Raw genomic sequence first — 209,352 nt, 5'->3', positions numbered from 1 at the left:
AGCACCCCTTCCCCTCTTAGGCCCTCCAGAGACCCACTCCCCCAAGCCCTGCCTCCCGGCCGCATTCACCAGCCCTGCTGGGAAGCGGCTGTGTCTGCCAGGCTGAGCCACCAGTGCAGCCAGGGCTGGTCCCGGGGCGGGGAATCACTCCGGTCCCCCAGGAGTGGCGTGATCAGCCAGGTCAGGGCCTGCCCCGGCCAGGCTCCCTCAGGACCCACTTGCCTGGAGGACCCAGTCAAGCCCCCCAAACTGTACCCCCAACTGGCCTAGACTGTCCAGGCTTCTGCACCAGTCCCAGGTGGCTCAGCTCTGGGGAGACAGGTGGGGCCCCACAGGTGGTGGGAAGCAGAGACTGCCTAGAGCCAGAGGTGCACTGGGTCCGGCCAGGAGGCTGAACAGCTGGCAGGTGGGGCAAGGGGATGGAGAGGAGCCAGCCGGTGGGCAGGCCAAGAGGAGCAAGTTGTGGACCAGGTGGGGTGGGGGGGAGCCAGCGGGCTGGCAGGGTCTCAGGGCACAGTGCAAGTGGAGCAGGCCAGGGTCCCTTCTGAGCATGCGCCCGGCTCCATAGAGCCACTGATGCCATTGTAAGCCCGGGACTGCTTCTGGAGCACAACCCCACTCTTCTCAGTGAGAACTGCCACAGCCTCTCTGCAGGGGGCAGCCCCCACTCCCCCTGGACCGCTCACTGTTCCTCTGGGCCCCAGCTCTCTGGCAAGGAGATGCTAGCAGGTAAACTCCTCTGCTGCTCCTCCTTCCTTCAGCCTTTTCTGGCCCTTGGCTCTGGCTTAGGGCCAGAAGGCATCTCCCTCTGCTGCTCCTCCTACCCTTGGCCCTGGCTGTCTGGCTTGGGGGAAGCAGCCAGCAAACCCCTCTTGCCGCCTTCCTTCCTTCAGCCTTCTCCAGGAACCACCTTCTCTCTCTGGCACCTCTCATCTCCTGCTGTCTCCTGACTGACTCAGGCTAAGTCTACACTAAAAACCTCAAAGCGCTGTAGCCGCGCTTTGATCTGAGTGTGGTCACTCCTGAGCGCTTGGGAGAGAGTTCTCCCAGCGCTCTATGTAATCCACCTTGACGAGGGGAATAGCTCCGAGTGCTGGAAGCGTACCTGTACAGCGCTCAAACTTGCTGTGCTCGGGGTGTGTGATTTTTCACACCCCTGAGTGAGCAAGTTACTATGCTGTAACTTGCCAGTGTAGACATGGTCTCAGTCTAGTCTCCCACTCTTCATCTTCTTGCATTTTGTGTGTAGCAGACTCACATTCTGAGTCTATAACTGCCAGGGGCTTGATTCCAATTTCTTTTTCTAGTATTTTTTAAATGGTAATATTGTCACGTAAGTGCCTGAATTTGTCATACAAAATCCTCCCATCAATGTTATCCTCTTTACACTCCAAAAGAATGTGGTCAACCATTTCTTTGACTTCACATGTCTCTCACAGCCCATCTTTGTGTTGATTAATTAGAATCAAGTTACTGCTGAAGCCACAGTGTCTGGTAAAAAGAAAAGGAGTACTTGTGGCACCTTAGAGACTAACGAATTTATTTGAGCATAAGCTTTCGTGGGCTAAAACCCACTTCATCAGATGCATGCAGTGGAAAATACAGTAGGAAGATATACACACACAGAGAATATGAAACAATGGGGTTATACACACTATAATGAGAGTGATCAGTTAAGGTGAGCTATTACCAGCAGGAGAGAAAAAAACTCTTTTGTAGTGATAATCAAGATGGGCAATTTCCAGCAGCTGACAAGGAGGTGTGAGGAGCAGTACGGGGGGGGGGGCGGGAGAAATTAGCATGGGGAAATAGTTTTTACTTTGTGTAATGACACATCCACTCCCAGTTTTTATTCAAGCCTAATTTAATGGTGTCCAGTTTGCAAATTAATTCCAATTCAGCAATCTCTCATTGGAGTCTGTTTTTGAAGTTTTGTTGTTGTTGTAATATTGCGACTTTTAGGTCTGTAATCGAGTGAACAGGGAGATTGAAGTGTTCTCCAACTGGTTTTTGAATGTTATAATTCTTGATGTCTGATTTGTGTCCATTTATTCTTTTATGTAGAGACTGTCCGGTTTGGCCAATGTACATGGCAGAGGGCATTGCTGGCATATATCACATTGGTAGATGTGCAGGTGAACGAGCCTCTGATTGTGTGGCTGATGTGATTAGCTCCTATGATGGTGTCCCCTGAATAGATATGTGGACAGAGTTGGCAACGGGCTTTGCTACCTCAGTCTTTCTCTTGCTTTCTTGCGGTATGTCAGCATTTTCAGTTCTAGTTCACTTAGATTTTACTTCATTAAATCTTTCCCCCCCTGTTTCTCTTCTCCATATTTCCTGCCACTTCTCTCTTAGTTAATTTTAAATTAGATTTTTAAACTCCTCTTTACTTACAGGAATTTCTGTCAATTTTTTTACAGCATTTTTTGCTACTTTGTCTCTCATTTCCTGGTATCCCAACATGTGTCGGGATTCATGCCATTTCTATGTTTACTCCCATCTGATGCCAATTCTGTTGTTAACAATATTTCATTAATTATATCATTTCTGCTATCTGAATTCCCATTTTTGATTGTCAGTAGTCCTGATAGTAAATCTGACAAGATGACAGCGGTAGGTTGCACATCCCATATCGAACGTTATCCCTGCTAGTTCAGTCAGCATAACAGCTACAACATTTGGGAGTCTAACATATCTCTCTATTCACATGCTGGGGACAGCTTCTGCATCCCACTCTCATCTTTAGAGCCATCCCTAAATATTTACACCGTTTATCACATACATATTGATTTGCCAGATGTAATACATTTAGCTCTCCTTTTCCAATTTTAATTTCATGGTGTAGTTCCACATTTATATCAGGAAGTGGGGAGTGACTTTCTACCTATAATGCTGTCATAAATACAAAGGGAAGGGTAAACCCCTTTAAAATCCCTCCTGGCCAGAGGAAAAATCCTCTCACCTGTAAAGGGTTAAGACGCTAAAGGTAACCTCGCTGGCACCTGACCAAAATGACCAATGAGGAGACAACATACTTTCAAAAGCTGGGAGGAGGGAGAAAAACAAAGGGTCTGTGTCTGTCTGTGTGATGCTTTTGCCGGAGACAGAATAGGAATGGAGTCTTAGAACTTAGTAAGTAATCTAGCTAGTTATGTGTTAGATTATGATTTCTTTAAATGGTTGAGAAAATAGCTGTGTTGAATAGAATGAATTTTCCTGTCTGTGAGTCTTTTTTGTAACTTAAGGTTTTGCCTAGAGGGATTCTCTATGTTTTGAATCTAATTACCCTGTAAGGTATCTACCATCCTGATTTTACAGAGGTGATTCCTTTTTACTTCTATTAAAAGTCTTCTTGTAAGAAAACTGAATGCTTTTTCATTGTTCTAAGATCCAAGGGTTTGGGTCTGTGGTCACCTATGCAAATTGGTGAGGATTTTTACCAAACCTTCCCCAGGAAGTGGGATGCAAGGGTTGGGAGGATTTTGGGGGGAACGACATGTCCAACCTATGTTTTTTCAGGAACCCAGATAAAGTTTGGTGGTGGCAGTGGAAGTCCAGGGGCAAAGGGTAAAATAGTTTGTACCTTGGGGAAGTTTTAACCTAAGCTGGTAAAAGTAAGCTTAGGAGGTTTTCATGCAGGTCCCCACATCTGTACCCTAGAGTTCAGAGTGGGGAAGGAACCTTGACAAATGTATTTTCCCATGGCTATATATGCTCATTTCTTTTAGGTCTTTTTCTCTTAGTTTCTTTGTCCATATTTCAATCCTATTAATATGAGGCATTTTGGAATTTTCCCTCCCTGTTGTCCACTGAGTTCCCGGCTTTCTTCTTATATTTGTTTAGTGTTTCCATTTTCCCTGTTTCCTATGACTTTTGCCCAGAAGGTTAAGTCTAATCATTCATTCTTAATGCTACAGGCCGTTTGCCAGCAGCTATCTGTATTCCATGCAAAGGGGTCATGATGAAGGCACCACATGCAGTGTGACATGCCTGGGCTTGGATCAAGTCTAATTTTCTTAGGTTCATTTATGATGCTAAACTAAATGCTTGAGAGCCATTAATTATTGGTCTTATTAATGCTCTGTACAGTATTACCATTGCTTTCTTACCCATGCCCCCAAGTGGTTTCAGAAATACTTTTAGGTAGCCTGATTTGATCTTTGCATTCATCTACAATGTGATCCTTCCGTGTTAGTTTGCTATCAAATGTCACAACCAGCTATTTGCAGCTTTTAAATAGATCAGCTTGCTATCCATATGGATACAGTTTACAATATTTTAAAATTTTCATTTTAATGACTATTCTTTTAGTTTTGAGAATTGAACATTTAAAAGCACCAAATATCTCTCTATTCTGCACTTTTCCTAAATGCTTCATTAATTCGCTTCTCAGCTATTTTCTTGTTTCTGTTTTTAGCCCATCTGGCAAAGTCATCTGCAAACAAAGAAATTCCCATTCCTGCACTCATCCTTTTCTGAAGAGTTTATCATTATGTTGAGTAAGGTAGGGCTGATAACACTCCTCTGTAGAGTCCTATTTATAATTTTATATATATACTCAAGACTAAGCTTTCCCTACTCTGACTTATATCATTCTTGTACTTAAGAAATTTTTATCCATCTATATATTCTTCCTTTTGTGCCCATGGATGCTATTTTATGCAATAAGCACGCTCTCCATGAGATATCATATGCCTTTTCAATATCTAAGAAAGCTGTCATGTATTCTTTTTCTCATTTGTTTTGTGCTTCCATCTCTACTCTTACTAGATGATCAGCTCTACTCCCTCCCCTCCTGAACCCTCTTTCCTTATTGTCTGTAAGTCCATTTCTCTCCAGATATATTGGTAATCTTTCAGTCCCCAGTCTTTCCATGGCTTTACCCATGCGTGATGTAAGGGCAACTGGCCTGGATGCATCAGGTTTTGTTTGCAGCTTGCCTGGTTTCCACACTAGAATTACAACCACATGTTTCCACTCCATTGGTAGCTCACCATTTTCCCCATTTACCGTTGTACAATTTTAGCAGTATTTTCCGACTCCCTTCATCCAGGTGTTTTAGCATTCCCTTACATACGCCATCCTTGCCTGGTGCAGAGTTTTTGCTTTTATCTATAACTTTTTGATGTTCCCTCCTGCAGAAGTTTTCATTTAATATTGTATCCTCCTTCTCCTCTGATCTCTTCCATTTCTCATGATTCTCTTCAATGAATTTTTTTCCTCATGCAGATTTCTACACTCTGATTTTCACCCTTACTTAGATTGTGGAATATTTCTGCTAGGGCTTCTGCTTTTTCTTCATTAGAACGTTTTAATCCCTTGGAGCTGCTGGGGAATTTCCATTCTGTTAGAATGATTCATTCACTATTATTTGTATATTTACAAGAGTTTTTTTTAAATTTTATACAGTTCCATAGCTATTAAAGTGGCATTTTCTGCATTCATCTTCAACATTTTATTTATCCCAGATGTATCATTTGGGTGTCAGTTTTGCTGGATCATGAACCAAGAACTAATATTGCCCTTTAGAGTTCCTATTTCTTGCCACAGTTTGTACTAATGCACAAGAATTTCTCCATTTCTCGGGGCTAGGGGAATCCTCAAGGATGGTTCCCAGGCATTCTTTTCATGGTTCCCTTTTCCTATTCATTATGGTGAACACCATACCTACCAATGATGGTAGGAACCGAAATTAACCACAGCGTTGTACAGGGGTGGAGGCAAGGGAATCTTTACGTAGTGAAGCTTATCATCAGAAGCACACATAGAATCATAGAAGATTAGGGTTGGAAGAGACCTCAGGAGGTCATCTAGTCCAATCCCCTGCTCAAAGCGGGACCAACCCCAACTAAATCATCCCAGCCAGAGCTTTGTCAAGCCAGGCCTTAAAAACCTCTAAAGATCGAGATTCCACCAAGTGCTAGGGCATTTGGAGACAGGCTGGCAACCCTGCAACAAGGGAAGTATTTGTTACTTAAGAAGTCCAGCATCTTTTCTTATGTTACAAGAGCAAGTTGGCAAGAGCTACTACAAATGCTTATGGATGCTTGTGTGGGGAGAAAGGACAGTTTGGGCAGCTGGGAGAAGGTTTGTTTGTTTTCTGTTCTCTGTGCGCTCCTACCTTTTTCAGAAAGGTGGTGTGGGGGGCAATCAAGGCCCCTGAAGGCTCAGGTGGGAATGGAGAACAAAGGCACAGGTCAGGGGGGATGGTAAAGAGCTGACAGGACAGATGCCGCTGCTACGGTTAGGCCTGATCCACAGCTAATTTGGCAGTTACAAGTGAACACACCCACCCCCTCACAGCCACTGTACACAGATACAACACATCTCTAGGCTCCCTTACACACAGCTTGAAATTCACTCAAACCCACAGGCTGTGGGTTTGAGTGAGACACAGAGGGCTTGTATTTGTGGGTGTAGCCTGAGCAGGGAGGCAGGAGACATTACTGGGCTTTCCCTAGCTCTGTGCTAAAAAGCAGTAGAAGAAAAGATAGATTTTAAAAGCAGGTCACCTGTTGGGGGTGGGTGGGCAGAGTGGGGGATTGTAGCCTGAAAACCCCCTTGACCAAATGAGTCCACGCTTCAACCACAAACTCCACCCTGGGTCCTCAACAGGGCTAGCAATTTTCAGGCCAATCTGTCTGTGCACATGGATTTTACAGCACTTGGAAAAATCAGCTCTAAACAGCAACAGAGTCTTGCCTATGGTGCAGCTCTTGTCACCCCATAATTGAAAAGGGGTCTTTGGAGGAGTCCTAAACTAGTTTACAAGGGTGACTGTTGTGATGTCCCCCAGGGCACAATCTGGATTGTTGGACAGCTGTGCCCCCTTAATTCTCCAGTCTGGTGTGCACTGTGCCTCGCTTTGCTGTGCGAGCTGCCACTCACCCCAGCCTCCAGCATACAAGTCACCTCCAGATATATACCAGGGTGCTTTGCCCAGCCACTCTTGAATTACATATAGGGTGACACCTGCATATCCCTAGTTCCAGCCTTGCACCCCAGAAATGTACCATCTTGCACTGTTCAGTTACTTACTGAGCAGCACCAGCTCATAAAATCCACCATTCCATCAAAGGGAAAAGGAGGTACCAGCCTGTGTAATCAAAGTAGATTCCCCAAACACTTCAACCAAAACCATACTAGTTTAGATGAAATATAAAACAGATTTGTTACTATAGATAGATTTTAAGTGATTAAGTGGTAGGGGCATAGAAGATCAGAATTGGTTACAAAAAGGAAATAAAAGATAAAGTCACAACCTAAATCCTAAACTTTACCAAGCTAACAATTCTAAAAACAAAAAGATGTCTCTCACCCAAAACTCCACAGCAGTTCATGCTCACTGGAATGCCTTCTAGGTAGGACCAGCCCTTCCCATAGTATCAATGAAGATTTCTTTTTCTTCCAGACCATCTTGCTTTCTTGTGTAGAGATGGGGGAGGAGAGGCAGGTGAAGTGATGCTGTCACTGTCTCTTATTTATGCTCTTCTCCATGTGCTGGGAAAACCCATGCTGTGTCATGGGGCTAGGCAGCCCCCACTGCCTCCATGAGCTGCCAAGTGTCCTTCATATGAATTGCAAATTCTTGCTCGCACCTTCTGTATGCTCGTAGCCTGCTGTATCTCTGGAGATGACATGCAGGTCTTTTGTTCATAGTCTCTGTTATTTCTAAGGGGCTAGACCATTGCTCACAACAAGCACCATTAACACACATGTAGCAAAATCTCAGAACTTCTTGTGGCACCTTAGAGACTATCCAATTTATTTGAGCATAAGCTTTCGTGAGCTACAGCTCACTTCATCGGATGCACACAGTATGCATCCGATGAAGTGAGTTGTAGCTCACGAAAGCTTATGCTCAAATAAATTGGTTAGTCTCTAAGGTGCCACAAGTCCTCCTTTTCTTTTTGCGAATACAGACTAACACGGCTGTTACTCTGAAACATATACATGATGATCCACACATTTAAACAGGAGAATGCGTTTCAGCAAATCGTGACTTTTTAAATGATGCTTCTCAAGGCAAGCTTAGTACAAAATATCATAGCCATACGCAAGTGGTGAATATGGGGGTTACAGAGTGTTATTTTGAGGTACAGTGTGTCACAGCTATGGAGGAGTGATACAGGGTGGGTGAGGTAACATCTTTTATTGGACCGATTTCTGGCGGTGAGAGACAAGCTTTTGAGCTTGCACAGAGCCCTTCTTCTTCAGGTCATAGAAGGGTGAGATATTTCAGGGAGAGTCCCAGGAATACTGGAGAAGTTATTGGGTAAAAAATCTGAGCTTCCCAGGCCTATGGAGGTGGATTCTGGCAGGCCCTGTCTGCTGCCAGGTGCTTGGAGTGATTAGTAATGGCTGGCTGAGGAGTGACTAGTAAGGAGAGTGTGGAGAAGGAGTCACCTGCCTTTTTCCAAATGCTCCTCATCTCTCCTTGCTCTCAGGGGGATGAGAAGTGCATCTTCCTTCTGAGTTAAACATGTTTCTGCTCTCTGAAGGAACATACATTTGCTCCTTTCCATACTGAGGGCAACTTTACTCAGGAGTTATGCATTGGATTTTTCACTGTTTGTGTATATAGTGATTGGAGCAGGCCATGCAGTAGTTTGTCCTGCTAAACCTGGATTAGTTTATATGGTAATTCCTCTCTTCCAAAACTAGGATGGAGCCAAGAGGTTGCTGGGCCACAAGGGCCAAATTCTGCCCTCAGTTACGTCCGTGCTGCTCCATGAACCATGGAAGTGACACATGGACAGGATCCAGGATCTTCCTGCGAGAGCAGGATTGTTCCTGCAGAAGCCAAAGGGGCTGCACAGGGGGTAACTCAAGGTGGAATTTGCCCCTAACACACTCTGGGTGAGTCTCCTCTGCGTGGCCCCATGTTCAGACAGCTGCGTCTGAGCAAAGCGGGTGTGAAGAGCATATTAAACCTTACTGGGGAATTTCCCCCACTCTGTAGGCCCAGTACTGCTGCCACTGGAGTCAACTGCACAACTCCCATTGAGTTCTGTGGAGCCAAAATGGGCTTTATGGGCCTGATCCAAAACGCATGGGAAACCTGCAGAGAAACCTCCACATCCTACCAGCATCATTTTTTTCTGGGGATGACACTGGGCTGGCTTGGCGCTTAGTTTGGAGACGGCTTTTTCTTCATACTCTGAACAGAAGCCAGGGTGAGTTGGGGTGTGATGGTTCATTCTCTGGCTGTGTTAGAACATCCCCATCCCCAGGGTGCCCCGTGTCCTATGGAATCAGGAGGGGTGAGGTGGGGGCTTCTCTTCCAAATTGCAGCCAAAGACCATCGGGCACTGCCAGAATATGGGAGACCCAAGCTGCATTTTGTAAAGGATAGAGTGTGTGCCCAGCTCCATGGCTGTCCCTCTCCAGATGCCCCCCAGTGAGCTCGGTTTCCTTTTTCATGCTCTTGTCCCTGACGGCCTTTTTCGGAACTAATCCATGTCCATGGGGATCTCTTTGCCTTCGTCCTTTGTGGAGGGTCACCATGTCTGATTGGAGGCAGCATGTGACAGTCACTGAGGCCTTGTGCAGACAGTACGTGGGGAGACAGGAGAGTCACAAAGCAGGTGAGCAGGTTCTCAGATGGTAAAGTGAGGCCCATCAAATCCCAGGCAGTGCTTGCAAAAAGCAGGCAAGGTCTTTGCAGGCTAAACTGCGAGGGCTGCAGTAGTGCAGATCCAGAGGATTTCCCCATGGCTGTGGCCAGGGAATGAAAGCTTTTGCTTAGAGACATATTGATTTATTCAGATTTATTCAGCATTTGTGTCGGGAAATGTTTGGGACAATTTCACATGCAGCCAACAGATCCCTCTTACCGCCTTTGCTCCTCTTCCCATTCCCCAGGTAGTTGTAACAGGTCCATCGGTTCAGGGATTACAAGTCCTCCCTGCTACTGCAGAGACTGGGAATGAACCGGGTGGCAGGGGGGTGGCTGCAGGGCCCAGATCTTTGGCTCCTCCAGCTCCCCAAAGGAGCTTCTGTTTGCACTTCTGCATTTCTTATCTGAAACCTGCTGGAGAATTAGGATGATGCAATTTCAGTGGTCATCTCTATGGGGAAGTTGCACAAGTTTAACTTAAATGAGCTTTAACAAAGGAAGGATGGTGCAGGTCAGGGCACTGGCCTGGACATTGGGTGCCTGGTTTCAATTCTCTTCTCTGCGAGAGACTCCCTATATGACCTTGGGAAAGTCACGTAGTTGCTCTGTACCTCAGTTTCCCCATCTGTAAAACGGGATAACAGCACTGCCCTACCTCCAAAGGGGGTTGAGAGGAGAAATACATTAAAAATACTGAGTTGCTCAGATAGTATGTTGACCTGCCAACATTAGCAAACAAAATATTTTCATAAATCTGCATAGATTGACATATTTCCTGTTTGCCCTACTCACACCCACTTGGTGCATTGCTTCCTTCCATCTCACTGAGCAGTCATTGCACACCCACTTTCATTCCATCCTGTTCTTCCACCCACACGATCATTACACACAAACTCTCCAGGCACCACTTACTGCACCACTCACCCCCGTTCATTCCACACTGAGTGCACACACCCTGGACACAGACAGAGCCACTCACTGTGCATACCCACCCCACCCGTTCTATAGCCATCTGTGCCCCCTGCACACACCCATTCACGCTCCATTCAGCGCACACATCGCCCCACTTGTTTCATGCACATGTCACCTGTCAAGGTTCCTTCCCCACTCTGAACTCTAGGGTATAGATGTGGGGACCTGAATGAAAACCTCCTTAGCTTACTTTTACCAGCTTAGGTTAAAACTTCCCCAAGGTACAAACTATTTTACCTTTTGCCCTTGGACTTATCGCTGCCACCATCAAACGTCTAACAGGGATATAATTTGGAAAGAGTCCGTTTGGAAACATCTTTCCCCCCAAAATCCTCCCAAACATTACACCCCCTTTCCTGGGGAAGGTTTGATAAAAATCCTCAACAATTTGCCTAGGTGACCACAGAACCAAACCCTTAGATCTTAAGTACAATGAAAAAGCATTCAGTTTCTTACAAGAAGAATTTTAATAGAAGTAAAAAGAATCACCTCAGTAAAATCAGGATGGTAAATACCTTACAGGGTAATTAGATTCAAAACATAAAGAATCCCTCTAGGCAACCCTTAAGTTACAAAAAGGCACAAAACCAGAAATATCCATTCCATTCAGCACAGCTTATTTTCTCAGCCATTTAAAGAAATCAGAATCTAACGCATATCCAGCTAGATTACTTACTAAGTTCTAAGACTCCATTCCTGTTCTGTCCCCGGCAAAAGCATCACACAGACAAAGAGAGAGGCATTGTTTCTCCCTCCCTCCAGCTTTTGAAAGTATCTTGTCTCCTCATTGCTCATTTTGGTCAGGTGCCAGCGAGGTTATCGTAGCTTCTTAACCCTTTACAGGTGAAAGGGTTTTTCCTCTGGCCAGGAGGGATTTTAAAGGTGTTTACCCTTCCCTTTATATTTATGACATCACCCGATACACATCACCCCCATTCATCCTGTGTACATGTCCCATCACCTCCAGGTGCAGCTCAATAGTTGCCTCCACGGCTCCACCAAACCAACTCTCAAGCTACACAGGAGCAGGAGAGCACAGCCAGAGACCTGGCCCTTTATAGGCAGATCCCTGGAGAAGGAGGGGCTTCCATGTGTTCAGTACAAATCTTATCCTTCCCTCTAAGCCCCCCAGCCCATGGCTCCCGCCTCTACCCCTGTCTCCCAATTCCCTGGGCAAGAAACTGCCACAGGCCCAGTCCCCCATGCAGCCCACGGGCTCCCCCCCAGTATCTGGTCTCCCAAGTTTAATGCCTAGTTCCCCTGTCTCTGACCAGAAAATTCCCCACTCCGGTGCCCCACTATATCCCCCAACCAAGGGGTCGCTCAGCCTGGTTTCCCCAAGCCCCACCACCCACATCCCCACTTTCCCTGAGCTCTTAGCTCCCAGCTCCACCCCCACTGGTGTGGGCTGGACTTTGTCAGTGAGGCCCCCAGAATCCTGCCAGGGACTCCCAACCCCTGACCCCCTCTGTGCAGTGCGCGCCTCTGACCCTTCAGTCCTCCCCTCTGCTATCCCAGTGTGGCTCTGACCCACCGCTGTAATGCACCTATGATGCTTCATGTACCTCTGCTGCTGCCTTTCCTCCCCATGTGTCTGTACAGCCCCGTGCTGGGGGAGGTCAAGGTCAGGGAGGAATCCTGGGTTCACAGGAGGAGCAAAGCACCTGCTGCCCCCTCTAGGGGTGTTTTACACCACCCCGAGTGTGCCAGTCTCTCTCTGCAGGCTGGTGTCACAGCCCCACCTCTCCTGCCTTCTCCCCTCCACGGGGTGACCTGGAGGGAGCAATCTCTGCAGGGACTGCAATTGTGCCTGGCCTTATACAGCTGAAGGCAGGCAAATTGCAGGCTGCTGCTAAGAGCGGCAGTGCCCTCCAGTCCGCCTCCTCCATAACGCAACCCCCCCGCACCTAGTGCTAGGTGGGGGGCTGGCTGAATTGAAAGCAAGGCAGGGAGCCAGCAAGCACCAAGCACACATGCAGCTGAATCGAGCCACCCGAAAGGTGAAAGGGAAAATCAACATGGAAAGGAAGCAGCCTTTCAAGCTTGTTTTTTAGCTGTGTGCTCTTGTGCAGAGAAGAGGATTGTGCAACTTGCTGGGGGTGTGTTTGTGAAAAAAGCCAAAAACCCAAAACACAAAAAAGCAGAAGCCACCCCCCAAAATACACACCAGGTTGTGCAAGTTTCAGGGGAAGTGCTTCGTGTCCCTCCCCCTCTGTGCTCCTGTGTAACTGCCAGGCTCAACTGAGCCCCAGGAGGACAGAGCAGCACTGAGGTGAGTGAAGGGTTAACGCTATGTGTGGGTTGCTCTGAGTTTCCCTTTCACAGGTAAGTTTTCCTCATTCAGTGCAGACTCTGCAGGCTGGGGTGAGAGGGAGCCAGCGCTGCTCATTCTGGTCCTGGGCTCTTGTCTCCATTTGTGGGTCTAAATAGTGAGAAAACAGAGACAGAGAAAGGAAGCTGGCTCCCAAGTTCTGTCTGGACTCTCTCCCTGTCTCCCAGTAAGTGCACCACGCTCTGTGTTCCTGTGACTCAACTCGGTACAGCTTTGTATGGGTCAGAGGGTTGCGAGCTTTCCATTGGCACAAAACCAGACACAGAACCAGACCAGGGGTTGGGAGGGGATGGGGGCTCTAAATTGGGGTGTGGGCTCCAGGGTGGGGCCAGAAATGAGGGGTTCAGGGTGTGGGAGGGTGCTCTGGGCTGGGGCAGGGAGTTGATGTTTGGGAGGAGGTGAGGGTTCCAGCTGCGGGTACGAGCTCTGGGGTAGGGCTGGGGATGAGGGGTTTGGGGTGCAGGAGGGGGCTGGAGGCTGGGGTGGGGGCTTAAGTGGGGTGCCTCCTGGTCAGTGACATGCAGGCAGGCTCCCTGCCTGGTTCTCTGACAGGGTGTGCGGCGACAGGCAGAAGCGGCCAGCTGCCAGCAGCAGATCCAGCACCTAGGCGGGGGGAGCAGTAGGCTCTGCTCCATGGGTACTGCTGTTCCCCTTCTGCCTGGATTAGCCCTGCTCAGAGCACAGCTGCTCTGTGATGTGGCAGCTGGAAGCAGGGTTGCCAACTCTCCCAGACGGGATGCCATATTGCAGCGACGGCATCCCCATTTCCGTCAATGGCGTCCGGTCCGGGAAACTTGGCAACACTACCTGGAAGTGAGTTAAAGTACTTCTATTCAGCAAAACAAAAACAAAAAAACCTCACGACTGGCCCCTGACTCTGGCTCGCAGAACTTAGACTCCAGGGCTGAGAAACTGCTGTATTAGATGTTCGGGCTAGAGCCTGGGTCTAGGGCCCTGCAAGGTGAGAGGGGCCCTGAACTTTGGTCGCAGCCTGAGCCTGAACCTCTATTAACTGCAATTAAACAGGGCCCTGTGAGCCCGGGTCATCTGGTGTAGGCCAGCCACGGGTTTTTAATTGCAGCGTAGACGTACCCTCAGTGACCTGGATGCTATTCTCAAGTCTCCCTGAAGCGGCCTTGTGTAAGCTCTCCCTTATCAAAGTTTATGTCTGCACTGCACGGTTAACCCACGTGATTGGAACCTGCGTCTCAGCGTCCCCATAGTAAAGTTTTGGCTAGGGCGGCAGAGTGTTCTAAGTGACCTCTGTATAAGGGGGTGCAGAAATATTAGCAGTAAGTGAAAGAGCTGGGATTGGAACTCATGGTTTTTGGTCTGGCGGTTGAGTGTACTTTCCAGGAGGCTACAGAACATTGGATGGCAAAAGTGCCTCTCATTTTGCTTCCCAAAATCGTGAGAAGGCTGCAGCTTTTCACATCATCACAATAGGGACCAAAGCTGGGGACAAATCACACTACCTGAGTTAGCAACTCTGGTAGTTTTCTCGCTTCCAGCCCTTTCCTGTAAAGTGATAGTTTTTATTCTGAAAGAGGCAAGGGTGAGGATAGGGGGCCCATTTTTCTTACCACTTCTCCAACAAAAGTCTTCCCAGTGACACCTGACAAAGGGCTCCTCAGGTTTTCACTTTTAAAAATAGGGTCAATGAGACTAGAGGGCTGTGTGCACACCAGGGTTTGTACCTGGCTACCTATAGGCCCACCAGTTATTTTGGCCATCAGCTGTGCATAATTAAACCTTAAATTGAAGCTAAGAGTTTTTTCCCCCCTTCTGGGACAGGGACAGGGCTAGCTCTAACACTGCTTTTGAAGAGACAGGAAATGCAAGGGCCGCATGCAAAAGTGAAGCTGCTCTCTGATCATAGCAGATTGCACAGAACAGTTGTCCTACATTTCTGGGCAGCAAAAAAAAAAAAAAAAGTCTGAAACTCAGTCTAAACCAGCTCTTCCAGTGCCTCAAGGTAAGTCCATAATGCATGATATTTTTAGTGAGCTAATAGCATATTACAGTCAATCAAATTCTATGGAGAAAGCCAGAATCTTCAGTGCAGATAGACAAAGGAATATATGGGTGTGGCAAACTCTCTGCTCCCCCCTGGAAATGGAGGGCATACGTGTGCAGCTTTATATGTTTGTATAGTTTGTTTATATAATTTGTATTAAAGCTGGAAGAGAGAATAACGGATTCCATTTGCTCTGGTTCCAAAATCTCTTGAAAGATCTCTGGAGCTGTGTTAGAAGTAAAAGAAAAAAGAAAAGGAGTACTTGTGGCACCTTAGAGACTAACCAATTTATTAGAGCATAAGCTTTATGCATCTGATGAAGTGAGCTGTAGCTCACGAAAGCTTATGCTCTAATAAATTGGTTAGTCTCTAAGGTGCCACAAGTACTCCTTTTCTTTTTGCGAATACAGACTAACACGGCTGTTACTCTGAAACCTGTCATTAAGTAAAAGAAAGTAACTGGGGTGGGGCAGTGGGGGTAGGAGCTGTAACGGTATGAAGGGTGCAATGTTCCTCTCTGTGTCCCCAAGTGAAGGGACAACTGAATCAGACACCCCAGCCCTAGGAGTGAAGAAGGGAGGAGCGCTTGCATATTCCATCTTTCTCTTCCTTCCCTCCGCCCCCCCTGAAAGCTCTTCCATGCAGGTCCGGCTCCAATGAGCTGGAGTGGGAGCAGTCATGAGTGCTGAGAGAAATAGCTCATCTCTCTGATATTCTCCAAACATACCAAGCAACTTGTGACTCCTCCCTTTTGAAAGAATGTTCATGGGAACGGAGGGTGGCAATGGAATGGACACATACAGTTTGCCTTGGTAAGGACTGCAGGATTGGGTCCCTAGTTTGTTCTTCTACCTTTGTGTTTTGTAGATGAAGTAGTTTATATTTAGTGTGGCCTGATTTGCAAGATTCTCTCTTCAGCTTTCTCGTAGCATCTGTGATAGAGCAGTCAGCTCCACATTCCACTGTGTTAAACATTGTGCATTTGAGAATTGGTAGGGTCAGTACAGGAGTCAGCAGCCTTTGGTTTGCAGCCTGCCAGGGTAATCTGCTGGCTGGCCACCAGACTTTGTTTACATGGACCGTCCGTAGGCACAGCCACCTGCCTGCAGCTCCCAGTGGCCGCGGTTTGCTTCAGTACAGTAAGAGGGAAAAAAAGGGAACATTCTTCCTCCAGTGGAAGCTTCCTCATCAAGAAATGTTACCAAAAGGAAAAGACGTAGAGTGTGTCTATTTTATTTTTACTAGAAGCAGAAAATTCTGAACATTCCCATAACAGGTCGGTCCTGCATTTTCGTTGCTACTGCAGCAGGCACCATGCCAAATACTGAGGAGTGTTTATAATGTCAGATCATTCTGTCCTTACCCCTTTCCTTATTTTGTACAGTTAAACTGCACATTCTCCCGGGGAATATTTTTAAGGCATTTGTAAAATAAAAATTAAAACAAACCATGCACATGCACAACTTACTGCTACTAAGACTTTGGAAGAAACTAAAATTTGTGGAAATTCATATTGCCCCATAAGTGGGGCATCAGTTGACTGTGGATGAATGAGCCCTATTCCATTTCCAACATTTGTCTGTTTTCATTAAATCCTAAAATCACTTCTCTCTGAAGAGTTGTCCACAATATAATATGGTCATTCTGACATTCAGGAAGGTGTTCCTGGGGTTCAGCCCAGTGTTCCCTCTAATTTTCCCATCCATGTGCAGATTGAATTTTGCTATGTGCACCAATATCAAGGTTATGTGCGGAGATTCGCCACCACTCTAAACAAATAACCTAGATGTCTATTTTTAAAAAGTTCATAGATATAGAAGAATGAATATTAAAACAAGGGATAATTAACAAGGTGCACTGCTTAAGATGTTTGTTTAATATGAAATCAAAGAAGAAAATTATTAACACTGTCCTTGGAGTACATGTATTTTATCCTCCTTTCTAACAACTCAAGCTAGTAAACACACCAAAGTGTGGCATACTGAAAACAGCTAGATAAATGAAAAAGTCATGGCCATTAAGTGAAAGCATAAAAAAAAGCACCAGAGCCCCAGTTTAATAACCTACTCTTTCCATAGACCACTAAATCTTCAGGGAAAGCTGCTCTCTAAAAATGAAGCATCTGCCAAAACACTAGCATGCTACTGACTTTTGCAGTTCATAAAACTATCCCTCTTGCATGCATATTATCTGCACACAGAGCTCAGCTTTAAGATGCTAAACAAATCTCTGAGTCAACTAGAAAGAATCATGGTCTCATCTCAAATATTAATACAATATTTTCTGATACTGGAAAGGAGAAAAAGGCATTCACTCAGGCTTATACAATTTCTCTGGGATGTCAACTCTTAATTTAATACTTCACACACAGAGAACAGTAAAAATAAATAATAAAGCAACACAGAAGCAAAGAAAACCACAAACAAACAAGTGACATAGAAACAGGCAAAGTTCTCGTGGCTTCACACTTTGTGTGCCACCAACTCAAAAACTCAGAGTAGGCTCTGTCAAGGTTCCTTCCCCACTCTGAACTCTAGGGTACAGATGTGGGGACCTGCATGAAAACCCCCAAAGCTTATTTTTACCAGCTTAGGTTAAAACTTCCCCAAGGTACAAACTATTTTCCTTTTTCCCTTGGACTTTATTGCTGCCACCACCAAGCGTCTAACAGATATATAACCAGGAAAGAGCCCGCTTGAAAACGTCTTTCCCCCAAAAATCCTCCCCAAACCCTACACCCCCTTTCCTGGGGAAGGCTTGATAAAAATCCTCGCCAATTTGCATAGGTGAACACAGACCCAAACCCTTGGATCTTAAGGGCAATGAAAAAGCAATCAGGTTCTTAAAAGAATTTTAATTGAAGAAAAAGTAAAAGAATCACCTCTGTAAAATCAGGATGGTAAATACCTTACAGGGTAATCAGATTCAAAACATAGAGAATCCCTCTAGGCAAAACCTTCAGTTACAAAAAGACACACAGACAGGAATATCCATTCTATTCAGCACAGCTTATTTTCTCAGCCATTTAAACAAAACAGAATCTAACGCATATCTAGCTAGATTACTTACTAAATTCTAAGATTCCATTCCTGTTCTGTTCCCGGAAAAAGCATCACACAGACAGAGAGAACCTTTGTTTCTCCCCCCCACCCCTTTGAAAGTATCTTGTCTCCTCATTGGCCATTGTGGTCAGGTGCCAGCGAGGTTATCCTAGCTTCTTAACCCTTTACAGGTGAGAGGGATTTTCCTCTGGCCAGGAGGGATTTTAAAGGTGTTTACCCTTCCCTTTATATTTATGACAGGCTCATTAAGTTTTTACAAGCCCCTTAAGCAAACAGAGCACATTAACACATGGCGTCGGAGTTTGCAGACAGACTCCTGCTTTGCAGGCAGACCCAAAGAGCTTGCAAAAAATCATCCTACAAAGCACCTAACATCAAACCCCTAGTGCTTACTATTTATGAGTCAATGGGAGTATTCTGAAGAGCCAGAACTATAGCAGATAACAAAGATCTGGCCTTAATGGTTTTAAATACCTCTCCCCAAACAAATTTGAAACCTTAATGGAAATCACTTGGATTCCAGACATGTGATTTCCATTAAGAAAAGCATCTCTCCTGGCTACTGCAACCCTGGAGCTGGAACTGGGACACACAGCAGTTTAGAAAATAGAAGAGTGATACTGCAAATCTGAAGGAACAGAAATGGACACCGTGTAGAGTCAAGCACGAGGGTTTATTGCGCACAGCACTGGCGGAGTATCACTTCGCTTATTAGACTCAGAGACACTGCTAAACGATTAGTAACAATAGATTATATAGGGTGCTCATGGGCGGACAGAAGCAATGGGGTGGGAGGTCTCGAGCCCCTGGATAGGTTCTAGCAGCAAGACATGATTAGCACAATAAACCAATAGTCTAAAAGATTACATAATGGCCCCGCCCATGGCTCAGGTTAACATATTGCTAATACACAGGTGTTTTCCCTCAAACTATTCCTGTTGCAATGTGTAGGTTAAATCCTGGATTTTGGTGTCCATAGGAATGAGGTAGCTCTTCCGGTTGTCCAACAGGTACATTCCTGGGGGTTTAAAGGAAAAAGACAGTGAAAAGTATACAATGAATAGTAATTGTTTTAGGGTTCACCATTGTGTTTCTGAGAACTAGAGTTGGCATCTGCGAAGGAGGATACAGCTGTGAAGGGAGAGGATGTCATATCTCATACGGACATGTTGGGCCTCTCCCTGAACCCTGGTAGGCATTTGGGGATGGTGTTCACGATCTCCTTCCTGCACCGGGAGTAGACTTTGAGGCTCTTCTTAGTGCTTTGTGTGTCTGTAACTCATGATAATAACACCCAATTACTACTCCCCATCTGGAGTTTTGCTGACTTTGCTTATCTAGTTGAAACAAAGCGAGGTTGTCTCCTGTTTTTCTTAGCCATATATTGTTCATTGTTAGCTAGGCCCCAGGCCTCAGACCAAGCTGTGGAATTTGGGCCTGTGTGAAAAGTTCTTAGACAGAGACTATGGCTACGTTTTTACGTACACGTTAATGGATTTTGGCCCTTCAACATCAAACTTCAAAGCTATAATACATGTTCCCAGACAAAGCTAAATCCAAACATTTTAAGCAGCTGTTGGAGGTAGCCTTCATTTTAGGAACTAAACTAATTAATCTATGTACCAATTAAGCAATTCTGAAATGCTACCCAATTCAAAAGCTAGGCATAAATAATACACTGCCATTTTTGTGGTTATAAAAAGTTATTAAATGTGATTTTTAATGACAGATTTGGGGAGGAGTGTCATAAATATAAAGGGAAGGGTAAACCCCTTTGAAATCCCTCCTGGCCATGGGAAAGCTCCTCTCACCTGTAAAGGGTTAAGAAGCTAAAGGTAACCTCGCTGGCACCTGACCAAAATGACCAATGAGGAGACAAGATACTTTCAAAAGCTGGGAGGAGGGAGAGAAACAAAGGGTCTGTGTCTGTCTATATGCTGGTCTTTGCCAGGGATAGACCAGGAATGGAGTCTTAGAACTTTTAGTAAGTAATCTAGCTAGGTATGTGTTAGATTATGATTTCTTGAAATGGCTGAGAAAAGAATTGTGCTGAATAGAATAACTATTTCTGTCTGTGTATCTTTTTTGTAACTTAAGGTTTTGCCTAGAGGGGTTCTCTATGTTTTTGAATCTAATTACCCTGTAAGATATCTACCATCCTGATTTTACAGGGGGGATTTCCTTATTTCTATTTACTTCTATTTTTTATTAAAAGTCTTCTTGTAAAAAACTGAATGCTTTTTCATTGTTCTCAGATCCAAGGGTTTGGGTCTGTAGTCACCTAGGCAAATTGGTGAGGCTTTTTACCAAACCTTGTCCAGGAAGTGGGGTGCAAGGTTTTGGGAAGTATTTTGGGGGGAAGGACGCGTCCAAACAGCTCTTCCCCAGTAACCAGTATTAGTTTGGTGGTGGTAGCGGCCAGTCCAAGGACAACGGGTGGAATATTTTGTACCTTGGGGAAGTTTTGACCTAAGCTGGTAAAGATAAGCTTAGGAGATTTTTCATGCAGGTCCCCACATCTGTACCCTAGAGTTCAGAGTGGGGGAGGAACCTTGACAAGGAGAAGAGATGATTTATTTGGATTCTTTTTAAAAAACTAACTCCAGTAAGCAGTAACTGTGTTTTTTCTCCAGCAGAGTCTCTCCCAACCCCCACAGCCCAGCTAGGGCTGGGAGAGACAGAGTCGAACTCTCCTCTTTCCCAGGCCACCACCCACCAGGAGATCAGTCAATGTGGAATAATCTTTCACTTGCTCTTTTGCATGCTCATAAACCTTTTCCTGCTCTGCCTAAATGCTCCCCTCCCTTTCTGCGTTCATCCAGTTACTCTCCCCCAGTGCTTTGCTATATACAGCCATCCCACTCAGTGGTGTGACTTGGACTGTCATACGCTTTCCCTAGGCATCATTCAGCTAAGTGATATGGATTTAGCTTTTCCCTCGTAATACAGCCCCTGGATGTCTGCTGTCACTCTTCTACAAGCACCCCCTCCTCTGTCAGTACCTTGGTGCCCAGAACTGCCCCTCATCACAGCTCAGAGGGAGACAGACACTGGGACACTTAATTATTTTCCCTCCTGCCCAGCATCTCCAAATACAAATGAAAGTACAAACACTTAGACCCAAGGTAAGCCCCGCACCCAGGGCTGTCCTCATGATTTTCGGTGCCCTACACAGTCCGACCACCCGCACCCACAGCCCTGGGCTGCCCTCAGGGGTGCAGGGGCAGGAGCTGTGGAGGGCAGGGAGGCTGGGGGGTGTGGGAGCAGGCAGAAGAGAGAATGGCGCAGCTGGCTGGAGCTGTGGGCCGGGAGGAGGAGCAGGTGGAAGGGGGAGCGGCGCAGCCCATCAGAACTGCAGGCCGGGAGGCGGAGCAGGGGGTTGGGGGCTGGGGAATTGGGGATGCCGGGGCCAGGAGGTGGAGAAGGGGGTGGGGGGCCAGGGAATGGGGCTGCCAGAGCTGCCTGCAGCCGGTGGTGGCTTTAAGCATATGCAGCATAGGGTACCGCCACTAACTGGTGTGCCAAATTTGGTGTTGCCCTATGCAGCTGCGCATGCTGCATTTGCCTAAGGATGCCCCTGCCCACACCGCAGGCACAGGGAAGAGGGGGTCTGGAACTCATGACTTGTGAGGAGAGGCTGAGGGAACTGGGATTGTTTAGTCTGCGGAAGAGAAGAAGGAGGGGGAATTTGATAGCTGCTTTCAACTACCTGAAAGGGGGCTCCAAAGAGCATGGATCTAGACTGTTCTCAGAGGTAGCAGATGACAGAACAAGGAGTAATGGTCTCAAGTTGCAGTGGGGGAGGTTTAGGTTGGATATTAGGAAAAACTTTTTCACTAGGAGGGTGGTGAAACACTGGAATGCGTTACCTAGGAAGGTGGTAGAATCTCCTTCCTTAGAGGTTTATAAGGTCAGGCTTGGCAAAGCCCTGGCTGGGATGATTTAGTTGGGGATTGGCCCTGCTTTGAACAGGGGGTTGGTCTAGATGACCTCCTGAGGTCCCTTCCAACCCTGATATTCTAGGATTGTGCAAGGGGTATCAGTAGGCAGAGACAGCTCCATTTCTAGCTCAGAGAATGACATCTGAGGGAGCCCAGCCACCTTCTCACAGCTACATTCTGCCTGCAGGAATTGGATTTGCTTTCCCAGCCCCGTCCCAGCTGCACCAATGGGAGCCTGGATGGCAGGAACTGCTCAGGCTAATGAAGAGCACCTGAGTGATCTAGAAGCCATGAGTTAGTGAGCTCAGCTGCCAGCCACTTTCAGCAGGGTAGGGGCCAGAACAGTTAGTGAAGAATAAAATATTCTGTAACATCTACTCCTTCACCATTTTTCTTGGCTCTAATTTAGCCTAGAAGTTGGGAAAGTAGAACCAATTAAACAGCACCATCATTGTTTTCTGCTTAAAGAGGCGGTACCATGTGGTATTTACGCACAACTCTAATTTATAAAATTTGCAAAAGAATTTAGGATTTATGGCCAGTAGGAATATGGATGGAGGGCTTTATACTTTTCAGATATCCCCTGCTTCCTGTAATTCTAAATATAATATTTTCTTTTCCTCCTTTAAAAAAATTGTTGCCCTGCTTCTAATGCTAAAAGGGGAATAAAATGCACAAAATACCATAATCAGTATTGCAGCAACTTATATAAAAGCACGCAGCCTACAATACCCTATAGCTTATAGTAAATTCATATAATAGCAGGCCATAAATCAGTCTCCACTTTCCAAAACTACATATAAAATGTGTAACTGGGAAGCCTAACAAGGTTTAGAGTCTAAGAATCTGGACACTTAACCCAACCTACAGAGGCTCCCACCTGGCCCCGTGACCATCTCCATGAAGTCCTGCTTATCCCCATTGTGTGGTGGGATTTCAGGGGCAGGAGAAGTTGCTTGCTACCCACTGTCTTGTGGTGCCCTTAGAAGATAGTGGGCCTATGGCCTCTATTAAGGATATCTCTTCTCTCATCTACCAATAGGCTCCCTTGGTTTCACCCACAGACCAGACATAATCCACTCTAGGTCCTCCCATTGCCTGACTCCACAGGGTCTTCTCTTCCCATCCACAGCCATGTACCTTCCAAACAAAACCTCCTCAGTGGTTCCCTTGCTTTTTCAGGCCTTGACATAATGATATAAGACAACGTATATTGTGCAGGAGTACAATTCAATGTAAGCCACCACTAGCAAGCCAGGCAAATTATAAACGCAAACCCGACCCAGTAATTCTCTACTCTTGCAGTTTCCCTTTTCAGCTGCCCCAGGGAAAAGCTAAGCTTTGCTATGTACCCTGAAGGACATCAAATTTGGGTTATTTTGAACCAAGGGAGGTGCAAATTACAAAGTTGTGAGGCCCTCACAGAGAATGCCCTGCTAGCAGCTCCTTCTTGTTTATACCAGCAGGGCTTTAGCATCTCTGCTGATCTCAGCTGGGGTGCTATGGCATGGGGAGAGAGGGGTGGGGGTATCTCATAGATAGGTAGCTCCTAAACCATCTACGACTAACTAACGTTACTGTTTTATGGGTTTTTTCATGATTTCCCCTTGCTGTGAGGCAGATCAGTATTACTGTCTCCATTTTACAGTGAACCAATGACAGAGCCAAGAATAGTACCCCAAAGTCCAGGTTCACAGGCCTGTGCATTAGTCACAAAATCATCCATCCCCTAATTTATCCCTGCTGGATTTCTTTTCCCTTTTTCCCCACTCTTGATCCCAGTCTCTGTCTTTCAATCTCATCACACTATCGCTGTCTTTGACAAGGCTGAAATTGGTTCCTTATTCCCTGCTCCTTATTTGTGGTTCCCTTATTCAAAGACCAAAATTTCCTAAATATTCAATGAAAAATTAATTTTTCAGAGATTTCACCATAATAGATGTGAATGAATCTTATAATAATTGATATTGGTGATTAATAAATTAATAATTTAAATAAAAAACTGGGTTTTGACTGGTTATGACAAAATATTTCTCAAGTCATCCCAAGTGACATGTCTCTACAACCATTAGACGGTTCTGAAGTAGCTGGGGTATGTCATTTCCTCGTCCAAAGCTTTATTCCTGACCAATATGCTCACCTATGTCTAGAGCTGCTTTTTTCAGGGTTTATTAATTTCAGTGTGTGTGTGGGGGGGGGGGGGGGCGGGGTTAGCAATTTTTGAGTCTTACATGGATGTTCAAAAATTAGTGGGTTACAGGTATTTTTTAGTATATACAGTAATAAGTAATATATATTATACAGTATTATACAGTCAGATTTACTGTAATGAGTAATCTTTCTGTAATGTTCCCTCGTGCATTTTAACATAGTACTGCTTCAAACTTTTAGTGTCCACCAGCTGGGTCTACACAGATCAATTAATGCACAACATCTTGGTGAGCTTTAGAAATTGCACACCTGTAGTCCGCGTTACTGCTCTGTGTACACAAACCCCTAAATACAAGCAACCATATCTGGTGTTTTGTCTGATGTTCATTGGATAAACACCAATTTCATTTTTTTGTACTGGGGGTGTCTTTGTCTGTGTTTATCAGTTAAAACCATAAGCCCTCCATATGTCACACACACTCCCAACCTTCCATTCTGTAAATGGTGCTTGAATAAGGAGCTGGGTTTTGACTGCCCCTAAGTGACTAAACACTTCTCGGATCACTGCAACTGACACATCCCTACATCTGCTATGCCATTATGAAGGCATGAAGCTATGCCACTCCCAGAACTGAAGTTTCATTTTAGGGCTCAGCTCTGCTAGATATTGTACTCCCATTTCTCTTTTGGGTTTTCTTTGTTAGTATAGATACAATATTAATGAAAAATCAAACAAAATCATTATTTTGTGAATTTGTTGCAAATCCAGCTGTAATGTTTTCATGGAAATTATATGGACAGTTGCAAATTATGTCTATAGGAACCCTGGTTTGTTCTTAGACAAATTAAACACAGGAAAAATGGCTAAATTTATCAAAACTTGCTTGTTACAAATATAAAAATATTTATTATGATTAGTGTTGTCTTTTGCTCATTACACAACAAAGAAAATATGAAGAAACTCCACGGGCACAGCTGGCTTCTGTTGCAATGGGGCAAAATTGGTATGGCTGTACTGAATAAGTGTTGTGAACATGGCTTATCTTGGCTTGACATGACTGAACTGCCAAAGCAAATGGGGCAGGATTTCTCTTAGCAGCAGTTAATTTTGGAAAAGTACTGGCTACTCTGTGTTGATGATCGATACTGATCTTTGGGTTAGCAAATATGCCAACTTGAAGAGCAAATAACGTGTAGAACATCAAGTTTGGCATGACCTGACCTGGGGCATTGTAGCCCCCTGTTGGAGAAACATCACATGAGGAACCAAAGTGAATGATTAATGAGTGGGTAAACTTGGAATGACCCTTGACACCACCCCGTAGTCTCCTCCTGAAACACTAATTAGGTAAAAAATAATAATAAATGCCCACAGGTCATGTTTCTGGAACATGTGACTCCTTTGAGAGCAAAATGTATAAATGTTAAGCAAAGCAAAGTGTGATGGAGCGGTTGCCCTGCACTGGAATAAAAGGGGTTAAAAGAACCCTGGGAGAGGGCTGCTCCAAGAGCCAATCAGAAGAAGGCTGAAGGCAGCCAATTAGGGCCAGGGTAGGTCCTGTAAGAAGGGCTGCTGGGCAGAGGGAGCTCAGTCTCTCTCCAGCTCTGGAGGGAGATGGACAATGCTGGTTGGTAGAGTCTGGAACCACAGACAGAGCAGTGCTGGGAGAAGCCAGAGAGCCAGCAGGGCTCCAGCCTGATTAACTCCCAGGTTCAGGCCCTGACTAAGGGACCCAAGGGGGTACTAGGTCTGCAGAGGGCAACCAGGGGAAAGAAATAGGCAGCAGGTCCACCCCCCCCATTCCAAATGATGAGAGTGGCCAATTCTGACTGCAGTTTGCCCCTGGGGCGAGGGGCCAGACTAAGGACTGCAGTGGGTCACTGATGTGAGTGGTGGCATCAGGAGTAGTGGGCTCCCCTGAGGGGAGAAGCCCAGAACATTGGCAGTGCTGTGGGGCAATACCCAGGGGAAGGGCGCCATGGTCTGGGAGGGATGCAGGTCCTGGTGTGGTGGAGACGGAAAGGTTAGGTAATAGCAGGCGAGACACTGCCAGAGGAGGGTGCTCCAGTGCTGGAAATGAGCTAATTTACAGCCTAACCAGCAGGAGGCACCATGGCAGTGAGTGCGACCTTGTTACACAAAGGAAGAAGGGGAACTATTAATTAATACCTGAAGAGGCCCATAACGCTGTTAGACAGAGTAGCCGAGACTCTGCTTCGTGGGCTCGAGTAGGACCTGAAACCAGAAGGTCTCAAGGCAGCTAAAGACTTGCTATGAGGGAATCTGAGAGAAACCAGGTGACTAAGAGAAGAGATGCCATCTGTAAAGCTGGTGGCTATCTGCCATGTTTGCCGATCAGGATACTGCGTTAGGCCAGCATAGTTACTGAGGGTGTATTTTTGTGGGAGAGAGGCTCACTAGGGGGAATGTGTTTTGTATAACTCTATACTGCTTGTATAATTCTCTCAAATAAACTGCTCTGTATTGCAGATAAGGGATTTTGACTTTTCACTGGTACTGGTGAAAAGGCCTGCCAAACCATGGGCCTGTAAAGATCCATTTCAATAGCTCCCGAATAAGCATGTTTATTAACTATATACGGACATAGAAGGCCTAGTTTAACACACACTGCTCCTCTGACTAGTTTCTGATGGCTTCTAAAACAGAAGAGTGATCACCGCTAGACAGCTCACAAACTACTTAAAGGGGTTGTGATGGGTTGGACTGCAGAAACCCCCTTGGGAACTGCCAAATGATGTGCCAAGACTACTAGTGCCCCTGCTTTCCCTGCCAGCTTGGGACTCCAGCACCCTGTCTTGATGAGTCACACATGCCAGTCTGCTCCAAACACAGACCCACGGTCTGAACCACATGCCCCAAAGCTGCAGACTTACCTGAAAGCAGCTTACAGAAGTGTTCCTGTCTTTGACACTCAGATGTCCAACTCCCAATGCGTTTCAAACCCCAAATAAATCCGTTTTACCCTGTATAAAGCTTATACAGGGTAAACTCATAAATTGTTCGCCCTCTATAACACTGATAGAGAGATATGCACAACTGTTTGCCCCCCCCCCCAGGTATTAATACATACTCTGGGTTAATTAGTAAGTAAAAAGTGATTTTATTAAATACAGAAAGTAGTATTTAAATGGTTCCAAGTAGTAACAGACAAAACAAAGTGAATTACCAAGCAAAATAAAATAGAATATGCAAGTCTATGTCTAAGAAAACTGAATACAGATAAAAATCTCACCCAGTAAGCTTCCTTTTACAGACTAGTCTCCTTGGAGAAGCTTTAACCTAAGCTGGTAGAAATAAGCTTCGGGGGTCTTTCATGCGGGTCCCCACATCTGTACCCTAGAGTTCAGAGTGGGGAAGAAACCTTAACAGGGGTGTTGGACTTTTGGGACTTTGGGTGATTTTTTGCATTGGTGGACTTAAGACCCTAAGGGGAAAAGGACACTGCCAAACTTACTTGGGGGTGGGTCTTTTGCTTGTGGTTTGTGCTATGAATCCTGTTTGTGGTGTTTTCCCAACAAAATGCCACATTGTTTCCCTCCTTTATTAAAACGATTTTGCTAATCTCAGACTCTGTGCTTGTGAGAGGGGAAGTACTGCCTCTTAGAGGCACCCAGGAGGTGGTAGGGGGCTCGAGCCGGTTTTGCATTGTGTTATTGAAACGGAACCCCTAGATACTGAATCCGGCCCTTGTTGCTGCCAACTCAGACGGGCAGCAGGGTTACATGTATGTGTACTGAATCACCACCTCAACAACACTATGAGATTCATAAATAATTGACTTTTAATTCTCCACTTATTTTTCAGATTATTGGTAATATCCTGTGATGACTACAGACAAAAATATGAAAGAAATCCTTCTAGATACACTGGACAATCTCTCAGGGGAAAAGGAAGGAGATCTTGAAAGATTTAAATTCATCTTAGCAAATGCTGACTATGAAAAAAAAGCACCAATCCCCAAAGGTCAGCTACAGGAAGCTGACACTCGGATGAAACTTGTAGACCTCTTGTGTGAATACTACAAGGAACATGGTGCAGTGAATGTAGCTATATCGGTCCTTGAAAAGATCAGTCTCAGAGATTCTGCTGATAAACTCAAGGAGGCAAGAAAGAAAGGTAAGAAAACCTAATGTTCCTGCAACTTCTGAATCTCTCCCCCTTTTGAATATTCCCTGAAATGGGTGCAGGAGGAACAGCTACAATCTAATTATTAAAACTGGTTGGAAAATAGATCTATCTCATAAAAAATGTTTAGATTTTGAAATTTTGTTTCATCCCAAATTGAGACAGAAACTTAAACTTTTGAAGTTTTTCAAGAATTGAAATGTTCCAAAAAATGCTTCATTTTAAAAAATGTGAAATGTTTTCATTTTGACATTTCTATTTTTTTATCAAATATAAATATAAGGTCTGGTCTACACTGTAGCCATAAATCGGTACGTCACTACGTCGCTCCGGGCAACGTGGTCATGCCGACCTAACCCCCATGTACACAGCACTATGGCAGTGGTAGCCAACACAGCTACTGCCTCTCCGGAAGGCGGATTAACTAAGCTGACGGGAGAGCACTTCATTAAAGTGCTACAGTGGCACAGCATTGTAAGAGTAGGCATGCTCTGAAATGCAATACATTTTGAAAAGACAAGTCATTTCTCAATAAAAAATCAAAACGTTCTGTTACAAAAAATGTTGAAACAGCATGTTTCATCAAAATGCTCTTTCAACAAAAAATTCACCAGAATGGACATGTTCCCACAGAATGTTTAAATTTTGACAAACTGACATTTTCCTACAGAAAAATGTTCCATTGGAAAACTTTCAGCCCGGTCTATTAAGGACAGATTAGTAGATCTGAGAACAGATTCAAAAATCTGAGTGCTGGAATGCATCCATTTAGATCAATGTATGGTGTTTCATAGTGTCTGTGTGATTGGATGGCCTCTTTTCTTGCAGTAATTCTTACTGATATATCCACAGATTAGCTCCAAAGTAAATAAATAAAAACTCAAATATGGGTATTAAAAACCACAGAACAACACATCCAATACTGGTTAAATCTTACTCCACTGACAGGACAACTTCAGTATATTCCCTTTTGTTGTTTTATTTCTTGCTGTATTTACCCAATCTCACACAACTGCATGTAGCCCTCCCCCAAGACAAGAAGTGTAACCCACTACACAGGGAACAAAATACAACAATACAGACACCAACACCTGAAACACCACATCCAAAATAACAACGTAACAAATGGTGTCCTGTCCTGGTGGTGACAGGAAAAAAGGGCTCTAGGGAAGGAAAGGGTTAATAACTAATAAATGCTACAACATGAATAATACAATACATTCCCCACCTCCTGCCATTCACTACTGCACCACAACCCCCAGCTCCCTCCCCAGCTCTTTGCCCAGAGATTAGTGTAGCAGTACCACAAACATTGACCAGTTTAAAGAAAACAAAAGGGGACCTCTTATGATATTTTCACTCCTAGGTGGGGCAGGGCCCTCTCTTGGCACCTTGGATTGGAGTCCTGTGGAGGCTTCAGTTGGCTGGCACTGGTTTGGTTCTGTGCCTCCCTGCACACGGGTCTCCACAGGGCTGGAACTGTCTGACCGTGCGCTGCATCTCACAGCAGTTCAAAGACCCCCTTTGTGTGGAGTGGGAGTTAATGAGAGACTCCCTGAGCTGTTCAGTGTCTCCCCCAGCTCCTAATTCAGACAGCCCAAACTTGAAGCTAAAACCAGTCCCTTTGTCTCTGAGTCAGGCTGTCCCCTCCCACTGAGGGACTGAGTAGTCCTGGCTCATTACTGGCCCAGGAAACTGCCTCTATAAATCATTCCATACATCTCAAAACAGACTGAAAGGAATTTTACTGGACTATTCAGAAACATTCATCATTGTGGTGAGAACAAACTCTAGAATATAAATTTTCCTGCAAGTGGCCTGTGCCTGTTCTCGCTTGTGTGAGCTAGATGCCTCTGCTGCAAGCTCTTGGAGTCTTAGAGGAGCATGAGCAGAGAAGAAATAGGGTGTTGCTATGCTGGAAGGCATTAATGGATGCCATCAACTGACCGATTGCTATAGAGACAACTTCAGAGATTCTTCAAGCTGTTGCTATGCTAAATAGATGGCAGGGACTTCATGTGTTTCCCTTTCTTGGGTTTCCAATTTCCCCAGAAATCAATAGGGTTCCTGCCATTGATGTAATGAGCATTCTCTGAAATTTTGGGATTGGCTGCTGTAACAGGGTCGGGAGGGATGGCTACAGGAGAGTAATAGAAGGCAGATATATTAGCCCCAGGTTAAGTAGGTCCCTTTTCCCTGGGTAAGGTAACAAGGAAGGGTTTTTTTTGTTTTTTTTTTTTACATGATACCATTATGATTTATTATATACTTCGTTACAGGGTCAGGCCAGATGGCTACAGGAGAGTAATAGAAGGCAGATATATTAGCCCCAGGTTAAGTAGGTCCCTTTTCCCTGGGTAAGGTAACAAGGAAGGTTTTTTTTTTTGTTTTTTTTTTTTTACATGATACCATTATGATTTATTATATACTTCGTTACAGGGTCGGGAGGGATGGCTACAGGAGAGTAATAGAAGGCAGATATATTAGCCCCAGGTTAAGTAGGTCCCTTTTCCCTGGGTAAGGTAACAAGGAAGGGTTTTTTTTTGTTTTTGTTTTTTTACATGATACCATTATGATTTATTATATACTTCGTTACAGGGTCAGGCCAGATGGCTACAGGAGAGTAATAGAAGGCAGATATATTAGCCCCAGGTTAAGTAGGTCCCTTTTCCCTGGGTAAGGTAACAAGGAAGGTTTTTTTTTTTGTTTTTTTTTTTTACATGATACCATTATGATTTATTATATACTTCGTTACAGGGTCGGGAGGGATGGCTACAGGAGAGTAATAGAAGGCAGATATATTAGCCCCAGGTTAAGTAGGTCCCTTTTCCCTGGGTAAGGTAACAAGGAAGGGTTTTTTTTTTGTTTTTGTTTTTTTACATGATACCATTATGATTTATTATATACTTCGTTACAGGGTCAGGCCAGATGGCTACAGGAGAGTAATAGAAGGCAGATATATTAGCCCCAGGTTAAGTAGGTCCCTTTTCCCTGGGTAAGGTAACAAGGAAGGTTCCAGAACAATCAGGATCCTTCTGGAGATAATTAAGACTGACAGGCTGATTAGAACACCTGCAGCCAATCAAGAAGCTGCTAGAATCAATTAAGGCAGGCTAATCAGGGCACTTGTGTTTAAAAAGGAGCTCACTTCAGTTTAAGGTGTGTGTGTGAGGAGCTGGGAGCAAGAGGTACTAGGAGCTGAGAGTGAGAACACATACTGTTGGAGGGCTGAGGAGTACAAGCATTATTAGACACCAGGAGGAAGGTCCTATGGTGAGGATAAAGAAGGGGTTGGGAGGAGGCCATGGGGAAGTAGCCCAGGGAGTTGTAGCTGTCGCACAGCTGTTCCAGGAGGCACTCTAGACAGCTGCATTCCACAGGGCCCTGGGATGGAACCCAGAGTAGAGGGTGGGCCCGGATTCCCCCCAAACCTCCCAACTCCTGGTCAGACACAGGAGGTGTTGACTTGTACTGTTGGTTCACAAAAACGGCCAAACTGAGGGCTGCCGTGAAGCTCCAAGGCGAGCAAATCCGCCAATAAGTGCAAGACCCACCAGGGTAGAGGAGGAACTTTGTCACGCTGCCATATTCAAAAATTATCACATTACATACACACAAAAGGACAAAGAGAGAAATGCCTTTGAATTGAGTGTAAGGCCTTCGCAATCTCGACTATTAATATTCTACTACTGAGAAGTCCACTAAGAACTTCTCTCTTTCAAAATGGCTGCCATCTCCATCAGGACTGAAGTCCAAGCCCACAGTCAGGTGGCTATTTTGAGAAGGGCATCTATTTACCATTGTTCTCAGAGGGACTGAAGTCTCAGGCTGCGTTTAACAAATATGGGTGTTGGTCTCCCTCTCATTGGAAAGTGGGTTTTTTGGCAGCACTGCCACGACAGCACTTTCATGCCTCAAGTGTAAACAAAGCCGTAGAGAAGAATGTTCTGCACCAGCCTCTGCTGGCAGAAACTTTCAGTTATGAAGAAAGGAAAAAATATAGTCCAGAATATTTGTTTTCAAATATTACTTATTGCACTAGATTTACTCAACAGAGGAGAGAGTAAGGGGAAAACAGAGCTGTGTGTGGAAGGATACAAGAGGGGGAAATGAGAGTGAGAGAGTGTGTGTGTGAGAAAGAGAGAGGAAATGCGGGGTGCAGGAGGAAGGGTGAAACTGGAGCAAGTTTGTGCAAGGGACTATGGAGGACAGAAAGGAAGAGGATTTGGAGTATGCATGCAGGGGATGTAGGGAGGTGAAAGAGGCAGGGAACTTTTGGCACAGTTCTGTGTGAATCTGGTGATTCAAGGCATTTGCTAACCCAGTTTGACTGGACCATGTGCTCTGAGTGTGGAGTAGGGCAGCCAGAGTATGCCATTGAACCTGGCCTTAAAAATTAAATTAAAAAAGAATGTAAGGTTGATACTTTCTGTCTTCAGATTGGAAGGAGAATATGGAAGGGATGAAGACACTAGTGCGCATGAGAGCAGAGAGGGTGACAGCAGTGGGAGGGAAGGGGGAGCTAGTTTTTTTAAAAAAGAAATTCCATGATATGCCACCCTCAAACTTGGGCTAGTAGCAGGATTTGAACTCTGTCTCTATAAATCCCGAGCTCAGCTGGGACCTCATCATTTGAGCTATACTCAGAAATAGTTGTTAGCTTTTGACAAGGCTGAAGTATCAATACGTTTACTCTCTTGAGCTGCTTACCTGTGGGGGAAAAAAGGTCTGTTTAAAAAAATTCTGTCCTGCTTTATTATATATAAAGAAGGCTTGAGTGTTGAAAGTGTTTTTTGTTCAACTCAAGCTTCTGATATACAGTTGCAAGAAAAGATATCTTCAGAACTAATGCCCCTTTAATTATAGGACTGAGAGAGCTTCCAAACCACTTATCTGGACTTGCAGTGAGACCCCTGCCAAAATTGGGGATGACTAAATGCTGCAGTATTGAAATTTCTAAATATATATATATTTAGAAGAAAATCCCCACTTTGTTAACGTTATTTGTTTTGTTCTTTGTTGGGTTGCTTCCAACCCTTTCAGATTGTTTGTTTGTTTTTTATAATAATACCCAGCTCTAATATAGGGCTTTTCATTAGCAGATCTCAGTGCTCATATATCATTAAGAAAGACACTATGGCTATGTCTACATAGAAATGTAATGGGACTTGATTTGTGGGATTTGAGTCAGCTGACCCATGTCAAGGAACCCTGGGTTTGAGCACCTACACTGCATTTTAACCCTAGGTTAAGGATTTTCTGACCTGTGCTTGAACCCAGGACTCTGGCACCCACACTGCAGTGCACAGACCTGAGTCAAAGTAACCCTATCCCAGAGTCAGCCTGGTGCCCCCCCATCCCAGAGTCAGCACTCTAGCCCTACAAATGCGTTCCATTGTGGGGGAAAACTAATGCCCACCCTATTTGTTAACTGTAATGGTGTTGTTGATGGGATTCAGGTGCCCATAAGGACACATGAGTACATCAGCTGCATAATTAGCACCTTTGGCGGCTGTCTCAGTAGAATGACTGCAGTTTGTGAAGGCTTGATCCTGAACTGCCATCTAATCTGAGAACTGAGCTCTCCACCTCTAGGCTGCGTCACACTGGCAGGTAAAAATTCCCATGTGCTCCTGTTCTGTGCATAATTATGATGTCAGTCTCCAGGGCTGCCAAACTATTAAATGAAACTTTGCAATTCTTAATTTTTAAAAATGGGCTATTCAATTAAGCTGTTTTTGTTTGGGTTTTTTAATTTATTTTTGTCTGTTTTGAAGTTTGACATAAAATGACGGTATCAGAGGAAAAACACACCCCCACCCCAAGCTGGCTGCTGCCAGCTATGGACTGCTGCAGTGTTTCCCCAGGGCTTGGGGTGAAGTGTGCTCCTCCCAAGGATCCCTTATCCCTGCCCCCACCGCACCCCGGGAGGCAGAGATAAAGGATCCCTGGAGTTTGTGGGGAGGTTTTGGGACTGCTCCCACTCATTGCCCTCACAGTGCACGCTGCCCAGGCATCTCTAAACATGCAGCCCCAGGGAGGGCAGGAGGGGCCTGGGAGCAAGGGTCAGAGAGTAGAGTGGGACCAAGTGGCTGCCCTGCAGGGAAAGGATAAAGCCGAACATCCTGGCAGCTGGGAGCTGTCTCCCACCTCTCAGCTTTGTTCCTGGCAAGCTCTGCACAGCAGCAAGGAAGAACTGGAGCGAAAGCCGCCGCCACCACCATAGGAGTGTGATGGGGTGCACTAGGCCCAGAGGCCCCCTGCTGGAGGCCTCAGGATCCTGCCACTCTTGTGCTAGGAAAGGAGTAGTAGAGGAGTCCTCCAAACAGCCTAGAGTGGCTTCGGGGGCACAGCCAATCAAGGCACAGGAAGGCCGTCTAAAAAGGACCTGCAAAGCCAGACACCGGCAGTTCCTTGCTGGAGCCAGAGGACTGGCCAAAGGGAACTGCAGCACCATGGACAGATCTGTGCCAGCTGGGACTGGGGGAGCGAGCGAGAGAGGTCCTGGCTGGCAGCTTAGTTAAAGGGACACAGCGGCGTGTGGCAGTTATTCTTAGGGTCGCTAGGCTGGGACTTGGAGTAATGGGCGGACTTGGGTGCCCCCCATAGGCCACTGGGAAAGTGTCCTATAATTGGACAGCCATAACTCTCAAGAAGGGGATCTGAACTACGTAGTGGCCTGGCTGAAGAGCTGGGGCCAGAAGGGCGCACAGAGGATGTATCTATTGCTGCCAGGGAGGAGCCCTGGGGCTACGGCCTGATACCGGGACTGGAGCTATTTAAAGACTGAAGATGCACCCGACCAGAAGGGGCACTCGTGAGAGGTCAGTGCCAGGCCGATACAAGGAGGCTGCAGGGAAGGTTTGTGGCTGGTTCCCACTTACCATCCTGACCGTGCCACAGCTGGGGCACCCCTGCACACGCAGCCCCAGGGGGCTCGAGAGCAAGGGCCAGAGAGCACAGTGGGAACAAGCGACTGCCATGCAGCAAGGAGGAGCTGGAGCTGCTACCACTGAGGGAGGCAGTGGGGGAATTTTGGGGGCTGACTCCCACTCAGTCCCCTGACAGTGCGTGCAGCCCAGGCAGCCCTGCACATGCAGCCCCAGAGGGGCTGGGGGCAAGGGCCAGAGAGTGGAGTAGGGACCAGGCAGCTGCCCTGCAGGGAGGGGGAGCAGCAGGGCTCCTGGCTCAGCATGGCCAGGAGAGGGAAGACTCCCAACATCCCAGTGGCTGGGAGCTGCCTCCTGCCTGGCAGCTTTGCCCCTTGGTTCGGGGAAGCTCTGTGCAGCAGCGAGGAGGAGCCAGAGCAGGAGCTGCTGCCACTGGGAGAGGAGCAGGGATCATGTTAGGCCAGGCAGTAATGGAGCTTCCAGCTGCTGGGCTGGCTGCCTGCAGCGCTGCTCCTCTGCCACCTGGATCTCTGGGATACACCCAGAGGGCTTCCAGGACCCAAGGCAAGCCAGGGCTCTGTGCACACAGGAAAGCAATAGGGCTTGGATCCTAAGTCCCAGCTTAACACGGGCTCAAACCCTCCAGCCCTGCAAGGTCCTGGGACCCTAGATCTGAGGCCTAGGTTAGCACAATTGGTGCATGGACACAAGGGGGGTTAGACTGAGCCCAGGCTTACATTGCTGTGTAGACATACCGTACATGGCTACTACAGTGGTTTTAAAAAAAAGAGTATTGCTTCTGGTGGACGTTTTGAACAAGTCATTGAACTCGTGTCGCCAAAGAAATTCTCTTTGTCTGCCTCAACCGTGGGTTTACTAGGGAGCTTATTACTGCAGAGACCCCTGAATGAATGACTTGTCCCAACGTCCTGAACTGCGTGATACTCTGTGATTTTTGTTGCACTAACATTCATGTGAAATTTCTCTTTCAGCTTTGGGTCCTCAGCAAACACCTGAAACATCAGCAAATGGTATGTGACATTCAATAAGGAATTGCATTGCATGATTACCAGTGATTACCAGCATTAGGCTAGGTCAGCCAGACATTGGGTTTATTAGTAGAAATAATAAGTAACCCCTCAGAGCGCAGTCTCGTCAGATCACACCGGTTACGCAGGGTTGGATGGGGGATGAGGAAATGCCTGGGGAGATCTCCAGGAAAGAATCAGGGGCTGCAGAACATGGTGCTGGTGTGGAGCTCTTGTCTCAGAGGCAGGACTGAACCAGTGCAGCAGCATGATACTGGAAGGCCCTCTCCTGCTAGGGACGCCATCTTTTAAACGAGTCAAAATAACTAGAGGTCAACATTTGGGGTCACTGAAAGTGCTGTGGGACTTTTTAAAACCTCTGGGCCCTGGACAAATTTTAGGTTATATTAAGTTATATTCTTTGCACTGAAATTCCCACTACTGTTTCAGTTATACCTGTCATTCTCCATCACTTCATGCCCTACTTTGTTACAGAGGGCCACTGTGCGCTGTTAAACACTTGACAGGTTTCACCCTAGAGGTGGCTGCATTTCAGTAACTGATGAAGTGATTCTTATATATGTGTTTAGAAGTGTTATCTGGAGTTTTCAGAACCCCCAACAGGGGAACGTAACTATTTCACTCTAGGCAGTGTAAGGAATAAATCAACAGGAACACAGCACTTCTGTCTGATAGAACACGCTTACTTGCATGAATCTTATCTAAAACTGCAGTTTATTAGATTTAAGCACACAAATATAAGCAATAGGTTTAGAACATCCCAGATATTTACCTGACATCTAGAATGGTATTGAGTAATTAACATCAGGTTCACAGTGCCCAATTGCTCACGCACTGGGGAGAAAGGGTGTCAGGAAAACGTCTTTCAAGATGGTGTCAGAGAATTGCTTCCAGGTATGCTCTATTAGGTAACCTTTTATAACAGCAAAAACATAGGTCATAATGACCCCTACTGAATCAACACTTTTCCTCACTTTCAATAAACTTCTAATATGAGAGATGTCTAGATTCAAGTCTTTCCAACCACCAAAGTTTTCAGTCTTAGTTATTTACTTGTCTCTACTCTCCTCCCATTCTGATTAGCAGAAACTGTAGCTAGTTTTAACTTTGCTTGTAAAAGCTTGTCTCCAAATTAACCCTTAACTATGTGGTGTTCTATTTCATTAATTCATGGTGGCTGAAAGCATATAATATGGCTGCAGTTGGCTTGATCATATCCTGGGGGAAACACCCCTCAAATCCAGGGCAACAGAAGGTCTGAGCCTACACTTTTCTCTCACATCACTGATTTCAATGGGACCACTGATGTGAGTAAGGACTGCACCCGTAGTTAATTTGTGAGGGGATACTTTATGATGAAAGGTGTACTATAAATATACAGTAGCAGTATTATTGTTTAAATAGCTTTATTGTAACATTACAGTAATATCTAATGCTTCTTGTCTTGTCACTAACTCAGCTTACACAGTGAAGTATAGAGAACATATACGAAACAAATACAGCGCAATAAAAGACATGAATGCTCGACTTGGTGAGAATGTGAAGCTAAACAGCAGATACACAAAGCTGATCATTGTAAATGAACATCGTCACAAAAAGCAGAGAGAACATGAAATAATGGCCTTGGGACGGAAACATGCAGAAATCATGGCTGAGCATGCTAGTCCTATCACCATAGCCAATTTATTTGACTCTGATAAAGATGGACAGTCACCACAAATTGTCGTGCTGCAGGGAGCTGCAGGGATTGGAAAAACACTGACAGCAAGAAAGATCATGTTGGACTGGGCAAATGAAGAACTGTATCAGAGCAGGTTTGATTATGTTTTCTACATAAATTGCAGGGAAATTAACTTGGTCAGTGAGCAGGGAAGTGTTGAAGATTTGATTTTAAAGAATTGTCCTGATCAAAATGCACCAACTAAAGAGATTCTGATGAATCCAGAAAAACTCCTATTCATAATTGATGGTTTTGATGAACTGAGATTTTCCTTTAATCAACCAACAGGTAATCTGTGCTCTGATCCCTGTAAGAAGCAGCCAGTTGAAATCATACTGAGCAGTTTATTCAGGAAAGAAGTGCTTCACAAATCCTACTTAATAATTACTACAAGACCAATTGCCCTGGAGAAACTTGGGCAGTGTTTGAAAGATGAACGTTGTGCATATGCAGAGATCTTGGGATTTTCTGAAAATGAGAGAAAAGAATACTTCTACAAGTTCTTTGGGAATGAAGAACAAGCAAGAAAAGCCTTTAACTTTGTAAAAGACAATGAAATGCTGTTCACCATGTGCTTTGTCCCCATTGCATGTTGGATCATCTGCACGGTTCTGAAACAGCAGATGGAAGCAGGTGAAGATCTTGCACGAACTTCTGATACAATCACTGGAGTCTACATGCTCTATCTCTTCAGTTTATTAGAGGGTCACAGCAGCAATTCAGAAAAACAACAGGTACAAGATAACTTGAAGGGACTTTGCTCTTTGGCTGCAGATGGACTCTGGAGGCAGAAAATACTGTTTGAGGAAGAAGATGTCAAGAAACACGGCTTAGATAAACCTAATTCCCTCTTTCTGAATGAGAACATGTTTCAAAAAGGCATTTTCTGTGAACGTGTTTACAGCTTCATTCACTTGAGTTTTCAAGAGTTTTTTGCAGCTTTGTTTTATGTGTTGGAGAAAGAAGAAACGGTGAAAAAATCAGAAACTGCTATACAACCTGTGGAAAAATTGTTTGAAAAGTGTGGAAAATCTAGGAATTATTTAATGTTAACAGTGCAGTTCCTGTTTGGTCTCTTAAATAAAAAGAGAATGGAGAACATGGAGAAAAAACTTAGCTGCAAATTTTCACCCAAAATTAAAAATAATTTACTAACATGGGTTAAAGAAAAACCTTTTTCATCGTTGTTCAACTATGATAAATTGCCTTCTGATAAAGAGGAGATGATTTTCTATCTGGATTATTTTTACTGTTTGTATGAAATTCAAGAAACAGAATTTATGCAGAGTGCAATGAATCATTTCACTGAGCTAAAGTTTACTCATCATACCTTTACCAAAATGGATCAAATTGTTCTTCAATTCTGTATAAAGAATTGCTGTAACCTGGAGTCTGTTTACATAGAGAAGTGCAGGTTTCTAACTGAAGACCCGAATGAAGATTCCCCAGGACCATGCAAATGGCCACTTCGGTGAGTGTTATCTGAGATCTAAAAATATGTATGTAACTAACTTATTTTTTTTAAACATTGATTTTTTTTCCCCTGGGTTTTCATAGTTCACAAATGGCCAAATGGCCCACCATAAAAGTGACCCAATTTAGTGACAAACATTAAGACTGGGAAGGACCGTGCCCAATCCACCCCCAAACCTTAAAAGCATGGAAATAAGAAGTTAAGGGGAAAGACTTGTGCACTCATTTCTACCTTTATGTTGCCTAAACATTGTCAGTAATGCTGCAGTGCTCCATTTGGCTTTCACCTCCAACTCCAATAGCTACCAAAAGCAATATGTACCCCAACTTCATCACACTCACACTACAGTGCAAAACTCTATGGAGTGCTAGAGTGTGGAGCTGGAGGGAATGAGGGATGAAGAGGTTGTGGATGGCTGAGATCTTTTTAGAGATGGAGTGGGTGTTCTGGAGGCAGCAAGAGAAGAGGAGGCGAGGGTGGGAAAGCAAAGGGGTGGGCATAAGGTTAGGCAGGATGGCAGCAGAGGGGCCAACGTGGTGGTGTGGTGTGTGTGTGTGTGGGAGGCAGAGAAGGAGAGGATTGAGGGAGAGCCCAGGTTAGGGCAGATATCATCAGAAGTCAGGAGGCAGTTATGGATATGGGACCTATATCTATTTGGGCTGGTGGGAAGCAAGGGGAGATTAGGATGGAGTCAATAGAGCAGGTGGGAACTGTAGAGGGGTGAGGGAAAACAAGGAAGGGGAAATGAGGCCAGTGAAGGGGGAGAGAACAGCTACTGTGGTGCAGAAATGGCGGTGTAATAAAAACCATGGGTGATTGACAAGATTACAAACAGTAGCAACAACAAAAATTCAGAAGAAATTGAGCTACAAAGCTCTAACAAGTCTCTCTACGGAGTTTGCGCAAATGGAGATTTAAAACAAAGAACGAGGAGGACTTGTGGCACCTTAGAGACTAACAAATTTATTTGGGCATAAGCTGTCTTCTGACTTCTGATTTCAAAAGCTTATGCCCAAATAAATTTGTAGGTCTCTAAGGTGCCACAAGTCCTCCTCGTTCTTTTTGCTGATACAGACTAACACGGCTACCACTCTGAAACCTGTCACCATGCAAGGAGATTTTTCAGAGTCTCTTAACTTGGCCATATTTTCAAGGGAACAGCAAAAGGCCTGTCCCTGACACACAGACCAGCCCCACCCCTCTCCCCCTGCAAAATTTCAATTCCCTGCTCCAAAACATGGGGGAGCTAGAGCTTCTGAGGGAAAAAAGTTGCAAGATTTTTTTATCATGGGGAAAACAACCTAATTCTCAGAAATGGCTGAACCATTTTAGCAGAAACTGTCACAATATTTAGCCTGATGGAAACACCAGGCATGGAAAATTTCAGCCCAAATGCTTAAAATTTGGCAAAGTTATAAGCAACTGGAAACAGAGAAGTGTCTGACAATCTTAACAATAGGAGTTGCTACTAGCTCTGCGTATAATAATTGTTGTATAAGCTCTGTCTGTTATAATGTATAGATACGGTGCCTTGCTCACTGGGACCCTAATCCTAGCTGGGGCCTCCAGGGGTTACTGTACTACAAATAACCAGTGATGATAACTTTGGTTCTGTGCACTAGATCCCAGCTAGGGGAATCCACTGAACTGTTTTGACTTCTTTCTTCTTTTTGTTGTTTGACTGGAAAGTGGCAAAAAAAAATCACTTTTTGACCTATGTTGAAGATCTCTATTTTTAGTGTCCTAATCCAGGAACCTTTTGTCAAATTCACTTCAAATTTGATAGAAAAATTCAACCCTCACCACAAACCTAACCGGACTACTCAGCTAGTGTTTGGCATCCACTTCCTCTTTGGGGGAGGAATATTTAAGTTGTTCAGGGTAAATGTTGGGTCTCCCATGTGGCTTGAGTCCTGGCAACTAGATGACCTCCTGAGGTCCCTTCCAACCCTGATATTCTATGAATGTGCCAGAGACAGTAATTTGCACATATGCAATTGGTCTGGGGCTCTTTGCAAACCAGAGTATTTGCAGGCAGCTTGATGTGTAGCTCAATTTTGTGTTTCCTAGTTTTCAGATTGTGCTGGGGCATACAGGCCTCATGCTGACAAGGAGATTAATGAGAGCCTGTGGACCCAGTTAGCACTACCTTACGACAGCTGCAACAGATGTCAGTTGTGGAGCGGGCAGTTAAAAGGAGACAACCTAGCTCTGTTGGGTGCTGTCCAAGAAGGAGAGCAGAGCCCTGCTTCTCCCTCTGTGAGGGAAGCCTGGTTACATCCAGGAGGCTGAGAGCTTTCCAGTTGGACGAGCCTCCTGTGGATTGGATGACGGAGCCCTGGGGGACTGACCAAAGGACTGGCTATTGGAGACATGCCCAGCGTAAATGGGCAGGGTCCTGCTGAAGACTTGTGGGATGACCCTATTAAGAGTTTTTGGTTTGTTTCTTTTGGGACTTTATACCTCGGAAGGCAGGGACAGAAGAGTGCCTTAGCCAGAGGCTAAAGCACCATGGCAGAGGACCTCACAAGAGGCAGTGGCTGATCATTGGAGACCCTGAGGCAGGGTGCAGAGTGCTCTGGTGGGCCATGAGGCTGCTGTGGAGCAAACCCTGACACACAGAGGATTAAGTGATGCCACTCTCCACATTCTGCAAGGGTACAAGGCAGAGCTGTGTAACCTTAACTCTGCATTAACAACATTTTTGGGCAGCTAGTATCAGTTATACATAGGTACTGTTTGTCTGTGGAGCATTTTATAACATTTTAATCATAACAGTAAATCTGTGCACCAAGACAAATGTGCCAATGCATCTGCCACTGCCCAAATGTCAACACTCAGTCCGAGGGATTTTCTCACCAAATGCCACTATAGTATCAGGCAAACTTCCTAAGTCTGGGAAACAGGATCCCACGAGTTCAAACCTCACTTCTTCTAAGTGCTGCTTATAGTATATTCTCATGCAATTCATTACCCTTTTCATTGACCAAGGCCATGAGCCCCAACCTTAGAAGGCAGTTCCCAAAGAACGGCTGAACACACCCCATTGTTTGAAGACACTGGCAGAGAGATTATGCAGGGTCACTTCTGGGACAGCAACCCAGCTCTCTCGCATAATAAACCCCAATTTCATCCACTGAAGCATACTGCCTCTCATGTTTACTACACCAGTTTTGCTTATCCTATCTCTAACCACTATAAACCACATTCCTCACCCTGAGTGAGGGATAGAGTCCGGGTTTCTTGATTAACAATATTCTACTGCTGATTAGTAAATACTTGAGGAACCCTCTGTGAAATTGTTTGTCAAGACCTCCTCCAGTGGCCGGTCTACAAGAGGGCTAGCTCCTCTAGCTCCCTTCTCCACTGATTCTGGAGATCTGCTGGGTGGGGGCCATGGTCTAAACACTGCTTGGGAACCACAGGCTAGGGTTTGGGAACCATGACCCTCAGATCACCCATGCCCCTAGTGTGCCCCACCCCAGGCAGTAGTGGTCTGAGTTTTCCAATGTGTTTTTTGTGAAAGGTGTTTACCATGTCAGTGGTATGAACATCCTGCACCAATTCCCAGAAGTATATGGAAAACCAGGTGTATTCGGAGGGAACCAGTTAAGTCGAGTAGAAATATGACTGCGTTTATTTGCCAGGGAACTTGGTGGGGCCAAGGAACTGGTAGTCCAGTTACGAGTTGGCCTGTCTCTGTGTGGGTATCTTGTTGAGAGCCATACCCTCTGGCCTACCGAAAGGGGGGGGGGCCTCCAGTCATTGACAGTCAGCATAATGTTTTTAGCTCTTCTTGGCATTGTCCAGGTGAACTTAAGTTCATCCTGGGTTTGGCACAGCTGTTGTATCCAGTCAACCCAGGGTAGAACCCACAGTCCAAAAAACAGCGGGGTGGGGAAAGGGGCTTTGCCATATAGAGGCATGTTCTGCATTTTTGTACATGAACTCTGCCTGACGTAGCAACAAGGAACAGTCATTCTGGTGAAATTTTATGAAGCATTAAAGATACTGTTCCAGGATCTGGTTGGTTCTTTCCATTTGATCTGTTGTCTGGGAGTGGTAGGTGAAGGAGAGACAGAAGCAGATGCCCAAAATCCAGTGAGCTCCTCATTGGAAGTGGAAGATAAATTACACACTGTGGTCATGGATGATGTGCTCCAGGAGGACATGGAGGTGGATGATTTGATCCACCCAGAGCCAGGCAATTTCCTAGGAGGAGGTTGGGCCAGAGCAGGTGATGAAGAGTGCCACCTTTTGTGAGGTGGTCCACTACTGTCAGAATGGTCATGACCCCACTGGACTCAGGATATTCTACTCCAAAATCCAGGACAATAACTGTCCAGAGGCTGGATGAAGTCTCGAGGGATTGCAGGAGTCTGAAGGGTTTATTGTGCAGTACCTTGGAATGGGCCCATGCATTTCAAGAGACCCACAGGCCTGTGCTCTGGCCCACACGCAAGGCTACCAGAAGAAACAAGAGACTGGACACAGAGTTTTAAAGTGGCCAAAATGTCCTGCCAGTGGGGGGTCATGACATACTTGTAGAGTTGTTGTCCTTGGAGGCTGGGGGAGGGTGGAGACATGTATATGCCCTTTCATGTAGGTACCCTGTCTTGACATCATGGAGTTCCTTACTTATGGGTTCTGCTCATCAGGAGGGATTCCATGGGCTGTATGAGAGTGAGCAGGTCTTGGCAGGAGGCCATGCCCAGAAAGTTATGAGGTTTAAGGATGCAGGAGATTTTAGGATTAGAATCCTTCAGATCAGCATAAAATTCTCCCTTCTGGAACAGGATCAAGCATGCTGTTTTTGGTTCCTGGATGATAAGAGATTAGGAAATCAAAGCACAAAAAGAATGAGGCCTACCTAAGATAACATTGAGGACTTTGGACCTATGCAGATATTCTAGATTCTTATGATGGTGTATGCCTAGATGGGGTATGAGGCCACTTATAGATAGTGATGCCACTCTTCAAAGGCGATGTTAATGGCCATGAATTCTTTGTCTAAAATGTTGTAATTTTGCTCTGTGGGTGTGAGTTTCTAGGAGTAAAAGGCACATGGATGTAGCAATTGTTGAGGACTGTGCTTTTGGGATACCACCACTCCAATTGCCAGTTTGGAAGCATCCACTTGCTGATGAAGGCTTGTGTGGTGTCAGGGTGGACCAATATGGGAGTGGTGATAAACATGAGCTTTATTTGCTCAAAGGCCTGTTGGGCCTCGGGAAACCAGAGGAACCTGGTATTTTTCTAGCGCAGGGCAGTAAAAGGGGTGATCTGCTCCGAGAACCTCAGGATGAACAGCCAATAGAAGCTTATAAGCTCCAGCAAATATTGTTGTAGTTCACAAACATTCCGTTGTGCTGCCCACTTGAGGCCTCCCTTTACCTTGTGTGGGTCCATTTTGATACCAGGGGGATGTAGGATGAACCTTAAGAATTCTATGAAGGACTGATCCAAGGCACATTTTTCTAGCTTAGCATAGAGGCCATGGTCACATAGCCTCTTCCAGATGGAACAGATGTGCATGGTGTGGTGTTCGGTATTGTTATAAAAAAAGTATGTTATCCAGGAGTTCTACCACATATTGATCCAGAATCTCCCAGAGTATGTCAATAATAAAATGTTGGAACATTTTGGGTGCATTTTTCAAACCAAAGGGCACCATGAGATACTTGTTGTGACCCTAATGAGTTTGAAAGACAGTCTTCCATTCATCCCCAGCTCGAACACATAATAGGTTGTATATCCCCTGGAGATCTAGTTTTGTGTATACTCAAGCGGTGCTCGCATGGCCCATTAGCTCGGGGATTAGTGGTAATGGGTATCCGTTTCTCATGGTGACCTGATTCAGGGCCCAACAGTCGCACACAGGTGTAGCCTTCCATTTTTTTTTTAAACAAGGAGGATGAATTCCCAGCAGGTCAGGTGGACTTACAAATAAAGTTCTTGACTTGGGTCTATTGAAGGTAGGTACACAGTGTGGCCCGGTCAGGCCTGGTGTTTATATGCCCAAATGGAATGTTTGTCCCTGGTTGTAACTTGAGTGGGCAATCGGTCCCTGTGTGGGGCAAGACATCTGCATTTTTACCCCAGAGACATCATTGTAGTCACTGTATTTGAATGGAAGTTGAGGACCAGTTTAGTGGATGGCTCTGCCAGGCCAGATGCCCTGGTTTGTGACCACCAGGGAACTACTGTCCACTGCCAACTTCCTGCCATTAAGCTGCTGGCTGAATTCTGAGTGAAAGTTGAGTTTAGTACACACCAACAGAGAAAGAGGTTGTGGAGGGCCAGCTATGGGATTCTCAGGATCAGAGGGGAGTGTGGGGAATGGATGGCATTGAACTGTAGGGTCTTTCAATGCCCTTGGATAGTAACCTTGAGAGGAACAGTTTCTGCAGCCACTGGTCCAGAGTGCAAGTGGGACCCATTGATTGTTACTAGGTCCAGAATGGGCTTAGGCCACGGGGGACTCTGTAGTGTCCATGCTGATTTTGTGGTGATAAAGCTGCCCCAAGTCAACGAACAGGGGGCCATTTCTGACTTTGGTGGAGGAGGGTACAAATTTAACCATGATTCCAGGGGCTACTTAGGCATATGAAAACTCTTTTTTTGCAGATAACAACCTAGGAATTACCTGACAGGAACATGGTATTTAATTCCTATATAAAGAAAGGAAAAAAAATGCAAACACCAATTAAATCCATATTTTAAGTTTATATGTAAATTTAGATAATACAGTAAAATATTCTCAATCCCAAACCTTGAGGTATCAGTTTTGAAGCCTTAACACAGATATCAGAAGTACAAGTTAGATAGTTTGTACCCTCTCTTTAGAGGTCTCTTTAGAGACAAATAAAATCTGCTTACATTGTCTAACAGACACATTCTGTGTTACTGCCATTATCTACTCTATTTTAGTTAACTGTTTTTCACTCCACTAAGAATGTATTTATTTAATTTTAACATGTGATTACGTTTTTTTCCCTCTTTTATTAAGAATGGGAATTTATTTTTCAAATTATTTTGGCATTCTGTTTACTGATCACAATCATGTGCATGACTCACTAACATTTGACTCCATCATTATGATTAGTATCAGTCTTGGAACCGTGTTTACTTTCACACAAATTTTAAGTTCTTTTACAAATATAACTAAAAATACAATTTTAAAATAAGTGACCTTCATCTGCACAGAGTCTAAAGTTCTGTGTTCAGCTATTTTTTTTAAGCGGCACTGCTAAGGTGAGCCGCTCTGCCAGTGCTTAATTTGTGCCAGGGTTGAGCTCTGGCACCTTTCAATACAAATTAAACACAGGGGGAGTCTTTCACTATGTGCTTATATATTGCACTTCCAGCATGCCCTGTAACACTTTAACTCCTCCATCCCTTATCTCTTCCATTTGTATTAAAGGCCCCACCTGGTTGTGGAAAATTCAACACACAGTGTCCTTCTTCATTGTTCTTCATATTAGTATAAGATATAAGAGTATCAAAAAGTCAAACACAAAATTCTATCTCAGGCTGCCAGCCAAGCCTATATTCTAACAGGTGCCTTCATTGTGCACAATGGCACGGCCTGGTCTACAATCACCAGTATATACTGGAACCCAGACCCACTCTTCTTCTTCAGGGGTCCCACCCGGTCCATTCCTACCCACTCAAATACTACTTGGGCATCCCGTTGGGCCCTGTTAGCTGGTACCCAGGGCTTGAGGCACAGAAATCGCACACAAACCTTGTTGATGCCTGGCCAAAAATACCTGACCGCTACCCTTTGAAGCATCTTCTCTCTCCCTAAGTATCTGGCAGATGGCACTGAGTGGACGAGGTGTCATACATAGCCCCTGCCAGAGTATCTTGGGAACTGACAGCTGTTGGAGCATCTTCTGTGGTTGGGGGTCTTTTGTTACTGCTACAGTCTCTTGTGGATTTCAAAGTGGGGTCCCTGTGATGTCCGAGATCCCCACTCCACTCCCCATCAGGGGTAACTATCTGGTCCCAGGCATGACTTAGGGTCTGGTCTTCTCTCTGCTCCTGCACAAAGTCCCTATTGTTCATCAAGCATTCTTGGCCTGTCTCGTCTAATGCCTCCGCTTCTATGGGGCGCAACACTGGTGGCTCTGCCTGCCCTGAGGGACTCTCACCTGAGTCCTCCATCTCCTTTCAGTCCATGAACCCCCTTACTTTTGGGCCTGGGTTTGTTTTTGTGGGGTGGTTGCTGCTCCATTGCTACAGGATCTGCATTGTTTCAGGAAACCACCTCCAGTCACATCCCAGGATTACAGGATAGGCAAGGGTAGTCACAAGGCTGACACAGCAGGTTTCCTCGTGGCCTTTTACTTTGAGCTGTACCTTGGTTACCGAGCAGGGCTGTACATCCCCGTGGATGCACTGGAGGTAGATGGGGGCCCGAGCCGTGTCAGGGGATCCCACCAGACTGATCTAGACAATAGTCTGGCTGCACCTGAGTCCTCTAGGCCCATTACCTGAGTGTCGTTGACCCACACTGGAGCAGTAGATTGGGCAGGCCCCTCTTCTGAGCATGGGGCCTGTGGCCCATGCCTCAACAGAGCTACAATTCATAAACGGTCACTCTCACCTGATATGCCCCTCCTGTGTGCACTCGATCATTGGCCCTTCGGGACCCCTGACAGCATGCTTCTTTCTAGGATGCGGTGTCTCCTTCTTTTCAGGATTTTTGGTCTCCTCTGTGTAGGGCCTCAATATTGATGATCTTCTCTCTGGCTGAGGATACCTCTTGCAGGGTTGGTCAGGTCAGTGGTCCCTGTTCTTCTCACCTCATCTGGTCTCTGCTGGAATTTGGGTCCTTATTCCCGCGGCTTCCTGGTCTCAGAGCCAAAGGGGCCAGGTCCTTGGCAGCCATGTAATCCTCAATGAGCATCATCACCTCGGGGAGGGTCGACAGCCTATGGTGCTTCAGCCAGTCCCTTCCTCCAGCTGGGAGAATTTGGGTGAATTGCTCTATCACAATCCCCTCCACTATCTGGACCCCAGTCTGTCTCTCTGGGTTTAGCCGGCACTAGCAGCGGTCCCGCAGAAATTGGGACATGGGATCTGACTCAGGGGAGATTTCTCCTCACGAAACCTCTGTTGGAACATTTCTGGACTGATTCCCAGGAGGTTGAGTATGGCCATCGTCCTCTTGGCATAGTCCAGCACCTCCGTAGGGTCTAGGTTCTGATATGTGGCTTGTGCAGGGCTGGTTAACTAGGGAGCCACAAAGGTAGCCCAGTGTTCTAGTGGCCAGCATGCAGTGGTGGCCTCCCACTTGAAGGTGACCAGGAAGGCCTCGGGGCCCATCTTCATGCACTGGTACGGGCAGCCTGGCAGAGGGGTTGTCTGCCACCAGCCCGGGCATGGCGGCTTTGGTTTCCCCTTGCAGATGTAGTAGTGCTGACGTCTGTTGGATCAGACACTCTTGCTGCTGCAGCTGCTGCAAGGCCACCAACTCCTGCATCAGCTGTTGCTGCTGTTCTTGTGGATGGGCCCTCGGTTGTTGCTGTTGGGCCGCAATGTGTTGTAGCAGCTGCCCTGATGCTGCTGGGCCACCTGCTGCTGCTGGCTCTCCAACAACCACTTCTACTGCTTTCCTGTGTCCGTGGTTTCCTTGCCATTTAGTCCCCTTAACCCGCTCACTTGGCCTTTCTAACAGGACCCGGTCTATGCCCACATTCTCCACTGTGATGGGATCCCTGGGGTGCAGCCTGGGATTGTGGGACCGCTGTGCCCCCTTAACTCTGCAGTCTAGGGTGTCTCTCACAGTGCTTTGCTAGTGACAAGCAGCAACCCCCTCCAGGCGCTGTGATCACTCAGCACAACCACACGTGGAGCCCCACACCCAGCTACATTGCATGAATGTTCCCAGAGCCACTCATGAATCACACAGAGAAAGCTGCCAGCCGAATCCCCCCAGCTCCCAGCACTGTACCTCAGGAATATACCATCTTGCACTGCTGAAGATGAGCAGTGCATATTTATTAATTGGTTCATCACTTCCTCAATGGAAAATGGATATACGCCAGCCTTTGCAAACCTGAGCAGATTTACCAACACTTCAGGCAAACTCACTGGTGAAGATAACGGTAAAAGAAGTTTGAGTACAAATGATAGATTTTAAGTGATTATAAGTGATTGACTTTTTGCCTGAGTTAGTTACCAAAATAAAATAAAAGATAAGCACGCAATCTAAACTTTCAACCCTATTAGGCTGGGCAACATCTAGATTAAGTGGTTTTTCTCACCCCAGTGGATATTGCAGTTCACAGTACACAGGTTTCACCCTTGAAACCTGACCCAGCCTCCTGTTAGAGTCTTCAGTCTTCTGAGTGTCCTTGTTGCTTGCAGCATAGGTGGGGGACGGAGAAAAGGCCAAGCAGTGGGCCCGTGTTCTGTTTTATACCCTTAGTCCATGTGTTTAGAGAATACAACACAGGTACGTCTGGTGGGCATTGCTGAGTCATCAGCAAAGTTGAGCAATTCCTTTGGTGTGGCCTTATGCAAGTGAGTCCTTGAATTGTAGCTCCCTTGCTGGACAATGACTGTTGATGGTTGTTTGACACCCGCCCGGGCATTGGTTACTTTCCTTGATGTTGCCTCTGGAGCTAATATCTGGCTGATTCCTCAATTTACAGCATGTTTTACTGACAACCGTTCAACATAATCTAATAACTTCATATGCTATGGCAGGTCTGGGCCAGGGCTGGGTTGAGGCCGGGGGAGGGATGCCTCTCCTCCAGCCGCGGTAGGTCTGGGGTTTGGGTGGAGCCAGCAGGGAGAGGCGCCTCTCCTCCAGCCGCGGTAGGTCTGGGGTTTGGGTGGAGCCAGCAGGGAGAGGCGCCTCTCCCCCAGCCGCGGTAGGTCTGGGGTTTGGGTGGAGCCAGCAGGGAGAGGCGCCTCTCCCCCAGCCGTGGAAGGTCTGGGGTTTGGGTGGAGCCAGCAGGGAGAGGCATCTTTCCCCGCTGCAGCCCTGAGCACCTACATGATGCTTAATAGGCTGCTGTATGGCCATGTGGCCTTGCAGCTTAGAGGGAACTTAGATCATAACCTTTTCCATGATACCTTACAAAGAATGCTTTATATGCAATATCACAATTATATGTAAATGAGGACTACGGGGGTTACAGGGTGCTCTCCCAAGGTATAGGCTATCCACCATGTGTTGCGGGGTTGGCTGTGTGATCCAGGCCAGCAGTACTGCCTAATGGCGATACTCCGCAGTGTAATGCCTAACTGTGAGAGTCCAAGGGTCAATTTCATTGGTAGTTACAATTTGGGGTAGTGTCACCCACTGGCAAGAGTCCATAGGCCACCTTGCCTAGCAGCTCGAGCTCAGGGTGGTGTCACCCACTGGTGAGAGTCCAAAGTCTGCTTTGCCTAGTGGCTGTAGTTCAGAGTAGCCTCACCTACTAGCAAGGACCAGGTGGTAGGGGAACACAGGCCCACCCTCCTCCACCAGGTTCTGACCTAGGGCCCTTTGAAACAGTAGCCCTTGTGCAGGGTTCAGGGCCTGATACCCCTACATGCGCTCCCTGGGTCACTTCCTACCCTGGTTCCAGTCCTTCAGACTTTGTCATGGGTTGGACTTGGGGTCCCTCATGTGTTCCCCTCTGATCCATCTCTGGAGTCACTTCCACTGGCCTCAGCGAGTCATCACCCAGCTCTTGCAGTGTACGGTCTTCCAGTGCGTCAGCTATGAGGCTCAGTCCTGACGGCTTCCCTGCAGGAGGCTGCTGCACCTGACTCCTCTCCTCCTCAGTCAGCCCAGACTGAGCTGAGTCACTCCCTTTTCAATGTGCCCTCCACTGAGAGCATACCCAGCAGAGGTGAGGGTCCCTGAGCAGCTCTTTAACCCTCGCGTCCCAAGGGCAGTGTTGGTACACCCCATCACAGATGTGATAGTCCATACCTCCAGGGAACACCCTACACCCCCATGTTCATCTTTATAAAATGATTATGTGGTATCCAATGCAAAGTTTGTCATGTTGGGTGTCTTCAGAAGACTCATAATACACTGAGCATGGTTGTTATAGTGATGTTATAATAAGATTATAGAGTATGATTTCATGTATATAGTTATGAAGCTGAAAATGTATCCTCATGGCTTAAAGCAAGCCCATGCAAAAACTCTCCAAGAACAGAGAGGCAGTTCACACCACATCAGGGCATGGATGGGACAAACCCAGCCCAGCCTCACAGGAACAACAGACACTGTCTTAGGCAGCAACAAAAGAACCTGTTAGATCCTCGAGCGAGTCACCCCCTTCCTTTGGTCAGTTTGGAACTGCGATGAGGTAATGCTCACTTGACTCTGAAGTGGGAGGGGGCAAAGCCAAGAGGAAAGAAAGGACATGATAAAAGGGAGAGACATTTTGCCACACTCTCTCTCTTCCACCTACATCTGCAGACACCACCATCACCAAGTGACTGAAACTGCTGAAAAGTAACCAGCCAGCCTGTGGTGAGAAGCATCTAAGTTTTTAAGGACATTGAAAGTGTTAAGGTCAGCTTAGAAAGTGTTTTGCTTTTATTTCATTTGACCAAATCTGACTTGTTATGCTTTGACTTATAACAACTTAAGATCTATCTTTGTAGTTAATAAATTTGTTTATTCTACCTGAAGCAGTGTGTTTGGTTTGAAGTGTGTCAGAGGCTCCCCTTGGGATAACAAGCCTGGTACATATCAATTTCTTTGTTAAATTGATGAACTCATATAAGCTTGCAGCATCCAGCAGGCATAACTGGACACTGCAAGATGGAGGTTCCTAGGGTTGTGTCTGGGACCGGAGATATTGGCTAGTGTCATTCGCTTGCAAGTAGCTGGGAGCCAGAGGCTGTGCTTGAACGGCCCAGGAGCGGGGGCTCTCACAGCAGAGCAGGGTAAGGCTGGCTTCCAGAGTCTAGGATTGGAGAGGGCTAGTAGATCACCGATCCGCATAACACCAGAGGGGAACATCACAACAGAGTCACTGCGGCGGTTGGAGGAGAACAGCAGACAAGAAGTTTCTGTGTCAGTGGCTGAGAAGAGGGAGGGAAGAGCGGTAGGAGGGCAGTGTGAGGTGAGGGATTTTGTTAATGATTTATTTGAAGAAGTCAGTGTCATCCTGTGCAAAGGAAAGTGAGGTCAAGTAAGGGGGAGGGAAGGGGAAGTCAAAGGCAAAAAATAGGTGCCTTCGATTGCAGGCATGTGATTCATTTAAGTTAGCGAAGTAGAGTTGTTTAGATAGGAAGATGACGGAACTGAAAGAGGAGAGAACAAATCTCTAGTGGAGGAAGGCAGGTTAGTCACAGGATTTCTGCCAGAGACACTCAGCTGTGCTAAAACAATGTGTAGTCTGGTGGCACCTTAAAGACGAACAGATGTATTTGGGCATAAGCTTTCGTAGGTAAAAAACCCACTTCTTCAGATGCATGGAGTGAAAATTACAGATACAGATTTAAATATACTGGCCTATGAAGAAAAGGGAGTTGCCTTACCAGAACCAGTGCTAACGGGGCCAATTCAATCAGGGTGGATGTGATCCACTCCCAATAATTGATGAGGAGGGGTCAATACCATGAGAGGGAAAATTGCTTTTGTAGTGAGCCAGGCACTCCCAGTCCCTATTCAGGCCCAAATTAATGGTGTTAAGTTTGCAAATGAATTGTAGTGCTGCAGTTTCTCTTTGAAGTCTGTGTTTGAAGTTTTTTTTGTTGAAGGATGGCTACTTTTAAATCTGTTATTGAATGTCCAGGGAGATTGAAGTGTTCTCCTACTGGCTTTTGTATGTTACCATTCCTGATGTCTGATTTGTGTCCATTTGTTCTTTTATGTAGAGACTGTCCAGTTTGGCCAATGTACATGGCAGAGGGGCATTGCTGGCACATGATGGCATATATCACATTAGTAGATGTGCAGGTGAATGAGCCCCTGATGGTGTGCCTAATGTGGTTGAGTCCTATGATGGTGTCACATCGGTGCTTCTGCAAGTCAGAGAAGTGTAGGGAAATGTGGTGGTCCGGCATGAGCTCTGATGCTGGAGAAGACCTGTGTGCCTGGGGTGTTGGAGGCCTGATAGGTGGTGGCTTCTAGAAAAGTTGCAACGCTTGCAACACTGGTCTGTGAGGGTTTCTGCCCTGATGCCCCCACAGGGGACTAAAGCCCTTAGACCTGCCTCCCTGCAGGGCAGAAGTCCCTAATCCCACCACCGTGCTGCACGGCAGAAGCCCCAGCCCAGTGTGGTAGGAGGAGAAACGGGGGGGGGAGAATGTGCATGGGGGTCTCCTTGAGCCACAAGCTTCTGTCTCCTGCTGGGTATAGATGTTTGGTACCTTTTTCACTTGGTATGTAAAAATGTTCCATCATTTTCTTTGCCTGAAGATTGGGCTGGTCAAAGGATCAAATTCACGTTCCTTTGTCTAAGGCAGACCTGTTTACCAATTCCCCCGGACGTGCCTGGCTTGAACACAGTTTAGTCATCATTTCAGCATATGTCCATAACTCTTAATACCAACCATGTAAATACATCACACAAGATTATTATTGACCAGTGTGTTATTAGTTTTCAAAAGATACCTCACAAGACATATTTTGTACAAAGATTATTACAACCTTACAACCATGTGTAGGGATTGAATACAGGGTGCACAGTTTCAGAGTAACAGCCGTGTGAGTCTGTATTCGCAAAAAGAAAAGGAGGACTTGTCTCTAAGGTGCCACAAGTACTCCTTTTCTTTTTTCAGGGTGCACAGTGTCATTTCACAGATCATATTACACTGCTTTTTAAAGATGCATTAGATTTTGGTGACTACAGAGCAGAATTAAGATGGTTTTGGTGCCCCGATGGTGCATCCATACTGATGGCTGGTGCCAAATTTCTTAAAGAGCCTATTTTAAAAATAATTTTAATTAAATAAACTAACTAATTTACTTGTAGTTTCTTGAAAAACTCATTCTGTATTTAAAGAGTAAGAGCTGTAATTTGGGGAGGATGCACCATATTTTTCGTATATAACAAAATGGTCAAATCCGTGCTTTAAGTGCAAATCTCAATTCTACCCTAACTATGGAACCATAAAAACATAAACCATCTATAAATGGCCAGAGGACTTTTGTTAAACAGACAGAGAATTCTGTTTGGTTTATTATAGTGTGGCAAGGCACCTCCTTCATCTTGCCAGAAATAGTGCTTCCCCCTGTGGCCATGGCAGGCCTGGGGTAATCAGCCTCACTCACGGCTGGGTTTGCCTTCCCCCTTCTGTGCTCCCTTGGTCATACTTTCAGGGTAGGCCTGAAGGTTGGCCCAAGGCTTGATCCTCCACCAAACGAAGAGGAAACAGTCTCATAAACAAAGAAAACCCAGGGGGCTACCTTTCGCTGCCTTCTCCCTGGTGCAGGGTGTCACTCCGGTCGTTGCGCTGAGGTGTCAGTTCCTCCCCCAGCAGGCCTCAGGTTTGGCAGTTTCCCCTATGGGAAGGAGCCCAGCCTCCCACTGTGGAGAAACTTATTTCCCTTCTGACTCTAGCCTAGCAGCTGCTTGTTTCTCTCTTTGCCCTTTTCTCTCCCCAGAGAAGGTGGGGGTTTAAGGGCCTCAGACAGGCCTTAATTGAAATCAGGTGTCCCTCCTTGACCTGAGGTAACCCCTTCTCAGCTAGTAGGGAAGAGGGCCTTTAACATTCTGGAGCTAATGTAACTACCTTCTAGCACTCTCTTGTACGGGTGTATACTTGGTGCAGTTCACCTCTGTCCCTGAAGCCTGTCCCTTCTGTGGCGTGAGGGAGACCCTGGCACATGTGTACCTTCAGTGCACCAGGTTGCAGCCCCTCTTCCAGCTCCTCCAGAACCTCTTATTGAGGTTCTGGCTGCACTTTCCCCCGCACTTGTTTATTTACGCACACCCAATCCAAGGCCCCACAAAGTTGCGGGACCACCTCGTCAACTTCCTCCTGGCCATGACCAAGGTGGCCATTCGTAACACAAGGGAGAGGAGGTTGGCTGTGGAGGGGGGCCCTGCGACTGTGGGGCCGTCTTTCGTTCTTTTATCCGCTCACGTATCTGGGCAGAGTTCCTCTGGGCAGTGTCAGCTGGCTGTCTCGATGCCTTTGAGGATCAATGGGTGCTGCCGGGGTTCTGTGCTTGGTGTCCCCTTCTGGTTCGCTTGTTTTAGCCCTTTGAGCCCTACACCTGTTCCCGTGATTTCCTTTGTTGTCCCCTGAACTTGTTTGGGTTTTGGGTCCAGTAACTCCTCCCTAAGCTGGGGGAGGGGCTTTTAGCAGTGGGCGAGCTAGCGCCCACCCACATCCTGGCGTTCAAAAGGAGCACCCTCTTTCAGCCTTCCATCCTGACTTTGTCATATATCTCCCTCCCCCCGCCACAGACACACACACACTCTCAACACCACAGGGTTTGGCTGCTTGGGCTGAAAAACATTGTACTCGTGACAGGTGGTCAGTGTTGCCATGTCTGATCCCTGATCTGTGCTGCACCCTGAAATGGAAGGGTTGTAACAACATGAACCATCTCGTCACCCTTGCATTTCTTTCTTTGTTCTGGTACATCTATTTGACGGGGACATGGTCAGTGATGAGGGTAAACCTTCATCCGAGTAGGTAATATTGGAGGGTTTCCATGGCCCACTTAACAGCACGGCATTCCTTCTCTACCACAGCATACTTTTGTTCTCTGGGCAGGAGTTTTCTATTAAGGAATAGGATTGGGTGTTCTTCCTCTCCTACCATTTGAGAAAGTATGGCCCCCAACACGACCTTGGAGGCATCAGTTTGTAGTAAACACTCCTTTTCAAAGTCTGGGGCTACTAGCACTGGGTTACTGTAGAGGGTGGGCCTCAGATCTGCAAAAGCTTCTTCAGTAGCACTGGTCCATTTTACTATGTCTGGGCCTCGGGCTCTTATCATATCCGTTAACGCGTATGCTTTGGTAGCAAAGTGGGGAATGAATTGCCTGTAGTACCCAACTATCCTCAGGAATGCTCTGACCTGTTTCTTCTGGATCGGTCAGGGACAACTTTGAATCGCCTCTAACATGCTCAGCTGAGGTTTCACTATGCCCCTCCCCACAATGTAGCTGAGGTATTTGGCTTCTGCTAGCCCTATTGCACATTTGGAGGGATTCGCAGTGAGACCCTCCTTCTTCAGGGTATCCAGTACTGCTTCCAACTTTTCTAGATGTGTCTCCCAGTCTGGGCTATGTATGATAACATCGTCAAGGTAAGCAGCCGCATACTTGCCATGTGGATGCAACAGTTTTATCCATGAGCTGCTGGAAGGTTGTGGGAACCCCATGGAAACCAAAAGGGAGGACTGTGTACTGGTACAATCCCTCTGGTGTCCAAAAGGCAGTCTTCTCTTTGGCTTCTTTGGTCAGTGGGATTTGCCAATAACCTTTGGTCAGGTCAAGGGTGGACAAAAATCATGCTTTTCCCAACTGGTCAATTAGCTTGTCTATATGAGCTGTGGGGTAAGCATCAAACTGGGACACCTTGTTTAATTTTCAGAGGTCATTGCAGAATCGCATGTTGCCATCGGGCTTAGGTACCAAGACAATTGAACTGGACCACTGACTATGGGACTCCTCAATGACTCCCAGCTCCAGCATTCTCCCAACTTCGGTCCTGATCTCCTCCGTTTTTGCCTTTGGGATCTGGTATGGCTTAACAGGCACCTTTACTCGAGGATTTGTGATGATATGGTGATGAACCTCTGTGGTTCTGCCTGGCTTCTCCAAGAACACATCATGGTTCCGTCCAATCATATTGATGGCTTCTGCTCATTGTTCAGGGGTCAATTCAGGGGATATTCCCACCTTTCCCTGAGGTTTGCTTTCTTGGGGTGGTATCTCTAGGGTGACCAGATGGACTTCCCTGTCCTGCCAGGATTTCAATAGGTTGGCATGGTAGATCTGTTCCAGCTTCTGGAAATCAGGCTGTCGAACCTTATAGTCGACCCCCCAATGGCTTCTATTACTTCATCTGGCCAGGAGCTTGCTCTCTGCTGTGGGCACCAGCACCATTACCCAGTCTCCCACCTGGAATTTTTCGGCCATCGCCCAGCAATTGTAATAGGTCTGTTGGGCCTCTTGTGCCTTCTCCATGTGTTCCCATGCTATGGGGGTGACTTGGGCTATTCTGTCATTCATCTGCATCACACACTCAACGATGCTTCTTCCCTGGTTGGGCTGTTCTTCCCAGCCCTCCTTGGTGATGTCCAGTATGCCATGCAGGTGGTGACTATATAACAGCTCAATAGGAGAGAACCTGGTTGAAGTCTGGGGAACGTCCCTTGTAGCAAACTTCAGGTAAGATAGCAAGGTATCCCAATTTTTCCCATCCTGGCTCACCACTTTCCATATCATGTTCTTCAGTGTGCTGTTAAAACGTTTGATGAAGCCATCGGTCTGGGGGTGGTATACTGACATTCTTAAGGCCTGTATGTGGAGCATTGCACACAAGTCCTTTATCAACTTTGACACGAAGGGGGTTCCTTGATACGTCAAGACTCTTTGGGTATCCCCATCCTAGAGAAAATTTGGATTAATTCCTTAGGTATCATCTTGGACATTGTGTTTTGTAGGGATATGGCTTCTGGGTGTTGGGTGGCATAGTCCAGAACAACGAGCACACTCTGATGGCCCGGGATGACTTCTCCAGTGGGCCTATCAGGTCCATGGCTATCCTCTTGAATGGGACTTCAATAATTGGGAGAGGTACTAAAGGGGCCCTCCAGTGCAGTTGGGGGCCATGTAATTGGCATTCTGGCCAGGAGGCATAGTATCGTTGGATCTCCATATAAACTCCGGGCCAAAAGAACTTCCATAGGATTTGATCAAGGGTTTAATCTACCCCTATATGTCCTCCAAACAAATGACTGAGCTAGGTCCAACACTGTCCTCTGATGCTGTCGAGGTTCCAAGAGCTGCTCCACCTCTTGCTCTTGCAGTCAGACTACTCTATATAATAGGTCCCTTTTTATCATGAAATACAGCCCTGGGCCTTTGGTTTTCCCATCCACCGGGACCCCCTTCATCTCAACTATCTCTTTTCTAATGTTATTGTATAGTGGATCATTGGCCTGATCCTGCCAAAAATTCTCAAGTGAGGGTCCAATATGCCCAAATTCAAGGGAACCTACTTCTGTTTCCCTGTCAGGGTTGGTCTCTGTGGAACTGGGTCCAGCGTCTGGCTCGTTGACCCTTTGTGTGCTCCCCTGCCTACTGGACCTCATTTTTTCCCTGCAAGCACATACTTTTGGTTCTGGGCCAAGATCTTGGTTCCCAATCTCTTGTCTGTTGTCCTTTCTCACTTAGTCTTCCGGGGTTTCCCAGTTGTAGAAAACGAGACCTGGGCTAATTTACAGAAGATCAGGAGGGGGCTAGTTACTGGAGCCATCGTATCAATCCTGGGATCGCCATCCTCCTCTGACTCATCTATGGGGAGTAGGCTTCCAAACCCTGAGAAGTCTCGTCATATAAGGACCGGATATGGGAGTTTCAGGACCACGCCCACCAACACCCTTGTGGTATTCCCCTGGACCTCAGTTTGTACAGGGATGGTCGGATAACAATTGACAGCACCATGAACACAGGTTATCCTGGTGTGCTTGGCCCGAGACTGGTCCTGCCCCACTAGTTTCCCTGAGACTAGTGTGATGGCACTTCCAGAGTCCACTAATACAATGGTTTGTATGTCATTCATCCTAACTGATCACGTGTATCTATGGAGGGCCATTGCAACTCCCATAAGATTTATCAAGCCACAAAGATCTTCATGATCCCCCAGATTCCACTGCATGGGCTCCTCCACATTAGGGCACTGGATGGCTATATGTCCTACTTCCCCACAAGCATAACAGCTATACCCTTCTTGAGGTATCCCCCTATTCTTTGGGCTAGTGGGCCTTACCCCACGACCCTCTCTCCCCATGTCTCCAAGTCCATTTGTGGCCTCAGGTTGCTCTTCAGACTCCTTCATCCCCAATATAGTTCTGCCCGGTGTTTCAGAGACCCAGGCCCTCGGGGCAGGGACTGGCCTCTTGACCTGGCATGTCTCTTCCCTGGTAGTCTGAGAGAGGTCTTTGGCTGTTAAGTGTCTCTCCACAAGGGCAATTAATTCATCATAGGAGGAGGGGTCATTTTGCCATCCTGGTACCTCCACTCATGGAATCTCTGGGCCCTTATAGCTGTTGTCACCTCAGACCTCACTAGGATCTCAGCCTTCAATTGGGGGTAATCGGTAGCTGCTTCTCCTGCCATGTCATACTAGGCCTTCTGGGCCTTCCCACACAGGAAAGGAGTGAGGATGCTGTCCCACTGGTCTCAGGTCCAAGCCTCACATAGGGCCTTTCTCTCAAAGGAGAGAAAATACACCTCCACATCATCATCCACTGTCATCGTCTCTAGGTAACTGCTTGTCCGTAGGGATCGTGTCCCATCTGGCCATGCGTCATAGTGGTCAGAGCCTTCAGCTGGTTCATGACCTCCTGCAGGGTGGCTCGATCCTGGGCTGCCTGGCTCATCAGCAATTGATTTGTTTTTCTGCTGTAGCTGTACCAACTCCTGTTGGGCAGCCATCTGGACCCTGGTAGCCTCTTGTGCTGCTGTGGCCTTCACCAGCGCCCTTACTACATCATCCATTTTGGAGGTGAGGGTGATTTACCTTGCCCTGGGACGGTTTGCTATGAAGTCTGTCCCACTCCTGACATCACATGTGGCAAGGCATCTCCTTCATCTTGGCAGATTTAGTGCTTCCCCCTCAGACGATGGTGAGCCTAGGATAATCAGCCCCACTCATGGCAGGGTTTGCCTTCCCCCTTCTGTGCTCCCTTGGTCGTATTTTCAGGGTAGGCCTGAAGATTGGCCTAAGGGTTGATCCTCCGCCAAACAAAAAGAAAACAGTCTCATAAACAAAGAAAACCCAGGGGGCTACCTTTCGCTGCCTCCTCCCTGGTGCAGGGTGTCACCCTGTTTGGTTTCCCTGGGGAGTCAGTCCTTCCCCTATCAGGTCTCAGGTTTGGCAGTTTCCCCTGTGGGAAGGAGCCCAGCCTCCCACTGTGGAGAAGCTTATTTCCCTATTGCCACTAGCCTGGCAGCAGTTTGTCTCTCTCTTCCCCCTTTTCTCTCCCCAGAGGAGGGGTTTTTAAAGGCCTCGGGCAGGCCTTCATTGGAATCAGGTGTCCCTCCTTGACCTGAGGTAACCCCTTCTCAGCTAGTAGGGAAGAGGGCCTTTAACATTCTGGGGCTAATGTATCTGCCTTCTAGCACTCTCTTGCAGCCTTCCTGCCTGACTTTGTTACAATAGATAACCCGAACAGTGTATGAGTGGGCATTTGTAGTCTTAGTTAAGTCCTATGAAACTGAAGAAAGTACTTATTTCAGGTATTTAAAATACACCATATAAGAAATTATTTAACATAGCAATTTTTAATAAAAACATAAACTCACTTCAAAGAGTAGTCTTTAGACAGGCAAATTAATGAATATAATACTTTGCACTTTCAAATTAAATCCCTTAACTTTCTAAGTCCAAAGCGTACAATGTCTTCTCTACAAGCATGTGCAGTCTAACCAGTTTGGTGTTTAACTAGTAGTACATTAAATTGCAAGATCATTTTAATATCCCATAAAATTATTAATCCTGTGGCAATGCTTTGACAAAAAAATCAATTTATGCTTGAGGCTCATGACATTCTTTTGTAGACTGGTGTTGGTTTGCTTGTTTTTGCTCATGTCTTTGTTGTGCCTGGTTGCCTGCAGATGTGTTATCTCAGAGGTATGAAAGGCAGTGATGCGGGTGTGAGAGCTGAAGCAGAGAGATGGGAGCTGAGGCAGATAGTGGGTGGAATCCTGGCTTCAATTAAGTCACTAAGAAAACTCCCCTTGACTACAGTGGGGCCAGAATTTCAATCAGTGCATCTCCTTTCAGTGCATAGAGTTATATAGAGAAGACTGGTACCTGCTGATAGTAGGTGGGAAAAATTTAAAGGTTCATCCCCCCAACAGCCTGAGTCATGCTCCTCCCAGGCATGACCTGCCCTCTTACCCTCAATGGCCCCTCCCTGTAGCTCCCAGCTGTTTGCTGCCGCCTCTCCCCGCAGCCACAGTTTGCAGCTCGTCAGCTCCAGGAGCTTCTGCACAGGGAGGGGACCCAGCTGGCAAACCCTGGCAGAAATTGGTGGTCACATGGTGCCAAAAACTCTGGTGGTACAATAAGGATGCCAATAATGGACGTAGATTGAGAATCCAGCCACACCATCTTAAGTCCCAGGTAGCAATTGATATAGGTGCTGCTCAATCTGCAAGGAGGCGATGTCCATTTGGGATTTGCCATGATGGTGATAATACAGCACTACTTGTTATACAGATGCTGTCTTAAAATTAACTTGCCCTGTTAGACTCTTGGTATCAGGCTCTAAGAAGCCACCATTTCCTCTTAGTTATGGGGATGTTAGTTCACAAAGTGTAACAGCAGTTACGTATCGCTGAGTGATAGTTATCATACTTACAATTGTAAGCAAATGCTCATGTTTTTGGTTGGTACTTTAGTGGGTAAATTAAAGTAAACTCTCTGGGTTAGAGAAACATGATCATTCCTATTGTAGCTCCAGAACTGATTTTAAAAATGACTGACCAACACAAAAGTATTCTTTCCAGCAAGTTAAAAAAGTATGGATTGGATGAATGGACTATAAGGTGGATAGAAAGCTGGCTAGATCATCGGGTGCAATGGGTAGTGATCAACATCTCATGTCTAGCTGGAAACCAGTGTCAAGTGGAGTGCCACAATGGTCATTCCTGGGGCTGGTTTTGATCAACATCTTCATTCATGATCTGGATGATGGGATGGATTGCACACTCAGCAAGTTTGCAGATGACACTAAGCTGTGGGAGAGGTAGATACTCTGGAGGGTAGGGATAGGGTCCAGAGTGACCTAGACAAATTGGAGGATTGGGCCAAAAGAAATCTGATAAGGTTCAACAAGGACAAGTGCAGAGTCCTGCATTTAGGATGGAAGAATCCCATCCACTGCTATAGGCTGGGGACTGACTGGCTAAGCAGCAGTTCTGCAGAAAAGAACCTGGGGATGACAGTGAGCAAGAAGCTGGATGTGGGTCAACAGTGTGCCCTTATTGCCAAGAAGGCTAATGGCATATTGGGTAGCATTAGTAGGAGCATTGCCAGCACATCGAGGGAAGTGATTATTCCCCTCTATTCTGCACTAGTGAAACCTCATCTGGAATACTGTGTACAATTCTGGTTTCCCAGGTTTAAGAAAGATGAATTCAATCTGGGACAGGGGCAGAGAAGAGCTACTAGGATGATCCTTGGAATTGAAAACATACCTTATGAGAGGAGACTCAGGAAACATGGCTTGTGTAGCCTAACCAAAAGAAGGCTGAGGGGAGATATGATTGCTCTCTATAAATACATCAGAGAGATAAATACCAGGGAGGAAGAGGAGTTATTTAAATTGAGTGCCAGTGTTGACCCAAGAAGAAATAGATACAAACTGGCAATCAACAAGTTTAGGCTTGAAATGTAACAAACTAGGTTAGCCAAGTTGAAATGTGTTGTAGCCAATGAATTTAATTAGGAGAACCTCTTATTGAGTCCAGGGAGCGTTAGCAGACTAATTTTAATGCTAGGTTCTTTTCAGGTCAGCTTTTAATTTGAACAGTATTTCTCAGATGAGGATACTTGGGGCTCTTGACTGGCCAATAGTTTATTAATTCCCCCAGAACCACATACCTATGTCCGCAGCAGTTCATCAGTCAAGTGTTCAAACAACAAATGTTTTACGTGTATACTGAATACAAAGTGCATTCCCCTTCATTTAAATCCAAAAATAAAATACAAAAATATCATATAAATCTGTCCCCAAATGACAGTGTTTTCCTTAGACGCTGTACTCTCCCTATAACATTTGGACTGAAAGGGAAACAATCCAAGGGGTGTATATATATAATATTTCAATATTTCTAGCCTCTAGGAAATCTTAAGAGTATGAGATCCACTTCCCAGTGTGCTTTATGGTTTCTAAATCACAGAAGGGGAAGTTTAAAAAGGTGAGAAGAGATGGAGCAGAGAAATTGGGCAGAGCAGCTTGCAGTCATGGGGATATATTTCCATCTGCCAGTAAATAAGCACATCCTAGATTGCTTTTTACCTTAGTTCTGATTTTAAATACCACTAAAGAGCTTTAACAGTGGTCCTGCATTAATTTGCCAATAGCCTTGTATTAATTTGTCAGTGTCAAAGATGATCCCTGTATCTGGTCAAGAGTGTGGGGTTTTATTTTTTCCCCATCTGCACGTGTCAAGAAGATTCCAACCTTTCCTTTCAGATGCAGACCTAATCACAATTCTGGAGCTCTTTATCACCTTGAAATTGAATTACTGCAGTGTGCTCTGTTTGGGATCATACAAGACAATTCAGAAACTTCAGCTAGGGTAGACTGTAGATGCCTATTTATAAAGTGGTACATTGACACATTTGTGCTGTATTGTCTGCACTGGTTTCCTACTGATTTTATGCAAAACGTAGAGGTCCCTTTTTCATCTATAAAACCTTAAATGGAATGGGTGATGGATGCTTGAGAAACCACATCTCTTCTTATGCAATATGGCAGCAGATGTAATCAGCTGAAGAGCTGACCTAACCCAACCCTCTGCCCAGCCCTGAGCCCCCTCCCACACCCGAAACCCATCATTCCCAGCTCCAGCCCCACCCCAGAGCCCTCACCCCCAGCCAGATTCCTCATCCCCCCACAACCCAACCCTCTGCCCTACCCTGAGCCTCCCACACATACTCCGCACCCCTCAGCCCCACACCATTAATTTTATGTGCACCAATATGGAGGTGATTTATCACATCTCCTCTATATTGGTGTACATAACAAGATTCATTCCACATATGAGTGGGGAAAATTAGAGGGAACAGTGGTGACAGTAGTTGTTTGTAGGTGTTCTAAGTGCTCTTACTCTCCTTCATCAGCACAGAAGATTAAGGATCAGAGTTGTAAGTGGAGGCTTCGATTTCCTCTTGTGTTTCTAGGAAACCTCTTTTGCGAAGGGACAGAATTCTGAGAAGGAGGGGCTCATGTTATCCCTGATGGCCGCAGAGCTGAAGATATAATAACAAAAACATTTTATAAATGGGGGTAGGTGTCTTCTTGTTTGCATAGCTTCATAAAAATTGGAGAAAGAAAACTGTTCTCACATCAGTACCATCTACAAATGATGACTTTTTTTTTGCATTATATGGTACAAGCTCACGTTGTATGATTACAGACTTTTGCTTTAACAAAAGGAAAAAAAAGTATGGGAAAATGCATACAGTATTTCACCTGGGTCACTTTTCAAAAACAGTACTATTTTGAGTAAATAGCTGCATTATCAATCATATTTAGAAGATTTCTTCCACTTCTGGTGAAAATTAAACATTGTTTTATGGCTGGGCTGGTAATCTAGTGAAAATAAAGAGTTTTCAGTCCTGCTCCAAGTGTAAATCTGCAAGTAAACTTAATCATGGAGCTCCTAATGCAGCCATCTCTTTACCATACATCACAATATGACATATTAGCAAGCCGTCCTATTACCAAATTCCAGATGAAAACAATGAATGCTCTTGTAATTTTGATATGAAATGTATGGCAAATTTTTAAAATACTGGAAATGGCACCTGACATTTCAAAAACATCTGAGTCAGTCCAACCTTCCCCCTCCCTCGACCCCCATACTCACACACACTTGAGGTCCCTCAGTTCTAAGAAACCCATTTTGAATTTTTGTTTTCCCTTCCAACAGCTCTTCAAATGTTTGCTTGGGTCTGGTCTGATCAGTAGTTAGATCTTTTTGAATTCTTCCAACACACTTTAGCAAATCACAATAGGTATCACAGTGAGAAGCCTCATCAGTAGGTCAGGCCCTTATGTTCAGTACCTGATTGGTAAGTAGCTCTTACCTCAGCCTCAGCCATGAGAAAAACAGGGAGGGAAAAGAGGTCATGTTGTTTAAAAAAATGGGGGCCCTTCTGATACTGAGAAACATGAGGGGCTAAGCACAGCTCTATGCAAGAGAAAGGATGGCTGTGTCATTCAATTGCTGGATTGAACTCAAGACACTCTGTGTGACCTTGGGCAAGTCATTCAATCTCTTATGGATCTCAATTCTCCATTTGAAAAATGAGAATAATAATATTTCCTTTCCCTACCATTCACCTGTCTGGTCTGTTTAGATTGTAGGATCCTCAGGGCAGGGTCTATCTGTGTGTACTGTTGCTCCTTCTTCTCGCACCAGTGTCCTGTTCTGACACCAGCATTACCCTCAGCCAAGTGGTGGCGGGCGTCCAGCACATTGCAGATCAGAGGAGAAATCAGTGACAGGGAGTCTGGGTAAACTCTAAGTGAAACTTGTCATATTTACATTTATTCACCTCCTTTGGAATGGGAGGGTCACACAGCAGAGGCTCCTCTTCCAGAGATCTGAGCCCAGCACCAAATTCCCAAAGAGAATCTCTGCCTCCAAAATGGACTCTGATCAGCACCCAGGGCAAAGAACAAACTCTACTACAGTTGGCACAGCTATGTCCTTCCCAAAGCTTACCCCCAACACCACTCCTCATATGGGGGGTGTCTCTCTTTTTTATCTCAGTTGGGTCCTTCTTTAAGAGTCATGTGTCCTCTCCCCAGTTTGGCACCTTTTTCTCCTCAGCTTCTCATTTGCCTTCCCTCCTTTCTTACCTTTACATTTTGTGGAGCTTGTCTCTGTTGCTTCATCAGGAACACCCTCTCCCCACCTCCCCAGGCTAGGGCGTATCTCCATACTTTCCCACATGGCTCTACCATGATGACTGAACTTGGGGGTCCCACAGGGAGTGGGGGCTTCTCTCCCTAATACAAATTCAGGGCTCTTTTTCTCTATCAAACATTAGGACTTCCCTCCCCTTTTGGCGGAGCGACCATATTTTGAAGGCAACTGTAGTGATGGAGGAGGCCATGCAGGTGACAGTTGCGATGGGTAGGGTGTCTCTACATGTGTGCAAGATTTGGCAGCTGTCGGGGGTGCAGAGGGTTCTCTGTGAGCCCTGGAGGGAGGGAGGAGTGGCAGTATGTGACAGCCATGCTGGGGGCTGGTCATTGAGATGCACATGGTCATAGCCAGGCTGCTGCCATAGTTCCACACTCCGGTGGCTGGCAGCTCTGCCAGGAACCCAGATTCTGCAGGGAGGGACACAGAATCCAGTGGAAAATTTCTATTGTAATAACCTCACCAGTGTTTCTGGAACAGGCCCTGCCAACAGGGTCACATGGTCACCCTCCTCTCAGGGGCTCTTCTTCCCCAAACTTTGGGGATCCCCCTGGTTGTGGGGCTGGTCTCCTCTTTGTCTTCCAATCCCCCCAGTCTTTTATCCTTGGTCTCAGAGGAAGGTGGGTGTGATGCTGCCAGTGCTGGGCCTCGCAGCTGCCTCCCACCCCAGGCCTGAGGCTCAGAGCTAGGGGCAGAGACAGGAGACGTCTGTGTCCTGCAGGGGAGCAGCAGAGCCAGTGCCGGGGGCGCAGAGGGCCAGGATCTCCCAGCTCCGCTGGCTCTGAGCCTGGCCCCGGTGAACAGGGAGGAGCCTGCTCTGATTGGGTTGCACCATTGTGGGGCTGATCAGTGCTGAGTCCAATCTGATTGGCTGAGAGCTGGGTAGGTGGGAGTTAGGGTGGCCAGACAGCTGCCCCTTAACTTCTGGTTGGTTAGTGGAAAGAGTGAGGGGCGGTGCTTATGAGGACACCTTACCCAGAACCTTAAATCTTGTTGGTCAATGGCAGAGGTTTAAGGATGGGGGGGGGTGTCTGGGTCATTGACAGTTCTGATTGGTCAAGAGTCATGTGCAAGGGGTGGGGCTTAGGCAGGAAATTACACCCAACACTGGTTCCTCATTGGCATAGGGTGGGGGTTGGGACAGGCGGTGGAGCAGGGTTTCTACTTCATTCTTCAGGTGGATTGGTCAGGGAGAGGGGCTGGTGGGCGGGGCCGCCTGTCAGAACATCTGTGACGAGCCCCCTTCACACGGTGATCCCCCTTCTCTGTGTTTCTCTCTCCTGCAGCTTGGGGGGTTGTCATCTCACAGACACTGACTGCGGGGCTCTCACCGCTATTCTCAAAACCAGCCAGAGCCTGACAGAGCTGAAACTGCCTGATAATAAACTGGGAGATGCTGGAGTGCGGCTGCTGTGTGAGGGACTGAAACACCCGAACTGCAAACTGCAGACGCTGGAGTAAGTAACATTTGGCCGCCTCTGTGTATTTACAGGTGTCCTCTGGGTAAAGTGCTTGACACAGTGAAGATGGTGGAGGGGAGGAGATTTTTTCCCTCTCTTTTACACTCTGAAGTTTCTTGGGGACTGTCACTTCATTACCCCACTGCCTACAGTAAGAGGGGGTCTTACTAGTAGTAGCGGGGTGTCAACTCCCCGGCACCAACAGCCTTTCACTCACTCAAGCACTCTCCTCTGGGCTTATGCCAGCCCCAGCTTTGCCTTCCAGGCTGACAAGAGAGGCACCCTAATCACTGAATCGCTGATTCATTCTCCTGTGATATCCAGCCCCTGATTCTGGTTATTCACAGAAGTACCAGAATCTTTACATGCAAAGATGTAGTGTACCCCAGTTTATCAGAGTTTCCTTCAATCACTGCTCCTGTAGTCCACACAGCACTTGCGAACACTTAAAATAAAAACAAAAGTAGGTTTATTTAAGAAAGAATAAAGATTTATCCAAGAAAGAGAGAAGGTGATGGGAACAACTGGTTGTAATGCAAAACAAGATCCTAAAGTGTAAACCTGGGTTTACCTTTGCCAGTAGTTACCTTTCCTATCTAATGAACTAGGTTTTTCCCACAAAGTTCAGTCAGTTATAGAACTAGCTGGTTTTATAAGAACCAGGATCCAAATATTCAGGACAGGTCCCTGAACTCCGCAAGGCTTTCTTTACTAAATACAGTGTGTCTTTTCCTACACTCTGTTTTCCTGAAAACCATCATTTGCTATATTCATAACAGGGAAATCCCCGCCCTGCTGTGATGTTCCTTTTCACCTCCAAGTGGTTTTGATCATTTGCCATGGTCTTTGATGCTTTTCCATTGAATGTTCTGGGATGTGGCAAGGGTAGACAGCACAGCTTTTTGTAGATACATTACACATTATACTTGATGAATAAATATCCTATAAGACGTGTTTGGTGTATTGAGTTTTTCCGTTCTGAGGTGAGAGCTGTTTGCAAAGAGCAGAGGACCCTTTGGCAAAGGTTCTCTGTGTCACAAAAACCCAATGTTATTTTCCCTTATTCTTTGTCTTTCCTCTTATTACACCAACTCCACCTCATGCTGACCCTGGTGTTCTTCCTGGCAAAGGCTTTACCTAGGTGATCTAGCATTTTGCTCGGACCATGGCCAGGCCAGGGCTCCCTCTGATCCCCTCTCTGAAGGCCTTCTGCAGCTGAGTTCTGGCTTTTGATAACACTCTTTCCAATGCCCAAGAATCTGAACCTGGGCATCTCCAGTGAGATTGACCCTGTGGAGCACTGTTGAGACTGTCTGCTACAGGCTGTTGGCCTTGGAAGCAACAGCACAGCTCTTCAGAGACGCACAGAAACGTGCGTACATCACCTTTGGTGTTTAACCCACTCAGAGGAAATACAATGACGTACTTTCCACGACCACGTCCCTCTGCACTGTTTCAGCACAAGCACTGGCAAAGCAGCTGCAGTCGTGCAACGAGTCTTCTCCCAGTGCAGTTCCACATTGCCCCTGCTCATCCTTCCACGAGCGCTTTGATCACGCAGAATCACTGGGCTCAACACAGGGGACTTTAGGGGAAATGTAATGGCCTGTGATGTGCCGGAGGGCAGACTAGACGGGCTAATGGTCTCTTGTGGCCTGAAACTCTATGAACTGATTCTGTCACCTGACAAGCCGCTCACTGGAGTTAGTTGCAAAAATTCATAATTTTGGTTAAAAAATGGATGACTTGTTAAGCGAAATATTCCAATAAGAATTGTTTCCGTTTTTCAGCAAGCTGTGCCACTCATATCCTTGCTGTATGCCAGCCCCAGAGCAGCCGAGGGAAGGCTTGTTGGTCTCTGCTTGGTCTGGCCCCTCTCAGATTTACAAAGACACAATTAACAAAAAATACCATGTTAGAGGATTAGAACTTCAAACACGTTGTTACGTTGCACTCCATATTCTTTATGGAAATATGCTTATGAATATGAATATGACATAACTGGACTATGCTTTATGCAAAATAAGTCATGTAAGATATCATTGGAGAGGTTATAATCTACTGAAAGTGTTCATCCTATTTGTATGCAAGTATCATTTCTATGTCTGAAGTTAGAAATATGTTACTAATGTAATTATGCTTATGGAGGGCTATTAATGGTACTTCAAGAACTCGATGACTCTTAAGCAAGAAACAATTTGCTTTGAATGGATTTGTTTTCCTGTAAGTCTGTGGAATGCCTATGAGGAGGAGGGGTGATGAGGGTCCCTGTGAAGACATGTGTCTGTGTCACCTGATGCTGGAATCCATCTTGGATTCTATATTTTTCCATGAGGCATAAAAAACGTTTAAACAAGAGGACTAAGGATTCCCACCTTCTGCAAAAGCTATATGAGGCCAGTCATGAGGAAACCCCTCCTTACCACCCAAGAGGTCTGCTGGAACTAACAGAGACTGAACAGGGGGAAGGATTGGACCCGGACTAGAAATGAATCTAGTCTGTGAAAGAAGCTTATTGGAACACCTTTGAGGATGAGATATTACATGTAACCAGTTTCGTAGTGTATTAAGCTTAGCCTAGCGTGTTTGTTTTATTTTGCTTAGTAACTTACTTTGTTCTGTCTGTTACCTCTTATGATCACTTAAATCCTAAATTTTATACTTAATAAAATCACTTTTGTTTATTAATAAACTCAGTGTAAGCAATTGTTACCTGTGAGGTGGTGGTGGGGAAACAGTCTGTGCATATCTCTCTTTGAGAAAGAGGGCAAATAATATGAACTTATGATGGCCATATGGTCAGGAAGGAATTTTCCTCCAGGGCAGATTGGCAGAGGCCCTGGGTTTTTTTGCCTTCCTCTGCAGCATGGGGCACGGGTCACTTGCTAGAGGATTCTCTGCACCTTGAAGCCTTTAAACCATGATTTGAGGACTTCAGTAGCTCAGACATAGGTTAGGGGTTTATTCCAGGAGCGGGAGGGTGCGATTCTACGGCCTGCACTATGCAGGAGGTCAGACTAGATGATCATTATGGTCTCTTCTGACCTTAAAGTCTATGATTCTATGACTCTAACTTATATTGTATAAACTTTATAAGTGTAAGATGAATTTATCTGGGGTTCAGGCTCCCAGAAAGGCTGTGCACTGGGGTGCTGAGGCAAATCCCATTAACTGAGTCTGCCCAGAGCTGAGCTGAACTCAGGGTCTGCATTCTGTAGAGGGGCGTGGCCCCTATCTCTTCATCTGTGCTGGAGGAAGCCTGGAGGGTCTAGCTAAGGAAGACAGAGTTAAGGGGTGCCCGTGTGGGCAGAAGGCTTAGGCTCAGCGGTATCTCAGCACATCAAGTGACAGTCCCAAGGGAGTCCCAATGAGAGAACACACGAGTCAATGTAAAAAAAAGTGACTGGTGCATTGGGAATTCTTGTACAAAAACATAAAATGCTACACCATGGCAGTGCTGACTAACCTCTGGTTTATGTGCATGAACACAAACATCCCACAATGCACAATGGCTGCCTGTTGACAGCATCCACAGCAATTTCCACACTCCTGAGATGTGCTAAAGAGAACACAGAGCAGGGTAATTAATTAACAAATTAACACCAGGATGAACCCTACCCTCTGCACTCCCCCACCCCAACTAAATCCTCTTTTCTATGGTTCTCCATCATGTTGCCGGCACCCAGTGCCGAGAGGCTGAACAACAGCTTGAGTGGTTCGTTACCTGGTGTGCTACACCCAATAACCACAACGGGGTGGAGAAGCAGAAAAGTTTATTTGAAGCTTCAAATAGGTACAGGGAGATTTGAATCTCAAATCCTGTACCCAGAGCAGGAAGTTACACAGGCTTTTATACATCCTTTTTCCCAGCATACTTATCCAATAGCAAGTTGCCCCAAGTATCCATATAGCCAGCCAATCCAGTTCCCAGCTAGTTCCCTGATTCTCTGTATCATTTGTTAAACTATACATAAAGCTGCTTTATTCAGCATTGTTCTTCCATATCTGCCCTGTTTGGCCTTGCTTAGTTTCAGGCAGTCTTACTCTGCAGCATATTGTTGCAGATCCTCAGCATAACTGCTGTGTGTGCCTCCAGGCGGGAGCGGGGGCCAAGGACACCTGGGCCTAGTGCGAGGGGGCTTCATCGACACTCGTGGTCTTCCATCCCCTCGAGTTACCTAGTGGCCATGCCCCAGTGTCCCCAACAATCACCCACTGAATGCTCCCATCCTTCCAGCCCCAATGGACTCCACTATAGCAGGTGGGGAAGAACTTCGGTGAGCATTCTCTGGGCTGCGTGGAGGACCCCCAGGAATATCCTTCCTTTGGGCCCAGAGCACTCACATCTCTAGCTCCTATAGGAAAACGGGATAGAGAGAAACTGAGTTTAGCTACTAAACAAAACAACTGAAAAAAATAATAAAATTTAAACTAACAAGCAAACTCTGTCTAAAAAACTAACAAACATGACTGAAGAAATGAATTAAAAGAAAAAAATCCACCTCCTCACCACCATGAGCACTGACACCCAAAGCTGCTGGTGCTCTTTCATGATCCACTCTGGGCCTCCAGGCCCAGAACCTGTATAGGGGTGGGGGGAGAGGCAGTAGGAGCTGCTGATCTTCTGTCATGGCATCTGCAAATGCAGGGTGTTGCTGCTCACAGCACATATGCAGATCTTTGTGCAGGACACAACCATTTAAAGCTGGCAATGCAGCAGAGCAAAGAGTGACTACGTGCAGACAGACACTATAAGCTGTAGACATTATGCAGCTGCTCCAGGAAGCAGCGCGAGGAAATGCAGGGTAGATGCAACAACCCACAGGCCCTGCAACTTTTACAGAGTGCACTCTTAGGGAACAGTGCATTGTGTGCCCCAAAGATAGAATGGCTGGTGTGGATGCACTGCATCATGGCAGCTTCCAGTTCAGTCACACTGATGCAAGTTGCAATGTGGAGTTCTCTAGTGTACACGTTAGATCATAACCTATTTAGGGCCTTGACAATTAGCATGAGGACTCTGAATTTAGTCTGGAAGGGAATGGGAAACCAATTGACTTGGTGGAGCATCAGAGAAAGGGTCTCACATCAGCCACTGTTGCTTAAAAAAGGAACTGCTGCCACCTGAATGTGGTACTTATCTCCCCCACAGGGAGAGTGACTTGTGTCAGCCTAACACTATTCACTGAGGTCTAGCCATTGCTTGGCAACACTTGCGGTTCAATATTAAAAGTATTTAAGAGACCAAATAACCCAGCTTAATTTAGTTTATTAATAAGGGACAAAGCAGTACAATATGAAAAGGAGGCATACATACACTCCTTCTGGGAAACAATTAATGTCGCAGAACGTTCACCTCACACAGAAGTTGTGCTTAAAAAATATGCACCCAAGATCGCACAGCATGGTTACTGACAAGTTAGAAAGCACTGAAAATGTCACCCAGGACTAGAATTCACCAGACAGCTTTTTATCTTTTCTTCTTCTATCATAGTGTATCTTTCTCTTCTTTTAAATACTACATTACAAGAGCTACGAATGCACTATCCAACGTGTACTAGAATATACAATGGAATGTTCGTGCCTTCGATCGGTTTTATATTTGCGAATGTCAAAAGCTATGTTTTGCTTTGTAGAGTACATATATTTGAAGTGAAGCTGGAAGTGCTATCTCCTGTTATGATAGCCGGACACTTCCATCAGTAGATCTTGTTTTCTGTTGCTTATAACTTTGCTAACCTTAACCATATTGACTTAAATTTTCCATGCTGGGTGTCTCCTTCAAGCTGGATATTTTTGTGAAATTTCAGCCTGAATGGTTCATCCATTTTCATCCATAGCTAGGGAAACACACTGTTTACCCCAAGTAATTCTGGTGAACTTTTCAGTGAGAAACTCTATCATCCCCATGCTTTAGAGCAGGAACTTCAAATTTGGCAGGGGGAAGCATTTGTGCCAGGGGTGTGCCTATTTCTGTTCTTAGGAAAATCTGCCCCAATTTTCAAAGTTATAAGCATTTGAAAAATCTCAGTGCTGATGCTCAGTGGAAACTTATTTCAGCTTTGCAGCTACAATCTTCAAAGGACCCTTCTTCACTGAGAATGCTCTACCTCTATCTCTTCAACAAGCTTGCTTTACCCTGGGGCTCCAGAGGGCTGAGTCAGCCCTGACTGGGACTGGTGGGGAAATTGGATTGGATTGGGGGATCCTGACTTCCATCTTGAGGGGTGGGATATGTGCTGGGACAGATTCCCACCCTAGTCAGGAAGGGATTAAAGAGCTCCTTTGGGATCATTCAGCCCCAACGTGGCACACCTGTGACACCTATTGCACCTTGAGAAGGGTGGCTTCTTTAAAGGGAGGATCCAAGCCCAGTGCATGCTGACCTTCAGAGGGAAGCAAAACTAGCACTCCCCTGCTCCACAGGAAACCTGCAGAAGAGACTGTGCTGCCTGAGCCCTCTGGAGAGGCAGAGGAACCATCTTTACTCTGCTTTGCTTTTCATTAGCGTCCAGGCACTCAGCCTGGATCTCTCAGACACTCAGGGTGTTAGGAACACAGGCCCCCTTCTCAGAGACTATTTACCTATTAACTTGTGAGGAAAAGCGGGGTGAGCCCAGACTGGTTTTTGAGTGCAAGATTATTTTCTTTGCTTTTTTCTGTCTTGGACCGTGGCCATGCCTTAAAGGAGGAGAAGACGCCTCCTAAAGACTGACCACCAGGAGACAGCACCCTGCACTCCAAACCAGCACTATAGTGACACCTCCAGACAGAAAGGGACCTTAGGGATGAGAGAGGCACCCACACTCACCTCACAGGAGTTACGTAGAGGTACAACCTGTGACAGAGTTTGAATAGGAATCACCAGTTTACTCAGAAACTTCACACTTTCCGTCCAGACAAGGACTTAGCCAAATACTTCAATCTACTTCTCATCTCCAGACTAGATCACTGTAATTCACTGCACCTAACACTCAATCTAACGCTGCATATGTTCCAGCTGATAGAAAGGAACTCTCCACCTCTTCTGTGATTTATGCCACTATGACCACATCAGGTCAGTGCTCCAATCCCTCCATTGGCTGCCAGTCAGCTTCTGATGCCAGTTTAATGCTATCGTCTTAATCGTCCATGGAACCCCAGAACCAAGCCCAGGACCAGAGATGACTCCCAGCCAGTAGGAGCAGACAGAGAAGCAGCCTCAGCAGAGACCAATGAACACTGATGTCATCAGACTGCCCGCTACAAGTTGTCACTCTTGACATTCTCTTCCTTGTGCTGATTGGCTGTTTGTTGCCACCCTGTCCTTTCCCCTCCCCTCACAGTCGGTGCATCTCAGCCTCTTTCCATGCTCCCCTCTTTCCTTCCTTCTCCCTTCCCTTCTTTGTCCCCCTCCATTCCTATCTCTTTCCATTTAGCTAATCCCCACCTAGCAACTCCTACCCAAAGAATTGTGGAAAACCCAAATGCAAAGACTCACCCACCTTTCCTCCACAGCAAAATAACAAACAAAAGGTCACTATTCGTTCTGCTTGTGTGTTCTGTCCCTGTCCCCTCCCTTTTGTCTGTCTTGTCTAATTACATCATAAACTCTTCAGGGGAGGGACTAGCTACTACTCTGTACAGCTCCTAGCACAATGGGTCCCTGTTGCTGGGTGAGCCCTAGGCACTGCTGGAGTTACTAAATTATGTGATTAGATCCTTCCCGTGCCATTGTTGGCACACAGGGTGTAAACCAGTCTCTTCCATTCCCCTCTGTCATCTGCTGCTGCTTGCATTTGCTCTAAGGTGTTGAGATGGACTATTCTGTCCTCTCTGCTAGGGCTTCTGCTCAAGGTTTCTCTTGGGCACCCTTGTTTTCTCACAGAATTTGATTTCCACTTGATGTCTTCATGTGGGAGTCTGTGTTGGCATCTGGGGTACATGCCCCAAATATGTTCAGTGTGCCCTCAGATTGTGTTGGAAATGAGCTGCTCGTTGGTGATTTCTTAGATCTTTTTGTTGGTGATGACGTCTTTCCAACCAATGCCAAGAATCTTTTGTAGGCACTTATTTTCGAAGACTTCTAGTTTTCAGAACAAAGCTTCGTATCTTTCCAGCTCTAGCAGCCTTATCTTAACACCAAGATTATGTTTGAATTGAAGATTCTCAGTTTTGTTCTGGTGCTGAATATCTTTGGTTTCCATACATTGCTGAGTTTAGTGAATGCCTTTCCTATACTTGATGTCTCTTCCTTCTTCAGGTATCGGTTGGTCAATATGGTGCTGCTGAGATAAGAAAGTAGAAGAATTTGTCTGATATTTTTGCATTCCAATGTGCTGTTACTGCTTGACCTTTGGGTTTCAAGGATGCTTGTTTTAGCATAATTTACTGTGAGCCCTGCTTGCCTGCTATTTTCACCAAGTTGTCTGACTTTCTAACTTTTCAGGGCTGTTGCTCAGTAGTGCAATATCATTAGCTAAGTCTCGGTCTTCTTGGCATTTGCTGTCTACCTATGCTATACTCGTATTTGTGTTACTAATACACTTCTGCATTGCTGCATCTTGTGTCTGTGTCTGGCAGTCCCAATCCCTGTTAAAGTGTGGAGGGTTGAGTGCAGGGCTAAACACATAGTCTCATAAAAACACCTCACCAGTTATAGAAAAAGAATGAGGCTACCATTCTGATAAAAATGAACACTGCTTCCCCTTTGTGCTTCAGGAAGGCTCCTGATGAAAGCCAGTCTCTGGAAGCCAAGGCCCTGTAAAGTTGGATGTTGACAGCAAGAAAACTCTTCAGGGCTGGTTACTGGAATGTGAGAACAATGTTTCACACACCAAAGATCTTGCAGCTCATGAGAGTTATGGAAAACTATAGACTTGAAAGCCTGGGCTTCGGTGGATAAGAAGTACTTCAGGCAAGAGAAGAAACATCTGATTTACTCAAGTCATAGTGACAACAAGCACTCAGAGGGAGTAGTTCTCATTCTGACAGATTCTTCAGAAAAATCATTCATCAGCTGGGAACCTACTAACCAACTCATCATAGATGCCAGACTCCAAACCAGATTCCTAAAGATGTCAGTTATACAGTGCTTTGCACCAGCTAATCAGGTTGCTAGAAAGGGAGCCCAGAGGATGATGTTCTGTGCTGCTGTGAGTCTGTGCTGCTCCCGTGTCATTTGTGGAGCTCTGGTGTTAACGGCACCAGCGTAGCTTGTACCTTGCTGGTTCAGCAGATCTCAGTGTTAATCATAAAGAAAGACCACGGGCTCGGTTCTCTGGTGAAAGCTCGGTCAGGTTCATTATGGACAAGGTGCAGTTTCAGAGCCCCGACTCAGTGGTTACAGTTATACTGACACAAGTATGCCCGTGACAATCAACAGAATGTTGTCCCCTAGACAAAGAAACCACAGACTTCTTATGACTTCTCCTTTTATACCTTGGTACAAACAAGTTGCATATTACACTCCAGATGTTCTTAGTTACCATCCTTGTACCTGATAGCTCAAACAAAACTTTCTCATCCATTATCCTGTCATTCTCTCCTTATCTCAAAGGGGTCTCTGGGTTCTTGTACCATCCCCGCAGACCAGGAATGGGTTTACTTGATTATCTGATACCTAGTGTTACTATTTTGACATGGCCTACTTTGGTCCACGCTCTTACTATGGTTCATACTTTTAGCCATGCCTAGGTCTCAAGCAAGGCCTCCAGATGATAGCAGGTGGTGAGCCAGTTGGAACTGGCTGTTATGTTTTGCAGAGGCTCACTTTAAGCAATGCTGATCAGTTACACTGAATGAAGCAGACCTCTGTCAGACTCCCTGGCTCTATCTGATCATTGAGTAGCACAGGAGGTTCATTTTAAGTTGAGTTGCATCAATCAGTGGATTCTTAAGTATAGCCAGAGTGCTGCATGCTCAAAATTGGGGGATAGATTTCCCTCCTCAAAACCAGATGTTGTGAATACTAGCTAGTAGCAATCCTGGATGCTTTTACTATCTTTCACCAGCCAAAAAGATCTAGAATCAGACTCATTGGTCAAGGATCAGATATTTTCTAGTGATTCCTGTTTTGTGAATAGTCAGAATTGTGAGAAGGAGGCTGTCATTTTATCCCTGATGGCCACAGCGGCCATCCCGGATGCGGAAGAGCTTCTCTGTGAAGTGAGTGCCCAGTTCCTTTCAGTGAGAGGTGCTGGGCTCTGGAGATGAGAGGAGACAACTAGACTGATAAAGTTATTAACAGTGATATGTGACTTAGTATTGCTATGGCAGAGAAGAAGGAGAATCTCTTGGCCTCTTCATGGCTAAGGAGCGGGCATACAAAAATTCTTTGTACAGACGTTTATTTCTTCTTGTGTTTCTCAACACTGACACTTGGGTTTTCATTGCTCCTGCTTCATCTGTCACGGGTGGGAGAAACCACAGAGCTTTGTGAGTGCCAAGGAGGGGTGGAGGTACTTAGAACCCAGTGTTGAGAGCTGTGGTCAGTCAGTGATTATCATGTCTCTCTGGCTCGTCTCATCCTTTTGTGCTGGGCTAGGGTACCAGTGTTTTGTAACAATAACTCGCTCCTTGAACTCTCTGAAGCAGACCATGAAAGTAAGTCACAGACCAGGCTGAAAGTCAGTGTTTCCATTTTGCAGCACATTCTGAAAAAAAAATCAGAATGAAAAGTAGGAATTTTGAAGTTTTCCCCTGGAATGGAAAAAAAAAAAGAACCATTTTTTAAATAATCAAAACATTTTGTTTCAACAATATGTTAAAGAAATTAAGCCTGGGGGACCAAGCACTGTGTCTCCCAGTTGAACCCAGGGCTCCCAGGTCTTCTAAGCTCCCAGCTCCCCGTCAGTCGGCTAGAAACCCTGGAGGCAATGACTGAACCAGAGCTTCAAGGCTCCCAGCTCTGTAGCAGGGAGTCAGGAGCTGAAGCCCTGCCCAAATTGCAGTTCTGAGGGCTCGCAAGGCTCCCTAGAGTGGAGCCTGAAGCCAAGCCCCAGCCAGAGCAGAGTTTCCTGGGCTTCCAGATGCTTAGCCACTAACTTTCACAAATTCAGTAGTTTTACTTTCTGTTAGAACATCAGCAGCAAACACGGACTGCTTCAACCTTGTTTCTTAATTTAATGTAAATGATGTATGTAGATTATAGCAAATTTAAGCCTTAGCATGGGATGTCTTAATTTCAAATTTAATTTTAAATACATTTTTTTAAATATAAACCTATATAATGTATATACTACTCTGATTTCAATGAAAGCTGATTTAAAGAATTTTTTTTTATAAACTGCTTTTTTTTCTACACCCTACTTACTTGCAATGTCAAATTTAAGGCAAAAGCAGAACACGACAGTAGGTTTATTTCTGCAGGGCTGGCTTGTTGACGTTACTGCTTTGAAGTCAAGACTAAAACCAAAGATTTAAGTTTGTGCAAAGCGGGATATTTTAGCTTGCGTTATAACATATTTGCATGAGGGGATCTTGTTTCACCAACTCTGACTGCAAGCCAAACACTCTGGCCATTGAGTTACCAAATTTGGCCCTTTTACAGAAACTCTTCCACAATTTTAGACCCACTTTACTGGCTATGGGGCTCCCTGCAGCTCACTGTTCACCACCAGGTATAGCATGGATTTGCTCCGCAGAACCTCCACGTGCTTGTCCTTTACTCATGGTGTGTGGCCCAGCAGTTCGATGGTCCAAATGATGCTTATCAGCCACTGTCGTGTGTGTGGGGAGCTGTCTTGTTTGGGTTCCAGTGTTTCAACCAAAAGTGTCTCCCATGAGCTTCTCTTGTCACCAAGTGAACAATCACCAATTTATTCTTTCCTGTGCAGACACTGGACCTCAGGTGCTAGCCGAATAAATTCCACATTTTGTTTAGGGTAGTTGTATTTTTTATTACATTAAAGCGACAGCTCTGCTATAGTTAATGTTCAGACCAGCTCCCTGTCCCCCGCTTTCCTCTGTGTGCTTGGATCTGGGAGCAGCTGCCCATCCATGGAAGTCTGACCCTCATCCCTTTCCCCCCTCAAATGAGGCGGGTGCCAGGGGGCTTGCCTGTTGGGGGTGTCTGAGCCCGTTTCCCTACCCTGCATGTGAGCCAGGATCCTGGAAGATCCTTAGAACAGGCATGCTCAGAGGATGTACCAAGAACACACTCCTGAGGCAGGTGTGCTTGACACACATCAGAAACTTTCCAGCACTGAGGGGGGAAGGGAACACCCACAGAAATGAATGGAGCAGTTCACATGTCTCAGAGCTATTTTTTCAGTCTGTCTTCATCTCCATGGGTTATTCTCTTTTAGCTGAGAACATCTCATTGAGATGAATGGGCCATTACCACCCCTCTGAGCCTTCAACTTTGAGGTGTGAAACCCACCTTGAGTAGAAATTTGAGAATGAACTGTCAATGTCTGAGAAAAACTTAAGGTAAACGCCCACACAACCTTAACTCTGCCCTCTCTGAGTGATGTCTTAGAATGCCCATAACACACACATTTGCACTCTGCCTTTTCATTTTGATGGACAGGTGCTACCTGCCCTTGACCTACACTCAAACACTGAGCCTACTCCCCGGAGAGAATACCACATCTGTAAAATGTAACAGCCACTTCATACCCTTTTACAATCCCTTCAGACCTGCACACAGGTTGACACCTAAACCTTTACTTTCCCCTACCCATCCTTAAATCCACAGACTGCTCTCATATCCCACCTCACCACTGACACTAGCCATCGCACCCACTGCCCTGCTCCTGACACAACCTCCACAATTCTATACTGGAATGATGCCGACTGGAACCTCATGGTTCACATGCAGCTCTTTTCTTTGAGAATACACACAGAGGAGACTCAGACCCAGATCTCCTCATATCACAGTCACAGTTCTACGATGACACTCCTCAGACTAATCCCTACATCTCCTCGTATCACGATCACAGCTCTTCCAAGATGCTACAATTTATTCCTCCGCCATTCAATACAGTTACACCTAACACAGTGAATGAATCTAGAGGGCATGCACTTAATTCCCAGTGGCTATTGCCAGCTCCAGGGGGCAGAGTTAAGGTTGTATGGGTGTTTACCTTCGCTCTATATTTCCTGGTTTTCTGAAGTATGAGAAGGGCATAAGCTGTCACCGAGCAACTCTGAATTAAACAAGATTTTTGTTATTTAATTATTAGTGTATTACAGTATTGTTTAAGTGCCCCATCCATGATCAGGGTCTCAGTGTGTTAGGCACTGGACATGTTGTAAGGGCAGGTGTCGCCAGGCGGTTCTGTTATAGTCTTCCAAGTTCTTTTTTAGCACGTAAGCAAGATTTTAGTCTTGGGGCAACACGTGTTTTGTTTGTTTTATTGGATTTTGCAAGATTTGGTGGATATGCAGTCCTGGGAAGGAGGGAGCTGTGCCAGCAGCCAGAGAGTTTGCTGTCTGACTTGCACTGGGATTACAGTCTATTCTGGTGGCAAGTTTCTCCTTGGGAGTTTGGTGTTGGGCTGAGATCCCTGAAAGAGGAGGCAGCCCATTTTGCTGTGTGACTATCTCTCCACTTGATTCCAGCTGCCAACTAGACATTGAGCCATTGATAACGACCCGTTGAGCCCAACAATCTAGCCAGCTTTCTATCCACCTTATAGTTCATTCATCCCATCCATAATTCTTTAACTTGCTGGCAAGAATACTGTGGGAGACCGTATCAAAAGCTTTGGTAAAGTCAAAATATATCACATCCACTACTTTCTCCATATCCACAGAGCCAGATATCTCATCAGAGAAGGCAATCAGGTTGGTCATGCATGGCTTTCCCTTGGTGAATCCATGTTGACTGTTCCTGATCACCCTCCTTTCCTCCAAGTGCTTCAAAATGGATTCCTCGATGACCTGTGTGTGAGGGGTTTTTGTTTTTGTTCACTACGTAAGCTTTCCAACTAGTAAAAAAATTTCAAATAGAGACACAACTTAGATAAATTCCTAACTCACTTGCAGAGGTAGGTGGCATCAGGGCTGTAACATAACTTCACACTTAAAAAATGGCTCTTATATGCATTTTAAGACTTTAACTGCAGGTGATGGCATTTGAAGGAACTCTACTGTGAGAAACCAAGATCTGGAAAATTAACATAAAGCTGCTTAGCTCTGGTGCAGAGTTGGGTTTGTTTAGAATACAGGGTAGATTTGTTGTTGACCAGACATGGTCAGTCATGTTTCATGTCTGTAAAATACAGGTGTGGATTGAACTTTGGATTCCTTGCCTTTAGGCAGAGAGGTGCAGTTTGTGCTCTATTATTCACTGGCTGCCTCTGTCCCAAACGGTCTCCTCCAGAAGCTGGAGAGTGCCAGAGTTTAGGGATGCTCCAGCTACACCCCATCCTCCTGGCCACTGTCCCTGTGCTGGCATGTGGGGATGGGGGCATGGTGAAGGAACCACTATGGGTAGGGCTGCCATCAGTGGCTTCTGTACAGAGAGAATCCTTCTGTGGCCATGGAAGAGCAGTTTAGGATTGCTGTGCGCTGCTGGTGCCTCAAATATTATTTTCTTTCATCTACTCACTTTTGACCGTCTAAGAAAACCTTCCATACATGGGGAAGTGTAATAACTTCCCTACAAAAAGGCATCATTAGATTTAAAGTTATAAATGCCTCTCTATGAACTTGAAACACTGTTAAAACACTGGCAGTATGTTGTTGTGCTGGAAGGTGTTAATGGCTGCCAGCAGTCACAGGATAGGTTAAAGCTTATGGGTCTGCCAACCAGCCTTCATTGAGGCTAAATAGGAGGACCAATTAAATATCCTTTTATATAGTAATAGGAGAAACAATAGGCCACATGGAAAGGCAGATGAGAAGTTTCACCATCCAGCTTGAGCAGTTTTTCTGAAGTCTGGTTGCAAATGCAGGGGGTAGGAGATGTGTTTGATGGCAGCGGTGTCTGTGTGTGTGATAGCCAGTAGGGGACGTAAGCCATAAGAAAGGGATCAGAAGATGAGAGAAGCTGTGGGGAGCTTGACCCTGAGAAGGAGCCCTGAGAGACAGAGATCCCTGAGCACTGCAGTGGCTGGAAAGGCAGGCTTGGGGATTTCTGAGCCCAGACCTTTTTCAAAAATGTGTTAAACTGTTTCTTTCCTTTATGTCTGGCAGATAAGTCATCAGGCTGTCAACATTTCAATCTCCACTGAGCCCACTGTTATTCATAACCCAGCTATGGTGCCCTTTGAGAAAATAAACTGTTCCTCCTATTCCATCAATTGATTTTCAGTCTAAAAGGGCATATGTTTATCGAATATTATGGCCCCTCCTCTTTTTGTTTCTTTGGCTAAAGACAAAGAATCTGCAGAAATAAATTACCTCTAATGCCCATAAACCCCACTCTCCCTGAGAATCAGTCTCCTGCAGCAGAATGTTCTGGAAGTAGGGTCTTTTTTATTTTTTTTATTTTTTCCCATTTCTTTGACATTCAAAATGTTGTTTTAAAGGGTAGAACTACTGATAATAATAATTTATTTTTCTGAAGATTTTAAAAACTGTGTGTGCGTGTGACATATCATTGTAGAAGACAGACTTATGAGCAGCCTTACATTGCCTTACTGAAGTAGCTCCCACCTGGACCATTAGCAATCCACCTGCCAGCATGCAAGCCACACTCTGAGTGTCTGTGTGTAACTGCAGCCTGCCAGCCACACTTAGGTTACCCTCTTCTTCTCACCAGTCTGGGTTATATTTCAGGATGACCCCAACACACACCCAGTCCAAGATTTCCCCACAAAATGTATGTTCTATACTGCCCAGCTCTCTTCTGTAGAGTACAAATTATATAAAGTCTGTCATTTCTTTCATAGAAATAATATGCCAGTTTACTATTTCAAACACTACAATTTAAACACACTGGATTAGATAAAACAATAAAACCAGTTTATTAACTACAAAGAGATTTAAAGTGAGTACAAGTAATGAGGCATAAATGGCAAAAATGGTTACAAGAAAAATAAAGATAAAATATTTACTAATGCCAACTTAACAAACTACATTAGATTGAAAGCAAAAATTCCCACAACATGCTTCCGCAGATCACTGACCCAACTGATAGGTCAGAACCCCTCCACCATTCCAGTGCTGCTCCCTTTGTCTTTCTGGTGCCACGAATTCAGTGGGCAGAGAGAGAGGTGTATCCCTGGGGTGTCTGTCACTCCTTTTAATAGTCCTGTCCCCACTTTGAGAAGCATTTCCAGTTGGGATTTGGGAGACAAAAAGTCTATGGGGAAGGATGTGCCCTGCTGCTTTTCCCTCTCCTGTTTAATCCTCCTTTATCTCCCCTTCCTGCTTGATGACTGTTTCCTGAATACAAATTCTGCAGAGCGCACATTCCTTTGCTTGAGGCTGATCTGTTTGCCATCCTCAGTTTGGATCATGTGTTAGTAACACCGTATAGTGGAATCTTATAACTTCACACACAATATTGCCACACATATTTTACCAGGACAATAATGACCAGCAAATCATGAGTTCTCAAATGATACCTCACAAGGCATATTTTGGACAAAGATTATTATGATAGTTTGCAAGATGTGGACACAGGTAATCTCGGCACAATTTTGGGTGGTGGGGGGTTGTTTTTGTTTAGTTTTTTCCCTTTCTTTTCACTAAAGATTGCAATCCAGCTAGTCTTTTCCTCTAATTTATAATTGAGGATTGTCTGCAGAGAGGCTGTCTGATGTGTTGAATTCTGTTGTGGGAAATGGCTCTCCCATTTCTAATTAAATTGTATAAAATGGTGGGCCTTGATATGGCATGATTTCAGTTTGTAAACTTCCACACCTATCCCATTTATTATTTTCCCTCCCTGCTCCTACATTCCCTTTCATTTAAATCCAAACAAAAAATACCAAAATATCATATAAATCTGTCCCCAAATGACAGTGGTTTCCTAAGACCCTGTACTCTCTGAATAACACTTGGACTAAAAGGGAAACAATCCAGGGAAGTACATTCTCCATATATGGGACCTCAGCCCTCAACCCCAGGGATAAATTACCATCTGATCATTTGAGTTACAGGTGAAGGATTTACACAGAATCCCAGAGTACCCCTCTGATTCCCTCTCTCTTTTCTCCAGTCTCCTCCATCTCTGAGCTCCCCCTTATATGCACCCCCTTCATAGCCTTTATTTTCTCTATTTTTTAATACAGAACACAGCTACCACAGAGTTTTTCCCACTCCAGTGAAACCAACTTCAGAGAATTTGCTTTACAGTGTTGAGATAATTACTGTTCATCTGCTTGTTCTGAAGGACTTCCAATAGTTTGCTTCTGGTTAATATTTAGGGCATGGCTACACTTGCAGATGTAGAGCTCTGTGAGTTAAACCAACTCTTGGAGACCGCAGCAGGGAAAGCGCTGCCAAGTGTTCACACTGTCAACTGCAAGAGCAGTGGCGTGGCCGCATTTGCGGCACTTGCAGCGGCATTGGGAGCGGTGCATTATGGGCAGCTATCCCACAGAGCACCTCTTCCCATTCTGACACTGCAGCTTGTGGGAAGGTGGCGGAGGTGGGATAGCTGCCCATAATGCACCACTCCCAATGCCACTGCAAGTGCCGCAAATGTGGCCACACCACTGCGCTTTGCATGCCAGCAATCCCTGTGCTTCCATCCACATTTGGCGCCATCTTTCAATGGTTTTGGTACTGCGTGCTCTGTTTTCCCTTTCGGTCTGCGGGAATGGATCCCAATCTTGTGAGGAATATGCTGATGGGTCTCCCCAGCACATCATGAATCATGCAAGTCTGGGATGACGAGCAGTGGCTGCAGAACTTTCAGATGAGAAATGACACTTCCATGGGACTGTGTGCTGAGTTTGCCCCCACCCTGCAGCACAAGGACACGAGACTGAGAGCTGCCCTGCTGGTGAAGAAGTGGGTGTCTATTGCAGTTTGGAAGCTGGCAACTCCAGACAGCTACCAATCGGTCACTAACCAGTTTGGAGTGGAAAAGTCGACAGTTGGAATCGTGTTGATGCAAGTTTGCAGGGCCATGAATCGCATCCTGCTCAGAAGAACCGTGACTCTGCACAACGGGCATGACATTGTGGCCAGCTTTGTACAAATGGGTTTCTCTAACTGTGGAGGTGTGATAGATGGGACACATATTCCAATTCTGGCACCAGACCACCGAGCCTCTGAATTCATAAATTGGAAGGGGTATTTCTCTATGGTTCTCCAGCCACTTGTGGATTATGTGGGCATTTCATTGACATTAATGGAGGCTGGTCCAGAAAGGTGCATGGTGCACGCATCTTTCGGAACACAGGCCTGTTCAGGAAGCTGCAAGCCAGGACTTGCTTCCCAAACCAGAAGATCACCATAGGGGAAATCGAAATGCCCACTGTGATCCTTGGAGACCCCGCTTACCCTTTAATGCCGTGGCTCATGAAACCCTACACAGGGAGCCTTGACAGCAGCAAGGAGTGGTTCAACAACAGGCTGAGTCAGTGCAGAATGACTGTTGAGTGTGCTTTTGGCCATTTAAAGGGCCTCTGGTGCTGTCTGTTTGGGAAGCTGGACCTGGCCAATGACAACATCCCCACAGTTACAGCCGTGTGCTGTACCCTCCATAACATTTGTGAAGGGAAGGGTGAAATCTTTACTCAGGCATGGACCACGGAGGTTCAATACCTGGAGACTGAATTTGAACAGCCAGAGACCAGGGCTATTAGAGGGGCCCAGTGCGGGGCTGTAAGGATTAAGGATGCCTTGAGGGAGCAATTGGATGCTGAAAGCCACCAGTAATGTTTGGTTCCCTGCACGAGAGTGAAGTGCAGTGGTTCCAATGCTAGTAGGCATCTGTGTTTGCTACGTATGATGCACTGACTTGCACAACCAATATTCCAATTGTAGTTGCTGCTTGTTGTGTGCTCCACAATATCTGTGAGAGTAAGAGGGAGATATTTATGGCAGGGTGGGAGGTTGAGGCAACTCGCCTGGCGGCCAGTTTCCCACAGCCAGACAACAGGGCGATTAGAAGAGCACAGCAGGGTGCGCGGCACATCAGAGAAGCTTTGAAAGCCAGTTTCATGACTGGCCAGGGTACGGTGTGACAGTTGTGTTTGTTTCTCTTAAAGTTACCCGCCCCCTATATATATGAAAGGAAATAAAGTCACAATTGTTTAAAAAAAGTTCTTTTTTATTTGTTGCACAAAACACTGAGAGAAATCAGAAGCTAGATGGAGGAAGAGGGTGGAGGAAGAGGGAAGGACAAGTCCAGAAACCAAATCAAAATTTAGGATATGCCAGCTTTCAGCTGCTTGTGCAATCCTCTGGGGTTGACTGTGTGGGTCCCCGTAGCCTCACCCCCGCCATGTTCTTGGGCGTCTGGGTGAGGAGGCTATGGAACTTGGGGAGGAGGGAGGGTGGTTATACTGGGGCTGCAGCGGCAATCTGTGATCTTGCTGCCTTTCCCGCATTAGATCCACCATACAGCGGAGCATGTCAGTTTGCTCCCCCATGAGCTTGACCATAGTGTCCTGCCTGCTCTCATCGCGCACGTCCCTCCTCTCTTCGTATTCATGTAACACTTTATGCAACTCCGCAATTGTTTGCCTCCACGCATTCAACTGGGCCCTATCAGTGCGGGAGGACTGCATGAGCTCAGCAAACATGTCGTCCTGAGTTCGTTTTTTCTGCCTTCTAATCTGGACCAGCCTCTGGGACAGAGTAGATAGGGGCCGCATTGAAACATTTGCACCTCTGCAGGAGGAGAAAAAGGGAGGGTAGTATTTTAAAAGATACATTTTAGAGAACAAAGGGGACACTCTTTCTCAGTGAAACAGGAAATTCATAGTACACAGCACATGTTCTTTCTGTACAAGGTCTCATTTTGCCTCTTATACTGAAGTGCCTGCCACTTTGGTGTGAGTAAGCCACCACATGGGGCCAGGAAACAGAATTCAGCTTGCAGGCAGCCATGGTAAGCCCTAGGGGCATGCAGGGTTCTGCTTCTTCCGCATTTCAATGCTTTCAAACTGCTGGGCCCCCTTTCCCATAGCAAGCAATGCCTGGTGGGTTTGCCATATAAAAGGAGGGCCTGCGGGCTCTCTGGGATGATCGCTTCACACAACACCTTCCCCCCACACACACACACCGTGTGGCTCCGATGAGGCTCTGAGCAGGGATGAGCCCTTTAAACTAAACGCGAACATCCCAGCACAGCTGGGTTTCTCCCCACCCCCCACCACCTGGCTCTGATCAAGCTCTCATTCACCAGAAGTGCCTTCTCCAGGGTCATGGTCCAGGAGCATGCCTTGGGAGTTGGGGGGAGGCTATTGGCTCCAGCATTAAGAACAGTTCCTGGCTAGGGGGGGAAACAGATTCCCCACTTGCTGCCTGTGCACTGTCCTCCTCCTCTTCATCCTCCAAAAACTCATCCTCCTCGCTCCGTGCTACTCCCCCCTTGCAGGTGTCCATGGATAGTGGTGGGGTAGTGGTGGCATCAACCCGCATAACCACATGCAGCTCATGGTAGAAGTGGCATGTATGGGGCTGTGACCCAGAGCGCCCGTTCGTCTCCCTGGCTTTTTGATACGCTTGCCTGAGCTCCTTGATTTTTGTACAACACTGCTCTTTGTCTCTAGAGTAGCCTCTTTCCGTCATGGCTCTGGAGACTTTAGAGTACGTATTTGCATTTCTTTTTTTGGAACGTAGTTTTGCCATAACAGATTCGTCTCCCCAACATGCAGTGAGATCCAGTACCTCCATTCGGACCATGCTGGAGCTTGTCTGCGAATCCAGGACTGTGTGGTCTCTTGTATGGTGGACTGTGCTGATGGTGACCAAAGAGGAAACTCAAAAGTTCCCAGGGCTCTGACTGCCTACCTGGCTAGTGCATCGGAGTTCAGAGTGTTGTCCAGAGCAGTCACAAGGGAGCATTCTGGGATAGCTCCTGGAGGCCAATATCGTTGAATTGCAACCACAGTACCTGTAACCTGGAACTGTGATCTTGATTTTAGCGCTACTCCACTTGCCGAGGTGGAGTACAGAAATCGGATTAAAGAGCCCTTTAAATAAAAAAAAAACTGGTTTGGTGGTGTGGACGGAATCAGTTTTATTTCAAAGTAACTCGGCTAATTCTGAAATAACCACGTACTGTAGACCAGGCCTTATTCTCCTTTTCATGGTTTCACCATTTTTTAGGATTTTTTTCAGTAGTTTATTATTAGTTTCTACCTCTGCAGTGTCTTCTTTTGTGTCTGAGATTAGGATCATACTATCCCAAGCTATCGGAGTGTCATTTTTTCCTTGCTTAAAGTCTCTCATTGTATAATTCTGATTTTAAAAATAAATCATAGTTTAATTAGGAATTTCCAGTTTACTCAGAAATTTCACACATTCTGCCCAGATGAGGACCTAGCCATATTGTTCAAACCACTTTTCCTCTCCAGACAGGATGACTCTATTTCACTGCATCTAAACTTGAATGTAAAAACATTGCCTACGTTCCAGATAATACAAGAAGAACTGACCACTTCTTCCATGGTTTACGGCACTATGACCACATCTAGTCAATGTTCCAGTGCCCCCCAACTGGCTCCCTGTGAGCTCTACTGCCCCTTTAATGCCATGAACTTAATCCTCCATGAAATTCCCGGGAGGAGCAAGGCCTGGGCCCAGAGAGACCTCCCAGCCAGTAGGAGCAGACACAGAAGCAGCTTCAGCATGGACCAATGGACACTGATGTTTCAGACTGCCTGTTGCATAGGGTTGCCAACTTTCTACTCACACAAACCCAAACACCCTTGCACTGCCCCTCCCCTACTCCTTCTCTGAGCCCCCTCCTCTCAGGCCCTGCTTCTGCCCTAGATAGGAAATTCTGCCAGGGACCTGCTTGCGTTGCCTCCCCCGGAGCTCCGCGCTGCCAGCTGGGAGAGAGGGACCCCTTCTCCGGAGCTGCATGCTGCCGGTAGGGAAAGGGCTGGGGGGAGACCTGTAGACCGAGCCCCAGGGCAGCCTGCCTGACGGACACTGGTTTGTTGTGGCAAGTTGCTCATAATGAAAACAAGGCTGCTGGCAGTGGATTTGTTTTTCATATTTCAAACACACCTAGAGAGTTTCATGAGCTGTAAAGACAGATCTAAAACAGAAGCCAACACTATGGGCCTCTGAACCAGACTGACTGCTTCCCCTTAGCACTCTTCATTACCTTCATTTTAACTTCTTTGATATATTGCAATATTTCCAGCCTCTAGGAAATCTTAAGAGTATGAGATCCAGCTCCCAATGCTCTTTATTGTTTGTAAATCACAGAAGGGGAAGTTAAAAAAGGTGAGAAGAGATGGAGCAGAGAAATTGGGTAGTGCAGCTTGCAGTCATGGGGATATCTTTCCATCTGCCAGTGGATAAGAATGGCACATCCTACATTGCCTTTTATCCGAGTTCTGATTTTAAATACCACTAAGGAGTTTTAACTGTGGCCTGAATTAACTTGCCCATGGCCCTGTATTAATTTGTCAGTGTCAAAGATGATCCCTGTATTTAGTCAAGAGTGTGGGGTTTTTTTCCTCCATCTACACATGTCAAGAAGCTTCCAACCTTTTGTTTCAGATGCAGACCTAATCACAATTCTGGAGGTCTTTATCACCTTGAGATTGAATTACTGCAGTGTGTTCTGTTTGGGATCATATAAGACAATTCAGAAAGTTCAGCTAGGGTAGACTGTACTTGCCTATTTATAAAGTGGAACATCAACACACTTGTGCTATAATGTCTGCACTGGCTTCCTACTGATTTTATGCAAAATGTAAAGGTCCCATTTTCATCTATAAAACCTTAAATGGAATAGGTGATGGCTACCTAAGAAACCACATCTCTTCTTACACAGTATGGCAGCAGATGTAATCAGCTGAGCAGCAGACCTAACCCAAACCTCTGCCAAGCACTGAGCCCCCTCCCACACTCCAAACCCTCATCCCCAGCCACACCCCAGAACCCTCACCCCAGAGCCCTCACCCCCAGCCAGAGCCCTCATCCCCCCACACCCCAACCCTCTGCCCTACCCTGAGACCCCTCCTACACTCCGAACCCTTTGGCCCCACCCCATTAACTTTGTTCTGTGCAACAGTATGGAGGTGATTAGTCACACATCACCTCCATATTGGTGCACATAACAAGATTCCTTCCGCCCATGATTGGGAAAATACTGTTCTCAAATCAGTCCAGTCTACAAATGATGACAATTTGTTATTTTTTTTTTGCATTTCATGGTACAAGCTCATATTCTTGTATGATTACAGACTTTTGTATTTCATGGTACAAGCTCACAATGTAGTATGATTACAGACTTTTGCTTTAACGAACAGAAAAAAGTATTGGAAAATGCATACAGTATATCACCTGGGTCTAAGTATTTCCCAAACTTTCAAAAACATGACTATTTTGAGTGAATAGCTGCATTATCAATCATATTTAGAAGGTTTCTGACACTTTTGGTGAAAATTAAACTTTTTATTTGAGTTGTTGCCATGTTTGTGATTTTCAAATTTTTCTCAGATTGGATAATCAATAATGTTTAATCATTAGAGAAAAAACACGCCACTTCCCATATCTACGTCCACCCTGGTGATTACTGCCAAATATGTGCCTAACATGACAGCAATGAAATTTTTCTAGCTCATGGGTTACCCCTTAGTGCCCAGAATGGGTCTGGTCTGGTAATCTAGTAAAAATAAGGGGTTTTAGTCCTGCTTCAAGTGTAAATCTGCATGTAAACTTAATCATGGAGCTGCTAATGCCTTTGTGAACATTCCTGTCTCCCACTGAGTGATGTTGCATTTGGATTGTGTATGCATCTGCTGGGAAATAATCAAATCTATTTTGGGGTCATGTGGTTTTGATGTATTCCCCATCTCTTTACAGTACATCACAATATGACATATTAGCAAACCATCCTAGTACAGAATTCCAGATGAAAACAATGAGTGCTCTTGTAATTTTGATAGAACACAATTTTGCCCTTAAATGTATGGCAGATTTCTAAAACACTGCAAATGGCACCTGACATTTCAAAAACATCTGAGTCAGTCCAACCTTCCCTCTCCCTGTCCCCACACTCACACACACTAGAGTTCCCTCACTTCCAGGGAACCCATTTTGAATTTTTGTTTTCCCCACCAACAGCTCTTCAAATGTTTGCTTGGGTCAGGTCTGGTCAGTAGTTAGATCTTTTTGAATTCTTCCAACACACTTTAGCAAATCACAATAGGTATCATGGTGAGAAGCCTCATCAGTAGCTCAGGCCCTAATGTTCAATACCTGATTGGTAGGTAGCTCTTCCTTAAGAGCCTCAATCATGAGGGGGAAAAAGAAAAAAAAATAGGTCATGTTGGTTAAAAAATATGGGGGCCCTTCTGATACTGAGAAACATGAGGGGCTAAGCACAGCTCTATGCAAGAGAAAGGATGGTCGTGTCATTAAATCACTAGATCAAAACTCAGACTCTCTGTGTGACCTTGGGCAAGTCATTCAATCTCTTATGGATCTCAATTCTCCATTTGAAAAATGAGAATAATAATATTTCCTTACCCTACCATTCACCTGTCTGGTCTGTTTAGATTGTAGGATCCTCAGGGCAGGGTCTGTCTGTGTGTAGTGTTGCTCCTTCTTCTCGCACCAGTGTCCTGTTCTGACACCAGCATTACCCTCAGCCAAGTGGTGGCAGGTGTCCAGCACATTGCAGATCAGAGGAGAAATCGGTGACAGGGAGTCTGGGTAAACTCTAAGTGAAACTTGTCATATTTACATTTATTCACCTGTTTTGGAATGAGAGGGTCAACAGCAGAGGCTCCTCTTCCAGAGATCTGAGCCCAGCACCAAATTCCCAAAGAGAAACTCTGCCTCCAGAATGGACTCTGATCAGCACCCAGGGCAAAGAACAAACTCTATTACTGTTGGCACAGCTATGTCCTTCCCAAAGCTTACCCCCAACACCACTGCTCATATGGGGGGTGTCTTTCCTTTTTTATCCCAGTTGGGTCCTTCTTTACCATCATGTGTCTTCTCCCCACTTTGGGTCCTTTTTCTCCTCAACTTCTTGTTTGTCTTCCCTCCTTTCTTACCTTTATATTTTGTGGAGCTCTTCTCTGTTGATTCATCAAGAACACCCTCTCCCTACCTCCCCTGTCTAGGGTTTATCTCTGTATTTTCCCACATACACCCATGAATTTATTTCTTCCTCTCTTCAACACAAACATAGATTCTCTCATCGCATTGGGGCACCTCTCTTCCTCTCTCCAAAATATCTCAGGGGCTCTACCAACCATGACAGAACTTGGGGGACCGCAGGGATTGGGGGCTTCTCTCCCTAATACAAATTCAGGGCTCCTTTTCTCTCTCAAACATTAGGACTTTCCTCCCCATTTGGCAAAGCAACCATATTTTGAAGGCAATTGTAGTGATGGAGGAGGCCGTGCAGGTGACAGATGCGATGGGTGGGGTGTCTCTACATGTGTGCAAGATTTGGCAGCTGTTGGGGGTGCAGAGGGTTCCCTCTGAGCCCTGGAGGGAGGGTGGATGGTGGAGTGGTAGAATATGACAGCCATACTGGGGGCTAGTCATTGAGATGCACATGGTCATAGCCAGGCTGCTGCCATAGTTCCACACTCTGCTGGCTGGCAGCTCCACCAGGAGCCCAGACTCTGCGGGGAGGGATGCAGAATCCAGCAGAAAATTTCTGTTGCAATAACTCCACCAGTGTTTCTCAAACAGACCCTGGCAACAGGGTCACATGGTCGCCCTCCTCTCAGGGTCTCTTCTTCCCCAAACTTTGGGGATCCCCCTGGTTGTGGGGCTGGTCTCCTCTTTGTCTTCCAATCCCCCCAGCCTTTGCTCCCGGGTCTCAGTGGAAGGTGGGTGTGACGCTGCCAGTGCTGGGCCTTGGTCACAGCTGCCTCCCCTCCCCAGGCCTGGGGCTCAGAGCTGGGGGCAGAGACAGGAGGCGTCTGTGTCCTGCAGGGCAGCAGCAGAGCTAGTGCCGGGGGCGCGGAGGGTCAGGATCTCCCAGCTCCTCCTGCTCTGAGCCTGGCCCAGCTGCCTGGGGAGGGGGCTCCCCCTACAGCCTCCCTGTAGTGATGAGCCTGCTCTGATTGGGTCGCACCATCCCAGGGCTGATCAGTGCCAAGTCCAGCCTGATTGGCTGAGAGCTGGGTAGGTGGGACTTAGGGTAGCCAGATGGCTGTCCCTTAAATTCTGGTTGGTCAGTGGAAAGGGTGAGGGGCGGTGCTTAGTGAGGAAGTTTTACCCCAAACCTTAATCATTATTGGTCAATGGCAGAGGTTTAAGGATTGGGGGGTCTGGGTCATTCACAGTCCTGATTGGTCAAGAGTCAAGTGCAAGGGGTGGGGCTTAGGCAGGAAGTCCCACCCAACACTGGTTTCTCATTGCAATAGGGTGGGGATTGGGAGAGTTGGTGTAGCATGTGGATTGGTCAGGGACAGGGAGGCTGGTGGGTGGGGCCACCTGTCAGAACAGCTGTGACGAGCCCTGTTCACACTGTGATCCCCCTTCTCTGTGTTCCTCTCTCCTGCAGCTTGTGGAAATGTCGTCTCACAGGCGCTTGCTGTGGGGATCTCGCTGCTGTTCTCAGAACCAGCCAGAGCCTGACAGTGCTCAACCTGGCTGGTAATAAACTGGGAGATGCCGGAGTGCGGCTGCTGTGTGAGGGACTGAAACACCCGAACTGCAAACTGCAGAAATTGGAGTAAGTAACATTTGGCCTCCTCGGTGTATTTACAGGTGTCCTCTGGGTAAAGTGCTTGACGCAGTGAGAGATGGTGGAGGGGAGGAGATTTTTTTTCTCTCTGTTCCACTCTGATGTTTCTCGGGGACTGAGAGTCACCTCGTTACTCTAGTAGTAGCTGGGTAAGAACCAGGATCCAAATATTCAGGACAGCTCCCTGAGCTCCTCAGAGACTTTCCTTAGTAAATACAGAGTGCCTTTGCCTACACTCTGTTATACTGAAAACCATCATTTGTTATATTCATAGCCAGGGTGATCCCGGCCTGCTGTGATGTTCCTTTTCACCTCCAAGTGGTTTTGATCATTTGCCATGGTCTTTAGTGGTTTTCCATTGACTGTTATGGGATGTGGCAAGGGTAGACAACACAGTGTTCTGTAGATACGTTACATGTTATACTCGATGAATAAATATCCTGTAAGATGTGTTTGTTCTACTGAGTTTGTCTGGTCTTAGGTGAGAGCTGTTTGCAAAGAACAGCGGACCCTTTGCCAAGGCCGCTCTGTCACACCAACCCCATTTTCTTTTCTCTTATTACACCACCTCCAACTCATGCTGACCCTGGTGTTGTTCCTGGCAAGGGTTTTAGCGAATAGGTGATCTTGGATTTTGCTCTGACCATGACCAGGCCAGGGCTCAGTCTTTTCCTCTCTCAGAAGCAGTTCTACAGCCGAGTTCTAGCTGTTGAGAACACTCTGCTCCAATGCTCTGGAGTCTGAACCTGGGCATCTCCAGTGAGATTGTCCCTGTGGAGCACAGTTGATACTATGTCTGCTACAGGCCATTGGCCTTGGCAAATAGCAATAACACAACTCCGCACCATACCTCTAACACTGCACAGCCACACACAAACATGCGTACAGCCATGCCCAAGGGATCCCATCACCTCTGGTGCTTAACCTGCTCAGAGGAAATATAATCACATATTTTCCACCGCCACGTCCCTCTGCACTGTTTTAGCACAAGCACTTGCAAAACAGCTGCAGTCGTGCAACGAGTCTTCTCCCAGTGATGTTCCAGACTGTCCCTGCCCATCCTTCCATGAGCATTTTGATAATTCAGAATCACTGGACTCAACACAGGGAACTTTAGGGGAAATGTAAGGGCCTGTGATGTGCAGGAGGGCAGACTAGATGAGCTAATGGTCTCTTGTGGCCTTAAACTCTATGAAGCTCATTCTGTCACCTGCCAAGCTGCTCACTGGAGTTAGTTGCAAAAATTCATAATTTTGGTTCAAAAATGAATGAAGTACTAAACAAAATATTCCAAAGAGAATTGCTTCCATTTTTCAGCAAGCTGTGCCACTCATATTCCTGCTGCATGCCAGCCCCAGAGTAGGTGAGGGGAGACTAGTTGGTCTCTGCTTGGCCTGGCCCCAAACACCCACCCCTCAGATTTACAAAGACACAATGAATGAGAAATACAATGTTATAGCATTAGTACTTCAAACACATGTCAACTTAAAAAAAATATTTGCTGCATTGGGAATTCTTGTGCAAAAATATAAAATGCTACAACATGGCCGTGCTAACTAACCCCTGATTTACATGCATGAGCACAGACACCCCACAATGCATAATGGCTGCCTGTTGACAGCATCTGCAGCAATTTCCACTCTCCTGAGATGTGTTAAAGAGAACACAAGGCATGGTAATGAATTAACAAATTAACACCCGGATGAACCTTACCCTCTGCATTCCTCCACCCCAACTAAATCCTCTTTTCTATGGTTCTCCATCACCCACTGATTGGTCCCATCCTTCCAGCCCCAAGGAAGTCCACCATAGAAGGTGGGGAAGAACTTTGGTGAGCATTCTCTGAGCTGCATGGAGGACCCCCAGGAATATCCTTCCTTTGGGCCCAGAGCACTCTCATCTCTAGCTCCTAAAGGAAAACACTGGATAGAGAGAAACTGAGTTTAGCTATAAACATGATTGAAGAAATGAATTAAAAGTAAATTAAATCCAACTCCTCACCGCCCTAACCACCAACCCTCAAAGCTGCTGGTGCTCTTCATGATCCACTCTGGGCCTTCAGGCTCAGCACATGTTTTGGGGTGGTGGGAGTGGCAGTAGAAGCTGCTGACCCTCTGTCATGGCGTCTATAAGTGTGAGGGTGTTGCTGCTCACAACACATTTGCAGCTCCTTGTGCAGGTCACAACCGTTTAAAGCAGGCGCAGCAAACCAAAAAGAGTGACTACATGTACACAAAAACTATAAGCTGTAGACATTATGCATATGCTCCAGGAAGCAGCGCGAGGAAATGCAGGATAGGTGCAACAACCCCGAGGCCTGCAACTATACTCCTAGTGAATGTAGTTCTGTCATAAATATAAAGGGAAGGGTAACCATCTTTCTGTATACAGTGCTATAAAACCCTTCCTGGCCAGAGACGAAACCCTTTCACCTGTAAAGGGTTAAGAAGCTAAGGTGACCCCACTGGCACCTGACCCAAAATGGCCAATGGGGGGACAAGATTCTTTCAAATCTGGAGGTGGGGAGAACAAAGGGTTTGGTGTGTCTGTGTGATGCTTTTTGCCGGGAACAGATCAGGAATGCAGATTCACAACTCCTGTTAAGTTAGTAAGTAATCTAGCCAGAAATGCGTTAGATTTCCTTTTGTTTAATGGCTGAATGGAATGTATATTCCTGTTTTTGTGTCTTTTTGTAACTTAAGGTTTTCCCTAGAGGGATTCTCTATGTTTTGAATCTGATTACCCTGTAAGGTAGTTACCATCCTGATTTTACAGAGGTGATTCTTTTACCTTTTCTTTAATTAAAATTCTTCTTTTAAGAACCTGATTGCTTTTTCATTGTTCTTAAGATCCAAGGGTTTGGGTCTGTGTTCACCTGTACAAATTGGTGAGGATTCTTATCAAGCCTTCCCCAGGAAAGGGGGTATAGGACTTGGGGGGATATTTTGGGGGAAGACGTCTCCAAGTGGGCTCTTTCCCTGTACTTTGTTTAAAACGCTTGGTGGTGGCAGCATATGGTTCAAGGATAAGGCAAAGTTTGTACCTTGGGGAAGTTTTTAACCTAAGCTGGTAAGAATAAGCTTAGGGGGTCTTTCATGCAGGTCCCCACATCTGTGCCCTAGAGTTCAGAGTGGGGAAGGAAGCTTGAGAAGTACATTGTGTGCACCCAAGATAGAACTGCTAGTGTGGATGCACTGCATTATTGCAGCTACCAGTTCAGTCACACTGATGCAAGTTGCAATGTGGAGTTCTCGTACCCTATTTAGGGTCTTGACAATTAGTACGAGGACTTTGAATTTAGTCTGGAAGGGAATGGGAAACCAATTGACTTGGTGGAGCATCAGAGAGAGGGGCTCACATCAGCCACTGTTGCTTAAAAAAGGAACTGCTGCCACCTGAATGTGGTACTTACCTCCCCACCCGGGACATGATTCGTGTCAGTCTAACACTATTCACTGAGGTCTAGCCATTGCTTGGCAACACTTGTGGTTCAATATTAAAAGTATTTAAGAGACCAAATAACCAAGCTTAGGTTAGTTTATTAATAGGGGACAAAGCAGTACAATACGAAAAGGAGGCATACATACACTCTTTCTGGGAACCAACTAATGTCTCAGCACATTCACCTTACACACAAGTTGTGCTTCAAAAATATGCATCCAAGATAGCACAGCATGGTTATTTCCAAATTAGAAGGCACTGAATATGTCACCCAGGGCTAGAAATCACCAGTCAGCTTTCTTAACTTTTCTTCTTGTATCATCGTGTATCTTTCTCTTTCTTTTGAATACTACACTGTAAGAGCTACGAAGGCACTACCCAACCTGTACTGGGCTGTACAATGGATGTATCGTGCCTTCAATTTGTTTTATATTTGCTAATGTCAAAAGCTATCTTTTGCCTTGTAGAGTACACATATTTGAAGTGAAGCTGGAAGTACTACCTCCTGTTATGGTAGCCGGACACTTCCATCAGTAGACCTTGTTTTCTGTTGCTTATAACTTTGCTAACCTTAACCATTTTGACTTAAATTTTCCATGCTGGGTGTCTGCTTCAAGCCGGATATTTTTGTGAAATTTCAGCCTAAATGGTTCATCCATTTTCATCCATAGGCTAGGAAAACACGCTCCTTTCCCCCAAGTAATTCTAGTGAACTTTGCAGTGAGAAGCTCTATCATCCCCATGCTTTGGTGCAGGAATTTAAAATTTGGCAGGGGAAGCATTTCTGACAGGGATGTGCCTATTTCTGTTCCTGTGAAAATCTGCCCCAATTTTCAAAGTTATAAGCATTTGAAAAATCTCAGTCTCGATGCTCAGTGGAGACTTATTTCAGATTTACAGCTAGAATCTCCAAAGCTCCCTTCTTCACTGAGCATGTTCCACCATGGGGCTCCAGAGGGCTGAGTCAGCCCTGACTGGGACTGCTGGGGAAATCAGGATTGGATCGGGGGATCCTGACTTCCGTCTTGAGGGGTGGCACTCTCCAGTCAGAAAGGGGTTAAAGAACTCATCAGGGCACATTCACCCCCAACCTGGCACACCTGTGAGACCTATTGCACCTGGAGAGGGGTGGCTCCTTGAAAGAGAGGATCACAGCCCAGTGCAGGTTGGCAGGGAACCTGCAGAAGAGATTCTGCTGCCTGAACCCTCTGGAGAGACAGAGGAACCATCTTTACTCTGCTTTGCTTTTCATTAGAGCCCAGGTGCTCATCCTTGGCCTCTGACATGCAGGGTGTTAGGAACCCAGTCCTCTTCTCAGAGACTATTTATCTTTTACCTTGCGAGGGACAGTGGGGTGAGCCCAGACTGTTTTGTGGGTTGCAGGATTATTTTCTTTGCTTTTTTCTGTCTTGGACTGTGGCCATGCCTTAAAGGAGGAGAAGACACCTCCCAAAGACTGACCGCTGGAGACCTCACCCTGCACTCCAAACCAGTGCTATAGTGACATCTCCAGCCAGAAAGGGAGCTTAGGGATGAGAGAGGTGCCCACCCTCACCTCACAGGCGTTATGTAGAGGTAAAACCTGTGACAGAGTTTGAATAGGAATCACCAGTTTGCTCAGAAATTTCACACTTTCCGCCCAGACAAGGACTTAGCCAAACAGTTCCATCTATTTCTCATCTCCAGACTGGATCACTGTAATTCACTGCACCTAAGACTCAATCTAACACTGCGTATGTTCCAGCTGATTGAAAGGAACTCTCCACCTCTTCTGTGGTTTATGTCACTATGACCATATCAGGTCAGTGCTCCAATCCCTCCATTAGCTGCCAGTCAGTTTCTGTTGCCAATTTAATGCCCTGGTCTTAAACCTCCATGAAACTCCAGAACCAAGCCAAGGACCAGAGTTGACTCCCAGCCAGTAAGAGCAGACAGAGAAACAGCTTGATGGACACTGATGTAATTTGTCTACCTGCTACAAGTTGTCTCTCTCGACATTCTCTTCCTTGTGCTGATTGGCTGTTTCTTGCAAATCTGTCCTTTCCCCTCCCCTCATGGTCAGTGCACCTCAGCCTCTTTCCATGCTCCCCTCTTTCCTCCCTCCCTTCTTTGTCCCCTTCCATTCCTATCTCTTTTCATTTAGATAATCCCCACCTAGCAACTCCCACCCAAAGAATTATGGAAAACCCAAATGCAAAGATTCACCCACCTTCCCCCCACAACAAAATAACAAACAAAAGGTCACTATTGCACTGTTCATTCTGCTTGTGTGTTCTGTCCCTGTCCCCTCCCTTTTGTCTGTCTTGTCTAATTACATCATAAACTCTTCAGGAGAGGGACTAGTTACTACTCTGTACAGCTCCTAGCACAATGAGGCCATGTTCTTGGGTGAGCCCCAGGCACTACTACATTATGTGATTACATCATTCCCATGCCAATGTTGGCACACTGGGTGTAAACCAGTCTCTTCCATTCCCCTCTGTCATCTGCTGCTGCTTCCATTTGCTCTAAGGTGTTGAGATGGACTATTCTGCCCTCCCTGCTAAGGCTTCTGCTCAAGGTTTCTCTTGGGCACCCTTGTTTTCTCACAGAATTTGATTTCCACTTGATGACTTCATGTGGGAGTCTGTGTTGGTATCTGGTGTACATGCCCCAAATATGTTCAGTGTGCCCTCAGATTGTGTTGGAAATGAGCTGCTCGTTGGTGATTTCTCAGATCTTTTTGTTGATGACGACGTCTTTCCAACCAATGCCAAGAATCTTTTGCAGGCACTTATTTTCGAAGGCATCTAGTTTTCTGAGTAAAGCTTCGTAGCTCTCAAGCTCTAGCAGCCTTATGTTGACACTGAGATTATGTTTGAAGATTCTCAGTTTTATTCTGGTGCTGAATATCTTTGGTTTCCATACATTGCTGAGTTTAGTAAATGCCTTTCCTATACTATTCCTGTTAGGGAAAAAGGGTTCCCCTCCCGTCTAGGGTTAGGAGGGTAGCCTTCCCTGGACTTCTGTATTAGCCAAACAAAACACAGAGTCTTGGCTCTTTGATAAAGTGAGGCACTTTATTGCTAGCAAATACGACAGCTGAAGGGCTCACCAATTCCTTTTCAGAGGAAAATGGTGAAGCCCCGAACAAAGAACAGGGATGAGCTTTTATAGCTTGGTTCAACATACATTGTGATATCTCTTCCAGTTCGAACCGGTTAACCCAGTCTGTTTGAAGTTCTGGGGTAGGTAAGAGCATGGAGGCTTATCTGTATAAGGAATTCTCTCCCCAAAAGCAGGGAGTGCAGGTTACACACAGTTCACATTCTTTCTATCCATAAACAAAGTAGAAAGGACAGATAAGCATAGAAAAAAGACAGCAGCGTAGCTTTACACGATTATAGGGTCGCTTTCTGGGTTTTTTTTCCCTATCATTCCTATACAACCGCATTTGCTCCAAACCCTCAGACAGTGACAAATACCTACAAGATCTTTATCAAGCATTCCTAAAACTACAATACCCACCTGGGGAAGTGAGGAAACAGACTGACAGAGCGAGACGGGTACCCAGAAGTCACCTACTACAGGACAGGCCCAACAAGGAAAATAACAGAATGCCACTAGCCATCACCTACAGCCCCAGCTGTACTTCTAAAACTTCTCCAGAGCATCATCTACGATCTACAACCTATCCTGGAAAATGATCCCTCATTCTCACAGACCTTGGGAGGCAGGCCAGTCCTCGCTTACAGACAGCCCCCCAACCTGAAGCAAATACTCACCAGCAACTGCACACCACACCACAGAAACACTAACCCAGGAACCAATCCCTGTAACAAACCTCGTTGCCTACTCTGTCCCCATATCTACTCTAGTGACACCAGCGTAGGACCCAAACACATCAGCCACACCATCAGGGCTCATTCACCTACACATCTACTAATGTGATATAAGCCATCATGTGCCAGCAATGCCCCTCTGCCATGTACATTGGCCAAACTGGACAGTACCTACATAAAAGAATAAATGGACACAAATCAGACATCAGGAATGGTAACATACAAAAGCCAGTAGGAGAACACTTCAATCTCCCTAGACATTCAATAACAGATTTAAAAGTAGCCATCCTTCAACAAAAAAACTTCAAAAACAGACTTCAAAGAGAAAGTGAAGAGCTACAATTCATTCAGAAACTTAACACCATTAATTTGGGCTTGAAGACGGACTGGGAGTGGCTTACTCACTACAAAAGCAATTTTCCCTCTCTTGGTATTGACACCTCCTCACCAGTTATTGGGAGTGGACCTCATCCACCCTGACTGAACTAGCCTTGTCAACACTGGTTCTCCACCTGTAAGGTAACTCCCTTCTCTTCATGTGCCAGTATATTTATGCCCATATATGTAATTTTCACTCCATGCATCTGAAGAAGTGGATTTTTTACCCACAAAAACTAATGCCAAAAAAATCTGTTAGTCTTTAAAGTGCCACCGGGACTCCTCATTGTTTTTGTGGCTAGAGACTAAGACAGCAACCCCTCTGATACTTTCCTATACCTGATGTCACTTCCTTCTGGAGCTATCTGATGGTCAATGTGGTGCTTCTGAGATAAGAAAGTAGAACAATTTGTCTGATATTTTTGAATTCTAATGTGCTGTTACTGCTTGACCTCTGGGGTTCAAGGATATTTGCTTTAGCATAATTAACTCGGAGCCCTGCTTAGCCTGCTATTTTTCCCAAGTTGTCTGACTTTGTAAATTTTTGGGGCTGTTGCTCAATAGCGTAATATCATTAGCTAAGTCTCGGTCTTCCTGGCATTTGCTGTCTACCTATCCTAGACTGGTGTTTGTGTTACTAATACACTTCTGCATTGCTGCATCTTGTGCTTGTGTCTTTCAGTCCCAAGCCCAGATAAAGCGGGGAGGGTCGAGTGCAAGGCTAAACACGTCGTCTCGTAAAAACACCTCACCAGTTATAGAAACAGAACCAGGCTACCATTCCGGTAAAAATGAACACTGCTTCCCCTTTGTGCTTCAGGAAGGCTCCTGATGAAAGCCAGTCTCTGGAAGCCAAGTCCCTGAAAAGTTGGATGCTGAAAGCAAGAAAACGCTTCAGGGCTGGTTACTGGTATGTGAGAACAATGTTTCACACATCAACGATCTTGCAGATCATGAGAGTTATGGACAAGTATAGACTTGAAATCCTGGGCATCGGTGAGAGCAGATTGAGAGATGTGGATAAGAAGTGCTTCAGGCAAGAGAAGAAATATCTGATTTATTCAGGGCGTAGTGACAACAAGCACTCAGAGGGAGTAATTCTCATTATAACAGATTGTGCAGAAAAATCACTCATCAACTGGGAACCTACTAACCAGCGCATCATAGACGCCAGACTCCAGGCCAGATTCCTAAAGTTGTACAGCACTGTGGTCCAATGGAGGAACAGAGCAATGAGGATAAAGGTGAGTTCTGCTACTGTAATACAAATAATAATAATAATACGGCTCTAACTCCAGTAACATGAAGGACCAAATTTTGATCTGTGAACTGCTGCGATTGCTGGGCTCCTCTGGGACACTGCCATTCACAAAGCCCAGGACCAAGGATGTGAGAGCTGGGAACAAAGCATTCTCGGCCTCATCAGAGCCATCTCTGTCTAGGCCTAAACCCAACTGGATATTGCAATGGACAGGTGAAGCTGGATGCAGTTATTCAGTAGTTTCCTAATCAGGTTGCTAGAAGGAATGTTATGGCATTGTGTACGCTCTGGAGAAGGTACGCCCATACGTTTGGGGATGGTGTTTCCACCTGCAGACCGACCATGCTGCACTGAAGTGGCTTCATACCATCAAGGAAAATAACAAGAAACTTCTTCGGTGGAGTTTAGCTCTTCAAGATTTTGATTTTGAAATTCAACACATTTCAGGAGCTTCTAACAAAGTGGCTGATGCACTCTCCCATGAAAGTTGCCCAGAATCAGCTGGGTAAAAATGTCCCTGTATTCTAAGTCATTTTAGCCCTTGAAATGTGGAAAATACTGTCTAGTCTTCATGTAATTGGTAGTAAAATTAAAGGTGCATATATCTTATTAACTCTGTTTTCTCCTAGAGCTCCAGGAAGAAATCAGAGCCAGTGTGAAACAGGCTGTCCAGCACCGTCTGTGATTTGAGGGGCATGTCATGAATATAGGGGGAAGGATAGCAACCTTTATGTATGCCAGCCCATTCTGTAGCATAAAATCCCTCCTTGGCAGCTGTACTGGATTGCCTTACCTGTAAGGGGTTAAGCAGTTGAAATGACCAAGTTGGCACCTGACCAGAAGGACCAATGAGGAAAGAAGATAATTTCAAATCTGGGGGGGAAGGATTTGTTTTGTTGTTCTGTGGGTTGTTCTCTCTCTGGACAGAGGGAAATGCCAGCAGGCACACTATCTCCTAAAACCATACCTGGAATAATCCATCTAAAACCACAGGAACTGTGAGTAGGGCAAGGAAATGTGTTTGGTTATCTCTTGTTTTGGCTTGTGAATTTCCCTATGCTAGAGAAGTATTTCATTCCTGTTTTTGTAACTGTGAAGCTGACCCCAGAGGGGAATCCTCTGTGTTTTAAATCTTTTTATTACCCTGTAAAAGTTACCTTTCATCCTGATTTTTCAGGTGTGATTCTTTTACTTTTTTTCTTTACAATAAAAGTTCTTCTTTTAAGAACCTGATTGATTTCAGTGTCCTGAAGACAAAGAGTCTGGTTGTGCTCACATTGCTGAAGCAACTGGTTGGTATTTTATTCTCAAGCCTCCCCAGGAATGGGGGTAAAGGAGCCTTGGGGGATATATGGGAGGATACGGATTCCAAGTGACCCTTCCCTGAATTTTTGTGTAAATCACTTGGTGTTGGCAGCAATACCAGTCCAAGGACAAGAGGGGGAATTTTGCCTTGGAGAAGTTTTAACCTAAGCTGGTAGAATATAAGCTTAGGGGGTCTTTCATGTGGGTCCCCACGTCTGTATCCTAGAGTTCAGAGTGGGGGGATTTACCCTGACAGAAGTCAAGATTAAAAACAAAGATTTAAGTTTGTGTGAAGGGTTTTTTTTTAGCTTACATTATAAAATATTTGCATGATGGATCTTGTTTCACCAACTCTGACTGGAAGCCAAAAGCTCTGGCCATTGAGCGACCAAATTTGGTGCTTGTACAGAAACTCTTCCACAATTTTAGGCCCACTTTACCAGTTAATGGGCTCCCTGCATCTCAGTGTTCATGACCAGATACAGCATTGATTTGGTCAAGAGAACCTCCATATGCTTCTCCTTTAATCATGATTTGTGGCCCAGCAGTTGGATGGTCCAAATGATGCGCCTCAGCTACTGTCATGTGCAGAAACAGAGTCTACTGTCTGGAAAACCACCTATCACAGGACCTGGGTGGCTCTGTGGATGTGTTATGGTAATTGCATATGAGTACCACCCCTGGCACTGAGAGTCCAAATCCAATCAGGGGCAGAAATCTGAGGTAAAAGAAGCAGGCATATTGCTCCAATCTACATCTATTACAGGGGGATTTTAATTTTGGGGGAACAGAATCGGAGTATGGCAGAAAATGCAGAAGGTGCTGAAACTATTGTGTGAAAAAAAGCCACACAAGCAAATGCTCGCTTGGAGAGGAGGGTGATTGGGGTGAAAGAGTAGGTGGGAAGAGGGTTAAGGCTCAGATAATGGGGGTCTAGGGGCACAGGGGAATGTGTGTGCCACATTGGTTTGTGTGTGCCACAATCTGGGTTTCCCCCAATCTATGTACAGGGTCATGACCTCCCCCCTCCTTGCTCCCCTCATGTGAACCAGGTTCAGGGGGGGGTTGCTTTTCCAGGGGGGTCTGAGCCCCTCTTCCTATTCCTTATGTGACTTGGGGTTCCTTGTCCCCCTGGTGGTGTCTGAACTCTTCTCCATGCTCCTGTGTAAGTGTGAGGCTCTAGGGGGCTCCCGACCATCTATGGGGTGTGACCCCCATCACTGCCCCCTCATTTGAGCCAGGTTCTGAAGGAGGATTGCCTTTCTGGGGTATCTGAGCCCCTCTCTCTAACCCCTCCATGTAATCTGGAAGTCACTGTCCCTTTGGTGGTATCTGAGCCCCGCTCCCTGTCCCCCACCTCTCCATGTGTGCTTGGCTCTGGGAGTCGGTGCCCATCTATGGGAGTCTGACCCTCATCCATTCCCACCTCAAATGAGGCGGGTGCCAGGGGGCTTGCCTGTTGTGGGTGTCTGAGCCTGTTTCCCTACCCCACATGTGAGCCAGGATCTGGGGAAGCCCTGCCCTCTAGCTTAGAACAGGCCTGCTCAGAGCATGCACCAAGAACACATGTCTGAGACAGGTGGAACACCCACAGAAATGAATGGAGCAGTTCACATGTCTCAGAGCTATTTTTTCAGGCTGTCTTCATCCCCAGAGGTTATTCTCTTTCAGCTGACAACATCTCATTGAGATGAATGGGCCACTTACCACCCGTCTGAGCCTTCAACTTTGAGGTATGAAACCCACCTTGAGTAGAAATTTGAGAATGAACTGTCAATGTCTGAGAAAAACTTAAGGTAAACGCCCACACAACCTTAACTCTGCCCTCTCTGAGTGATGTCGCAGAATGCCCATAACACGCACACTTGCACGCTGCCTTTTCATTGTGATGGACAGGTGCTACCTGCCCTTGCCCTACACTCAAACACTGAGCCTACTCCCCGGAGAGAATGCCACACTTGTAAAATTTAACAGCCCCTTCATACCCTTTTACAATCCCTTCAGACTTACACACAGGTTACTACCTCAACCTATACTTTCCCCTACCCATCATTAAATCCACAGACTGCTCTCCTATCCCACCTCACCACTGACAATAGCCATCGCACCCAGTGCCCTGCTCCTGACACAACCTCCACAATTCTACACTGGAATGATGCAGACTGGAACCTCGTGGTTCACATCCTCTTTCTTTTGAGAATACACACAGAGGAGACTCAGACGCAGATCCCCTCATATCAGGGTCACAGCTCTATGATGACACTCCTCAAGCTAATCCATAGATCTCCTCATATCACAATCACAGCTCTTCCAAGCTGCTTCAACTTATTCCTGAACCATTCAGTACAGTTACACCTAACATGGTGAATGAATCTGTAGGGGACGCATGTAATTCCCAGTGACTATTGACAGCTCCAGCGGGCAGAGTTAAGGTTGTGGGGGTGTTTACCTTCACTCTGTATTTCCTGGTTTTCTGAAGTGTGAGAAGGGCATGAGCTATCACTGGGCAACCTTAACTCTGAATTAAACAAGATTTTTGTCATTTAATTATTAGTGTATTACAGTATTGCTTAAGTACCCCAGCCACTATAAGGGCCTCAGTGTGTTAGGCACTGGACATGTTGTATTGGAAGGTGTCACCAGGCAGTTCTGTTATAGTCTTCCAAGTTTTTTTTTATCATGTAAGCAAGGTTTTAGTATTGGGGTGACATGTGTTGTGTTAGTTTTATTGGGTTTTGCAAGATTTGGTGGAGATGCAGTTTTGGGGAGGCGGGAGCTGTGCAAGCAGCCAGAGAGTTTGCTGTCTGCCTTGTGCTCTGATTACAGTCTATTCTGGAGACAGGTTTCTGCTTGGGAGTTTGGTGTTGGACTGAGTTCCTTGAAGAGTAGACAGCCCTTTATGCTGTGTGACCGTCTCATTCCAGGACAGACAAAGGGAAGGGGAAGGAATATTACAATTCCCATTTTTCAGATGAAAAATAGGGACTCAGAAAGATGGAATGACTTTCCCGAGGTCACTCAGGTAGTGTATGGTAGAGCCAGTAACTGAACACAGATCTCCCAAGTTCTCATCCAGGGCTTTAACTGCACAACCAGACTGTCTTGTGCAGGGAGCTGTGCTCATTCTTGTGTTTCTCCTTTCCAGAAATGTGCCTTTTTTAAAATGGATATCGTCTCTCTTTTCTATGGTTAAGGTTTTTAAGGCAGAGCTACTTAATAATCAGAGTGCCTGTCAGAGTTCCCTCCCCACTCTGAACTCTGGGGTACAGATGTGGGGACCCGCATGAAAGACCCCCTAAGCTTATTTCTACCAGCTTAGGTTAAAAACTTCCCCAAGGCACAAATCCTTCCTTGTTCTTGGATGGGTACTGCTGCCACCACCAAGTGAGGTAGACAAAGATTCAGGAAAAGGATCACTTGGAGTTACTGTTTCCGCAAAATATTCCCCCAAGCCTCTTCACCCCCCTCCCTGGGGAGGCTTGAGGATAATCTACCAACCAGATAGGTAAACAAGGTGAGCACAGACCAGACCCTTGGGTTTTTAGGACACTAAAAACTAATCAGATTCTTAAAAAAACAGAACTTTATTATAAAGAAAAAAAGTAAAAGAAGCACCACTTTAAAATCAGGATGGAAGGTAATTTTACAGGGTAATAAATGATACTGGCAAGAATGACCTTGAGCGGATCACTGCAGACTACGTGGCTCTGGGAAGGAGGATAAAGGAGTATGAGGCGCAAGTGGTGTTCTCGTCCATCCTCCCCATGGAAGGAAAAGGCCGGGGTAGGCATCGTCGAATCGTGGAAGTCAATGAATGGCTACGCAGGTGGTGTCGTAGAGAAGGCTTTGGATTCTTCGACCATGGGATGGTGTTCCAAGAAGGAGGAGTGCTAGGCGGAGACGGGCTCCACTTAACGAAGAGAGGGAAGAGCATCTTCACGAGCAGGCTGGCTAACCTAGTGAGGAGGGCTTCAAACTAGGTTCACTGGGGGAAGGAGACCAAAGCCCTGAGGTAAGTGGGGAAGCGGGATAAAGGGAGGAAGCATGAGCAGGAGCATGTGAGAGGGGAGGGCTCCTGCCTCACACTGAGAACAAGGGGCAATCAGCGGGTTATCTCAAGTGCCTATATACAAATGCACAAAGCCTGGGAAACAAGCAGGGAGAACTGGAGGTCCTGGCAAAGTCAGGGAATTATGATATGATTGGAATAACGGAGACTTGGTGGGATAACTCGCATGACTGGAGTACTGTCATGGATGGGTATAAACTGTTCAGGAAGGACAGGGAGGCCAGAAAAGGTGGGGGAGTTGCACTGTATGTAAGGGAGCAGTATGACTGCTCAGAGTTCAAGTATGAAACTGCACAAAAACCTGAGAGTCTCTGGATTAAATTTAGAAGCCTGAGCAACAAGGGTGATGTTGTGGTGGGAGTCTGCTATAGACCACCGGACCAGGGGGATGAGGTGGACGAGGCTTTCTTCTGGCAAGTCGCAGAAGCTACTAGATCGCACGCCCTGGTTCTCATGGGCGACTTCAGTTATCCTGATATCTGCTGGGAGAGCAATACAGCGGTGCACAGACAATCCAGGAAGTTTTTGGAAACTGTAGGGGACAATTTCCTGGTGCAAGTGCTGGAGGAACCAACTAGGGGTGGAGCTCTTCTTGATCTGCTGCTCACAAACCGGGAAGAATTAGTAGGGGAAGCAAAAGTGGATGGAAACCTGGGAGGCAGTGACCATGAGATGGTCGAGTTCAGGATCCTGACACAAGGAAGACAGGAAAGCAGCAGAATATGGACCCTGGACTTCAGAAAAGCAGACTTTGACTCCCTCAGGGAACTGATGGGCAAGATCCCCTGGGAGAATAACATGAGGGGGAAAGGAGTCCAGGAGACCTGGCTGTATTTTCAAGAATCCTTATTGAGGTTACAGGGACAAACCATCCCGATGTGTAGAAAGAATAATAAATATGGCAGGCGACCAGCTTGGCTTAACAGTGAAATCCTTGCTGATCTTAAACACAAAAAAGAGGCTTACAAGAAGTGGAAGATTGGACAAATGACCAGGGATGAGTATATAAATATTGCTCGGGCATGTAGGAATGGAATCAGGAAGGCTAAATCACACCTGGAGTTGCAGCTAGCGAGGGATGTTAAGAGTAACAAGAAGGGTTTCTTCAGGTATGTTGGCAATAAGAAGAAAGCCAAGGAAAGTGTGGGCCCCTTACTAAATGATGGAGGCAACCTAGTGACAGAGGATGTGGAAAAAGCTAACGTACTCAATGCTTTTTTTGCCTCTGTCTTCACGAACAAGGTCAGCTCCCAGACTACTGCACTGGGCAGCACATCCTGGGGAGGAGGTGGCCAGCCCTCTGTGAAGGAAGAAGTGGTTCGGGACTATTTAGAAAAACTGGACGTGCACAAGTCCCTGGGGCCAGATGCGTTGCATCCGAAAGTTCTAAAAGAATTGGCGGATGTGATTGCAGAGCTGTCATAAATATAAAGGGAAGGGTAAACCCCTTTAAAATCCCTCCTGGCCAGAGGAAAAATCCTCTCACCTGTAAAGGGTTAAGAAGCTAAAGGTAACCTCGCTGGCACCTGACCAAAATGACCAATGAGGAGACAAGATACTTTCAAAAGCTGGGAGGAGGGAGAGAAACAAAGGGTCTGTGTCTGTCTGTATGCTGCTTTTGCTGGGGATAGACCAGGAATGGCGTCTTAGAACTTTAGTAAGTAATCTAGCTAGGTATGTGTTAGATCATGATTTCTTTAAATGGCTGAAAAAGGAACTGTGCTGAATAGAATGACTATTCCTGTCTGTGTGTCTTTTTTGTAACTTAAGGTTTTGCCTAGAGGGATTCTCTATGTTTTGAATCTAATTACCCTGTAAGGTATCTACCATCCTGATTTTACAGAGGTGATTCCTTTACTTCTATTAAAAGTCTTCTTGTAAGAAAATGGAATGCTTTTTCATTGTTCTAAGATCCAAGGGTTTGGGTCTGTGGTCACCTATGCAAATTGGTGAGGATTTTTACCAAATCTTCACCAGGAAGTGGGGTGCAAGGGTTGGGAGGATTTTGGGGGGAAAGACGTGTCCAAACTGCATTTCCCAGTGAACCCAGTTAGAGTTTGGTGGTGGCAGTGGAGATCCAGGGACAAAGGATAAAATTAATTTGTACCCTGGGGAAGTTTTAACATAAACTGGTGAAAGTAAGCTTAGGAGGTTTTCATGCAGATCCCCACATCTGTACCCTAGAGTTCAGAGTGGGGGAGGAACCTTGACAAGAACCATTGGCCATTATCTTTGAAAACTCATGGCGATCGGGGGAAGTCCTGGATGACTGGAAAAAGGCTAATGTAGTGCCCATCTTTAAAAAAGGGAAGAAGGAGGATCCTGGGAACTACAGGCTAGTCAGCCTCACCTCAGTCCCTGGAAAAATCATGGAGCATGTCCTCAAGGAATCAATTCTGAAGCACTTAGACGAGAGGAAAGTGATCAGGAACAGTCAGCATGGATTCACCAAGGGAAAGTCATGCCTGACTAATCTAATTGCCTTCTATGATGAGATAACTGGTTCTGTGGATGAAGGGAAAGCAGTGGACGTGTTATTCCTCAACTTTAGCAAAGCTTTTGACACGGTCTCCCACAGTATTCTTGCCAGCAAGTTAAAGAAGTATGGGCTGGATGGATGCACTACAAGGTGGGTAGAAAGCTGGCTAGATTGTCAGGCTCAACGGGTAGTGATCAATGGCTCCATGTCTAGTTGGCAGCTGGTATCTAGTGGAGTGCCCCAAGGGTTGGTCCTGGGGCCGGTTTTGTTCAATATCTTCATTAATGATCTGGAGGATGGTGTGGATTGCACCCTCAGCAAGTTTGCGGATGACACTAAACTGGGAGGAGTGGTAGATATGCTGGAGGGTAGGGATAGGATACAGAGGGACCTAGACAAATTGGAGGATTGGTCCAAAAGAAATCTGATGAGGTTCAACAAGGACAAGTGCAGAATCCTGCACTTAGGATGGAAGAATCCAATGCACCTCTACAGACTAGGGACCGAATGGCTAGGCAGCAGTTCTGCAGAGAAGGATCTAGGGGTGACAGTGGATGAGAAGCTGGATATGAGTCAACCGTGTGCCCTTGTTGCCAAGAAGGCCAATGGTATTTTGGGGTGTATAAGTAGGGGCATTGCCAGCAGATCGAGGGACGTGATCGTTCCCCTCTATTCGACATTGGTGAGGCCTCACCTGGAGTACTGTGTCCAGTTTTGGGCCCCACACTACAAGAAGGATGTGAATTAGAAAGAGTCCAGCGAAGGGCAACAAAAATGATTAGGGGACTGGAACACATGAGTTATGAGGAGAGGCTGAGGGAACTGGGATTGTTTAGTCTATGGAAGAGAAGAATGAGGGGGGACTTGATAGCTGCTTTTAACTACCTGAAAGGTGGATCCAAAGAGGATGGATCTAGACTATTCTCAGTGATAGCAGATGACAGGACAAGGAGTAATGGTCTCAAGTTGCAGTGGGGGAGGTTTTGGTTGGATATTAGGAAAAACTTTTTCACTAGGAGGGTGGTGAAACACTAGAATGCGTTACCTAGGGAGGTGGTGGAATCCCCTTCCTTAGAAGTTTTTAAGGTCAGGCTTGACAAAGCCCTGGCTGGGATGATTTAGTTGGGATTGGTCCTGCTCTGGGCAGGGGGTTGGACTAGATGGCCTCCAGAGGTCCCTTCCAACTCTGTTATTCTATGATTCTATGAAAAAGATTTAAAACAGAGGATTCCCTTCTAGGCTCAGCTTCAAAGTTACAAAAACAGGAACAACCTCCCTCTTAGCATACGGGAAATTCACAAGCTAAAACAAAAGATGATCTAACACATTTCCTTGCTATTACTTACTATTTTTGTAATGTTAATGTAATGTCTGTAACAACCAGCCAAGGCTAAGAAGGATTGAACCTGTTTCTTTGACTTTGGAACAGGCAACCACCGACAGGCCACTTTTGGATAGCATCCACTTTGGCCTGTCGGTGGTTGATAGTTTCTTGACCCACCTGGTGTCCAAGGTAAGTCACTCTGTTTAGGCCTATTTGACACTTCTTCGCCTTAACAGTTAGTCCTGCCTCCCTTATGTGCTGAAAGACTTTTTGTAGATGCTCCAGGTATTCTGCCCATGAATCAGAAAAAATGGCCACATCATCAAGGTAGGTGACTGCAGATTCTCCCAATCCTGCTAGGAGACCATCTACAAGTCTTTGGAAGGTGGCGGGTGCATTTCGCAGCCCAAAAGGAAGCACATTAAATTCATACAGCCCGTCATGGGTGGTGAAGGCTGACCTTTTCTTGGCAGATTTATGTAGCGGTACTTGCCAGTACCCCTTGGTTAAGTCTCAGGTAGAGATGAGCTGGGCACGTCCCAGTTTCTCCAGTAGCTCATCTGTGTGTGGCACTGGATAGTTCTCTGGGCTAGTTACAGCATTTAGCTTACGGTAGTCCACGCAAACGTGTATCTCCCCAACTGGTTTGGGACCTAGAACCACTGGAGATGCCCATGCACTGTTAGAGGGGAGGATTACACCCATCTGTAGTGTGTCCTGGATCTCCCATTCTATAGCAGTTTTGGCTTGAGGAGCTACCCAGTAAGGTTGGGCTCTAATTGGGTGAGCATTACCTGCGTCAATGGAGTGGTATGCCCATTCGTTCCGTCCTGGGGTGGCTGAGAACATCGGCGCGAAGCTAGTGCACAGCTCCTTGATCTGCTGTCGCTGCGTACATCCAAGGGTCATGGAGAGGTTCACATCTTCCACGCCACCATCACTTTTCCCTTTGTAGTAGACACCTTCAGGCCACTCAGCATCATCTCCTCCCTGGGCTGTAAACTGACAAACCTTTAATTCTCTGGAATAAAAGGGCATTGGAGAATTAACATGGTACACTTTAGGCTTTAGGTTTGAGGTGAGGGATGCTATGAGATAGTTAACAGCTCCCAGGCGCTCTTGGACTGTGAATGGCCCTTCCCATGACACTTCCATCTTATGGGCCTAGAGCGCCTGCAAGACCATGACCTGGTCCCCTACTTTGAAGGATTGCTCTCTGGCATGGTTATCATACCAGGCCTTTTGCTCTTCCTGAGCATCTTTTAGGTTTTCTCTAGCAAGGGCTAAAGAGTCTCGGAGGTGTTTTGTAGGTTGGTTACAAAGTCCAGAATGTTAGTTCCTGGAGAAGGTGTAAATCCCTCTCATTGCTGCTTCACCAACTGCAATGGCCCCTTAACCTCACGGCCATATACAAGTTCAAATGGGGAAAACCCTAAACTGGGGTGTGGTACAGCCCTGTAGGCAAAGAGCAACTGCTGCAACACTAGGTCCAAATCATTGGAGTGCTCATTTACAAATTTACGTATCATGGCCCCCAAAGTTCCATTAAACTTCTCCACCAGGCCATTTGTTTGATAGTGGTAAGGGGTGGCAACCAAGTGATTCACCCCATGAGCTTCCCAAAGGCTTTTCATGGTCCCTGCCAGGAAATTAGTTCCCGAATCCGTAAGGATGTCAGAGGGCCAACCTACCCTGGCAAAAATGTCTATTAGTGTCTGGCCGACACTTTTAGCCCTGGTGTTGCTTAGAGCTACTGCTTCCAGCCATCGGGTGGCAAAAACCATGGAAGTCAGTATGTACTGCTTTCCTCTGGGTGCCTTTTTCAGGAAAGGACCCAGAATATCCACAGCTACTAGCTGAAATGGAACCTTAATTATGGGGAGTGGCTGGAGAGGGGCTTTGACTTGGTCTTGGAGTTTTCCCACTCTTTGGCACACCTCACAAGACCGGACATAAGTAGAAACGTCCTTGCCCATTCCCTCCCAGTGGAAGGACTTCCCCAAACAGTCTTTGGTTCTGTTCACCCCAGCATGGCCACTAGGATGATTGTGGGCTAAACTCAAGAGCTTTACTCGGTACTTAGTTGGAACTACCAACTGTCTTTGAGAATGTCAGTCCTCCTGGTGCCCACCAGAAAGAGTTTTCTTTTATAAAAGTCCTCTTTCCAGAACAAACTGGGATTGGTTAGAAGAGCTGAGAGGCGGTGGGTTGCTCTGTGCTGCCGTCCAAGCTCCCTGGAGGCTTTCATCTGCTTCCTGCTCAGCCTGGAACTGTTCCCTTCATGCTGGAGACATCAGTTCCTTATTAGAATCATAGTATATCAGGGTTGGAGGAGACCTCAGGAGGTCATCTAGTCCAACCCCCTGCTCAAAGCAGGACCAATCCCCAATTTTTGCATTGGATTGTGGACTCGGGCTTGGTCCCTCTGGAAGCGATGTAGGTGATGGGGATGTTTCTGTTGACTGTGAACCACTCTCCACTGGTGCACTATGTTGTGTTTCAGGTTCCAGCTGAGCCTCTTGCGCAGGTTTAACTGCTGTTGCCAGTGCGGGCTCAGTGGTGCTCTCAAGCATTGGAGTTGTAGACGGGGTTGCAAGTGCTGGACTCAGTCAGTGCTGGCAATCGTTCTGGTGCTCATTGCTCCACCAGTTCCAGTTCTGGGACTGGCTCTGGCTGGGTCTCTATGACTGGATCCTCGACTGCTGTCGCAGACACTGGGATGGGGTCCGGTTCCACGACCTCAATCTGGGTCTCTGTTAACACAGACTGGGCTCTTGTAGAAGGCTCAGGAACAGAGCTAGGTGTGAAGGCTTGCTTAGCCTGGCTGCAGGTGACCATTCCCACCCTCTTGGCTAGCTTCACATGGTGGGCCAAGTCTTCCTCCAGCAACATGGGAATAGGATAATCATCATAGACTGCAAAAGTCCACATTCCTGACTAGCCCTTGTATTGGACAGGCAACTTGGCTGTAGGCAAGTCAAAAGAGGTTGACTTGAAGGGTTGAATTTTCACTTGGGCCTCTGGGTTGATGAATTTGGGGTCCACTAAGGATTGGTGGATAGCTGACACCTGTGCTCCAATGTCCCTCCATGCAATAACTTTCTTCCTGCCCACACTCACAGTTTCCCTTCACTCTGAGGGTATCTGGGAGGCATCTGGGCCTGAGGACCTTTGGTGTGACCCTGGTGCAATGAACTCTAATCTTTTAGGGTTCTTGGGGCAGTTGGCCTTTATATGCCCTGGCTCATTACATTTAAAATTCCGTCCAGCTGACTGGTCACTGGGGTGAGGTGGGTTGCTGGAGAATGGTGTGGTGGGACGATAAGGTGTCATCTGGGGTTTTCCTTGGGCTGTAGTTAGGGTGGTATGGTGTGGTCTCGGGGTGTCCCATCTGGTATCCGCCCAAACTGTGACCAGGGTTGTTCTTCTCTGCTACCTCCACCTGTTTTGTTCTGATTTGCCCCGCCTCTCTGACGGTCTGGGACTGTTCGTATTGATCAGCATAAGAAGCAAGACTTTCTGCTGAGTCCATTTTCTTATCCCATAAACACTGTTTGACATCATCATTGGTCATAGTCAGGAACTGCTCCTGGATAACCAAATCACACATTCCTTCAAAGCTAGTTACACCTCTGTCTTCGACCCATTTATCTAACAGATCCTTCATCTGGCTTACATAAGCCATGTTACTTAGTCCAGCCCCTCTCTTAAGGGCTCCAATTTTTACTCTGTACATTTCAGGTGTAATTTGAAATTGTTTCAAAACCAAATCCTTAAATTTACCATAGTCAGAAGCATCCTCAATAGGCATCTTGTTGAATATGTCCAGAGCTCTTCCAGTCAATTTTGCTACCAATATGGTCATCTTGTGATCTTCAGGAATTGCATGGAGGGTGCACAGTCTCTCAAAGGTGATGAAATATTCAGCAATATCATTGGATTCATCATACTGTGGACATAGTCGCTCCCATTTGTGGATTTTTGGGGAAGTGGAGCCAGCTGCTGAAGGGTTTTGTCATTTCAACTTCATCGCCTCCAGGTCATGCTTCCTCTCTCTTTCCGTCTCCTCCTGAGCATGCTTCTGGGCCTCCATAGCTCTCTTGTGGGCAGCCTCCTCCCTGGCTGTTTCTGCCTCCACAGCTCTCTTGTGGGCAGCTTCACTCTGCATTAAGTTCTAATTATCTTAATTCCATCCATCTCGTATGTTTGTTTTCTTTCTCTTTTGCTTCCAGTCTAGCTAAATCTGGTTTCTTTTGGACATCACTTTCTGTCATCCTAGCCTCCCTGCCGTTAGCCTAGCCTAACCCAAGAGCTGGAAAGAAAAAAAAAACAGCTTATGAATTCCCTTGCAGGACTTAACTACTCTGTCCTGAGGCAGAGAAAAAAAACCTCCAGCTCCTCTCAATTAAAAGAAAATAAAGTGTCATTTTAAAAAAAAAAACCTCCCTGGTTTTCGATCAGCCAAAAGAAAAAAAAGTCCTTTTAATATCCTGAGGTTTGTGCTTCTGGTTCAGAATTATCCCACCACTCTGCCACCATGGCAGGGTTCCCTCCCCACTCTGAACTCTGGGATACAGATGTGGGGACCCGCATGAAAGACCCCCTAAGCTTATTTCTACCAGCTTAGGTTAAAAACTTCCCCAAGGCACAAATCCTTCCTTGTCCTTGGATGGGTACTGCTTCCACCACCAAGTGAGTTAGACAAAGATTCAGGAAAAGGAGCACTTGGAGTTACTGTTTCCCCAAAATATTCCCCCAAGCCCCTTCATCTCCCTTTCCTGTGGAGGCTTGAGAATAATCTACCAACCAGATAAGTAAACAAGGTGAGCACAGACCAGACCTTTGGGTTTTTTAGGACACTAAAAACCAATCAGATTCTTAAAAAAACAGAACTTTATTATAAAGAAAAAAAGTAAAAGAAGCACCTCTGTAAAATCAGGATGGAAAGTAATTTTACAGGGTAATAAGATTTACCCACAGACAGCTGCAGCGGCACAGGAGCCAGCAAACAGAGCTGTAAACAGGGGAGTTTGAGTGGGAGTTTGAAAGGGGAGTTTGTATTGCGGTGCTTGTTTGGGCTTTGTTTTTGCTGTGCGTGGTGGTGTTTTGGTGTGGTTTGTGTTTCCCAGATTAACAGGATTTAGGTGGGAAGGCTATGACAGATACAGAGGCAGCAGTTGTAATGACCCAAGCAGTGGAGGACACAATGAAGACGACTGGATGTGGAATCTGCAGTATGTACATGATTCTGGAGGGGGTACCTGGAAAGAGTTTTGTCTGCATGAAGTGCTGTCTGATAAAGCTGATGGAAGAAAAGATCCGAGGATTGGAGATACAGGTGGAAAGTCTGGTTGAGGTTAGAAGGGGGTTCAAGCAGATTACGGAGCAAAGACACGAGGCGGCTGAAGGGAAAAGCTCAGACTTGCAGATGGAAGCAGGATCGAAGAACTCTGAGGGGAGACTGCTGGGTGAAGAAAATGGAAAGTGGAAGAATGTGACTAAGAGAACCAGGCAGAGGAAAAGACAGGCTAATGAAGGAGAAATAGAGGTCAAGAACAGGTTTGCAGAGTTGGAAAATGAAGAAGGGGCTCAGCAGGTGGTCACTGAAGGTGGAAGGGCAAGGAAGAAGAGAAGAGCAGCTAGTCCGATAGGAAAAGGGGAAGAATCAATGGAGACTACACCAAATATGAGCCCCAGGAGGATACAGGATGGGTTGAAGAGGATTACAAGGGAGAATAGAAATGGAAAGAACTTGCAGCCAGAGGGAACAGGGGATAGACCGGAGAATCGCACTGTCACCAGGAAAAGGCAGGTCTACGTGATCAGGGACTCCTTACGGAGAAGAATGGACAGGCCTGTAACCAGAGCTGATCCAGAGAAAAGAAGGTGTGCTGTGCTGCCGACCAGGTGCTAAGATACAGGATGTGGACCTGAGGTTGAAGAGGATCCTAAAGGGAGCGGGAAAGAATCCACTGATCGTCCTTCATGTGGGAACAAATGATACTGGTAGATTCTCGCTGGAACGTATCAAAGGAGACTATGGCAGGCTGGGGAAGATGCTTAAGGAAATCGAGGCTCAGGTGATCTTCTGTGGGATTCTGCCTGTTCCTAGAGAAGGGCAACAAAGGTGTGAAAAGATTATGACTATCAGCAGATGGCTTAGGCAGTGGTGTTATAAGGAGGGTTTTGGGATGTATGGCCACTGGGAGGCATTCATGGACAGAGGACTGTTCTCTTGGGATGGACTTCATCTGAGTAAGGAAGGAAATAGACTTCTAGGATGGAGGCTGGCACAACTGATTAAGAGAGCTTTAAACTAGGAATTTGGGGGAGATGGTTGGGAGATGTCCAGGTAATCTCCAGGCCGGATTTTAACATTGAGAGGGAAGAAAACGAAGTAAGAAAGGATGCAGCTGTGGGTAGGAGAATGTATATAAGGAGGAAGGGCGGTGTGGATACCAGTCTAATAGGTTATACTGGCTGTAGAATGACCGTGCCTAATCGGGTACAGAATGTGAGCGAGGCCAAACAGCAAAAATTAAGATGTTTGTTCACCAGTGCGAGGAGCCTGGGTAACAAAATGGAGGAACTAGAGCTACTGGGGCAGGAAGTGAAACCAGATATTCTAGGGAGAACAGAGACCTGGTGGAACAGTCGTCATGACTGGACTACGGGTATTGAAGGGTCTGTGCTGTTTAGGAAAGACAGAAATAAAGGCAAAGGTGGTGGAGTAACATTGTATATCAATGATGAGGTAGAATGTAAAGAAATAAGAAGCGATGGAATGGATAAGACAGAGTCCGTCTGGGCAAAAATCAAGTTGGGGAAGAAAACTATTAGAGCCTCCCCTGGGATAGTGCTTGGGGTGTGCTATAGACCGCCGGGATCTAATTTGGATATGGATAGAGCCCTTTTTAATGTTTTTAATGAAGTAAATACTAATGGAAACTGCGTGATCATGGGAGACTTTAACTTCCCAGACATAGACTGGAGGACGAGTCCTAGTAATAATAATAGGGCTCAGATTTTCCTAGATGCGATAGCTGATGGATTCCTTCATCAAGTAGTTGCTGAACCGACAAGAGGGGATGCCATTTTAGATTTGGTTTTGGTGAGTAGTGAGGACCTCATAGAAGAAATGGTTGTAGGGGACAATCTTGGTTCAAGTGATCATGAGCTAATTCAGTTCTAACTGAACGGAAGGATAAACAAAAATAAATCTGCGACTAGGGTATATGATTTCAAAAGGGCTGACTTTCAAAAATTAAGGAAATTAGTTAGGGAAGTGGATTGGACTGAAGAATTTATGGATCTAAAGGCGGAGGAGGCCTGGGATTACTTCAAGTCAAAGCTGCAGAAGCTATCGGAAGCCTGCATCCCAAGAAAGGGGAAAAAATTCATAGGCAGGAGTTGTAGACCACGCTGGATGAGCAAGCATCTCATCTCAGAGAGGTGATTTAAGAAAAAGCAGAAAGCATACAGGGAGTGGAAGATGGGAGGGATCAGCAAGGAAAGCTGCCTTATTGAGGTCAGAACATGTAGGGATAAAGTGAGAAAGGCTAAAAGTCAAGTAGAGTTGGACCTTGCAAAGGGAATTAAAACCAATAGTAAAAGGTTCTATAGCCATATAAATAAGAAGAAAACAAAGAAAGAAGAAGTGGGACCGCTAAACACTAAAGATGGAGTGGAGGTTAAGGATAATCTAGGCAAGGCCCAATATCTAAACAAATACTTTGCCTCAGTCTTTAATGAGGATCTTAGGGATAATGGTAGCATGACAAATGGGAATGAGGATATGGAGGTAGATATTACCATATCTGAGGTAGAAGCAAGACTCGAACAGCTTAATGGGACTAAATCAGGGAGCCCAGATAATCTTCATCCAAGAATATTAAAGGAATTGGCACATGAAATTGCAAGCCCGTTAGCAAGAATTTTTAATGAATCTGTAAACTCAGGGGTTGTACCTTATGCTGGAGAAATTGCTAACATAGTTCCTATATTTAAGAAAGGAAAAAAAAGTGATCCAGGTAACTACAGGCCTGTTAGTTTGACATCTGTAGTATGCAAGGTCTTGGAAAACTTTTTGAAGGAGAAAGTAGTTAAGGACATTGAAGTCAATGGTAAATGGGACAAAATACAACATGGTTTTACAAAAGGTAGATCATGCCAAACCAACCTGATCTCCTTCTTTGAGAAAGTAACAGATTTTTTAGACAAAGGAAACACAGTGGATCTAATTTACCTAGATTTCAGTGAGGCGTTTGATACCGTGCCACAAGGGGAATTATTCATTTAATTGGAAAAGATGGGGATCAATATGAAAATTGAAAGGTGGATAAGGAATTGGTGAAAGGGGAGACTATAGCAGGTGATACTGAAAGATGAACTGTCAGACTGGAGGGAGGTTACGAGTGGAGTTCCTCAGGGATCGGTTTTGGGACCAATCTTATTTAATCTTTTTATTACTGACCTCGGCACAAAAAGTGGGAATGTGCTAATAAAGTTTGCGGATGATACAAAGCTGGGAGGTATTGCCAATTTAGAGAAGGACCGGGATATCATACAGGAGGATCTGGATGACCTTGCAAACTGGAGTAATAGTAACAGGATGAAATTTAATAGTGAGAAGTGCAAGGTCATGCATTTAGGGATTAATAACAAGAATTTTAGTTACAAGCTGGGGACGCATCAATTAGAAGTAATGGAGGAGGAAAAGGACCTTGGAGTATTGGTTGACCACAGGATGACTATGAGCCGCCAATGTGATATGGCCATGAAAAAAGCTAATGCGGTCTTGGGATGCATCAGGCGAGGTATTACAAGTAGAGATAAAAAGTGTTAGTACCGTTATACGAGGCACTGGTGAGACCTCATCTGGAATACTGTGTGCAGTTCTGGTCTCCCATGTTTAAGAAGGATGAATTCAAACTGGAAGAGGTACAGAGAAGGGCTACTAGGATGATCCGAGGAATGGAAAACCTGTCTTATAAAAGGAGACTCAAGGAGCTTGGCTTGTTTAGCCTAACTAAAAGAAGGCTGAGAGGAGATATGATTGCTCTCTATAAATATATCAGAGGGATAAATACCAGAGAGGGAGAGGAATTATTTAAGCTCAGTACCAATGTGGACACGAGAACAAATGGATATAAACTGGCCATCAGGAAGTTTAGACTTGAAATTAGACGAAGGTTTCTAATCATCAGAGGAGTGAAGTTCTGGAACAGCCTTCCAAGGGAAGCAGTGAGGGCAAAAGATCTATCTGGCTTCAAGATTAACCTCGATAAGTTTATGGAGGAGATGGTATGATGGGATGACATGATTTTGGCAATTAATTGATCTTTAACTCTTCATGGTAAATAGGCCCAATGGCCTGTGATGGGATGTTAGATGGGGTGGGATCTGAGTTACTACAGAGAATTCTTTCCTGGGTATCTGGCTGGTGAATCTTGCCCACGTGCTCAGGGTTCAGCTGATCGCCATATTTGGGGTCGGGAAGGAGTTTTCCTCCAGGGCAGATTGGAAGAGGCAGTGGGGGGTTTTCGCCTGTCTCTGCAGCATGGGGCACGGGTCACTTGCTAGAGGATTCTCTGCACCTTGAAGTCTTTAAACCATGGTTTGAGGACTTCAAGAGCTCAGACATAGGTGAGAGTTTTATTGCGGGAGTGGGTGGGTGAGATTGGGTGGCCTGCATTGTGCAGGAGGTCAGACTAGATGATCATAATGGTCCCTTCTGACCTTAATATCTATGAGTCTATGAGTCTATTTAAACACAGAGGATTCCCTCTAGGCAAAACGTCAAAGTTACAAAAAACAGGGATAAACCTCCCTCTTAGCACAGGGAAAATTCACAAGCTAAAACAAAAGATAATCTAACGCATTTCCTTGCTATTACTTACTATTTCTGTAATGTTAGATGTATCATTTCAGTAGGAGCTGGATTACTTGTTTGGTCTCTCTCTCTTTGTCTCGGAGAGAGCCCCCACAGAGCACAAAACAAAGCCTTCCTCCCCTCCTCCCCCAGATTTAAAAGTATCTTCTTTCCCCATTGGTCCTTTTGGTCAGGTGCCAACTAGGTTAATGGAACTGATTAATCCTTTACAGGTAAAGGAGGGATTTTATGCTGCCCTTAGCTGTATGTTTATGACAGTGCCTCTTGGGCTTTGCTTTGGACTACAGCCGCAAGAAGCCCTCATTCAGGGAAGAAACCAAGACAACAGAGCTGGACCTGGCAGCTCCTCTGGAGGGATAGTGCCCCTTGTCACAGCATGTTAATATGTCTCAGCAAATTCAGCCTTAAGTTGTCACAACTGAGTGTTCTGCTCAGAATGCTGCTTGATGGCACTGGAATGACAGACAAGAGAAAAGCTTTAGGAAATTTTAAAAAATGTTGTCATGGAGCATTAGTACTGAAGTGCTTAGAGTGAGGGGTTCTCCTCATGGACATTTGCTTCGAATGGACTGAGTAAAACATGACACAACTCTGCCCATTGAGAGACAGATGCTGGCTCTACTGATTTCTGACCATAACATGTTCACGAAATGTAAGAGCTGTAAGCCATATTACAGAATGCACTGTGCAAAGAACCACCTAGCATTGCTAATTCTTGCCATTTTATTGCAAGGTTTATAATACTTGGTGGGGTTTTTATTTAGCCTCAGCTCCTGGAGTCATATGAATATTTGAGAATTTCAGTTTAAATTTTTATTTATAATTATTTTTCTAGACCCTCGTGATTGTGGAGAGAAGATTAAAAATGTGACCCAGGCATAACCTACACACTCAGAAACTAGAAGAGTAGTGAAAAGAAACACAAAAGCATTAATTTTAATCATGACTCATAACTTTTGGACGTCTGTAACTGGCAATACTGCCTATATGTCAGAAAATAATTATGACTTTGCAAAAGTACTTTTTAATGTGAAATAAAGGCCCAGAAAGGAGCTTCTTAAAGCAGCCCGTGCTTTCAAGGGCATCTATAGTGAAATCAAAGAAATGCACGAGAAGGAGTTTGGCTCCAATACAATGCATTTCCAAAGCAAACTTTGACAAGGTCAGACAAGAAACAAAAAATGACCAGCCTTCCAACAGCATGACAAAGTAATGTAGATGGCCGGCCAAAGGAAAAATCCCTTGTGTCCCCACTATAGTACCATATTGGTACAACATATATTGTAACAGCAGGGGTACTGGAGAGAATGAGGTGAGACCATATATCTAAAATGAAAAAAAAAAACTATAATATCATGAGATCCCAAACAGACAGCAGTGCCTGCTTCCCCTGGAGCAGATGATGGGCAGTACCACCAACCATAAGCACACTTTGTTTCAATTTCCCATTCCCTCAGGCTCTGTCTCTTGCCACAACCCCCTGCACTGGGGAAGAAGCCCATTAAAATGTATGTAATAATAATAATAATAATAGAGATGAAATTGCTGCATGTGGTAGGATTCTATACAAAAGGCACTGGCCTAATACCCCACACTATGACATTAAAAATGCCCAGTATAACCCACAGCTGTAAGTGTCAAGGTGGGGCTATTTGACAAATTTCCCAAGGGGCCAGTTAGATTTTAGAGCTGAAATCCAACAAATAGATTAGCCAATTTGATAAATGTTGTAGCCAATGTTGGAAATGAATTTAAATAGGAGAACCTCTTTTTTTTTTTTGGAGTCCAGGGAGCGTTATCAGACTAAATTTGAATGCTAGATGCTTTTCAGGTCAGCTTTTACCTTGGACAGTATTTCTCAGATCAGGACACATGGGGCTCTTAAGTGACCAACAGTTTATTAATTCTCCCTGAACCACTTACGTATCTACACAACACTTCATGAGTCCGGTATAGATACACAAATACTCTAGGCATGTACTGAACACAAAGAACACATGCAGTCTTGCAAGTGGTTAACATAGACCAGCACTGGGCTCCATCAACTATACCACGGAACAACACAAATCACCACATTTCTTATTGCATCTACTCATAATCATTAGCTATCAATTCTTTATTCCCATTAACACATTTATCCCACTTTAAGTAATTCCAGTAATTCTCCAAGGAATAAGCATTCAATTGTCTTAAGGCACGTTTACTAAAATGGTGCCTGCTAGTGCTATTTAAAGTGTATTTAAAGTATAAAAGGGACAGGATTAAAATCTCAAAATCAGTTGGTTAAAGCTATATTTTGAGGTTCTCTTTGGCCAGTATACTTGGGCTTAAAAAGGAGAAACAAGCAGATAACTTTAGCTACTAAAAATCCATAATATGTTTACTTGAGGTCTTACTAAATAGCACGATAACATGCAGCACGATAACATTCAGTTTATCTATACATATATATTTAATGAACACAAAGTGAAATACAATTTCTGAAATTAAATCTCACCGCTTCTTCTTCTCAGTCCTGGTAACCCTAGGATGGGGAGAGTTGGTCTATGGGCTGGTCAAATGTCCAGCAGTGCTTCTTAGTCCTGCACCTTCTTCAATGGATTTATCAATCCTGGGGTCCCACACAGTGACCTCAGTCTTATATACCATGAATGCAGGACTCATTGGCCAGGGCTATCCTCTGATTTTCTATTGGACACTTGACCTGTCCATGCTCAGAGAGAATGACAAGTGTGGATCTCCAGTAGGTGGTGTCAATGTACAACAAATCTCTCAGAAGCTTTTCTTAGTCAGAGGGATGTTATATGCAATTAATTTTAAAGTTGAATTTCATTATTATCTCAGACTCTCAACTGAAATTACCCCCTCTTTAAGGAATTTCTTTTAGTGTTCCAAAGTTATGCCCTGATTAGGTGCTTATCTCTTTCAGTATTCTTTGTCCTTTCTTCATACCACTTCTATAGTGCAGCAATCATTTAGAAAGAAAACAAAAATCCCTTATCGTTCCTAGTCTGTACATTCTTTGGTTACATCTAATACCTTTCATTTCACCTCTTTCAGGGCTTGTAGGAGAACACAGGGCATGACATGAGAGGAACAATATAGATTATATATATATATATATATATATATAGCTTCTAATTCAGGGTGAAAGACACATTGGAGGAACAAATTATCTAGGGTATGTTCGATTTATATGGGAGAGATATGTGAAACTTAAAATTTGGGATGAAAATATGTGAATTGGACTTCTTTGGGGAATCAAGAGATTTGACCCATTTATATATCCTTCTCTTTTATGGGTTCATAGCTAGTTATTTCTGGTTAAACTCCAATAGTTTCCCACCCATCTCTTGATCTTGATTCACTCGCAGTCTATAATGGACCCCTTTACATTATGGGAAAGCAGGGTGTTATGTGCTTGGCAGCATTTGGGGGTTCTTTTTAGCTAGGCTGGGAGGGGGAGAGAAGTTTTATCCATATGTAAATCATGCAAAATTCTTGGCTAGGTGCTTGTAGCAGGGAAGCTGGCCCCTTAAGTGGAATAGGGCCCAGCTCTCGTGTTCCAGTAAGGATGTGCCCTAGTTTGGTGTAATGAGGAGGGCAGGACTGCCCCTGGAAGTTATTAATGAGAATTCAGAATCCTGAGAGGGAGGAGTCCAGAACCCAGAGGGAGCCTGGAAGCAGAGCAGAACTGGGCTGTGAGCTTCAGGGAGGAGTTGCCCTGTAGCGGGGAATGGAAAACGTTCCCTGGTTGAGCAGTGGAGTCAGAGCAGGCTGGTGAAAGCTGAAGGCAGGAAGGCAGTTGGGCCCGGGGTCATCTGAAAACTTCCCGAGGCCAAAGATCCATGGCTGGCGAGGGCTGAAAGTGGACAGCAGCAGAGGGAGAGGTCTGCTGGCTCTCTGAGCTGGAGAGCTGCAACCAGAGAGGGCTGAAGGCTGGGGAATGATGGTGGGGTGAAACCACTGATAATCTCCAGATGAGACCTGGAACCATACCTGGGAAAGAAACAGGGCAAAGAATCAACCCAGCTAGAGGGGCTGGGATGAGGTGTGGTGAGAGACTCTAGACCTGTACTTGGTGTTTGACGGTTGGGACAAATGGATTGTTTGGACTGAGCTGGGGAGGTTCTGGTTTTTATGGTAGTAGGACCTGTGGTAATAAATCAACTTTGAGGAAAGGCTATTTACATACTCCAAGAGTTGTATTGAATTTGTTTCAGTATCCAAGAGGGAAACTGAGGTGTGGGACTGCTTGCAGGGCCAGTAGGAGGTGATCCTTATTAAACTGTAAACCAGGCTTATTGTCGTCTATACCTCCGCACAGTGTGAGTCTGTATACTGAGAAATGTAAGCACAGAGCCTGTAGTGTCCATCTCTGGGACCAGGCGTCCAGGCTACCACTGAAGATAAAGTATCCAAGCAAGGAATCTGCAATAAATATTGCAAACCCAGAATGAAAAATAAATAAATAAATGAAAAACTTTGTTTTAAAAAAATCACTGAGACCATCCCAGGCAGGAGGAGCAACGAAAAAGAAGAAATATGAATAGCTTCTGAAATAAAAATATGGATCATTGTTTGACTTGTATGAGAGGTTTTTTTCTTTGTTTTTGTTCAGTACATAAGCTGCACAACTAGTAAAAAATTTTCAAGTAGAGACAAAACTAAGATAAACTCCTAACCCAGTTGCAGAAGTAGGTGGCAGCAGGGCTGTAATGTAACTTCACACTTTTAAAAAAATGGCTCTTATATGGATTCTAAGACTTTAACTACGGGTGATGGCACTTGAAGCAACTCTCCTGTGAGAAACCAAGATCTTGGAAGTTAACATAAAGCTGCTGAGCTCTGGTGCAGGGTTGGGTTTATTTAGAATACAGGATACCTTTGGTGTTGACCAAACATGGTCAGTCATGTTTTGTGTCTGTAAAATACGGGTGTGGGTTGAACTTTGGATTCCTGGCCTTTAGGCAGAGAGGTGCAGTTTTTGCTCTATTATTTACTGGCAGCCTCTGGCCCGAAGGCTCTCCTCCAGAAGCTGGAGAGTGCCAGAGTTTAGGGGTGCTCCAGCTACACCCTATCCCTCTGGCCACTGTCCCTATGCTGGCATGTGGGGATAAGGGCATGGTGAAGGAAGCAGTATTGGGTAGAGGTGCCATCAGAGGCTTCTGTACAGAGAGAATTCTTCTGTGGCCATGGAAGAGCAGTTTAGGATTGCTGTGCACTGATGGTCCATCAAATATTATTTTCTTTCGCCTACTCACTTTTGACCTTCTAAGAAAACCTTCCATACAAGGTGAAGTGTAACAACTTCCCAACAAAAAGGCGTAATAAGATTTAAAGTTATAAATGCCTCTCAATGAACTTGAAATTCTGATGGGTCTGCCAACCAGCCTTCTTTCAGGATAAATAGGAGGACCAATTAAATATCCTTTTGTATAGTGACAGGAGAAACAATAGGAACCACCTCTTGAAACAATAGGCCACATGGAAAGGCAGATGAGAAGCTTAGCCATGCAGCCTGAGCACTTTTTCTGAAGTCTGGTTGCAAATTCAGGGGTAGGAGATCTGTTTGGTGGCAGCTGTGTCTATGTGTGTTACATCCAGCAGGGGATGTAAGCCATGAGAAGGTGATCAGAAGATGAGAGAAGCCATGGGGAGCTTGACCCTGAGAAGGAGTCCTGAGAGACAGAGATCCTTGAGCACTGCAGTGGCTGCAAAGGCAGGCTTGGGGATTTTTGAGCCCAGACATTTTTCTAAAATGTGTTTAAATGTTTCTTTTCTTTATGTCTGGCAGATAAATCATCAGGTTGTCAACATTTCAATCTCCTCTGAGCCCACTGTTATTCATAACCCATCTGTTGTGCCCTTTGAGAAAATAAACTCTTCCTCCTTTCCCTTCAATTAATCTTTAATCTGATAGGACATGTGTTTAGCCAGTATTATGGCTCGTCCTCTTTTTGTTTCTTTGGCTAAAGAAAAACAAATCTGAAGAAATAAATTACCTCTAATGCCCATAATATACCCCTCCACACCTTGAAAATCAGTCTCCTGAAACAGAATGTTCTGGAAGTAGGGCCTTTTTCGTTTTGTTTTTTTCTTTGATTTCTGCCCATTCCTTTGACATTCATGATGTTGTTTTAAAGGGCAGAACTATTGATAATAATAATAATTTAGTTTTCTGAAGATTTAAAAAAGTGTGTGTGTGTATGTGACATACCATTATGTCATCCGGACTTATGAGCAGCTGTATCACCCCTACCCTGCAACCTTTGGTGCCTTACAATGCCTTGCTGAAGTAGCTCTCACCTGGATCATTAGCAATCCACCTGCCAGCATGCAAGCCACACCCTGAGTGTCTCTGTGTAACTGCAGCCTGCCAGCCTCACCTCTTCTTCTCACCAGCCTGGGTTATATTTCAGAGTGACCCCAACACACTCCCAGTCTCAGATTTCCCCCCCAAAACGTATGTTCTATACTGCTCAGCCTTCTTTTGTAGAGTACAAATTATATACAGTCCGTCATTTCTTTCATAGAAATAAAATGCCAGTTTACTATTTCAAACACTACAATTTAAACACACTGGATTAGATAAAACAATAAAACCAGTTTATTAACTACAAAGAGATAGATTTTAACTGAGTACAAGTAACGAGGCTTAAATGTCAAAAATGGTTACAAGAAAAATAAAGATAAAATATTTACTAATGCCAGTTTAACAAGCGACATTAGATTGAAAGCAAAGATTCCCACCATATGCTTCAGCAGATTACTGACCAAATTCTTTGGTCAGAACCCCTCCACCATTCCAGTGCTGCTCCCTTTGTCTTTCAGGTGCCATGAATTCAGTGGGCAGAGAGAGAGAGGTGTATCCCTGGAGTGTCTGCCACTTCTTTTATAGTCCTTTTTATATCTCCCCTTAGAAAAGCATTTCCAGCTGGGATTCGGGAGACAAAAAGTCTATGGGGAAGGCTGTGCCCTGCTGCTTTTCCCTCACCTGTTTAACCCTCCTTTAATTCCCCTTCCTGCTTGATGACTGTTTCCTGAATAAAAATTCTGCAGAGCACACATTCCTTTGCTTGAGGCTGATCTGTTTGCCAACCTCAGTTTGGAACATGTGTTAGTAACACTGTACAGTGGAATCTTATAACTTCACACACAATATTGCCACACACAGTTTACCAGGACAATAATGACCAGCAAATCATGAGTTCTCAAATGATACCTCACAAGGCATATTTTGGACAAAGATTATTACAATAGTTTGCAAGATGTGGACACAGGTAACCTTGGCACAGTTTTGGGTGGTGGGAGGTTGTTTTTGTTTAGTTTTTTCCTTTTCTTTTCACTAAAGATTGCAATCCATCTAGTTCTTACCTCTCATTTATAATTGAGGATTGTCTGCATCTGATCATTTGAATTACCGGGGGAGGATTTACACAGAACCCCAGAGGTCCCCTCTGCTTTCCTCTCCCTTTTCTCCAGTCTTCTCCATCTCTGAGACCCCCTTATATGCTCCCCCTTCATATCCTTTATTTTCTCTATTTTTTGATACAGAACACAGCTACCACAGAGTTTTGCCCACTCCAATTAAACCAACTTCAGACTATTTGCTTTACAGTATTGAGATAGTTACTGTTCATCTGCTTGTTCTGGATGATTTCCAATAATTCCCTTCTGGTTAATCTTTAGATTACTGCTCAGGTGTCTGGGTTTTCATGTCCTGTTTCACTTCTGCCACTGCCAGTACATTCTCTGTGCCTTTCATCCAGACCTGGAAACTATTCTTGGTGACCAGGTCCGTGGCGGCCTCGTGGAGCCCCTGCTACACAACCCCCAGCTCCATGTGCAGGTGGCAGAGTCCTCCTCTGTGCACCAGAGGTTGGTTCTGGCAGAAGTCACCAGAGTCGGAGATCTCCTGGACTATGACCCGGGAGACTGGCTGGATCACCTGACGCTCGCTCGGCGCATGGGGATCTCCAGACCTCGTACTCCCTGGCACATACTTCAGGAAGTGAGGGCTGCTTTACCGCCCACTACTCGGGCCTACCTCGACCGGGTCCTACGAGAGGGCATGCCCCACCCACCCTCCACCCCAGGCCTTCCAGACCTTTTCATCGGGCCCCTGCCCCGTGGACCCAACTGGCCCCCACACCCCTTCTCTGTGAGCCGGCTGCACGACTTGCAGCCCGTTAGTTTCCAGACCGCGCCAAGGAAACATCTATACATGCTCATGCTCCACACCCTTCACTTTCTCAGCCTCACGTCCAGCCCTGACACAAAGTGGTGGGACCTATTGCCGCCTCTGTGTGGAGCCCTGGTGGGCCAGCCTATATTCCACCCTGGTCCCGTGGCCCTCCGGGGACATCAGCTGGCGGCTCCTTCATGGAGCCATGAGCACGGGCGTGTACTTGGCGAGGTTCAGTCCCCTCCGGGACACCTGCCCCTTTTGCGGCAGAAGGGAGACCCTGGCGCACGTGTACCTGGAGTGCGCCAGGTTGCAGCCCCTATTCTGTCTCCTCCTAGATATTTATTATGATTTTGGTTGCACTTTTCCCCTCACCTGTTCATCTATGCACTCCCTATCCATGGCCTAACAAAGTCACGGGACTTCCTTGTCAGCCTCCTCCTAGCCCTGGCCAAATTGGCCATCTATAAAACCAGGGAGAGGAAGTTGGCTGATGGGGTTTCCTGCGACTGTGGGGCCTATTTCTGTTCCTCAGTCCGTTCACGCAACCAGGCAGATTTCCTCTGAGCGGTGTCCGCTGGCTCCCTGGATGCCTTCGAGGAGCAGTGGGCACTGTCCGTGGTTCTCTGCTCGGTGTCCCCATCAGGTTCCCTTCGTTTAGCCCTGTGACCTCACTCCCATTCCTGTTATCTCATTAGTTGTCCCCCAAACTTATTTGGAATCCCGGACTTGTGGATCCTCCCCTTAGGCTGGGGGAGGTCATAGAATCATAGAATATCAGGGTTGGAAGGGACCTCAGGAGGTCATCTAGTCCAACCCCCTGCTCAAAGCAGGACCAATCCCCAATTTTGGCCCAGATCCTGAAATGGCCCCCTCAAGGATTGAACTCACAACCCTGGGTTTAGCAGGCCAATGCTCAAACCACTGAACTATCCCTCCCCCAAGAAGCCCGCTCACCTCCAGGATACCAACAGGATCTCTAGTATCTTTCATCTCTTCTTGTCTTATTCTCCTTTTCATGGTTTCGCCATTTGTTAGGATTTTTTTTCAGTAGTTTATTATTAGTTTCTACCTCTGTAATGTCTTTTTTTGTGTCTGAGATTAGGATCATGCTATTCCAAGCTATCAGAGTGTCATTTTTTTCCTTACTTCAAGTCTCTTATTGTATAACTCTGATTTTAAAAGTAAATCATAGTTTAATTAGGAATTTCCAGTTTGCTCAGAAACTTCATACATTCTACCTAGACGAGGACATAGCCATTTTGTGAAATCCTCTTTTCCTCTCCAGACTGGATTGCTCTATTTCACTGCATCTAAAATTGAATGTAAAAACAATGCCTATGTTCCCGATAATACAAGAACTGTCCACTCCTTCCATGGTTTATGTCACTATGACCACATCAAGTCAATGCTCTGCTCCCCAAAACTGGCTCCCTGTGAGCTCTTCTGTCACTTTAATGCCATGGTCTTAATCCTCTATGAAATTCCCAGGAGGAGCAAGCCCTGGGCCCAGAGAGACCTCCCAACCCATAGGTACAGACACAGAAGCAGCCTCAGCATGGATCAATGGACACTGATGTTATCAGACTGCCTGCTGCATAGGGTTGCCAACTTTCTGCTCGCTCAAACCCAAACATCCTTGCACTGCCTCTGCTCTGACTTTCCTCTAAAGCCCCTCCTCTGAAGCCCCACCCCGCACCTGTGGTCCCGCCCCTGCCCCTCCCCCTCTCCGAGGCCCCACCCCATGCTCACTCCATTCCCCCTCCCTCTATTGCTTGATCTCCCCACTCTCACTGGCTTATTTTCACCAGGCTGGCTCAGGGGGTTGGGGTGTGGGAGGGGGTGAGCACTCTGGCTGGGGGTGCAGGCTCTGGGCTGGGTCAGGGGATGAAGGGTTTGGGGTACAGGGGTGTGCACCGGACTGGGATTGAGGGTTTTGGAAGGTGGGAGGGGGATCAGGGCTGGGGCAGGAGGTTGGGGCCTGGGAGGGGGTCAGGGGTTCAGGCTCCGGGTGGAGCTTACATCAAGCAGCTTTTGGAAGCAGCGGCACATCCCCTTTCCACCTCCTACACGGAGACATGGCCAGGTGGCTCTCCACGCTGCCCATCCACAGGCACCGCGCCCCGCAGCTCTTATTGGCTGCAGTTCCCAGTCAACGGGAGTGGCGGGGCAGCGCTTGGGGCAGGTGTAGCGTGCAGAGCTCCATGGCATCACCTACATGTAGGAGCCAGAGTGGGAACATGCCAGCTGCTTCCCGGGAGCTGCGTGGCATGGAGACTAGTAGGGAGCCTGCCAGCCCCTCTGCATGGTGCCACCAACAGGACAGTTAATGGCCCAGTCTTCCGTCACCACCTGCTATTGATAGGTTGGCCAGGTCACCTTCTCAATCTATCAATAGCATGTGGTAATCGAAGTTCCCGCTAAGCCGTGCAGCAATGGCCTGGAGAAGAGAGTGGTAGGGGGTGCGCATGAAATGGGGAGGAGAGCAAGTTGGGGTGTGCAGGGCTATTGCAAGCTCCATGCTGTCGATGTAATGGCAAAAAGAGCAGCAATGTTACTGAGCTGCCTCAGTTCCTGTGAGCATGCTCAGTGCAACCTAAATAGGAAATTCTGCCAAGGAGCTGTTTGCGTCACCTCCCCCGGACCTCTGTGCCGCCGGCCGGGAGAGAGGGGCCCCTTACCCTGGAGCTCTGTGTTGCCAGTGGGGAGAGGGCTGGGGGAGTCCTCTAGCCCCGGCCCCAGGGCAGCACGCTTGACGGACACTGGTTTGTTGTGACAAGTTGCTCATAATGAAAGCAAGGCTGCTGGCAGTGGATTTGTTTTTCGTGTTTTAAACACATCTAGAGAGTCTTATGAGCTGTGAAAACAGATCTAGAAAAGAAGTCAACACTATGGGCCTCTGAACCAGACTGACTGCTTCCCCTTAGCACTCTTCATTACCTTCATTTTAACTTCTTTGATATATTGCAATATTTCCAGCCTCTAGGAAATCTTAAGGGTATGAGATCCAGCTCCCAGTGCTCTCTATTGTTTCTAAATCACAGAAGGGGAAGTTAAAAAAGGTGAGAAGAGATGGAGCAGAGAAATTGGGTAGTGAAGCTTGCAGCCATTGGGATATCTTTCCATCTGCCAGTGGGTAAGAATGGCACATACTACATTGCCTTTTATCCAAGTTCTGATTTTAAATACCACTAAGGAGCTTGAATCAATTTGCCAATAGCCTTGTATTAATTTGCCCATGGCCCTGTATTAATTTGTCAGTGTCAAGGACGATCCCTGTATCTGGTCAAGAGTGTGGGCCTTTATTTTTTCCCATTCTGCAAATGTCAAGAAGCTTCCAACCTTTCCTTTCATTTGCAGACCTTACCACAATTCTGGACGTCTTTGTCACCTTGGTACTGAATTACTGCAGTGTGCACTGTTTGGGATCATACAAGACAATTCAGAAACTTCAGCTAGGGTAGACTGTAGATGCCTATTTATAAAGTGGTACATTGACACATTTGTGCTGTATTGTCTGCACTGGTTTCCTACTGATTTTATGCAAAACGTAGAGGTCCCTTTTTCATCTATAAAACCTTAAATGGAATGGGTGATGGATGCCTGAGAAACCACATCTCTTCTTATGCAATATGACAGCAGATGTAATCAGCTGAAGAGCTGACCTAACCCAACCCTCTGCCCAGCCCTGAGCCCCCTCCCACACTCCAAACCCCTCTGCCCCACCCCATTAATTTTGTTCTGTGCACCAACATGGAAGTGTAAGATTCATTCTGCACATGAGTGGGGAAAATTAGAGGGAACACTAGTGGTGACAACAGTTGTTTGTGGGTGTTCTAAGTGCTCTTACTCTCCTTCGTTAGCCTACAAATTTAAGGATCAGAGTTGTAAGTGGAGGTTTAGATTTCCTCTACTGTATCTAGGATTCCTCTTTTCCCAAGGGGCAGAATTCTGAGAAGTAGGGGGTCATGTTATCCCTGATGGCCACAGAGCTGAAGAGGTAATAACAAAAACATTTTATAAATAGGGGTTAGGAGTCTTCTTGTCTTCATATCTTCATAAAAATTGCAGACAGAAAAACCGTTCTCAAATCAGTCCAGTCTACAAATGACGACTTTTTTCCATTTCATGGGTACAAGCTCATATTGTTGTATGATTACAGACTTTTGCTTTAACGTAAGGAAAAAAAGTATGGGAAAATGCATACACCTGAGTCTAAGTATTTCCTGAACTTTCAAAGACAGTACAATTTTCAGTACATAGTTGCATTATCACTCACATTTAGAAGATTTCTGCCACTTCTGGTGAAGATTAATCATTGTTTTTTATGAGTTGTGGCCCTTTTTACAAGCCATCCTAGTACATAATTTCAGATGAAAACAATGAATGTTCTTGTAACTTTGATAGAATACAATTTTGCCCTTGAAATTGGTGGGGAGGGATAGCTCAGTGGTTTGAGCATTGGTCTGCTAACCCCAGGGTTGTGAGTTCAATCCTTGAGGGGGGCCATTCTGGATCTGGGCCAAAAATTGGGGATTGGTTCTGCTTTGAGCAGGGGGTTGGACTAGATGACCTCCTGAGGTCACTTCCAACCCTGATATTCTGATTCTATGAAATGTTTAGCAAATTTGTAAAATACTGGAAATGGCACATGACATTTCAAAAAGATCTGAGCCAGTCCAACCTTCCTCCGCATGCATGAGAGTTCCCTCACTTCTAGGGAACCCATTTTGAATTTTTGTTTCCCCTTCCAACAACTCTTGGGCCAAAAGAAATCTGATGAGGTTCAATAAGGATAAGTGCAGGGTCCTGCACTTAGGATGGAAGAATCCAATGCACCGCTACAGACTAGGGACCGAATGGCTAGGCAGCAGTTCTGCGGAAAAGGACCTAGGGGTGACAGTGGACGAGAAGCTGGATATGAGTCAGCAGTGTGCCCTTGTTGCCAAGAAGGCCAATGGCATTTTGGGATGTATAAGTAGGGGCATAGCGAGCAGATCGAGGGACGTGATCGTTCCCCTCTATTCGACATTGGTGAGGCCTCATCTGGAGTACTGTGTCCAGTTTTGGGCCCCACACTACAAGAAGGATGTGGATAAATTGGAGAGAGTCCAGCGAAGGGCAACAAAAATGATTAGGGGTCTAGAACACATGACTTATGAGGAGAGGCTGAGGGAGCTGGGATTGTTTAGCCTGCAGAAGAGAAGAATGAGGGGGGATTTGATAGCTGCTTTCAACTACCTGAAAGGGGGTTCCAAAGAGGATGGCTCTAGACTGTTCTCAATGGTAGCAGATGACAGAACGAGGAGTAATGGTCTCAAGTTGCAGTGGGGGAGGTTTAGATTAGATATTAGGAAAAACTTTTTCACTAAGAGGGTGGTGAAACACTGGAATGCGTTACCTAGGGAGGTGGTAGAATCTCCTTCCTTAGAGGTTTTTAAGGTCAGGCTTGACAAAGCCCTGGCTGGGATGATTTAACTGGGAATTGGTCCTGCTTCGAGCAGGGGGTTGGACTAGATGACCTTCTGGGGTCCCTTCCAACCCTGATATTCTATGATTCTATGATTCTTCAAATGTTTGCTTGGGTCTGGTCTGGTCAGTAGTTAGATCTTTTTGAATTCTTCCAACACACTTTAGCAAATCACAATAGGTATCACGGTGAGAAGCCTCACCATTTGCTCAGGCCCTAATGCTCAATACCTGATTGGTAAGTAGCTCTTCCTTAAGAGCCTCAACCATGAGAAAAAAAGGGGGAAAAGAGGTCATGTTGGTTAAAAAAATATGGGGGCCCTTCTGAAACTGAGAAACACGAGAGACTAAGAAAGGATGGTCGTGTAATTAAATTGCTGGATCAAATCTCAGACTCTCTGTGTGACCTTGGGCAAGTCATTCAATCTCTTATGGGTCTTAATTCTCCATTTGAGACAGGGCAGGGACTGTCTGTGTGTACTGTTGTGCCTTCTTCTAGCACCAGTGTCCTGCTCTGACACCAGCATTACCTTCTGCCAAGTGGTGGCAGGTGTCCATCACCTTGCAGATCAGAGGAGAAATCAGTGACAGGGAGTGCAGGTAAACTCTAAGTGAAACTTGAGATATTTACATTTATTCACCTCTTTTGGAATGGGAGGGTCACACAGTAGAAGTTCCTCTTCCAGAGATCTGAGCCCAGCACCAAATTCCCAAAGAGAAACTCTGCCTCCAGAATGGACTCTAATCAGCACCCAGGGCAAAGAATAAACTCTTCTACTGTTGGCACAGCTACCTCCTTCTCAAAGCTTACCCCCAACACCACTCCTCATATGGGGGGTGTCTTTCCTTTTTTATCCCAATTGGGTCCTTCTTTCCCTTCATGTGTTGTTTAACCACTTTGGGGTCTTTTGCTCCTCAATTTCTCATTTGTCTTCCCTCCTTTCTTACCTTTAAATCTTTACATCTTGTGGAGCTCTTCTCTGTTGCTTCATCAAGAAAACCCTGTCCTCACCTCTCTCCACTAGCACTTATCTCCGTAGTTTCCCACATACACCAATGAGTTTTTTTCTTTCATTGTTGAACACAAACTTAGAGTCTCTCATCGCATTGGGGGTGCCTCTCTTTCTGCCTCCAAAATATCTCTGGGGCTCTACCAACCCTGACTGAAGATGGGGGCCCCCCAGGGAGTGGGGGCTTCTCTCCCTCATACAAATTTAGGGCTCTTTTTCTCTCTCAAAGATTAGGACTCCCCCTCCCTATTTGGCGGAGCGATCATATTTTCAAGGCAACTGTAGTCATGGAGGAAGTTGTGCAGGTGACAGTTGCAGTGGGTGGGGTGTCTCTACATGTGTGCAAGATTTGGCAGCTGTCGGGAGTGCAGAGGGTTCCCTGTGAGCCCTGGAGGGAGGGTGGATGGCGGAGTGGTAGAATATGACAGCCATACTGGGGGCTGGTCATTGAGATGCACATGGTCATAGCCAGGCTGCTGCCATAGTTCCACACTCTGCTGGGTGGCAGCTCCCCCAGGAGCCCAGACTCTGCAGGAAGGGATGCAGAAACCAGAAAAAAAATTCAGTTGCAATAACCCCATCAGTGTTACTGGAACAGGCCCTACCAACATGGTCACATGGTCACCCTCTTCTCAAGGGCTTTTCTTCCCCAAACTTTGGGGATCCCCCTAGTTCTCCTCTTTGTCTTCCAATCCCCCCCAGCCTTTGATCCCTGGTCTCAGTGGAAGGTGGGTGTGATGCTGCCAGTGCTGGGCCTAATGATCAGAGCTGGGAGCTGACAGGCTGGGGGCAGAGACAGAGACAGGGGACGTCTGTGTCCTGTAGGGGACCAGCCAAGCTAGTGCCAGGTTCATGGAGGGTCAGGATCTCCCAGCTCCTCCTGCTCTGAGCTTGGCCCAGGTGCCTGGGGAGGGGGCTCCCCCTACAGCCTCCCTGTAGCAATAGGACTGCTCTGATTGGGTTGCACCATTCTGGGTCTGATCAGTGCCAAGTCCAATCTGATTGGTTGAGAGCTGGGTAGGTGGGACTTAGGGTGGCCAGACGGCTGCCCCTTAAATTCTGGTTGGTCAGTGGAAAAGGTGAGGGGCGGTGCTTAGTGAGGAAGTCTCACCCAGAACCCTAATCTTTATTGGTCAATGGCAGAGGTTTAAGGATTGAGGTTTCTGGTCCATTCACAGTCCTGATTGGTCAAGAGTCAAGTTTAAGGGGTGGGGCTCAGGCAGGAAGTCCCACCCAACACTGGTTCCTCATTGCAATAGGGTGGGGGTTCGGACAGGCGCTGGAGCAGAGATTTTAGTTCATTCTGCGCATGGATTGGTCAGGGAGAGGGGCTGGTGGGCGGGGCCGCCTGTCAGAACAGCTGTGACGAGCCCCCTTCACACTGTGATCCCCCTTCTCTGTGTTTCTCTCTCCTGCAGAATGTGGAGCTGCGGTGTCACAGACGCTGGCTGCGGGGATCTCGCCGTTGTTTTCAGAACCAGCCAGAGCCTGACAGAGCTGAACCTGGGTGCTCATTATTCTCTGGGAGATGTCGGAGTGCGGCTGCTGTGTGAGGGACTGAAACACCCGAACTGCAAACTGCAGATTCTGCGGTAAGTAACGTTTGGCCTCCTCTGCGTATTTACAGGTGTCCTCTGTGTAACGTGCTTGACACAGTGAGAGATGGTGGGGATGAAATTTTTTTTTTCTCTCTGCTGCACTCTGATGATTCTTGGGGACTGAGAGTCACCTCGTTTCTCCCCTGCCTACAGCTAGAGGAAGTCTGACTAGTAGTAGCTGGGTGTCAGCTCCCTGGCATCAGCAGCGTTTCAGGTGATCCCCTGCCTGCTGTGATGTTCCTTTTCATCTCCAAGTGGTTTTGATAATTTCCCATGGTCTTTGATGCTTTTCCATTGAATGTTCTGGGATGTGGCAAGGGTAGACAACACAGGGTTCTGTAGATACGTTACATGTTATACTTGTCGAATAAATAGCCTATAAGACGTCTTTGGTGTATTGAGTTTGTCAAGTCTGAAGTGAGAGCTGTTTGCAAAGAACAGCTTTTCTCTTATTCTTTATCTTTCCTTTTATTACACCATCTCCATCTCATGCTGACCCTGGTGTTGTTCCTGGCAAGGGCTTTAGCAATGAGGTGATCTTGCATTTTGCTCTGACCATGGCCAGGCCAGGGCTCAGTCTGATGCCCTCTCAGAAGGCCTTCTACAGCCGAGTTCTAGCTGTTGAGAACACTCTGCTCCAATGCCCTGGAGTGTGAACCTGGGCATCTCCAGGGGGACTGTTCCTGTGAGGCTCTGCTACAGGCTGTTGGCGTTGGCAACAACAGCACTACTCCATACCATGCCTGTAACACTGCCCAGCCACAGACAAACGTGCGCACAGCCGTGCACAGGGATCCCATCACCTCTGGTGCTTAACCTGCTCAGAGGAAATTCAGTCACATATTTTTACCACCACGTCCCTCTGCTCTGTTCTAGCAGAAGCACTGGCAAAGCAGCTGCAGTCGTGCAATGAGTCTTCTCCCAGTGCAGTTCCACATTGCCCCTGCCCATCCTTCCACGAGCCCTTTGATAACTCAGAATCTCTGGGCTCAACACAGGGGACTTTAATGGAAATGTAACAGCCTGTGATGTGCAGGAGGCCAGACTAGGTGAGCTAATGGTCTCTTGTGGCCTTAAACTCTATGAAGCTCATTCTGTCACCTGCCAAGCCGCTCACTGGAGTTAATTACAAAAATTCATAATTTTAATTAAAAAACGGATGACGTATTAAGCAAAATATTCCGAAGAGAATTGTTTCTGTTTTTCAGCAAGCTGTGCCACTCATATGCCAGCCCAACAGCAGCTGAGGGGAGACTCAGTGGTCTCTGCTAGGCCTGGCCTCAAACACCCACCTCTGTGATTTACAAAGACACAATGATTGAAAAATACAATGTTATAACGTTCAAACTTTAAACATGTCTCAACTTAAATAACATTGTTTGGTGCATTGGGAATTCTTGTGCAAAAACATAAAATGCTACACCATGGCCGTGCTGAGTAACCCCTGATTTATGTGCATAAACACAGACACCCCACAATGCATAATCACTGCCTGCTGACAGCATTCACAACAATTTCCACTCTCCTGAGATGTGCTAAAGAGAAAACAGAACAGGGTAATTAGTTAACAAATTAACATCCGGATGAAACCTACCCTCTGGACTCCCCCACCCCAACTAAATCCTCTTTTCCATGGTTGTCCATCACCCATTGATTGCTCCCATCCTTTCAGCCCCAAGGGACTCCACTATAGCAGGTGGGGAAGAACTCTGGTGAGCATACTCTGGGCTGTGTGGAGGACCCCCAAGGATATTCTTCCTTTGGGCCCAGAGCACTCATATCGCTAGCTCCTATAGGAAAACAGGATAGAGAGGAACTGAGTTTAGCTACTAAACAAACAAAACATTTGAAAAAATAACAAAATTTAAACAAACAAGTAAACTCTGTCTAAAAACCTAACAAACATGAATGAAGAAATAAATTTAAAGAAAAAAAATCCAGCTCCTCACCACCCTGAGCACCCAAAGCTGCTGGTGCTGTTCATGATCCACTCTGGGCCTTCAGGCTCAGCACCTGTGTTGGGGTGGGGGGAGAGGCAGTAGGAGCTGCTGACCCTCTGTCATGGCATCTGCAAGTGCAGGGTGTTGCTTCTCACAACACATATGCAGAGCCTTGTGTAGGACCAAACTATTTAAAGGAGGCAATGCAGCAAACTGAAAAGAGCGACTATGTGCAGACAGACACTATAAGTCGTAGACATTATGCACCTGCTCTAGGAAGCAGTGCAAGGAAATGCAGGGTTGGTGCAACAACCCCCGGGCCCTGTAGCATTTAGAGAGTTCACTCGCAGTGAACATAGTTCATTGTATGCAGCCAAGATAAAATGGCTAGTGTGGATGCACTGCATCATTGCAGCTTCCAGTTCAGTCACACTGATGCAAGCTGGAATGTGGAGTTCTCTAGCGTACACGTTAGATCATACCCTATCCAGGGCCTTTGCAATTAGTACGAGGACTTTGAATTCAGTCTGGCAGGGAATGGGAAACCAACTGAGTTTGTGGAGCATCAGAGAGAGGCGCTTGCATGAGTCATTGTTGCTTAAAGAAGGAACGGCTACCATCTGAATGTAGTACTTATCTCCCCCACAGGCATAGTGACTTGTGTCAGTCTAACAATATTCACTGAGGTCTAGCCAATTGCTTCGCAACACTTGTGGTTCAATATTAAATGTATTTAAGAGACCAAATAACCCAGCTTAGCTTAATTTATTAATAAGGGACAAAGCAGACAATATGAAAAGGAGGCATACATACACTCCTTCTGGGAAGCAATTAATGTTACAGCATGTTCACCTCATACACAAGTTGTGCTTCAAAAATATGCACCCAAGATAGCACAGCATGGTTATTGACAAGTTAGAAAGCATTGAATATGTCACCCAGGACTAGAATTCACCAACGGGTGATCTAGAGGTACGACCTGTGACAGAGTTTGAATAGGAATCACCAGTTTGCTCAGAAACTTCACACTTTCTGCCAAGACAAGAACTTAGCCAAATAGTTCAATCGACTTCTCCGCTCCAGACCGGATCACTGTAATTCACTGCACCTAACACTCAGTCTAACACTGCATATGTTCCAGCTGATAGAAGAGAACTCTCCACCTCTTTTGTGCTTTATACCACTATGACCACATGAGCTCACTGCTCCAGTCCCTCCATTGGCTGCCAGTCAGCTTCTGTTGCCAATTTAATGCCATGGTCTTAAACCTCCATGAAACTCCAGAACCAAGCCCAGGACCAGAGATGACTCCCAGCCAGTAGGAGCAGACAGAGAAGCAGCCTCAGCAGAGACCGATGGACACTGATATCATCAGACTGCCAGCTACACGTTGTCACTCTTGACATTCTCTTCAGTCGTTTGAGCATTGGTCTGCTAAACCCAGGGTTGTGAGTTCAGTCCTTGAGGGGGCCATTTAGGGAACTGGGATAAAAATCTGTCTGGGGATTGGTCCTGCTTTGAGCAGGGGGTTGGACTAGATGACCTCCTGCGGTCCCTTCCAACCCTGATATTCTATGTCTCACTGGCTCGCCTAGTCCTTTTCTGCTGTGTTAGGGTATCAGTGTTTTGTAACAGTAATTCGCTCCTTGAACTCTCTGAGGCAGACCACAAAAGTAAAACGTAGACCAGGTTGAAAGTCAGAGTTTCCATTTTGCAGACATTTTGGAAAAAAAATTCCATTTTCGGAATGAAAAGTAAAAATTTTGAATTTTTCCCCTGGAATGAAAAAAAAAATGAAAGAACCGTTTTTTAAATAATCAAAACATTTTGTTTCAAAATCTGTAAAAGAAATTAAGTCTGGGCAACCAAGCGCCATGTCTCCCAGCTCAGCCAGGGCTCCCAGGTCTTTTAGGCTCCCAGGTACCCATCAGTCCGCTAGAAGCCCTGGGGGCAACGACTCAGCCAGGAGACTTAGAACTCAGAAGCCAAAACTTCAAGGCTCCCAGCTCTGTTGCAGTCAGGAGCTGAAGCCCTGCTCAAATTGCAGTTCTTAGGGCTGGGAGGCTCCCTATGGCAGAGCCTGAAGCCAAGCCTCAGCTAGAGCCAGCGTTTCCAGGGTTTCCAGATGCTTAGCCAGTGACTTACACCAGTTCAGTGGTTTCACTTTCTGTTAAAACGTCAGCATCAAACATACTGCTTTGATCTTGTTTTTTAATTTAATGTAAATAATGTGTGTAGATTATAGTAAATTTAGGCCTTAACATAGGATGTCTTCATTTCAAATTTAGTTTTAAATATATTTTTCTTTTTAAATATAAACCTATTTAATTTTTATACTACTCGGATTTAAATGAAAGCCGACTTAAGGAAAACTTTTTTTTTATAAACTACTGATTTTTCTCCACCCTACTTACTTGCAATGTCAAGTTTGAGGCAAAAGCAGAACGTGACCAGAGGCTTATTTCTGCAGGGTGGTTGGCTAGTTTAGGTTACCACTTTGGAGTCAAGACTAAAAACAAAGATTTAAGTCTGTGCGAAGGGGGATTTTTTAGCTTACATTATAAAATATTTGCCTGAGTGGATCTTGTTTCACCAACTCTGACTGGAAGCCGAACACTCTGGTCATTGAGCTATCAAATTAGGACCTTTTCCAGAGAGTCTTCCACAATTTTAGGCCCATTTTACCAGTTATTGGCTCCCTGGTTCTCACTGTTCACCACCAGATACAACATGGTTTGGTCAAGAGAACCTCCATATGCTTGTCCTTTAATCATAGTTTTTGGCCCACAGAAGCTGGAGAGTGCCAGAGTTTAGGGATGCTCCAGCTACACCCCATCCCCCTGGCCACTGTCCCTTTGCTGGCATGTGGGGATAGGGGCATGGTGAAGGAAGCAGTATTGGGTAGAGGTGCCATCAGAGACTTCTGTACAGAGAGAATCCTTCTGTGGCCATGGAAGAGCAGTTTAGGATTGCTGTGCACTGCTGGTCCATGAAATATCATTTTCTTTCATCTACACACTTTTGACCTTCTAAGAAAACCTTCCATACATGGGGAAGCGTAATAACTTCCCTACAAAAAGGCATCATAAGATTTAAATCATAATTGTCTCTCAGTGAACTTGAAACACTATTAGAACACTGGTGGAATGTTGTTATGTTATGTATCTTGTTACGCTGGAAGATGTTAATGCCTGCCCTCAGTCACAGGACAGGTTAAAGCTGATGGGTCTGCCAACCAGCCTTCATTCAGGCTAAATAGGAGGACCAATTAAATATCCTTTTGTATAGCGATAGCAGAAACAATAGCAACCACCTCTTGAAACAACAGGCCACATGGAAAGGCAGATGAGAAGCTTATCCATGCAGCCTGAGCACTTTTTCTGAAGTCTGGTTGCAAATGCAGGGGGTAGGAGATTTGTCTGATGGCAGCTGTGTCTGTGTGTGTTATAGCCAGTAGGGGAGGTAAGCCATGAGAAAGTGATCAGAAGATGAGAGTAGCAGTGGGGAGCTTGACCCTGAGAAGAAGCCCTGAGAGACAGAGATCCTTGAGCACTGCAGTGGCTGCAAAGGCAGGCTTGGGGATTTCTGAGCCCAGACAATTTTCAAAAATGTGTTAAAATGTTTCTTTCCTTTATGTCTGGCAGACAAATCATCAGTCTGTCCACATTTAAATGTCCACTGAGCCCACTGTTATTCATAACCCAGCTGTTGTGCCCTTTGAGAAAATAAACGGTTCCTCCCTTTCCTTCAATTGGTCTTTAATCTGATAGGGCATGTGTTTAGCCAATATTATGGCCCTCCTCTTTTTGTTTCTTTGGCTAAAGAAAAACAAATCTGCAGAAACAAATTAACTCTAATGCCCATAATACACCCCTCATTCCTTCTCTCCCTCCCTTCTTTGTCCCCTTTCTTTTCTTCTTACTTTCATAGAATATCAGTGTTGGAAGGGACCTCAGGAGGTCATCTAGTCCAACCCCCTGCTCAAAGCAGGACCGATCCCCAATTAAATCATCCCAGCCAGGGCTTTGTCAAGCCTGAACTTAAAAACTTCTAAGGAAGGAGATTCCACCACCTCCCTAGGTAACGCATTCCAGTGTTTCACCACCCTCCTAGTGAAAAAGTTGTTCCTAATATCCAACCTAAATCTCCCCCACTGCAACTTGAGACCATTACTCCTTGTTCTGTCATCTGCTACCACTGAGAACAGTCTAGAGCCATCCCCTTTGGAACCCCCTTTCAGGTAGTTGAAAGCAGCTATCAAATCCCCCCCTCATTCTTCTCTTCTGCAGACTAAACATCCCCAGTTCCCTCAGCCTCTCCTCATAACTCATGTGTTCCAGTGTGGGGCCCAAAACTGGACACAATACTCCAGATGAGGCCTCACCAGTGTCGAACAGAGGGGAACGATCACGTCCCTCGATCTGCTGGCAATGCCCCTACTTATACATCCCAAAATGCCATTGGCCTTCTTGGCAACAAGGGCACACTGTTGACTCATATCCAGCTTCTCGTCCACTGTAACCCCTAGGTCCTTTTCTGCAGAACTGCTGCCGAGCCATTCGGTCCCTAGTCTGTAGTAGTGCATGGGATTCTTTCGTCCTACGTGCAGGAGTCTGCACTTGTCCTTGTTGAACCTCATCAGATTTCTTTTGTCCCAATCCTCCAATTTGTCTAGATCCCTCTGTATCCTATCCCTACCCTCCAGCGTATCTACCTCTCCTCCCAGTTTAGTTTCATCTGCAAACTTGCTGAGGGTGCAATCCACACCATCCTCCAGATCATTTATGAAGATATTGAACAAAACCAGCCCCAGGACCGACCCTTGGGGCACTCCACTTGATACCAGCTGCCAACTAGACATGGAGCCATTGATCACTACCCGTTGAGCCTGACAATCTAGCCAGCTTTCTATGCACCTTATAGTCCATTCATCCAGCCCATACTTCTTTAACTTGCTGGCAACAATACTGTGGGAGACCGTGTCAAAAGCTTTGCTAAAGTCAAGGAACAACACGTCCACTGCTTTCCCTTCATCCACAGAACCAGTTATCTCGTCATAGAAGGTAATTACGTTAGTCAGGCATGACTTGCCCTTTGTGAATCCATGCTGACTATTCCTGATCACTTTCCTCTCCTCTAAGTGCTTCAGAATTGATTCCTTGAGGACCTGCTCCATGATTTTTCCAGGGACTGAGGTGAGGCTGACTGGCCTGTAGTTCCCAGGATCCTCCTTCTTCCCTTTTTTAAAGATGAGCACTACATTAGCCTTTTTCCAGTCTTTCTATTAAGCCAATCCCCTCCTAAGAAACCCCACCCAGAATTTTAAAAAAAAATGTCCCCCCACAACAAAATAATAAACAAAGTAACACTTACAAACAATTGTGCCATTTGTTCTACTTGTGTGTTCTATCTCTGTCCCCTGCATTGTCTGTCTTGTCTAATTACATCGTAAACTCTTCAGGGGAGGGACTAGCTACTAATCTGTACAACTCCAAGCAGAATGGCGCCCTGTGCCTGGTTGCTTTGCAGACAACACTGTAATACAGAGAATAAAAACCTAGTGGCTCTAGCCCCAGCGACGTGAGAGATCAATTGATGAAATGCTGAAATTTTTGTGCTGCTCTGCTACAAAGTACATCACAAAACCTAGGATGAAACATGTGAGAGCTGGAAGCGAAGCACTCTCAGCCTCAGCTGTGCCATTTCTATTCTATGTCCACGCCTAAAACCCAGCTGGCTATTGCCAATGGACGGGTGACATTGGATGCAGTTATTCTGTAGCTTCTTGATTAAGTTGCTCAGCAGTGGGAGACTGGATGATACCAGTTGGGGAGCCCATTGGAACTGGTTGTTGTGTTGAGCAAGGCTTATGTTAAGCAATGCAGATCAGTTAGACAGTGAATGTAGCAGAGCTCTGTCAGACTCCCTGGCTCTGCATGATCACTGAACTGCACTGGAGGTAGCTTGTAAGGCCGGCTGCATTCCTAAGTACTTGCCAGAGAGCTACATACTCAAGAGTTTGGCTGGTTACATTTCCCTCCTCAATAGCTAGGGTGGCCAAATTTCTACTCACACAAAACTGAATGCTCTTCCCCCGCCCCCTGCCCCCGCTGCTCTGAGGCCATGCCCATTCTCCACCCCTCCTCTGAGGCCATGCCCCCGCTCACTCCATCCACCTGCGTTGCTTGTTCTCCCCACCCTCACTCACTTGCTCATTTTCACTGGGCTGGCTCAGAGGGCTGGGGTGTAGTAGGGGCTAAGGGGTCCGGCTGGGTGCAGGCTCTGGGGTGGGGCTAGGGATGAGGGGTTTAGAGTGCAGGAGGGGGTTCCACGCTGAGTCAGTGGGTTGGGATGCGAGAGGCAGTGAGGGCTCAGGCTGTGGATGTGGGCTCTCGGGTACAGGAGGAGGCTCCAGGCTGGGGCTGAGCGGTTCAGAGTGCGGGAGGGGTGCAGGGGGATGAGAGCTCTGGCTGTGGGTGGAGACTCTGGGATGAGTCTGGGGATGAGGGTTTTGGGGTGCAGGAGGGTGCTCCAGGCTGGGACTGATGGGTTTGGAATGTGGGAGGGGGATCAGGGCTGTTTCAGGGGATTGGGGTGCAGGGGCGGCGAGGGCTCTGCTGAGGGTGTGGGCCTTGGGGTGGGGCTGTGCATAAAGAGTTTGGGGTACAGGAGGGTGCGTCAGACAAGGATCGAGGGTTTTGGAGGGTGGGAGGGGGATCAGGGCTGGGGCAGGAGGTTGGGGCCTAGGAGGGGGTCAGGGGGTCAGGCTCCGGGTGGCGCTTACATCAAGCAGCTCCCAGAAGCAGCAGCACATGCCCTTTCCGTCTCCTACATGGAGACGTAGCCAGGTGGCTCTCCACGCTGCCCATCCGCAGGTGCTGCCCCCACAGCTCCCATTGGCTGCAATTCCCAGCCAATTGGAGTGGCAGGGCGGCACCTGGGGCAAGGGGTAGCAAGTGGAGATTCATTGCAGCCACTATGTGTAGGAGCCAGAGTGGGAACATGCTAGCTGCTTCCCGGGAGCTGGGTGGCGTTGAGACTATTAGTGAGCCTATTGCCAATAGATAGGTGACATTGGATGTAGTTTTTCAGTTGCAGATTAAGTTGCTCAGAAGTGAGAGACTAGATGATACCACGTGGTGAGCCAGTTGGAACTGGTTGTTAAGTTGTGCAAGGATCATGTTAAGCAATGCAGATCAGTTAGTGATTATCGTAGAGCTCTGCATGATCACTAAGCTGCACAGGAGGTAGCTTGTAAGGCCGGCTTCATCAAGCAATGGATTTGTAAGTACTGCCCAGAGTGCTGCATGCTCAAGAGTTTGGCTGGTTACATTTCCCTCCTCAATAGCTAGGGTGGCCAAATTCTGAGAAGGAGGAGGTCATGTTATCCCTCATGGCCACAGAGCTGAAGAGGTAATAACAAAAACATTTTATAAATAGGGGTTAGGAGTCTTCTTGTCTTCATATCTTCATAAAAATTGCAGACAGAAAAACTGTTCTCAAATCAGTCCAGTCTACAAATGATGACTTTTTTTTTTTTTTTTGCATTTCATGGTACAAGTTCATATTGTTGTATGATTACAGACTTTTGCTTTAACCAAAGGAAAAAAGTAAGGGAAAATACATACAATATATCACCTGGGCCTAAGTATTTCCCAAACTTTCAAAACCAGTACAATTTTCAGTACATAATTGCATTATCACTCATATTTAGAAGATTTCTGCCACTTTCGGTGAAAATTAAACATTGGTTTTTTTAGTTGTAGCCATTTTTGTAAGCCATCCTAGTGCATAATGAAAACAATGAAAATTCTTGTAATTTTGATAGAACACAATTTGGCCCTTGAAATGTATGGCAAATTTGTAAAATACTGGAAATGGCACATGACATTTCAAAAACATCTGAGTCAGTCTGACCTTCCCCCCCACCCAACCATTGTCCCCACACTCACACACACTGGAGTTCTCTCCCTTCTAGGGAACCCATTTTGAATTTTTCTATTCCCTTCCAGCAGCTGTTGAAATGTTTGCTTGGGTCTGGTCTAGTCAGTAGTTAGATCTTTTTGAATTTTTCCAACACACTTTAGCAAATCACAATAGGTTTCACAGTGAGAAGCCTCATCATTTGCTCAGGCCCTAATGTTCAATACCTGATTGGTTAAAAAATAGGGGGGCCCTTCTGAACTGAGAAACACAAGGAGACTAAGCACAGCTCTATGCAAGAGAAAGGATGGTTGTGTAATTAAATTGCTGGATCAAACCTCAGACTCTCTGTGTGACCTTGGGCAAGTCATTCAATCTCTTATGGGTCTCAGTTCTCCATTTGAGACAGGGCAGGGACTGTCTGTGTGTAGTGTTGCACCTTCTTTAGCACCAGTGTCCTGTTCTGACACCAGCATTACCCTCAGCCAAGTGGTGGCAGGTGTCCAGCACATTGCAGATCAGAGGAGAAATCGGTGACAGGGAGTCTGGATAAACTCGAAGTGAAACTTGTCACATTTACGTTTATTCACCTGTTTTGGACTGAGATGGTCACACAGCAGAGGCTCCTCTTCCAGAGATCGGAGCCCAGCACCAAATTCCCAAAGAGAATCTCTGCCTCCAGAATGGACTCTGATCAGCGCCCAAGGCAACGAATAAACTCTACTACTGTTGACACAGCTACCAAAAGCTTACCCACAACACCACTCCCCATTTGCTGGGTGTCTCTCCTTTTTTATACCAGTTGCGACCTTTTTTCCCTTCATGTGTCTTCTCCCCACTTTGGGTCCTTTTTCTCCTCAACTTCTCATTTGTCTTCCCTCATTTCTTACCTCTAAATCCACATGTGGCTTGGTCAGGGAGAGGGGCTGTTGGGCGGGGCCACCTGTTAGATCAGATGTGATGAGCCCCCTTCACACTGTGATTCCCCTTCTCTGCGTTTCTCTCTCCTGCAGATTGTGGAGTTGTCGTCTCACAGGTGTTAGCTACAGAGATCTCGCCGCTGTTCTCAGCACCAGCCAGAGCCTGACAGAGCTCAACCTGAGTCATAATAAACTGGTTTCAGTCTCCGAGGTGCCACAAGTTCTTTTTGATAATAAACTGGGCGATGCCAGAGTGCGGCTGCTGTGTGAGGGACTGAAACACCCAAACTGCAAACTACAGAAATTGGAGTAAGTAACGTTTGACCTCCTTGGTGTATTTACAGGTGTCCTCTGTGTAAAGTGCTTGACACAGTGAGAGATGGTGGAGGGGAGGAGAAGATTTTTTTTTCTCTCTGCTCCACTCTGATGTTTCTTGGGGATGGAGAGTTGCCTTGTTACCCCCTTCCGCCCTCGTACCTACAGCTAGAGGGAGTCTTACTAGTAAGTAGTAGCTGGGTGTCAGCTCCCTGGCCCCACCAGCCCTTCACTCACTCAAGCACTCTCCTCTGGGCTTATTCCAGCCCAATCACTGAACCCCTGATTCATTCTCCTGTGATATCCAGCCCCTGAGTGTGGCTACTCACAGAAGTACCAGAATCTCTGCACCCAAAGATGTAGTGAACCCCAGTTATCAGAGTTACCTTAACCACCGCTCCTGTAAGCTACACAGCACTTCTGAACACTTATCATAAAAACAAAAAAAGGTTTATTTAAGAAAAAATAAAGATTTATCCAGGAAAGAGAGAAGGTGATGGAGAAGGTGATGGAAACAACTGGTTGAAACACAAAACAAAATCCTAAAGTGTGAACCTGGGTCTACACTTGCCAATAGTTCCTTTTGTTTCTAATGAACTAGGCTTTCCCCACAAAGTTCAGTCAGTTGCAGAACTAGCTGGTGATCCCCTGCATGCTGTGATGTTCCTTTTCACCTCCAAGTGGTTTTGATCATTTGCCATGGTATTTGATGCTTTTCCATTGAATGTTCTGGGATGTGACAACACAGCGTTCTGTAGATACATTACACGCTATACTTGATGAATAAATATCCTATGTCGTTGGTGTATTGAGATTACCAGGCCTGAGGTGAGAGCTGTTTGCAAAGAACAGGGGACCCTATACCAAGGGCGCTCTGTGTCACACCAACCCAATTTTCTTTTCTCTGTGTTAGTGGTTCTGTTTTCCTGTGTTAGTGGTTCTGTTGTGTGGTATGTGGTTGCTGGTGAGTATTTGCTTCAGGTTGGGGGGCTGTCTGTAGGCAAGGACTGGCCTGTCTCCCAAGATTTGTGAGAGTGATGGGTCATCCTTCAGGATAGGTTGTAGATCCTTGATAATGCGTTGGAGGGGTTTTAGTTGGGGGCTGAAGGTGATGGCTAGTGGCGTTCTGTTATTTTCTTTGTTAGGCCTGTCGTGTAGTAGGTGACTTCTGGGTACTCTTCTGGCTCTGTCAATCTGTTTCGGAACCTATCCTTGCAACAAAGCCCGTTGCCAACTATTCTGGGGACACCATCACAGGGCCTAATAACATCAGTCACACTATCAGAGGCTCGTTCACCTGCACATCTACCAATGTGATATATGCCATCATGTGCCAACAATGCCCCTCTGCCATGTACATTTGGTCAAACTGGACAGACTCTACGTAAAAGAATAAATGGACACAAATCAGATGTCAAGAATTATAACATTCATAAACCAGTCGGAGAACACTTCAATCTCTCTGGTCACGCGATTACAGACATGAAAGTTGCGATATTACAACAGAAAAACTTCAGAAACAGACTCCACCGAGAGACTGCTGAATAGGAATTAATTTGCAAATTGGATACAGTTAACTTAGGCTTGAATAGAGACTGGGAGTGGTTGAGTCATTATAAAAAGTAACCTATTTCCCCTTGTTTATTCCTTCCCTCCCCCCACTGTTCCTCAGACGTTCTTGTTAAACCCTGGATTTGTGCTGGAAATGGCCTACCTTGATTATCATACATTGTAAGGAGAGTGATCACTTTAGATAAGCTAGTACCAGCAGAAGAGTGGGGTGGGGGGAGGGAAAACCTTTTGTAGTGATAAACACCCATTTTTTCATGGTCTATGTGTATAAAAACATCCTCACTTTTTTTCATGGTCTGTGTGTATAAAAACATCCTCACTATTTTCCACTTTATGCATCCGATGAAGTGAGCTGTAGCTCACGAAAGCTTATGCTCAAATAAATTGGTTAGTCTTTAAGGTGCCACAAGTCCTCCTTTTCTTTTTGCGAATACAGACTAACACAGCTGTTACTCTGAAACCTGTCCTTATGCAAGGCACTGCATTTAGCCGTATGGAGTGGAAATCTATCAACTGCATGAAAAAACTTGTACAGATACAGACAGACATCGCCTTCATTTCCAAATGCAAACAGATGGACATTGTACCAAAAGGACTGAAGGTAAAAAATCCATTACAATCTACATACCACACAGACTATGCTGACAGCTTGTGCCACACGCTCTCAAAGAAACTGCGGAACCACCTGATCAACATCCTCTACAGCAAATAGGGAAAGATTAAGAATGAGCTCTCAGAACTGGATACTCTCATAAAAAACCAACCTTCCACACAAACTTCCTCGTGGCTGGACTTTACTAAAATTAGACAAGCCATTTACAACACACACTTTGCTTCTCTACAAAAGAAAAGGACACTAAACTTTCTACACTACTACATGCCACAAGGGGCCACAGCAATGGTTCCCTCAACCCACCCAGCAATATTGTTAATCTATCCAACTATACTCTTAGCCCAGCAGAAGCAGCTGTCCTCTCTCGGGGCCTCTCCTTCTGCCCCTCCACTCCCACGAACATGATACAGTTCTGTGGTGACCTAGAATCCTATTTTCGACATCTCCGACTCAAGGAATATTTCCAACACACCTCTGCACAACATACTAATCCACAGAGACTTCCCTACCAACACTACAAAAGGAAGGATTCTAGGTGGACTCCTCCTGAAGGTCGAGACAGCAGACTGGACTTCTGCATAGAGTGCTTCCGCCGACGTGCACGGGCTGAAATTGTGGAAAAGCAGCATCACTTGCCCCACAACCTCAGCTGTGCAGAACACAATGCCATCCACAGCCTCAGAAACAACTCTGACATCATAATCAAAAAGGCTGACAAAGGAGGTGCTGTTGTCATCATGAATAGGTCGGAATATGAACAAGAGGCTGCTCGGCAGCTCTCCAACACCACTTTCTACAAACCATTTCCCTCTGATCCCACTGAGGGTTACCAAAAGAAACTACAGCATTTGCTCAAGAAACTCCCTGAAAAAGCACAAGATCAGATCCTCACAGACACACCCCTGGAACCCCGACCTGGGATATTCTATCTACTACCCAAGATCCATAAACCTGGAAATCCTGGGCGCCCCATCATCTCAGGCATTGGCACCCTGACAGCAGGATTGTCTGGCTATGTAGACTCCCTCCTCAGGCCCTACGCTACCAGCACTCCCAGCTACCTTCGAGACACCACTGACTTCCTGAGCAAACTACAATCCATCAGTGATCTTCCTGATAACACCATCCTGGCCACTATGGATGTAGAAGCCCTCTACACCAACATTCCACACAAAGATGGACTACAAGCCGTCAGGAACACTATCCCCGATAATGTCACGGCTAACCTGGTGGCTGAACTTTGTGACTTTGTCCTCACCGATAACTATTTCACATTTGGGGACAATGTATACCTTCAAATCAGCAGCACGGCTATGAGTACCCGCATGGCCCCACAGTATGCCAACATTTTTATGGCTGACTTAGAACAACACTTCCTCAGCTCTTGTCCCCTAATGCCCCTACTCTACTTGCGCTATATTGATGACATCTTCATCATCTGGACCCATGGAAAAGAAGCCCTTGAGGAATTCCACCATGATTTCAACAATTTCCATCCCACCATCAACCTCAGCCTGGACCAGTCCACACAAGAGATCCACTTCCTGGACACTACAGTGCTAATAAGCAATGGTCACATAAACACCACCCAATATCGGAAACGTACTGACCGCTATTCCTACCTACATGCCTCCAGCTTTCACCCTGACCACACCACACGGTCCATTGTCTACAGCCAAGCTCTACGATACAACTGCATTTGCTCCAAGCCCTCAGACAGAGACAAACACCTACAAGATCTCTATCAAGCATTCTTACAACTACAATACCCACCTGCTGAAGTGAAGAAACAGATTGACAGAGCCAGAAGAGTACCCAGAAGTCACCTATTAAAGGACAGGCCCAACAAAGAAAATAACAGAACGCCACTAGCCATCACCTTCAGCCCCCAACTAAAACCCCTCCAACGCATTATCAAGGATCTACAACCTATCCTGAAGGATGACCCATCACTCTCACAAATCTTGGGAGACAGGCCAGTCCTTGCTTACAGACACATCTACCAATGTGATATATGCCATCATGTGCCAGCAATGCCCCTTTGCCATGTACATTGGGTCAAACTGGACAGTCTCTACGTAAAAGAATAAATGGACACAAATCAGATGTCAAGAATTATAACATTCATAAACCAGTCGGAGAACACTTCAATCTCTCTGGTCAAGCAATTACAGACATGAAAGTTGCGATATTACAACAGAAAAACTTAAGAAACAGACTCCAACGAGAAACTGCTGAATTGGAATTAATTTGCAAATTAGATACAATTAACTTAGGCTTGAATAGAGACTGGGAGTGGTTGAGTCATTATAAAAAGTAACCTATTTCCCCTTGTTTATTCCTTCCCTCCCCCCACTGTTCCTTAGACGTTTTTGTTAAACCCTGGATTTGTGCTGGAAATGGCCCACCTTGATTATCATACACATTGTAAGGAGAGTGATCACTTTAGATAAGCTAGTACCAGCAGGAGAGTGGGGTGGGGGGAGAGAAAACTTTTTGCAGTGATAAACGCGGAGTTTTTCATGGTCTGTGTGTATAAAAACATCCTCACTATTTTCCACTTTATGCATCCGATGAAGTGAGCTGTAGCTCACAAAAGCTTATGCTCAAATAAATTGGTTAGTCTCTAAGGTGCCACAAGTACTCCTTTTCTTATTTCCCCATGTTTATTCCCCCTCCACCTCCCACTGTTCCTCAGATGTTCTTGTCAACTGCTGGAAATGGCCCACCTTGATTATCACTTCAAAAGGTTCCCCCCCACCCCGCTCTCCTGCTGGTAATAGCTCTCCTTAAGTGATCGCTCTCGTTACAGTGCCTATGGTAACACCCATTGTTTCATGTTCTCTATGTATATAAATCTCCCCACTGTATTTTCCACTGAATGCATCCGATGAAGTGAGCTGTAGCTCACAAAAGCTTATGCTCAAATAAATTTGTTAGTCTCTCAGGTGCCACAAGTACTCCTTTTCTTTTTGCGAATACAGACTAACACGGCTGCTACTTTGAAATCTGCCTCCAGAATGGACTCTAATCAGCGCCCAGGGCAAAGAATAAACTCATATACGGTTGGCACAGCTACCTCCTTCCCAAAGCTTACCCCCGACACCACTCCTCGTTTGGGGGAGTCTTTCCTTTTTTTATCCCAATTGGGTCCTTCTTTCCCTTCATGTGTCCTCTCCCCGTTTTGGGGTCTTTTGCTCCTCAATTTCTTATTTGACTTCCCTCCTTCCTTACCTTTAAATCTTGTGGAGCTCTTCTCTGTTGCTTAATCAAGTACTCCCTCTCCCCACCTCCCCCTGCTAGCGCTAATCGCCGTAGCTTCCCACATACACCCATGAGTTTTTTTCTTTCATTGTTGAACACAAACTTAGAGTCTCTCATCGCATTGGGGCGCCTCTCTTCCTGCCTCCAAAATATCTCTGGGGCTCTACCAACCATGACGGAACTTGGGGGACCCCAGGGATTGGGGATTTCTCTCCCTCATACAAATTCAGGGCTCTTTTTCTCTCTCAAACATTAGGACTTTCCTCCCCATTTGGTGAAGTGACCATATTTTGAAGGCAGCTGTAGTGATGGAGGAGGCCTTGCAGGTGACAGATGCGATGGGTGGGGTGTCTCTACATGTGTGCAAGATTTGGCAGCTGTTGGGGGTGCAGAGGGTTCCCTCTGAGCCCTGGAGGGAGGGTGGATGGCAGAGTGGTAGAATATGACAGCCATGCTGGGGCTGGTCATTGAGATGCACATGGTCATAACCAGGCTGCTGCCATAGGTCCACACTCCGCTGGGTGGTATCTCCACCAGGAGCCCAGACTCTGCAGGAAGGGACGCAGAATCCGGTAGAAAATTTCTGTTACAATAACCCCACCAGTGTTTCTGGAACAGGCCCTGCCAACGGGGTCACATGGTCACCCTCCTCTCAGGGTCTCTTCTTCCCCAAACTTTGGGGATCCCCCAGTTGTGGGGCTGGTCTCCTCTTTGTCTTCCAATCCCCCCAGCCTTTGCTCCCGGGTCTCAGTGGAAGGTAGGTGTGATGCTGCCAGTGCTGGGCCTTGCCGCTGCCTCCCCTCCCCAGACCTGAGGATCGAAGCTGGGAGCTGATGGGTTGAGGGCAGAGACAGGAGGCGTCTGTGTCCTGCAGGGGAGCAGCTGAGCTAGTGCTGGGGGTGCGGAGGGTCAGGATCTCCCAGCTCCTCCTGCTCTGAGCCTGGCCCAGCTGCCTGGGGAGGGGGCTCCCCCTACAGCCTCCCTGTCGCAATGGGGCTGCTCTGATTGCGTCGCACCGTCCCGGGGCTGGTCAGTGGCAAATCCAATCTGATTGGCTGAGAGCTGGGTAGGTGGGACTTAGGGTGTCCTGGTGGCTGCCCTTTAAATTCTGGTTGGTCAGTGGAAAGGGTGAGGGGCGGTGCTTAGTGAGAAAGTCTCACCCCAAACCTTATTCCTTATTGGTCAATGGCAGAGATTTAAGGATTGGGGTGTCTGGTCCATTCACAGTGCTGGCTGGTAAAGAGTGAAGTGCAAGGGGTGGGGCTTAGGCAGGAAGTTCCCCCCCACACTGGTTCCTCATTGGCATAGGGTGGGGGTTGGGACAGGCGGTGGAGCAGGGCTTCTACTTCATTCTTCACGTGGATTGGTCAGGGAGAGGGGCTGGTGGGCGGGGCCACCTGTCAGAACAGCTGTGACGAGCCCCCTTCACACTGTGATCCCCCTTCTCTGTGTTTCTCTCCTGCAGGTTGCGGGACTGTGGTCTCACAGACACTGGCTTCGGGGATCTTGCTGCTGTTCTCAGAACCAACCAGAGCCTGACAGAGATGGACCTGGGTGGTAATAAACTCGGAGATGCTGGAGTGCGGCTGCTGTGTGAGGGACTAAAACACCTGAACTGCAAACTGCAGAAATTGGAGTAAGTAACATTTGGCCTCCTCGGTGTATTCACAGGTGTCCTCTGTGTAAAGTGCTTAACACAGTGAGAGATGGTGGAGGGGAGGAGATTTTTTTTTTCTCTCTGTTCCACTCTGATGTTATTGGGGATGGACAGTTACCGCATTACCCCACCCCCTGCGCCTACAGAGTCTTACTAGGAGTATTTGGGTGCCAGCTACCTGGCACCACCAGCCCTTCACTCACTCAAGCACTCTCCTCTGGGCTTATGCCAGCCCCAGCTTTGCTTTGCAGGCTAACAAGATGGGCACCCTAATCACTGAATCCCTGATTCATTCTCCTATGATATACTGCCCCTGACTCTGGCTACTCACAGAAGTACCAGAATCTCTGCACCCAAAGATGTAGCATACCCCAGTTTATCAGAGTTACCTTAACTAGTGCTCCTGTAAGCCACATAGCACTTGTGAACACTTATCATAAAACTAAAGTTGGGGGGGAGGGATAGCTCAGTGGTTTGAGCTTTGGCCTGCTAAACCCAGGGTTGTGAGCTCAATCCTTGAGGGGGCCATTTTGGGATCTGGGGCAAAAATTGGGGATTGGTCCTGCTTTGAGCAGGGGGTTGGACTAGATGACCTCCTGAGGTCCCTTCCAACCCTGAGATTCTATGATTTTATAAAGTAGGTTTATTTAAGAAAGAATAAAGATTTATCCAGGAAAGAGAGAAGGTGATGGAAACAACTGGTTGTAACACAAAACAAACTCCTAAAGCGTGAACCCTGATCTACAGTCATCAATAGTTACCTTTCCTATCTAATGAAAAACGTTTTCCCCACAAAGCTCAGTCAGTTCCAGAACTAGCTGGTGATCCCCTGCCTGCTGTGATGTTCCTTTTCACTTCCAAGTGGTTTTGATCATTTGCCATGGTATTTGACACTTTTCCATTGAATGTTCTGGGATGTGGCAAGGGTAGACAACACAGGGTTCTGTAGATACGTTACATGTTATACTTGATGAATAAATATCCTTTAAGAAGTATTTGGTGTAATGAGTTTGTCAGGCTTGAGGTGAGAGCTGTTTGCAAAGAACAGGGGACCCTTTGCCAAGGTTGCTCTGTGTCACACCAACCCAATTTTCTTTTCTCTTATTCTTTATCTTTCCTCTTATTTCACCATCTCCATCTCATGCTGACCCTGGTGTTGTTCCTGGTAAGGGCTTTAGCGAAGAAGTGATCTTGCATTTTGCTCGGACCATGGCCAGGCCAGGGCTCAGTCTGATCCCCTCTCAGAAGGCCTTCTACAGCTGAGTTCTAGCTGTTGAGAACACTCTGCTGCAATGCCCAAGAGTCTGAACCTGGGCATCTCCAGTGAGATTGTCCCTGTGGAGCGCAGCTGAGACTGTCTGCTACAGGCCATTTGCCTTGGCAGTAACAGCACAACTCCGCACCATACCTCTAACGCTGCCCAGCCACACACAAACGTGCGCACAGCCGTGCACAGGGATCCCATGACCTCTAGTGTTTAATCTGCTCAGAGGAAATACAATCACATATTTTTTACCAACACATCCCTCTGCTCTCTTTTAGCACCAACACTGGCAAAGCTGCTGCAGATGTGCAGTGAGTCTCCGCGCAGTGCAGTTCCACGCTGCCCTTACCCCATTCTTCCACAAGCACTTTGATCACTCAGAATCACGGGGCTCAACACAGGAGATTTTAGGGGAAATGTAATAGCCTGTGATGTGCAGGAGGGCAGACTAGATGAACTAATAGTCTCTTGTGGCCTTAAACTCGGTAAAGCTGATTCTGTCACCTGACAAGCCCCTCACTGGAGTTATTTACCAAAATTCATAATTTTGGTTCAAATTTGGATGAAGTACTAAGCAAAATATTCCAAAGAGAATTGTTTCCATTTTTCAGCAAGCTGTGCCACTCGTATCCCGGCTGCATGCCAGCCCCAGAGCAGGTGAGGGGAGACTCAGTGGTCTCTGCTCAGTGTGCCCTCAAACACCCACCCCTCAGATTTACAAAGACATAGTGAATGAGAAATACAATGTTATAGCATTAGAACTTCAAACATGCGTCAGCTTTAAAAAAATTGCTTGGTGCATTGGTAATTCTTGTGCAAAAACATAAAATGCTACACCATGGCCGTGCATGAACACAGACACCCCACAATGCATAATGACTGCCTGTTGGCAGCATCCACATCAATTTCCACACTCCTGAGATGTACTAAAGGGAACTCAGAGCTGGGTAATTAGTTAAAAAATTAACACCCGGATGAACCCTATCCTCTACATTCCTCCACACCAACTAAAACCTCTTTTCCATGGTTCTCCATCACCAACTGAATGCTCCCATCCTTCCAGCCCCAAGGGACTCCACTATAGGTGGGGAAGAACTTCGGTGAGCATTCTCTCGGCTGCGTGGAGGACCTCCAAGGATATTCTTCCTTTGAGCCCAGAGTACTCTCCTGTCTAGCTCCTATAGGAAAACAGGATAGAGAGAAACTGAGTTTAGCTACTAAACAAACAGAACATCTGAAAAAAATAACAAAATTTAAACAAACAAGCAAACTCTGTCTAAAAAACTAGGGACAATGCTGCATCTTATGCCTGTGTCTGTCAGTCCCAAGCCCGGATAAAGTCAGGAGGGTTGTGTACAAGGCTAAAGACATAGTCTCATAAAAACATCTCACCAGTTATAGGTTTCAGAGTAACAGCCGTGTTAGTCTGTATTCGCAAAAAGAAAAGGAGTACTCGTGGCACCTTAGAGACTAACCAATTTATTAGAGCATAAGCTTTCGTGAGCTACAGCAAGTACTCCTTTTCTTTTCAAGAAACAGAACCAGGATACCATTCCGGTAAAAATGAACGCTGCTGCCCCTTTGTGCTTCAGGAAGGCTCCTGATGAAAGCCAGTCTCTGGAAGCCAAGGCCCTGAAAAGTTGGATGCTGACAGCAAGAAAACACTTCAGGGTTGGTTACTGGAATATGAGAACAATGTTTCACACATCAAAGATCTTGCAGATCATGAGAGTTATGGGTAACTATAGACTTGAAATCCTGGGCATCGGTGAGAGCAAATTGAGAGATGTGGATAAGAAATACTTCGGGCAAGAGAAGAAACATCTGATTTATTCAGGGCGTAGTGACAACAAGCGCTCAGAGGGAGTAGTTCTCATTATGACAGATTCTGTAGAAAAATCACTCATCAACTGGGAACCTACTAACCAGCACATCATAGACGCCCGTGGTGGTGTTGATGTACAACAAATCTCTCAGAAGCTTTTCTTAGAGGGATTTTATATTTCCTTTATTTCAAAAAACCTTTTGAAATGCTAATTTCAAAGCAACTCGCCATTGCATGTAATGACTGGAGGTCAGAGACGCTAAAGGCATTCATGAGTGGCTCTGGGAGCATTCACACAATCTAGCTGGGTGTGGGGCTCCACATGCAGTTGTACTGTGGGGTAACAGCACCTGCAGGGGTTTGCTGCTTGCCACCAGTCTGGCATTGTGAGAGACAACCCAGAATAGAGAGTAAAGGGGGCACAGCGGTCCCACAGTCACAGGTCGCACCTCGGGGGTCCCATCACACCTCCCCATTGGGCAGAGTAATAATATCTTAAGGCAAATGAGGTGATGAAGGAGGCCGTGCAGATGACAGCTCTGATGGAAGGGGTTTCTCGACGTGTGTGCAACATTTAGCAGGTGGGGGTGGGATCATGTTTGGGTGTGCAGGGTGCTCATTGTGAGGCCTCAAAGGAGGACAAAGACAGCTATACTTGCAGGTGGTCCTTGAAGTGCACATGGACATAGCCAGCCTGCTGCCATGGTTACCCCTTCAGCTGGCTGGCAGCTCCATCAGGAGCCCAGACTCTGCAGGGGGGTTAAAGAAACTAGCAGAACTCCTACTTTTATAACCCCTCCAGAGACCCTGGAACAGGCCCTGCCAACAGGGTCACACAGTCGCCTTCTTTTCAGGGGCTTTCCCTCCCCACATCCTGGGGAACCCCCTGCCAGGGGGATCTTCTTCTCTTCGTCTCTCCCCCACTTTGATCCCTGGTCTCAGAGGAAGGTGGGTGTGGTTCTGCCAGTGCTGGGCCTCGCAGCTGCCTCCCCTCCCCAGGCCTGAGGCTCAGAGCTGGGAGCTTATGGGTTGGGGGCAGAGACAGGAGACGTCTGTGTCCTGCAGGGCAGCAGCAGAGCTAGTGCCAGGGTCATGGAGGGACAAGATCTCCCAGCTCCTCCTGCTCTGAGCCTGGCCCAGCTGCCTGGGGAGGGGGCTCCCCCTACAGCCTCCCTGTAGCGATGGGCCTGCCCTGTTTGGGTCACTCCATACTAGGCAGTGATGAGCTGCCAAAATCTTAACAACGGGTTCCTTCCTCACCCCACGAGGGGGTCGTTGCCCACCCCCGCCCCCTGGGACTCCAGCCCCATCCACCCCCCTCCCCTGTCCCCTAACTTCCCCCAGAACCGGGCAGGAGGGTCTCGTGGGCCACCATGATGGGTTCCCACCCCACCCCTAAGAGCCAGAGGCACCTGCTGAGGGGTGAGGTGGGGTGTCCCGGAGGTGCTTACCTGGGGCAGCTCCCAGGAATCATCCGGCAGGTCCCTCTGGCTCCTAGGGGTGGGGGACGTAGCTGAGGGGGAGCAGGGGGAGCGGCCGCTCCCCCACTCATAACATCAAAAGTGACGCCTCAGGCGCCGAGTCCCTGGGTGCTCTGGGCTGGAGCATCCGTGGGGAAAATTTGGTGGGTGCGGAGCGAATCAGCTGTTCGGTGGGAAGCCTGGGAGGGCTGAGAAGCAGATGGCGGCTTCGCGCTTAGGCCAAGGGTGGTGGAGGTGAGCTGGGGCGGGGCGTGCCCCCCCCCGGTTACCTGCTGCGGTGCGCACCCCCCAGCTAAGCTCCGCCTCCCTGGGCCTGAGCGCGAAGCCGCCGCTTGCTTCTTAGCCTGCCCCGTCTTCCCGCACAAACAGCTGATTTGCGGGAAGCCTGGGGGGTGGAGGTGGAGAAGCAGAGTGGGGCGGCATATTCAGGGGAGGAGGCGGACTAGAGGTGAGTTGGGGTGGGGGGCGGGGCGGGGAGCTGCCGGTGGGTGCTCTGCACCCACCAAATTTTCCCCTTGGGTGCTCTAGGGCTGGAGCACCCATGGAGCCAGCGCCCAAGGTGCCACTTTTGGCCAGTTAAACTTAGAAGCCCTTTTAGAACCGGTTCTCCCTCGCGGAACAACCGGTTCTAAAAGGGCTTCTAAATTTAACAACCAGTTCTAGAGAACGGGTGCGAACAGGCTCCAGCTCTCCACTGATTCTGGGGCTGATCAGTGGCAAGACCAACCTGATTGGTCAGCAGCTGAGTGGGCAGGACTTAAAGAGCAACTTTTTACTCTTTCTGAATTCTGGTTGGCCACTAAAAAAGGGCGAGGGGGCGGGGCTCAGGAAGGAGTTTTACCCCAAACCTTATTCCTCATTGGTCAGTGGCAGAGGTTTGAGGGTCTAGGCCATTCTCCCTGTTGCTTGGTGAAGGGCAAAGGGCACGGGGTGGAGTTGAGACAGGAAGTCCCACCCACTGCTGATTTCTCACTGGACACAAGGTGGGTCTTCGGACAGAGTCTGTAGCAGGATTTCTGGCTCATTCTCGATGCTGATGCGTCAGGCAGAGTGGCTGGTGGGTGGGGCCACCTGTTTGAGCAGCTGTGAGGGTCCCCATTCATATCATGATCCCCCTTCTCCGTCTTTCTCTCTCCTGCAGCTTGCGGAGCTGCGGTGTGACAGCCGCTGGCTGCGGGGATCTCGCCCCTGTTCTCAGAACCAGCCAGAGCCTGACAGAGCTGCACCTGCGTGGTAATAATCTGGGAGATGCTGGAGTGCGGCTGCTGTGTAAGGGGCTGACACACCCGAACTTCAAACTGCAGAGACTGGAGTAAGTAACAGCCGGCAGAGAGAGGGAGAGGCTACTGTCTGGAAAACCACCCATCACAGGACTTGGGTATCTCCGGGGAAGGTTACAATAACTGCATCTGTGTACCACCCCTGGCACTGTGCGTCCAAATTCAACCCAGGGCAGAAATCTGAAGTAAAAGAAGCAGGCGTATTGCTCCAGTCTGCCTCTGTTACAGGGGGATTTTAATTGGAGGGAAATAGGATCTGAGCATGGCAGAATATGCAGAAGGTGCTGAAACTATTGTTTGAAAATAAAATAACTACACAAGCAACTGCTTGTTAGGAGGGGAGGACAATTGGGGGTGAAAGAATAGGTGGGAGGAGGGGTTGAGGCTCAGGAAATGGGGGTCTAGCAGGAGTGGGAAGGAGACGGATGGGAGCTGGAGAGGGGGACATGAGGGTCTGCAATGGGCACAGGGGGAAAATAGTTTGTGTGAGCCACAACCTGTGTTTCCCCAGCTCCTCTACAGCGATGTGTCCTCCCCCATCCCTGCTGCCCTCATGTGAGCCATGTGACGGGGATTGCTTGCTGTGGGTGTCTGAGCCCATTTCCCTACCCCACATGAGAGCCAAGGTCTGGGGAATCCCTGCCCACTAGCTTAGAACTGGCATGTTCAGAGATGCACCAAGAACAAAGTGCTGAGACTGGGGCGAGGAGCTAAGAACTAAGACACTTGGCACACATCAGAAACTCTGGCACTGAGGAGGGGGAAAGGAACAACCACTGAAAGGAATGGAGCAGTTCACATATCTGAGCTATTTTTTCAGGCTATACTCATCCCCATGCGGTAGTCTCTTTCAGCTGAGAACATTGCGTTAAATGAATGGGCCATTTAACACTAGTCTGAGCCTTCAACTTTGAGGTTTGAAACACGGCCAGGGTGGAAATCTGAGAATGAACTTAAATATGTGGGAAAAATTAAATTAAGGTAAACGCCCACACAACCTTAACGCTGCCCTCTCTGAATGATGTCTCAGAATGACCATAACATAAACACTTGCAATCCGGCATTTCATTTGATGGACAGATGCTACCTGCCCTTGCCCTACACTCAAACAATGAGCCTACTCCACTGAGAGAATGCCACATTTGTAAAATTTAACAACCCCTTCATACCCTTTACAATCCCTTCAGACTTGCACACAGGTTACTACCTCAACCTATACTTTCCCCTACCCATCATTAAATCCACAGACTGCTCTCACATCCCACCTCACTACTGACAATAGCCATAGCACCCAGTGCCCTGCTACTGACACAACCTCCACAATTCTCTACTGGAATGATGCCAACTGGAACCTCATGGTTCACACGAACCTCTTTCTTTTGAGAATATACAGGAGGAAGACTCAGACCCAGAGCTCCTTGTATCACAGTCACAGCTCTTCCCAGCTGCTTCAGCTTCTTCCTCCACTATTCAATACAGTTACACCTAACACAGTGAATTCATCTGGAGTGCATGCACTTATTCCAAGTGACTCTTGCCAGCTCCAAGGGGGCAGAGTTAAGGTTGTGTGGGTGTTTACCTTCACTCTCTATTTCCTAGTTTTCTGAAGTGTGAGAAGGGCATAAGCTATCACTTGCCAACCTTAACTCTGAATTCAACAAGATTTGTCATGTAATTAGTGTATTACAGAATTGCTTAAGTGCCCCAGCCGCGATCAGGGCCTCAGTGTGTTAGGCACTAGACATGTTGTATTGGCAGGTGTCACCAGTCAGTTCTCTTATAGTCGTCCAAGTTCTTTTTTAGCACTTAAGCAAGGTTTAGTCTTGGGGTGACACGTTTTGTGTTAATTTTATTGGGTTTCGCAAGGTTTGGTGGAGATGTAGTTTTGGAAGGAGTGAATTGTGTAAGAAGCCAGAGAGTTTGCTGTCTGCATTGCACTTTGATTACAGCCTATTCTGGAGGCCGGTTTCTGCTTGGGAGTTTGGTGTTTGTCTGAGAACCCTGAAAGAGGAGACAGCCCTTTATGCTGTGTGACCGTCTCATTCCAGGACAGAGGGAAGTGGAAGGAAATATTATTCCCATTTTTCAGATGAAAAAATGAGACCCAGAAAGATGGAATGACATTCCCAAGGTCGCACAGGTAGTGTATGGTAGAGCCAGGAACTGAACACAGATCTCCCAAGTTCTCATCCAGGGCTTTAACTGCACAACCAGGCTTTCTCTTGCAGGGAGCTGTGTTCATTCTTGTGTTTCTTGATTTCAAAAATCTGCTGTTTTTAATGGACATTGTCTTTTTTATATGGTTAAGGTTATTAAGGCAGAGCTATTTAACCAGAGTACCACTTGAGCATCCCTCTAGATTACAGCCACCAGAAACCCCCATTCAGGGTAGAAACCAAGACCACAGAGCTAAACCTGGCAGCTCCCTTAAAGGGACAGTGCATCCTATGTCAACATGTTAAAATGTCTCAGCAAATTCAGCCTTAACTTCTCACAATTGAGTGTTGCAATTGATTGGTCATGGGTGGGAGTTGTCCTCATGGATGATGACTATATTGTGGCATATGCTTCCAAAGCACTGGTTAAACACAACACTTCCCTTTGAGAGACACATGCTGGCTGTTGTGTGTGAGATGTATTCTAGCTCTACTGATTTCTGACCATATATGTTCATGAAACTTAGGTGCCGGAAGCCATATTACACAATCCACTTTGCAAAGCATCACCTGCCATTTTATTGTGATGATTACAATACTTGGAATTTTTGGGCCTCAGCTCCTGGAGTCATGTGAATAATTTAGAATTTCAGCTTAAAATTTATTGATAATTATGTTTCTAGGCCCTCAGGATTGTGGAGAAAAGATTAAGAATGTGAACCATGTGTAACCTACACACTCAGGAACTAGCAGGCTAAGAAAAAGAAACACAAAAGCATTAATTTAAATCATGATTTGGGGATCATGAAGTCTGACTTTTGAACTTCTGCAATTGGCAATACTGCCTATTGTTGTCAGATGTCACTCTTTCAAATGTTGATAACTTTTCAGCTGCATGCGTGTGCTCCCTCTGTGTGCTGCCCTGGCTCTGCGCAGATAGCTGGCAAAGCAGACCCCAAGAGAACCCCCAGAATCAGATAAGGTACGAAGGCACCTAGCAAGGTTTATTGGAAAATGAAGCACAGGAATAGTTTCCAGTAGACTACAGGATTTACCACAAATATGTGCCCCCTAACAATGGACTAAGTTCAGTCACTGGCAGGATTTCCCAGTGCCCCCTAAGCTGGACAAAGACAGCCCCTCTGGCTCCTCTCCTGACTCCATCCAGTTTCATTAAAATCCCTTGGGATACCAGCTGGCTCTTAATAACCTGTGCTGGGTAAGATCTCTCTCTCTCTGGATTCTGGTCACTGCGGTGCTGGAGCTGCCATATCCCTGAAGCCACAGTCTCACTTTTTGGGGGAGTGGGAATTTAGCAGGGGCTCCCTGATCTGTGCTGTCTCTCTCCTCTCTCCCAGCTTCCAATTGTAAACCCTCTCCCTTTGTCAGGCTGCCTCTCTCCCTCTCACACACACACAAGTGGCAGGGGGAAGTGTATCAGGATCTCTCTCTCTCTCTCTCAGACATACACACACACAGAGCAGGCAGTACAGGGGGATCTCTCTCACTGAGGACTGTGGGATTGTTTAGAATGGAGGTTGAGAGTGAGTGTGCTTTGCTGTTGTCTGTGTTTTGGGGAATTTTTGTTTGTTTGTATGTGTGTTTCATTATTTTTTGGTAGTTGTGGGTTTATTTCAGGCCTTCTTTTGTCTTAGCAGGCTTTTGGGCACCCTGTGGACTGGGATGGCTGGTTGAGGGCCCAGGGGGACAAAGATTACAATTTGTCGCAGAGTCTGAGAGTTTAACGTGTGGCTATGGGTTTCGGATTTTGCCTCCAGGCTTTTCCTCGGTGGAGGAGCATGTTCTAGCTGTGTGGAAGGTCATTGGGTTTAAGAGGTGAGGTATTGCCTCCCGCATGAGCAAGGCTGTGTTGTTTGTTGCCACACGAAGCCTCCGTAAGCAGATGGTTGTGGAGGGGATTAGGGTGTTTTTGTCCCTGTTGTGCCCCTCTCAACACCTGCTGTTCAAGTTGCTGTTTCTAATGTCCCTCCATTTTTAGGAAATGAGCAGGTGGCCAGAGGCCTGGCGAGTTATGGTAAGATCACTAGCCCTATTAGGAGGATTCCTTTCAGCTGTAAAGCCCAGAAGTTCAGCATGTCTTGTCCTTTCATTGGCAGCTCTATATGATATTAAACTGTGCTTCCAAAGTATTTAAGGTGTCCCTGAAGTATAGGATTGGGGAGTGTGACAACATCATGGCTGTTACTCTGGCTGTTACAAACACGGCTGTTACTCTGAAACCTAACATCCTGTTTGTTGCCACTGAGGAAGTGGCCTGTTTTCGTTGTGGGAGTCTGACACACTGAGTCAATCAGTGCCCTAAGAAGAGGCAGGCTGCCCCTGGTGACCCTGTGCCTGGGAATGTGGGGGGCTCTGAGGGTAAAGCGCAGGGTGGGGTGGCTGCAGGAGGGACTGAGTGCCAGCAGGCTCCAGCTGTCTCTGGGGATGTTGGTTCTGGAGGGAAGGGGGTTAGTGGCCCCTTTACACCCAGGGGTGATGGTATTAGTGGCTCTGTGGCTCCTGATTCAGTGGACTCTTAGCCTGAGCCTGTCTGAGAAATGGAGACTGGGCCTGTCGCTGTGGTTTCCACGGCTTTGGCTGTGGATTCTGACTTTTTGGCAAAACTCCAGAATAAAAAACAGCTATTGAAGGCCCCAGTGGATTAGTTTGGTCAGTGCAGTCGGGGAGCACATGGCTGCAGGTGCTGCTGAGGGTCATTCTTTGGTTGGAGGCATGGGGAATTCTTAGGTATTAGTACCCTCAGTCCCGGCAGCCCACTCCCTACAGTCTCTCTGAGGTTCCCCCCCGCCCTCGAGGTCAGTCGTGACTCTGAGTCTGAGAGTGTGGGATGAAAAACTCATGGATTCTTTGGGACCTGAACTCCCTGAAGGGAAATATACCCCGGACGCTACTGGCAGGTTTCTGGATGAGACTAAGATGTAGACTAATGTGGTATATAAGTATTAGAAATTAGGTTAGAAATATTTCATAAGCCAGACATTTTTGCACTGAATCTATTTACTGGCTCGCGACAGGCCATCGAAGTTTACAAATGGGTCCTGAGACCAAAGAAGTTGAAAACCACTCTTTTAGCTCAGCCACGGCTCCCATGGCTTCTAGACTTCTGGCTCCCTGTCAGCCCTAGTGGATTGATTGTGAATCAGGATTCTAGAAGCCATGGGAACCTAGAAGCCCTGGGAACAGTGGCTGAGCCAGGAGCCTTAAAGGTAGGGAGCTGGTGCTTCCAGACTTTTCAGCTCTGCAGCTGGGAGCCAGAAGCCGATCCCTATGTTGAGGTGGTATTCTCAGAGCTTCCAGGTGCTCAGCGGATAACTTCTACCAGTTCATCAGAAAACACATACTTCTTGAATATCATTTTTATTTAATTTAAATTTATATACAGATTATAGTAGTTTATGCTTTAACACAGGATGTTATAATTTCTTATTTAATTGTAAATATTTTAAAAGCAAAATAGATTTGATTTAAATAAAAAGTCCAATTTCAATTAATCTGATTTAAGGAAAAAAATCAGACAATGACTGATTCTTTTATTAAAACAAACATCCATTTTCCTCCACCCTTCTTACACTCAATATCAGGTGTGAGGCATGACCCAAAGCAGAACATAACTGTAGGCATATTTCTGCAGAAATTGCTTGTTTATGTGACCACTTTTGAGTAGAGACTAAACACAAAGGTTTAAGTTTGTGTGACAGGGATTTTTTTAGTTTACAATGGAAACAAATTTCCATGAGGAGGTTTTTCACCATATCTTTGATTGGCTCTTGGGGGAAGACAAGGCAAGGTGGCTGTGTAGCCTCCTGGCTGGGTGCCGGGAGCACAGCATTGCAGCTGGCAGTGGGGCCAGGAGTGCAGCCCCACGACCATACTCCTGGCAACCCACTGCTGGCCACGGGGCTGCATTCCTGTCTCCGCAGCCGCCCCACCTCTTCCCCCGAGCGCCCCCTCCACCCCACCAGTCCCCGCTAGGTCAATGCCGGGCTGGCCCCTGCCGCCAGAGCAGAGCCCTGCAGCTGGCAGCAGCAGAGGGGCTAGCATAGACCTCCCCTGATCTGGAAAATTCCCGGGTTCAGGGTGCCAGACCAGGGAGGAACAACCTGTAGTTTTAGCTCCGGCTGCAGCACCCCAGCCAGCGTCCCCAGAGCCACAGAGGGCATCCCAACCACCTACCGAGGGAAGGACAATCCCCATCCCGGGGACCGACAAACAGCCAGAAGGGTCAGCCCTATCTCCAGAATCCCCATGCTGGACCACACTGTGAGGAGGATCAATGCCCTTTTGCAAGGCAGCAACCTCACTAGATGGCTAAGTGACCTCATACAGATCATCCAGCTCAAAACCGACATGAGACGGGTCAGTGCTCCCCCGCATGTAACCTCGCACCACGCTGCCATCGGAGCAGCCAGCACCGCCTCACAGGCTTCCCGGTGAGACGCAGCCGATGGAGGAGCTGCCCGCAGACCCCAGACCGCACAGCAGGACCTCGCCCCTAGGAGACACAGCACTACCTCCAGGGCCGCCCAGCGAGACCCCGTCCGCAGAAGGTCCCGTGTTCCACCAAGGACCCCCAGCTGAAAATCGCCCACAGGAGAACCAGCACCGGTCCCAGTGCTTCCAAGCAAGACTGCTTTCCTCTGAGATCCAACACCAGCACTTCCAGAACTCCCCTCCCTCCTGAAAGAGCCAGCACTGCCCCAGCAACACTGGGAGAAGTCCCCCCTACCACACCAGTGACCCTGCCTCAAGATCCAACTGAGAACCAGTCTTAACTTCGGGAGGTAACAAGGCAGCAGGTTGTCCCTGCAGCAGCTTCCCAGCCCGAGCCTTCCCAGATGGGGCAGCCAGAGGAGCAGCAGCCATGGGCAAGGGCTGCCACACCATGGCAAAAAGCCTGGATGGAGGAGCTGGAGAAGACGGACTCCTTCGAAGACTTTGATGCCCTTATGGACAGACTGACCGTGGAACTGTCTGTGGAAATCGCATCCGGGAGCAGCGAACCCCAGGAGGGCATGTAGACCGCTCGCAGGTTTCCTGCACCAAACCGTAACAACAACACCAGAGAAGGCAGGAGAAGGAATGCCAGCTGCTGCTACGACCCAGTGGCTGCATCCCATATCCAGAATCTCTACAGGATGAACCGTCCGAAAGCCATGAGAGAGATCCTTGACGGGCCCTCATCCTACTGCGCTATCCCATCTGAGAGACTCTTCTCCTACTTCAAGGACGTGTTCAATCACGAGGCCCAAAACAACGTACCTGAGAACACTTATTCCCTACCACTTTTAAAAACTCACACACATTAATCTGGAACAATGCTTGGTATGTACCCAATGTATCTCATCAGCTTTATAATCAAGATTTTTAATTTTTCATAACCCAAGCTTCACCCCAGATGTACAGTACCTTTCCTTTAAACCTGTGTAACGTGAACTTTAATAAAATTATTTATTAGTGAATTGCAGTCGTGGTAAAATGCCTTGGCTGAGATCAGGGCCTCACTGTGCTAGGCACTGTACATGTTGTTATGGAAGGTGCCCCCAGGTGGTGCTGTTACAGGTGCCCAAGCTCACTCAGCACCAGCGGCAGAGCTAGGCATAGTTCCAGTCCAATGGTCTTTCCACAAGAATGCATCGTTGCTTTGTGATTCCCTCAGTGCTCCTCTGTCGCCCATACATTTTGTTATAGCGGAAAGGGGATAGTGGTCATACTTCGAAATGTTTACAATGAGCAGCCGCTAACAGGACGAGTGAGAGAAATCTCTTCCATGCTCCATGTCCCAAAACCTTGACAGTTTTATTACAGGTTTGTTACATAACTTTTAGCATGTGAGAGAAGACTGGTGTGTCTTTCTCCTTCTTCACCCTCGACACAAACATTCCCTGCAACATGTAGTCCCTGAACCAATATTTCCAGCTCCCGGTCTCTTTCCCATCCCATTAAGCCAGTGGTTCCCAAACTTTAACAACTCACGAACCCTTTCACTAAAATGTCAAGTCTCGTGAACCCCCTCCTAAAAATGAATGTGTGCAGGGATTTTCTCCCTTACCTGAGCATAAATTATAAAAGCAGTGATCTAGGAGATATAAAATTTGTTTTATGACATGCTTATTATGCTATTTATTATTAATTATTTATCACTACAGTATTTTTATTACATTATGAAAACGGCAACACTCTTCCAAGATCTCACTTTTCTAGCTTGTATCACTTTGATTAAGCCAGTTATAAGACAAGGCTCCTATGTTTCATCAAGGAGTATCAAATGTGAAACAGCATGAAGGGATTTAAGAAGCCAACTCAAAGAGTTCCTCCTACACAAGCATTCAGGTCTTGAGCAGTCCAGGCAAACAACGCACGATACAACAAAGCTTAAATTTGTTCTTCATAATAACTTTAAAAACAACACTAGCAGCCTATTTAATTTGAAAAACAGCAAAACAAATCCTCAAGAGCCCCCTGTAACATTTCGCGAACCTCCAGGAGTTCACAAACCCCAGTTTGGGAACCACTGCATGAAGCCATTGGTTGGCACTGTAGAAGCCATTAACATGTAAGAAGCATCTCCTTGCTGTCTCCTGCCCTATGCTGCTGAATGCGCATATCACAGGCAGCCGCTTAATGGAGGGCTGTACACTCCCTTGGTTACACAGTCCAAACCGCACACAGAGCTGGGCCCCTCACTCCCACTATCCAGCTCCAGTTGGAACTCCTGCCCCTGCTTCAGCTAGACGTCCCCAGCCATGTCCCAGGTCCACCCAATCCACCCCTCCTCCAAACTGGGACACTCCCCTCACACATTCTGGCCAGCCTCCCCCTTCCCCCCACACAGGGGTGATGTGAATTTTAATTATTCCTTGTCTGGATTTCAGATGTTAAATTTGTTACCTTCATTCCCACCCAGGGACGTTCAGGGAGGGGACGTTCAGGGAGGGGAGCTCAGATCCCCCAAGAAGACCAGGGTCCCTCAGCTCCCAAAACTTACAGTGGGCAGGGAGAGGGACTCCGAGCCCTGTAAAGGGGTAGGTGTCCCATAGATCTCAGCACACACACAGAAGGGGAAAATGCAGTGCTGACAGGACCCCTCACTTAAACCCCCATCTTCTGCTACCACTCACATTGTAGCTTGATCTATAGATTATGAATATAAATTTCCAGTTATTACTTTGAGGGTAGACAGGTTGTTGTCCCAAGATCAGGCCCAGTATCATTAAAATTATTAGATAGTTGGGAACCCCGATATGCACAGGTGCAACACTCACATTATAGGAACTCTTTTATATTTACAAATATAGAATTTCTTAGTACATTTAGCAAAGTCGCACACACTCTAACTCAATAAGGTAGATAGAGATACTACAGAAGGTACATCAGAACATCCCTACTCACACCATCCTTGCAGGACAACATGAAATGTTAGCCATTATCTTCTTCATCACAGTCATCTTCCTCATCTTCACCAGAGGCCATCATTCTGGCCCCTCCTAAGGGCTACATCTCTCTCTCTCTCCCACCCACCCACAGGCTGGGATGCCACTTTTATAATATGTTAAACTGACATTTACCGTGTCTAATGCCTATTCAGTAGGGGTTTCTCCCCTTTTCCTTATTTGTATTTCCACCTCCCCTTATCAATGTTCAGATGTCCTTCTTGTACAGGTTAGTATGTTCATGATTTCACCCCATTATCATATATGTCAATTCATTGCCTTGGCACTCTTGCAGTCAGATCTCCCATCCAAAACCTCCAGAAGCTGGTCTTAGTTCATATTCTGTGGTTGGCTAATCTCATTATGGACAAAATTCCTCCCTACACTCTACTTCTAGTTTCCCAAAATTTATGAGTTACCTGAGTTTATCTGTGCCAGAGGTCGTAGGCCTCAAGCCCCATGCTAACTGCTGAAGCCAGTGTCTTACAGGATACGAGCCTGTAGGTTCCTTGCTCTACTGCTGTATATAATAAAGCAGAATATAAAGCAAAGCAGTTAATATAATAGAGGTAAGCTGGCCAACTGGGCTACAATATTCTCAAACCCCTCCTACTTCTCCACTCCCCCTAATCCCTACCCCTCTCTCTTATCTGAGCTCACCAAAGCATCTCCCCCCACCACTCGTTCCCATGTGTCCCCCGCTCCATAACACCCCATTCTTTGCTGCAGACTCAGACTCTCCTTCCCATATTGCTACCTGCTCTCACACCTTAATCAATCCTCTCCCCTGTGAGCAGTCACGTGTATCATTTGTTTTCTGTTCAACAACAGTGTCAGACCCTTCTGAATATTCTACTGTGCTTAGGTGACATTTCTCCAAAATAAACAATAAAACTTCAACAGAGGGAGATTTTTCCCAAATATTTAAATTTCATTCTGAGATTTCTGCCTAGGGTAGAACTTCAGACTCAAAGATGTGTTAAGCACCCCATTAATCTCAATGAGATGTTCTCCCCATGGAGATGAACGCAGCCTGAAACAATGAACAAGGAGTAATGGTCTCAAGTTGCAGTGGCGGAGGTTTAGGTTGGATATTAGGAAAAACTTTTTCACTAGGAGGGTGGTGAAACACTGGAATGCGTTCCCTAGGGAGGTGGTGGAATCTCCTTCCTTAGAAGTTTTTAAGGTCAGGCTTGACAAAGCCCTGGCTGGGATGATTTAGTTGGTGTTGGTCCTGCTTTGAGCAGGGGGTTGGACTAGATGAGCTCCTGAGGTCCCTTCCAACCCAGATATTCTATGCTTCTATGATTCTATGGCTCTGAGATGTATGAATTGCACCATTCATGTCAGTGAGTCTCCCTCCCTCCCCAGTGCTAGACAATTCCTCATATGGGTCAAGCACAGTACTGGGTTTACAATGGCGCCAGACCCACACTGGGAAGGGGCCCATTATGGACCTGTCTAACCCATCCACACGACTGGGTCTGGTCCCTATCACTGGAGAAGTCCAGCACCCAGGCCTTGCTCTATGAGCAGGTCCCAGCCAGCAGGTCCCAGTCACCGGTCAGAAGCTGGATTCTGCCATGTGAGCTGGGCAAGGATGGTGTCCATGGGGCCAGTGGGTGTACCTGGGCAGGGTGAGCTTGTGGGGGTCATGTTCCAGGGGTCTGCCCCACTCCCCAGTGCGGTTCTGGCTCCAAATACTGCTGCCAGGGACATGTGGGGACCCACCCACGATCCTTGGCACGAGCCACCTGGGACCAGTGCAAAGGCTGAGTCAGTCTCGGCCAGTGGGCAGGGGAGCAGCACGGGGGGGCTCGGCTGGACCCCACCAGCCAAGTGGGTCCTGAGGGAACCTGGCCTGGGCAGGCCCCGATCCGACATGGATGATCACACCATCCCTGAGGGATTGGAGCGATCCCCGCTCCGCGACCAGCCCCACCCATGCTGCCAGGTCAGTCCAGTAGACACCCAGTGGGGTTGGTGAGTGCAGCCGAGGGGCAGGACTCAAGGGAGTGGGTTTCTGAGGGGTCTGTGTATGGGGTTTCTGGGCAGTGGGGGTTGGGGGAGGGTTGTGTATTTTGGGGCACTGGGTATAGGGGGTCTGGTGGGGCACTGTGCAGTGTGGTGGGGAGGCAGAGAAGGGGCGCTGGGCACTGGGGGAGTCTGTGGGCAGGGATGGTGTGCAGGGCTTTGTGCAGTTGTGGGGTGTCTGTTAGGGAGTCTCTGGGAAGGGCGGTGCTAGGATTGGGTCTGTGTGGGAGTCTCAGCAGAGCGGCGCTGGGCATAGGGGTCTGTGGGGGGGTCTCTGAGTGAGGAGGGTGCTCAGCGGTGTGTGTATGACTCAGCTCAGGTCTGCCTCCAGGGTACAGGGTGCGCGGACAGTGCAGGGCCAGGTCGGTCAGTTTACGTCTGGTGGCTGCCGGTTTGTGAACAGTGCCCTGAGGCTGTGCTGGGGGGAATGGGGCCACCCGCTCCATGCCCTGCCCCACTGCCCCCATGGGGGTTCACAAATATGTTTGGTGCCAGGCCCAGAAAAAGGTTAATCTGGCCTGGTGAAGTGTACCCGTGCCCAGCTTCTCATCCCAGTCTCAGCAGTGTGCTTGGTGCTTGCTTGGAGCATGCTAGTTCTAAACTACCCACCCAGTGGGGCGGGGCTTCCCCTGATCCTGGCACACAAACGGAGGGAGCGGGACTCAGACACCCTTAGAAATGCAAACCCTCCAAAACCTGGCTCACATGCGGGGGGTAGGGAGGGGGCTCAGACACCCCAGATCCTGGCACACACAGAAGGGAAGAATGTGGGGCTAACAGGCACCTGTCTCTTTATGCTCCCCCAAACACCCTGCCACTCACGCCATGTGTCCTACCTCCTCACCTGAGTCTTCCAGCTCCCTCACCTCCTCTGCCACCCACCCCATTTATCCCCCTCCCCACAGTGCAGCCCCAAATCCTTCTCAACCTTATTCCCACACTTCTGGACCCGTAAAATATCCCTCCCTTCCAGCAAGCATTCATGTAATTATTTTTTTGCAAAAGTACTTGATTACATTTCCCCAAAATAACACATTCCCCAGACACACATTTTAACAATCTGCTATCCTTTTTTTTCCAAATGTCTGCCCAAGTGAGAGGTCAAACTGACTTGGGGTTAAGATCAAAGGACGACTGACTATTCTTTTAAGCTATCCTATTTCCATAGAATAGCTAAGGCGAACAATCCTGTTAACTCCTCTGTCCACACATGATCAGTTTAATCCATTTAAAATGTCATTTGGAAGGGGAGGCTTCTGATATTGTAATGTAGAGAAGCAAAATATGTTTCACATAAAGTTTTAATTTAATTTTCTCCAGAGGGTGCCAGACTCTCTGTTGGAGGAACCCTTGAGCTCTGGGCACCCTGGCGCAATGATCTGAGCCCTGGTTTAATCGCTTTCTGTGGGCATGTCCACAATGAAATTAAAAACCGATGGCTGGCCTGTATCAGCTGACTTGGGCTTGCGAGGGCTGTTTAATTTCAGTGTAGGTTTCCGGGCGCTGGCTGGAGCCTGAGCTCTAGGACTTTTGAGGTCAGAGGATCCCAGAGCCTAAGTTGGCAACCAGAGCCTGGAAGTCTATACTGCAATTAAACATCCTCATATCCTGATCCCCGGGGCCCAAACCAGCTCGCACAGGCCAATAGTTTATGGAGGAGATAGTATGATGGGATAACATGGTTTTGGTAATTAAATATTCATGGTAAATAGGCCCAATGGCCTGTGATGGGATATTAGATGGGGTGGGATCTGAGTTACCCAGGAAAGAATTTTCTGTAGTATTCGGCTGGTGAATCTTGCCCATATGCTCAGGGTTTAGCTGATCGCCGTATTTGGGTTGGGAAGGAATTTTCCTCCAGAGCAGATTGGAAGAGGCCCTGGAGGTTTTTCACCTTCCTCTGTAGCATGGGGCACGAGTCACTTGCTGGAGGATTCTCTGCTCCTTGAAGTCTTTAAACCGCGATTTGAGGACTTCAATAGCTCAGACATAGGTGAGAGTTTTCTTGCAGGAGTGGTGGGTGACATTCTGTGGCCTGCATTGTGCAGGAGGTCAGACTAGATGATCATAATGGTTCCTTCTGACCTAAATATCTATGAATCTATGAATAGTGGGCGTCTAACTGCAGTGTAGACACACCCTAAGAGCACAGAAAGGCTGCTGAAATCTGTCATCTTTAAGAAAAGCTGTTTTTTCCCCTGAGACTGTATCTTGGGAACAACTTAGTCAAACATCTAAAAGTTTGGAACACGTACAGAATCCAGGCACTCATGAGGCTCACCCAACTTTCAAGGCAATCTGAGTAACTGTGTGTATTTTAGCATGGTTAGAAGAGTTGAATTTTAAACAGAAACGTGGTCTAAACCTTTAACTATAGCATCACCCTGCTATAAGAGACCAGAAAGACAAAGAATGGGGGAAGAAAATATAATTATTCCCATTTTCCAGATGGAAAATTGAGACCCATAAAGATAGAGTGACTTGCCCAAAGTCACATGAGGGAGTGGGTGGTAGAGCCAGGAGCTGAACCACAGATTTCTGAGTTCTAGTCCAGGGCTTTATGTACAAAAGCATCCTTTCTCCTGCAGAGAAACATTGTTATTCTCTTGTATTTTCTGTCTCAGAAATGTGCTTTTTGGATTGGACACAGCCTCTCTTTTATATGGTTGTGCTTTTTCAAGTAGGGCTCCTTAACAATCAGCATTTAAAAATTAGGGCCAGTACTACTGATAGATTTTCTGACCATGATACACGTGATTTGTTGAAGTGTGTCAGAAAAATTCAAAAAGCTCTGACTGCTGACCAGACCAGACACAAACAAACATCTGAAAGCTATAAAGAGGCAAAACAAAATCCAGGTAGAGTTGCCTGGAGGTGGAGGGTGGCCGTCTCCCAAATATTTTTGAAATGTCAGGTGCCATTTCCAGTATATTTGAAGGTCTTCAGACATTTCAAAGGCAAAATTATACGCAATTAGAATAATAAGAGCATTCATGGTGTTCATCTGGAGTTCTGCACTGGAATAACTTTCTAGTGTCTCAAATTACATATTAATATAGAAGTGCATCGAAACCAGAACACCCTAAATAGATATGATTATTTGCCAACAGATGCATACACAACTATATTCTAAAACCCAGCATCAACTTGAGTCAATTGGAGAATGTATGGAGGGGCATGAGCAGCGCCGGGATTAAGTTTCCATTCAGATTTATCATTAAATCAGGACTGAAAACCCTTTATTTTCCACTTAACATTGTGTTAGAAGGAAAAATCGGGTTATTCTTGCCTCTGAGCTCAGTAACGATGGACTCTCTCCTCACCTTCGCAGGTGTCCTCTCTCCCCCTCTCTCTTTTAGCCTTTAAATCTTGTGGGGTTCTTCTCTTCTACTTCAACTTGGATGCCCTCTTCTCTTCACCCCTCCCCAAATTAGGCTTCATCCCCTCAGATTCCCACCTATGCCTTTGGATTTTTTCTCCCCTTCTTCAACCCAATCTTAGAATCTCTCCCCTCCCTCCATTGCAGGCTCCTCTTCTGCCTCCAAAATACGTTGGGGTCTCCTCAAACCCTTATAGACTCTGGGTGCTCACCAAGGCACGGGGGCTTATAGAATCATAGAATATCAGGGTTGGAAGGGACCCCAGAAGGTCATCTAGTCCAACCCCCTGCTCGAAGCAGGACCAATTCCCAGTTAAATCATCCCAGCCAGGGCTTTGTCAAGCCTGACCTTAAAAACCTCTGAGGAAGGAGATTCTACCACCTCCCTAGGTAACGCATTCCAGTGTTTCACCACCCTCTTAGTGAAAAAGTTTTTCCTAATATCCAATCTAAACCTCCCCCACTGCAACTTGAGACCATTACTCCTCGTTCTGTCATCAGCTACCATTGAGAACAGTCTAGAGCCATCCTCTTTGGAACCCCCTTTCAGGTAGTTGAAAGCAGCTATCAAATCCCCCCTCATTCTTCTCTTCTGCAGGCTAAACAATCCCAGCTCCCTCAGCCTCTCCTCATAAGTCATGTGTTCCAGACCCCTAATCATTTTTGTTGCCCTTCGCTGGACTCTCTCCAATTTATCCACATCCTTCTTGTAGTGTGGGGCCCAAAACTGGACACAGTACTCCAGATGAGGCCTCACCAATGTCGAATAGAGGGGAACGATCACGTCCCTCGATCTGCTCGCTATGCCCCTACTTATACATCCCAAAATGCCATTGGCCTTCTTGGCAACAAGGGCACACTGCTGACTCATATCCAGCTTCTCGTCCACTGTCACCCCTAGGTCCTTTTCCGCAGAACTGCTGCCTAGCCATTCGGTCCCTAGTCTGTAGCTGTGCATTGGGTTCTTCAGTCCTAAGTGCAGGACCCTGCACTTATCCTTATTGAACCTCATCAGATTTCAGCTTCTCTCCCTTATACAAATTCAGGGGCTTTTTTCTCTCCCAAATGAGGAGATTTCCCTTCTGTGACACTGTACACTCTGAGGGAGCGCCCTGTGACCCCCATATTCATCATTTGTATGTAACTGTGATATTGCATACAAAGCAGGCCATGTAAGGTATCATGGGAAAGGTTATGATCTGCTGAAACCCATTGTTCCATCTAAATTTGTATATCACTAATGAATATAAAGTTATGAAAATTGTGTTATAAGGTTGTCATTAAAATATGCTGTGGGTTTGGGAAACGCCCAGATACTAGCTCCCGGTGTTTTATGAACTATAACATCCAGTGGGGTGAGAAAACTGCTTGCTCTAAATACTACCTAGTGTCTTACAGGTTTAAGATTCAGACTGTGCACTTATTTTGTTTTCTTTGGTAACTAACTCTGACTTTTTGCCTATCACTTCTAATCACTTAAAATCAACCTTTTGTAATCAATAAACCTATGGTATGTCTACACTATGAAATTAGGTCGAATTTATAGAAGTCGTTTTTTTAGAAATCATTTTTATATAGTCGATTGTGTGTCCCCCCACACAAAATGCTCTAAGTGCATTAAGTGCATTAACTTAGTGGAGTGCTTCCACAGTACCGAGGCAAGCGTAGACTTCCGGAATGTTGCACTGTGGGTAGCTATCCCACAGTTCCCACAGTCTCCGCTGCCCATTGGAATTCTGGGTTGAGATCCCAGTGCCTGATGGGGCAAAAAACATTGTCGCGGGTGGTTCTGGGTATGTGTCATCAGGCCCTCCCCCCCTCTGTGAAAGCAACAGCAGACAATCGTTTTATGCCTTTTTTCCTGAGTTACCTGTGTAGACGCCATACCACGGCAAGCATGGAGCCCGCTCAGCTCACTGTCACCATACGTCTCCTGGGTGCTGGCAGATGCGGTACTGCATTGCTACACAACAGCAGCAACCCATTGCCTTGTGGCAGCAGACGGTACAGTAGGACTGGTAGCCGTCATCGTCTTGTCCGAGGTGCTCCTGGCTGCCTCAGTAAGGTCGGTCAAGAGCGCCTGGGCAGACATGGGCGCAGGGACTAAATTAGGAGTGACTCGACCAGGTCATTCTCTTTAGTCCTGTAGGCAGTCCTATTGTACCATCTTCTGCCGAGCAGGCAGGAGATGAGGATGGCTAGCAGTCCTATTGCACCATCTGCTGCCGAGCAGCCAGGAAATACGAGAGGGAGGGATAGCTTAGTAGGTTGAGTATTGGTCTGCTAAACCCAGGGTTTTGAGTTCAATCCTTGAGGGGGACATTCTGTGTGACAGTTGTTTTTGTTTCTCCTTGATGTAAAGCCACCTCCTTTGTTGATTTTAATTCCCTGTAAGCCAACCCTGTAAGCCATGTCGTCAGTCGCCCCTCCCTCCATCAGAGCAATGGTAGACAATCGTTCCGCGCCTTTTTTCTGTGCAGACGCATTACCACAGCAAGCATGGAGCCCGCTCAGATCACTTTGGCAATTTAGGAGCACATTAAACACCACATGCATTATCCAGCAGTATATGCAGCACCAGAACCTGGCAAAGCGAAACCGGGCGAGTAGGCGATGTCAGCACGGTGACAAGAGTGATGAGGACATGAACACAGACTTCTCTCAAAGCATGGGCCCTGGCAATGCAGGCATCATGGTGCTAATGGGGCAGGTTCATGCCGTGGAACGTCGATTCTGGGCCCGGGAAACAAGCACAGACTGGTGGGACCTCATAGTGTTGCGGGTCTGGGACGATTCCCAGTGGCTGCAAAACTTTCGCATGCATAAGGGCACTTTCATGGAACTTTGTGACTTGCTTTCCTCTGCCCTGAAGCGCATGAATACCAAGATGAGAGCAGCTCTCACAGTTGAGAAGCAAGTGGCAATAGCCCTGTGGAAGCTTGCAACGCCAGACAGCTACCGGTCAGTCGGGAATCAATTTGGAGTGGGCAAATCTACTGTGGGGGGCTACTGTGATGCAAGTAGCCCACGCAATCAAAGATCTGCTGCTATCAAGGGTAGTGACCCTGGGAAATGTGCAGGTCATAGTGGATGGCTTTGCTGCAATGGGATTCCCTAACTGTGGTGGGGCCATAGATGGAACCCATATCCCTATCTTGGCACCGGAGCACCAAGCCGGCGAGTACATAAACCGCAAGGGGTACTTTTCAATATTGCTGCAAGCACTGGTGGATCACAAGGGACGTTTCACCAACATCAATGTGGAATGGCCGGGAAAGGTACATGACGCTCGTATCTTCAGGAAATCTGGTCTGTTTCAAAAGCTGCAGGAAGGGACTTTATTCCCAGACCAGAAAATAAACAATGGGGATGTTGAAATGCCTATAGTTATCCTTGGAGACCCAGCCTATCGCCTTAATGCCATGGCTCATGAAGCCATACACAGGCAGCCTGGACAGTAGTCAGGAGCTGTTCAACTACAGGCTGAGCAAGTGCAGAATGGTGGTAGAATGTGCATTTGGACATTTAAAAGCGCGCTGGCGCAGTTTACTGACTCGGTTAGACCTCGGCGAAACCAATATTCCCACTGTTATTACTGCTTGCTGTGTGCTCCACAATATCTGTGAGAGTAAGGGGGAGACATTTATGGCGGGGTGGGAGGTTGAGGCAAATCACCTGGCTGCTGGTTACGCACAGCCAGACACCAGGGCGGTTAGAAGAGCACAGGAGGGCATGGTGAGCATCAGAGAAGCTTTGAAAACCAGTTTCATGACTGGACAGGCTACGGTGTGAAAGTTCTGATTGTTTCTCCTTGATTAAACCCCCCCGCCCCTTGGTTCACTCTACTTCCCTGTAAGCTAACAACCGTCCCCACCTCCGTTCGATCACCACTTGCAGAGGCAATAAAGTCATTGTTGCTTCACATTCATACATTCTTTATTCATTCATCACACAAATAGGGGGATAACTACCAAGGTAACCCAGGAGAGGTGGTGGAGGAGGGAAGGACAAGGCCACAAAGCACTTTAAAAGTTTAAAACTTTAAAACTTATTGAATGCCAGCCTTCTGTTGCTTGGGCAGTCCTCTGGGGTGGAGTGGCTGGGTGGCCAGAGGCCCCCCCACCGCGTTCTTGGGCGTCTGGGTGAGGAGGCTATGGAACTTGGGGAGGAGGGGTTGTAGCGGCGGTCTGTGCTCCTGCTGCCTTTCCTGCAGCTCAACCATACGCTGGAGCATATTGGTTTGATCCTCCAGCAGCCTCAGCATTGAATCCTGCCTCCTCTCATCACGCTGCCGCCACCTTTCAGCTTCAGCCCTCTCTTCAGCACGCCACTTCCTCTCTTTAGCCTGCCATCTCTCCTCCCAGTCATTTTGTGCTTTCCTGCACTCTGACATTGTCTGCCTCCATGCATTCGTCTGTGCTCTGTCAATGTGGGAGGACAGCATGAGCTCAGAGAACATTTCATCACGAGTGCGTTTTTTTCGCCTTCTAATCTTCTCTAGCCTCTGGGAAGGAGAAGATCCTGTGATCCTTGAAACACATGCAGCTGGTGGAGAAAAAAAAAAGGGACAGTGGTATTTAAAAAGACACATTTTATAGAACAATGGGTACATTCTCTCACGATAAACCTTGCTGTTAACATTACATACATAGCACATGTGCTTTCGTTACAAGGTCGCATTTTGCCTCCCCACAGCGCGTGGCTAGCCCCTCCCCCTTCCCCATGGCTAACAGCGGGGAACATTTCTGTTCAGCCACAGGCAAACAGCCCAGCAGGAACGGGCACCTCTGAGTGTCCCCTTAAGAAAAGCACCCTATTTCAACCAGGTGACCATGAACGATATCACTCTCCTGAGGATAACACAGAGAGATAAAGAACGGATGTTGTTTGAACGCCAGCAAACATACACTGCAATGCTTTGTTCTACAATGATTCCCGAGTACGTGCCACTGGCCTGGAGTGGTAAAGTGTCCTACCATGGTGGATGGAATAAGGCTGCCCTCCCCAGAAACCTTTTGCAAAGGCTTTGGGAGTACATCTAGGAGAGCCACGAATGCCAGGGCAAATTAATCATTACACATGCTTGCTTTTAAACCGTGTATAGTATTTTAAAAGGTACACTCACCAGAGGTCCCTTCTCTGCCTGGCGGGTCCGGAAGGCAGCCTTGGGTGGGTTCAGGGGGTACTGCCTCCAGGTCCGTATGAGAAACCGTTCCTGGCTGTCGGGAAAAACGGTTTCTCTGCTTGCTGTGAGCTATCTACAACCTCATCATCATCATCTTCCTCGTGCCCAAAACCTGTTTTCATGTTGCCTCCATCTCCATTGAAGGAGTCAAACAACACAGCTAGGGTAGTGGTGGCTGAACCCCCTAAAATGGCATTCAACTCATCATAGAAGCGGCATGTTTGGGGCTCGGACCCAGAGCGGCCATTCACCTCTCTGGTTTTTGGTAGGCTTGCCTCAGCTCCTTAAGTTTCACGCGGCATTGCTTTGGGTCCCTGTTATGGCCTCTGTCCTCATGTCCTGTCATTCTCCTGGGAGATTTTGACAAATGTTTTGGCATTTTGAAAACTGGAATGGAGTTCTGATAGCACGGATTCCTCTCCCCATACAGCGATCAGATCCCGTACCTCCCGTTCGGTCCATGCTGGAGCTTTTTTGCGATTCTGGGACTCCATCATGGTCACCTCTGCTGATGGTCACCTGAAGTTTGCCATGCTGGCTAAACAGGAAATTGAAATTCAAAAGTTCGCAAGCCTTTTCCTGTCCTGTTGAGAGTCCTGTCCAGAGCGGTCACAATGCAGCACTCTGGGATAGTTCCTGGAGGCCAACACCATCTAATTGCATCCACAGTACCCCAAATTCAAGCCAGCAAGGCCGATTTCAGCACTAATCCCCTTGTCGGGGATGGAGTAAGGAAATCGATTTTAAGGGCCCTTTAAAAAAGGGCTTCGTCGTGTGGACAGGTACAGGGTTAAATCGATTTAACGCTGCTAAATTTGACCACAACTCCTAGTGTAGACCATGGCTTAGTTTAATGTTTATCCTTACCAGAGAGTTTGATTGAAGTGCTCCGTAAATCTGCTCAGTTTACAAAGGCTGGTGAATGTCGAGTTTCCATTTAATTTCCAATCAATAAACTTCCATTTCTCAAGAAAGGGTCTTGAGCAGTGCAAGACGGTATATTCCTAAAGTTCAACTCATGGAGCTGGGGGGATTTCGTTGAGGCCTTTCTCTGTGATTCATGCGTGGCTCTGGGAGCATTCACGCAATCTAGCTGGATATGAGGCTCCACACGCAGCTGTACTGAGTTGTGAGAGCACCTGGAGGGGTTTGCTGCTTGCCACCAGTCTGGCATTGTGAGAGACCACCCAAAATAGAGAGTAAAGGGGATACCGCAGTCCCACAGTTACAGGTTGCACCCCGGGGGTCCCGTCAGACCTCCCCATTTGGCAGAGTAACAATATTCTAAGGCAAATGAGGTGATGAAGGAGGCCGTGCAGATGACAGCTCTGGTGGAAGGGGTTTCTCAACATGTGTGCAAGATTTAGCAGGTGGGGGTGGGATCATGTTTGGGTGTGCAGGGTGCTCATTGTGAGCCCTCGAAGGAGGACAAAGACAGCTATACTTGCGGGTGGTCCTTGAAGTGCACATGGACATAGCCAGCCTGCTGCCATGGTTACCACTTCACTTGGCTAGCAGCTCCATCAGGAGCCCAGACTCTGCAGGGGGGTTACAGAAACCAGCAAAACTTCTGCTTTTATAACCTCACCAGAGACTCTGGAACAGGCGCTGCAAAAAGCGTCACACAGTTACCCTCCTTTCAGGGGCTCTTTCCTCCTCAAACCCTGGGGAACTCCCTGCCAGGGGGATCTTCTTCTCCTTGTCTTTCATGCTTTGATGATCCCTGGTCTCAGAGGAAGGTGGGTGTGATGCTGCCAGTGCTGGGTCTCACAGCTGCCTCTCCTCCCCAGGCCTGAGGGTCAGAGGGGGGGCAGAGATAGGAGACGTCTGTGCCGGGATCACGGAGGGTCAGGATCTCCCAGCTGCTGCTGCTCTGAGCCTGGCCCAGCTGTCTGAGGAGGGGGCTCCCCCTACAGCTGCCCTGTAACAATGGACCTGCTCTGATTGGGTCGTACCGTCCTGGGGCTGATCAGTGGTAAGACCAACCTGATTGGTCAGGAGCTGAGTGGGCAGGTCTTAAAGGGCAACTTTTTACTCTTTCTGAATTGTGGTTGGCCAATGGAAAGGGTGACGGGGGCGGGGCTTAGGAAGGAATCTTTCCCAAAAGGTTATTCCTCATTCGTCCGTGGCAGAGGTTGGAGGTGTCTCGGCCCTTCTCCCTATTCTTGCTGTTGCTTGGTGAAGGGTAAAGGGCAAGGGGTGGAGTTGAGACAGGAAGTCCCACCCACTGTTTGTTTCTCACTGGACACAAGGTGGGTCTTCGGACAGAGTCTGTAGCAGGATTTCTGGCTCATTCTCGATGCTGATTGGTCAGGCAGAGTGGCTGGTGGGTGGGGCCACCTGTTTGAGCAGCTGTGAGGGTCCCCATTCATATCATGATCCCCCTTCTCCGTCTTTCTCTCTCCTGCAGCTTGCGGAGCTGCGGTGTGACAGCCGCTGGCTGCAGGGATCTCGCCCCTGTTCTCAAAACCAGCCAGAGCCTGACAGAGCTGAACCTGCGTGGTAATAATCTGGGAGATGCCGGAGTGCGGCTGCTGTGTAAGGGGCTGACACACCCGAACTTCAAACTGCAGAGACTGGAGTAAGTAACAGCCGGCAGAGAGAGGGAGAGGCTACTATCTGGAAAACCACCCATCACAGGACTTGGGTATCTCCGGGGAATGTTACAATAACTGCATCTGTGTACCACCCCTGGCACTGTGAGTCCAAATCCAACCCAGGGCAGAAATCTGAAGTAAAAGAAGCAGGCGTATTGCTCCAATCTGCCTCTGTTACAGGGGGATTTTAATTGGAGGGAAATAGGATCTGAGTGTGGCAGAATATGCAGAAGGTGCTGAAACTATTGTTTGAAAATAAAATAACTACACAAGCAACTGCTCGTTAGGAGGGGAGGACAATTGGGGGTGAAAGAATAGGTGGGAGGAGGGGTTGAGGCTCAGAAAATGGGGGTCTAGCAGGAGTGGGAAGGAGACGGATGGGAGCTGGAGAGGGGGACATGAGGGTCTGCAATGGGCACAGGGGGAAAATAGTTTGTGTGAGCCACAACCTGTGTTTCCGCAGCCCCTCTACAGCGATGTGTCCTCCCCCATCCCTGCTGCCCTCATGTGAGCCATGTGACAGGGGGATTGCTTGCTGTGGGTGTCTGAGCCCATTTCCCTACCCCACATGAGAGCCAAGGTCTGGGGAATCCCTGCCCACTAGCTTTGAAATTGCATGTTCAGAGATGCACCAAGAACACAGTGTTGAGACTGGGGCAAGGAGCTAAGAACTGATACGCTTGGAACATATCAGAAACTCTGCAGCGCTGAGGAGGGGGAAGGGAACAACCACTGAAAGGAATGGAGCAGTTCATATATCTGAGCTATTTTTCAGGCTATACTCATCCCCATGCAGTAGTCTCTTTCAGCTGTGAACATCTCATTAACTGAATGGGCCATATAACACCAGTCTGAGCCTTCAACTTTGAGGTGGGAAATCTGAGAATGAACTTAAATATGTGGGAAAAATTAAATTAAGTTAAACGCCCACACAACCTTAACTCTGCCCTCTCTGAATGATGTCTCAGAATGATCATAACATACACGTTTGAAATCTGTCATTTCATTTGCTGGACTGATGCTACCTGCCCTTGCCCTACACTCAAACACTGAGCCTACTCCACTGAGAGAATGCCACATTTGTAAAATTTAACAACCCCTTCATACCCTTTACAATCCCTTCAGACTTGCACACAGGTTACCACCTCAACCTGTACTTTCCCCTACCCATCATTAAATCCACAGACTGCTCTCACATCCCACCTCACTACTGACAATAGCCATAGCACCCAGTGCCCTGCTACTGACACAACCTCCACAATTCTCTACTGGAATGATGCCAACTGGAACCTCATGGTTCACACGAACCTCTTTCTTTTGAGAATATACAGGAGGAAGACTCAGACCCAGAGCTCCTTGTATCACAGTCACAGCTCTTCCCAGCTGCTTCAGCTTCTTCCTCCACTATTCAATACAGTTACACCTAACACAGTAAATTTATCTGGAGAGCATGCACTTATTCCAAGTGACTCTTGCCAGCTCCAAGGGGGCAGAGTTAAGGTTGTGTGGGTGTTTACCTTCACTCTCTATTTCCTAGTTTTCTGAAGTGTGAGAAGGGCATAAGCTATCACTTGCCAACCTTAACTCTGAATTCAACAAAATTTGTCATTTAATTAGTGTATTACAGTATTGCTTAAGTGCCCCAGCCGCGATCAGGGCCTCAGTGTGTTAGGCACTAGACATGTTGTATTGGCAGGTGTCACCAGTCAGTTCATTTATAGTCGTCCTAGTTCTTTTTTAGTACTTAAGCAAGGTTTAGTCTTGGGGTGACACGTGTTGTGTTAGTTTTATTGGGTTTCACAAGGTTTGGTGGAGATGTAGTTTTGGAAGGAGTGAATTGTGTAAGAAGCCAGAGATTTTGCTGTCTGCATTGCACTTTGATTACAGCCTATTCTGGAGGCAGATTTCTGCTTGGGAGTTTGGTGTTTGTCTGAGAACCCTGAAAGAGGAGACAGCCCTTTATGCTATGTGACCATCTCATTGCAGGACAAAGGCAAGGGGAAGGAAATATTATTCCCACTTTTCAGATGAAAAAATGAGACCTAGAAAGATGGAACGACTTTCCCAAGGTCACACAGGTAGTGTATGGTAGAGTCAGGAACTGAATACAGATCTCCCAAGTTCTCATCCAGGGTTTTAACTGCACAACCAGGCTTTCTCTTGCAGGGAGCTGTGTTCATTCTTGTGTTTCTTGATTTCAGAAATGTGCCTTTTTAATGGACATTGTCTTTTTTATATGGTTAAGGTTATTAAGGCAGAGCTATTTAACCAGAGTTCCACTTTGGCGTCCCTCTGGATTGCAACAACCAGAAACCCCCATCAGGGTAGAAACCAAGACCACAGAGCTAAATCTGGCAGCTCCCTTAAAGGGACAGTGCACCCTGTGACAGCATGTTAAAATGTCTCAGCAAAAGGAGCCTTAACGTCTCATAATTGAGTGTTCTACTCAGAATGTAGAGGATGGCCCTGGGATGACACATATGAGAGAAAAGCTTTAGGGAATTAAAATATATATATATATTGTCACTGGGCACTAGCACTGAACTAACTTGAGATTAACGTAGAGCCCAAAATTCCAATTGATTGGTCATGGGTGGGGGTTGTCCTCGTGCATGATGACTATATTGTGGCATATGCTTTCAAAGCACTGGTTAAACAGAACACTTCCCTTTAAGAGACACATGCTGGCTGTTGTGTGTGGGGTGTATTCTAGCCTTACTGATTACTGACCATATGTGTTCATGAAACTTAGGTGCCGGAAGCCATATTACACAATCCACTTTGCAAAGCATCACCTGCCATTTTATTGTGATGATTACAATACTTGGAATTTTTGGGCCTCAGCTCCTGGAGTCATGTGAATAATTTAGAATTTCAGCTTAAAATTTATTGATAATTATGTTTCTAGGCCCTCAGGATTGTGGAGAAAAGATTAAGAATGTGAACCATGTGTAACCTACACACTCAGGAACTAGCAGGCTAAGAAAAAGAAACACAAAAGCATTAATTTAAATCATGATTTGGGGATCATGAAGTCTGACTTTTGAACTTCTGCAATTGGCAATACTGCCTATTGTTGTCAGATGTCACTCTGTCAAATGTTGATAACTGTTTGGCTGCATGCATGTGCTCCCTCTGTGTGCTCTGCATAGACAGCTGGCAAAGCAGACCCCAAGAGAACCCCCAGTGATCACAGAATCATATAAGGTACAAAGGCACACGACCAGGTTTATTGGAAAACGAAGCACAGTAATAATTTCCAGTAGACTACGGGATTTACTACAAATATGTGCCCCCTGACAATGGACTAAACTCAGTCAGTGGCAGGCTTTTCCAGTGCCCCCTAAGCTGGACAAAGACAGCCCCTCTGCGATACATTTTTATATACAGATACAAACAAGTTACACCTCACTCCTGACGTATCAAGGTGCCGCTATTACATTGTACATGTTGGTTGGATCATAACATCCCTATTTGTCATGCTGTCATCCTGATCTTATCCTTAGGATGGGTCACTATGTTCTTGTTATCTATGGGGAGTTTGCCTGTATCAAGGTGTTCTGGTACCACCTTTCTGGAATGTGCTTGCACTAGTGTTCTGTGCCTAGCAATATCAGTCCTATGCTTGCCAAATTCTGTGAGCAGGGCCTGCCTGTTGTTCACAACCTGACTTTGCTTTATATTACCAAGTTTTGATCATTACTTTAACCCAGGCCTTAGGACTCATACCAGCCCTCTGATACATGCCCTATATTTCAGGCTGTCTTCCTAATACAGCTAGATGTCAGAAAATAATTATGACCCTACAAAAGTACTTATTAATGTGAAAGAAAGGCCCAGAAAGAAGCTCCTTAAAGCCGCTGTGGGTTTAAGGCCATCTATAAATGGTGAATCAGGGAGATACAAGAAGAGCAGTTTGGCTCCAGTACTACCCACTTCCAAAGCAACCTTTCACAGGCTCAGACAAGAAACAAAAAATGACCAACCTCACAACAGCATGACAAAGTAATTGTAGATGGCCGGCCAGGGGAATAATCCCTTGTACCCCCACCATAGAACCATACTGGTACAATATATATTGTAACATCAGGGGTATGGGAAGGAATGAGGCTAGAGCACAATACCTAAAATCGAAAAATCTCTTAACACAGCAGTACCTGTTTACCACGGAGCAGAAACGGGCAGCACCACTGACCATAAGAACACTTTGTTTCAATTTCCCATTCCCTCAGCCTCTCTCTCTCTCTCTCCACAACCCCCTGCAGCCCAGCCACTGGGGGAGAAGAAGCCCATTACAATTTAATTTAATAATAATAGAGATGAAATTGCTGCACATGGTAGAATTCTATGCAAAGGACATTGGCCCAATACCATATAATACCAAGCGTAACCCACAGCTGTGTCAATGTGGGGCTATTTTATGAATTTGCCAGGGGATTGATTAGATTTTAAAGCTGAAATGTAACAAACTAGATTAGCCAGAGTGTTAGCAGACTAATGTTAATGCTAGGTTCTTTTCAAGTCAGCTTTCACCTTGGACAGTATTTCTCAGATCAGGACACATGGGGCTCTTAACTGACCAACACTTTATAAATTCCCCCAGAACCACATATGTAAATACAAGGCAGTTTATCTGTCAGGTGTAGATAAACAAATATACTAGGCATGTACTGAACACAAAGAACACATGCAGTCTTGAAAGTGGTTAACATAGACCAGCACTGGGGTCCAGAAACTATACCACGGAACAACACAAATCACCAACATTTCTTATTACATCTACTTATAATCCTTAGTTATCAGTTCTTTATTCCCACTAACGCATTTATCCCACTTTAACTAATTCTAACATTCAGTTGTTTTAAGGCATATATATAAAATAAAATAAAAAGAACACAGAGAAATACAATTGGTGGTGATCTCCAGTTGGTGGTGTCGATGTACAACAAATCTCTCAGAAGCTTTTCTTCGTAAGAGGGATTTTATATTTCATTCATTTAAAAAAAAAGCCTTGTAAAATGCTAATTTCAAAGCAACTGGCCATTGTATATAATGACCGGAGGTCAGAGATTCTAAAGGCATTCTTCACTTTCTGTCATCAGAGGAAAAGCCCATGTGGGTAGAAGCTGTCAGCCTATTTGGTTTCAGGGAATGATCATTCACCTCTGACTGTTTGGACTCTTACAAGGAAATTAGATGCAAAGCGGAGATCCCCAGAGACAATCTGGGTACCCTGAAAAGACTTTTAGGACACTGGCAATTTATTACATCACAGCCACAATCTGTAATTACAAACTGTGACTCACCTCTTAATATAATTTACCTGCTTTAACTTCTCAGTTGCTCTCATTTCCTTTTCTTAGCCAATAAACTAACGCCTAATGCAGGTTCCCCTTTTCTCTCCCAAGAACATCAGATCCATAACCTGGAGGGCTGAGGTGCTTCTGTCGCCATCTACCCCACCAGGCCTCTATCCAGGTCTCAGAACTCTCCCTATCAGTTTGTGGATGGATAGGACTCATCTCAGAGCTGTTTGTTTTATCCTTTTATTCCCACCATCCCTGCTGTTTAGCCTCTTCCTTGTCTTCCCTCTTGATGATGAGAAGGTGCCACTCTCCGTTACATGGCCTGCAGCAGACAGGAACCATCTGCTATCAAAGACCCTTGCCCATCCACAAACCAGTAGTGAGAAAAAGCCACCTGTCAGGGATTTCCTGTCTCCATTTTCCTTCCCTCCCCCTGGCTGTTGGAGTCACTACTAAGCTACAGATCCCCCTGCTGAGTGCACCTGCAGCATCCTGTTCTCTCCTGAGGAGCGAGACCTGCAGGTCTGTAGCAGTAACTGAGTTTGTTACTTGATCATGTACATTTTACGCTCCAATACTTAAACTAGAAGAATTTGCTCTGGCAGCTAATGGCATGTGCAGAGACTATTGTCAAGAGCTGGTCAAGAACTTACCACTGGAATGATTTCCTGAAGGAAAATGCAGCTTCCGCAAAATAGAAACTTTGTGTGTGAGAATATTTTGATTTTGCATAAGTATTTTGATTTTTCATCAGAAAAATCAAAATGATTTTTTCTTTTTTGATTTGCATTGGTTCAACCTAAATCAGAACTTTTTTGTTGAACTGACCCAAAACATTTCATTCAACTGTATGTCCCTATTAGCACATTGCCTTATGGGAGTTATACCTCAGGTCATCATTCTTCTATGAGCTAGACTCCCTGGAGGTCTACATCTCCCACAGTGCAGTGTGGACTCTCCTCTGACCGAAACGTGTGATGCATCATGGGTGGATGGAGGCTGCATCGTGGGAGACCTAGTCCATGCAGGAACCCTGGGCACAGAGGAGAATGGATGTATCAGGTTCCAATACTACAATTGCAGGAGGCAATGCACAATAATAGGAAAGTGAAGTTTAATGCAAAATATTTCATTTCGGTTGAGAGGGCGGAAACCAAAAGTTCCTTCATTTCTAGACTGATTTTTTTTTTTTAATTTCTGTTCCACAAAAATTGACACCTCATCTTTTTGTCACGCTTCGGAATGAAAACAAAGGTTGAAATATCGGAATTTCTGTGCTGGATGGAAAATTTGACTTTTGCTCAGCTCTGCCGTTGAATGAGCTTGATCATTGAATTCTTTACGTTCAAAATACTTTGGACCTAACTGTTAAATGAGGACTCAGGCCCTGTGAGTCACTTTCAAAAAACATAGAAACCACCATGAAAAGCTTTTTCTATTTTTACTTCAATCTGTGACTAAAGTGATTGTTATTTTAAATGCTCACTGAAGACTCCACTTGGATCCCTGACAAACTTAACAAAACAACTTTTAGCTACATTATTTTTCTTTTAACTTTTCTTCAGGTTTTCCTTTAAACGTGTCTTTGGGTTTTAAAACTTGTTTTTATTATAATATTATGTAGTCCCTCCCCCCTTTTCTCTCCCAGATGCTTGCTATCACCAATATGCGTGGTATTTTCTCCTGACTCCTTGCACGGATCAGGTTCTGGGTTCTTTTTCTTTTTTGGCTCCTGGTATCTCTACTCAAAGAGATATTTAGTTTACAATAGAAACAAATGTACAAGAGGAGGTCTTTCACCATATCTTTTACTGGAAACCAAACACTCCAGCCATTGAGCTACCAAATTTGGCCCTTTTACAGAACCTCTTCCACAGTTTACCCATGAGCAGGCTCTGGCATCTCCCGTTGAGCACCAAATACAGTACTGATTTGGTAAACAGATGTTCCATGTGTTTGTTCCTTAGTCATGGTTCGTGACCCACCAGTTTGATAGTGCAGGTGAAGCTCATTAGCCATCATTATGCTGGGGGGTGGTCTCCTGTTTGGGTTCCAATATCTCAATGAAAAGTTGCTCCAATGAGCTTCTCTGTTCATCCAGCCAGCCATCAACAACTCAGGTGATGGCAGAATAAATTCCACATTTTACTTACAGTACAGGTTGGACCTCTCTAAACCGGACTTCCATGGTCCGGCAACATCCCTTATCCAGCATTAGAGGGTGCTCCGGGGCTGAATCGCTCACAGAGAAGAGCTGAGGGCCCCACACTCAGTAACTCCTCCCCCACCCTCCCAGAGCTTCTGGAGCAGTGTTCAAGCTCAGGAAGGGAGGGGGAGGAGTGGGGACTGCGGGGCACTCAGGGGAAGATGAGGAAAAGTGGCTGTGTAACCTTCTGGCTGGGTGCCGGGAGCACAGCACTGCAGTTGACAGTGGGGCCAGGAGTGCAGCCCCACGGCCATGCTCCCAGCACCCCACTGATGGACACAGGTTGCGCTCCTGGCTCCACAGCTGCCCCGCCTCTTCCCCTGAGCGCCTCCCGCCCCCCCAATCCCCGCTCTGTCAATGCTGGGCTGGCACCTGCTGTCGGAGCAGAGCCCTGCAGCTCACAGCAGCAGAGGGGCCAGCAAAGACCTCCCCTGGTCTGGAAAATTCCCTGGTTCAGGGTGCGAGACCAGGGAGGAACAACCTGTAGTTGTAGCTTCAGCTTCAGCACCCCAGCCAGCGTCCCCAGAGCCACAAAGGGCATCCCAACCACCTACCGAGGGAAGGACAACTCCCGTCCCAGGGACCAACAAACAGGTCACCACAGCCTGAAGGGTCAGCCCTATCTCCAGAATCCCCATGCTGGACCACACTGTGAGGAGGCAGTGACCTCACTAGATGGCTTAGCGACCTCACACAGACCATCCAGCTCAAAACCGACACGAGACAGGTCAGCGCTCCCCCACATGTAACCTCGCACCACTCTGCCATCAGAGCAGCCAGCACCACCTCGCAGGCTGCCCGGTGAGACGCAGCAGACGGAGGAGCTGCCCAAAGACCCCAGACCACACAGCAAGACCTCGCCCCTAGAAAATCCAGCACTACCTCCAGGGCTGCCCAGTGAGACCCCATCCTCAGAAGATCCCATGTTTCACCAAGGACCCCCCCAGTTAAAAGCTGCCTGCAGGAGAACCAGCACCGGTCCCAGTGCTTCCAAGCAAGACTGCGTCCCTCTCAGATCCAACACCAGCACTTCTAGAAACCCCCTCCCTCCTGAAAGAGCCAGCACTGCCCCAGCAACACTGGGAGAAGTCCCCCCTACCACACCAGTGATCCTGCCTCAAGATCCGACCGAGAACCGCTCTCAACTTCAGGAGGTAACAAGGCAGCAGGTTGTCCCTGCAGCAGCTTCCCAGCCCGAGCCTGCCGAGACGGGGCAGCCAGAGGAGCGGCAGCCATGGGCAAGGGCTGCCACACCATGGCAAAAAGCCTGGATGGAGGAGCTGGAGAAGACGGACTCCTTCGAAGACTCTGACGCCCTTATGGACAGACTGACCGTGGAACTGTCTGCAGAAATCACATCCAGGAGGAGGAAACCCCAAGAGGGCATGCTTTTATATAGTGCTTTTCCTCAGTAGCACTCAAACATATTTACATCATTTATCCCCATTTTACAGATGGGAAATCAAGGCGCAGGGAGATGAAATGACTAACCTAAGCTCACTCAGCGCCAGCAGCAGAGCTAGGAATAGTTCCAGTCCAATGGTCTTTCCACTAGGATGCATGGTTGCTTTGTGATCCCTCAGTGCTCCTCTGCCTCCCATACATTTTGTTATAGCGGAAAGGGGATAGTGGTCGTACTTTGAAATGTTTACAATGAGCAGCCGCTAACAGGACGAGTGAGAGAAATCTCTTCCATGCTTTATGTCCCAAAACCTTGACAGTTTTATTACAGGGTTGTTACATAACTTTTAGCAGGTGAGAGAAGACTGGTGTGTCTTTCTCCTTCTCCACCCTCTACACAAACATTCCCTGCAACATGTACCCCCTGAACCAATATTTCCAGCTCACGGTCTCCTTCCCATCCCATTAAGCCAGTGGTTCCCAAACTTTAACTACTCGCGAACCCCTTTCACTAAAATGTCAAGTCTCGCGAACCCCCTCCTAAAAATGAATGTGTGAATGGATTTGCTCCCTTACCTGAGCATAAATTATAAAAGCCATGATCTAGGAGATATAAAATTTGTTTTATGACATGCTTATTACGCTATTTATTACTAATTATTATTTATCACTACAGTATTTTATTACATTATGAAAACGGCAACACTCTTCCAAGATCTCACTTTTCTAGCTTGTATCACTTTGATTAAGCCAGTTATAAGACAAGGCTCCTGTGTTTCATCAAGGAGTATCAAATGTGAAACAGCATGAAGGGATTTAAGAAGCCAACTCAAAGAGTTCCTCCTACACAAGCATTCAGGTCTTGAGCAGTCCAGGCAAACAACGCACGATACAACAAAGCTTAAATTTGTTCTTCATAATAACTTTAAAAACAACACTAGCAGCCTATTTAATTTGAAAAACAGCAAAACAAATCCCCAAGAGCCCCGTGTAACATTTCGCGAACCTCCAGGAGTTCACAAACCCCAGTTTGGGAACCACTGCATGAAGCCATTGGTTGGTACTGTAGAAGCCATAAACATGTAAGAAGCGTCTCTGCTGTCTCCTGCCCTATGCTGCTGCATGCACATATCACAGGCAGCCGCTTAATGGAGGGCTGTACACTCCCTTGGTTACACAGTCCAAACTGCACACAGAGGTGGGCCCCTCACTCCCACTACCCAGCTCCAGCTGGAACTCCTGCCCCTGCTTCAGCTAGACGTCCCCAGCCATGTCCCAGGTCCACCCAATCCACCCCTCCTCCAAACTGGGACACTCCCCTCACACATTCTGGCCAGCCTCCTCCCTTCCCACCACACAGGGGTGATGAGAATTTTAACTATTCCTTGTCTGGATTTCAGATGTTAAATTTGTTACCTTCATTTCCACCCCCATCCCAGATCCCAGGGAGTTTCAGGGAGAGGAGCTCAGATCCCCCAAACAGGAGCAGGGTCCCTTAGCTCCCAAAACTTACAGTGGGCAGGGAGAGGGGCTCCAAGCCCTGTAAAGGGGTAGGTGTTCCATAGATCTCAGCACACACACAGAAGGGGAGAATGCAGTGCCGACGGATCCCCCACTTAAATCCCCATCTTCTTCTACTATCACTCACTTTGTAGCTTGATCTATAGATTATGAATATAAATTTCCAGTTATTACTTTGAGGGTAGACAGGTTGTTGTCCCAAGATCAGGCCCAGTATCATTAAAATTATTAGATAGTTGGGAACCCCGATATGCACAGGTGCAACACTCACATTATAGGAACTCTTTTATATTTACAAATATAGAATTTATTAGTACATTTAGCAAAGTCGCACACACTCTAACTCAATAAGGTAGATAGAGATACTACAGAAGGTACATCAGAACATCCCTACTCACGCCATCCTTGCAGGACAACGTGAAATGTTAGCCATTATCTTCTTCATCACAGTCATCTTCCTCATCTTCACCAGAGGCCATCATTCTGGCCCCTCCTAAGGGCTACATCTCTCTCTCTCTTCCACCCGCCCGCAGGCTGGGATGCCACTTTTATAATATGTTACACTGACATTTACCGTGTCTAATGCCTATTCAGTAGGGGTTTCTCCCCTTTTCCTTATTTGTATTTCCACCTCCCCTTATCAATGTTCAGATGTCCTTCTTGTACAGGTTAGTATATTCATGATTTCATCCCATTATCGTATACGTCAATTCATTGCCATGGCACTCTTGGATGTCCCATCCAAAACCTCCAGAAGCTGGTCTTAGTTCATGTTCTGTGGTTGGCTAATCTCATTATGGACAAAATTCCCCCCTACACTCTACTTCTAGTTCCCCAAAATGTATGAGTTATCTGAGTCTATCTGTGCCAGAGGTCGTAGGCCTCAAGCTCCATGCTAACTGCTGAAGCCAGTGTCTTACAGGATATGAGCCTGTAGGTTCCTTGCATTCCTGCTGAATATAATAAAGTAGAATATAAAGCAAAGCAGTGAATATAATAGAGGTAAGCTGGCCAACTGGGCTACAACTTCTCGAACTCCTCCTACTTCTCCACTCCCCCAATCCCTATCCCTCTCTCTTTTCTGAGCTCACCAAAGCATCTCCACACTTGTTCCTATGTGTCTTTTGGGGCACTGGGTGTAGGGGGTCTCGTGGGGCACTGTGCAGTGTGTTGGGGAGGCAGGTAAGGGGTGCTGGGCAGTTGTGGGGGGTCTGTGGGCAGGGGTGGAGTTGTGCAGGGTGCAGTGCAATTGTAGGGGGTCTGTTAGGGAGTCTCTGGGAAGGGGGGTGCTACGATAGGGTCTGTGTCGGAGTCTCAGCAGGGCGGCGCTAGGCATAGGGATCTGGGTGAGGAGGGTGTCAGCGGGGTGTGTGTGGCTCAGCGCAGGTCTGCCTAGAGGGACAGGGTGCGCGAACAGTACAGGGCAGTGTATGTCTGGTGGCTGCCGGTTTGTGAACAGTGCCCTGAGGCTGTGCTGGGGGGAATGGGGCCACCCGCTCCATGCCCTGCCCCATTGCCCCCATGGGGGTTCACAAATATGTTTGGTGTCAGGCCCAGAAAAAGGTTAATCTGGCCTGGTGAAGTGTACCCATGCCCAGCTTCTCATCCCAGTCTCAGCAGTGTGCTTGGTGCTTGCTCAGAGCATGCTTGTTCTAAACTACCCACCCAGAGGGGTGGGGCTTCCCCTGATCCTAGCAAACACACAGAGGGAGTGGGACTCAGACACCCTTAGAAATGCAACCCCTCCAAAACCTGGCTCACATGCGGGGAGTAGGGAGGGGGCTCAGACACCCCAGATCCTGGCACACACAGAAGGGAAGAATGTGGGGCTAACAGGCACCTGTCCCCTTATGCTCCCCCAAACACCCTGCCACTCATGCCATGTGTCCTTCCCCCTCACCTGAGTCTTCCAGCCCCCTCACCTCTTCTGCCACCCACCCCCATTTATCCCCTTCCCCTCAGTGCAGCCCCAAATCCCTCTCAACCTTATTCCCGCACTTGTGCACCCTTAAAATGTCCCTCCCTGCCAGCAAGCATTCGTGTAATTACTTTTTTTTACAAAAATACTTTGATTACATTTCCCCAAAATAACACATTCCCCAGACACACATTTTAACAATCTGCTACTCTGCCTTTTCCAAATGTCTCCCCAAGTGGGAGGTCAAACTGACTTGGGGTTAGGCTCAAGGGACGACTGACTATCCTTTGAGCTATCCTGTTGCTGTAGCATAGCAAAGGCTAACAATCCTGTTAACTCTTCTTTCAACACATGATCAGTTTAATCCATTTAAAATGTCATTTGGAAGGGGAGGCTTCTGATATTGTAATGTAGAGAAGCAAAAATTCACATAAAGTTTTAATTTGATTTTCTCTAGAGGGTGCCAGACTCTCTGTTGGAGGAACCCTCGAGCGGTAGGCATCCTGGCGCAATGATCTGAGCCCTGGTTTGATTGCTATCTGTGGGTGTGTCCACACTGCAATTAAAAACTGATGGCTGGCCTGTGTCAGCTGACTTGGGCTTGCGAGGGCTGTTTAATTTCAGTGTAGCTTTCCAGGCGTGGGCTGGAGCCTGAGCGCTAGGACTTTTGAGGTCAGAGGATCCCAGACCCTAAGTTGGCAGCCAGAACCTGGAAATTTACACTGCAATTAAACACCCTCATATCCTGATCCCTGGAGCCCAAATCAGCTGGCACAGGCCAATAGTTGGTGTCTAACTGCAGTGTAGACACACCGTGTGAGCACAAAAAGGCTGCTGAAATCTGTCACCTTTAAGAAAAGCTTTTTTTCCCCTGAGACTGTATCTTGGGAACAACTTGGTCAATCATCTAACAGTCTGGAACACTTACAGAATCCCAAGCACCCATTAGGCTCACCAACTTTCAAGGCAATCTGAGTAACCGTGTGGATTTTAAAACAGTTAGAAGAGTGGAATTTTAAACAGAAACCTGGTCTAAACCTTAGCTATAGCATCACCCTGCTATAACAGACCAGAGAGACAAAGGATGGGAGAAGGAAATATAATTATTCCCATTTTCCAGATGGAAAATTGAGACCCATAAAAATAGACTGACTTGCACAAAGTCACATGGGGGAGTCTGTGGTAGAGCCAGGGTTTTAACTACAAGAGCATCCTTTCTCCTGCAGAGAACGGTTGTCATTCTCTTGTGTATTTTGTCTCAGAAATGTACTTTTTGGATTGGACACAGCCTCTCTTTTATATGGTTGTGCTTTTTTAAGTAGGGCTCCTTAACAATCAGTATTTAAAAATTAGGGCCAGTGCTACTGATGAATTTTCTGACAATGATACACGTGATCTGTTGAAGTGTGCCAGAAAAATTAAAAAAGCTCTGACTGCTCACCAGACCAGACACAAACAAAATCTGAAAGCTATAAAGAGGCAAAACAAAATCCAGGTAGAGTTGCCTGGAGGTGGAGGTTGGCCGTCTCCCAAATATTTTTGAAATGTCAGGTGCCATTTCCAGTATATTTGAAGGTCTTCAGACATTTCAAAGGCAAAATTCCATGCAATAAGACTAAATAGAGCATTCCTGGTGTTCATCTGGAGTTCTGCACTGGAATAACTTTCTAGTGTCTCAAATTACATATTGTTAATATAGAAGTGCATCGAAACCAGAAGACCCTAAATAGATATGATTGTTTGTCAACAGATGCTCCTGATTTTACAAAGGTGATTCTTTTTACTTTTTCTTGTATTAAAATTCTTCTTTTTAGAAACTGAATGCTTTTTCATTGTTCTTAAGATCCAAGGGTTTGGGTCTGTGGTCACCTATGCAAATTGGTGAGGATTTTTATCATACTTTCCCCAGGAACGGGGGTGAAAGGTTTTGGTGAGGATTTTGGGGGGAAAGACATTTTCAAATGGGCTCTTTCCTAATAAAATAAATCCAGTTAGATGTTTGGTGGTGGCAGCGAACGTCCAAGGGCAAAAGGTAAAATAGTTTGTACCTTGGGGAAGTTTTAACCTAAGCTGGTAAAAGTAAGCTTAGGAGGTTTTCATGCAGGTCCCCACATCTGTACCCTAGAGTTCAGAGTGGGGAAGGAACCTTGACATGGTGGCAGAGCGGTGGGATCAACTTGAAATCATTTTGAGATTTTTTGAACCAGAAGCACAGATTTGAAAATGAAGTGAGCTGTAGCTCACGAAAGCTTATGCTCAAATAAATTTGTTAGTCTCTAAGGTGCCACAAGTACTCCTTTTCTTTTTACACATTGTGTATCACCCAGCATCAACTTGAGTCAATGGGAGAATGTATGGAGGGACATGAGCAGTGCCAGGATTAAGTTTCCATTCAGATTTAGTTAAATCAGGACTGAAAACTCTTTATTTTACACTTAACATTGTGTTAGAAAGAAAAATCAGGTTATTCTTGCCTCTGAGCTCAGTAACGATGGACTCTTTCCTCACCTTTGCAGGTTTCCTCTCTCTCTCTCTCTCTTTTAGCCTATAAATCTTGTGGGGTTCTTCTCTTTTGCTTCAACTTGGATGCCCTCTTCTCTTTACCCCTCCCCAAATTAGGCTTCATCCCCTCAGATTCCCACCTATGCCTTTGGGTTTTTCTCCCCCTCTTCAACCCAATCTTAGAATCTCTCCCCTCCCTCCATTGCAGGCTCCTCTTTTTCTGCCTCCAAAATACATTGGGGTCTCCTCAAACCCTTACAGACTCTGGGTGTTCCCCAAGGCATGGGGGCTTCTCTCCCTTTTACAAATTCAGGGGCTTTTTCTCTCCCAAATGTTGAGGTTTCTGTCCTGTGACACTCTACACTCTGAGGGAGCGCCCTGTAAACCCCTTATTCATCATTTGTATGTAATGGTGATATTGCATATAAAGCAGGCCATGTAAGATATCACGGGAAAGGTTATGATCTGCTGAAACCCACTGTTCCATCTAAATTTGTATATAACTAATTAATATAAAGTTATGAGAATTGTGTTATATGGGTGTCACTAAAATATGCTGTGGGTTTGGGAAGTGCCCAGATACTAGCTCCCGGTGTTTTATGAACTGTAACATCCAGTGGGGTGAGAAAACTGCTTGCTCTAAATACACCTAGTGTCTTACAGGCTTAAGATTCAGACTGTGCACTTGTTTTGTTTTCTTTTCTTTGGTAACTAACCCTGCCTATCACTTCTACTCACTTAAAGCAGATGGGAGTGGGATCATGCTTGGGTGTGCAGGGGGCTCATTATGAAGCCTTGAAGGAGGACAAAGACAGCCAGATTTGCTGGTGGTCCTTGAAGTGCACATGGTTATAACCTGCTGCCATGGTTACCCACTCAGCTGGCTGGCAGCTCCATCAGGAGCCCAGGCTCTGCAGGGGGGTTACAGAAACCAACAGAACTTCTGCTTTTATAACCTCACCAGAGACTCTGGATCAGGCCCTGCCAACAGGCTCACACAGTTGCCCCCTTTTCAGCTGCTCTTCCCTCCCCACACCCTGGGAAACCCCCTGCCAGGGGGATCTTCTCCTCTTTGTCTCCCCCGCTTCGGTCCCTGGTCTCAGAGGAAGGTGGGTATGATGCTGCCAGTGCTGGGCCTCGCAGCTGCCTCCCCTCCCCAGGCCTGGGGCTCAGAGCTGGGGGCAGAGACAGGAGGCGTCTGTGTCCTCCAAGGGAGCAGCAGAGCTAGTGCCGGGGGCGCAGAGGGTCAGGATCTCCCAGCTACTGCTGCTCTGAGCCTGGCCCAGCTGCCTGGGGAGGGGGGCTCCCCCGACAGCCTCCCTGGAGCGATGGGGCTGCTCCAATTGGGTCGCACCATCCCGGGGCTGATCAGTGGCAAGACCAACCTGATTGGTCAGGAGCTGAGTGGGCAGGACTTAAAGGGCAACTTTTTACTCTTTCTCAATTGTGGTTGGCCAATGGAAAGTGTGAGGGGGCGGGGCTTAGGAAGGAGTCTTTCCCCAAACGTTATTCCTCATTGGTCAGTGGCAGAGGTTGGAGGTGTCTCGGCCTTTCTCCCTATTCTTGCTGTTGCTTGGTGAAGGGCAAAGGGCACGGGGTGGAGTTGAGACAGGAAGTCCCACCCACTGTTTATTTCTCACTGGACAAGAGGTGGGTCTTCGGACAGTGTCTGTAGCAGGATTTCTGGCTCATTCTCGATGCTGATGGGTCAGACAGAGGGGCTGGTGGGTGGGGCCACCTGTCAGAGCAGCCGTGATGAGCCCCATTCACGCATTGATCCCCCTTCTCTGCCTTTCTCTCTCCTGCAGCTTGGGGTACTGCGGTGTCACAGACGCTGGCTGCAGGGATCTCGCCCCTGTTCTCAGAACCAGTCGCAACCTGACAGAGCTGAACCTGTGGGGTAACCTGGGAGAGGCCGGAGTGCGGCTGCTGTGTAAGAGGCTAAAACATCCAAACTGCAAACTACAGAAATTACAGTAAGTAACAGCCGGCTCCCTTTAGTCTGTGCCTGGTAACACTGATGTTGTGAGTTAAACTCAGGGTACCAGGAAGGATCACAACATCCTACAGGGCATGTAGTGGGCTCAGGCCCCTGTTGAGCAGGGACAGCAGCTGGGCATCTGCCCTAAAGGGAAAACCAAGGATCCCAATGACTCAGGGTAATCCTCTGGTGGCAGAATGCAGGTACAGCCAGCTCTGTACCACCCATCACCGGATTGCCCTGCCCCCATGTAGTGGGTGTGGAGGAACATGGAGGTGTATATCCAGGGCAGAGTGCATGGTGCTCCCCCTCTCCTCGGCCGGCACAGCATCTGGAGTACCTTAGGGCAGCCCTGAGGTTCCTCTGTGTTAGACCAGAAGCCGTTTCGGCCCCCACCTGGCCCAGGATCAGGGCAGTGCAGAGGTGACTTATAACCAGTTTCTTCAGTCTCCTCATCAGTGCAGAGTGTGAAGTTGGCGCAGCTTCTGGTGGCTTTTAGCAAATCCCAGATGCAGCATGTTTTGATGTTACAGACAGAATTATTTTGAGACAAAAAACAACAACAACAACAATCCAGTATTGCCAACATGAAGACTTCAAAAATCCTGAGTTAGACCCCTGAAATCATGAGATTTAAAAAAAAAATCTAATTGTGCTTTTTTAGTGTCTTTTGATTTTCTAACTCCCTTCTACTCCTTTGCCAACGTGTGTGAGATATGAAGTTTAAAAATCAATCTGCAGTGTACACAGAAATTCATGCCTCTCCCTGGTTGCTCAAATGGAGACTGCATTTAATCTCTCCTCATCCATCATGTAGAGGAACATCTATCCCTTTCTGATCACTATCTTGACTGTGTCCCCCCACCCCACACATTTATTTCTTTGGAGAAATCAAGGGCTGGATTGTGAATAGTCTGAGAACCAGTGATCTAGTTAATGCCTCATGAGTCACACTCACATACAGAACCTATAGTACTTGTTAGGGTTGATGAGTGACAGATATACATATTAAAGAACTTGAAATGTATTCAGGTAAGGGTATAAACCAGGAGTGGGGAACCTACAGACTGTGGTCTGGATCTGGCCCTTTGCTCATTATCATCTGGCCCATGGGCCACACATGTTCAACTCGACCGCTGGTGGGAAAAGACACCAATGTTCGGGGCTTCTCGCCCCAGCAGGGAAAGCCAGCACTCGTGGCTCGAGCCCCATGGGGGGCACCAAGGCTCAGGGCTTCCTGCCCACAGGGCTGTTGCTGCAAGCACTGGCTTATCCCACCACAGGTAGGAAGCCCCGAGCCTTGGCATCCTCCTGTAGGCCTGGAGCCACGAGCGCCAGCTCGCACCCCTGTAGGTGGGGAAGCCCTGAATCTCAGCGCCCCCACTCCCAAGGCTGGAGCTGCATGCGTTGGCTCATCCCACTGCGGGGGGAAGCCCCAAGCCTTCGTGCACCCATGGGCAGGTGAGTTGAATGTGTGTGGCCCACCATTTATTTTTTCAGTGGGTCAATGGCTTCTGTTGCAAAAAAGGTTCCCCACCCCTGGTATAAGCAATAAAGTCACAGTAAACTCCTCACAGTCCCTATGTCCTGTCTATCCCCCAAACCAGAGTGGCAGCCATTTTGCCTGTGGACATGGCTTCCATCTCATTGTAAACAGCGGGAGGTGGCAGCCAACTTTATCAAGGACAGCCTCACTTCCATAAGCACATGGACTATAGGGAAATGGCAGCCATATTCCTGGCTTCAGACTCATTGGCAGTAATAGGCGATGGTGGCCATTTTGAATAAGGGAAAATTTGGAAGTTTTTGCCTTTCATCATGTTTTCAGGTCGGGGTGGGGAACTGTCAGTATTGCAAACTCTGGTGATTTTAGCACAACTCTTCCATGTGGTCCAGCCACTAGAGGGGGACAGAGTCATACTAGGTAAGGTGGGTTATGCTAGCTCATTCCTTTCCTTAGACCAGGACTGTCAAGCTGTCTGGGGTGGGACTTAGGAGCATGGACAGCTGCCAAGAGACAAGTCACTCACCAAGGGCGATTTGCATCCTAGATCTCACACCAAAGACACTGGCATCCAATCCTATAGTAAGCTATTGAGAGATTCATTACTAAGGGTATATCTACACAGGAATATAAGTCCAGGCTTAAGCCTAAATGCCCTTGTGTCCACACATCAATTGTGTTAATCTAGGACTCAAACTTAGGGTCCAGGACCCTGCAGGACTGGAGCATCCGAGCCCGTGTTAAGCTGGGACCTAGGGTCCGAGCCCTGTTTCTTTCCTGTGTGCATTTGGCCCTGACTTGACTCGGGTCCCTCCAGATGTATCCCAGAGTTCCTTGGGGCAACTTCCTTAGTCCTCTCTATGGAGACAATCAGTGGTGCAGTCTGTTGCACTCTGTTACACACAGAAGCCACATCGCCCTTTGCAAACGGCAGCAGCTCAGAGCAGCGTTAACCCACTGTCTGCTGAACAGCGGTCTGCCAGCACACTGTCAGAGAGCCTGAAGAGTTTTCAATGGAGACTGATCAGAAGAAGCTTTTTGCAAGGAGAGCTGCTTCCTGGTCCCAAGAGCACAGCCAGATTTTGGTGCATGCTGCCCAGGTACCCCTGCACAAACAGCCCGAGGGAGGCCAGAGCTCCCAGCTCAGCACAGCCTGGGGAGGATGACCCCTAACACCCTGGCTGTTCCCCCTCCCCACAGGGCAGCCACTTGGTCCCCACTCCACTCTCTGGCCCCCCTGCACTCCCTGGGCTGTGTGTGCAGGATGCCTGGGCATTGTTCACTGTCAGGGCAGCGAGTGGGAGCCAGCCCCAAAACCTCCCCGTAGCCTCCTGCGGTGGCAGCTCTGTCTATGGCTGCTCCTCGCTGCTCTGCAGAGCTTGTCTGAAGCAGGGAGCAAAGCTGACAGGTGGGAGGCAGCTCCCAGCTGCCAGTATCGGCATTGGCTCCATGGGTGCTCCGGGGCTCAAGCACCCACAGAAAAAAAATAGGGGGTGCTCAGCACCCACCAGCCATAGCGGTTCCGTGCCCTGCGGCTGGTCACCCATCACTTGCCAGGGTGGGCCCCGTTGCCGGTGGGGTGGAGCATCCACTGGGAGAAATAAAGTTAGTGCCTGTGGCTGCCAGGATGTTGGGGATCATCCCTCCCCAGCCATGCTGAGCTGAGAGCCCTGCCGCTCCTTCCCCCTTTCAATAGGATGACCAGACAGCAAGTGTGAAAAATCAGGACGGGGGTGGGGGGTAATAGAAGCTTATATAAGAAAAAGACCCAAAAATCGGGACTGTCCCTATAAAATCGGGACATCTGGTCACCCTACCTTTCAAAGGCAGATTCACAGTCCACTCTCTGTCCCTTTCTCCATGGGCTCCCCCTGCCCTCCCTGGGGCTGTGTGTGCAGAGGTGTCCAGGCAGTGTGTACTGTGAGAGCAGTAAGTCGGAGCCAGCCTCTAAACTTCCCCACAGACTCCCGGGGATCCCTTATCCCTGCCTCCCGGGCTGTGGCGGGACGGTGGAGCACACTGCACCCCAAGCCCTTGGGGATACACTTCATTGCTCTGCAGCCGGCAGGAGCAAGCCTGAGGTGGGGGTGTGTTTTTCCTCCGAAACCTACAGTTTATGTCAAACTTCAAAACAAAAATAAATAAAAAACCAACCACACAAAACCACCTTCATTGAACAGCCCAAAAAAATTAAGAATTGCAAAGTTTCAGTTGAAGAGTTTGGCTGCCCTGGAGACTGACGTCCTAATTATCCTCAGAACAGGAGCCCATGGGCATTTTCCTGCCAGTGTGACTCAGCCTAGAGGTGGAGAGCCCAACTCTCAGAGGAGATGGCAGTTCAGTATCTTCACAAACTGCAGTCTTTCCATTGAGACAGCCACCAAAGGAGCTAATTATGCAGTTTCTGTACTCATGTGCTCCTTACAGGCACCTGAATCCCATCAACAGCACCATCACAGTTAGGAAATCGGGTGGGCAGTAAGTAGAGTGCAACACATTCATAATGCTGGAGTGTTGACAATGGAGGGGGAGTGGAAGCGAGGCACTCTGGGATAGGGTTACTTTGACTGGGGTCTGTGCACGGCAGTGTGGGTGCCAGAGTCCTAGGTTCAAGCACAGGTCAGAAAATTCTTAACCTAGGGTTAAACTGCAGGGTAGATGCACAAGCTCAGGGCTTCTAGACACAGGTCAGGTGACTCCAGTCCCACTAACCCTAGGCTTCCATTCCTGTGTAGAAAAACCCTCAGAAAAAGAAATGAGAGGTTAAAGCAGGTAAAGATATATGTACAAGTGAGTTACAGTCTATAATTTCAAAAGGTAGCAGAGATGGAGGTGATCGAATCACAGAACAGGGAACCAGTTGGATCACGTTACAATTCAGCACAAAAGGAGCAGAACTTTAGAAGATGTACAGAGCAGGAAGGAGGCATGCGTGGGAGTGGACACTACTAGTGGTAACTAAAATGAGAATAAAAATAAGAATTCAAACAGTCAAAAGATGAAGAATTTTTCCTTGTGTCCGCATTTACAGCAGCTGCTCACAGAAACCAAGTGGTCAGGATGGCCGTACATGGGTTCTTTCTTCATGGCGGGAAAAGAGGAATGCACTTAGAGACTGGTCTTTGATCTCACTCACAATGGCCATTTGCTTTCAGTGTGCAGGAATTAAGACCTTTCTGTTCGCCGGGCCGGATTTCCAATTAGGCACAGTAGGCACGTGCCTTGTGGCGCTGTCATTCTAGGGGCACCTAAAAATTCAACATTTGCCACTCCCGGACCCCAGCAGGGGGTGGGGCAGCTGATGGGGAGATGGCCTCACGCAGCCCTGCTGAAGCACTCCTGCCAGCAGGGAAGGCGAAGCAGCCCCCTGTGGCAGGGGAAGAGCTCAGCGGAAAAACACAGGGGGCCATGTTAGCCAAGTGGGTCCTTAGGGAGCCCAGCCTGGGTAGGCACCACTCCTGTTCCTGCTCCAGCCTGTCTGATCTCTGTTCCCAAGGGGCCAGAACAATCCCCGACCGGCCCTGGCCATGCTGCCAGCTCAGCCCAGCAGATACAGTCACCTCCCAGCGGGGTGAGTGTGGCTGGGGGGAAGGGCACAGGAGAGTGGGTCTCTGAGGGGGCTTGTGGGGCGGAGGGGTGCTGGGCATTGAGGGAGCTGGGGGGGGTGCTGAGCAGTGGGAGGCTTGTGGGGGATGCTGGACACTGGGGGGTTGTGGGAGGTGTGGGAGGTCTGTGTGTGTTGTGTTGAGTCGCTGAGCAGTTGGGAATCTGTAGGAGGCAATGGGCAATTGTGGTGGGGCTGTGCGGGGGCGGGGCGGGCACTGGGCAGTGGGGGTGTGCAGAGTGCTGGGCAGTTGTGGTGGGGGGGTCTGTGGAGGCATCTCTGGGTGTGGAGGGGGATGCTGAAGATGCTGTGCCTAGGGGTATGTAAGTTGTAAATCCGGCCCTGTCTGTTAGAGTTCTTAATTTGCATTACACACAGCTTCTTTCTTGTTTGATGAGTTACTTCCTTACAGAGGCATATTCAATGCAAATGTTTGCTATTCCATTAGAACAGGGTACAGATAAGTGAAAACAATGCATGCTACATCCCACCAGATTTTCATGAAGTTTAAATACTAAACACATTCTTATACATTTACATCTACTTTGAACGATACTAAAATACCAGTCAGCTGGTCTGGCTTCCAGCTATGAGTTTGTCAGTTCTTAGCTGATGCTTACGGCCTTGGCCAGAGCTTGCCCTTGGTTTATCAGCATCACAAGCACCATGCTCTGAACTGGAGCACTGGCTCTTGCTCTACCAACCTGGCTGCAGACAGACAAACCCCATTCTCCTGAACTGGCTGTAACAGTAAAGTGAAATGTTCCTGTCTTCCTGCAGCCAGGGTGGAGTTTGAGCTCCCACCTGATTTCAGCAGTGTCAGGCCAAATCTGCAGCCCCACAACAGCTGCTAAGAATTCTACTCCTTCAAGAACGGTGTTACTGAAGCCTGTGAGGAGGGGGTGTGAGGAGCACATGAGAGCTGAGATAATGCTTCTTCCATGGATTCTGTGAGCTGGATTTTGCAGCCCCTGCTCCCTGTGGGCACTGGGTAGCCCCACAGTGATCAATGGGCCTGTCTGTGTCAGTCAGTGCTCACCGCCCTGAACAAGGGCTGCATATTCCAGCCCTTTCTGTGCAAAAAGGACATTGCTGTCCCTGCTCAGAGCTCACAGTGTCAGTGTGTGCTGAGGGGTGCGGAGCAGAGGCCAGGCTACAGACAGCACAGCATTTCTCTTCCCCCCCACCCACCCACCCCACAAGGGAAAGGCACCTGCTGGCAGTCAGCTCAGCAGGCAAAGCAGTGACAGTGACACAGATCCTGTGGGTGCAGCGCTGGGCTTCATAGGGGCTGTGGGTGCAGATGTTGTGTCTGCAGAGAGAATTAACACGTCCTTTTCCTTCCCTGTTTTCCCCACAGCTTGACGAAAGGGTATTTAAGTGAAGAAATGCGGGCGGAGCTGGATGCTGTGAAAGACACAAAACCTGACCTGGTCATAGAGTTACTGGACTGGTGGGCGGGAGCCACGGCACCAATGCAGCTCTGACCTGGCTGCCCTGCTGCTAGCTGAGGGAGCAGCTGTGGGAGCAGGAGAACACCTGCCCCTATTAAAATTAAATCCTGCCAGCTCCAGGGACTCCAGCAGCACGTCAACATCTGTGGCACGGGCTGGGTAGAGATTGTTCGGGCCAAGCCTCCTGCATGAAGGCAGGAGGCTTAGGAGTAGGAGCTGGGTTTGCTCTATTCTCACTGCAATGGGGTAGTTGTTTTGGGGGAGGAGTGGGAGGGGCAGGAGGGAGAAAGGGGATCAGGGCCGCGGAGTGGGAGAGATGTGGGATTATGAGATGGAGGAGTCTGGTAACCTCCCTTTTTCAGTCTGTCTGTGCATGGGGGAGACTCAAGAACTATCCTTGGGTCCGAAGGGGAACTGTCCTTCTCTTACAATGGTTCCTACTATTATGTGTATATTTACAAGGGGG

General features: G+C 46.7%; 1 protein-coding gene across 2 annotated transcripts; it reads left to right on the top strand.

Moving 5' to 3' along the window:
* Positions 1–27,927: 27,927 nt before the first annotated feature.
* Positions 27,928–209,126, top strand: LOC140912510 (NACHT, LRR and PYD domains-containing protein 12-like). 2 transcript variants are annotated; one of them, XM_073346997.1, is made up of 12 exons: positions 27,928–28,235; positions 36,127–36,165; positions 37,643–39,374; positions 67,491–67,661; positions 94,216–94,386; positions 138,454–138,627; positions 149,510–149,725; positions 156,646–156,816; positions 162,549–162,719; positions 185,303–185,473; positions 202,152–202,319; positions 208,793–209,126. In XM_073346997.1, exons 1-12 carry the CDS (start codon positions 27,944–27,946, stop codon positions 208,917–208,919), a joined length of 3,603 nt encoding a protein of 1,200 aa, XP_073203098.1. In that variant the 5' UTR covers positions 27,928–27,943; the 3' UTR covers positions 208,920–209,126. The 2 variants fall into 2 exon arrangements, with proteins under 2 accessions (XP_073203098.1, XP_073203099.1); XM_073346998.1 differs by lacking the exon at positions 27,928–28,235 and adding an exon at positions 35,010–35,068.
* Positions 209,127–209,352: the final 226 nt, after the last annotated feature.

Source organism: Lepidochelys kempii, chromosome 6 (genome assembly GCF_965140265.1).
Source record: "Lepidochelys kempii isolate rLepKem1 chromosome 6, rLepKem1.hap2, whole genome shotgun sequence".
Classification (NCBI taxonomy): Eukaryota; Metazoa; Chordata; order Testudines; family Cheloniidae; genus Lepidochelys; species Lepidochelys kempii.
The sequence above is the reverse complement of the archived record's forward strand: the minus strand, read 5'-3'. Positions and strand labels throughout refer to the sequence as shown.

What these genes read in the sequence shown, in the direction of transcription:
- LOC140912510 (XM_073346997.1), top strand. Translation starts at nt 27,944, where the DNA reads ATGACTACAGACAAAAATATGAAAGAAATCCTTCTAGATACACTGGAC. An exon ending in CAAGGAGGCAAGAAAGAAAG is followed by an intron (nt 28,236 to 36,126) that starts GTAAGAAAACCT and finishes TTTCTCTTTCAG; the next exon opens with CTTTGGGTCCTCAGCAAACA. An exon ending in ACCTGAAACATCAGCAAATG is followed by an intron (nt 36,166 to 37,642) that starts GTATGTGACATT and finishes TCACTAACTCAG; the next exon opens with CTTACACAGTGAAGTATAGA.